Source organism: Sebastes fasciatus, chromosome 12 (assembly GCF_043250625.1).
Source record: "Sebastes fasciatus isolate fSebFas1 chromosome 12, fSebFas1.pri, whole genome shotgun sequence".
In the NCBI taxonomy this organism is placed as follows: Eukaryota; Metazoa; Chordata; class Actinopteri; order Perciformes; family Sebastidae; genus Sebastes; species Sebastes fasciatus.
In genome coordinates, this window is record NC_133806.1 from 31,517,948 (window position 1) to 31,806,305 (window position 288,358).

Sequence of the window (288,358 nt, forward strand, 5' to 3'; positions counted from 1 at the left end):
CTCATGTTTAAAATGTTTACTGAGGTAATAAATCAAGTGAGAAGTAGGCTCATTTTCTCATAGACTTCTATACAATCAGACTTCTTTTTGCAACCAGAGGAGTCGCCCCCTGCTGGCTGTTAGAAAGAATGACAGTTTAAGGCACTTCTCAGAGTTGCCCCACCGTATTTAACGTGCAGACATGAGCGTAGTATCGATCTTCTCATCTAACACTTGGCAAGATTACAAATAGAAGAAATGCAGCTCAGTGCTTTACAAAAATATTAAAATGTGCAAATGTTGGCCTACAAAACTCAAGCAGATAATCAAGCAATCATTGTTGAAGCATGCATGATTTATTTTTTTCACTTTTACAACTGAAATATTATGAACGAAATATAATACAATAATGCAAAATGCTTTAATTCGACAAAATATCGACATAATTGCATTGCTGCGTGCAGGTTCTGTATTCTGTTGATGAAGGTCTTTCAACAGATGCCAATAGATTTGGAATCTCCATTTGTTGTCATACACTATCATGGATATTCCACTGCTTTAGTTAGTCTCTCTGCTTGACTGCTGCTTCGGTGGAAACTATGGCCCGGAGTCATCTCTCCACTGTGTCAAAGGGTACGGCGTCGTCAGAGGAAGACTAAGGTAAGGAGGAGAGGGTGCCAGGAAAAAGGGGCGTGACTGCATCTGTAAATAGTGGGGCTATTTTGGTCTTGCCACGGCCGTACAGGGGAGCACCGCCTAGGCCTGCCTTCTGTCACTATGGGGATTGGGCGCTTCATAACTTTGCCGGATGGAAAAAGTCTGGAGGACTGGCAGGTGGTACAGCGTGGCACAGATCCCATGGCGAGGAGCTGTTTCACTCATAACTACCTACCACTAACAATACTTACCGGAAAACACACAGGCCTCTGCTTGTACTTGGCATATCAGCAGCGTGTTGCATTTTCATCCTGCTGAAGTACAGTGGTAGGTTTGTTTGGATTTCCCTTTGCAACCAACGTGGAAGCCCAAATACCAACTGCTGATTGATTTAAGTGCCCTCTTTGCTGGCAATCGCATAGGAAAAATGGTAAGATGTAAAACACCCAGTACTTACAACTACTTTGCAATGATTTGAATGGTAATAAAGTAAAACAAATAAATAAAATAAACAGTTGTTTGGTGCACAAAAATATACTGATACACTATATTTTTGTGCACCAAAAAAAAGAAAGCAAGGAAAAAACAATATCTTTCCTACTCTTGTCAATGTCCAACTGTCTCCATTTCAGATTTTATTAGGGATATAGGTACCAGTTGGAACAGTCAGAGGTTTACTAAGGTCAAGCCATATAACACAAGAAAATCACACAGCCAAGTTAAAGTAAAGGCCTTAAAACTAAAGCATAGCCATATGGGCCATACATGGAACAGTCAAAGAATGCTTTTAGAGGAAAAATACTAATCCATTAACAACTGATTCACTATTTGTTCTAACAAAATGCATTATCTAAGATAGATAGAACTAGTTAAGTTTCTGCAAATAATTTAACTCCAAACAGTAAAACATTTAAAAAAAATAATATAAAAAGACTCACAAAATCAGTAAAGTACCAAAATAATTGAGATCTTGAGGTTATGTATGGTCACCATTATGCCATTTATTAATTCATTGTTGAGAACACATTAAATGCACTTAAAACACATTTCATTTTTTCATAAATATTTCATATTAAAGAGAAATATGTTTCACCTTGTGCCTACACAGAAAAGCATTATAGAGTTGCAACGATCTTGTAGCCAAGAAAGAGAGTAAGGCACAAAATAGAAACCTTATTCATACAGTTTAGTCATGCTATTATACTATATGTCCAAAAATGTATTAGGAAGCTATATTGTTAAGCTACTGTCAGCTAAATGATCCCCGACGTTAGTACGATGTGCATGCTCCAAAAGACAGATAACATGGAAGAAAAGACTGTTTATGACACGACAGTGGAAATCAATCTACAATATTTGGTCTGGAAGCAAGGAAACCTGCTCTGTTTCGTTTCTACGGTAAAGTGCATAATGTTTTTTTTTTTTTTTTTTTGTGTACGGGGAACCGCTCTACGCTAAAGTCTCCGACAGAAAAAAGGAAACTTGGACAATAATTTCACCAAAGATAAAATCCTTTGGTTTACTCACATCAATTATTGCCAGCTGTAAGTTAACAGTCCTGCCAACTCCTCAGTGGAATCACCCAAATGACGAGTAAAACTGAGCCTGCCACATACTTAGATTTTCCCTGTGCCTATTTACATGCAAACCTGCAGTGCAAAGAAGTAGCAGACAACTATATATCCAGGAGTATTCTCATCTAAAATTCAGCAGGTAAGCATACCGTTGTTCAACTATCTCATAGCTGGGGGAGAAGAAACCTGCCTTTATAAGCCCCTGCAACCAGGAACTGTTGTCATAGGATATGTTCTATATATTTCTCTGATTGTCTGTGCATCATTATGTCATGGATTTGGGGAAGGACGGGCTGGAAGACCGGGGCAGGATGATAAAAAAAAACATAGGCACTAAGGTGAAAAGCATAACGCAGGAAGGGGAGTAGAAATGGTACAAATTATATGAGGAGAAGACAACATGGAACAAAAGGGAAAGCTAACTGCATGATATAAGCATAAGGCATACAGAAGTACATTTTCAAATACATGTTTTATACAAAAAGAATATCATACAATAACATTCAGTATAAATGAACAATGAGATAATAATAATGAGGAAGCAAGAAAAAAATACAATTCTAATCTATTCACATACTCCCTACATATTTTCCAGCCTTTTATTCTGTTTCCCTGTAAACAAAATCATTGAAATGATACAAAAACGCTCATATAAAAACTTCCACTACGGGTTACAATGAACCATTTTGCATGTGTGTCACTACTGCTGCTGTCAATATCACTGCTGTAAGGCACCAATTCGGTTGTTGCGGACTGACTGCACAAACAAATGGACCGACGTGATGAAGCATGACACTTATTGTCCCATTAGCTTGTCCGTGCATTAAACATACGGATCACACTCGAAAATGAAGATTGTCACGATGTCAACGATAGGTGATTCAGTCTCATTGAGCTGTTTGGTCCACTAGAGAACATCTGCTATGAATTAAGGCAAGTGTAGTCGTATACTTTGCCCCCTGATATCACTTCCCTTTTTTTTGTAAATATAACATTCATCTGTTTATTCAAATGGAGCTTGCCAGTGATTGTCAATGTGAATCTGCAGCGAGTCTTTTGAGTTCGGGAGGAGCTGATGGCGATGATGGTCCGGTGGGAGATCCTGGTCAAAGCTTTATTCTTCATCGTCTGGATCTCGAAGGTGTTTTTGTCCTCTTTTTGTTGATGCTGCTGCTGTGTGTGTGTGTGTGTGTGCGCTGCTGCAGAAGACTTCTGGACGTCTATGCATGAGTGTGCACGGAAATGCTGGAGAGGTCGTTCCTGATGATCTCGTTAACTGTGGAAAGAAAAGAGAAGTTGCGGATCATTATTAACTAGTCACACTGAATGGCAATTCATCAGATCATTAAACCACTATCACATTTAATTAATAGAGGTAGACGGTGGAGAGGCAAGGCATTGTGATAGGAAGGTTGGCAGTTTAAATCCCTGCCAAGAATGGATTTTCCAACCAGGCAAAGTGATGCCCCAGAACTCCAGGGTGCCAGAGAGGTCCTGGCTTTCTGTGTGTACGATGGCGTGTGCTGAACTAGCCACAGATTTTACACATTACCATCAGTTAGTACCACTGTTAGAACACTGAGACTGTGATGGTAGCTTTCTAAAGCTATCATAATTCTGAAAGGTTAGTCAGTTTTGGCTTAAAGCTACGGGGGCGGTAATGTTGAGAAAATAGCAAGAGAACGCTCGATTTAAAAAATTATCCAACCGAAAAACAACAAAAAAAGTTTTTGAAGAACACTTCCAACCTCAGATTTAAGACTTTATAACAGAAAGCCTGTGTTGGGGTGTGGAGTTTGAAAGAAGTAGGCGTTTGCCAGAAAGCGAGGGTCTAATGAAAGATGCTATCATGTTGCATTATGGGAAGTGTAGGATCCAGGGGTTTTTGGTCTGTGCGTAAAGGTCAGGAAATATTGGCCTACGTTGCTCAAATTTGACAAATCTTTCTTTCTAGAAGTAACATATTGAATCACTGGATTACCTTTAATTCAGTGATTATAATAATTAAATTTTTTTTAGGAATATGCACCACAAGAGTTAAATAAATGACAAGTATGTTGCATATTCTTAAATGAATGTCATCAATCAAATTACTAAATAGGAAATCTGGGGGAAGGTTGTATTGTAGTGTCGAAAAACTGCTCATATTGCACAGTGGGATTGGGAGGTGTGTGTGTGGGGGGGATTTACAGGGTCCCAGCAGCAAAATGTAGCCCTGGGCCCCTGTAGCAGTAAAATCCTGCCATGAACCCCGGCAGTGCTGGGAGAAGAAGTGTACATCTAATGCTTCTGTTTGTCACACGATAAATGTGAGTCATGTCTTATTTGAAGTATTGTGTTCAAATTTGCTTCAATCTAAATATGACATTTATTTTTCCAAACAGAGAATACTTGAAACTCTTTTGTGCTTGTCACATGAGGCATTGCTGCACTGAATACTTGGCATAGATGTGGTCGAGTTGAAAAATACTGGATATCAAGTAGCTGCAATCCAAACATATCCCTGTCGTTATCAGCCTTCTAAAACCTCTATCGGCCCCGTACACACATCTGTGTTTTGAAGTCATCGTCTTGTCTTTCCTGCACTAGTTCCTGTGCCCGCGCCTTTCCCACAGTCGGGCAGACACACATCAGTCCTCCCGCCCTTATCTGCTCTGTGTTCTTTGGCAAAACGGAGGGAAGTGACTGCGAAGATGGCGAGGACCCCCCGAGCCCTGTGTGGCTCAACGCAAACAACAAGCTCCTCAGTCGTAAAGCTCGCTGGTGATAAAGTGGGCTGATGTAGACACAGAGACAGAGACAGAGACAGAGACAGAGAGAGAGAGAGAGAGAGAGAGAGAGAGAAAGTCTGGTGAAACCAGCATCCGCAGTACGGAGCCGAGACAGGAAGTCCACCCACTCTGAGGCCTGCAGTTTGTTATCGCTAGATACTGGTTGGTGAACGGCAAAGCATCTGCACTGATCAAGACGAAAACATCACAGAGAGAAAACAAGACAGAGCTTTTAAATACCATTTCAATGCTGTGAATTGTTATCAGTATAATGTCATATTAAACAGCTACGGTGCTGATAAAAATGAAAATAATGTACTTTTTTCTTGTGCAACAATGGAGGCTGGAGACAGAAATAAATAAAAAAATAATGCGTCACCGATTGCAGTATTTTAAATAAGTAGGCCACACACCTATAACAGCATGCCCTGCTTTGTATACGCAGTCCAACGCCCACCTATCCACACACACACAAACACACACAACAGACTGGTTGGGACTCCCCTCCCTAAACAGGAGGAACTCCCATTGGAAAAACCCCACCTGTGCCAACACTGCTGGCTGTTTTCAACTCTATTCCACTCCGGGCTAAACAAGCATTTACACGCTGGGGTTTATTTTTAGCTCTGCCATCGCAGGACACACAGTGTCATAAACACAGGTAACAATCAGATGATCAAACTTTAATGTCGTTGCTCTTCTTTGTCTGCCGAGGTGAGGAAACAGCTCCAGGTAATTTTTGATGAAGAGGAAGGGAAAACCCAACAGCTCGGTGGCAAAAAGCCACAAATGTATCTTTTATTTTTTCTCAGAGGGAAAGCAGCGGCTTCCTCTCTTCTTTTCAGTCACAGTAAAAAAACAAAAGAATAGTGACGTCTCCTCCGCCCACATGTCAACTGCTGTGTTATTTGGCTGCGCGTCGTCAACTAATATTTTCCATTGGCATGCCCGCTGATGTTCCATTCTGAAGAAACGAGTGATAAAGAGAGAACAAAGGTAAAACTCTGGCCACTGTGTTTTCATCTATGTACTTGTTGTCAGCAATGTGAGAATCTCAGAAACAGGATGTGGCCAACAGTTACGCCACAAGGCAACACCAAGCTGCTATTTATAGCTGTTTAACGGGGTAGCTCGTGGCTCCATTTAGTTGCGACAACTTCTGGGAAATGATGATACCTGAACGACAGATAAACAGGTAATGACTGTGAAGAGAGAGAGACGTGTGCACATGCTGTTTCAAACCAGTCACATTGTTTTTGGCGACAGCTCTTCAAATGCATTTAGTTTAATTTAATAAAACTATTTGGTTTATTCAATCCATTTTATTTAATCTAAATGCTTTGATTAGGTTTTTACAAAGAAAATCCCCGATGCTGACAAAAACCACAGATCTGCCAGTTCATATTTTTCTGTTTTTCCTTTTAAGTCAAACTCCCACATGACGGCTCGTCTTTTTGAGTCTGTCTCACCTTCCATGAAGTGACTAGATAAACCACAAATATGCAGCATAAGAGAAGGCAGTAAGACATGCTGAGGAACATTTTGTCCAGAGTGGAATTTGGCTCCAAAAATTCAACCCCTTGCACAATATGGACAGGCATCTCCTCTGTAAACTAGGCCTTGTAAAGCTGGTTGCAGCGTTAAAAAACATGCCAGATGATTAGTTTTCCATTTTCCTGCTCTCTATATGCTATTGTAAAAGAAAGAATGCTAGGTTATGTTACACAATAACATGTTTGTTGTCAGATACGTACATAAATGAACTCTCTGTGGCCTGGCATCCCTCTTAGCAGCATTGGAAACTTATTTTCTTTTTCTTTTTTTCCAGTTGCCCAGGTTAATAATGGAAAGCCGTAACTGGGAGGACACCCTCTCATGAATAAACAAAAACAGGCGGAAAATTGAACTCCAAATATTCCCCCGCTGTAAAAAGACTGCTAGTCCTGGTTAAACAGAGTGACATCCTTTATTAGCAGCAGTGCCAGCGCAATCAGTGAACCGCAGCCCGGACCTGTCAGGACCTATAGTCGGGGCCGGGCGGCGGCTAGGAGATCTATTTCAGGCAGGTGTGAGAGTGACACAAAAATATGACTTTGCTTTACTCCGATGCCAGCCGTGTTGAACAGTTCAATGGACAATTCAGCTCCTTTGTGAAGGCTCACCAGTGTTTCTTGGCAGCGACTTGCAGCTAAACATCCCCTCCCCCCCCCGTCTCCGTCGGGTGTGACTGCTGGCTGAATGAATGTTGACATCGCTAAAATAATCTGTCTGTATCAACTGTGATGGGGACAGATTTTCTAGAAGGGGTGGTGGTGCTGTACCTCCATGCCCGTGTAGTGCAAACATCAACAATACAGGACAGGTCAACTTTTATAAACTGCATCATTTCACGCAGAGTGTGTGACAGGTTGTCTAAGACCAACCAGAGCAGAATAAGCGGGCTCTCAAACCAAAAATAGCACAGCTTTAAAATAGCACGAGGGGCTGCGTAGGTGTGGGCATGTTAATACAGGTACTGGTGACAACATACTATCCAAGCAAAGAAGTCCAACCAGAGTTATATTTCCATGATTTTGAAGATGACACAACACTGCACAGCAGTTAATAATACTATGAACCAGGATTTCACAACCGTGGAAATTCACCACGGTGACATTTTAGCCTCCGTTTTGACGATCCCGAGGTAAACATCAGAACAGCAGTTGCAGTAAAAGTTGAGCCAGGCTTAACTTTTATGCCAGAGACCTTTTTGTCAGGACCGTGCAAACACAGTGGTCTCATTGTAATAAATAAGGATGAATTTTTTTACATGGAAAGTATTGTATTTTAACACCCCGGTATGCAAGAACATTTAAGAGAAATCTATTATTTCTGATGCTTTAAAACCCAGAAATCCTTTAATCAAGCTTGCCCCATTTTCATGGTTATTTTTCTGTCACGGTGGTTTTCTTGCTCTGAGAGAGGAAGATGTGGCGCTCAAAAGTTTTTCCAACCACAAAAAAAATCCGTCAATAAGCACAAAACCACACCAATATGAATCACTACAGAAATGGTAAATATGGGCAGCGATTCTGAAACCAATCCAAACGAACACGTTGTGATGTACATGATGTACAAGTAAAAATACATTGTGCACATGTAAACTGGAAAAGGTATTCTCTGACTGATATAAGAAACAAGAAGTTATGATGCTGCAAATCCTATTTATCCAGTAATCCAAGCGTGGGCGCTGTGACTTCATTTGGCTACTCTGAGAGTTCGGTGTGAACCTGACCTGCACTGGGGATTTAGTTAGCATTGTTAGAGGAGAGCGCTGTGCATTGGGGTTCGATAACAGCCGGGCTTCCTCAGAGAACAGAGCATGCCCTATGGTCTGGCGAGAAGCAGAGCCTCGAGGCCTGAGAGCCGCTCGGAGGTTGCTGCCGCCGTAACGCGATCTCCTTTCGGTCAAATCAGGTTCTGACTGGCAACGACCTGGCAGAGAGTGACTTCACCTTCCCCTGGCTTCCCTCAGCTGACTATCCAAAACACAACCTCTGAACTCCAGGTTGTAACGGAGGCTTCCTGCCAGGGATCTTCTGTTCTCACTCGGAGTCTCTCGATACCAAAGTAGCGGAGGGGGGTCACCTTCCTGAACGTCTCTCACTTTCACTGCGTGAATAAACGGCAGCTGTGTTGGGGTCAAGGACCTTCACGCTGTAGCTGAGGGGGACGTTTCCTACGCTTACTCCTGTAGCTGCACATCAGGTTTGTGAGAAAGAGGAGGCAGCTTCCTCCTATTGTGGCACTCAGCAGCGTTTGAGGAAGTAAGTCTGAGTCATAGAAGCTCTGATATATAAACACAGATAAAACACTGGCATCAAATCTGTGCAGGCAAGACAGACTCAAAGTTAAGCGTCATCTGATTCTGAACTGCTTTCATGTGATTTGGTGGGGAAACCAAACTAAAACTCAAACTTGCTGCAGAGAGACAATTGAATTTCCTGGTACATATTACTTTTGTTTCCCCACTATATCAAATCTTCTCTCGGCCTCAGCAGAAACACTTAATGGACAATCTGCTGCCTCCCACGCACGGCTCAAACGGCTGGACGGAGAGAGGCTCAGACAACGTCACTTATCTTGTGCTGATGACCGGCAGCGTCGAAAAATAGGGAGGGGGTCAAAGGTCAGAACACACACATAAATGACACAGACGGAGAGAGGAATAAAGATGGAGAGACTGAGAAGAGAATGAGCGAAATGGAGGGAGACACAATCATTATTCCCACAGATAAACACAAATGGAAAGAGACAAAGTGTTCCACTAATGCTTCATCATGATAAAGTGCTTCATAAATTCATCCGAGCCTCGCAGGTAGACAGCTTCTAATCCATCGCGGGGATCCCTTCGGGCCTAATGATGTGATGATATGTACAGACAGCATATTTCATCCCCACAGCTAGGCTGATGTGTGAAGCCCTGGGCTTTCCCATGTGGAACCACTCAGTCTCCACAGCTGACAGAGGAGATGGGGAGAAGAAGAAGAAGGAAAAAAGAGTGAAAGAGAGATAGGGGCTGCAGTCTGTTTTAAAACAAAGCCGAGTTCACCCTGAGAGCTGAGGTTTTACAACTGCCCCGCAGCAGCTGTGCGGTGCTGTGAAAACACCGCTGCAGCCGATCATCTCCTCACACTGCTGAGGTGAACGATGACGCCATGAAATGTTATGATTTAGACGTAGAGTCAAGGCTGTAATTTCCACTGGGGAAATCCTACTTTTGTCCCCCCTCACTTTTTATAGTTTCAGGTTGATTTTCTCACTAAAGTCTCTCTGAATAATGTTCTTACTGCCCAGCTGCTGCAGTCCAGATGAGAGAAGATCTGAGTTTATAAAAATGTTGACACACTTTGGCTTCTATAATTACCTCGAAGCAACAAGGTTAATGAGAAATGGAGCTACGTGATTGTTGGAGGTTGTTTGAGGCAACGTATCCTCATAAAACAGATTGTATGATATTTTACAAAAAGTTATTCTTCATATTTCGTGTGTTTTCCTACGAATGTCCAGCAACACATGTCAATTTCCACTAGATACATGCATACAGTCTTTTCAAAATAAACTTCTGTCTCCACAGGAAACAATTTGGCAAGGTTTAGGCAACAAAACTACTTAGTTAGGTTTAGATAAAGATCGTGGTTTGGGTTAAAACAACTCCGGAAGTGGCGTAAGTTAAGTACTGAAATTACGTGACAAATCAACGTTGACTTCTGGTTTCACACTGGGTACGAACATCAGTCTCCTGGGCCAAAGTCCGGTGTTTTTGTCCCACCCGTCCACCCCCACCTCCTCCTTACACGGCGTTTGTTGCTATTTATACTTCCTGGTTCACCATTACGTGAATTACATATACATTTATTTTGTGGATATTACACAAATCATAGTGCATTAACTTTTCGTAGGTACAGCTAAGAACGGTGGATGAGAACAGTCTGTTTTGGGTTGTGTGCAGCCTGAAATGAATACCTGCAGATGCCCTTGCACAGAGTCATTGAAAGTAAGAATGCAAGAAATAGTTGATGATAAATCAGAGGGAAGAAGAAGAAGAAGAAGAAGAAGAAGAAGAAGAAGAAGAAGAAGAAGAAGAAGAAGAAGAAGAAGAAGAAGAAGAAGAAGAAGAAGACGAAGAAGAATAAGAAGAATAAGAAGAATAAGAAGAAGAAGAAGAAGAAGAAGAAGAAGAAGAAGACTGTGTGGTGGGACAAAAGAGACACAGAGGGACGAGACTGATTAAAGGAAAAACAAACAAACAGGAAATACTGTGTTGAATTGTGTCTTTGTATTTCAACTTGCTTCAACAGCACCGAGGGGGCCAGAGCAGGCATGCCAAAAGAGGAGTGATACGATCCCTCTTTTGGAGAGCTGAAGAGAAAAAGAAGAAATAAAGTACGGAGTGTAAACAGTAAGTGCTCTGATGTCACTGAAGAGATTTCCAATCAATATGTCTGCTGCTGTTTTTAGACAAGGGCTCCTGGCTCAGTTGGATGAGAGAGCTGGAGCAGCCTTGAGAAGTACCGATGACACACTCTGTCTCTCTCTGTGTGTGTGCCTCATGTGGAGAGTCAAAGTGGAGCTCTAACCTCCACCTGAGAGTCTCTGATGTGCCTCGCTATTCAGAGGACATGCGTAATATCATAGTCGTCAGCAGATAGCGGACATGTTGCCAAAGCAAATAACCCGACCCAGGAGGATTTAGGTGTCTGCCTGTAGTCCAGATTAAAATCACTCAAAAGCCGCTAAATTAACTAGAAATGCTGTGATCCAAGCTGGAGAACAATAAAACAGCAGCGTCCCAAATTAGAAATCTAAAGACAACAACTTTTACTGAAAGCCCCGCCAATGATGTGCTTATTTTGGCCACCGCGGTGCACAAGCGTCGTCTTTGATCTAGCCTGGTGTGCTGCGCCTTTCCCTATCTCACCTCACTCTGTCTCTCTTTGTGAGGCTGCCACTTCGCTCTCCTCCTCCTCCTCCTCCTCCTCCTCCTCTCATTTCCTCCCAGGCCCAGGAGGCCGCGGGTGTGCTCACTCGAGGCCGGTCTCCGGGGAGGATGAGGGGGAGGTGTTTACATGGTTGGAGCTGCTCTCCAGTGCCCTCATCACTGACTTCTCTGTAATCATTGTGCGGTCGGTTCAGACTGTATTGCAAACAATAACAAAATGAAAAAATATATATGTTGTAACAATCCAGAAACTAATTTTGTATGAGAGACTGATATGTTTTTCTTTTCTTATCCTTTTAATAATCTTGTGACCCTTATATACTGTATAAGAGTATATGAGCCTTTGGGGTCCAGACCCCCAGGTTGGGAACCACTCATACTGCCATAAATGCAGTTGCACATAGAGTAGTGCAAGGATGACATATTTTTGTGGGCCAACCAGGAAGTTAGCATCGCCCTGGTTCCCTCGACAAAAAGCCAATGGGATTTTTCCGTTGAGTTTTGGATTAATGCAGAAAATAAACTCTGTGGCAAACAAACGTTTATGACAGTTAAGCGGTTTGTTCAGCAAGATAATCTCCACAAATTAGCACTTTTTTGATTTTTGAAGTGTAAGTGCAATTGCCAGGAACAAAAAGCTAACGTTAGGCTGTAAACAAACTACACCAAGGCCACATGAACGCAAGTATAAACACAACGAGGCTGTAAAGGAGGACGAGTCGGCGTGATGACGTTTAGTAGTCTCATTTAACCACTTGTTGTAAAAATTCACTAAATTCACGAGTGGGATATTTACAGACATATTTTAAATCGTAGAACAAAACGTTAAAATCTCTCAAGCTTGTGTTAAACCACAGACCTTTCAGGCATCTAATTAAAAACCCCATTCAAAAAACTCATGACTTCACGATGAGGGAAGCGGTAGTGCTAAAATGCTAACTCATTTCCAGGTTTTAGGACTCATTCCTGTAGCACTCTCTTAACATACTGTATAGCGTGTACCTTTTCAGCAGAAAAGGAAAAGGATGCCACTGGGGATATCCTCGACCAAAGAAATTCTTAGTGGACTAACACTCGATACGATTTTGTCGTCTTATTGATTAGTTGATTTAATCGACAGATCTGTGAAACTGAGTTTCTTCACAAAGAATCACACAAAAGCAGCTCTTTAAATCTGGTGTTTATCAGAGATGTGCTCCTAATTACCTCAAAGCAACAAGCTTATCGAGAAATGGGGATACCTTATTACTGGAGGTTGTTTGGGGCGACGTATCCTCATACAACGATTTGTACGATAATCGAATTGATGTGCTCATAAGTTTCTACTTTCTAAAAAATACTAATGGACTAAAGAAACCTTAGTAAAATAAGACCAAACCAACCGATAGTCGACTAATGGACTAAGAGAGGGCAGCCCTAGATGCCATAGTTCCGCCCACATGGTTAGATTGACAGTGTAGATGCTCAAACGCCACATAAGCAGCAAAATGGTGCTTCCAGTGATTTTGATTACACACTTCAGTTTGATTGCGTTGAGTTGTATTTATTTAGCTGCAGTGGAAGAATAGCATAGCACAACAGTACTCAGCAATCAAAGTGTTTATGAAAAGCAAACACAAAAGTGAGAAGCTAAAGAGCTTCTGACATAAAGCGCGCATGGATGACTCGAGACTGCGAGAAATCAAAAGCTCACTTTCACACAACCAGCGAAGCATAACCGCATAAAGCAAACACCAGAGCCTGAAAATACACTGAACTGAGTGAAACGCACACATCTTTGTGATTGAGATATGAAAGGAGACAGATTAAAACTCTTTGTATGGCTCATTACCGATGGGGTTTATGGTAAAATAACTCAGCCATCTGATAAACTCGCCGTGATTGATTCAGAATTAGAAACGTATGCTCCTCGCGGAGGCGGATGCGGGCGGCTCGACATTTCCCTGGTTTTGAAAATGGCACACCGTGAAGAAATATGAGCATATTGAAACAATCATAACTTCTGTGGGTCGCAGCCGCCTGAGTGCGAATTTGGCTGCGCGCTCGCATACAATACGATTTATAACTGCATCTGTGTTGGGCTTCTTTAAATCACCTGTTGCCTGTCAGTCCTTACGTGGGGTTTCACAGTTGTTTTCTTTTATTTATACGTGGAGGATCTGTGTTCTCCGTGTCCAAAAAGGTTTACCTCAGTGAGAACTTTATTGTTCACTATCCATCACACATAGATGGCCCAGGGAGGCTCCTTCCTGTTTTCAAAATGTCTGCTTGCGGGTGTGTATTTGCACACCGTGACCTCTGGTTAACCTGTCTGTTTTGCCATCCAAACATTAGCTCTGCTGGCTGCCATCTGCTAAGAAGAAGAACTACTGCACACTGGACACTCCAGTGCAGCTTTGGAAAGCATGCTCTGATGAAAGTAACATTTCCACTGATCCAGCATCAGACGAGCTGGACCCTAAAGTCACAGAAAGGGCATTACATCGTATACTAAAGGTAACTAAATCTTAAAAAGCTCCTGCCGCGCACAAGGACACGGCCTCTCTCTTTTCAACATCCCCGCTGAGCTCCAGCGCTCTGTACTGAAGCAGAGTGTGATCTGATTAACACTCTGTCTGCTGACCCCGAGAGCTGCCCTACAACTTTAAATCCTCTGCGCCTGCGGGGGATTCAAAGACACAGAGGAGGAGGTCGCCTCGGGGCACATCGTGGACTTATTCAAGTAGACCGGTCTGGAGGCAGGACAGAGACGATCTTGGCAACTTATCTCCTTTCCATCGACCTCGACTTTGATATTTCATAGACACACAAACTCTCATCCATCTGGAAACTGTAGAGTTTTCGAGCAACTCAGGGCTGTTTCACAGTCGGAGATGAAGAGCGGGCTACTCTTCTAGGGATAGCAGGTGAGACAAGACACGTTTGCCGTCACCTGTAAATCACAGAACCACATTTTCACCTGCTGCTTCTGTTCGTGCTTATTTCAAATCATATACAGATTTAACAGTTGCTGGGGCTTAAGGAGTGAACCTGCCACTTCAAAATACCATCACGGAAACAAGAGCCTGTTATTTGACTCAGTAAATCAAAGTGATTTAATTAAAATGTACATGACATTTTCATTCACACAGTGTTTAAGGGGCGAGCTTTCCAACTCAAGCTCCCTGCGGATTTGATGTGACTGATTTACAACATGAACAGAGAGAATTGTCTTCTAGTATTAGAAGGTCCAATGAATTTGAGGAGTAAGTTGTCAATTTGAGCATTTAAAAACATGATACCACTTCAGAATAAGGCACCTTTTATAAAGTGTTTAAAAGTTGTAATTAATGGCCATATTAATGGTGATTAAATAACTCACAAATGCTTTTTTGATCACTTATAAGCAATTAAAAAATACCAAACACCCTGAAAGTTGTTGTTATTAATAACTTTAACGCATTAGTAAATGATTTATTAAGAATTATTAACACTATATAAACACTTTATAAAGGGTACCTTATTAAAAAAAACAAAAAAGCCTTAGATGGGAACACTTAACTTTACCTCCCTACATTTAGCATTAATAATCAGCATATTTATAATTAATAAATTGTTTACAAAACACTATAATGTAACTAGAAGTATTTATAAGGGCATTTTAAATGTTTATTTATGTGCTTATCAACAATTATAACTATGGAGCATTTGGTGGGTGACACGTGATTACACACATCCTTACTATGTGTTATAAAACATTTACTAACTGTTTAAACACATGTATGAATCATTCAAAGGCAAGTTTTAAAACGGTTTATAAATGTGTTCAGAGGATAAAGTTTGACGGCAAATTCGTAACACAAGTTCCACTTGCTAGATTTATTACTGGAGCTTTTAGCTGCGTCTTACAGCATTCATCAGGGGAGGAAGTTTTTCTCGGTTGTCATGAGAGTAATGAAAAAGTATCTATATCTAAATACTTCTATAATAAAGATAATACATATAATTTATAATACAGTAAGCATGTCATGTGTTTATACTTTCATATTACATATTCATATCAAATATGAGGACTGAAGATTACTGCTTTGTCATCATATGTTATTGTTCTTGACAATAAATAAACACTTGAAATGTCTTTCTATCTGCTCATACAACTATATTAAAGTGTGTTATAAACATTACCTTTTCATATACTGCTTTTGACTGATAAATAAGGGATGTGGGGTTTAGGAGCTTGGTTAAAACAAAGTGCACAGCAGTTAGTTAAAAGCCCCTCGGCCTTCCTCGAGCTAAAGATCTTAATGGTGAGGTTTGCGTAGCGCCACTGTGGCCTTTCATCGGTTAATCTCTCGATGCTTCACACTATAAAAAAAGGCTTACCGAGCGTGAAAGGATTTCCCTGTTTGTTAGCACGTTGTTTTTGAGAGGAACGGAGCTCAGCCGAGTACGATCAGGAGAGTCGGGGGACCCGTTGAGGTTTATAACTGCCATGGGTCATATGTCGACAGTAGGACACTTACAGTTCAGCGGTTATGATCATTCCCTCCCCTGAAGTATAAACCCCTTCACCCACCGCTCGGTAAGTCTCTGCACTGCGAGCGGCCGCTGGTGGGGAGAGGGAAGAAAATGTGATCTTTAACTTTGGCTGGTGTTTATCTTTCTTTGACTTTTAGTGTTTTGTTTTTTTTAACAGTTTTAGCTGTGAAAGGAGCAAGAACTGTCTCTCTGTGTGTGTGTGTGTGTGTGAAGAACAGGGACAGCTGGAGAAGCTGCCAGGGAAAATCACTGAGATCGCATGCTACTTTCTTCCACCTCACATTTTCCCCTCTTTCTCTTAGTCTGTCTGTGTGTCTCCTTTATTCCAATGGCTGACCTGATTCTTCTCATGCTTGCTGAATATTCCTGGATGTGAGGACATGATGAGAATCTCCTGACCCTCAAAACACTAAAATACGTCTCGTGACTCACGGCTGTCCCTCCACTTCAGGCCCATAAGCCACGACAGAACAGATCTCACATTCAAAAATAACACATAGATTCTCTCTTGAAGTGTTGAGATGGATTGAGGAAGTCATGATTATAATCGTTTTAGACAAATTCATTATTTTGACAGTTGCTTTTTATGTTAATCTTCCTGTGTTTAGAGTGATTCGTCAACGGACTATAACACTAAAACAGGGGACATTTGGTTTATAGTCTTGTGACGGATTCTACCGGGACTCCCACTCTTTCAAAGTTTATATCTGCGTCTGTATTATTCACTTTCCATCTCCTCCTCTCTCTCTCTCTCTCTCTCTCTCTCTCTCTCTCTCTTCATGACCGGCTCTCCCACCCTCTTCTTTCTGAGGTATATCTGCACATGGAGGAGACGCCGAACTCTGCCAAGAGTTGCAAAACCCAATGGCTTTCCCCATCCCCACCGGCTGGATCAGACTTCTCTGTTGACATCCGTCGCTACAGGATACTATTTCACTGAGCTAACAGATTTCAGATGGGGAGCTGTTATTAAGTGGTCTGGGACGGAGACCTGCTCCTGTTTACTGATGCCGCAGGTATTTACATCCCCTAAATACAAAAACCAAAAACACTGGAACTGTCGGGGGGGGCGGAGGGGTATTATGTTGAAATGGAGAATCTCATCTTTGAGCCACATTCAACTGTCCGTGACTGCTTTAAAGTGTCCTTAAGAAAGACGCCCCACGAGCTCCAGAGATGTTTTCCAGAAGCCTGATCCTGACCCCTGACCTCCCTGCGGAGAATCAACAAATAAAAATGTGTCTTTCTGCAAATAAATCCCGCTTGTTTGGTGTTTATGTTCCCTGGACTGTATGAGTTTTCCATGTGCTCATATCATTATTAATGCCAGCAGGAAATATCCAAGATTCAAGGCAAATTTATGGTTTCTGTGACTGCGTAGTGTTTGTGGTATTGGCAGCAATATCAGTTCATCTCCACAGAGGAACAGTGTTTTATGGTAAATGTAGTAGTGGCGAAATATTTGCGCAGATTACAGAATGTTCTTTTTAATCACAAACAAACCAACATATCATCCAATCATAAATCCGACATGACCAAAGGGACTTGAGTTCTGCACACGAGACAGAGACCTTTTGATTTCTGAGCACCTGATGCAGAAAAACAGTGTTTGGATCGGCAGCCTTGTGGAGGAAGGAGACTCTCTCTCAGCCGTCACCCTGTCAACCACGTTGACATTTGTCATATCATGATTCAGTAATGAGCGTGTCTGGGCGGGGGGGTGGCAGCTCCATGATCACAGATGTACACAGGAAGATCTGAAGCCAAAGCCACAGGCCCTGTCTGAGTCCTGACCCGCTGTGATCCGTGCGGCTCGGCGGCTTCTCAACGCGTGTTTCCTAAACCTCAGAATGTGAGCCACATAAACCGAGCCTCTAAACTGCTGTGTCGGGAGAAACTATAAGAAACACATGACGTACGACGGGCTGAAGTAATAGAACTTTAATGAATAGACTCTAACTTGTTTGGAGAAGGAAGCCCTCTGTGGCTTTTACTCCGCTAGATTTGATTGTCAGTGAAGTCCGTTCTGCTATTGATGCCATGTAACTGACTTCCATATAGAATCAACATAGTGCGCCCACTTTCTACACAGCTTGGAATAATGGAAGAAAATAAGAGGCTAAATCTTTACAGTAGCAAATCTGCGTCACGCATTTCTGACATTTGGGTAAAATAAACACTACAACCCTTTCAAAATCAGAAGTCTCCGTGTGCGTGTATCGGATCCCAGACACAAAAGAAACCCAATTTGTTTAGATAATTTAGCAGTTTTTCAGCAGACACATTCTTTCTCAGTGACTGTGGATATTATGACGGAGCGACTGAAACCAGACCAGATCCTCTGGCTCGCACACGCACATAAAAGCCAGCCGTAATGAATGGACTGAACTCTTACAGATTCATCTCACTGCGCTTATCAAAACTAATAATATTCCCATTGGTTTTTACAGAGAGCTAGAAATCAAAGCGCCAATACCGCGACCCCGTTGCCACTGTCATATGTAACCACTTAGATCCAATTATTTGTGAAACTGCGAGCAATCTTGGGACAATAGTGACTATAATTTAGTGGGTTTCATAATATGGGTTGCAAAGAAAAAAAAAGAAAAAACCTGATCACAACCAGGAATCTAAAGGCTCTTATGTTGAGCCAATGGGACGGAGATAAAAGACATATAAGAGGAAACAGAGGGTGCTAAGGTAATCCAGAGGACTTCCACTCAACTGCGAAGGTATTCTTCTTCTGTTGCGAAGACACGATGGGTTCCATTACTGTACTTCTACTGTAACTTCCACACTTTATATTACAAACTAACACAGTGTTTAAGTAGACTGTTATCTGCTTTTAAAGTCAAGTTTCTGACTGGGTGCTGCTCCGGGGTATAACAGTTTTTTTCTTCTGTTACCACCAATTTTGGCTCCTCTTTTCCAATACGACTACAATTAACACAATAATAAGATCAAGTCTTATAAGTAGGGCCGTCAATCGATTAAAACATCTTGATTGTCCGTAGTTAATTGCAATTATTTGCAAATTAATCGCATGCCTGTGAAGGGGAGACTCATGGGTACCCATAGAATCCATTTTCATTCACATATCTTGAGGTCAGAGGTCAAGGGACCGCTTTGAAAATGTCCATGACAGTTTTTCCTCGCCAAACTTTTTGCATAAGTTTGGAGCGTTATTTAGCCTCCTTCGCGACAAGCTAGAATGACGTGGTTGGTACCGATGGAGTCCTTAGTGTTTCTAGTTTCATATGACATTATCATATGAGCTTTAAAACTTACTCTACAACCTAAAAATCGCAAGTTGCGTTAATGCGTTAAAGAAATTAGTGGCGTTAAAACAAATTTGCAATATCGCGGTAACTTTGACAGCCCTACTAAGCTAATTCATCAATTAATACCATACACAACCTCTACTACAACCGGATCAACATAGATCTTCACGTTTGCTACTGTGCACAGCCCTTCAAGTAGTTGGGGAGGTCAGTAATATCTGGTGATGGGTAATAAGAGCCACGGCTTCTCTATTCGCACAGTAAAAAGTAATGGTTTTTGATCCTAATGAGAAGAAATTGAATCAAATCTATTGCTGATCCCCAAAGTGCAGTTGTTGATCCAAAGCTTAGGCGGTCAATGACTCTTAAAAGGCCAATGCTAGAGTGCAGCCACCTATTAATTTTTCCTATGACTATAAAACTTCTCCAAGCGAAGCCCAAACTTTTACTTATACCTCGCCGTGTTCAAGGGCTGCCAGGAAGACAGGATCCCAACGCAAGCAATGACAACAAGAGTAAAAAAAACAACAAAAAAAACACATCCTCTTTGTAGTCATAAATAATATAAAAGCCATCCCCCTTCTTCTTGCACCCGTCAATAACACTACGTCTAGAAGGAGACTATGTTCTTGGCATTGCACTTAACCACAAGACAGCCTTTCTCTTTCTGTGCACTATTAGCATGAGCTCGACCCGCTCCTAAAGGGCCAGAGGGGTCAGAGGTGGAGTGTTGTGAAAGCACAGGCTGTCACCGGCTCTTACAGCGCTTCCGCATCTCTGCTAACTAAAAGACACACACACACGCACACGCACACGCACACACACACACACACACACACACACACACACACACACACACACACACACACACACATAGCCTACCGTCTAAACATACAGGAGCTCTGCTTTAGTGAGTCCCATTAGACACTTCAACCTCCACTTTAATGAACACCCCGCCCCCTCCCCCCCTGAATTCTCTCTCTCTTCTGCCCCCCCCACCCCCCTACAATCCCAGAGCCAGCCTTGCGGCACACTCCAATGTTAGCGACTCAGCATGTTTTCAGCGCGGTGCGGACGCGCTCTCAATCATCATTAGGGGTTTTGCGGAGTCCTGGGGTCTGGGCAACTCGCCAGGATGTGTAAAAGTTTCCATGAGGAAAGCCTCGAGTTGCCTTCAGAAGCGTCGGCGGTGGACGGAGATCCTCAGGAAGGTTAGAATGCCCTTTTTTTTTGTCGCCGGAGGGAGGGAACGAGGGAGACAACAACTCTGAGAAAACAAGCCTAGTAGAGTTTCAAACCTTGAATTAGGGAGGAAACAATCACAAGGAAAACTACCCGGTATAACACGAGGCAATCAGAGCACATATGTCAAATGTCAGAAAGCGGCAGAGGCTGCGTTGCACTCTGTGTTTTTCTTATTTTGGGGGAATAAGGGCCCTCTGTTTCCCAGAGAGGCAGCTGGTAGGAATCTGGCCCTCTGATTAGCACTAGTTAATTTTCGCTGTGTGCTGCATTCAGCTGCACTTCATGATATCACCCATCACAGAAGCAGCTAATGAGACAGGACACACGGCAGCAGCCTCACAGGACCGAACTACCGAGCACGGCCAGCACACTGATCCTTCTCTACACACACACGCACACATCTGCAGCAAAACACCTATAAACACCAGGAACCAAGTGAAGGGTTTGCAACAAGTGGTGTGGGACTTTCCAAAAACGTTTGTGTTAAAAAAGCCAAGTCTAAGATTAAAAGTGTATATGTGTGTGTTTGTGTGTCTCAGTGGTTGTTTGAGACAAGAGGGGGTATGATGTCACCAGAATCACACGTGTGACAGAGCGTGCCGTCATTTTAGTATTGCTTTTTTTGGCCTAATTAGTGCGCCAAACTTAAACGCTGCAGACCGTGTTTTTCATAAATTCTATTGTTACATCCACTGATGTCATTTGACTGGCGTTTTGCTCACAGTTATGTGCCTCGTAAAGCACAGATAGTGGGCTGTGAGTAAGCACGAAATGTCTGAAAACTTTTTAACGTTTTATGTGAGGCCCACCATGCGTTGTTTACGACGGTGAGTCAACGATACGACCAGGCAGAGTTCTTCCAGCAGCGTTGGGGTGTTTCATCCTCTGCTGCTTTACTCCAGCTATGTGAAACGAGGCTGCAGCAGGTGAGAGCCAACATGCCACTGAGTGAAAATGGCTGCTCCGACGTAGAGCTGACTGCCAACTGGATTCTTCCCATAAAACCTCATACCAGACAGCAGAATCCTCGCCTCGTGTCTTGCACTATAGTTAGTAAGCTTTTAGCACAGCAGAGGGAAGAGTTTAGCAGATTACAATGGAGACTGTGTACGGCAGTCAGGGGGGTTTGCATCCCAGACTCCCTCCATACTAACCCAGCTCCTTGCGGTACAGTAGCTCACCCGTTGATAAGTTGAGTGATTTCTCAGGGGCTGTGTAAAAACCCGGGCCCGGACCAGAGAGACACATTTCCTCTGGCTGATGAGAGCCGGAGGCCTCAGCGTTCGAGCGTGGGAGGCGCTCCACTCTTGGGGAAGATCAAGTGTGCTCCCGCAGACTCCAAATCACCGGCCCCCCAATTGCTGGGGAGGAACGCTACTCTACATGGCTGGCGTTAAATCACCGCCGCTGTGGTGAGGTCATCCGCTTGTCTTCCCTCTCTAATGGAGCGCTCGGCTCGCTAACATACGGCGGTAATGCGTGCGGACGCCCTGCGAGCTGCCTTCCGATCTTATTTATTTTAGCTTAGGGCTCATTTGAGGGGTTTGGGATAGGGCCGGGCCGGGCCTGGGAGCAGCAGATGCTGTCGGAGTATGCTGTTACCACCACACACTTACAGGGACTCCGCGAGCTCACCACAGATGCTCGCGCAGACGTTAGGTGATGCAAATCGGCAGCACACTGAGGTTTTTCAAGCGGCTGCCTCACTGTCCATCGGTCAATCAATACACATTCCTGCACGTCCCTAATGCAACTGTAATCACTGGCTGAATACATTTGGCCACCGGGTTGGAGAGAGATGGAGCCTGCTAAAGTGACAGTGGATGGAGTAGTGGGGAAGAGAAACTAGATTACATGATTTCACCCTAGCACTGATGTCTAAATCTGGTATATCTTCATACTGTTGGGTGTAAAAGGACCCCTTGCCAACCTTACTGTATTACAAAACGCTAAATAAAGCTACAGTTTCACTTCATCCAATTAATGCTGAAATGAAAGCCTCTGCCTGCCGTAACTATTGAAAACAGTCAGAGAGAATTTCAATTGAGCAGATTTGTTTCAAATTAGATTTCTTAGAGCACATGAACTCAAGAAAATGAGGCAACAGAAAAGAAAAGAAAGAGAAAAAGAAACAGGAAAGAAAAGTTGGGAATCAGTTTATAGAGCTGATAACAGACAGACATCCTCCCCATCCCCCCTGTCTCTGTATTGTCTGTTTATGAGGTGAGGACTAATGGGACTCATCAGGACTGACAGATATGCTGACAACTGCATTTCAACTCAATTACAGTTCCACAGCAAAACTCCCCTGGTCCCCTCATGCCTATCACCCCTCTACTCCCAGGGCTGCTGATTGAAGCGTGCACACACTCATACACACACATACTACCTCAGTTTACTGAACAAAAGGTGCACAGGAAGGGTGATATTCCTGAGTTGTCTCCCCCCCCGCACCTCCATTTGGATACGGGGGGGTTTAACATTGCAAACTGGCGCAACGCCATTGACGTGTTCTATGAATATATATCATAACAGCAAGTGGAGCCTCTGCTAACACAGATAACAGGTTGCCGACCTGAGAGACGATGTGGCATGGACACAGGAGGCCGTAAAGTCGACCATATGGTCCCTTGGGTGTGACTGGTTTCATTACCAGAGGGAGACCAGTGACCCCGCAGCCTCCCCTGATGACGACAGCCGCATGGTGTCGACTCCGTGGGGAGAAGACGGGAAAACAAAGCCTCTGGCTTCCGCCTCTCGGCATGCCTCCCAGAAAGATGGAGGGTGGGGTGGGGAGGGGGGAAAGTGGCTCGGTTCAGGAAACCCCTACCCATTGTTTTGCTTCCTTCATTAGTCGTTGTGTCAACGGTTTGGTTCGCTACGCGTGTGCCACTGTTTTTGTTCTGCTTGCACCGCGGCTGACCTCGCCGCTCTGATGTTTTGACAGATTGTTTCAAAATCCCATCAATGCAATTTACTGTTTTAAAGCAAAGCAGCCACTTGGACAACATAAGCCGGACCGCACGTTGCACCAAAAGCAAATAAATCTGCCGGGGTCTAAAATTAAACAAATGTGACGTCAATCTGCTGCCAGAATTCCATCAGGAAACACTGAGGGGTGCAGCAGGGTGCGGCTATGTGTGGGGGCTTGCAGATAAGCAAGAGGTGTTAAATAAATGTAACGTGCTACGCAAACAGCCATTTTTGGCACGGACAGGGAGCTCAAAAAGAGAAGCTTTCAAGTTGAAAAACAAAATTCCTGCCGCTATTCTAATTATCAAATGGAAACTTGCAACGTGTTTCTCGTAACTCACCATCATCTAGGTACATCTGGTCCAGTTCCCCGGGCTCCTGTTTGACGGTGATGGCCATCGACGGGGGGCTGGCGTCCTCAGGTAACAGGCTGGGTGAGCTCCCTCCGGCTGCTGCCTGACTGGGGCTGTAGGCCTGAACGAAGGGGTTCTCCGCAGTCCCACCAGGAGTGGAAGGTAGGGACACCGGGGAGGATGAGGGGCTGCTGTTGGCATAGATAGGGTGGTAACCATGGGGCCCGGGGCTGTTGAGGTGGATGGGGCTGCCCTGGGAATGAAGCATCCCCAGGGGAGAGCTGTGGTCAGGCGATGCTGGGTGGGCGAGGTTTGGGCGGCCAGGGCTCTCCTGGATGGGGGGCGTCACGGGGCCCGGTGGAGGTGCCGCGTGGGTGGGGCTGTTGGGGAGGCACTTGCTGTATGCCACGGGGGACAGGTCGTGTAGGGTGGGGCTGGAGCTGGGGGACGACGACGGCATGGCAGCATGGCGTGGCGGGCAGGGAGGGTAGCCACCGACCAGGCAGGCGTCAGGATCGGCTACAGGCATGATGGGAGCGAGCCTGGGCCGGCTGTAATAGGGCTTTGAATGCATGGGCAGTCTCGCAGTCCCCAGAGAATCATATTCATCATTGGGTTCTGTCTTTATTATCGGCACTGGGGGGAAAAAAAGTAGAAAGAAAGGTGGAGATATTAAAAAAAACCTGCAGGGAATCCACGTGGCGCAGTGAGTGCACGAGTGAGGCTGAGTAAAGCAGTGAGCAGGCACAACTGTGGCCGCGATACCCTCCATAATCCAAACAAACAACCACCAGTGGATATGGGCTCCGTGTCAACTTGGCTGAGCTCTCTAACAGAGAAACCCTCACGCCTCCCAACCGCCACCCCTCTTTACCACATCGTGAAAAAAAAGCAAAAGAATAGGGGGGGAAAGAAAAATGGATGAGTCATCAGTGTGGAAAGCCACAGCTGGCTCTAATAATGAATAAGACCTATTTTCTTTGGACTCTCCTCCAGCTCTGATATCCAATAAAAGACTACTTTAAAGCACTGGCTGCTGCTGCTGCTGCTGCTGCTGCTGCTGCTGCTGCTGCTGCTGCTGCTCAAGGAGCCCAGGACCCCAAGGTTTCCTCCACACACTCTAGAAGTAATTGTTTCTCTCAGGACCAAAAGATAGAGAGAGAGAGGGTGAAAAAAAAAAGGAGATGATTTGATTTTGATTAGGCCGCCTGAGCTCCTTAAGAGGCTGTAGAGCTGCGCCTGTGGTTTCAGGAGCTTCAGGCCTCAGCTAATGCAGGAGAGTGCAGTGACCCCACTTGATCATCCCGCCTCCTCTCTTCTAGCTTCTAATCCAGTGCAGACCGTCTGCACCGTTTCCTGATTAGTCCTGACGGACAGGTATCACATGCTTCCTGTTCGCTGTCAGGAGCAGTTATTGAAAACAACTTTCTATTAAAATGAAAATTTTTCAGGACAGAACTACACGGCCTGGGTCTAGAGATGGAGAGAGGGAGATCCACATTAACAGGCACACTGGTGAGTTATTATATAAGTACACACATGCGCAGACTGTGCCAGCGCAAAACTAACAGGGCAGTGTTAAAACACCCAGATGCGTAGCAAAGGCTTCTGAGTCACAATGGATGCACTGTTTCTATTTCTACACATTGTTAAAACGTGTTAATGGGTGTGGTGAGCGTTTGATGCCAAACCATTAAGGTTTTTGGTTCCAAGTGACATTTACTCAAAGGCGTACACATGTCAATATGAATAAGACGTCTGTCTGAACTGTTTGTGTTTGAACACAATATAGAAGCTTTGAGCGATAGTGAAAGCAAAGGGTGCATATGAAATGTACAGTTTGAAGAGAGTGTTTTTCATTGTGTTATTATTTTTTTTCGTGGGAGTCGGATTTGATAGGGCATTAATCGCGCCTGTAGCCTCTGGGGTGCTGGGATGCGGTGCGGTGATAACGCAGCAGGGAGCACATTTACGTCAGCCCTGTCTGCTGTCAGAGCCCAGGGACCGGGGCCCGGTGTCTAAGGCGAGTCCCGTGATGTAGGGCCTCCGAACCACAGCCTGGGGAGTAACAAGCGAGTCACATGGTTCACAGTACATCCACCGCCACTTCCCCTCAGCGATTCCCTGCCTTTCTCTTTAGTGTGAACGGGTGGCACAGTGCCATGGAGCCGAGATGTGTGATGCCGGAGTTGTCATGTGGTTACGTCATAATCAAATTTGATCATTTTGACATTTTAGCTTCAAGTTCTGCATTGTCATCTGTGAGTTTGTAACACATTTTGACCTGTTAAAGAGGACCTATTAAGCTCATTTTCAGGTGCACACTTGTATTTTGGGGTTTCTACTAGAACATGTTTACATGCTTTAAAGTTAAAAAAAGCTTTATTTTTGTCATACCGGCTGTGCTGCAGCACCTCTTTTCACCCTCTGTCTGAAACACTGTTTTGATTGGTCAACCAAACCAAACTCTTCGGACTCTGCTCCAGCTCCGCTCTAACTAGCTTTGTTTGAGGATGTGCCAAACTATCCGCAGGTATTATGCAAATATGTTACTTGGTGACATCACCACGTTATGGAAGAAAAGGCGGGACTTCAAGCAAGGCGTTTCAGACGGTTCAGGAGCAGAGTTTCTGTTAGGGAGAGTAACTCACTTTGGAGTGGACTCTGGGCTTTGTAAATTTGCAGAACTTTTACATGCACAAAAAACTATATAACTCATTAAATAAAAGGGAAAAAGCACAAAAGCATAATAGGTCCACTTTAAATAAAGTTAAAACATTAAATTATCATCCATGATGGATCCTGAAGACTGATATACTGTATGTGTATGTAAGATTTTCTTACAGCTACAAAAAAAGTCATATTTTTAAAAATATCATGGTCTTCAGGTTGTACTTGATTTTTTCCAAAGGAAGTATGAAGCACACTCATATTTACCAGTCCTTCTGGTTAATGATGATATACATCACAGGGAAAAAAAGGGATGAAAGAGGCAGATTGCCTGATGTTGGTGACTGTCGCTCACTTTGGATGCCCATTAAACAAATCTGATGTACCACGTCACGAGATTTCCTGCCTGCCTTTGACCAAAACCAACATGAGAATTTAATTTAGGCGAATCAGCAGTATCTCAGAAGGGATGGGCTGCTGTTGACCTTTGCAGTCCCACTTTGTAATCCAGTTAGAGTGTATTTCTAAAGAGCAGTTTGCTTTATCGCAGCTTCAACTTTTCATTCTCCAGTGAGGTAATTTGTCAACATTATTTTCCTTTATACCCTCTGACTATGAGCAAGACTGGCGAAACAGGAAATCAAATCACGTTGGAATAATGGCCTTTCTTTTAAGTTTCAAACTTCTTTTTTTTTTTGCCTGCAGATTCTCCCTCCTCTGCTACAGATATAAACAGAGGTCTCCCTCCAGCTCCACCCATCCATCTGTGTGTCTCCTTTCCACTTTGTGTGAGAGCTGAGAAAACAGATTCACCAGGCGAGTCCCAACTTCAGCTGGCTTCTATTTCCTCCCAACCTGTGGGTTATGGCCCACAGACAGTTGATGTTCTGCACATGGTTTTCTCTCCATCTCTGGCAGTTTCCCCTCTGTCTGCTTGTATTAAACTGATCAGGCCTGATCTGGGTATTTTATTGAGCGGTTGTTTCCTCTGAAGGGGAATGGGAATCGGGACGTAGATGTGCGTAACAGTGTATTTGATTAGGAAGGGCAAGCAAACAGGGCTTATGTAGATTTGCAAATTTCCTTCCAAAGGAGACCCTCTCTACTTTTAGCCATCGGGCAAGGGGGATTATGGGATGCAAAAGGTTCTGATTCTCATTTCCATCGCTTGTTGGCTGGGATATGACATTGTCATGCTGCTGAGAAAAAATCAGGGATTGTCGTGTTGAAGAAATGCTGAACTCATCTTATTCTAACGGCGTGAATCTGCAGTGACATTTAACATGGAGCAGGTGGTAGTTCATTAACTCAAAAGGTACCTGGTGCACCATGTCCCACTGTGTAGCCAATCTGGTCACCCAGTATACTGTTGGCCTTAGTGTGCTGTAGGTGAGTCTGACAAAGCCACGAGCTCTAGACATAAGACAGAAACAGTTCAGTCTTTGTCCGATTTTCGGGAAAAAGAAAAAAACATGACTGTGCAAATATTTACAAAAAAAAAAAGAACAATGTGTGGTTCATTAAATTTTTCCTGTATGTGTCATAGAACATGTTTCTGACTTTCTTTCCCCCTTTCCAGCTCCGACCACAAACCAACGCAGCGGAGGGAGTCGGCACCCGTTTGCGTTAAGAATAGAACTCGATATTACAGAGGAATCTCCAAACGGCCTGTAAAAATAAAGGGGTTCCGAGAAGTTCTTCGCCCGAGCTTTCGGTCATTGCCAGGACTTTCTTTTTTTCGCCGTTCGTTGTTTAATGTGGTTGGTGAGAACTGTTTCTTATTTGAAGAATGACACGTCACGTCTCTACTCACACAAGAATGATTGGAAGGGAGCTTGGAAAAAGAGGGGCTCATTCCGGGAGCCAGACAAGGACACTTGTGCTGCATCTCAACATCACAGAAAAGCAAACCCCAAATACTGCTGATGGTATTAATCAACAGCAAATGCCTCCAAGATCCCTCGGCTGAAAACAGCTTTAGCTCATATTCAGGAACTCATAATCAGCAGAAAATTGATGTAATTGGCTGAACTGTTTTTATTAGGGCTGTCAATCGATTCAAATACTGAATCGGGATTAATCGCAAATTATTTGCACATTTTTATCTGTTCAAAATGTACCTTAAAGGGAGATTTGTCAAGTATTTAATACTCTTATCGACATGGGAGTGGGCAAATATGCTGCTTTATGCAAATGTATGTATATATTTATTATTGTAAATCAACTAACAACACAAAACAATCACACAGAAACCCTCACAGGTACTGCATTTAGCATAAAAAAATATGCTCAAATCATAACATGGCAAACTGCAGCCCAACAGGCAACAACAGCTGTCAGTGTGTCAGTGTGCTGACTTGACTATGACTTGCCCCAAAACTGCATGTGATTATCATAAAGTGGGCATGTCTGTAAAGGGGAGACTCGTGGGTACCCATAGAATCCATTTTCATTCACATATCTGGAGGTCAGAGGTCAAGGGACCCCTTTGAAAATGGCCATGTCAGTTTTTCCTCACCAAAATTTAGCCTCCTTCCCGACAAGCCTTAGCTTTTCTAGTTTCATATGATGTCCAATATCTTCACTCTAGCTTTAAAACTGAGCTCGCTGCAACCGAAAGATCGGCTGCGTTAATGCGTTAAAGAAACTAGTGGCGTTAACTCTGACAACCCAAGTATTTAACTTTAATAAATTGCTCATGAAGACACTTGACCTATGTGCTCTCTGACATACTGTACAGTGCTAACGATACATTTCAAAGAGGATTTCTGAGCGGCTCAAATCCTGTTTTAACATCACAACGGCAATGTTTCAACAGGTCTACAGCCCCCCTCTACTCATATCACAGAGGCTTATCTTTGTCTGTCAGCTAGTGAGAGTGAGAGTGAGAGCGGCTGTGACTCCACCACAGACTGCATCTGATAATATGTTATAATTTCACAGGGCGAGGCCGAGGGGAAGATAATAATCTGTTTACACGTCTGAAACAATACCGTCTCTATTGAAATAATATTCTCATCTGAGCTGAGTGGGAACATGCAGCATAGTGAAACTATAAGGCATCGGTGCTAGTTAGGTGCCGACCACATTTGCATTGAAGAATAACAGGATGGTCACATGACCTGAATGGAAAATAAAGGTGGTTTTTCACTAGCATCTGTGTCCCAGAGTGTTTGCTTCATCCTTCCGCTGTTTCAAACAAGTCGAGCTATTTAAAGGGTCGGGTTTGCCTTTTTATAGATGAGCAGACAGCAGAGTGTGAAAGAAATGTGCTCTCTAAACAACGTCAGCGACCGCAACTGTGCTTGAAGTGGGACAGCGGGCCGGAAGAGCCTTTTCATACATGTGTTGACAACGTTGTGTGTGTGTGTGTGTGTCCTCCTCCGCAGCCCACCCCGAGTACCTGGCCACAGTGTCGGTTGTTTCTCTCAGTGTTGACACACACACGCGCACACACACACGCACACTGAAACCCTCAAAAGCAAACAGCTTCACTAGGATTTCCTCATTCTTTGTTGCTGAATTGAAACCATGAATGTAATACAGTCATCATTGCCAGAGAGGGGGTCTGTTTACACTGATTACAACCTTTATACAGTATTCTTTGTGAATGCTTTTCAATCAGTGAGCACGGATTAGTCGTCATGAATAAGAAAATGCATTTCACTTCACATGCATTCATAATTACAACTACAAACTCTGTAATGATACATTAGCCTTTAAATCTCATTGACAAAGTGTCAACGGTGCTGCAGGTTGCAACTCTGCTGGCTGTGATGCTACTTCAAAAGAGAAATGTGTTTTTTTGGTGTCGCCCACAGACGTTTCCTCACTGAAATACAATTACTTCTGCACCCAGAGCAGTTCTGCCTCAGCTGTTATCCAACACAGTTGTAATATTACACTCTAGATTACCTCTTTGATTTAAATACAGATTGTTTTTTTTTTTTAGAAATGTTGTATATTTTAATGTGCGTCTTCAAAAAGCGTGGTAAATCTCAAAATAGAACTCAATAGCTTGTCTCTTTGGCTGTAACACTTGTGAGTTAATTATGCTCCTTTTGCGAAGACATTAGGCCCGCTTGTGTGGTCCACGCTGTATTTTGCGGTTTACTTGGCAACAAAAGAGAGAACACAACAAGTCATCTTTTAATTAGAGCTGTGTTTATGGCTCAGGGAAATGACTTAGAGATGCATAGTGGAGGCTGATAAGCCTCTACGTCTCCCCTTCTCTCTCTCCCTCCGTGGAAGCAATGGTATATGAAATGGATCTGCTATATATGGACACGGTTTGTCAGCCCCTCACTGGTCCAGTTACCCACGATGAACTCGTTCATCATATGATCAGGCATCTCCAAATAGGGCCTTGCTCTACTTTCTTTCAGAGCCTCGTCCAAAATCCCAATCACTTATCTCCTGTGGCCGTAAATACATCTGCTGATAATCTAAATGTCACATCTTATTAACTTAAAACGCAATGCACGCTCCTCCCAGCAGCGTTAGACCCATTAGACACTGATCAATGAATACCATTGTTTTGACCTTATGGATTTTCGCTGGTTATCAGGAAAGAGGGACGCAGGTATTGCAAATAGAAGGTTGCTGGTTGGAATCCTTAAACCAGCTGGGACGATGTGGGAAAACCCGCCTTCAGCAACTATTGATCAGGTGCCAGAAAAGTTAAGGCACTTGAACTCCTGACTGCTTCAGTGAAGCTGCTCCACAGCAAACAAAAAAAGGGTTTTGGCTCCATAACTGGGAGGCATTGTTTCGCTGAAAAGAAGAGCAAGCATGCTTGGTCAACTTTCTCTGAATACATAAAAGATAAAATAACAGTATTCCAGTGGTTGGATGGTTGAAAGTGATACCAAAGCTGGTATTTCACCTGCACCCATTGTGAAAAAGTCAATAGCTTGCAATGTAATTCTTGAGGCTGAACTCTTCTCTAAACTCTCAGCGATACATTCTTCAAATTCCAATGTGAAAGCCATCTATAAACACTGAGGCCATGGACACATGATAAACACAGAGAGAGAGAGGTATTCCTGGGTTTTCAGGTTGCTACATGAATGACAGGGCAACGCACCGCCTGGTAGATGCACGTGTGTGTGTGTGTGCGTGTGTGTTTTTGTGCGTTGGTGAACCAGAGGGGCATTGTGTGTGAGGTTGGGTGTGAAAGCCAGGTCGCCGGGGGATTGACTTCTCTTCATCAACAGCGCTCGGAGGCTCTGTCACTCAGCAGGTACACCTCATCGCTGGGGAACGCCGTCTCACTACAGAATAAACACACCTCACATCTTCTGCTCTCACTCACGGGCCACGGGCCACGCGGTGCCAGGCGGAACGTCAAAAACGCCGACAGAATACTGGCACGCGAAATTTCACATGGCATGTTGACGGGCTGCGGTAAACTACAGCCGATGGATGTCAAGACCTGGAGAAATACGCTACGTGATGAATGCAGAGTGTGTGCAGCTTGTGAAATGCATACATGTCTGTCGCAGGTGTTTAAAAAAAAAAAAAAGGTGGGAAATATTTATGATGATTACCGTTAGGAGGCAGGTAGGTGAAGCGCTGGTACTGGCTCCTCTTCCTCTTGCCATTGCAGACGTAGAAGTTAACCTGCACCGGGCTGGATATTCTCTGGTTCCTGTACGGCGGGATCTCCACAACAACAGTGCTCTATAACACAAATAACATACAATGAGATATTCTATGAGATAAAACAGCTGCAGATAGCATCAACAGATAATAGTGCATTAGTTGTATTTTCTCATCTGATTTCATGGCACTCTCCAAATGTACGTTTGTAGTATGACTTCCTGCAGCATATTAATCAACAGCTATGTTTATTTTACAGCTGGCCTTCATTTAGGGGTAGTGTTTCCAAGAGGCTGGACTGGGAGCAGGTCTAAACGAGCTCGTCTGGACTGTGTAGACACAGCAGTAGAGCCCAAGAGGTTGGTCCAGTGCCCGTGTTTGTCTCTGAGGAAAACCCCAGGGCTTTAGCTTTGTACAGCACGAGAGGAGAGAGAGAGAGAGGTAGCCGGTTTATTTGTTTGCACAGCCATGCCTCCCTGTGGAGAGGCTCGCCTGTCCCCCTACCTTTCCCCCGGGCCACAACTCGGCAAGTCTGGACGGATGTGAACTTTCGACCGCTTTCTTTCTGACAGGGGAACACGGAGGGAATTAGTCCGATTCCTGGGATGGCTGTCACTCTCGTGGGGGTCTGAACGGGCCAGAATGACAGGAAGCAGGTTTTTGTTGGTCATCACTGTGGACGGAGGCAGCCATATGGGGGCGTGGGGGGTTTTGGAGGTGAGGGGCCTCCGTCCTCCGCCCCGGTCTGCCCTCCAGATGACGACAAAGAAAATACGCAGGTGGCTGATTGAGTGTGTTAAATGTGTGTGTGCACATGGCTTTCCCCTCTCCATCCTAAGCAATGAAAGTTAGCACGCTCTGGATGGCAATAAAAACACTGTCGGGCAGGCAGTCTGGAGCACTTTACAGTAGTCTGGTGGCAACTGACATGAGAGGAAGGCCAGGGCTCTCTCGCTGTCTCTCCCCACTTGTTTGTTAGATCTACAAATAAACACAGTAGTATTTGTCTTTCATCGACCTCGCCTCCTCACACCGCCGCCCCCCGGCCGAGCCTTGCACGCCCGCTAATTTTCCAGCATCTGGGACTCCAGCCACGGCACATCAGCCAGCCCTACAGGCCAATTAGACATCAGAGTCCGTATTTACCCTCCTGATGCAACCGAGTCATTTACCTGAGTGAAATAGCAGCAACAACAAGGAGGAAAAACAACCTCAAGTTGCAGCATTTAGATGTGTGTGGTTTATTTTAGACCCCGTGCGAGTGTAAATTGCCTCGGTTAGTTTACACAAAAAAAGGAGGGGGAAATGGGGGGAGGGGAGGATGAGACGCCGCTGATGAAAGGCGTCAGCAATGCAAAACATACTGTCATCACGCACAGGCAAACAGGTTTTCGCAGATCCTGTACTGAGAGCAGACCTAACGAACCTCAGTGAAGTCTTAATTAACTCCAGAGCACAACCAGCTCTCTCTGTGACACGTAGAACAACATTTGATGATTCCCTTTCACTCTCCGTTTTATATTAACACAATCAAAATGTGTGGCAGAGCGTCAGTAAAAAATGAGCGCGCTGGTTTATTTTCTCATTACGACCCTCATGAAAAGCAGCAGGTAAAAGCGGTGGGTGTAATCCACTCTTGGCTGCAGGATCCAGGCACAGACGAGGTGTTTTAAGTCCAATTCACCACAGCACACAACACTTTGCTGTGAACTAAACGTCTGGCTATGCTGGGAGGATCCACATGTGTGTGTGTGTGTGTGTGTGTGTCTGTTTTTGTGTGCGTCAGAGGAAAAACAATATGACAGCCCGTGTTTACTCAGCTAGGGTACAGAGATTTTGTGAAAATTCCATTCAGGATTGCATGGGCTAATCATCATTGTCTATGTTGCAACTTGTAATGCCTTAGCAAAGGTTACATCATTACAGGGGACAGATGAGGAGGAGACGGAGAGGAAAGGAGAAAGTGTCAAGGGAGGGTGGGACTGAAGACGGCGGGAGCATTTCCAATGAGTCACGTCGGTGAGGCGCACTTACATTTTTGACGGAGTCCTTGTCAACTTTGGCTTCCGTCTCCCACAGATGATGCCCATCTATTGGCAAAAGAATAAAACACAATATTTAAACAAGATGGACCTTTAATGGAGGGCGGCTACAATCTGCAGATGATACTCGTATCGGTGAAGAGGAAGAGATGTGTGATCTGGCGGTGGGTTAAGGTATTTTATCATTTTGTTCAGTGTAGTTATGAAACATTATTTGATTAAACAAGTCGTCAGTAATTTGAGAAGTGATTTATCAAGCAGAAAAGCAAAGCATTTGCTGGTTTCAACTTCTTAAATGCATTTGCTGCTTCTCTAAAGGCCTTTACACACAAATAAACGACAAGAAAATGCGAAATACTCGCCCATATCTAGGGCTTTTATTGTGAAAGGTAAGAACAGAAAGACTGGTTCTGGTCTGCGCTGCCTTTGTCAAGGTTGAAAGAAGTAATAAAGTTTGCCGTCCTGGTTCGGACTACGGAGCCTCCGTGTTGTTGTTTCATAAATATACTGTAGGTGTAACTAAACACGTTTTTTAAAACTTTTTTTTTGCTGTCATTCGCGGTGCGAAAGCTCAGAAAAAACATCTCTTTCTGGAAAAAAATTACTAATTTTTTTTGCTGCGAAATATTCATATTCTGTGTCAAAAGTGCTCATGAAAAAACAACAGTTCTAAATATATATTGACGTGCAAATGGTGTGTAAAGGCTTTAAATCTTTGAAAATGTAAAACCTTTAGGTTTGGACTAAAAAAAAAGGTGTAATTTTAGGTTTTGGAAAATTGTGATGAACTCATGAAGTTAAGCATTAATTGCAGCCTTAGGTCAGATCTTCAACTGGACTTGCCAAACCTCTCTCCGTTAAATGTGTCACTATTTTTGTCCCTTCATTAAATCCTTGATTAGATAGACTCTCCTCCCTTATTTCTATTCTTAACTCTGCTCTGTGAAATAACAAAAAAAAAGTAGCAGCTTTTGTTTGTTCTCTCTTTCTTCTCATCTCCATCTTGTTGTGGTGAGGAGGTTTCCCCCCGCTGCCATGCAATAAAAGGCCTGTGAGCTACTGCAGCTGTTGGGAAGCCTGCAGAAGCTCAGCTCACATTCTTTGGGTTTTCTCTGTGATTTCATGCCACACCTTAGCGAACAGACTCTCTGGGCTCTGCTAGGGCAATCAGCACCGAACGCAGTGCCAGAACCGATGACTCATTAGGGCTGTCAGAAATAGAAGTGACACAGAACAGTCTTTGTGTCAGTGGCACACCATGTGAGGCAATAGCATGGTCACCGTGGCACTGCTACCGTACCGTATGTTAGCCGGGGTAGTGAGCAGCAGCTGTGCTTTTAATGCTGCTGAAACGCTGTGCTTTGCTTCTGGGACAGGAAGCCATCAGATAATATGATCAGAGCCAGTTTCCAAATAACTGATAGCAGAAGTCCAGCAGCTCTGGAAGATGTAAAACCTTTGTATTTTTTTTTTCAAAAGCATTATGTTTTTCACATCACGCAGCAAGTGAAAGAATAAAGGATCCCAGTCGCGGTTGGCTTATTATTGGTGAGCTGTGGCAGTTGGGGCTGGTGGTCAGCTTTATTATTCAGAGGGTGAACATCAGTAGATATCTCTTTCCAAAATGGCCATATTAAAAGTCAGGAAAGGAGAAAAACAGACGGTGAACAGATCAGATAAGGGGTTTCTATTTGAACTGAGGGAAATCAGAGTTGCATATGGAGAAATGTGCCTCGCTGTAACGGAGATGATGTGGATGACCGAGGGAATAGAGAGAAGCAGGGTCGTATAGGGCTTGCCGTGTGCATGCATGTGGCAGGTGATTGAGATGCTCAAAAGAATGAGAGGTGCACGTAATGCTGTGAAGTGACTCAGAGCATGGAAGGGCAATTAGAGCGAGCGCAGACAGGGAGAAGGTCAGAGAAAGGGAGACAAACAGAGATGAGCGTTCCTCATGTTACGTCTAGGGGAACCAAGAGGGAATCTCACCCGCCTCCGCTCTGGGAGACACTCCAAGAGGGAAACCTTAGACTACGACGTCAACCCCAACCTCCACCAGTAAACATGTTTTTCAAACTTTTCTTCTTCTTTCTCTCTACCGTCCTCTTGATCTATTCTCTCTCACCTTTTACACCTCTCTGTCACTTTGTCACACTCCAAACTTTTCAATGATCAGCAAATCTGAAACTGAGACTGACTTGGGACGGGGCCACATGTGGCATACCTTTGCGAGTCAGAGAGCGCCGCACCACTGATAACCGCAGAACTTTCCATTCACTCCTTCTTCCCTGCAACATCTGCAAAATGCTTCTGTTCCCGACAACACCTCCTCCTTCACGCGGCCTACGCCCACGCGTAATGCACACACACACACATGCACAACTGCAGGAGCATGCACACACCGCAGCCACAGTATCCTCCACCTTTGTTCTGGCTTTCAACTTGAATGATAAGAAAGGGGTATAGGAGCTGCGTCTGGAGAAGTCTTGCTATAATCCAGTCACATTGAAATGAATGAAGGCACACGGACGTGTAGAAACACTTATTCTCAAATGTAAACCAACCATCTGCCCATTGCTCTGCATGACTCACTTGTGCAAATGATATCCACAAAGACTAACACCAGCACAGACAACCAGGACAACACACTCATTCATGAGACAATTAGACCACATGTAGGGTGAGGCTTCTTGGAGTCAGGTCTTCTCTAATTCTTGACAACGAATTATGTTGAGTAAATGGTGGTAGAACACAGCAACAGTGTTGCTGTTGTAGTAAATCTCACACAAACAAATCCTCTCATTTGTCATATTTTCATGGACTGAAGTTTGGTTATAATGATAAAGATGTGTGTCCTCCATCTGATGTCATCGAAAGGCAAACAACTGCTGCAGACACCAACGATTTTGGGCTTCACGAAGCCACAGATAGCTGATTAATGGCATCTCTGTCCACATAATGACCTTGCAGGTTTTGGTTTTCCATAAGTGATTTTTTCCTCCTAAAAAGTGTTATGTGTAGTGCACAACAACTTCCATTGACCGAAGACAAGATTTTTTGAGAATGGAAAATATGATTCACGTGCTTAATTGCGGAGGTTGTCTTGTGAAACAACCCAGATGGATTTTGCAGCTACAGTGTGTCTCTTTTCCAGAGAAGATTTTCAGGAGTATTTCTCTCTCTTTCCTGTTTACATACGTCAAGTTTATTTTCCGTTTTAGTACCGTCCTGCTGCTGCTGCTACCTGGACTGAACATGCTTCAGTAATTTTACGCATATTTTCACAGCGATTACCTTGTTGTCCAATGAGGAGCAAAGCCAAAAGGCCAGAAAAAGGGGTTCCCCGCGCGACTGATCCCCGAGGTGCAGCTGCTTTCCTCTCTGAAGCACCTGACCTCTGCCAATCTCAGGAGTGGTGAAACTGGAGAAATGTGGGTCTGCTTCAGATTGAGAGGCTCCTGTATAAATTATGACCTGACAGTAGATCCGTGATGGGTTTATAGTCAGGAAGTGAGTTATTCTTGGTGTAAAACAGGGAACGCGTGAGCTGACTTGACCCGTGGGTGCAGGCCGAGGAGGACGGCGGCCAGTAGAGACGGATTTTATCCTTTTATCAAGACTCCAGCTGTGTGGCATTGAGTCTGACAATGATCTAAAGGCTGAGAGGGATGGCTGGAAGATCATCCAGACTTTTACATTTGTATAATATTTGTGTTCACATGGAAGACATTAAGGTTGGTTGCTCTCCATGGTGTGTTGCAAAGGGTCACTGCAGGACCCCTCACTTCTAAATCCTTAAACTGACTGCATGGTGAAGAGGACTGCAGGTAGATGCTGTTGTAGTTTTCATGCAGGGTCTCTCTAACTGTTTGCAGCCGTATTGGACCAAAAGTTTCATGCACAGAGCAACGCGTCAGCAAAATATATCACTATTCTTATTCCGTGGAAAGAGCATTTACCCCCAGAAAAGGAAATGGAAACAATTGTCTCCCTCTGATTTGAACCACTTCTCTGGATATATAACTTGTTCAGACAAGTCTTGAGTAAGGGTGGAGGCCACAGGACAATCTAGACATCTTTCTGTTATGATACCGGGATGATTCAGACGATCCCTTTGATGTATAGACGTGCCCAAAGCAGAAGCATTTCAAGACGGAGCACTGGCCTGTTGCTGATGAAACTTTACATCATGAAAGAAAAGACATTTTAATGAGCCCGAGGCTTTGAGGGTGAAAAGCAAACGTTCAGTTAGGTCAGAGCTTCACCCAATAACACTATAGGTTTAACTTTGCATTCTCACACTGAAAATGTGTATATTACCCCCTCATTAAAGCGGGCAGTGACACCTCCCCCTCCAATGCCTTATCAAGGTTCACTCTTTTGGGGGTATTGACCCATGCATTTCCCTTCGGTACAGCCTCAGACCTGCAGTGGTTAATGCATGCTTTATGAAGGAATGGCAAAAGAGCATGAGAGGTTAAGCCCCTACAGCTCTGTTAGAGGGCTCCTCTACAATTATCATACATAATAATTGATTTTGGTGCGGTACACCATCCCAATTAGACGGGATACTGTAACTCACACTTCTCTAATCTCTAGCCTGAAGCAGGGGTGGAGGGCGGCTGACCGTAGACTGCCATATTGGCAAAATATGAGCCAAGATTATGCAGGTTATCCTAGCCTGAAGCCAAAGGGCAGTCTAGACACACCGCTCGAAGTACAATACATCGACCGATTTGTCTGGTGTTTAGACTTGCCCACGGTAGAAGGGTTCAACCGAGTATAAACAGTCTCATGAATGAACTCTTAACAGCACAGATCACAGTCAGTACGGCCTGCGTTCTTTGAATCATGAAGGTATGAGGATCCAAATATTTCAGCCTGTTGCTGAGGAGTTTCCACATGGCAAGAGAAACAGCCTAAGGGTATTGTTGTGGACATGTCCTAATGTTACAGATTACACTGTAGCTCAGACTTCTCTTAGTCTTGGCCGTGAGCTGGACCAGCCTGAAGCAGAGGTGGAGAGGACCAGACTTCTCCCTGCTGCTGCAGCAGCCCAGGCGTGTGTGGTGCTGCCGAGCTCCAAGCAACGCTCCAATCCGACCAGATGTAAAAACTATCCAGCTCACCAGGGAATTCCCTTACCTCCCCTCTGAGTCAGAGTGTAGGCTTTCCCCAGCTCTCTCTCTCTCTCTCTCTCTCTCTGTTTGTCTGTCTGTCTGTCTGTCTCTCTCTATTTTCCCTGCCTCTAGCACTCATTCCATCCATGGAAAGCAGGGCAAGCCAGAACGCACACTGCAATAGGTGCGCCAGGTATGTCCTCCTACTCCTGCGCCAAAAGAGCGGTTTGGGCAAACTGAAAACACTGACACAACCTCAACAAGTACATATAATAAAAAGAGAGCACAGCTATGCAAAAGCAGATGGAAAGTTTCATAAATGCCCACATTGCGGCTACGTGGAGGGTACGACTCTCCACGGCGGAGAAAAAAACGATAAGGCCTATTAAAAATACATGTCAACAATAATTACTGTTGAGAAGAATGTTTACATTACAGCAGAAACAAAAATGTGGACTTGAGGTTCTTGAGTCTATCATTATCTAGCTTCAGTCTGAGTCATTTGCTCTCCCTATGTGTGGTCTGAGATGAACTAAAAAACTAGGAAAAGCTGTTATATTAATCATCCATTGAAGGAATAAATAAAGTTTATTTACCGTATAAAAGACACATGACCCTACTCATGGCTTTCATTCACTAAACAGCATATGATAACTTCTATTCTCCGATGCCTCAGTACACAAGGTCACAAGCAGGATTTCTAAGGAAGCCCCGTCTTCTTTGCCTCCCCTCTTCCTCCCCTCCACCTACCCTCTGAGGGTCTTGCCTTTTCCGTTTCACCCCTCCACAGGGAATCCCTCGCGGATGACTCACTGAAAACACTTCCTACTGAACAACGCAAACAGGCCCGCAGGCGACCTGCGATGGCGCGTGCCCGCGTACACAACAACAAACACAAACGCACACGCAGTGGATGCACACAGTTTGCATCAGTTCTCCTGTGGGTGATGAAGTGGAGCAGTGGGGACGGACGTGGCATTTGAAAAGTAGAAGTAATTATTTTTCAAGGCGCATTAAGGTCTCCCGCAGTGGCATCAGCTATGAGCTCTGCTCATTTGATACTGAGGACGTCTCAGGAGGGGGGACAGCCAGACAATCAACAACAACATAAAGAGAAGGAGAGGTGGATTAAAGAGGCAGCGAAAGACCGACAAAGGGAAAATATGATTTAACAGAACAGCAGGTTAAAAGAATACATAGAAGCAGGGTTTCCCATTTATCTACTCTCCCATTAAAAGATAACACCACATCTGCCCTTCAAAGATCATTTGCACTGGTGAAACATGTAACTATTAAAGCACACGCTACTGTATGTTCACACCAGAAATACTAATAAAAGGCAGATCTATGAAGTACACCTTACTTTTAACCAAGAAAGTACTTTTTAAATATTTAACTTACAATTTAACTCACTTGTAGATGTAGCCAAGTTATTTATTTGCCTTTTCATTAATATGTTTCTAGCTTTTAAAAAAATATGTATCACCCTGGTAGATTTTTCAGAAATTTCCAATTAAGGTTACTTGATGTTTATAACATTTTATAAGAATTTTTTCACTTTTAAGATAATGCCAGAGGCCCGGGTCCCTACAAGCTCTAACACGGAGCACCAGTGTCAATGATTTGCCAAGTACTAGTGGATGTTTTTGGTGTCTATGTTCTCATCACTTAACCAGAAAACTATTAATGGGACAATCTCTAAAATGTTGATGTCATCCATTATTTAATAGTCTAGTAATGAATTGACATCTGCTCTTGTTGTTTTCAAGGCAGGCGATTCCAAAACAGGCATCTGGGTATGTTTGTGCTAAAAGCAGCTACTTCCTTAAGTGTGTGTGTGAAAGCAATTGGAAACAGTTAAAGAAATACATGTATTTATGATTCATGGCTGTCTCATTTGGGCCAATAGGCTTTTTGTGCTGTATGCGATCTGCCTCCGACTAAACTTGGACGGTTTAATCATTCACACAAGTTGGAATTGGGACACTCGAAAACCGTCTGGTGCTCCTTAGGATTTGTGGAATTTTCTGGAAGGTGTTTATTGGAGTCAATTTTGGAAAATGAGCAGCCGTTCTGACCTTCGATGGCAGCAACAGTAATGGCTGTCACCACTGTGGCAAACGCAGTGATTGGTGTTGTGCTGTACAAAGCGCTCGGCTGTGCGTGCGCACGTGTGTGTCCCACTGTGTGTGCATAAGCACATGTCTGCGAGTAGTAATTATTGCGGTGCAATGCTCTGTATTTCATGGGTGCGTTTAGTCATGAACTTTTCCAGAGGAAAATAAAACCAAAGTTATAGAATAAATCTGTAATATAATTATAATTTTATTGGTTTCTTTTTTTCCTCATTCCAGTTTGGTCCTTCTAAATCAACAATCGGGAGAAATTTTAAGTCTGAGAACCTTCATGAAACAGCGGGATTCTCTGATTAAAATGCCAAAAGACAATATTTTGCAGTATATTTGGGACATAAGTACTTTTCCACACTCCATACTTGCTCATAGATAGTTGCCATTAGTGAGTAATGTGTGTGTGTGTGTTCCTGTGTGTGCATGTGTGTTGGTCTGTCTGTAATGGGCTTTCTGACTTAGGAGACCCTGGAAGTGGTGGGTCATTAAAGTTTACATAAAAGCAGACTAAGTAGTAGACAGACAACCTCTCTTTCGATCTCTCTCTCCCCTTCTCGACACCACAGAGACGGAAAACAAACCGCTGAAATGTCGATGGCAGGCGCGAGTGTGGGGATCCCGCTAGCGCAGAGCTGCACACCGGCTAATGTCTTTAACGGGTATCGAGGATAGAGGTAAGAAGAGCGGAGGATGAGGGAGTGAAATGAGAGAATAAGAGGAAACAGAGAACCCAAGGTCGGCAGTGAGGAAGAGAGAGAGAGAGAGGGGGTGAAAAAGGGGTAACCCAAACTAGAAAGGGTCAGGAGTCTCAAATAGCGGGGAGTTGAGAGGCGGAGGTGTTGTGTATGTATGGGCTTTCCTCTCCAGGGGATCCCCCTCCATGACTAAGTAAAGCCAGGAGGAGGGAGACCCCATATTACCAAGTTCATCCACCTCCCCTCACCCCATCTCTACCTATCCCTTAACCCCTGAGGTGCTTAAGAGTTCTCTCACAGGGAGAGGCGAGGTAGAGGAGATGTTATTTTTTATCTTGTCTTCTTTTTTGAAGTCACTGAAGAACAGCTTTATGAATTTGGGGTGAATTAAACACGACTCAATTTTGCGTGACATTTGTTGAAGCAGTGACAAAGTATGTTCTACTGATTTAGGCAGTGAATTCAGTAGTTTTCTAACCAATTATTAAACTTAAACTGTATTACATTCGTTATATAAATACAGGTACATAGGACGACACTTGACAAGTAAACAATTTAAAGGATTCTATACAATACTGAAATATATATGTGAAGTATTTACTCTGATTTCTCCAGCTTTAATTTGCAGTATTGTCACCTACACCAAGGAGGTTATGTTTTTTGGTTTGGTTTGTTTGTCTGATTGTAAACTGGATTACGGAAAACACTACTGGTCCGATTTTCATGAAACTTGGTGGAAGGGTGTTGCACGGGCCGAGGAAGAAAGAACCCATTACATTTTGGAGTGTATCTGAATCTCGGGGCGGATACACAAATCATTTTTCACTTTCGTCAACATTGCGAGATAGGGCACGGCCTTTTGAAAATGTAATCGCAGCAATCTGGATCAGGCTTACAGTATATGAATTGTGTGTCTTGTAAGCCCATGCGAGTTGGACATGACACATAATAATAATATAAATGCATGTAAAGAAAATGATCATCTAATATTAGGAGTGTATGTTTTGTCTTTATTTTTTATTTCTGATTAAAAACCTCTTGGTCTAGAAAGTGTTAAAAAAAGTAAAAGATGAAAGGGTGCTAAGTATTTTTGAGTGCAACTAGGGAATTTCTAAACAAAATCATCAGCAGAAATGATGAAATGGATGATTATTCAGTTAGATATTCAGGATACTATCAGAGATGTCTCCCTCATCCTTCCTTACTTGTTACTCATCGTCATTGAGTTTCAACAGACATCAGAGGTATCACTGTGTTTGACCTTTGCTTTGATTTAGTGGGTGCAATAAAGGAAATGATCATTCGCTTGCAAACTTCATCAGCAGTGTTTTTACCATTGCTCCCTCCCACACAGGGAGGAAACGAACGGCCGAAAAAATCTGGACATGAAAGAAAGAAATAAATAGCCTCTTAACCGACATGCAGCCGCGGTGAGTATCCGGTAGAATGGGAGGAAGAGGGAGCTGCAGTAGTGAAAGTAAGAGGGAGAGCGTTAAATGTCAAAAGCAAGGGAGTCAGGGAGGGAGAGACAGCGAGGGAGAGAGAGGGAAAGTGAGAGAAAGAGACGTTGCACATGCCCTGGTTGTGATTCATTCCTTAACTTGTGGCGAGCACCAGCGAACAGGCAATGGAAACTTCAGCAAATGTAAATACGCTTTGGTTAAAAATATAGTGGCTTAATGCACACCACATGTGGCTCTCTGGCAGGGCCTGCTCTATTTTGACGGGAGGAGAGGCCGAGGAAATGCGACGGAGGCAGAGAGGGAGAGAGAGACGTTTGAAAGAGATATTAAGAGGGGGAAATTGAGAGGCAGTAAACATTGCCTGGTGACGGCAGCTCTTACCCTGGGCCTTCTCCACGAACACCACCTTGGAGTCGGGGAGGAAGTTGAGGCCACTCAGGAGCATCATTTTGCCTCCGGTGGCGGGGTAACTATCCACACTCTGCTTCTCCACCAAGGGAAGCTCCTGAGCTGAGCGCTGGGCTGTTGGAAGGGGGGGAACACACACACACACATTTCAATACAGTGTGTGAGCCTACATAAACTCACTGCCTGATCTCCATCCACTCCAAGAAGCACAAGCCCGGCGCAAAGCCAGTAAAACAGCAGTTCTTGGTTAAGGAAACAGACTTATCAACTTTATTATGGTGATTTCATGACCCCTAGCTAAGAGGTTTTCAGCCAACAGCAGCTCTTTAAATGACAATGAAAAAGGCAGACAACTGAACATTTTCATGATCTGATTCTTAGTCATTATTTTCCATCAAGAAGCCTATCGCCAACCACCTGTCTCTGCTTTCTGTAACTGTGGCTAGCTAGTCTCCTTTAGCCTCTGGGATTTAGTGATCAGATTCACAGCCAGAGTCACATATATTTATTATCATATTACTGTGCATTTAATCCATTATCCCATTGCATCATTTTAGAATCACTAAAGCACAAAAGAAATCTAAAATGCACTGCATAAACCTTCTCCGTAATGATGAACCAACCAACTCAGATTAACATCCACTTTAGACTATAAACTATAAAGCCAGCATCTAACTTTAATTGGCTTCCTTGGGTGCAAATAACATCACACCTGAAAACACAAACGAATGACAAGGAAACAGAGGTTTCTTTCAAAGCGCTCATTCAACCGTGCCAAAACTGGGGCTGGCAAATGACCTTTGTGGAACCTGTGCTAATGGGGTAGTCTTACCACAATAACTTGTGCATTCAGTCATAAAATGGGAGCTGAGATAGATAACACGTGTGTCTGGCATCACGCACAATGCATCTATTGCCTTGGCAAATTGCTTTGATCATATAAAAGCTTATTGGCTGCAGAGGCGCTGAATTCGCTCCAGCAGGTAATAAAATAGTAGCTCAGTTTATTGGATTACAACAATAGATGCCACCTTTTGCTTAAGTGGAGAGCCAAGAGAAAAGCCAGTTTATTTCTGTGAGACTTACAGCATTCAATGGCGTTCGAAGAAGCCTGCAGGGACAACGTCCTGCCGTTGGGCTGGTTGATGTGCACCCGAAACACCAGTCTCACGCGTGTGTTTTTACGTCCGATGTCGGTTTCTCCTTTGCGAAGCTCGATGTCCGAATTGCGCAGCTTCAGGATCCCTGCACAATCAATTCTGGGACAAGAGGGTGAAGGAAAAATTTAACACCACATTTCAAACATGACATTATGTATTAAAGATAAGTTTTGTTTTTTTGGTTCAAGGCAATTAAGATTATTATATGTTTTAGAGTAATTACAGCTATATTATTACATCTAAGTTCTTCTTTTTCTTACAGCATGTTTTTCTCTCCAATTCTTGGGCATGTGCAGGTATTTGCACACGGCACAACACCTGTCCTATAATGTTAGGGGGCGTTACCTATGCTAATACCTTCCCTTAGTATTTAGGGGGTGCTACCTATGCTAATACCTGCCCTTAGTATTTAGGGGGCGTAACCTATACTAATACCTTACCTTAGTATTTAGGGAGTGTTACCTATGCTAATACCTCCCCTTATATTGTGTTTAGGGGGCGTTACCTATGCTAATACCTTCCCTTAGTGTTTAGGGGGTGTTACCTATGCTAATACCTTCCCTTAGTGTTTAGGGGGCGTTACCTATGATATTATATACTCTTATATTGTGTTTAGGGGGCGTTACCTATGATATTATATACTCTTATATTGTGTTAGGGGGCGTTACCTATGATATTATATACTCTTATATTGTGTTTAGGGGGCGTTACCTATGATATTATATACTCTTATATTGTGTTTAGGGGGCGTTACCTATGATATTATATACTCTTATATTGTGTTAGGGGGCGTTACCTATGATAATACGTGCTCTTATATAATGTGTTTAGGGGGCATTGCCTATGCTAATACCGGCAAATATAAAGTGTTTAGGGGACATTACATATGCTAATACCTGCCCTTATATAGTGTTTAGGAGGCATTACCTATGATAATACGTGCTCTTATATAATGTGTTTAGGGGCGTTAATACCTGCCCCTTAGTATTTAGGGGGTTTTACCTATGCTAATACCTGCCCTTAGTATATAGGGGGCGTTAACTATGCCAATACCTGCTTTTATATGGTCTTTAGGAGGCGTTACCTATGATAATACCTTTAATTATATTGTGTTTAGGGGGCATTACCTATGCTAGTACCTGCCCTTATACAGTGTTTAGGGGGTGTTACTTATGCTAATGCCTTCCCTTAGTGTTTAGAGGGCGTTACCTATGCTAATAATAAACAATCAGCCACCAATATACAATCAAGTGAGATTCATCATTCAGCACACCTGGGTAAGAGCAGATTTGGATGGTTAAGAACATTTGGTGCATCTGGAGTTGACTTGTCGGATTTTTTCGCTTAACAGAAAGTTGAAAATATAAGAGCAATTTAAGAGAATGTTGCTGCATGAAGCCCAACGTGTAATCACACAGGATGCTTCCTACACACTGTTTTCTACAGAAGGTACAGTACTGTATGGATAAAGGCTGACGGGAGCAAATTTGATGACTCTGGCTGTTTAAACTGAGACAGCGAGCCGAGTAGCTGCACATGAAGTCCCCGCTGGTGTTACAGATCACTCACTGGAAGTCCACCGGAGCGTGACCGTGTCATTATTAATCCAGCATGTCATCAAAGACAGAATTGGACATTAATGACTTCACATCACAGTTTTAAAGGGTCACGGTGGTTTAAGAATTAGCAGCTCTCCGGAGGAATCCTCTGGACTGAGTGAGCACACCGTGGCTTACCACCATCAAACAAGGTCCCATCAGCCTGCAGTCTGTATACACTAAAGTCACTTTATGGCTATCTGAGCGCACCAAGCCTCTCCAGTCCCTTCACACCATTGAAGCCTTACACTTCATATGTTTAAAACCTCTGTTAATCATTGCCACGTGTAGCGTTCGACTCGTTTCTAAGCTGTCTGTCTTTATTTTATTTCACAATTTGAAAGGTATAGGGGTACATTTTCTTTCCCTTTTCTTAGTGGAAAAAAGGCATGCATTTTCAGACGTGGCCTTTCATGAATTTAAATAAAACTAGTGTGGCTGGTAAAAAAAGTGAGGGAATACGAATGGGATTTGGTTTGGCATTTCTATTATTTTACATGGTAGCTTTTTTGGCTCTATTCCTGGAACAGGGTAAATGTCAGGTTTTATACCAAACGATTTCTCCCCTTGACTTTGGTTTGGACAGTTTGAATAAATAATATGCAACGCTGACTACCCACTCCTTATCAGCCTCGCATGATGTAAGTGTTTTGTGGTGCATGTAGTTTTAAAACAAACACAGGATGAATCTCCAGCAAAGGAATGTTTAGACTAGTCTTCTAGTTTTTCTTATGAATTTGCAGAAGGATATATATGACTTTAAATTAAGCTACCGTATGTGTATGAGATGGATTTTCCTAGAATAAGAAAAGAAAGACAGATTGAAACTGTCTGAAAGTTTGACTGCAGTTCTCGACTGTCTGCATCCCACACAGCGAGCAAATGATTGCTGGCACGAGAGCAGAGCGATGGATGCTGCGTTATCAAGACGACTGTTAAACAGTTCAGTGGAAAGAGACAGTTAAAGGCTTTTCTTTGACCTTTCAGATGGTCGGGGGAGAAAGAGAGAGCTTTCACTCCTCTTCCTTTGGCGTGTGTGCTGACGACAGAGGGGAACAGAAACTTCCTCTTGTAATATTTTTTCAATATCGTTTGCATCCTGAGGGAAACATTAAGTCAAATGGGTGAGGGGCGACCCTAAATATGATACAATATAAGGGATATTGTGGTATTGTTGGAAATTATATTGTAAGGCAGCATGAATGTTAAAATCATTCATGCTCGACCAAAGAAGGCCAGTGTCCAGTCAGGAAACTCGTATGTCCTATAAATATCTTTGCATTTATGCACTAAAACAAACACGAGAGTAAAATAGAGATGTATTAAATCATTACTGATTCTTTTTAGGAACAATTTAAGTACTTTCAACTTTAAAACAGGGAGAAGGATAAACTTGAGGTGCGGTGAGAGGTAACGGTCTTATGTAACCTATGTTCGGATATAGCGGTTTTTATCCATAACCCAGAGTCCTGGGCCCCAGTCCAACTAAATCCACTGCAGCCTAGTCTGGATGGAGCCCCAGGACAGGAGCTACTGCCTGGACACACCGCAGAGCACAGTCCCCTGGACTACTGCGAGTCCGGAGGAAGGATGAGGCTAAGGCTCATTTACCTCAGCCTAGCAAACTGATGCTAAAGTTTTTAAAGATGGACTATTCAGGAGAGTACTTCGTGCAATTCTAACCACACTTTCACAAAGTCAAATATGTCAGCTAATTTCTGTTTGAGCTCACAGACCACCAGAACTCAAAATGAGCAGACATTTACATTTACATAACATTTACAGTAGAAAAGCAGGTAATGGCAAATTGTGTGTTAGCACAACCTTTAAGTGTTTCAGAGTTTGTTAACAATGTTACTGTTTGTGAGCTTAAGTGGATGTAAGTGAAACACAAGAGCTACTTCCTGTAGCACGGCTTACAGTAAGTTAACATTTAGCTAAATTCAGCTAAAAGCTAAACGTTTTCAAACTTCTCATACTTCCACTCACATAGTCTTTTCCTACAAGTCTCTTGCTGGTCATGGTGTGACAGACTGCCACTGTTGTCTATCAGTTGTTCATTTAGAAAAAGAGCTTTTTCACAGAAGACAGTTTTGACATGTCACAGTAGGAAAAACACAATGATATCATGTCATGGCTGACTGGGACCCTGAACGCACCATCGGTACTGTTATTAGCAACACCTGTGTTTTTCCTACTATGACAAATCTAAATGTCTGCTCTGAAAAGGGCCATATTTATTTAAGTTTACTAAGCATATGTGTGCATTAAAGACATAAAGAGTAATTTGTGCACTTTCTATTCCTTTATAGATCTTAACGGTCATAAATTGACATTGTTTTGCTATTGCTAAATGGCATGCCCCATTACTAGGATCATAATTTATGTGTAATACAGTGGTGGAATGTAACTAAGTACATTTACTTAAGTACACTTTGTAGTACATGAGTATTTCCATTTTATGCTAATTTATAACTGAACTTTAACTTCATTAAATTTATATTACAGCTTTAGTTAATAGTTACTTGACAAATTCGGATTTATAATACAAAATATATATCAACTAATACAATTTTATTGAGCTACCCAGCAGTATATAAAGTAATGTAAATTAGCCCAACTTTTACCAGCTGCAACATCCAGTAATATAATACACATGATTCTGAAAAGGGCCATTCTGCAAAATGAGTACTCTTACTTTTTGTACTATTCTAATGCTAATACTTTTTGTACTTCTACTGAAGTAAGATTTAGAATGCAGGATTTTTACTTGTAACAGAGTATTTCTACACTGTAGTACTGCTACTTTTACGTAAGTAAAATATCTGAGTACTTCTTCAAGCACTGGTGCAATGGCTCCTGGTCGGACATTTATTTTACAACTGCAAGCCTGTAGACTTTAGAGTCCTAAGTCACCCGTGAACTCAGTGTGTGGACCATATGGTGTGGACAATGAGTACTTATTTCACTTCCTTAGAAACCATGCATCTCTTGGGGTGAAAGCACAGATCTCAGTTTTGAAGGCCTACTCAGAAGTGTGTGCTGTAAAGCACCTATCATCATGCATTCTGTTTGTAGAGCTAAAGCAAAGAGGAAGGTGCTGAGAGAAAGAAGAGTGTGTGTTTTTGCGGGTATATTTTAAAGTAGAGGGTTACCAGTGAAGAATGTGGAGAGGGAAAAAAGATTGATAGGCGACTTTTGAAGGTCTAAGAGCACTCACATGGCTCTCATGTTGTTCTCAGGCAGCAGAGGGATCTCCAGAACTTTGGTGTTGGATTGCATGACTTCATGGCTGGCGGTGGAGACAGTTTTGCCAGTGATGCGGTGGACCTGGTAGAAGGCATGTGGTCGCAGGAGGCGGTCGTCTGCGGTCCCTATGAACAGCTGCAGGGTGAGCGGCTCGCTTTCCATGTAGCCATAAAGCTGGCGGGAGAACAAAGGGACCCAGGTGAGAGAGGCAACATCGGGTTTTAAGGCCCCCCCATCTCAGGCAACCCCTCATTTAGGAAATAGAGATTGAATGCACATCGGCTACTGATAGTTAAAGGGGCCTTTAATGATAGCTCTGACATGGTAAAGGGGCTCTTTGTTTGTTTTTTGGTTTGGTATGAGACCCTTTTTCAGTGGTCTTTGTTGTTCTTTTTTCTGAGCTAAGTCTACATTCCTTCAGGGGAGGGTGAAAAAAGTTTTTGGATGTCTCGGAGTCTGTCTGGAATAGGGATCTCCTCGATACAGAGACACGGAAGCTAATGGAGAGGCCGGCTTCCCAGCACTTCACTGTTCATTAAGATCTCAGAGCTGCTACTTACAAAAGTGCCTACAGAGAGCAGGCTGATCTCATGCACCGTTGGGAGCTATAGCTACAAAAAGCGATGTACTGTAATTCGTATATAGCCCATGAAATCAATTCGTACGGGATCCACGTAACTGTGAACCAGGAAGTATAAAGAGCGACAAACGCTGCATATTGAGGAAGTCGGGGTGGATGGTTGGCTTAAAAAATACTGGACTTCCGCCTAGGGAAACCAATGCTCATACCCCGTATGAAACCAGAAATCAATGTTGATTTATTTGTCACGTAACTTCTGTGTTTCCCTTCTTCCATACGCCACTTATGGTGTTAATTTAACCCAAATCACGATCTTTTCCTAAACTTAACTAAGTCGTTTTGTTGCCTAAACCTAACCCGGTTGTTTCCTGTGAAGACAGAAGTTTATTGTGAAAAGACTGGAGTGGAAATTGACACGTGCTTCACGTGTTGCTGGACATTCGTAGGTAAACGCACAAAAAAAAGAGGAATAACTTTTCGTATGATATCATACGAACCGTTGTGTGAGGATAAATGTGAGTTGCATCTACAGGATGTCATGGTACATTAGAATAATGAGTGTAAATAAAATGGAATCAAAATCATGGCATGCATGTGTGTGACCAAAATGACCAAACTCTGTCTTTCTCTGACACACATATCAACATACATGTAGAGTGGAATAAATGTGTCTATATAGGTAGAGTAGTTGCAAATTCAGCAAACTTTTACACCTAAATATAATAACACCAAATTACTTCGTGAAGCTTGGCATGAAGACGGGATCCAGCCCCTTTTACCTTTGGGCAGTTATGAACATGCATTATGATTTCCATTAAAGCTCAGAGACTGTGTCCCACTGTGATGAAAGAGACTCCTGTATCAGAACCACCACTTCAAACAACTACCACTTCCTCTTGAAGGCCTCCATTAGCTGCTACTGCTCGAGTAATAAAAAGATCAAATCTTTTTAAAAAAAAGAGAAGAAAAAGCTCCACATAGCCATGCATAGTTTGAAAAGCACTGTTGACTTTTGGGGTCAACGCCACTTCAAATATAAAGTGTAACTGCCAATTTGCATTCAGCATCCCTGGATCACTTTCTGACAGTGTCTAAAGTAACGTTATTTGATGATTTAACCGAGTGTGTAATGGCTCCAAAATGCGAGGCAGGGTTGTGAATTCCAAAGTGTGGTGAAGGACAACTGATACTTTGTGAGTGATTTCTGACCAGAATAATTCGCCAACTAAATGTGGATTTCTGGTGGAACTGAGTCTTAACACTGCAGACCTCCCAGGATACGCTCGCTCTGTGCAGCGCAAAATCACGTCAAGTGTGGTCATATGGTAATATGGGCGGATATTGGTGTGGACTTGGAAATCTCTCCGAATCAAAACTGCAGAATCCATCTGGAGAGAAAACCGAGAACTCTTCGTCGGGTGGACCTCTGCGGATCCACCCAGGTGGCTACTTGACCGCATGTGACATTTACTGCGAGGGATCACTTACTGTAGACCGGGGCTCACCAAGCCATGGCCATCTGAAAAATCCCACAAATTGGTCAATTACCCCGGCGCACACCAGCGCATCGCTTCGGACCAATTTTCTCCGTGCTCCATCCGAGTGAAAACAGTGGTACCGTCGCATGGAATAAAAGACCCCTGTTGTTTATCTAAGACACTGAGTCATATAACAAAATGCAGACCACATGTAACCCATGACATAATCTGATTAATGGGTTTATAATCACCTTTGTGAGGAGCGGTCAGAGACAGACGGGGGTGTGTGAGGAAGAGGTAGGCTGCCGGTGGAGGACCGAGGAGCTACGTCATCAGTAGTCTGTGGAAATTAGTGCTGCGGTGTCATGGACACCTAATGCCTTTGGTCTGAGAACAAATTTGTCTGGATACTATATTAAACGTCTGGCCTGATAATAAACATGAAGATTAAAATGCCTTTGGTCTGTACTTGATGACAGATCTTTTGGATTTGGGATAAAGCAGAGGTTCTGTTTTCTTTTTCTTCCCAGTAGAACAATATTCAGTATTAATTATGGTGAATAAAAATAGGATATGACTACTCACTGGAGTAGAGCATATCTCCATATGGCTCAATATTCTCAGCATCAGTTTGCTTTGATTCAGATATCAAGGAAAGCTAAGGCTGTCGTTCATCTCCAAGTTCCTATTTTTCTCTTCAGCTCCGCACAGTGTCTCCAGCAGCTGTCTTGACCTGTGAGCTAGTCACACATGCTAGTCATCAGTGAGTTAGGCCGAGGTCAGGAGCTTCTTGAAGTCTTGGCATCCCAAGGGGCCACTTCATCTATGCGGTGATCTCACCGGCAGACCCCGCTCTGCTTGTTATATTTTACTTATGGTGTCACCAGCGGTAATTATCCATAGCCACACATGCTACCAGTTACTTGTGTATTGACTCGTGAGAGCGCCGTGGCGGAGCATGAGGTACAAATCTGCGACGCCGGAGCGTTAAATTGCATGACGTTCCCTTACGATTTAATAAAACGCAGGCAGCCGCGCTACAAAGCCGTGTCGTCTGTCACTTTTGCCTCGGCAGACTTCTTTGGATGTCTCGGTGACCTCCAACCATTACCTCAGCCGCCACGTGGCTCTAAGGAGGCCCACAAGAGACGCAGGAGGGATGGCGGCGGCGGAGGGGGGGGTCTTTATCCCTTCACTCATCCTGCGGTAGCGCACGATGACGGTGGCGTCCGTAGTGACCTCATGGAGGAGAGGAAGTGATTAATGAGGTCAGGTAGCCCTCTTGGTGACGCTGGTCTTCCCAGCAGCAAAGGAAGGCGGTCTAGTCCCTCCTGGGCGACCTCCCTCGATCCCTTTACCATATGTGCTCCTCTGACCCTCTCCCTAAGACCCCCACCCCTTTTGCTTCTGCTAAACTCCTGTGATGCTCCCTCACACCACAAGCAGAGTGCAAAACTTACTTCTTCATTTTATTCTCAAAGGGGAAAAAAAGTCGAGATAGTGTCGTAAACTTGAAGCGTGGGCCGACGACAGAGGCCTCACACTTACACACACACACACACACACACACACACCTGTGACCTCAGCTTTGTATTTGTGTCTAAAGCAGCCCGTGAGGTTGGCCCGGAGCGCGGCTAATTTTGACCAGATGAGCTTTTCTAGCCGCAACTGCACACGTGCTGGCACACGCACCGTGTATTTATTTTGAGATAATCTAAACCGAGTTTGAATCGAGGCTTGATTTGCAGCTGTTTCAGGGTGCCAACTTCTGCCACTGTGTCAGCTAGATCCATTTACACCTCCCCACCGCAGGCCGCCGCCGCCGCTGCACGAGCCGTTCCCGATAGTTGAGGCTCAAGTAAAACATTGTGGATATGGCAGCTGATGCATTAATTGTGTAATTGTGTGCAGCTGTTATTGTCTGGGTCAGTTGCCATGATGTGGAGGGGTGTCGAGCTAAAAAGTGAGAGGAGGGTGCATCTCATGCACTTTCCACCATTCATCTCCCAGTGCCCTCGGCCCATTACAGATCCATCATCTGTATCGAAAGTTTCAGCCCTCGGGATACAAGTCCTTTTTTTCTTCCTTTTATTCCCCCTTAATTTTCTCTGCTTCACTCACTGGAAATCAGTTGTGATAAAATAATGACAGTGGGTGTATTTCTTAACTGATTAATATTAGGGCTGTCAAAGTTAACGCGATAATAACACGTTAACACATATTTGTTGTAACACCATTATTTCTTTAACGCATTAACACAACTTGGGATTTGGGAGGTTACAGCGGGCTCGCTTTTAAAGCTAGAGTGAAGATGCTGATATCATATGAAACTAGAAAACCTCCAGAATCCATTGTCCAATCATGTCATACTAGCTTGTTGCAAAGGAGGATAAATAACGCTCCAAACTTGTGCTAAAATTTGGCGAGGAAAAACTGGGATGGCCATTTTCAAAGGGGTCCCTTGACCTCTGACCTTTAGATATGTGAATAAAAATGGGTTCTATGGGTACCCACGAGTCTCCCCTTTACAGACATGCCCACTTTATGATAATCACATGCAGTTTGGGGCAAGTCATAGTCAAGTCAGCACACTGACACACTGACAACTGTTGTTGTCTGTTGGGCTGCAGTTTGACATGTTATGATTGGAGCATATTGTTTTATCCTAAATGCAGTACCTGTGAGGGTTTCTGGACAATATCTGTCATTGTTTTGTGTTGTTAATTGATTTCCAATAATAAATATATACATACATTTGCATAAAGCAGCATATTTGCCCACTCTTATGTTGATAAGAGTATTAAATACTTGACAAATCTCCTTTTAAGGTACATTTTAAGTATAAAAAATGTGTGATTAATCGCGTTTAACTATGGACAATCATGCGATTATAATTTTTTTTTTCATAGCACATTTTATCCCTCAATTTCTTTAGTAATAGTGACACTCTCAATGCTGCCTGCACCTGGCCTCAATAGTTCAAATAAAGGATTTGAACATGCAACGTTTAATAATGACTTGCTGGTAAATTAGACGTGTCTGGACCGACTAGAAATTGAGTGTGAATACACTCTACAGGCCTGCAGCGGGCTGCCTTCTATCCCTCCACAGTGATTTCATCACTGCCTGGAGAAATGTCATGACTCGTAGAGGTCCACGTGGCGCAGAGAATTGGGGAGAAGAGAAGCAGAAGACGACTGGAAGCAGCAGAGAAGGGGGGGGGGGTAGACTGAAGCAGGGGAGGAGAAATACAACAGCAGATTCAGGCTTTTTCCCATTTTCACGCTCCCCCTCTCTCCGTCAAGTGCTGACAGTCCCACAGCCAGCCTTTGCTGTATCCAATTAAACGTACACTCGTCCAAGTTGTCTCTCCTTCCAGACTTTACTCCATCACCCTCCTGCCCCGCTAATGTCTCCAGTGCCTCATATTGAATGCATAAGGCAACATATGCAATCCTTTAAAAGCGCTGCATATCCATAGCTCCGAAAGCTTTTTTTTTTTTATAAGCAACCAAACAGCTATATCCCTCAAAGTTTTTGTTGAGCTGAGCACTTTGGTGTTATGTCATTGAGGGCATAGTTTCAAGCTCTAGCCCATGTCTAGACCAGTGAGGGTCCAAATTCCATATAAAAAAGAACGACTACGTTACCAGCGCAGCCTGCCATGAGAAACATCATCCAAACCTACAGAGAATTTGAGTAAGATGATGCACGGATGACTGCTGTGCCCCCCAATAGCACGACTACCCACCAGTAGCTTACCTCATAAATCTGTGGGCTGTCTGGTTATCACCTCAAAACCAGCAGAACACCATGCACATTTCGCTCCATTTTTTCCACTTTGCTATTAACTGGTAATTAGTGGTAGCCCAATACCAGCGTAAGGGAAGCCCCGCAGATGGAGGACCACAATTTAAGAGTGGCATAAATACCCCTTTGGGCAACGAGTAACAGCCCTGACTAAGCTCTAACAGCACTACGGGGTACGCCGAGCCTTTTGAATATCAAACAAGAGGCGGCAGCGGATTTAATGAGCAATTAGCAGCTACAGTATAGGATGCTGTACACCAGGTTTTTTTTTTCTCTTTGAGACATTACGCAGCCAGCGAGCACCGGATCCCAAGGTGAAACCGCACATGCGAAGGAACCGAGCACATGTTCGCCGAGCGCTTTCATGTTGTCGTGGCGGAAACATACTGCAAATTTGATGTGCATTACATACGGTTGCAGAGGAAGGGAGATGGGTATTGAGTCACGCACACGTTAATAGGGATGATGGCCACATCCTGCTGAAATTACACCATGTCTGTTGCTGCTTTAGACTTAATGAGAGACTGAGTGTGTGTGTGTGTGTGTGTGTGTGTGTATGCGTGAGGGGGAAAGCCCTATAGGCCAGTCATTATCCTATACGAACTAGCCATATGCACAACTGTGCTGAGCGCTGCTTGCGCGATAGGATTTAATACTCCACAGGTGTTGCTGTCTGCTGTTACTAAAGGTCTGGCGGACGTCTGTGTGCTTCCTGACTGAGGGTGAACCAGAAAAAGCCTTTGCAACATCTTCAACTGAACCCACATTTGAGATCAGAGCCGGGTCACGTCCTCGGTCACTATATTCTCAATGAAAATTATTCTGCAAATTTCCACCTTTTTCCTCACTCTGGAAAAACCCATCAATCAATGTCGTGGTGATATTCTCAGAGAGGGTAGACCAGGTTGTTGTTGTTGGTTTTTTTTTCCTGAGCACGGCTTCGACAAATCACCCCGTAGACGTTTGGCATAGCTGCGGTGAGAGTCTGGAGCGGTGTGAGAGGAGCCGATAGAGCACCCGACATCCCCTTAATGGCGCTGTGGTCTGCTGAAGTAAATAAAGTGGAAAAGCAGCCGCGGGGGTCACGGAGTGGACCAATCGGGAGAGAGGAGGTTAAAAGGCTGCGGATGCGGAGGAGGGGAAGCACGGAGTGCGAGTCCAGAATAAATGACTTGAGATTCGGAACAGGAAGCGCAAAGAGCCGGCGCACGCAGCAAGAGGGGTAATGAGTCGAGGTAACCCGTGATCTAGAGGTTTTCACCGGCGTGCCGCTGGAGTACAGACACTCCATTCTCCCCACCCACCCATCCCATCCCACAGTGGGTATGTGGTGTGGTTGATGCGCAGCAGGTTAGGATGATGTCAGACCTTACTGATGCTAAACTTTCCTGTGCGTTTGTCAAGAAAACACCTCTTGCTTGTTATTGAATAACAAGACAACAACAGCAAGTGAGCAGTCTTGGTTTGATTATCCTGTCAGCCTCTCCGGGGAACACCGTAAGCTGAAACAAGTGTGTCCCTTAATGTTTTTCATCTTGCTGTTTTTTCATCCCTCGCTGCTTTCCAACACACATGTCACCATCACTTGTAGCGCACGTGTCTGATCACCCATGAGCGAAAAAAAACAACAATAGATCTGTCTGTGGACGGCTGGGCTTCAACCTGCCTGTGTGGGTTTTGGGAGATGGTTGAAGGATGAACGGTTCACGAGGAGTGACATCCTCAGGCCCCCCAGGGAGGGAGGGAGGCACCGGTGCATGGAAAAGGGAGGTGGCGTCCGATGGGTGCCGGGATCCTGACTATCCACCCCCACCGCCGCTGTGCTCAGCCAACCTCGGTGCCACCCAGGCCCTAATCAGCAGGATGCAGAGGATCTCCAGGGGCAGCTGAGGCAGGCCCCAGCTGCCTGCTGACTCCCTCTGCCCCTTCCCTCTCTCTCTCTCTTTCTCTCTACTCGCTAAGCTCAAACACACACACAGACACTTCCTTAGCTGCTTCCTACACCCGTGTCCCTGTGTCATTATTGACTCATTCTCCTTGACTGCACCTCACCCATCCAGCGCCTGCCACTCATTACCACAGGGCACCGGGGGACTACAATCGTGCTCTATCCTCCAAGACAACACAATTTCACCCGACACTACAACAAAGACTAAGACAGCGACAAGAGAGTGAGGCAGTCAGATTCAGGATTTGTACTCCAAACTGTGCAAAAACCTCCCCGAAGATACAGCACATGCTCTTCTTCTTCTACAGTTTACCCTCTAGCATGTACACATGATTGCGTGATGATTCTACCAACTGCCACGCTTCCAGTGGTTTCCACAGTTATGAAACCCTCGAGATATTCCAATTGACTGCACATGCAATATCAGATGCATGAATCACTCCTCGCTAAAAAAAGTAAGAGTAAAGTGTGAGCTATGCGAGTAAGGGGGAGGTGTGACGGTAAAGCAGCTGTCATCATATTTCCTCCATCACTACTACCTAATAAGTGCTCGACATACACAGTGAGACTTCCTCGAAAAAAAACTGCCGATGAATTGGCGTCTGTGTAGTGTGAAATAAACAACCCGAGCCATCGATCTAAATCTGGATAGAAGCAAAGACACACAGGATGCTTACTCATGACTTTTTTACCCCGGCCCCCGGAGTGAGTCAGAAAGTGGTGTGAGCTAAATCAAAACCAGCCTCACCTGCCACAGCTGTGCATGGCGGGCCGTGTCTGGTCAGCCTCACGGGGAGGTGCGAGGGTAAAATGTTGATTCGCCCTCATAAAGGTTTGTAATGAAGGGGAATAATTACCTGTATTTACATAGAAAACCTGAAGGTTGACAGGCCTCTTTATGAACACCACGTTGGCCTGCAGCTGCCAAGCGCGTTTGACACCGAGCAGGCCAGGATGTGCTGACAACATGTATTTACAAAACAGCTGCGGCGCTAACAACGTCCGTGTGACAAGGATGGACCACCAACCTGAAACTGTACTGGTCCAAAATAATGTTTTCTGTAGTGTTTTGCTTTGGGCCGCATGATAAAATAGAACATCTGCTACCTGAAATCTTTAGATCCAGTCTGTCACAAAAGCATCACCAAGGAAAGTCCACGCAGTTTCATTTTGAATTGACGACATTAAAGGCAAACTGACGCTCAACCTGAAGGACACGCACGCACGCACACACGTTAGATCCCCACCTTAAGCAAACCAAGATGTCAGCGCAGTGTGATGACAGTGGAGCAGAGAAAAGGAGCTCTGTGCTGCCGTGGTGAGGCTGACGTGTGCTCTTTAAGTGTTCGCCAAGCACAATAGTGAGAGGCGATGGTCCTGCTCTATACTAATTGAGTCAGCATGCACTGCTGCTGGTCAGGGCGACCTTTTGCAGCAGCAGATTGACTCCCGGCTTCAGGGAGCATTAATAACACAGCGTACAGAAACATATATACAGTGGTGTGTGTATACGCTGCACCGCTGCCATCAAAAGTAACAGAGAGGGCTTTTCAGATCTGCTTAAAGTGGCATGACAGGTTTGCAATGACACATACTTATAATACTTTCTAATCTTCTGATGCAAACTTTCATAGATGAAGACAGGCTGCTCAAATCAGACTTTTTAGGTACGATATGAGTCACATTATTTCTGCAGAATGAGCTGTAAAGATCTTTGCAGATGATAATAAAAGGAAATCACATAGTTCAGAATTAAAAGTCTGACCCCTCAAATCTGATTTGAAGATTTTTTTGAAGAAGAAATAGCAAGAGAATGTCAGAGTCTAGACTAATGACATAAAGGTCATGGCTCTGACTTTGCTCTGAGACTACATGCTGTCATAAAGTCAGCAACGGCCAAACTTCCATGTCACTAACTTGTTGTTGGACAGAAAAAAAAGTTCCATTAATCAGTCAGAAAGCACTTCTCTGCTTGTTACCACTCTATGCCGTAATGACAGCAAATGATCAAACACACAAAGCTGATAAACACATGTGTGTACAGTGAATATAAAAGGCATTTTTCTGGCTCACACAGTGCTGGTGACATACCTGTACGACAGGGTGGCTGCCGCACAGCGCCTTCACCGCCCCTCGGCTGCCTTCGGTCTCGTAGTGGGCCCTGTGGTGGGACTTCGGCTGCACCTCGATCTGCAGGTTGTACGGGCCGGAGCAGGACGGGAGCTGCCAGTCAAGAGATGGCAGAGACGGGCTGCAATCACATGACACATTCTTATTAGGATAAAAAACACGAATGTCTGTTTCTTACTCTACCGCTGATTGATATCATAGTAACCTTTATAAGAAAGATTGACACTGTCTGTGGTAAACACTTGGTGTCTGGTTATTCTTTCCTGAATAACAGGAAGTTCTGTGACTAGCATTTCCAGGTTGCTTAGAATAAAATAATGGATAATAATTGTGTTTTTATGGATTTTTTTCCTCTATTTTATTCTACTCTATTCTTAAAGAGGACTTATTATGCTTTTGTGCTTTTCCCTTTACTTTAGTGTGTTACATAGTTTTTCGTTCATGTAAAAGTCCACGCCAAAGGAAGTCATTCTGCCCCACAGAAACACTGCTCCTGAACTACCTAAAACGCCTTACTTGAAGTCCCGCCTTTTTCTTCCGTAACATGGTGATGTCAGCAAGTAACACATTTGCATAATACCTGCCTAACGGCTAGTTTGGCACGCCCTAAAACAAAGCTAGTTAGAGCGGAGCTGGAGCGGAGTCCGAAGAGTTTTGTTCGGTTGACCAATAACAACAGAGTGGGCCAGCTGACCAATCAGAGCAGACTTGGCAGGAGCTCAAACAGAGCCTTTCAGACAGGGTGAAAAGAGGTGCAGCCGGTATGAGAAAAATACGTGTTTTTTAACATTAAAGCACGGAAACATGTTCAAGTAGAAATACAAGTATGAACGTGAAAATTAGCATAATAGGTCTTCTTTAAAACTGTAGTCACATTTGATTTGCCAAAGTAGGAGCAGCGAGGTTGCATTGCGGTTCCATCACTGGAATCAAAAAGTTCTAAACTTGCTTTAAATTAGATTCAAATCAGGACACTTTGGTGTCATCCAACTGGCTTGATCCTTCTCCATTCCATCATGGTCTGTAATCTAATCAATTGAAGTCATTCGTTGACGTGCGTAATTCCTCAGGCCTGGGTATAATAACATAATAATTAGTGGCCTTTTCTTTTTAAAAAATAAATGAGAGACGAATGTGCCCCGGTTAGAGAGCGGTGCGTTTTGTATTATGGCGTGACAGACAGGTGGAAACAGGCCGTTAAGAAAGTGACAGTGGGAGGAAAGACATTTCTAGGGCACAAAAACAAATCTCACACTACTGGCAATCAGCCTGTCCTTTGACACAATTATTATCCATTCCAAATTGATATAATTCTAAAGCACAGCGCCACTACTATCGAAGACAATGGCGTTATACCATGGAATAAGGTCAGCAGCACACCCTGCCTCAGAGCATGATATCTCTTTCTCAGAGCTACAGCTGGCCTCTCTTAACATCATTGTTCTCGAGATGGAGAGTCAGAGCTTCCCACGTGAACACCGTGGAGATATCTAAACCAAAACAAACATGTGCAAGACAATATTTCACTATGCCGGATGCCTGGTAAACTCAAAGCCCTGACCCGGAGGGTGGCTCAACTGAAAACAATCTCTGGCATCTCTGTGGAACTCGCGGGCTGTTTGTTGACCCAAAACGAACTGATTTCCCCCCGCGGGGCTTTATCTGCCCAGTCAGTGCATGACATCAGGTTAGCTACACAGAAAGAGATGGGCCGACGGCGCGACGGACCGCGGCAGCGAGCCGGCTGATTAACCCACAGACTGCTTCCCCTTCAGTCAGGCCTGTCACCAGTACTTCCTGTTGCTCGCTATCTTAATCAAACACTTGATTTCCGACAGGAGAGCGTGTTATTGGCTTGGGGGAGAAAAAAATGCCACGACGGACACAATTGAAAAAAAAAAAAAAAGCTTGTTTTGCTCAAAAGTCAAAATCAATGATATAGTCGAGTGCATGTGTGTGGGATTGTGTCTATATGAGTTTTTCTGTTTGTGTGAGGGTTGCTATAGCAACAGTGCCACACACATGCTGGGCAACTCCACCCTGTGAAATATGATTTATGAAATAGTTTTGATCTTCAAAGAGAACTCCTTTGGAAAGTGAAGAGTCTGCAACTTTTGGATTTCTTCCTTTTGATATGGCCTTTGAAGATTAAAAACTATAACCGAAATATTGCCCTTGCAATAAATTAACACTAAACATTAACACATTAAAGCAGCAGTAGGCGAGATTGGAGCAAATATGATTAAAAAAAGTTATTTTTATAAAACGGTCACTAGGTAATCTGAAAAAAATCATGTGCCTCTGTGTCCCCCGGTGTCCTCCGGTGCTCCTATCGGCATCTGTAAGATGTCACAGACCGGAGGAAAACAAGCAGTCAGAGCTGATCTGGAGTCTGCCGTCCAGCTGCCGTCTATGAGAGTCGGCTGTCAATCACTCGCGAACTCCGACCAAACGGTCAAACTAGGCAGTGCTAATCAAATATGAATCAATATTCAGTATTGTAATGCCTATTTCTCTCCTCAAATGATTTCAGAAACATCTTATAGTGTACTGTTTAGCTGTAAAATGAGAAGGTTTGTGACCCGGCAGCCATGTTGAGATCAAGTTGAGGAAATACCAAGCACCGCCCACCAGCCGGAGCACAGCCAATAGGAACGCTCAATAGGGACGCTCTCTCTCTGAAATGACCTGTGATTGGTGAAATTAAAGTATTCCTAAAGCAGAATGTGTCTGTCTTAATAAGTAGGCTACACCTGTAGGCAATTTAGACAAAAGACTGCTGGGTTAGTTTTAGGGTTTGACGAATATATCTGCTTTCGGCGATTGGCTGAGTACATCACAGGCTGTTTGTCATTTTATTTTGCTAATTTAATGGTCTGCCTCCGAAGAACTAGAGCCTTTCTGCCGCTGCTCAGCGGGCAGAGAGAGACGGGGGGAAAACAACGTGCATAGTCGGCATATTTTCACATTTAACTCGGTTTATTTTGACCATTTCATTTTTATTTTGGTGATTGTTGGAAAGGTCTAACCCAGACGGTTTTGGTGAGTTTTATTTAGATTCTGTTGAGTTTTAATGAAGTGTGTTTTACGCACACACAAACACACGCACAAATATATCAGCAATTGCCGGTTGTTGGGCTGAAGATGGCTGGTGGGAAAACTTTAACCTATTGCCCAACCCTAGTTGGCTTTACGCTGACTGGTTGGATTCGTAACTTTGCTACAGCACTACGGAGTTGCTGGACCGGTTCCACCTACCTGAGGTAAGGCTTGGGTTTAGACCAGGAGTACGGATGCTGGGGCACATCCAGGAACCCTCCACAGTAGCTCTCCTTCTTGAGGGCCAGACGGGAGGGGTAGTCCTCGTGGCAGAGCTCCCCATCGAGACCCAGCACCAGCCCATCGCCACCAGGCTCCAACTTCAGGCTCATGGCGGCCGCGTGGTCCAGCATGGTCTTCCGCGTCTTGATTGGGATTCCCTCCCCCATGTCCACCACTCCATCTGTGGTTAGAGCGTTGATGGCGGCCACGATGGCAGAGTTGGTGTACTGGTTGGTGTTGGCGAGCCAGTTCTCATCTGTGACACTGACCCTGGGGGAGATGTGCGGGGACGGGATGGGCGACTGTTGGGGCGAGCAGGAGATCTGACGGTAGGTGGTGCCGTTGAAGCTGTACTTTCTCTTCCCCATGCCGCCGCCGTTGACTCCGCCGCCTCCGCTGCAGGAAGGGGAGTTGGGCCTGGAGCCACGAGGTTGCGCCGGCCAGCCTTCCTCGGCCAAGGCTCCGATCTGAGGGGAGGTGGAGGGGGAGTGGTGAGGGGAAGCTACAGGGCCGCTGGCATGTGGGCAAGACATGAGCGAAGATGAGCCTTTGGGTGAGACGCAGGGAGATTGCCACGGGGAGTTCTGCGGGGAGTTGTCGTAGTTGTAGAAGCCGGACTCGTAAGAGGACGCCTCGGAGTTGCAGCTACGCGAGGAAATGCTACTCGCGGGGCTGAGGCAGGTGGGATCGCGGTAGCCGTCGGCATTGGGCAGCGTCAGCGTCACGATGGAGTTGACGCCCCGTTTGATGATGTGGTCCTCGCTGCTGCTCTCCTCTACCTCATCCTCAGGATACTGGCTGTAGGCAGTGATCTCAATACGGGGGCTCTCCAAAGCCGGGGCCCCGTTGGGTCTCAGGCCATGGGGCAGGTAGTAGCCTGATGCTGCGTGGTTATCATTTTGGAGGCTGTAGCCCGTCTGGTGGCAGGAGGAGACTGAGATGACTGGGCTGGACTGTAAGGTGTGGTACTGGGTGGCCAGACAGGGGTTGCCCATTCCCAGTGGAAGGGACAAGCTGACATTTGGTGTGTAGCTGTATGCATCTGAAAAGAAAGAAGTATATTGTAAATATATTGAAGCACAATATATGACAACATGCCATTACATTATGGCAGTAATTAACTCTGATTACATTTTAGAACAATACCCCTACACAAATCTGACCAACATGTCCCGCAGCTCCCTTCTTTATAAACATCTGGAGAAGCTTAGCAATCATCTCAAAGCAGTTACTGTATGTGGTTTGCTGTGTAGTCGCAACGTTGCACAGCCACTCTGTTTGTTTGATCAGTTCATCTGAGGCTCTATTTGGCACTCCCTGCTGTCATATGTACTCTACACGAATTCCTCCAGCAGCGCTGATGGATGCTTTATTTGATTGATTGCATCACTCACTGAGTGAATTAGGCCCTCCCCTGTGGAAAACTGACAGCACTCTCGCATCGCTCTGAGCTTGTGATTAAGTCAAAGGGAGTTTGCTGCAGCGTTACACACAGATGCGCCGCGGCACTGTACACACACAAACAAACAAAGGGGCACGCACGAGCGAGCGCGCAAGGAAATCACAGGCAGACAAGTGCAATGACACGCAGATCGGTGGAAGTGCATGTAGCCTAGCAGTTACCCTCGTAGCAGCTGGCTGCTGCTGCGTCACAAGTTGTAAACCTCATGTCAGCCTTTTTTTATTTACAATGTCAATGAGGGTAAAAGTGGTCAAAGAATGAACACCGTTGAGTCTGAAACCCCGGTGAAGGGGCATTCCCCTTTATGCAGCGTGCTATATCTGTTAACCACAATGCTGTGCATCACATGAAATGATGAATCTGTCACACACACCACATAATGTGTGGGTAGGCAGTCTAAAATTAGTTTATGAGCGTCTATTTTCAGAGGTGATTATGCGATGTGCATCAGACAAGTTCAATATGCCACAACATGAGTGAAGCCTAGGACGACTTTCAAAACCACAACTGACACATATTATTCACAAAACAAAATGTTATTGTAAAATTCTAATTAAACTTTTGTTTGGTTAGCAGAGTGCTAAATGCAGTCCCTTTTACAGCCTTTCGGCACAGAAACACACTGACTTCTGAAGTGTTTTTAATCCCAGTTGGCTACACACACTGTGCAATATACAGGACATACAGTAAATAAGAGCCTCCCTCCACTGTACCCACCTCTCTTAGGTTCACTCTGGACACCTTGGCTGTACTCAAACACATAGCTGAAATCAAACTCTTGCTCTTCATGCTGGAAACTCATCTCTCCGCCCCAGTGATTAAACACTAAGTTTCAACAGAAAAACTACAGTAGTGCATGCCCTCAGCTCTGTCTCCTCTGATGCTTTTCTCCTCTGGTTCACCCTCTTCTAGTGCTGAACGGAGGATAATTCCCTGCCCACTCCAACCCGGTGTGACACACCTCCTTACTTCAGGCCCGGCTGACTTTGCTCAGAGTTGCAGCTGTTATTCTTTTTCCTTTTGAACGCCGCAACAAACTTGACTTCTTCTACCACCCACTCAAACACACACACACACATACACACACACACTGACTGGGGCTTTCACTCTTGTGTGCTGCATGAAACTTGGGCTCTTTCCGGGTCACACGTCTGCTGAACTAACAACATTATAGACCAGATCATACAGTAATTTGTGGGGTGAAACAAATGAAAGAAAAAGAAAATGACTGCACTCATGCACTCGGGGAAAAGCCTCTACAATTGTTTGCAGTGTGCATTAAAAAAATGCGGTGAGATAATGTGAAAACACAGACTATCACACAGATTATAGCGTGCTCTTTCTGTCCCCCACAATTTTTCTCAATTATGCTATCACGATCAAAAACACACTCTTACCACAACCAAACCAGTGTGACTAAAGAATGGACGGGTTTATGTGCAGGGATTGTGGTCGAGGCCGGGCTCAGACTGACGGGACCTCAGGGAGAGATAGGTGGTCGCCCACAGAAGTCATCTGCAGCCTCTGGAACTAAGAACCCAGGGGCCACTTATCACACATGGCTGACTATGGGCTATGGCAAAACATCAGTAAAATGTGTGTGTGTGTGTGTGTGTGTGTGTGTCTGAGTTTATGCATATGTGTGATAATAAAGCAGCCCATGGCATATTGCTGAAGCTGCGTGTGGTTAAGCACGTCTCATTGTCAAGCAAGCTACCCGGGATCCCTGAACGCACACATCACAGCTCTCTCTCTCTCTCTCAATCCCTCACACACACACACACACACACACATACACACACACGTCTGTTACCAATTATACGGCTTAGGACTGAGGGACTGAAATGAATAATAATAATACAGCCCGCACCCGTCAGTCTGAAACCTCAAAGACAAAATGAAATTACCAAAATCCACAAAAAAGACAGTTGCATCAGCACTGGGAGACTCTGTGAATTATGACAAGACAGACTATCAATGGCTTCTGATGGAGCAAATCTAATTTTGCTACCATAAAACGCAGAATCAAAGAGCCTTAAAAAAAACAACAAGCCTTTCCTTCTAAATGGCAAACTGAGGCTGAATCATCCTCTGAGCCAAAGTAAAGTATCTCTAAACAAGGCACAGAAGAACCTTAAGCAACCCCTGATGTTGCTGTTGTTCTACTGCTGAACTCTGACCTCGCTATGCACAGGGGGAATAGATAATCTCCCTGATTTTTAATTTGAACATCTTATTAAGAGGGGGTGCAGGTGACAAGCAACATTATTTGCACATGATGAGAAGCACCTGCAGAAACAGCTGGAGACACCTAATGGTGTGGATGTTAAATGGGTGCATGCCACTCAGTATACTTTAGTGAGTGCTAATTTGCAGAGCAAAAGGTGCCATTTATTTGGTGACATCTTTAGAAAAACAACTGTCACACCATCATTGCAAATTATTAGTTTAAACTTGTAATAAAAAAAGTAATTTATCAAAGTGACAAAATAATAATATACTGTCAGGCAGTGCTCAAGTTTGTACCAAGATATTTGCAGGTGGATTTATTTATTTATTTTTATTTAAAAAGAAAAAAGAAAAAAAGAAAGTAGTTCACCCAAGCTGACAGCCCTTTCCTCTGTAATATGAGTTTACCAAATGCTTGACCCAGACTTTACAGTATATAAGCTATCAATATGTATTATAGGTGTAAACACATTTTAATATACAGCAGTATTCAGCCACGACAGCAGATTGACATCGGAGTGCTGGTAGAAACATGAACATATCTCTTACCTTCTTCTGCAGACTTCATCTCGGCGGTGAGTCCCCGCTCCGTCACACCGGCTCCAAAGCTCAATTTGGGATTGACGCTCAGGCAGAAGGGATCCTGCATTCAACAAGCGATGCGCAACTTTCTCCGGCTGTGAGACTGTTCAACTGTCTAGATCACTTCACTCACAAATACCATCAAATAAAAGCATAATTCGCAGCGAAAGTTAAAGCAAAGCGAGTGTAACAACTTGGACGCGCACACCGCGGTGGACGGGAGGAGAGAGAGAGAGATCTAGTGGATGTGGAGAGACCGGCTGCAGGTATATAGTGTAGAGGTGAGTTTGCCTCTCTTCAGCTTCAATGAAGGCTTTTTCAAGAGTGTCCCCAGGTCGATGACGCAGGGCGGTTTGTCAGAGGGGCCGGCTCCGGAGCTTTTAAAGCTGGAAAACACCCTCCGTCCGACCGACAGTCAGCGCGCCGCCCATCCAGGGATGACGCGACCGCTCCTGCAACCTCCTAGAGCGGCTGATGAGGGCTGCTAGCCCGGGATCCCTGAGGTGGAGGTGGGAGGTGTGTGTGCTGTGTGCTGTGTGTGTGGGGGATTGTGTTTGTGTGTTAGAGAGAGAGAGAGAGCGAGAAAGAGAGAGAGACTCTGCCCCAAAGTTTATTCTACAGTCGCAATTTTGTTTTCTTTTTCCATCACCCATCCAGCAGTTACTGCCACTAAAGCTGTCCACAGTAGACTATTCATATGTATTCCTATAATTACATTTAAATTATACAATAATGTATACAAGTCACAATGCTAATTGGCCATAAGTTGCATATATATACAGTATATAAAATATTGAATTGAGATTAATTGCAAATGAATCACACATTTTTTTATTTTTTTCAAAATGTACCTTAAAGGGAGATTTGTCAAGTATTTAATACTCTTATCAACTTATTATGGGAGTGGGCAAATATGCTGCTTTATGCAAATATATATGCATTTGCATTACTGGAAATCAATTAACAACACAAAACAATGACAGATATTGTCCAGAAACCCTCACAGGTACTGCATTTAGCATAAAAAATATGCTCAAATCATAGCATGGCAAACTGCAGCCCAACAGGCAACAACAGCTGTCAGTGTGTCAGTGTGCTGACTTGACTATGACTTGCCCCAAACTGCATGTGATTATCATAAAGTGGGCATGTCTGTAAAGGGGAGACTTGTGGGTACCCATAGAAAACCATTTTCATTCACATATCTGGACGTCAGAGGTCAAGGGACCCCTTTGAAAACGTCCATGACAGTTTTTCCTTTCTAAAATTTAACGCAAGTTTGGAGCGTTATTTAACCTCCTTCACGAAAAGCTAGTATGACATGCTGGTATCAATAGATTCATTAGGATTTTTTTTTGTTTCATATGATACCAGTATCTTCACTCTAGCTTTAAAACGGAGCAAACTCCTCCTCACTCTTCCTCAGTAGATAAAGTTTGCTCATGCAGTTGTCATGAAGATTTAGATGTTAAATTGCCAATTTTTCTTCTACGATGGCTTAAATTTTGACACTGAATTGACATTTTATGAATGATATTATATGATTAAATATCACTACATGGTAGTTTCTCTGGATGGTCAATAAATCTGATGTAATTCCATCATTCTTGTTAGTTTGCCGGCTATAAACTTACCATAACTCAGTGGCAGCTACTGTATATTATTAGGATCATTTCCCCCATGTTTTTCTGTAGCTGACCCTGACCTGTGACGTCCCTACAGAGGAAGGAGAGGAAGAGGGGGGTCTCCTACACCAACAACAAGGTATCCCATTGCAGTACTTCTACTGATACGACTATAATGTCCTTCCTCGTTAATGCTGGCAACGGTGTTATTATATCATCATCCACATTATTCAAACATTCAGCGTATCCCCGTGATGAAAATCAAAACACGACTGCTATCGAATATCACTTCCAAATGCGTTTTCCTCATGTTTGAGGGAAATACGGTTTCACAGATTCGCCCAAAATAACCATCCTGAACCACCGGGAGCACAAACACGCCGCGTTCCCCGTCTCTGATTTCCACCACTTTGTATCAAGTCAGTCCCCCGTGAATCTGCGGGCACGCTGCCTTATGTGCTTTGCCTGCGTTAAGGGAAAATACTGAGGTTCACTTTTCAGCTTATTGCCTTAATTGCGCTCCTATTACCATTTATCAAAGTAATAGTTCCCATTGTATGACTTTGTTGTGATATTTTGGGGTCAAAAAACTGCTAAAACTGATACAGAAAGGTGAAAACACATGGAGGTGTTGTTATAGATATGGCTGACACATGTTATAGAGTTTAAATAACACGCACACAGATATGTGTATATTATTGTTAAGCATTAAAGGGGACATATCATGAAAAACACATTGTGCACAGCTGGGTATCTGGAGTGCCTACCAACCCACAAGCTGTGAAATAAGACGACCCTGACAGTTTTTTGTGGGCTGCCTAGATCAGAAAACAGGTAATTCAACAAGCCAGTCAGATTTGGCTCCCCTCCTCTCCCCTTCCTATGTCACAAGATGAGCAAGGCCTGCACAAAATCACCGGCGATTAGATTTGTGTCCCACTTGATCCTGACTTGCTCTGACGTCACGCACACATGGGCATCGATAACCTCACGAGATCAAGGCGGCCGCAGTTGCTCTCCACCAATTGCAAGACCCAGGGCATGATGGGAAACGCCTGGCAGTTGCCCAGTCAAAGAGCTGATTGGCTCTTAGTTTTGACAACAAACACCACATGTTGTAGAAAGTCCTAACTTTCTGTATAATATTTAACACTATGTCATGTTGTGCAATGAAGATTTCATCTGTTAACAAACATATCTTGTGTGGTTGATAATAATAATAATAATAATAATAATCAAGGTTATTTATATAGTACTTATCAAAACGAGTACTCATTATAATGTGCTTTACAAGGCGGACAAAAAAATAATAAAGGATAGAATCCAATGCCAGATACACGCACATTTCCACATAGATTTACAAACAAATATAAATAAATCCGAACGTGGTCTGCAAACTACAAGTGGCCTACAGATCAGATCTAACAGGATGTAACTATTCCTGTGACTTCCTGTAGATTCTTTGAAGGCTGCTGGAAACGGATGGAAACTGTCCTACTTGACCGCAGCTTTTTGTCACCGCCCCCTGCTGCTGCCGCCTGACATATCGCCCACAGCTTTTGCAAAGGTCCATCGTATTTTTCTCTCACACAAATCAGAGCAGACTGGGCTTTTTCAGGAGGGAGTCTTAAAGAGACAGGCGCTAAAACGGAGCGTTTCAGACAGAGTGAATACAGGTATATTCAGACAGACAGTATGAGAAAATTATGTGTTTTTAGAACATTAAAACATGTAAATATTTTCTAGTAGTAACCCCAAAATACAAGTATGAACCTGGAAATGAGCACGATATGTCCCCTTTAAATCCCACTTTATCTTCGGCTGCCAACTGCGGTAATTTCCTAATAGGAGCACTGAAGCAGTTGGCAGAATAATGGACAGTGTGAGCTCACACTGATAAATTATGTTTTAATTTGTAATGATAATGTGTCATTATGATACTTGATGGGGCTTTTAAAATTAACAGAGTCTGATGAGTGGTACCGTTGAATGCATATCTTTTGGCACTGAAAATAGAGTCTCCATTATGTGGACTACAAATACTATGGAAATGATAATGACAAGTAAAAAAACAAAAAAACTCCATATAACAAGTAGGAGTATTATTGAGTGCTGGTAGCTGCCATGAGTGCAATTAACAATGGCTTAGACAAGCTACAGTGTAATTCCCTTTGAACGGGGGCCAGATTTAAAGAGAAAAATGACTCCCGTGAGTCTGAAATGTAGCTGGCGAGCTCGAGGATGATCACACATAATCAGAAGCAGACTGTGTTTGGGGGCAGGCGGGCTGCGGGGCAAGCGTGAGCAGACTGCACGGGGGGAGAGTAGTAATAGTACGCTGTGTTTTCTTTGCCTACAGTAGCTCTCCGGCGTCAGCTGCGGCTTGGCCGATGTGCACGTGTGAGCTCAAAGATGAAAAAGCAGCATCACGTAGTTTAGGAGATGAATTATGATACAAACCGGCGGTATAGGAAAAAAAGTATAGCTGCAGCACGACTGATTGGCACTGTCAGTGGGATGGGCTCACCCTGGTTGTTGAACAACTTTAAAACCCTGTGGTGTGGCACGGTTCAGTGGCAGTCTGAAGGCTTATCTTGATGGATTCTGTGCTACTGAGTAGAGCACCATTAGCTGTAGTGTCTGTCAACAATAGTCAGAGCACTTCAGACCATCTCTACAGCGACAGACATCAGGTCATTAAGCAGTCTATACGTCATTAAAGAGAAAACCTGATGCCGGTGCGATGCTTCTCATAACGTATGTAAGTAGCTTTACCTTCTCCTCAGGATCAGTTCGTAAATCTTAGCGGTGTGATTCAGGCTCACGTTCAAATCCCCGCCACACTTTAACTACACATGAGGTAAGGTTTTTATGTAAAAAACATCCATACTGAGAGTGTGTTGATTTGCCAAAATACACCCTACAGTGTTGTTGGACACTTCTGCACTTGCAGGAAGGGCCAAACCGTAACTTAACGGAGGTTCAAATCCAGAGTGTGTCCTAAACAGCGGCGAGTAAGAAAGCTGTTAGGTGATTTTCCTTCCTTCCTCTTTCCTGGTTGCAAAGTCACCACAGATGGGCAAAGTAACATAAGCATGCTGTGTGTGAGAGTTAAACTTTAAAAGAAAGTTTTCTCTGAATGGCATTTGGAGATACCACATTACAAAGTGCAGCTTTTATATGCATTATACTGTAAAATGCACCATTCATGCTACTATTGCCAGTCTCTCATCTGTTATCTCTACTGCTGCAGGAATATTTTGTCAGAATAGCAACTTTCTCAAAGTCATGTGACGCAAATCTCTCCACTTCTCGTGAAATGTAATGTATTAGCTATTTAGGATATTAACATTCTTCAAATACGCACCATTATCTTTTAAAGTGAAGCATACATGAATACAGATTTGCCAGAAAACGTACTTACTTATTGACAGATTCTCTGTTGTTGTCTTTATACAAAATGAGACTCAAAAGTGCTCTGATGTCAAAATGATTTTGTATAGAATAATCTTGATTTTGTCTTCAAAATGTTTTCGTTATCTAAAGCAGCCTAACTTATGATAAGTATATGTAATTATCCATTTACATATCTAGAAATGAATAATTTGATTTTTTTTACTAATCATATATAAGATAAGCAAAAGATATATAAAGATATGCTTATTGATATGTTAATTGATATTTTATTTTGCATCGCTATTTTTTTATATACGTTTTTTCTCTCTTTTAGGTGAGGTTTTCAGATAAACCCGTAATGGGTTTCTATCTCCCCTGCACATATTTTATTACCAGCTGCAACAGTGATGCTGGTATTCTTTTCACCTTGTGAGTCTGTGTGAGTCATCTGGGCAAAATGTTGTCCTGGAGACACCGACTGCAGCAGGAACCAACACAGAGGCACTTTGGAGTATTTTGCCAGGTGTTTCTATTTCTGTCTGTCTGTCTGTCTGTGGACAGATGTCACAGCGATAGCTTCGCAACCGTGCAAAATACAGTCATGAAACTTTACAGGTGTTGAGATCAAAATGAAGTTTGAAGATTGGTGTGATCCAAGCAAGGGCGTTGGAATAAGGGGGATAGGAAGTGGGGAAGAGGTCATTGGCTAGGGATGTCACAAGGAGCATACTTCAGTACCAAGTCTATGCCAAAATTCAGAAAACGTGACGGTACTCGTTTCTACAGTACCGTAGGTACCGTCAGGGCTCAAGACCATCGGCATCCCATCGTCCCACTGACAATAGAAAATAGATTTGGGACAGAGTGAACTCACTATAGATGCATCCAGGGGATGCACCCTATTATTTCCCTGATAACGCTACACTGCGACAATAAAAATCAGTGTTGACATCGGCAGGCAGAAAGCTAGGTAACGTGAGCCGTTAGCTCCATGCAGGACTGTGCTGCTTATCGGCTGCTAACAGCTAACGTTAACTAGCTCTCGTCCCGCTGATTTCAACACGGGAGATGCCATAGATTTACATTATGATGCATTCAGGCTAAGGAGAAATGAGTATCGGGCAAAGGTAAATTCAAATTCAAACGTTATCACGATGTGTTCAAATGTAATCTTGTAAAACTTTTGGTGAGAAACTTGAATAAATCCAGCTGTTTGAAGGAGATGTTTTCACAGCAATACAAAATATATAATACAGAGAGAATTATGACCAACTTTCTAAGAAAAAACTGTTGTCAAACGGTATTTGTGTGTATGTTGAAGTATGTGGGATTTATTGTTTTACTTTAGCTTTTTACCGTGGTATCGAATTGATATCGTGAATCATCCCCCTCCCCCGCTCCCGACTTTACGCCCCTGGCCCAATTCGGCGTCACGGCTGGTGTGATCCCATCCCAAGATGGTCTCTAGCTTCTCTTTACTTTTTCTCTGTCTGATCTTTCTTTTTAAAAATGTAAAAATAAAAACATAAAACAAAACCATAAAAGCTCTAAACAGGTTGAAAGCAGCATCCGGAAAGAATTCGCCTTCGCTTCACATCTTCTCTGGAAATGTTCGATTGTAATTTATTGCGCCACTACATCTGGCCCTGTGACACTGCAAGTACTGAGCAGCCACAACATGTCTGCGGAGAGCATTACTACAACGTCTCGCGCTCAGATTTATGAGCGGCTCGCTCCTCGCTCGCGTGTTGCACAGAAAATGATCATTGCTCGTGTCTTGTAAACAGACACATGCTGCTTTTACATTTGCACAGATTGAGATGTTGCTGTCGTGTTTTGCTGTTTTTCCTTATGTTCCACTTCAGAAAGCATGGCTATTCGTGACACACACACATCATGATGTTGAGGTTGCCCTCCTGGTTGCTGCTATTGGTGTATTGCTTCAGTATGATGCATTACTGTCAAGGGCCAGGAAATCTTTGCCAGTCGTGCTGATGATATGATAAATGACAAGAGTGGGATTTCAGCACGAGTGCTGTACTTAATGCCAGTTTCTATAATGTTTACTACCAGTGGTTTGGCCCGGGAGTCCGGCTACATCTTGGCATGGCCAAGAACCGTTTCTTAGAACCTTCCATAAAAAAAATTACATGTAAATGATGAACCAAAAGTTGACAGGTACAAATCACATATAAGGCTCTCCAAGCTGTGGGCTCACTCTTGTCATTTTTGTTTGTCTAGACACCAGGAATGCTGCCATTTGGAGGGAAAAAAAGAGAGCTGGAGGCAGATATTAATATGGACATGGACACTAACAAGACACGTAAACCGAGAGAAGCGGAGCTAACGCTGGGGTGAATCCCTGCGATACATACAATTCAAGGCTGCAAACCCAAGCTCTTCCCTCAAAGCTGCACGCTTAATCCTCTCCTTTTACAACATATAATTCATGTTTGACATATCCGGGGAAATGTGCACAACTGGCATCTTAAGTTCCCCTACACTATCATTATCTATTTTCTGAGTTTTTCTATGAGCCATAACTTGAATCGGGGCAGCTTTTAATAGCTGTAAACACTCATTTTGTGCGCACTCTGTTGATACAAGTTGTGTTACTCAGCCGCATTGAACCCTGCAGCGGCTACAGACGGGATCACCAGTCATCTCTTTTGATTGCAGTCTAATATGAGCGGCGATGGTGTCTGCGGTTAATGAAGGCGAGTTGTGAATGGCTGTGGTCAGGCTCATCCTTTGGCATGAGTGTAAGCACACACGCACTACACACTTCCCTACTTCTCCTTTTCCCTTTGTTAGTATGTAGACGTATAGAGGTGCATACTTGAGCGCTCACAATGGAGAACTGCTCGGAGCTATCTTAGGCATGTCTGGACACCGCTGTATGTTTAGCTACTGGGTTTTTTTCAGAGATTCCTCTTAAGAACAGGAAGTAACGTACATGTCTGGCTTTCCAAACCAAAGGAGCAGGGCTGTCATTGTCACACGGCCATTGACTAAGACTCTAGAGAATAGGGAAGGGGCACTTTGTCATGCTTGTTTACATGATACACTTCAGATAGTTTGCAGTTGTTGCAGGTTTGGTATGATAAGTGAGATTAATATAACACTTGAAACGATTGCTGCCCACTTAGACTTGATATGCTGCAACTGTGCTTCATCATAAAGTCACTTCAAGAGGCGATAGACCTTTTTAACCCTTTAACGTCCTCACTAAGAAAAGAGCAATAGAAAAATTCTCTCCTTGCACAAACCACGTACCGTTATCGTGCTAGTAATAGGTCAGTGCACCAACATATGTCAATTTGTTACCATGGAAATAATAGTATTATCAGTACTAGTATTATTTCCATGTATTTATTAGATTTTAGATTATTAGATTATTTGATATTCACCATATTTACAGTAGGCTACTTTGAAAACATCTCAGAAATGACATTTTCTCATCAAATATATAATGGAATAACATTAAATATATGATATTAACAAATTATATTAACAATAGTGAATGATCATTTTTTTTTATTTCATAAAAATGACCTATACTTTAACCACTAAATGGCAATTTAACCGTTTGGTCGAGCATGTTTTTAGACACTAAAAAAATAATAATTATGTATTAAATTATTTCAGCATATACTGTATATAATGGAAGAGCATTAAATGTACCATATTAACAACAATGAATGATCAAATTATTATTTCATTTTTTTTAGTAGTAAATAGTACATTTTAATAACTTTATTAGCTTTACTAGCTTTACCATAAAAGGACAACTGAACTGTTTGGTAGGGCATGTTTTTAGAAAATGATTTGACCCTTATTAGACTCGTTTTAATCAAGTTACGTAATTCTGTTCAGTAAGGCCTCTGAAACTATGATATATCGAAAAAAATATGCCTACCTTTGAAAATTCGACCAAACCAGAGTCCTCATGTCTGGGGAGACTTTTTTATTGCTAACTTCCTGTTAGGAGGCAAACAGAAAAGGCGTGTTATTAACAGACACAGCGACATCTAGTGGATATTTGTAGCATAACATACCTAAACCGAGTGGTAGCGACGAAGTTCAACACATTTTTCAATAAGATATAGTGACTCAAAATTTGCTCTACCAAACAGTCGAGCATTTTGCGATTAAAGGGTTAACAAAATAACACAAAAACATTATTGATGGAAACATGTCGTAAATATATCTATAATACAAAACCCTCAATCCAAGCCAGCAATGACTACAAGAGAAAACTAAATCATAAAAGTATGATAATGCTGTGTATTGTTTGTTATTGTCTAGATTAAATACAGCTCCACAGGGTTGAAATATCTGCACATTGTTTTTTTAACTAATGACCTATTATTGCACCCTGTCAGGGCTGTTTTCCTCTTTTGCTGACAGTGTGAGATGTGATAACAGCTCCACCATGGGTACTGTATCTTACCCACATGTGTAGCTAATTCAGAACCTGTGGCCAATAACAGCTTCTATAGGTCAAAGACATATGACCTGTGAGACAATTTTCCTACATCACTCCTAACACAGATAATTACTCAGGAAAGACATCTGAGGAGGGCCATATTGTCAGTTTCAAACCAAACAGTGTGATAGAAGCTTTGTTTTGTTTTTTCTCTCTCCCTCTACCAAAATGTCTATCCATTCAGTTTTGTTGCAATCCTAGTAATGGTTATGGGATTATGAGGGCGGATGGTTTCATTTTTTTAGCCTATGACTGTCACATCCAGGTCCATTATGGTGATTTAAACCCAAGCATATATGCCAAGGCCATTTTTACTGCAGGGGCTCTCCAGCTTGGCTGCTCTACATTAAAACACATTTATATAGTCCAACACAGCCAGGGTCCTGCTTATACGAAAGGGTCACTCACACAAATCTGAGCTCAATCTCCCGGCGTCTTGAATCATTTTGTCGACTAAAGGCTGAGAGGTGATTTGTCACAGGCAGTCACTGTTTCCATTGCTGTTTTATCTAACTACAAGATGACAGGACAGGAGGTTTAGTGACGTATATTCCATTTAAAGAAAACTCAGTGAATTCCAAATGCATAAACACAAACACAGCGAACGTGTATATTATTGAATAACACGCACGATGAACCTGCATTACAGTTTTTTCTTATGCTGACTGACAGTTTTTGGTGCATCATTCAAGCATTCACCAAACTGGAGGCTGCATGGTGCAGAGGATCAAACATTCCCTCTGCTGCTTCACAATTATTAATGACATCATTAATTGTACATAAATTTGATCCTATGACTCAAATAAACATTTAAAAGGAACAGTTTGACATTTTGGTAAATGCTCTTATTCGCTATCCTGCTGAGAGTCAGGGGATACGATTGATGCCACTCTCATGTCAGTTCATTATGAAGCTGGAACCAGGGGACAGTTAGCTTAGCATGAACACTATGCAGGGAGAAACAACTAGCCCGGCTCTGTCCAAAGGTGAAACAAAATCTGCCTACCAGCACCTCTAAAGCTCACTATTTATGTTGTATTTGGATTGTTTAATCTGTACAAAACCCAAAGTAAAATGGGACAGCGACTTCCTGGAGTCTTGTTACCATAAGGTTGCAAGGCAACCTGTGAAGACTCCAGGAAGTAGCTGCTCCCAACCAAGAAACAGTCTTGCAAATAGCAACCGTGTTTCCAGTCTTTATGCTAAGCTAAGCTAACAATCCTCTAGCTCCAGCTTCATAATGGATAGATATTCAAGAGGGGTATCAGAATCAGAATCAGTTTGATTTGCCAGGTACATACATACAAGGAATTTGACTCCGGTTTTATGCATCTCACTTTACATCGGAGTTAGTGGAAAGCTTGGTGCGTCTCATACAGCCGCTAAAGGCTGCCTTGTGCGTCCGTATCAAGATGTCAAGGACCACTGTCCGAGCGTCGGTATTTGACGCCCTGGGAGTGAGACCAGGTTGACACAAATGTTCAACTATTTATTTTTAAAATGTGTAGGTCTAGTGGGTGGAACGGTGGGTGGAATTGTCCTTTAATAACCAGTAAAATTATACAAGTAATAGCCAGATTTACTTCACATTTCACATTCATCTCTGGGGCCATCAGTTTGTACATTATATTCCCCCATGAGGCTTGTTCACATTGTTCTTATGACTTCTGTCAAGATGCTGAGGTCCATGTGTCCATTTACTTGTTTGTCTGTGAGCTCATAAATTTCATTTTCCATCATTATTGACCTGATTGGCATGAACTTTACTGTGTGCACTCAAAATCTCAAGCAAAAAAGAGCTAGTTTTGGTGACTCTATGACCTTCTTTAACTGGCACCATATCAAGCCAACCTTTCAGTTTATATCTCCTGAGTCTTTGGTCATAAAGCACACAATATTTGCTGTGTGCTTTCCCGCTCCCAATGGGAGGAAATATATTGATTTTGGTGACCTTTTTGCGAACGCCGCCAGCATGCCAAACTTTGGCGACTCTGAAGTAGTTACTCAGTCATCTACACATGGCAATGCTGACTGTGAGAGAAACTGAGTTGATCTTTAGGCCATGTTTGAGGCCTCTGCTCTAACCAGCAATTGAGCCCTGTTCTTCTGGGTGACTAAAAAAAAGAAATGCATAATAGTTCAGTCCAATAAGTGATAGGTCCCTTTAAATTAATCATGTCCAACAACATTCTGCATTTCCTCCTGATTGGCTTAGATGGGGATTCACGATCATTCACAGAGGACAAAATGTTCACTTCCTTAAATGTTGACTGGATATAGAGACCGGATGTGCTGTCACACTAACTGATGCTTTTGTCCAATCAGTTTTGGATTCCTCCAAACTGTCCACATGTTTCACATTTCAGAGGAGCAGCTTGTGTTTGCACCCTCTTTAACTTTGCCAGACAAGTAGGACACTCATTTTTCAGGGACAAGTTGAAACAAGATCCCATCCATCAGGTTATTGTGCTGCATTCTTTACCTCATTAGTTCAAGTTTAACATGAGCAATATGATTATCATTCATGAAATCTAAAAGAGTGACAGCGGATTGACAGGAGGAAGACGTCAACTGAAGTTGGTGTCCTTCAATGCTGCTGCAGAGGTATGATTTACACGTAGAGACCCAGAGAAAGCTTGAGGCGGGCCACTTCCACTGCTGTTACTGTGATTCTACAGTATGACCTGTCCTTGGTGTTGGTATTGACATGTCATAAAAAGATTAAAAATAGCTCGACCCTGGCTTACAGTGCTGCAGCAAGTCACACTCTGATCGGCTGACAGTCGTTCTGACGGAGGAGTCTGAGGAGAAAAATAAGCCCTGCTGGACATTAATGTGGAGGTAGGGGAGGGGGTGGGGGGTCAACCAAAGGACCAACCACCCGTCTCCTTCCTCTCCTTTTCCTGTCTCTAGTCCATGCCTTCCTCTATCACGGCCCCTCTGATGGGATCCCCTCTTCTGTTTCCTGCTGTTTGTGTGGGTTGCTTGGAAACCGTGGCAGCTGGCCAGTTGGGATTTTTTTTCTTTTTACTGGTGTGACTAGGGGGGTTGGGAGGTTAGGAGGTCAGCATATGGGTGGGATGCTTTACGGTTTTTATGTTGGCATTTTGATATATGGGTAAAAGTAATACCCCGTTCCACTAAACTGGATTGTCCTCCTCTTTGACCTTAAAATAATGCGTAAATAACAGTATTTAAATGTAATACATAGTATTATATTGATTCAAGTTATAGAATTAACTTTTAAAAACACAATTTATTCTTGTTCATATTAGTGGTTGGTTATTTTATGATTATTATCAACTGTTCCTACTTTACCAAGCAGCACAGGTACTGTCGGGGGGGGGACTCAGGAGGGGAACATGGGTACCCCCATGTTTGAACACACCGCAGCAGAAATGCCCTCTTGGATGCCCCTATAGTAGATAAAACATGATAAAGTGGCCTCTACGGTGCTTTTCCAGTAGAGAAAACGCGATGAAGTGACCTCTGGGGTGGCCTTAAAATTGCGAAAAAAAACATGAATCAATGTCATATAAGACAACCCTACATGCCGGAGAACTTTCTGCATGCTGGTGCCCTTTTTTTGCTTGAGTCAACCACTGACTTGTGCCATCGTAACTTGGTTTCATCAATAACATCTGCCATTGTTCTCTTCTAATATAACTTTTCTAACTTTTTATCTGTAACCTCTGTGGTTTAAAAAAATCGACACTTTTCGGTCTTCTCTGTCCTGCTGGTATTGTCTAAATTAGCCATTATTATTAACTATTATTCGACTCGGCTACGGACTGGCGTGACATTTAACCATGATGGTCTAGGGCTAACGGGAACAGTGTCCGTTAAAGGCAGCTAAAAACAAATATTTAATAAACTGGATTGTTGCTATTTAACATACTTATCTGAAGATATAGAGATCACATGACATACTATTGAGTGAGACCCTTAGTTCAACTAGGTTCATGATTTTAAATGTTTTTCTTTTACTTCTGGAACAGAACCAGAAGTTCCAGGATGACTTTGGCTCCCTAAAAGGTGATGATGTGTCACTGTTATGTTTACAGATTACTGTGTTGCCCCCCAAGTGCTAAAGAAAAAGAACAATGAATGCAGGCTTAACCCAGAGTCCCAATTTTACTTTAATATCTTTTTTTTTTATCATCTTGTAACAATAATTACCATAATTGTGATGTGCTAAAACTTAAACTGCTAAAACTAAAAGTAATGACCCTTCTTATAATTTAGACCATACACTGTTCAACATGTGCACACAGCGACAGCACACACTTGTTAAAAATGTAGTGATTCACACGGTGTTATTAGTCAGCCCTCTCCTTTGATTCACCCCCATCTGGCTGTGATACGGCCGGGGCGAGAATGTGTCACATGAGGAATAAGCCACATAGTGTGACGCTCTAGTGTTGGACCGAACGACTGCGGCGAGGCCGAGGCTTGACCTTCAACCCCCCCTCACATCACCTGTGTACTGATAGATGTCAGGTTTACACCAGGCTGTGTTCTGCTTTTTTAAGGCCTTTACAGGGTTTAACAGCAACCACACATGCATTTAAAAGCAAGTGTTCAGTGTGCACGACACACACAAATTAAATGTGTCTGGATAAAAAACCCTCATCAGGTCAGAATGACTCACGAGTGAATTCCACAAACCAACACATTCATACACACAAGAGGAGAAACTGTTTTCCGTTTCTCTCAGTCCATTTTACGCCATTAAAACTCTGTTGAGATGAAACCAGACATAATAAAGTGCCGCTCCGCAGGGAGAGAACATGCTGCCCTGCTGTGGATCCATCTGAAGTCATTCCCTCCAACCCGGCGGGCCTTAAGCGTCTCCCCAGTTTCTGGAAACCCGACCCGGCAGTGTGTTTTTCACTCGAATCCTACAGCGGTGTTCCCGACCTCAGACAGTGATCCCAATCAGGAGGAATACCCTGATGCTGCAGTTTGGACCCTCGACGCTGAAACCAAATAGTATAATCGCGTAATGAGGGATCCCTCTCCAGGAAACATACTCCAGTAGGAAAACTGGCTGCTGCTCCTGCTGATAACTCGCATGGTTTATTATAAAAGCATCATTTTAGTAAGTAATAGTCTCAATTACCATTTTGTATTCGATGACTGTTTGGGATCTGGGATTCATTTTTCTCTTAGTTGCGTCTCAGCGACGGCTGCCAATGTTACAGTCATATTTGCTGCCCGCAGTACAAATCAGCATTTTCAGTTAAAACATTGTCATATCTTCTTGCAGACTGACTCAAAATGTGATGAATCATGAATTCCAACAAGTAAACACTGACTGACCAGAGCCCGATGTGGATCGTCCTGCGGTTGTGTAATTAATAAAACATTCAGGGGAAGATATGAGGTGGACGGGGCAGTGCGCACTTCTGTGCATTCAGACAATAAACAGGATACTCTCCTCCTGTCCTGTGCAATCAAGCGAGTGTATCCAGGCTTAGCCTCGACTGCGCTGACTTTCAATGGGCAGGGCGGGGATGGCGTGCCCACCTGCCTGGCGTTGGGCGTTTTTTATTGACACGGCGGCCAGAGGTTGTGTGTTCTAGCGCAGGTTACACTGTGTTTTCTAACAGGGCACGGCTGCACTCGAAGTCATTTGTGTGTACATAAAGATCACCAATTATACAGCGTGATGCTTGTTTTATTCATCCAAAGCATCAGTTGGAAGCACATTTGTTTTTTTTTCCTGCAGATGGTGGATTAATCAGCCCTGCGTACCGCATCATATTTACTAGAACACATACCGTAGAGTGGACCTACATGCATGATTGATATTGGGGATTATGACGCATCCCCCTGTGTAGTAAAAGATATGAGGTTGCGACAGCCTGCATGCCTTCACGGTTTGTTATAGCTTGTCAGCTCTGGCAGCAGGAGGCAGTGTTACTCAGCGGCTCCCATGTGTCACAACCTTGCCACTATCTACGCAAAGGCTATGGCTTCTGGGAAACCGTCTGGGTCCGTAATCATCCTCCGGTAAAAGGAGATCAGGAGCCGCAGCGCTGCCAAAGAAAAATACACAAGTGTGCCGAGAAATGCACACGTATGTACGCAGACACACACACGTGTCCAAAAAGGTTTGTGGCCAAATATAATGGTTCTCTCTCTACTTTTTCAATTGTGGCTGTATGTATGAATACATCTGGACAACATAATTTCACACATCGTCACCTCCACACACCCACCCTCCTTCCCTCCGTAAGAAAATAAAGCTCAGGTCTTGTCAGAGGGAATCCCTGCTACCCCAGCTGAGAATACACACTCCACACTGGCCCCTCCGACATAATTCTCCGCCAACAGTCTGAAACCACCCTGACCCGTCGTCTACAGTGACTCAATGCCTCGGCTTCCCGCACTTCCCAGAGAGCCATGCCAGGCCATGAGTGAGGAGACCTCCAGACGAATGAGATTTCCCACTTTTGCATCGGCCGGGCTCCCGATCGCTCTCCCATCGGAACACATTAGTACTGTGTGTGTCTGTGTCCCCCCCCAACCCCCTCTTGTGGTCTTTACGGAGCTCCTTAAGGTGGAAAACTACCCCTGAAAGTATTTACATATCATCATATGAACCAGATCTGTGTCCTAGCTTCACATTATGTACAGACCGGCTGCCATGGTGGCTTCTTTTTTTTTAAAGCGACCCAGACGGTTACGAAACTCACGGAGCAAATAGGTTATTATGTCTCAGTTATGGTTCCATGATGTGGTTTCAGAGGGAAACGTCTCCCGGAGTCTCGTGTTGAGCAGGGAGTTCCTCCTGGGCCCCCCAGTGGAGGCAAACCAAAGATGACCACTTTAAAAGTTGTTATTCCAGACTGTGTAAACTATTTACTTAACTACAACAGCAATTGTTAAACCCACCAGAACTATAGTGCAGAGTAACATTGACCAGCAGTCACTGCTTTCTGCATCCATACATTAGTTGGCCTGTCAAAGTCTTTCTAAATCAATATCGGTCACGTAGTATGAGGGCTGAAGGTATATAATAATATTGTATACATCCCCAAATACCCCATGAAATAAGTAATAAACCCATAACATTATTCATATTCAACAATCATTTTTATTAGTTAATCTCTGATGGATATCGCTGATTGTTGTGTGTAGAGGTGCGTATGTGTACAGTAGTGCGGCAGCGGCGCTGTCCTGGGCACTGGAATGGGGCGAGATGGAGACAGACAGACAGAAGAACATGTATGCTGCCGTGCCATGCCGTGCCATGCCGTGCCATGCCGTGCCATGCCGTGCCGCGCCGCGCCGCACCGCACCGTCGAATATTTCTCTTCAAAGCCCAAAAAATGCTATTTGTGACAGCCCTATGCAGTATAGTAATGTTTTAGTAGTATTAGTAGTAGTACTTGCACAGTTTCAGTCATTCTACATTTTGATTCACACACAGAGGACTGTCTTTAAGAAGTACAACATTAATGATGGAGAAGTTTCAGTTGTTCTGTGATTCACACAGATTTGGGAGCAATCTATAGATCTGTGGAGCTCCACACAGTGGGCTCTATATGCTGGAGGTAGAGCTGAAGGCAAATCTTCACAGTAAACTCGTCAGCGCAGGAAATCTCTGTATCGGTTCACAGAGGAAATTAGGGCGCAAAACTCACATCAATAGGGCTATAGATGTTTCTTTTATTCCTCTACCCCCCGACTCACTTTTAATTGACTCCTGTTCTGATATGAGTCTTTGAAAAGCACACACAGGATTATGGAAAGACTAGCCCTGATAGAATCAGACATGGTCTTACTAAATAATGATGTTGATGTCTTTCAAACTTCATCCCAAAATGAGCAAACCTTCTAACTGGAAGTGAACAGCTTAACTGGCTGCTGGGAACATTTGCTTAAACCACCACACCATTTTGTTCATGTAAATGTCTGGTTGGGTTTGGACACAGGATGTTGGCAACTGACTGGATGGGTCATCTGGATAATATTTTGATTTGGTGCCAGTCCACCAATAGCGAGCAGTCTGGTAAAGTATTGGCTACGTGAGGATGAGTGAGAGAAGACCTGTTTGTAATACATTTATTTTTAGTTGACTTTAAACCAGTTCTAAGGAATACAGAGGAAATATGAACATACTGAAGGTTGATTCTTGACTAAAAGGAACTCATTTTATTGACAGATTATTACCAGCATACTGTAGAAGTATGTTATATACTATTTTAATAGCATTTACTAAGTTTAAAAGATCAGAAAATAAAGGGTAGCACATTTTACAATCACCAAGTACAGACTAGTCACAGAGCTAATAGTAGGCCTATTATTGGAATATTTTAAGCTGAAGTAGGAGAGATTGGAGCAAATATGATAAAAAAATATATATTTTTATAAAACGGTCTCTATATCGTGACAGTAGTACATGAAACAGGTAACCTGAAAAAAATCATGTGCCTCTGTGTCCTCCGGTGCTCCTAACGGCATCTGCAAGATTTCACAGACCAGAGGAAAACAAGCAGTCAGAGCTGATCTGAGGTCTGCTGTCCATCTGCTGTCTATGAGAGCCAGCTGTCAATCACTCACGAACTCCGACCAAACGGTCAAACTAGGCAGCGCTGATCAAATATGAATCAATATTCTGTTACATTAATGCCTATTTCTCCCCTCAAATGTTTTCAGAATCATCTTGTAGTGCACGTTTAGCTGTAAAATGAGAAAGAATTCTCCTGAAGGAACACCAAACTACTGATCACATGACCGGAGCACAGCCAATAGGAACGCTCTCTCTGAAATTACCTGTGATTGGTCAAAGTCTCCCGTCACGGGCTAGATTTGTTAAAGTCTGAAAACAGAGCCATGAGGAGGAGAAGAAGTCTAATTTTCTCTCAGAACACTTGAAATACAATATGCTGAAAGGTTATTATGGGATTTTTGCCCAATGATGCCAAAAATATACTGCCTACTGAAGCTTTAATACAGACTACAGTCAGTGAGTCAGTGATCTCAACATCCTTAAAGCTATGTAGGGTTGGTAAGGAACTAGTAAGAGTACGCTAGATTTTAAAAATGATCCAACTGTCAAAATTTGTTTTTAAAGAAGATTACCAACTCTAGCTTTAATTCTCCTCAACACATCCTTCAGACCTCCCTGAAATCAGTTTAGTCAACTAGGACATCTTTTTACACACATGCACACACACACCGTTACATAACATTTAGACATATATACATGCTTATATACAGTACATGCTGTACATCAGGAGAAACTATTCCCTGACAAATGTTTGACTAAATTTCATTTCAGGAAACAAAATGACAACACGTGAGACTGGTGTGTAACAACTAAAGGGTTCTACACCTCTTCACTATTTTCGAAATCCTACATGATCAGACTATTTCAGGATATAGGGCGTTTTGAATCTATAGTCAGATAACATGTTTCAATTTGCTTTCATACACATCAGTTCACCTGCCATCTCAGTCTTACCATCATCGAGTATTATGGAATATTAATAATTTAGAGGAGCTGTCATTTAACAGATTGTGTGGCCTTGCGATGCACTGACAGAGCAGATCTGACTGAAATTAAACGAGACTAATCAAGTTGTCAGTCTTCAGGTAGTTTAGTTGAGTTGATGCATCATGGTCGTTAGTGTCATCAGTGACAGGTTGTGGGTATCTGCAAAAAAATTTTTTCCTCCAAGCATGAACTGTCAAACGGGGAGGGCTAGTTCGTGGGTTGTTGCTGCCATCTGCTGGGTTGCTGATGTATTACATTATTATGGCTCTATAACAGAGGTTTTCAGGGGAGGCTCAGTGAATGGAAGTGCAAACATATATACATTAGTTATTACATAAGATATCAAAAGAAGATCCCATTTAAAAAGCCTAAATGTGTGTGATTTGGTTAAAGAGAAATAGTAGTTTTGGGGAATTTTGCTGTTTTTCACACTTTCTCAGTCAGAAACTAATAAATGTCTTAAGATAGAGCTCTTTTATGTGTTTGTTGTATATATGTGTGGTCTTTGAAGCTATATCAAACAGAAATGTTAGGCTATCTTGGCTCAATTATTTAGTGTCTATGGGATCAAATAGCCAAACATAATCATGATAAAACTAGGAAAGTAACATCATTTCTTCCACATAAATAACTAGTTTATAAGTACATAACATCATAGAAAATATCACATGAAGAGCATGTACGAATACTGAAGAAATATCAGTGTGATATAGTGCAGTGGTTCCCAAACTTTTTCATGTCAAGAATACCTGAACTTAGACCATGAACCCCCATTTTTTAAGATTTTGTCTCAGGGTGCCCCATCTGACATGATTTTGTATGTTTTATTATAGAAAGTATATGACACCCATGACCAAAATAGTCACACATTCTGTCTTTGTGCTAATTATGGATGGAATTATTGTGAAAATAAATTATTCCCGTTTTGCTAGGGACCCCCTGGAAACCCCTCAAGGACCCCACTTGGAAAACCACTGATATCTTTAACATACCTAAAGTATGAGGACTGCAAATGTTCATGATCAGCTCATATAGGAGTAGGAGAAGAGGAGAGCACTATTATGTCTTTTTTTTTTTTTTTAAACAAAGATGATTTAGATATGGTTTGCCTCAAAAAAATGTATGTTTGCATAAAGGAAGACTTATGTGTTATGAGGCCTTGCACCATCTGGTGGAGGACACAGTCATTATCACCTGTCACATTAATGGGTGGATGTAGTTTTATCCTTTTCCTCTAGTGTCATGGTTTGATGATATGCCTCTGAAGGGACAGAAATAGACTGAGTCAGATTGTTAAATGGTCCAGTCGGCTGATTGGTGACTCACAGCTGAGATTAGAGTCCCTGTATACCAGGCAGTTACAGCGGATAGCCAGCTATATCTGGTGAGTTCCAGCCTCTCCCATCCGGTCGGAGGTTTAGGGTCCCAAGGTGTAAAACAAAGCACTACAGGAACAGCTTTGTTCCAGCTGCAATTGTTCATTTAAATAAGCAACATTTGCACATATTTATGGAAAGTTTATCCTATTTTATTGTGTCTTTTGTCCTGATATTTCAGTGTTTTTTTTATATTGTTCTTGTGGTCTTTTTGCTGGGTCCTGATCCCAATAAGCCTTTGAGTACTCTTTGTCATGTTTTTGGTGTGTCTGTCTTTTGTCTGTGCTCTACCGCTTAATTTATTGTCAATACGGATGTCATCGTGGAAAACAAATCTACCTACGGGTACAAATAAAGTCACCTGAACCTGAACCTCTAGTTTGAATTAGCATCACCAAGCATTTGTTGAGAACAGACAATCAGATTTTTCCTAAGTTAACCATTTTTATGTTCCAATTAGCTACAACTCTGTATTTCTATTTAACATCTGACCTCTGCATAAAAAGAACCTGCTGCTCCAGGCAGACTGTACTACCTGACTATTTCTTCAGTCCCTGTGTGAGCTGTATGCAGCCCTCTCCTGTCTGCTGTGCTCCCAGGCCTAATGCTCACTGACTGATCCCACCGTTGGATATGCAGCACTGTGGCACATTCCACGGACGCAGCGTGTGTGAAATAAGGGAAATGTAATAGTGATTGAAATTCAAATATTTTGCTCATATTTCCCGCAACTGCCAATTTGTGTCTTTTAATTAAGAGCAGACATGGTGATGTCATGCGTGGAAGGCGAGAGCAGGTCTGTCTCCCAGGCCTGCGTATGTCACACTGCACAATTGCCAAAATATCAGATATCTCAATATAGAAAAAAAAAGGGATGTGTGCTACTTATGCAGATGTAAGGTAACCTAACCCACTGAGAAAATACCTGGAGAGGCGGGTAAAGGAAAGGACAGGGACGTTATTATTAGTCAAAACTCTCATGGGAACAATCTGCACAATATGCCTATTATACTGCATGCACACTGATCTGATCAGGAACATTTTTCCTGTCAATGAAAGCCGCCTTTTCATCCAGTTAAAATATCATTTCTATTCAAGTTCAACTCCTGCCCGTGTCAGGCCTGTTTGCTCCTGAGTGATGACCCTCACAGGGCGCAGATTGGTCTCTTCTGAAGCAACGCTAACTGGTAATGAGCATCCGCGTCCATCAGCCGCTCGTCTGATACATGACTAATAAACATGCAGCAGGCTGCGCGGGGCTATTTAAAGGCCCAGAGATGGAGGCGTTGGAGAGAAGAGGGTCTTTTTCTTGTCCCGGTGTCACTCTGTGTCAGCCACGTCGGCAGCATTCATTAGCGCGGGTCAGATCAGCGCTGTCAAACATGTGATGGTACACACATGTGCAAACACATCCCCAAACACACACACACACACACACACACACAAACACAAAGGGACACACAGAAAGTAATTCAGACACGTCTGTTACTTTGCTGCCACCGTGTGGATAGGGCGCGACACATCTGCCTCTGAGAGCATAAATGGGATGTTGGTGGTCCAGATATCCTTCACATGTAATCCAGGGAATCTAAATTGGAGCTATACATTTATACATTAATTTATATGATGGAAACAACAACTTGTGTTAGAGCTGGGGATACTATGATAAGGGCTTTATTTATTTTAATCTCTACATAAGAGATTTATGTATGCAGAATAATAGCTAAGAAGAATATTTGGTCACAAGCCTACTTGTTCTGTACAAGTTTTATAAGTTTTACATAAAAGATATTTCTAGACAGATGTCAGAAAAGTTCTTTTAGTTTCATCTGTCCCTACATTTTTGCACATTATAATCAAAGTATGAAATAAAGAAGACAATCAGAAGTACTCAGATGCTTTACTTAAGTAAAAGTAGCAGTATGCCACAGTGTAAAAAACTCTGTTACAAGTAAAGGCCCTGCATTCAAAATTAGCAGTATTATCATTAAGGTAACTATCTAAAGTAAATGTACTCACTATGAAAAATTATAGTGTTAAATTATGGAGCCCCTAAGGTCCTGAAAGATGTTTTTTCATACTCATATGCAAGCAAGATATTTATTTGAACACACAAGTAATTGTTGGGGGAGAGATAGGGCTGGGCAATAAATCGATAATATATCGATATTATGATATGAGACTAGCTTTCGTCTTAGATTTTGGATATCGTATTGTGGTATAAGTTTTGTCTTTTCCTGGTTTTAAAGGCTGCGTTACAGTAAAGTGATGTTATTTCCTGAACTCACCAGACTGTTCTAGCTGTTCTATTATTTTTCTTTACCCACTTAGTCACTATAGGCACATTACTAATGATTATTTATCAAAAAATCTCATTGTCAAAATATTTTGTAAAAGCACCAATAGTCAACCCTACTATATCGTCACAATATCCATATCGACGTATTCGGTCAAAAATATTGTGATATTTGATTTTCTCTATATCGCCCAGCCCTAGGAAAGATACAAAAATATGTTTCGGGCTCTCCTCTTAGTTTTATTGCAGCTCAATTACAATGTATTATTCTGATTAGTGCATGATGACCTCACCTAAATCCCAGCAGAGCTCGTCTGCACAGCTCCAACCTGAGCAGGTCCGAGCAGCCACAGTGACTGAGAACACCTGTGAGGCTGTGCAGGGCCTTTCATTTGTAATAATGCATCATAATATAACAAGTTAACCATGTTTTGCATGTAAATCAAAAGTAACTAGTAACTACAGCAATTAAATAAATGTAGTGGAGTAAAAAGTAAAATATATCCCTCTAATATGTAACGGAATAGAAGTATAAAGTAGCATAAATTGAATATAGGCGACTCGAGGTACAAGCACTTAAAAAAAGTACACTACTTGAGTAAATGTACTTAATACTTCCCACCTCTGATTACAATATTAATCAGTTGTATTGCCCCATATATTACATTATTAATATCACCACAAAGCACAGTGTTACCCGAAGGTTTTGTAATGTAGTTATATATGATGAAAAGTGAAATTTCATTTGAGGCCCAAACGTTCTCTGAATAACGAAAGGTCAAGAAGAAATTGTTCTTGAATACAATCAGCATGTTTAACATTTTAATTGTAAATTTTAGTCTTGAGGGTGTCATTTATCACTATGGTGTATTTGTATTGTTTCCTTATTTTAATACAAAACACATTTATATGTAAATTATGTCTAAATAACGTTCCCAAATTAATTATTTTTGCGTCGTGATATGTGCTCGGGTTTGGGGTGTAACCCTTAATATAAAACAAAAGACAACACAAACATTAACCTTATTCATTTATTTATTTACGGATTTTAAGAAAGTGACTAAATGTCAAGTTTGCTTTGATTGGGATAGTTCATTAAGTCTTGGAATATTACAGAGAAAATTATTTCTGTTGTTTTTTGGGGGGTTTTTCCCAGCATGCTTTCAGGAGATATGAATATGTAAGCCTCGGGGTGTCGTTGCAGCTCGGCTGTATATTTACTGCACGTGTCTATTAATTTTTAATAGGGAAGAAAGAAAGAAAAAAATAACTTTGCATTTAACAAACATTTAACTAAGTTAAAATGTGTTTTTTTTCTATCCCAGTATTCAGATAAAAGCTGCATTTTTCATTCTCTTTACAATTTGTCAAAACCCAATAAAATCAACACCGCAGGCACGGCGCGACTTCCACACATCAGCACGCAATAATTCACCAGAATGATTAGCAATGACAAACCACAAAGGGATATTGCTTTGACCCGTTCATAATTCGCCCCATTGTTATGATTATGACATATAGTCTGTACTTACTCCAGGGAGAGCGGTCTAATCAGCCTACTGCTGTAATTAAATCAACCTGCCCTGGGCTCTTATTGACTCGCTAATATGGCCGATACAATATGACTGTTATGACCTGCCGCTCTCAGACATCCATCCATACATGTTAGCCCGGCAATAATTGCCTGGGTTGAAATAGACCGCCGCAGTGTATGGAGCAGCCTGATAATGATGAAGCAGGGGATGGAAGGAATGTTGTCATACACGCAGTAATGAAATAGATTCAAAAGGGAAACACAGCGGATGCATCACCTGTGTTTAGCATGAGAAAAGAGGACAGTGATTACTGCATTTTTGCAGACACGGTGTGTAATTTCTACCAGAGATCTCAATGCACAATGGAAACTCATAATCCTTTTAGCAGCTTATTAAACGTACACATGCTGGAAGTTATTGAGAAAAGGCTGCAGAAGCATGATGTTCGCCTCACGTGTCGGGATGCACCGATACCGGATCGGATATCGGGGCTGATACTGACAAATAAGCTGGTGTATCGGTGACAACGGGGTCAATCTATCCAATTCATTTCTATGTTTATATACTATATACATTATATACTGGAATTCCTGTTTAAGTTTTGACCAATTTGTTGCTGCATTTAAAAGGTTTACACTTAAATTGAAAAGATTTTTTACCAAGTTGCTGGTTTACAATTTATTATTTTAATAATAAATAATAATTCTGTAAATTTATATCTACTGCATGTATTTATTTGTTACATTTTGTTTTACAAAGTTAACCTGATGTTGCCTTACACATAACAGAATGATCCCAGTTACTTCCACACAGTGAGGCATACAGCTTATTAACCAAACATACCGATACCCAAAGCCCAGGTATCACTATCGGTATCGGGACTGAAAAAGTTGGATCGGTGCATCCCCACTCACGTGAAAACAACTGCAATTTATGTTTGTATGAGTTGATAGAATTCTGCAGGATTTATAAAAAACGTTTTAAAAACAGCAATTATTTCTACCTGAATTGACTATATGTGAAAATGACACACAGTGACGCAAATACGCCGCTATAGGGGACCAAACTGAGTGTTATTGTAAGATCCCAAGAGCAGAGATGCACAGAATCCACATTACTTACATTACCCACACTGTGACTGGTGACTTTGCTATAGCCAGTCATTAAGGCTAAGTAACACTGAGGCTCTTATTTCACACACAAACACACTGTATGCTGTTACGGATATCTGCTGGACGAGACAATAGTCGTTATTCTGTGTGTCTCTGACTGGATATGGAGGGAGGGGATGATTGTGCTGTGGAGTTCAACAGCTGCTCTGGAGCCTGCTGCTGCATTAACAAGTATAAATGTTTTCCTTTGTTATGCATTAGCTGGATAGCGTGATGCGTGATTAAAAAAATACATATTTTGATCATATTTATGTGCAAAAGATTTACAGTAAGTCAACCTGCAAAACGGTGGGTAAAGTGAAGGTGAGGGCTTGAGTTTAAAGGGGCCCTTTTTACACTCTATGTATTGTTTTTATTCAATTGATTATTAACTTTATACTGATGATTTTATTAGGGCTGTCAATCGATTAAAATATTTAACCGCGATTAATCGCATGATTGTCCATAGTTAATTGTGATTAATCACACATTTTTTATCTGTTCAAAATGTACCTTAAAGGGAGATTTGTCAAGTTTTTAATACTCTTATCAACATGGGAGTGGGCAAATATGCTGCTTTATGCAAATGTATGTATATAATTATTATTAGAAGTCAATTAACAACACAAAACAATGACAGATATTGTCCAGAAACCCTCACAGGTACTGCATTTAGAATAAACAAATGTGCTCAGATCATAACATGTCAAACTGCAGCCCAACAGGCAACAACAGCTGTCAGTGTGTCAGTGAGCTGACTTGACTATGACTTGCCCCCAAACTGCATGTGATTATCATAAAGTGGGCATGTCTGTAAGGGGGAGACTCGTGGGTACACATAGAACCCATTTACATTCACATATCTGGAGGTCGGAGGTCAAGGGACCCCTTTGAAAATAGCCATGACAGTTTTTCTTCGCCAAAATTTAGCGTAAATTTGGAGCGTTATTTAGACTCCTTCACAACAAGCTAGCATGACATGGTTGGTACCAATTGATTCATTAGATTTTCTAGTTTCATACGATGCCAGTATCTTTAAAACCGAGAAAACCTGAAAATTGCAAATTGCGTTAATGCGTGAACGCATCACAGCTGGTCTAGATCGGGATTGGCTCACCAAAGAATCAGGACAGCATTTAAACTGAGGAACCTAAATTACCTAATTTGAAAAAGGCCAAGCAAGTTGGCCAATCATGATCCATCATTGTGAGGACCTTATCTTGAAATAGATTCATCAAAACCGTATAAAAATAAAATACGGTTAAATATATAAATCATAATGATGTGCATCAGGCTCATCTTGAACCATTTGATATCAAAATGATAAAAACTGAATACCTGGATATTGAATATACCTCCATGTGCTTGCAGATAGAGAATAAAGTGTATATAAGACACACACACACACACACACACACACACACAGAGAGGCTGGGATGATGCTCAGCTGGGATGATACTTGTAAAGGAGCATGCCCTCGCTCTTGTTTTACACAATAGCCTCTCACAACTGTAAAAGAGCCCCTCTGTGTGGCGAACGGAGCACTTCTCTCCCTCATCACTGAGAGAATGAATGAGTGTGTGTGTGTGTGTGTGTGTGTGTGTGTGTGTGTGTGTGTGTGTTACAGGAGGAGAGAGAGAGAGAGAGAGAGAGAGAGAGAGAGAGAGAGAGAGAGAGAGAGAGAGAGAGAGAGAGAGAAAATGCTTCGACAGATGGAAAGCAAAAGTGACAAAAAGCAAAGAAGCAGGAGAAAGGAGAGACAAGAGAGATAGACCTTCTCCCCCTTCTTCCCTCATTTTCTCTCCTGCGTCTCCTCAACATGAGATCACCAGGTAGACATACAGCACAGTACAGTGCTTATTCATGTATTCAAAGCTAATCCCCAAATGATTTAATCTGTAACATGATTAACCGTGAAGCAATTTAGAAATAATCTGTTAGCATTCAGAAATAACACCGTGGTCTTAATCATTACGGGAAAGAAAGTGTGTGTGTTGGGGGGGGGGGGGCTGCGTTCTTGAGCCTTGCTGCAATCATGACGTCAGTTTCTCTCTTCTCTCTGACCGCATCACGTGACCGGACCTCCGAGGGGCCGCGGCCCCGGGGTCAAATGTCAAACTGCAATTGATGTCACGGCGCTCGCACGGCCGACGCATGATTAGTTAGATATATACATTTAGATAATGTGCCTGTCCCCTAATCTATCAGGAGCCGCTCTGCTCTTCGCCCCGGGACCCTAATGCACTCCAATGTATTTATGGTCAATAATTAAAAGGGAAAAGCATGCATTAAAACCGGTCTCTACTTAACAGATCTTAACTAATGAGATTAGGATAATGAATAGGCCACTTTACCAGCTTTGGCCCGGTACAGTGGCCTTTTTCGCTGACAGCTGCTGAATATGACAAGGTTAGCGTCATAAGCCGTTTCTCGCAGAGAGGGGTTTAGGGGGGGATGGATTAATGGCCGAGGAACGGCGAAAAAGAGGCCAGCCTATTTGTATAAATGCATTAATCCAGGAGGAAAAATACACTGGACCTTGACTCGTTTTGTTTTTGGATTCCATAATAATCAGATGAAAAATGAGTGGCATTTTGTGTTCCAGAAGTTTACCTCTGGTACCTTATAGCCACGCAGAAAAAGGCTGAGTTATGATCAGCGCGGCGTTAAGCAGACTTTTTAAAAGTGATATGCGGTGGAAATAAAATGGGAGGCACAAAATGTGCTGCTCTCTCAGCGCTCCGTCTCATTCCTGATTTTTCTGTTTCCTGAAGAGTGGAGACAAATGAGAGCCCAGAGTAATAAATATGATCAGACTTCATCACCACCGATTTCCTCCCCTCTTCTCCCCCTACAGTTTTTTCTGCTGTGCCTGCCGTGCGTGTACGACATCAGCTGTGAATGATTCAGTGCCACCAAAAAAGGTTAATTTTCAATTTGCACAGTGAAGGGTTACCATTACATTTTGACCTGCAAATTGTATCTCTCCTTTAATAACCCTATCATTTCATTTCGGGGTCCCTTTGTAGTTTGAACTGGGGCTGGCTATATTTGGTAGTGGCCATCTGTTTATTATTTAGCTGGTGCTCGGGTGTGCAGCCTGACTGCATTAGGGAGCGAGAGGGGTAGCAGGAGAACGGCGCTACCTGGCCCTGGTAGGGTCTTTACCAGTCTCCCCGGGCCCATTAAAATCCTGTTAACTTTGATAATCCCTGGCAAGAACTTGGCCTCTGTGGACCACTGAGCGGGAGAGGAATACTTTTAAAGTGCCACTGTTTAAGAGGTCATAACATCTTGTAAAGCTGTGTGTGGCTGCTGCTGCGGGTCACATAATGATACCTGAGAGAAGAGGCAAAAGGGCAAGTTGTGGAGCGTTGAATATGATTTAATACACCCTTTTTCCAACGGGGGAATTCTCCTTTCTCTGTGTGGTTGGTTATTGGAGTCAACCGTGTTCCACCCTGTGTCAAATTTCTTTCATTCGCCCTCGCTCTCGACCCTTCTCATGGTCTCTGAGATAAAGCAGAGTGCAGTCCCACTCTGTTGTCTTCTGATGATGTCTAACAGTGGCATTATCTTCCCACTAGCTCTCTTTTTGCTCTATTTTTGAGGGCAACTTCAAATCAAGAGGAAGTGTTAAGGGGGACAACTTGGACAAAGTGCGTCCTCTTGCGTCGACCAAGCACTGACGACTCCCCGCTCTGCGTTGGTTTCAGTTAATTTCGGTTAAACGCAGACACAAACGAGTGTCTAGTGTAACACAAATGTGTTATCATTCACTATCCATCACGGTTTACAACAAATCCTGCTATATTTGCATCATGCCAAATATCAAATGACTCCTTCCTCCTCCCTTCTCTATCTTTTCTTTCTCTCCCTGACGTTTGCCCTATGACAGGGTTCATATTAGATGAGACCCGTCCACTTGACATTTGTCCAACCAATCAATAGGACAAATGATAACCTGGGACCGTGGCACTTTATATAAACAAAATACAGCATTGAGGATCAAGCAAGACTGTTTTCACTAGAAAACAACAGCGCTGGCTGTTTTGTTTAAATGTCATTTTCCGGGCAAGCAACCTCTCGTGGTCACGCAAGCCTTATATTAATCATAATAATATAATGCCATATTTTTCTCGCATGCAAATTAGAGCAGACTGGGCTTTTTCAGGAGGGGGTCTTTAAGAGACAGGCGCTAAAACGGAGCGTTTCAGACAGAGAGTGAATACAGGTATATTCAGACAGACAGTATGAGAAAGATAAGGTGTTTTTTGAACATTAAAGCATGTAAACATGTTCTAGTAGAAACCCAAAATACAAGTATGAACCTGAAAATGAGCATGATATGTCCCTTTTTATATGTATGTTTTCTTTAATATATAATCACTTGAAATAAGAATCGTGTTTTTGTTACCGAATGAGCCGTATATATCTACAGTACATACTCGTGCAGTATAACGAACTCCATGAAGAGGACCCTCTCCTTTTTACATTTTTGCGTCGGCCACCATAGTTCTCCGACACACTTGGCACACTGGAGAAGTTCCAGTTGGTTGCACTTTGCAACCTCACCGCTAGATGCTGCCAAATCCTACACACTGCACCTTCAACTATATAGAGGTGGCAGAAAATGCTCCTACTAGGGATGTTGATAATTAACCGTTTAACCGTTAACCGACATTAAGCATTTTAACCGATTAACACTATTGGTTAAACAGTTAAAAGAAATATAAAAAATTAATTAAAAAGCTGAGCGGCTCAGAGGAGCAGCTCGTCACTTTATGGAAAAAAGCTTGTCCACCTTAACAGCCCACCTTAAGAGGCGGAGCTGGAGTTGCAGGATACAGGAAGTTGACTTCGGTCTCTCGAGCTTGCTTGAGCGGTGCGGAGCGGAGGAGTTGTAGCATTTATTCACCCACAAATAAACTGTACACACACTGCTACACCTACGTTCACAGCTATAACACCATCAACAACCTCACACTCACCGCCAACACACACACGCGGTCTGTCGAGCACGAAGTTACCGGCAATGCTAAGCTCTAGCATTGCCGGTAACTTCGTGCTCGACAGACCGCTAGCAGACCGTTAGCAGCCCGCTAACGTAGCACAAACACACACACTGTTTGTCGGACACTCGCTAAAGTTATGCCGTGCAGACACACAGCTGACAACCTGCTAAACTAAACTAAATGTGCGGTGGAGACTTTTACTGGGAAAGTGGCTGCATGTCCGCGACACTACACGCAGCATCGCAGCTGCTACAGTAACTCTCCTGACGGTGAACTGGGGACTCAGTTGTCTGTTGTGCTCGTACACTGCAGCTGGCGCACCGCTGCATGCAAGGCACAAATCTTGTCAGTTAACGGTTAATAATCCGTTAACGGGGGTTGGTTATCGGTTAAGAATTTTTTTTCAAAATTAGCATCCTTAGCTCCTATGAATTGCTTCTGCAAAGGCCATATGGGTTATCCTTGAGGTTAGAAACAATAGTCTTGAAAATAGAACATTTTCAACCACATCTCACGCAGACTTTGTAGGCTGTCATTCCACTTAATACCACTCTAATATTTTATATTTAATTTCATGCAATCAAATGAAATGAACTGCTCATGTTACTTGATGAAATTGAAACCATATCATAGTAATAATGAATTTAATGAAAAGGTTTTCAATTGGCAGTATGGCGTCCTCTGTAATGATTTCTAGATTACTGAATGTATCAGAGAGAGTAAGTCATGTTGGTTAAGCAGGCTAACCAGAGCAGACGTCTGTGCGGATGCTGAAGCTGGCCCTAACAGGTGTTGTGAGGGCTCCAGCATTAACACCAACACCTGGTCTGAAGCCCCAGAGACCACATGCTGCACAACACTATTAGTCAGCTATGTGGATCACAGATAGACAGAGCTAAAACTGGCTGCTGCCACTTCACAGAGACTGAGAGACCTATAAAAGAATAGCTCCCACCCTCTATTTTTGCCCTCCTGATAACATTTTATCACCCGATTTCAAAGTCTTGGGAGGGGGATATTTCAAAGCGAGCCAGACATTCTGAGACAGGAACAACTCTGCGAGAGTAATTTCTCCTCGCTTTGTATGAAAATTTAAATTCCTCGCCGCTCAATGGGAAGCAGAGGTTGAAACGAGCCAGAAAAAACCACCAGCATGTGCTGAGAAATTCCTTCATCCTTATGGTGGCGATTACCAGGAGGGGCAAAGGGAAGGGAAGGGGGGGTATAATGAGAGCCGCGGTGGCACTGCCCTCTATCTGGAGAGAGCCTGGATGGCCTGCAGTCAAAACTATCAGCTCCCTTTCATGATCATCTACTGTACGGCAGCGCTGATAATGCGAGGAGGAAAACGGGGATGCTTCGTCTTTCTTTTAAGTAACTGCGAGAATGTGTTCAATCCACAGAGAGGCGTTTAACATTCTTCTGTAAACTGGCATGAGAAAGGAAAAAATAGCCTTCTTTTCCGCAACACGTGCTCGCCCCCCTTTGATGCCTAAAGTGAGATTAGACTCTGATTTGTATCAAACGATTTAAAGCCATTTAACATAGACATTTTGATACTTTCCAGTGTGCAACATCTGCATGTCCAAAAGAAGAAAAAAGCGCAGAAAAGATGTTGGTGTTAAATCAAACGAATGGGTTAATTAAACAGGGCTCAAGGGTCAAGATAATAATGGTTCATGTCACCGACGACAATTCGCTCGCTTCAAATACATCGACAAAAACACATGATTAGTTGAACCTGACTAAGCACTTGTCTCAAGGCTTTATTGGCAGGCCTCCGATTTCTCATTTTCAAACCAAAGCAATGCAGCGTTTTTTGCTCCGTCACCGCTCATCCTTTATTTTTTCCCCGATGCAACTTCAGGGCTTTCGCACATCACAAGTGTCAGCATCTTCTAAGATCGCCACCAGATACAGATGGAGACATAGAAAGAAGATCATATTGAACAATCTTTCCCATTGTGTTCTTCTCCTCTGCTTATGGCATAAAGGCTAGACCTCCCAGTCTCCAAAGTGAAAAATGATCCATTGATTAGACTGCTCTGTCATTAAAAGGGCACATCCAAGCACTGGGCAATGACCATATGGGATCAAAGGTCACCAAAGGGCCCTGTTCATAGCAAGGCCTTCCTGCAAGAGGGCACAGCAACTCCCTTTATGATCCTTCATTACATTAGAGGTTAACCTCAGTCGCTGTTTTTTTTTTCCCTACCAGGGGGACGATCAGACGCTTTTGTTCAGCATGGAGAAACAGTGGTTAACAGAGTAACAGGAAGGAGGTGTGAAAGAGAAGATGTCGGGGAGATAGAGGGATGGGATGAGACAAGAGATGAGGGAGAGGATGTGAGGATGCAGCTGGCGTGTGGAGGAAGATTTCCTTCCAGAGTGTCACTGCAGCCCTGATTCCTCCCCACTCCTTCTCCCAGAAAATTAAATATTGATCAATCTCACAGGCCTACTAGCAGCGAAGGAGATAAAGAAGAGTATTAAAGGAAATAAATAAATATACACTTGTATCACCTGTCCAAGCTGGGGGGGAGAGGGGAGGTAGGCAGCGAGGACAGGGGGATGGGTGTGTGTTTATGGAGGGAGACTCCCAAGCTTGGGAAATGCAGGCCCATCCATCAGCCACACCCCCGAACACGGTAGAGGTTCGGGTCTGGGAACGTGTAAAGGCAGGCAGACACAAGACTGGGGTCTTCTTTATCGCGTCTCTTCACCGACAGTGAGCAAACAACCCCTCATCTCTGATCGCCTTTATCGGTAAAGCTTCTGAGCCTGCGCGGCCCTTTAAATAATTAACAAGGCGTACATTTCTATAGCCCTCCTGATGAGGGATCTGCATCTCAGAGCTGTCCTTTATGCCCAGAGCTGTTGTTTATGCCCCCTGATCCTGGGAGGACAGGATCAGGGGGCATAAACAACAGGCTTTAATAAGTGTGCAGCTTCAGCCACGCCTCACATTACTTTTGCGCAGGAACATCACGCTATATTCAAAATAAATGCGTTATAAGATACATGGTTTTATTCCCCCAAATAAATAAAAAAACAAAAATGATTAAGAATTAAGTTTATAGCATTTTCATCATTGCAATTACAAATAGCAGAAAGAAAGTCTCAACATTTTCTTTTTTCCCAAGATTTTACATTTTTCTTTATATTTTCTAGTTATGTGTCAGCAGTTGTGATGTGAAAAAATACCACATTTGACTTTAAATCCCCCTTTAAAGGGGACATATCATGAAAAACTCACTTTTTTTCAGTGCTTGTGCTCATACATCTGGTTGTGTCTAGCAACTCACAAATTGTGAAATAAGACAACCCAGTCGCTTTTTTGTGGGCTGCCTAGATCAGAAAACAAGTGATTCAACAAGCCATTCAGATTTGTCTCCCCTTCCTATGTCACTATGTCACTCTCAGGCTCATTAGAATATATCGCCCACAGCTTGAGAACTACCTTTGCAAAGGTGCACCATATTTTTCTCGCAAGCCAATCAGAGCACACTGGAGGTTAAAGAGACAGAGGATGAATACAGGTATATTCAGACAGACAGTATGAGATAAATCATGTGTTTTACTTAACATTAAAGCGTGTAAACATGTTCTAGTAAGAACCCAAAATCCAAATATGAACCTGAAAATGAGCATGATATGTCTCCTTTAATGAACGGTTTATAACACATCGTCATATAGTTTAATCATACATTTTTAAATGTTTAATAATCTATACGTTCTCATTTAAACGTGTATATCTGCTTCCAACTACATTATGGTGCGTTTTAAACCATAACTTTACGTATGTCTGCTTGTAAATGCTAAATAGTGGACTTACCACAATGTGTACCAATATTATGTACTGCTCTATATATCACCTTTTAATGACATAAGAAAAATAAACCGTTTTCAGCTTTGTAACAACGCATTTTTCAGATAATCAAATGAGCGTTTGAATGGTTTATTTAGCCTAAAATATAATTTGAAATATGGCTTCAGCAGCTTACACAGTTTCAATCTATTTTGACAATGATTTATCACTTTGTGGCTCTGTGAGCACACCCACCTCTGCTTTCAGCTTCATCACTACTTTCATTACTTTAGTGTACCAAAAGATGAAGATCAAAATCATAATCCCTGATCTCAAATCAGTGATCATTGTAAGGTAAACAATAACAATTATGATTTCAGACTAAATTTATACATTTCCTTTTGAATTTACCACATGCAATATTTCTTTTTACCAAGGCACACAAGTCAAAAGTCGGACTAAACCGAGTTTATGGGGTTCACCGTCTACAATTGATTTCCACTGTATTTAATAAGATAAACATCACCAATCATCACAGACCCGGTGCTCCCAGTAAGGATTTTTTAACCCAGTTTATATGGCCAGTGTCACTGGGAGCTCTTACGGCGGTGACTGATCTAAACAAAAGCCCATTTCACTTCACCTAATAATGAACTGTTTGCATTTAACCCCCCTCCCAATCCCCCCCCCCCCACACACAACATTGACAATCCCCAAAACAGCTATCGGATGCAGGTCCTTAAACAAATTATGACAGGGGATCTTCCTCGCCAATCGACCTTTGCTGACCTCTTATATTGCAGATATTTATTAGTGTCCTTTCTCCAGATAACACTGCGCCTGCACTGCCAGTTGAGTGTGTGTGTGTGTGTGTGAGAGAGGGGGGGGTTTGTAAATCCTCGAGTGGAAGCAGTCAGGCAGCTGGTCATAAACGCCAGCACTATGGGATTTCCACATAAAGAAAAGAAGTGCAACAGCCTCTCTATCCTTTCCCACCTCCCCCATTTGCTCCACTCCCAACCCCTCCTCCCCCTTTCTTCCTCCACCATGGACCCCTCCTCCTCTTCCCCCTCCCCCCCGCCCACCCCACCCCTGCTGTCGTTCCACTCATGATCCGGAGAGATGTTATCGCTCCATTTAAGAAAGGAACAAACAAGATTATACTGTAAGTTATCCACGATTATGGCCACAAATCTGGTGCTGGAGCGAGGGCAGAGGGGCGGGGGGAGGACTGAGGGGGGGGGGGGGGGAGAGTGAAAGATGATAAAGTAAACTGAGTTGCTTTTCTTTTCCGCTCAGTCCATCTCCTTTTATCCGCCACACAAACAGATTTATGGGATAAAGAAGAAAGGGCTTTTGTGGACAGTATATCTTTCAAAAACAGTCAGGCCTTCTGGGAGGAGGAGAGAAAAAATGTGACAATGACATATGTCTTCAACAGCTCGCGCCTTTTTTCTGTGTGTGTGTGTGACTATGACATAATCCCTCACGCAGAGTCAACACCGTGGCGAGCATTTCTTAAACACACACAACCTGACTGAAAGGAAGGGAAAAAAAAAAATAATGAATAAAAATGTCAACGTCTCAGATTGTAAATTGAAAGGCTGTTGTAAAGGCACTCTGTCGGGTTCAGCCGCGGCGTGCCCCCTCCACGTCTCGGTGCGACACGCGCTTTACATCTGTGGCTTCTGACTGCGGCTCGTCACAAAAACGACAGAGCAGAAGAAGAAGAAGAAAAAAAAAGCGACACCTAGAAGTCTATTCATGTCATACAGTAGAGCGAGGGGGCTCTTTTTTCCCCCTCGTCTCCTCCGCTGCTACAACCATCAATTTAGCTCTGTGGTGGCCAGTCAGCCCCTCTCTGTCCCAGCTGTGTTTGACACTATTTATCTGCTCTAGTGAAGCAGATCATTTTTGATTATTAACCTCCCACCCCAAAAAAAGAAAAGCTCCCCTCGAAAAAGGTTAAGGCGCAAAATGACAACCTTGCACGATTCCAACTCGGGCAATCAAACACTTGACTGTTACAGCTGCAGAGCCACTCCATCAAACCATCCTTTGAAAGCACACACACACACACACACACACACACACACACTTCAACCCTTTCTCTCTCACCCCATCCCTCAATATGTTTTCACCACAGCCTTTTCAACCTTTTTTTCCCCTCCTTCTCCATCTCCATCTCCTTCTCCGTCTCCATCTCTTACTTGCCATCTTTTCATTTGTCTCTCAATCTAATCTTTGTCGTCCTCTCTCTCTCTCTCTTCCTCCCTCGCCACCCTCATGTCTTCATCTCTCTCTCTCGGTCCATGTGTGCACCCTGCCCATTAAATTACAGTCCTCTCTAATAAAAGGTTGAACTTTCTTTACCCACTCATGTGGATGAAGAATCTGCCAGTTTCCTGCTGTTCCAAATTCCTGCCTCCGAATATTGGACACACACACACACACACACACACACACACACACACAAGACCCTGCTATGCCTCATCGTTAACATTTATCTTTCTCACTTAAAGTGTCATACATGCTAACACAAACACACACACGCACGCACGCACGCACGCACGCACGCACGCATACACACCGATGTTGTATTTGTCAACCCCTTTTGCCCCGCTGTCTCGAACCCGTCTCCCTGACATCTTCATTCTATACACACCGGTGCCATTACGCCTGCCCATCCAATAAATTAAGCCCATTTACTCTTCTGAATTATGTTATGTTTATTGATGCTCGTATAATTTGATTTCACACAAATTCCATTAAAGATTATGCTCTCTGTCACAGAGCAGCACTTCCAGGAGAGGGGGGAATCTAATCGGGTTATAATGGATCTGGAGACATGCATTACAGTTGGGACGCACACGGCGCGCGCCCACGCACACAGTTGTCATCTTAATAATGCAGAGTCAAGCAAACGGATCAATGGCCTCTGTGATGATGCTGTCAAACTGCACTAAGTGACAGGAAGCTTTCAGGGCGCGCTATCAAAAGGAAGTCATCTCTGGGGGATCATACTGTCCTCTGGCCCTGCAGGGAATAAAATATGTCACCTCAGTCACACAGCCGGGTCAATAATGACACAGAACGACGACACTGACATACTACATGTGAGTATGTTTGACCCTCACCCAATTAGGTGTAAATATTAAAAGTGCAAGCCTAATATTTGTATGAAATTCCATTACGTTTGTCCACTTTGCCCAGTTGGTAATTCAGTCGTAATGAAATCACATTTGACAGTTCTGTCAGTAATAATCTCTCAAAATATGGATGAAAAAGATCACTTTAAAGGCCTTTACACACGGGGGGCGTGACCAATAAATGACAGGAAAATGCAAAAATTCTTGCCTGCGAATATTTTGAAAAGTTATTCATACTTGCAGTGATGCGAATTTGCGACAGTTGCAACACTTTTTCAATTAAAGATATGAATATTTGCACAGGCAGAGAACCAACTACCAGGATCCTATTGACCCAGAGCAGCGTCTGGCAGTCTGTCTGAGGTAAATTATTGTATAGCCTAAACTACTGTAAACTGTTTTATTTGGATTCCTTTTGCTCTGTGTGAATTTGCCTCTGGTAAACAGTTACGCAGTGTATATGTCTAGGGGTTTTATTGTGAAAGTTAAGAACGGAAGGAGAGGATCTGGTCTGTGCTGCCTTTATGAATAATAAAGTTTGCCATCTTGGTTCAGACTACAGAGCGTCCATGTCGTTGTACACTATATTGTATGTTTTGAATATGTCCGTTCCGCACGCCGTGATCGGTTGATGCCTTTATTCGTGGTGCGAAAGCTCAGAAAAATCAACCTTGTTACGAAAATTATTACGCTGCTTTTTCGCCGCGTAATATTCTGTGTGAAAGTACCTATGACAAATACAAAATATACAAAACAAAGAAACAGAAAAATATATATATTAATGTGGGAATTAATCGTACTAAAAAAATGCCCACGGTGTCTAAAGGCCTTTATACACACTTTCCACAAATATGGCTCATTAGGCTGATCCAAACATTTTCTTAGGTCACGTCACATTTGTCAGCCTCACTGTCCAGCCCTTATACCTTTGTATTATCAGTAATAAAAATCAACTGTGAATTTGTGAACTATGATAGTTGCAGAGTTTCCCTCTGACTTCAGATCGCTATCTGCACTAAAACACAAACATGGAAATGACTACTTGTTACAGAGATAATGACCGTGTGTCTTGTTTGATGACTAAGTTTCAAAAAATGTCTCACTTTGGTACCACAGCAGCAACATTAAACATGTTCCTGATTCTATTGATGATAAGTTTCACACTATACTGTATGCTGTATGCTAGCTGGGTTATTTAACAGGCAGCTTTAGTTCACATACCCAACAATGGCAAAAGCATATTCATTTGTGTGCTGGAGGAGCAATGATTATCACTACTGGTGGAAACTGCACAAATTGGTGACCCAAAATGGCAATCAAAGACAGTTGTTGGATCTCTGAATGTTTTACTTAAATAACTAAAAATAAAGTGAAAATGTCTCCTACGCAGTGAGAGCGTTTTTTTTAAATAAAGCTTCAGGATCGAGTTGGCCTTGGGTTGGATTATTTTCAAAAGTAACTCAATAAAGAAATCCTCTCTTTCTTTCTCTCTGACTCTGCCAATCAACTGTGTCGATGTATGTCATTTCACAAGTAGCCACGCAATCAATGCCCACTGGGAGGTGGGAAGAGAGACAGCGTAGCCAATGTGTTGCATTAGCTATAGCTATATATATATAGTCAGTAATGGATGAAATGAAGCAGAAACTTATGGGAGCTTCTACCGAACTATACCAACAATATCGACTCATGGATGAGAGGCTCGTGCTTGTGACAGCGCGAGATGTAAACATTGATGGCGTCCTCCTCGACTGAGCTGTAACGTTAGCTAGCTCAGTGGTGCTAGGTGAGCTAGCAGTACTGAGTATGCACGCTCCCTTCTGCACGGTGATACGGTTGGCGGGTGTAGTTCGGTAGAAAGAAAAAGATTCCTACATGAAACCCTCTTACAACAAGGTCTGTGGATTATCTTGAATAACCAGGTCATGATTTTTGGAAAGAAACATTGCTGTTGAGTTTTTCAGATGTATTTTGTTTGGCACTTTGAACACCACAAGCAGAGTACCATCTAGTTCCATTATATTGGAGAGAAGGCAGACATCTCTACGGCCGATATCCCAAACACTTTGAAACTCACATCAAAACAATCTAGATAAATAGCACAAAAGGTAAGAGGAAAAATATATATTTTTGATTTTGGGGTGAACTGTCCCTTTAAGTATGTATTAGTGGCAACCTTTACTGTAAGAGACTTTTTGCCTACTAAAGGTTTAATGAACTTTGAAAATGATTACAGGCACTAATAAAAAATCATTATATCAGATAGTTAAATTAATTTCCTCCTTTTGATCGGTCAAAACTGAGAGGAACATGTTGACTGACATTAACAATGTAGAATATAATGTATTCTCACACTGTTTTAATGAATTTGCACGACTAGTTGCTTAAATGCTTCTTGAAGGCGCAGCTGTTTTGACCTCTCATTTGAAAAATGTAAATTAATAAATCTAAAATGGTTCCTTTGTTTGTTGTAGCATAAAATGTGGGTTGCACACCCCTTATTATTAGAGGACTAACCGCTGATCCCCGTCATGCAACAATTAAAACTGAATAATAACTGCAATTAAGAGCCGGCTGACAATCGTGACGTCCTGGGGCCTAACGTCAGCCACTCCTGAGTCATCGCTCCAAACCATAATAATCTTCCACAACACTTCATGGTTCGCCTTTCTTTGTCATGACAACGAGTAAGAGCTTAGTCACAGTGAGAACGGAGACAAATAATGAGGATTTATGTCGGCATTATTTAGACGGCTAAGTGGCAAATGATTGGAGCCCATTACATTTTTTTGGCACCAGTGATGCCTTGTTCATCTTTTCTTGTTTAAACGCACATTTTTCTTCCTTGTATGACACATATGATTTAGTATATTACTTAGTTTGAGGAGATAAGAGTACCACCAGTATGTGCAGAGACTGTCTTTGTGTTGTTAACTCCATTTTTCTCTTGCTTACACTTCCCTTGTAAAGTGACAGGCTTATTAAGAATAAGTTTCTCCCACACCTCCCAATAAGCCATTTGTAAGGCTTGAGGTGGAGTTTATCAACGGCCTGTAATAAGAGGCATGTAGCCTCGGTCCGCCGTGGCTTTGTCTTCATTTACCTGCCTGTACATGTGTTGTATTCAGGATTAATTTGCTGCTTTGATGTATTAAAAAGAGCCAGAGGATTTCCAGTGGCATGGTCCCCAAGGTGGGCGGCTTTAAAAGGAGCTTTTTCTTCATTCCTGCACTTAGGTTTATTACAGATCCCCAGACTGTCCAATTTTAAAGAAACATGCCTCCAAAATAGCAGGATAATTGTTTTTACTTTTTTTTTTTCAGGCAATTCCTGTAAAGGAAAATCACACATGGCAACCAAGCTGGATTTTATAAAAACCTGAGTAGTGGCGATGCATGATGAGAAGAGGATAGAACTAGTTTTTCATGTTCTTCCAGTTAACAAATGAGGTGTAATTTTAGACAGGATTTAAGGATTCAACGGCACAATATGACACTCAGCCGTCATCAACATCACACGGCGGTGCAGCATCCCAAATATTCCTGTCTGCGTATCCCCCGTCATGAAAATTATATTTGCAATTATTGCCCGTCATTATAACTGCAATAACAGACACGCGGATGACTAAACAAGCAGCAATCCAAACATCCACTCATCTGTGTACATCTCTCGCAAAAAAGGTTTACACAATTTCAAAACAAAAACAAGAGCGGAGGCATCCATAAACCGAGTGTGATGACACATCAAACCGTACACCAAACAGAGCTGTTCTGTCATACAGTACACTTCCTGTCGTTTTATTTGTCCCGTTCTGTGTTTATAAGAAGCAGACACAAAGACGAGCCACTCCAGACAATATGTGGAGAACCCCGGACTAAAAGTAAGGATGGACTGGTTCGTTCCAGAATTTTGCAACTTTAAGTGACGAATGCGTCAACAAGAAATCCATGTTTTCAGAGCTTCATGATCCATCCTCATGTTAGTCTAGTTAGAAACAGTGGCACCTTAAAACTTTCACCCCCCCCCCTGTGGGCAGTTACAGTTGAAACTCTCCCACTTGCTAATGTAGTTTCCTGTCCTCCACTTCTCACAGGAACAGACAATTATGCAACACCTGAGAGCTGATTTCTGCTCTTTAAGGGGAGACACTGCAGGTGAATATAGGGTAAAAATGTATACATTTATTTAATTAATTTGATATGTTTCTTTTATACATATCACCATGAAACTTCCCCAGTTGATTACTTAAATTAAGTAAATATATTAAACCAATATTAAATCTTATTAAATATGTGCAAATTTGCATACATTTCCTAGAACAGAAATCTGAACATTGGATGAAGCCTGGTTCAAAATTCTTGTTTCATTTTGTTATACATATTAGAGTCAAAGGTTTTTACAGAGGGGATGTTTTGATATCTCTTTGTATCGCTCCATAAATCAGAAAATACTGTCAACAGCCATAAAAAAATAATACATTTTGCCACGTTTTTAGGGATAAAATGTTGTATAAATCAGGCTACGAATGATATATGAACAAACCCCTCATTAAAAACCTTCAGAATATAGATATAAATGAAACTGGGAAGTTTGGTTTATGTAAGGGCTACTGAAGAGGAGATTTCTGGATCAAAGTATGAGAACAAAATGATTTTGAGAAAACGGCCTTTAAAGATATGTATTATAAAATGTCATACATTTTGCATAACACTACAGCTGAATATGGTAAAACATTGTAATTAATAGAGATCACCATGAAACTTCCCCAGTTGATTACTTAAATTAAGACAATTATTTTGTTTGTAATAAAACTAAAAAAAAAGTTGTGTTTAAATATGCAAATGAGGCATTATCTAATGCAAACTTTTGGTGAATTTAGGAGAACTCTACAGATGTAAATAGACAAAGTAGTAAAATAAACATTTATTTTAGGATGTTTTCTTTCCACTAGTCTGAAAGACGACATGTCATGGAAGCAAAATTGGCCAAAATGTCAAAACGTGTCTGTAGTGTTTTGCCTTAATGCTTCCGTGTGAACATTATGTTTAGTGATCCCTTCCTTTAAGGTTTTCTGCTGATATGTGACATTAACAGTGGCCTTTAGAAAAAATCAGATATTGGCCAATCAGGTGTTGTCTAAAGGATTATATTTATTAGAGGTGGTGGCTGTGAATCCTCTGCTCCTCTGTCACAGCTATCAGTCTCTGCTGCTCAGTGCAGGGGTTACACCTCTCAGTGAGTGTATTATAATTTACTGTGATGAACCCACTTTTCCTCAGCCTGCTGTGTTAACGTGTTGCATTCAGCTGTGGGTTTCATGAGTGGGTGCGGGCAGCAATAATGATGATAATAGTGGAGCAACAGTTTTTCCTGTCAACAACCAAGTCCTGTCACTCGCACAGAACGTACAGTACACTGGCTGCATTGCATTCTGGTCTTCTGAGGCTGCAGGAACTTTGACTTTTCAAACAACTGGATTTGATGGTCTGTAAAGAAGTCTTTACTGTAATTTTGAGATGTTTTCTGAGATTTTCTTATTGTAAAACTCACATGTGATTAAGCAATGACATCTTTTTGTCGACCACTCTCCATGGAAGTAGGAATTGGCCTACACCTTCAAACTACAGACAGAATGAAACGTGACTTATTCATTTCATTCAAGTATTTTTGGGGTGAATTCTTCATCTTACAGTGTGCTGCTAATCCACCAAAATGAATCCTGTTAATCTGTCTCCTATAATATATTATGGGGGAAATAATGATTAGAATGAAGTAATCTTTGTCCCCTTCAGTTTTACAGTTTCACTTTGATTTACTGACAAAAGTCTCTCAAAATAGTGCCCTCTTACTGTCCAGCTGCCAAATCCATCCATATGAGAGAGGAGAGGAGTTGATCAAAATGTGACCTCAAAGCTATTAGCTTTATGGGCAAATGGTATAACCAAAATGTGCTAGATTGATATAAGGACAAATATCAATGTGTTCCCCCAGTCAGTTTGCAGGAAAAGGCGCATGGATGCAAACGATAATGCGCAAGGCATTTAGCGTGCAATAAGAAACAAACTTTCTTGGTTTTGGCGTGTCAGTTACCATGTGGCCTGTACTGACTGCAATGTAAACACAGCCACATATAAATGCTACGCTCAGAGCTAGTGACGTAGAATAAACAGTGAGAAAGAGTTAATGGCGGGTGGGTGAGAAGGTGGATGGGTCCAACAAACACAGGACTTTCGACCAGGAGACCAGTGTTTGAGACGGGTGTTTTGTTTTGCAAGTTATGCTAGTGACGCTTGTCACATGTTTTTTAGTGACGTTTGTGACGTGTTTTCTGTACTTACATTGTTACTGTATGTATTTTATTGCGGACGTTATCGTAGTTTTGTTTTGTGGCGTAAAAATAACAACTGAAAAGCCTAAAATGCATCCTCATGACACGTGAAATGTCGTTGTAATGTTGTGCTATTTATACGCCTTCCTGTGAGACTGGGTTGGTTCCCCCCACCACCTGAAACCAAACCTAAGCTCTTATATCATCAGTCAAAAATATTGCTAAATAAAACTAATAAACAGGTCTTTTATAAACCGTTATTACATCAGCCAGTCCTCAGCTCATCAGCCTGCCGGTGAAAGGGTTAAACCCAACAAACACAAACCCTTTGCCACCATATTTTTACCCAACATGTCACAGGTGAAACTCTGTACACAGTCGGTCCAGCAGGGTCATCTAGAACTGGTGCACATCTGCATTTAGGTACCATTAGTTCATGTCTCACAGCGGGTCAGTGTCACTACGCCTGGCATGCTCTCAGTTAACAGATGTTATGTGTTGTCCTATACGTGCCTCACTTTATGCTTTACGCACTAGTGGACACAGATGCACGTCGCTATGGTAACTTCATTCATCTGCAAATCTCACCGGAAACGTATCTAACCCCCCACTCTCTTCCACCGCCGCCGCCGCCACCATCCCAATCAAACCTAATTATACCATATTGCTTTTCTTGTCCAACAATAAGGCAGGTTGCTGGGGGTGTGGGTGAGAGGGGGAGATTTAATGTAATTATTGAGACACTTCTTTCTCTGCTCGCCGTGGCAAGAGTGAGATGCGCCGTGATGGACGCTGCTTGTCAAAATGCCTATTGATGAAGCGCAAAAAACCCAATTTGCAGTCATAAGGCAACTACCTTCCAATTATGTTAGTGCCAGAGCATTCCTCAAGCCCAGCAACTCCAATCCTTCTCTCTTTTCTGAGTGGCTAGACCATTGCCCTTGGCAGACAGGTACCAAATGGGCTGCTCTCTGCATGCTGCCTTTAATGTTTTATTGATTTGCTTAGCATACGCCCCGATTCAACTCACACACTCCAACGCTATTGCCCTTTGTACTCAGAGTCTGACCTGCCCCACATGAAAATTACGTTATTGAAATATGTTAAATGTGTCACCCCCCCCCCCCCCCCCCCTCTTCTCCGCGAGAAAATATCTCACCTATTGATGGATCTCTCAGGGGCGAGAGCAGATTGGTAATATTAGATCCCCACCAGCTTAATGACTTCTATTACTACGATTCCATCACCCCCCTCAACCAATCAATCATATGAACTAGGTAACATATCAAAGCCATGAATAAAATCAAAAGGGGATTAGAAGATATATTTTCCAATTTTCATGTCAAATACAAAAAAAAAAGTATGAAAAGTGTGCGAGATGGAGCGCTCGGGAGTAAATCTGCTCGCCATGGAGAGAGAGAGAAATGGGACAAACATTTGAAAAGAGAGTTGTGAAATTAATGAGCAAAGAAAATGTCAGCCGCACAACAAAGAACACATCGAGTCTTCAATTTTCTCGTCCCACTTAATAAGAGAGCTCACGATCATCATTCAGTTGACTACAGGGGATCCAATTACCTCCATCTAAAGATGGTATCAGCGAGCAACACAGCCACACAAATATTTCTCTCTAAATCCCATTATAAGTAAGAACAATGATTAAAGCTAACTTTTCTTTTGACCTGTGAGCCCAGAGATGTACAACAATGCGGAGACTCTACACCCATTAAGCAGGAGGATACTTGCGTGCATGAGAAAATGGGCTTCTGTGTGCTTCTGTGTGCATCCATGCTCACATGTTAATGATGAATATGTGTCTGCCATGTCCTCAGCCTCCCCGAGCAGAGGAAGGGACCCTCAGACAGAATACACAACAGGGACGGACACAGCTTATTCCCCGACAATGTCAATAGCTCAAGGGTAAAATCATTTGTCACCGCAGCGAAATCCCTCTAAATGTATACATTTATTATTGTCGCGCTTTAATTGATCGCGGGGCGCCAAGAGAAATACCAAGGGTCTGTAATACTCGCCTATCTCATTTACAAATCACACTTCGCAAAGCTTCAAGGACATGTGGGGCTCCTCTAAGAGGAAAGGGGAAGAAATATCTAGTTTCTGGCCACATTACACATTAATCTGGCTGCCCCACGTTAAACAGAAAGATGCATTACAGAGCTTAGGGTTAATAAGTCATAGTAATATCTGTGAAGATACGTATTGGTGATAAATGACAAGTCAGATGATGTGGCATCTGAGAAGATGTTAGCTTACTACATGATTATATTAAAAGGTCTTATTGATAACATTTTTATGTAGATGAATATTTTAAAAAAAAATACATCTACAGAACTTTTAGAAAGGTACAGAATAAAAGTACAGTATAGTATTAATCATTTTAGTGGGTTAAAAATGTTAGTGGGTCCAAAATGAATGATTTGTTTATCTCTGGGGAAGATATCTGATGTTTGGTTCCCACTTCTAACAAGGCTCGTGAGCCAATAGTAAAACAGCGTTTGTATCATGTGGTATCTCTGGGTCGTCAGTGTAGAAAAAAACAGATAAATGGCCGAGATTGACGGTAGGTGTCTGGCAACGACTTGTTGTGAAGTAAATGCAATGGAACGAGGCAGGGAGAATGGGACATCTAGTGCCTGAATGTTATCAAAGTTATCAAAATCACTTTTAAATGTTGTCAGATGATGTGGCGTCTGAAAAGATGTTAGCTTATTACATGATTATATTGAAAAATGTTTCCTGTGCATGCACACCATGTTTAGTTTACCTTTACTTTCATTGGGAAATAATAAAATTTAAATAAAACAGAGGCCTCTTCTCATGCAGTTTTCCACACACAGACTTTTAACTGAATACATTTTCAGGTGCCTCAGTCATATCGCTCTCAGGTTCCTTTCCTGTGATTCATAATAAGGCTCTCTCCTCCAATGAGAGAGTGTAGACTTACCAGTAGAGATGGTAAAAAAAGTGGCCTGAATATGGGATGCAGTTTACTGAAGGGATCTAATCACATATGATTTCTTCTCTAATGTTATTGCTGAACCAAAAAAATTTTAGTTAAAAGTAAATTTTTTTTTTTTTTTACTTTTGCAACTCCTGGTAGTAGTATATATGTTTAAAAAAATCTGTGTGGAAATAGCAACATTTTTCCATTTGGCTGAAGTGGAAAAAAAATCAACATATCAAATAATAAAACCATTTTGTTTTTTAAAAATAGATCTTGATGTTGTGGTACCTGCCTCTGTTTCGTCTGCGGTAGACACAACTTTCATGACACTAGCAGCCACTCACGGTTACTGTTCATGCCATCAGATCACTTCATTATGCTTAAACTATGTTGCAGGGAAGTAAAAAAACAATAATGTCACAATAACTAATCACTTTTCATCCCTGGTTCTCACAATCCTCAGCATAACTTCCTGCCCTGCATAAGGGGCCCCATTGTAAGTGGCTCCCATCAATCCACCCATGCAGCGCTGCAGGGGTTAACTGCTCTAATTTTATATTATCAGACAACTGCGCCGTCTTTGCGCTGACTATATCTGTCCACATAGGAAGCTATCAATTGTAAAAGACCAACACCAACCCAACACGCACACATATCAAGTGCTCTATTCTCACTGGGACCACCCAGGTACAATAATTACTTCAACTTCTTTGGGTTACAGAAACACTCTCAACCCCTCAGCAATACATCATCTCCATAGCTCGGCTTATTAAAGCCTGAGCTTCATATGGTTACCCTCCAGCAAATAATACATCCTCCTCTTTTCTTGCATATCCTGATGTATGATTGGCTGACTTGTCTGGTAGCGTGTCTGTACTCAACGACCAACCTGTCCATGTATTTAGAGTCATTTCTCTTTTTTTCTCCTCTTTCTCTTTCTCTCTCTCTCGCATTCCAAGAAGTTATTGTCATATCTAAACATCGCTGTAATTATCTCTCCCATTTGGCTGCGCTGGTAATGTCTGTATAAAGCAATAACGTGTCTGACATGCAGCGTGTTATGCTGACATCTGTTCATGAGCCACGCAGCGTCCCCTCTGATATTCACTTCCTATTGTGATCATTTCCAATTGATTCTTTATGAGTCATTTCAAGGCTAATGGCTTGTGAGCGGCGCGGCGAAGAGAGGACCTTTGGGAGAAGGTACCCAGACTGACAGAGGGATCAGAGATGAGTCGTGTGTACACAGCGGAGACCAGAGGGGGGCGAAGAAGACAGAACAAAGTGATCAACAATCTGCTGAAAATTTGCGCATAAAAGACCACAATCACACAGCTCTCATCCATGATTATATTCTAAAGTGCCAATTACGTCGCGTCAGAAAACTACAGTGAGACGTTGACACTCTGCAATAAAGCAAATAATTTCCAGTTGGAGGAACAGAAAAACGTTAATATGAGGGGTGGAAGATGGGGTGAGGAGGATCTCAGTTAAAGGAAGTAGCTAATAAGGTTTAATGGTGCGTGTCAGGAAGCCACAGTATGCAGGGGAAACACAGCTGGCTTCATTTTGTAAACTATTTGATATACACATCTATCCCGCTCACAATTATCAGCTGCTCTCAGGCCACTGGGGACAGTTTAGGAACTCCAATCAGGAGCATTTTCTCCCCACTCTTCGATTGTCAAGGAAAAGGCATTAATGTATTTCTGTAAGAGTAGACAGGTCGAGTCGCACCCGGTGCTACTCTGGGAGATTTTTAGACACGTAATATCAAAGAGTTCGTCACTCTTAGAAGCAGTGGGGCGTTTGAAATATGATGAAACGTTCCAACATTAAGGTAATGATGCACATACTTCAAACGAGACACAAATGTAAAACAGCATGTATCATAAGAAAGACTTTAGTTCCAAACACTCGTGTTTAAAGACTGGCTGAAATTGAAATTCATTTTTGCATAGAAATCCGTCTATATCCTTTATGTTTGTTTCAATATGTGTACTCATTTGTCCAAAAATGTATTATTACCAAATTCGAGGACATTTTTTGTTTTATTTATTCTGCCATGTTAGCACCAACTACATTAACAATTTCAGTGGTCATACAGGCAGTTAACTACCTGGGTAACTACTATCTGACGATGATTTAGTCACTGGGGGCAACGGACAATATTTCGAGGGTTCCAGTGTAGCCAGCGGATATCCGGGCCAAGACCTCCTCTTCTGTGCATCAGTCATTGTTTACAGTCTGACTAGCAACTTGAGATATGAAAATGGAGCCGAGAGACAAAGTCCCATCTCTACAAAAAACAGATATCTGCATATGAATGCAGATGAATTAAAACATAACTAATTAATAATTCATTCATTCATAATTATTAATAAAAAGCGAAATCGTCGTCAGTCGATAGCCGATGGGTTTGTATTTGGGCCGATGCGCAAAAGCATAACAGACAATTAAGGTCTGTGTTTGACAAAATGAGGACGCCTTCACACACAGGATCTTTTTTTAAGACCTAACGGAAGTCTGCACATGTATTTAAAACATAAAAACATAATTGCTTTGCTTCCAAACTTCTGAACCTTTGTGTTTTTAGCGGTTGAGTGTTCAACTTCCTCGCAAGGGTCAAATAATTGTCAGTGTCACCGGCAGATTTAGAGACTGAAGCACCGGAGGATAAACCACTGGAGGGGACAAAGCTATATTCTCTGGCTGGTAGGATTTACACTGTACTGCAGCGAGGATAAGCCCGTCATTAAATCATTATGATTGCAACCCTTGACTCCTGAGGTTTTTCCTTTTTCTTTTCTTCTCTCTCTTTTTTTTTCTACCCACCACAGCGTGTGAAAAGAGCATCCTGAACTTCAAAAATTGGATGTTGTCTAACAAGCCACTTGCATTTGATGGGCCTAATTTAAACTATTATGTTCTTGTGGTTTCCTGATCCTATTATAAATATTTGAAGGGAAGTATTTATCATTGAGATACTGTATATCAGCACAGATGGATTTCCTGTGCAAGCAAAGGTCAGTGATTTAGATGTATAAACATGCGAGTGGGAAACTCTCTGTGCCTTGACCTGAACATCACGGCCGTAATGACAAACAGGGGACGTGGCAAAGTTAGCGTGGCGATGAATCCGGTTAGATATGGTTGGTCTGAACACTAATACAGGTAAGTCCTTTCACCTGGTGTTGTTGGAGATTTGTGAAAAGGCACATCATAATGAAATCTATCCGTTGTGTGTTGATTTTGAGCCTCTCTATCCTCTCTCTTTGCTGCCAGCTCTGAGGCGGCCTAAACAAGCACTGCGGTGCCGCGGCTCGCCACTGGTAACGCCAAGTGTTTATCGCACTGCGCAATGTGCAGGTGACAGTAATTATCAGCAGATGACAGTGGCAGTCCCCAATGTGGACCAGATGGCGATACAAGGCGTCATGCGTGTACAGCTGCGGGGGGGTGGGGGGGGTTAGGGTAAAGGAGGAGGGTAGAAAAGACCAAGATGAAGGCGAGGGACAGAGAAAGTAAAGACACATTACAGGGACAAAGCCTGCTCCCCGTGTCGCAGGGTAAAACCACAAAAGAAAGAAGCCTCCTTGTGAAAAGTCAAAAGAAGCTACAGGTGATGCTCAGAGCAGCGTGATGCAGATCACACTGCTTGTTGTAAAACTGCCAGTATCCTGTGCATCCTGCACGCCCTGTTGAGGACATGTGCCCTGCATGCCACGTTAGCTCTCAAAACCTGTGCACACAGTGTGTAAACTATATTCTGGCGGACAGCAGCAACAGTCACGGACACTCAGGAAAATTTATGATCAAACAACAAAGTGGCAATCACTGTTTGAAGTCATTGGGGGGTGTAAGTCAGTGAAAGGAACATTAACAGTTTCTGATATTGTATACTGAAGTCACAGATAACAGGATGTGGATTTGCTTTTGCTTTCTGTGTGGAGTTTGTGTGTTTGCCTTGAGCCCTCCAGAGTTTCCTCTACAGCCAGGTTGACTCCAAATTTCCACAAATATGAACCTGTGTGTGGTCTATGTCATAGACTGTATATATATAGATGGACGATGCGTCTCCACTTCCTCCCACTGTGCAAAAGTGAAGCCAAAATATCCCGAACACGGGATCTGCCAACTTGAGATTTTGATGTCATTTGGAGACAGAGTCTGCGCAGTAGTGATGCAGCCAGCCACAAGGGGGAGATCCAGATGTTTTGGCTTCACTTTTGGGGAGCTGTCATGTCATCCATCTTTACAGTCTACCGTCTATGTTTGTTAGCCTTGTGGGAGACAGGGCGTCTCACTGAGTTTCCACCTAATGCATGCTGGGATAGACTTCTACTTTTGAATTCTACTTTTGAAGGTTCATTTACCAGGGACACACTGGCTGAGCCTCACGAGCCACAGGTTTTGCCTACAACACTACTGCTCAAACCTTCGGTCAGACAGTAATAACTGGTCAGCCCTCACAGCAGGAGGCACCAATGATCAAGATATTAATCTACTGTCATCTCAGAGGGGAGAAAAAGTGAAGGTGCACCCTTCTCTTCCGCAGTAAACCCAGAAGTAAACACAATACAGCTAAATAAAATAACTGTTAAAATAATAATATTGCACAAAAATGGTGACTAAGTGTCTAACACCAAAACTGTACGTCTGCCATCACAGCGCATGGAACCGTACACCGACATGATACTGTGACCGTTCTTTCCATGGGATTAGGTGTCTCGTTAAATGCCACTCGAAAAGCCCCATTAGTTCATTTCCCTCTTGGTTAATTAACATCTGCCCCTGACCTTTCCAACAGATAGGGGCAACTTTATCTTGAAAGTCAAGGTTACGAAACTATGTATCAAAGCAGATTGATTACTGATCAGTGGACTGAAGGAGAGAGGCTTTGGCTAACTGCTCCAACTGCAGTCACCAGGTGAAGGGTCAGCGCAATATGAGGAAACTGATGAGGAAAGATGTGAGATAACAAATTAAAAGCAGTGTTGGCGGCAGTGTGTGTGCTTCATTTAATGAGTGGAACATGGAGGAAAAAAATATTTGAAACACCTATTCTATATTGTTTTTTGTTTTCAACATTTGACCATCACTTTAGTAAAGCCTTTAGTAAATAAATAAAATATTGTAAAATGTAACCTACATACCATTACCTTATGACCACTAAGTGTTAACATTTTTTAATTATTTTAAAACTTATTTCATATATTCAGATATTACATGAATACAATGCTCGAGCAAAACTTACTTACTTATTTGGAGCAAAGTTATACACCAAAATAGTCACAATCAATGCTCCACTCTTGCAAATATCTGTATAAGTACCACATTTAAATCATTCTGCAGCGTATGCCAGAGTTTATACTGTAAGGGTATTATCATCTAGCAAAATGGGCACATCATGGGGAAATGCTGGTTGCACCCTAGGGTGCTCTTGGTCCTGCAGAATGGACTTGTACTCCTCTGCCATTATACAGCCATTATGATGCAGAGGAGCACTCATCGGACCTAATGAACACCAGTAGATCATTAGATTACATATCCACTTCCATGCTGAACAGTTAGAGACAGAGAAGCTGAGAGCTTTCTGTCTGGTGAGGCTGTTCACATCGTGTTGTAACCTTTAAGATTTAACATTTTGGTCTTGTTGTAGCTCTGTTAGTTGTTTAAAGGGGACACTCCACTGATTTCATACATGGAGATTAGTTTACTTGTCATAAGAAGTACTGTTCAGCTTTGTGAAATCAACTGTATAGCATATTGTCTTCTGTGGCAGAAGTTGGAGAAAATAACCCGGATGAAGTCCAGTTATTCCAAGGTGGTTACCCCTGCTGTTAGAATTGTAGTCACATCATTTAAAATAGCCTATATTAGCGGTTCATTTAGTTATGAAACTGGATACAAACAACCTGTGTATAGCTTGTTTGAAATTATGTGAATCCATTCTGTTAGTGTTAATACTGGATTTGATTTAAATTAAACTATACCAGCAGATTCCATTTTTCCGTTGTTTTGTTGACACTTCCTGTAGTTTCTTTTCACCAAGTGGGAAATACCATCATTGTCGGAAATTCTTCAGACAGCTGAATTACAATTAGTAGGCTGACGTGAATATTTTTTCCGCTGCTCATAAAATGACATGACTTGAGTGCATGTCATAAGAGGTAATGCATTATGGGAAATGTAGGATCTAGTGTTTTTGGAGCTTGACCCATACTGGGGATTAAAAGTCAGGATATCTCAGGCTTTGTTGCACTGATTTTGTCCATTTTGCTTTTAATCCGTCTTTCGCAAATCTCCCTACTTTATGGAAGTGCAACACTAAATCGCTGGAGTAGCCCTTTAATGTTGTTTCAATTACTTGCACATCACAAAAGTAATCGTTTAAAGGTAATAGTTAGTATTCACTCTCATATGACTCAATATGTTGCTGTCTTTGTGATTAAAATCAACGTCCACTTCTCATCTTTTTCATGAGCTTTCAACCACATCTCATGGTCTTCGTCAGTGGAGGAATTTTGCTCTGTTGTCATGGTGATGTTGTGTTTTTTTGTCATGTTTTTACTCCAATAGTACCTCTTTAACATGTAAGCTACTGTTTTGATTTTCCAGTGTATTTATTTTACTTTGTATTTTATAATATATTGCTTATTTTTTAATTATATCTCTCTCTATTTAATTACTATTTTATGTATTTTCCTATCTTTTATTCATATTGTATATAGGGTTGTTCTTTTTTCTTTTATTTATGTAACGCACACTGAATTGCCCCTCTGTACAAAATGTGCTATAGAAATAAACTAAGCAATTGCTATATGGTGTTTCCGTTATTTTGTCCAGCCCTTACACGCTTCCTCGGGGAGCATCCCAACTTTTCACCCCCCCCCCCTCTCTCTCTCTGACCTGGAATAGCCCTCCCCTCCACACGCTCAACATGAGAATAAACAGTGATGTATGAAGCACTCCATGTCTCCATTAACCATACTAGTCGCTTTTAAAGCAGGACTCTGATCCCTATTCATTACGTCAAAGCGTGTAAGAGACGTTTCTATTACCGCTCCAGATGTCCAAATCAGCCATGTTGTTTCAGCGCTTACTGTGCTCAGCCTCCCCCGTCCCACCGTTTATTTACGTAGGGGAGCTCTGGCGGCCGGGAGGGGAGTCCTGGCTAATTGTGAGCAGCTGTAATATCACAGGGCCGTCATTAAGAGGGCAACGGCTCCGCACACAGATTCATAATCCAGCACTGAAATGGAATAGCAGCGACGTCCGCCGCCCGCTACTGAATTACCAGATTGTTAGTGTGGCCTAATTTTTACACTTTGTTTATGAAAGACTAAACCGCTCAACATGATTAGCACCCACAACTGTGTGATATTCCTCCAGAGAGGTGGTCGTGGGCTGGGGGGGGGATGCTCAAGCTATGGATTGAAGTAGTAGAGTGATTCGTTGTGATGCTGCCTCCAACAGGTGGTCGGAATCTGAATATAAATCCCAGGCAGTGTTAAGAAGCTTTACTCAATCTTGTCATTTATTGTCTAAAAAGAAATCTTAAAGTGGAATCAAGTTTTTTAACAGTCAATTGATTCGATCAGTAAATCAAACTCTGTTGTAACATTAGAAGATATCCGGAGCTGGTGATGTACTCTGCAGGAACAAGAAGAGACTAGAATAACCTGGAAACCCCCCACCTTGGTTCCCTCCCTGGAATTCCAGCTGTTTATAGAACAAACCTGAAAATAGAATGATGAAATATAGACAAACAATGTCACAATAACCTTCAATTCATTTACTAATGGTGTTTACACGAGCATTGGCAGAGTGCTTTGGGTGCCCTTTTTGTCATATCTCCTTGTTGACATTTGAATTTGTCAGTGCATGTCGGGACTCTGAGATGTTTTCATAATCTGGTTTTATTATAAGCAACACTGGCCAATGTTGAAAAATTGAAGTCAAAAAGACAACAACGCGGCCAACGCGGCCATCCGCTCGGCAGACCAGGCCGAAGTGGACCACACACAGTGTTTCAGTAAAGCTTTGCATAAAGGAGATATTAGAATACAAGCAAACTGCAAACAAGCCCCCCCTCCAGCTACTCAGCGTGCTTTCTCTGCGTGTTTCCATTTTTTTTATAAACAACGGCGTCATTGCAAATAGCGTGATTGCAAACGCTTCTTTTGAATATGGGCTTTTTGCTATTGCATGTAGACAAATAACAGAATGTTTGCAGAACATCGGGATTTTCACATCCTGTATTTCAAAGTGTGTTTTTGTGAATGCTGTCTGTGTTTGTGTGTGTGTGAGGGAGAAAGAAAAAAGGGAAAAAAAACAGGCAGAGACATAAAAGGGTCCAATTTCATATCATAACTGTTTAGACAGACCTATTTAAAATATTATGCAACTGATAACTACTATAAAAATATATATAATTGGTCTATTCTGATGCTTTAGTTTTCAATTCATGAGAATTTTATTTCTAGCGTGGTTTCCTCTCCATTATTCCGGCACTGACAGCTAACCCCTGAGTCAGGTTTGTATTGAGGAATCACCTCACTTTTCCAGTAACACTTAAGATATCTGCCCCTTGTCTGTTTATGCTGAGGGTTTATGCAGCCAGACAACCAAGAGGGCCCTTCTCCATTTTCATGAGCGAGCATATGCAGATTATCATCTCTACCAGCGTCCTGATCCCAAATCAGCCCCTCATTACCGGAGCTTAGCTAAGAAGATACAGCATCAATATTAGATGACAATGATGGGAAGAGGTGTAGGGCCACTCATAAGCTTATAGGCCCCCACAACCCTCCTCCCTCCCCCCTCCTCACAGCACATTGTTCACAGCGGGGCCAAGAAGACATCCATCCACGCAACATGAGAAGGTATGAGTCAAGACAGACGACCTGTACAATCTATACATTTATGGTAGTAATTATAGTACTAAAATTAGGGACAGATTACGGTTTTAATAAAATATTGTAAAAGTCCACACTGGATTGAAGCATTAGATGGCATGCATGGACTCACTATTCAACCAAACCTTTAATCTTTCAATGGGTGTTTCTAAAGCCAACAACATGTGAGACACAGTACCCTCAAAAATCTTATTATACTGTAAGCTTTCTACCGCGACTTTCTCTCTATGATGTCAGCACAGTATAAAAATACCTCATCCCCAAAATTGAGGGAAATAAATTGCCAGTGAACCAGGCAGAAATTACAGTATGTTTCATCCAAAACAAACTGGGCGAAGCAAATTAGCTTCTAAGTGAGTACAATAAGGAAATCATTGATTAATGCTTTCTGGGTATATAATAACAACTGGTTATTGGCCTTATAACGTCCATCAGTGTTTTGTTTCATCCTTACATTACCAGTTAGAGTCTACATCTCACTGCAGACTGTCTAGTGGGGATGAATCCAGGGATCATCTTCGGCATAACTTTAGAATGAATTTGTCCCTCTTCTCTCTCTTCTTTCATCGAAGTTATGCTTCTGTCTGTGTATTCAGAATGCAACTACAAAGTGCTGCTGCTGGGTTCTCCAGAGGCAGATCAAGGTCAGGCCAGGAGTTGCAGGGGCAGTGGGACAGTATACCGTGTGTGTGTGTGTGTGTGTGTGTGTGTGTGTGTGTGTGTGTGTGTGTGTGTGTGTGTGTGTGTGTGTGTGTGTGTGTGTTGGGCTGGGGGAGGTAGACGGTGAGAGGGACGCCTCAGGACCCTGACAGCTCCGGTTGCCTGAGCCATGACCGCCGGGGTGGAGGAGGCTAGCCGCAGATCGATCGTCGCGGAGCTGGATCCCTGCGATAGGGGGGCGATTGGATGCAGCGCGCTGGGACTGAATGACATAAGCCCAGACGTCTAAGTGTCCCATTAGCAAGACAGCCGCTCATGTCCTGGTGCTCCCCCCCCCACCCTCAACCCCACCCTCACCCCGACGATGCTGGCATCATATGGAAAACGGCTCAGGTGTTCCCCTCAATTGCTCGAGGACGACTGCAACACAGAGGGCAGCAGCTGACACCGGGACAGCTACAACTCTCTGCATGTGGCACCTCTGATCCTCCATATGTAACCGAAGCAATTATATCTTTATGGCCTTCATAAATCAGTGGAGGAAGCGGCAACCCAGAGTGCATGTGCGTACGTGTGTGTGTTTACATACATGCGTCTCTTCGTATTTGTGCTTTTTGCATATGTTTACAGCTAAACGGAGCAGGGGACACCCAGGGCCACGTGTGCGCTTTCTCCACATTCAGCTCGCGAGACGGCGCGCTGCGGTCAGATTGTTGCGGACCGTTCCTAAACATATCAGAAATGATGACAAAACAAGGAGGCCACACAGAGAGAGGCTGCTGTGACACACTGCCTGCTGGGCCCAAACACGGAGGCAGAGCCAAGCTTAACTAGGCTCTGGTGAAGGAACATGTTTTATTACTCTTCCACCCTCTGCAAATGAGCATATTTACATGTCCTCAAAATGTGCTTCGGGGTTGAAATATCCTGCCCACAGTGTCCATCAAACTCTTTGGCATCCCCTGATTATAACATAGACACCAATACGGCGTCAAGCAGGGGATTTGCAACTAGTAATATAATCTGTCAAAAATATAAATAAAAAGCTCTCTGTCTTCATGCATATAGAAGTTGTTTAGCTGAGGAGCCCATCAAAATGAGTCAAAATAATACTTTTAAAACGGCAAAAAGTTAGGTCAAAAAGTTGTTAAGATATTGTCTGGGTATTTTGACGTCATTTATTCTATACTGATTGGGTCTCGAGAATAAATTACCAAAATACTAAGGGTGTAAATCCCCAGTTTCATCACGATACAATATTATAACAATTCTTTGGACAGCGATATGATATTTGCCGATATCACAGTCTGCCACGATATTATTTTGATTTGATTCATTTCAAGGTGCTGCAATCGATATGAGACGATATCATGTCTCCATTTACCACAATCGGTTACATTTATATCATCTCAAACTGAATTATTTGACAACTTTGTTTTGTTACTGGGCTCTTCCAGACATTTAAATGAAAAACAATCTATTATTTTAAATAAAAAAAATAAAATGGATCTCTTGTTGTTGGAGGTCTGGTTACTGGTCAATGCTGGTGAGCGGCTTGAGAATAGCTGGTCCACCTTTAGTGAGCCTGAGCTGAAGTTGTTGCTGACTTCGGGGCTAAACTCCTTCACTTTAACCAGGTAGCAAGTAGGACAAAGGAACTTGACTTGGGTCTTGAAGAGCTGTAGCATTTATTCACCCACAAATAAACTGTAACTTACACACACTCCACTGCTTCGTTCACAGCTACAACGTTACTGCTCCTCACCGTCACACACACGCTCTCTTTCTCTCTCTCGGCCTCAACCACACACTCACTAACGTTACGCCCCTCGTCATAATTCCACGTCTGCTCATGTCCGTGCGTCCGTCCTTGCGGAATGCATAACCGAAGCACCGCTAACACAGTTGTTGGATGTTTGGGAATGAGGTGCGCTTGGACGGAAACGGTGAAACGGAAAAATTCGATGATATGGGATCGTCGATCACCGAATCGATACATCGATCTGGATCGATTAATCGTTAGACCCCTATAAATTACCTCTTAAAATCAACTTACATAATTAGCCTACTAAATGTATCAATTTCCTTAAAACTTCCTTTTATTGTTTATTTGGAGGTTGACTTCATTGCTTTAACTTTCAATTTAATCTATTTAAAAAAAGGTGCTACACACAACATGGCCAACAAAATGGGTAAAACCATGCTGTAGGGGCCACCTACCACACGATAAGTGTCCTGTCACCTCCAAGTTCCCCTTGAGAACAGTGCGAATAGCAGATCACACATTTCCTCTTCATCATATGCCCGGACACCCACAGATCCAACGGTACTTCTATATACACAGCTAACGCAGAGAAGCTTCTGATCTACTTCCTGATGACCGTGATTGGACGGGCAACCGGTTCAGCTCTCCAAGCAGCTTCGTCACGACAAGTCGCCAGTAGGCACGGATGTGATTTGATGAGAGCACTGTGTTTCTAATGCTGTATATATTACACTGTATACGTCTTCATTCTCCATTTAGCTTTGAGATCTGTATTATTGTGAAGTTGAACTACCTGGGGACTGGTGCCAGGTTTAGTTTTCGGTTAATCTATCCATCTTTTATAAAAGGATACCGCACTAATCTTGCAACGTGAGAATGCCAGTGAAAAATAATGCAAGCATGCAGCCGCAGACCTCTCTGATTCCTTTTGTTAACAGAGATGTGAGTTACACAAATGACGGAGTGGAGAATGAATCAGTACAGGAAATGCTCTCTTGCTAAGCCCTGCGTGTGGCCAAGAGAGACGGCCATAAACAAAGCTCCTCTTTGTGACTCCTCTTCACTCTCTAGTGCTCTCTCTCTCCCTCTCTCTCCCTCTCTCTCCCTTTCCTCAGTTCTAAAACCAACTGTTGGTCTGATCCTATGAAGTCACTCACTTATCTCAAAAGTCTCACTAACTTGCATTAAAATCACTTTTCAAGTATGTCTTAAAAAGGTCACTTTAAATGTCCAGTGTCCATGGAAGGGGGACCACGTAGCTGGACAGAAATGTGCAGACATTTGAGGGAACAAAGTGAAAATAAATACTGCCTGCATCTGAATTATGTAAATAATAAATACGCCACGGAGCATGAACTCCAAACCTCTGAGCAACTGCAAACACCAAAATAGTCTCAGGGAGCTCTGTTCTTGGGAGCAGATGTTCAGGAAGTTACTCTTTTAGTCTTTTGGAGGTCCACAGATGACTGTGAAGACAAATTCTTCTTGGAGGACTGCCAGGCTTGCAGTACTGTATGAAAAGAGATATGAATTCATTTTAGGCTGAGTTGAACTAGTTCTGTGTCCAACTGTCTGGAAACACAAACTTCTAAAATGACAGAGAAGATGAAATGTGAATGAGATTTCCATCAACTCAGTTGACAGTTATAAAAAGTATAAAACGTTTTCTTCCATGGAAAGGTCGGCAGTATAATATTTCTGAGAGGCTACAGAGGACTGAAGGTTTAAATATATTCCTGAAGTTAATTTCCAACATCCGTGTGGTTAAAATTGACTATTTGTTGAGGAAATTTCCATTGAATATTCCTGTATCAATATTCCCAAACACACACACAAAAAAAATTGGGGCTGTCAAAGTTAACGCGATAATAACGCGTTAACGCAAATCTGATTTAACGCCAATAATTTCTGTAACACATTAACGCAACTTGTGATTTTTAGGTTGCAGCGGGCTCAGTTTTAAAGCTACAGTGAAGATACTGGCATCATATGAAACTACAAAAACCTAAGGAATCCATTGGTACCAACCATGTCATACTAGCTTATTACATGGTACTGATTAGTCAATAACGACGTTCTGCGGTTTGTTATTTCTTTGTAGCAGACCGTTGCTATGTATAACAGACCATTGCTATGGACGCAGTTCTGATGTCGGACTCTGGCAGACCGTTTGTGTCAGATTATAAGCGGGATAATTTACAGCTATTGAGTCATTGTTACCGTTTATTTCACAATAATGACCGGCTTGTCACGAAGGAGGTTAAATAAACGCTCCAAACTTGCTCTAAATTTTGGCGAGGAAAACCTGGCATGGCCATTTTCAAAGGGGTCCCTGGACCTCTGACCTCAAGATATGTGAATGAAAATGGGTTCTATGGGTACCCACGAGTCTCCCCTTTACAGGTATGCCCACTTTATGATAATCACATGCAGTTCGGGGCAAGTCATAGTCAAGTCAGCACACTGACAGCTGTTGCTGTCTGTTGGGCTGCAGTTTGCCATGTTATGATTTGAGCATATTTTTTATGCTAAATGCAGTACCTGTGAGGGTTTCTGGAAAATATTTGTCATTGTTTTGTGTTGTTAATTGATTTCAAATAATAAATATATACATACATTTGTATAAAGCAGCGTATTTGCCCACTCCCATGTTGATAACAGTATTAAATACTTGACAAATCTGTCTTTAAGGTACATTTTGAACAGATAAAAATGCGTAATTAATTTGCTATTCAGTTTTTTAATCGACTGACAGCCCTAAAACATATATAAACATCTAAGGGAGTCCTGTGTTGACGTTGGTGCTCCTTTAAAATCAAAGGCAGGAGAACGACATAGAGATACAACGTTGCCTCGATCCTCTCCCCACCACACTGGCCTAATGCATTCTCCCTCTCACTCACTGTAATTGCAATGCAATGATGTCAGCATGACAGGTGAGACCGAACGCGAGACAGCGTTGAATAAGCTGCCGCCACAGTATCAAGAGCACAAAAACGTATCTGAGACACTCTATGGGGTGTCAATTTAATCATGCTTAAACCAGGTATCACCTTCCTCCATGATTCCACCATTGACAAAGAATCCCGCGTACTGCGTTGCACTGAGCGCAGCTACTGCCTCCTGCTTGATAAGGTATCTGTGACTGACACGCTCAGTGACACACACATACGCACACACAACACTTTGAGGTAAGCATCTGACGGACTCTGACATGGAGGATGTGGTCGAGCTCTACGTCACCCAAAACCGGGCAAATAAAATTGAAAAGAATTCAATACAAAGTATAAAGTAACAGCTATGACTCACAGAAGCAATCTTGGATGCGCTTTGTGCTCCACCCGCTCTACCTGTAAAGTCAAACTGAGTCATAGCACTGACACCCCAGCCCCCTCCCACCCATCACTGGCCCCCAGCCCCCATAGACAGTCTGCGGGGCAAACAAGAAATAATTCATACGGCTTCCCACACAGGAGTGGGTGTCCTGTATCAGCCTGTGCGCTCCGCTGCCTGTCTGTTATCACCTGCAATTGAGGTAATCCACAGGACTATTATACTGCAGCTTATTGCACAGGAGAATATAGCTGCCTTCTGCACCAGCACCGCCATAACACCCCCCCACCCACCTCCTCCGTCTCAGCCCAATCATACCTCTGGAAAGTTGACACCTACTGTACCAGACCAACAAACTCTCAGCACATATGAGTATATACATCATGAAAGTCATTTTGAATATTAAGTATTAGATGACAAGTATTATTATTATTATTATTATTATTATTATTAAGTAATAAGTAATATTATCATTACTTACTGTGAAAGCAACGCTTTTTTTTTGGAGCTGGTTGAGGTGAAGCTAATTTTAACTACTTCATATATATAAATATATATATATGACCCGTTGTCACAGGCTGCATGTTGTCATGAGTTATGAGCAATTTAATCACATTGTGAAGTTTTAGAGGTCTGAAGTACACAGCGTTTCAAAAGAAAAATGAAATTATGACAGAGAAGTCCGAAAAATAACTGTCATTTTGTGTCGTCGAATTCAATTTTTTCTTATTTTCCAGGAATCATCTCATCACCCCGTTGGTTCATCTCCCAACCTGTTGTAGGAACCGCTGCCTTATTGTGTAGTACAAATTCTACATTCATAATTTCACTCAAACAGACATACAAAGGTATTATCAATAAATTAAAGTATTAAAAGTACTCATCAGGCAATTATCTTATGTCAGAGTGTTACATTATCTCATCACTGTATGATCCATTAATGTGTAACCTGCATTTTAATGTTGCTGCTACTTCCGTGTTTAGGTTTAAAGCTAGGGTTGGGAATCTTCTTTAAAAAAATGTGTTGTTATATTTGTATAAATTCTCATTACGTTCCTACAGCAATCAATAAATCAAATGCTCTTACAAAAAAAAGGGAAAAAAATCTGGTATCTGTTGCTAACGCAGGACTTTAATAAGCCCGTCCAATCATAACATTTGGGCCGAATGAAATGATTGGACGGGCTACCTGCCTGTCTACCTACCTGTGCGCACTCTGCCAGTGCGCACAATTGTGCATCAACAGAGTATTCTACAAGCTGCTAGCTTGACAACTGTGAGCACTATCAATAGCCCTGTTTGTTGTTCATATTCATAATGATAATCTTGGGGAAGTGGCTTTGGCTAGCTACTTTCATTAGGAAAGAGTTGGCAAGACTCGGCTCGGTTTTTTGGTTGGATAATTTTTAAGATCTAGCGTACTCTTGCTAGTTTCTCAACATTACCGACCCTAGCTTTAATCTATCACAATAAGTCATATGTTATAAATGATTGTGTGTGTTTTTTTGTCAAAAATATGAATCTGAAAATGAGCTAGTAGTTGTCAAATAAATTTCAAATGAATGTGGTGGAGTAATAATGTGCCTGTGAGATTTGAAGTCGATGTATAAAATCAAATAATATAAAATGTAATGTTCATGTCAAGTATTTTATAGAAAGAATACATCCATCCATCCATTATCTGTAACCGCTTATCCTATTCAGGGTCATGGCGGGGCTGGAGCTGATCCCAGCTGACATTGGGTGCAGGCGGGGTACACTCTGGACAGGTCACCAGACTATCACATAGAGACAGACAACCATTCACACTGTCATTCACACCTACGGCCGGTATAGAAGAGTCACAAAGTATAAAGTACCTGAGTAATGTTCTTAGTTACTTTCTACGACTGTAACAATACAGAGTCACCTAAATGTCTGTAACTATACTTATGGACAGTTGTAAGCACATGAGAAACGAGGCAAAGAGAAACATTTCTACCAGATTTCCGATAGATTTGCTTTCCTCTTTGGTCAAAATGTTTCCTGCGTTTTCACTGGCGTTCTCCTTTGAATCAAACATGTCTTTACTGTAGATCCAAATATCACCTCACAATAAAAAAATTGGCTTGTAAATTTCTTTTGAGCCTGGAGAGAAAAAAACAAACAATTGACATGCACTCACTCAACAATAAAACAGCATTTGGGGGGTTTAATAATTCAACATACTAAGTTGCAAACTCACACAAATAGCCATGCTCCCACAGCCTCTCATGTTGCCACGGGGGCCAGAGAGTGCATTGTACGGGGAATTGTCAACATTCCCATGATGAGCCTGCAGGCCCTGTGGTCCAGGGAGGTGTCGAGATGAGATGGGGGCCAAAATTGATTGTAAACGCTGAATTATTCAACCGAGCCCCTCCGCCATTTGAGTGAGTTTCTTCGGTTACGTCGAGAAGAGCTTTCATAGCAAAACAGGAGAAGATTATCTTCCACAGTCCCCCGTGGAGGCCCTGAACGCCTCTCATTAACGAGACAAAGCATCTACACACAGATACAGACACACCGACACAAATTTACACACACACACACACACAACGCAGAGAAATTCTGACACACAGACGCGCATGCCAAAAGTGCTGCTGACATTGATATCTGATAGCCGTACACATACACTGGCCAACTTCCAAATCATACAGGCCCGCTGCACTGGATTTAAAGAAAAGGGGGGAAAAATAAATGAGCATGAAACTACTGAATGATCCCAGTTTTGAGTTGTCTTTGAGCATTACAAGTCTCTCAACACTAATCCCTTGAAATACATAAAAAGCTCATCAAAGTGTTGCTACTTTGATATGCTCCATTCATTCAAGTGTAACTGAGAAGTCCTTCGCTCACTTGAACAGCAGATACATTTTCAAAGAAAGAAAAAAAAGTGAGCGAGCGACGCCAGCTAATCCTTGGCCTTAAGCTGTTAAAATATCCTCGAAAAAAAAAGTCCTTGTAATGTCTGTATTTACATATTTACAAGATTCCCAGAGCGCTCTCTGCATCTTTATTGATAAAAAAGACGTAAAAAGAGATATGGTGAACCCAACCTGTCAGTTCAAGGGCAACATTTGTTCTTCTTGTTTAAATATGGTTTCAATCCGCCGTCAATCACAGCATTACAAATAAAATGAGCAGGGGCTCAATAAAAAGTAATTAAATGTAAATGCTTCTGCTTTACAGTGTCGTGGACCTGTTAATGCAATTCAGCCTGACTCCAATTACAGAAACTCCCAATGACCTCATGGCCCATAATAAATCTATCTGATCACATTAAACGGGGGAGCGAGTGAGGCATTCACTGTAATGCACTCAGCATGGACAAAATGAGAGGGCCCGGGATGCCAGAGATATGACTGCAGAACCGCAGGAAACTCTAGCTCGGCGTTGCAGGCCCTTTGGCCCGCGCTATCATTAAATGACTCGTTGAAATTTTAATTCTCTGATCACATTAAGTGCTGCGGGAAGACAACAAGCTCTGCAGGCGCAGATCTTGGCGGTGTCATCTCTTCGTGGAGAGGGATATAAAGGTCCTTCGGTATAAGGACGCTCGTTCCCTTTTTTTTCAGCGCCGGTGTCTTATGAAGGCTCCGGTTACACCTTTGCATAAGATGATGGGTGAGTGTGTGTGTGTGACAGCTCGTTTCACCACCCGGACATCCTCACTGTCCCGCGCATCTCTTAGCAGCATGAAATCAAACAGGTGGCAGGTCACACACCAGTGTATCCCTATACTTCTGAGGACCGTCATTACGTTTGTCCCCTAACCTGAGCCCTGAATCAAACCCATAGAACTACATGCCTTAATGCTCATCCTTATGTAATACTTAAATTAACACTAAACCCATGTCTTTAACTTTAACTCTATTCTGGCCTAAAGTCAATGGCTTATCTGTTTATATTCAAAAGGCGAATGGTTAAGGTCATGTGGGAAGAGACATCATATATTACGAAAACTATTTTTGTTGTTGTTGGATTTGAGGTCTATTTCACTCATTGTTTCAGCTTTATGACCCACAAATCATCAATCACACTCATCATTTTTATAGAGTTGTTTCTGGCCACAGCAGGCAGCTGTTTTCAGTGAAAACATTCAGATAAACCAGCTGTACACTACCTGATCAGCACAAACAGACAAAGTTAGTCACTACCTGGTGAAAACATAGACTGTATATAAGAAGTGGACATAGTCACAGTGGCATCACCCATTGGTTTACGTGTTGCTGTTTTGAAGCCTTGATTTCGACATTTTGGCCATCTCCATCTTGTTTTTTTGCAACCAGAAGTGCCTCGAGAGGGTTGAGCTAAGTACAACCAAACAATGAATAAGACATTTTTAGGTGACCAGAATGTTACTATTAACTTTCATTAACTGAAAACACGCTGTGAAGTGTTAAAGCTGTAAGACGAAAACATGGACAACTCCCAGACCGGACAACGCCGTGGTAGCGACCTGTCAATCACAAGGTAGCCACACCCTAAAGCATCCCCTGCTTTATGGTTTATCTGACTCTAAATGGGACCATAATTTACTAAATGAACATCATGCTGTATTGAAGAAGACTTGAAACTAGAGATTGAGACCATAAACTCATGTTTACAATGTTTACTGAGGTAATAAATCAAGTGAGAAGTCGGCTCATTTTCTCATTGACTTCTATACAACCAGACTTCTTTTAGCAACCAGAGGAGTCGCCCCCTGCTGGCCATTAGAAAGAATGCAAGTTCAAGGCACTGAAGCATTAGCTTCACTTCTCAGACCCAGAGGTTGCCCACTGGGTGAAAATAGTGGAGCATTTAGCTGCTAAAGAGACATATTTCCTTCAGGGGTTGGTGGAGACCAAAACGGAGCTTAAAGGAGAATTCTATTGCACCCTGTCTGCTGGATGTGTAATAAGTAGCTGAATGCCAACACATCAGTCAGTTCAGACTGCTTTAATTAGTCAGATAAATGTAATAATATTAATCCTTGCTGGAGCCTTAAAATGACACCAAAGTTCCAAAGCTATGAAATAATTCGAAATATCTTTAGTTCAAGAGTTTCCTCATCTGTCTGTCTATCCCTGTGCCGACATGTGGTCTTACTAAATAGAGCACACACACAAACACGTTTGCTCAAAAGATATGATTATAATTGATCAAACAACATTAACTTCCAAATAGCATAAATCACAGTCAGAGGCAGCCATGTTATTATTAGAGATATTTTAGGAGCAATATATTTAGTGCCTTTTCTTGACACATTTGTGACTTCTTAAACTGATCAAACATACTCTGTACAAGAAATCAAGAACGTCTTCTTATTCACACTCTAATTTGCAATACATCGGATTAATAGTCCAGGTCATGCGGATACACAGCCCTTTTAACGTCCACTCTGACCTCATCAGTAATTACAGGTCATGCATTATGGAAATTGGTTTTGTGTGTGTTTGACAGGGTCAATTTTCTGTCAATACTTTTGATATTTTATCATCCAAGGTCTTGCTGTAGTTCTCTGTATGCGTATCATGACGGGAAGCTGAACTCTGAAGCTGAAGTTTAATAAAAAGGGAAGGTAATCTCCTCATTGTCCCCATATTCTGCTGACAACAAATGATGCTCGGCGACGGCTGCCAAATCAAACATAAACAAAACGAAGACCTCTTTACCCTCTGGCAACCCGATGAAAGCGAGACCCACTGAGGCCTGAAGTTTTGGATACATCGCTTGTAGGAAGACTTTTTTCTCGGCCTAATTGATACTAGTTTTATCCTGTTTCAACCCTCTGGGAAGCCAAAGGTGATGTTTTCATAAGAGGATCATGTAAATAAAGGCTACACAAGGAGAGGACCCCTGCCAGCAGAGCATCATGGGAAGGGGCTACAGGCAGAGCCCACACAAGACGCCGATCATGACACCAAAAGGTTAAACATGGACATCATGCTTGTGTTAGATTTCCCTCTGACCCTCTGACTACGGTTTGATTAGAGAAAGTATGCTTTGGAACTGTGCGCCGCTGGTTCCATGAAATAATAACAGACGTTGCGTCTTTTAAGGGAAATAAAATGAGTGAAATGATCTCTGGAGCAACGATTACGTGTTGGGGACATCATGAATTATGTAAAAATGACTTTCCTCTATTAAAAAGATGTGATGGGTATGTTGTGGGAGGCACGCTGCTGTTTGGTCTGTGTCCAAAATCGTACACTATGCACTACTTACTCAACATGTGTACCATCGTTCAACACATTTTTGTGTGAATAAACAATATGTATCTTTTCGGATGCACTGAACTGTGACGTCACTTACTGAGAGCCTCCTTACTAGTTGGAGACGCGTAACTATGGTAACCTGTACCAGCCTAATGTGACCAAACAATGATTTGTGAGAATCATAAAGTCTGAAATAATTTTAAAATGATATAACGCCGATAGCAAAGTGGAATCTTATACTTGCACTTAAACTTAAACACTGTCTAGTGTTTGAATACTGTAATATTTCACTGGAAATAGTATGCACTTTGCATAATAATGGTATCATACTAAGGTTTCAGACATACAAAAAATGATCACATACTGTTTTAATGCACTAAATAGCATGTATGGAATTTAGGACGCATCCTTGGAGTCTACAGCCATTTAGCTAAATGCTAACTTCAGCATGCTAACAATGACAGTGCTAACATGCTAACCATCTTAGTTCAGCATGTTAGCATGCTCGGTGGAAGCGCTACCCTTGGCGTGGCGCACCACGCGGAATTGTCACCGAGCGCTGCACTCAAAGATCAAATTATTTCAACTTTGATATCGGTTGCCGCAAACTTTCAAAGCGCAACTGATGAGATAACGGCTGCAACTGTTGTTATTGCCTCCAATGAACGGCATTCCTTGTGCACTCTTTGATGACATATTATACCTGCCCTGCGCTTTGCCTCTGCAAGGCTCTGTGCCCTACCTAGTAGTGAGTGAAGAGCAAATGTTCTTATCATGTGAAGGCAGCTAAAGGCTTCATCCTCTGGGGACCATGAATGTTTGTTCAAAAATCATGTTAATCCTTCCAAAGTTTGTAGAAATATTCTGGTCTGGACCAAACTGGTGACTGGCATTGCCACCTATAGAGCCCTGATCTTGAGTAAAAAATGCACATTCCAAGATTTAGTAACCATAATAAACCATACAGTAACTGTGTGGTTAATGAACAAAGAAAAACTATTTTTCAAAGTTACAAAACAGAACAATAAGTTTCACTTATTTGTAACCACAGCTGGGTACAGATACTTTTTTGAAGCAGTTCTTTTGGCTGTTTTTGTAAAAGGTGACAGAAATCTGAAGCTAAATCTTGCAGTGCTTTTGACCTCTCAGTGGTATTATCTGATTACACTGCTGGCAGCCAAACAATACTACACCACAGAGGAGCCAGGACAGGAGCTAGACATACTGTACACACATTCACTAAGCTCAGCTGCTGAATGCCTTTCTTCTCAGTGAAATGCAGCATGTGCAGTGGAACACACAGACTGAGAGATCCTGTCCTGTGTGGAAATAGATATGAAGATATAGACTCAAAAAAACAAACTACACATTTACAAGAATGCACATGGAAATAGTATATAGTTGATTAATTATATTTTCATGATGCAGGATAGTCCCAACATGGGACATAAAAAGCCACCTGAAAAGCTACTATATTTGAATAAAGCAAAGCAATACTATTCATCATTTATATCAGGATAGCATAAGAAACCATACAAAATCATCAGGTTGAGGAGGGGTGTAGTCTAATTATTATTTTAGCTAAAGGGAGGATAGTGTTTATATTTTGAGAGTGCAGGGGAGGGACTTTTTTTCTTTCCCCATATATGTTTGAATGAGATTTATTATATCAAAAAGAGATCAAAATAGTTAGTTTAAAAAGATGTGTGCCATGCTATGTTTGGAACATGACCATGTCCTGCAGGGCCTTTTTCAGTCCATAGTCCAGTTTATTGTCCTCTCTTCCAAAGTTAACAAAACTGCAACCAAACACACTTTATATATTTCACTTTACACTTAAAACCAAATTCCCTCATGCGTAAAACAAGAGCTTACTAGTGGTGTATCAGTCCCTTCAAACATAGTGTGGGTGAAATATTCGGCAAATGTCATGCATCATTTGTTTGCCATAAATTGGTCATTTCTAATGTGCATATTGGTTGTGCATTATGAAAATACATGTTCTATTAAAATATTAAATGTTTACATCTGGGTACATTATTTTAAATTATTTATGCTTTTCCTCTTTTAGTTAATGGAACTTTACCAACCCTTATAATATTCATACAGTCCTTTAAAGGTCACATATTATGCTCATTTCCAGGTTCATAGATGTATTTTAATGTTGCACTAGAACATGTTTACATGCTGCAATGTTCAAAAAACCCTTTATTCTTCTCATACTGCAGCCTGAGTCTGCCTGCCTCAGAGCCTAATTCAGCCTCTGTCTGAAAACCACTGATTCACAGCCTGTCTCCTCCCACTCTGCTCTGATTGGTCAGCGTTTTCTGTCAATCAAACTTCCTCAACAACAACAGCGTCACCCTCCCCCTCCCTCCCGGAGAAGCTCTCAGAGTGGAGGGAGAGGCAGCTAGAATAGAGCTTATAAACCACTTTAAAGTTTATAAACCAGAAACTTCACCCAGCGCACGTTACTGGAGGAATCTGATCAGAAATCGGCGACACATGATGAACATCTGCGGTCCAGATTCCAGGTTTTCCTGACGGTTTCTCTCAGGTAAATAATACTATTTATAGCTCTGTTAGTTAACTCAGTGTTTACCTCATGCATCAACTCTGTAAACCGTAAACATACACTCTGTTTTACGTCTGTCTTTACAGATCCATCTGTGAGAAATGACCGACAGAATCATCCCAGAGGAGAGCAGATAGCTGAAAGCAGATGGGAGATACAGAGCTAACCCGTTAGCATGTAGCTACATGCTAACGGGTTAGCTACATGCTACCGCTATGAGACGGTGTGTAAACACAACGACCATCAGGGTGGAAAATAGAAGATGTGAAACAGTAGTCAGTTCATTATTTCTGCTAAAAGATAAATGTATGGAAGATCAGAGTAATGGTATATTATTTACAGTAGTAGCTGTCTCTGTGTTACCATGACTACAGACCACCGGAGCTTAGCTTACCATAGTTTACCAGAGCTGAAGACTTTCTCCTGTACCATGTTAACATAACTAACTAACAGGTGAGATGATTACAAATGCTGTGAATAATTAATATTGTCATCTGTCAACTCAAATAAAGTTTGACTGTGAAACAGAAATGTGTTGTGTTGCTTACAAGTCACTATTTACTACCTGTAGTCTGCTACATGCATGACATCAAATATATATAATATATAAATATCATCTGTTTAAACAGTGTAATTACATAAAGCCTTTGTGAAAGAACATGTTATATTTAGATGATGGGAGTACATGAAGCCTGTTCTGCTGGTTCTTGCAGACTTTGCTCAAGTTAGGTTGAGGAGGAGAGACAGTGACGCGCTGTGGGGCGGGGTCAGCTACTGAAGGTTCTCTCTGGTTCGACCAGGAAACCCTTACATGGCTTGCATTTCTCTAATGACGTCAGAAGAGAAGGAAAAAAAACGATTTTTTTTTCTGCACCCATTTCCGGACAAACGGAGGAGAAAAAGAGAGAGGATGGTCTTTTATGATACTATGGTGGCCTGTAGACACACTGGGGACAGATATTGATGTTTAAAAGACATGGAAAAGTGCATTTTGCATAATAGGTGACCTTTAAAGGGCACAGTGTGTAGGATTTGCAGATCTAGCAGTGAGGCTGCAGATTGCAACCAACTGAAACTTCTCCCGTGTGCCAAGCGTGAAGGAGAACTACGGTGGCCGTGAAAACGTGAAAACTCGAATGGCCCTATCTAGAGCCAGTGTTTGGTTTGTCTGTTCTGGGCTACTGTAGAAACATGGCGGCCGGCTCTGTGAAGAGGACCCGCAACGTATGTAGATATAAACGGCTCATTCTAAGGTAACAACAAAACCAATCATTCATATTTTCAGGTGATTATACACTGAAGAAAACATACTTATTAATATTATATTCCATTTCTGCCAATATATCCTCCTAAATGCTACACACAGTTCTTTTAATTGCGCTTGTTCACGATTGAAACTAGTGGCCTCACAATTATTTCATTAAATCAACGCTGAACGTTATACATTATAAGCAAATATCTTAAGCAAATAAGAAAAAATATTGCTTTTCTTAAAATATAATTATTTGTGTCTTATGGTTGCTTTCTGTTTATCATTAAGGTAAGGTTTACCCACAGTTTAACTTCCCACTACATCACCTGTCATGACTGTAACACAGAGATGGCTATGGAAAAAAAAAACACAAAGTGTTTCCTGTTCTGTTTTTTCCTGCATTAGGAGAATGAGCTAATCGTCACAAAGTTGGCAGCTGAATAGAGCCGGTGAGTTTAATCTGACCACAATGACATGTTTGATTGGTCAGGGCTGGGGTGGGTGGGTGGGTGTGGGGGGGCAGCCCTCTCCTGTGGCAGTGGAGAACAAACATAAATCTTCTTCAACAATCTATTTTCCATCATACTTATTCACAGGGGACATCTCAAAGTGGTCTTTACCCTTTCTGTCAATGGCTGCCCTCATCCATCAATTTCATAGAGAATTATACCCCAGATCGATGTAGTTCACGACCGCTGAGCATTTGTCGAGGGGTGGTGGAGGTGGTGGTGGTGGTGGGGCTGGGGGGTAGGGGGGGGGGGTGGTTGGGTGTAAGCTCCGCTGCTTGTTCTCAGAGGCCTTTTTGGTTGGCCACCCGCTGCACCTTGCAGTTGAGGATGAGAAGCGACGCAAAGAGGTCAAGCAAAAGCAGAAGGACTCACAAATAAACTGAATGTATGAATGGAACCATTCTCACAAAAATGCTATTCCACTATGAGCAAATTAAAAAGCTATGTGACATGGATCACTGAAATGATGCATACTCTTTACAGCCTGTACACCAGCAGGCAGAGGCCACATCAAACAAGGCTTTTAGTTTGGCAAAATTTGTACTCAACATGAAACAAAAGATCAGAAAAAAGAAACATCCGCGTCCAAGTCTCTGAGTGCACAGCCTCTTAAACTTCACTCGTGTCCTTGTTATCTGCTTGTTGTCAAAAGCTATTATTCAAAAAACAGACCCTCAATTTAAGGAGATGGACACGCTAATAATGGGTGTGAGGGACAAGGCCCCCTCTAGCCATTATGGAATATGTAGCAATACCATTACACACCCTCTGACAAAGATATTCAGGCCGGATAATGGAGCTATGAAGAGCTGTAGCACAATGCATAATTGCTCCTTCTGAAACATTGATGAATTAAATTAGAGGGTGGGTGGGATCAAATTCATAAATCAAATTACAGTACCTTTGCTTCTGCATGCTTAAACAGTCGAGGACTCTTTAGAAGTCGCTTTTAAATTGCAGGGGGGGGCCCTAAAGTAAATGAAGTAGGCATAATTATGTGTATCTTCTCACTCCAGCATTGTCTTCAATGAATTTTTAACAAAGGCGACCATTAGCTACAAACTAATACCGGTTAAGCCTCAGCAAAACTGAATTATTAAATCTGTCAGCCAATATCCTATTACAGCCTACTTATGAATAGTTGATTTTATTTTGTATAATTGACAAGGCTTATCGTACAGTGGGGCCCTTCCGTGGCAGCTTGGGTTTTGAGATGCGGCGATATGTATAGCCTCCGCGGTACAAAAGGTCGGCTCACGTCAGGTTCATTTAACGCGGTTGGTTGGTTTCCTTACAGGTGGGATCTTATGACCTGTCATAACTGCACTTATGGAGCGGTGGAATATCAGGGCAGCAACCTGCTTATATGCCTGCTGCAAGACCATTTTATCATGATCTATATACAGCAAAAGGAAAACTAAAGACACTGCATGTGTGCAGCAGATCTTGAATATTAAAAACATTTACATTCAGTCTTTTATTAATAGACTCACAAACTTAATGTTGGCAGAAAATAGCTATAAAGTAAAATAATCAAAATAAGTATGCACAAATAAGTAGCCCTATTTGTCTTCCTTACATTCCACTCCTAATATGCAAATCCCTCTCCTACACACACACACTCACACGTACACACACTTAAGACATTAAGTCCTCAACCTGGACCGGGCTTGTGAGGGATATTGGCATGTACACGAGATTGATGAAAATTACTTCCAGAGCATTTATTTCTTCTAATACCACTGAAAGAAGAGTGTGCACTCAGGAGATATTTGATCTGAATTAGGGAAACTGATGAAGCAATTGATTAATTGGAATTTAAGCCATCAGTCACCGGAGCCATCAGCAGCATCATTTACATTCCAAACAATCAGCTGAAGGCCCGATAGGACACTAAGTATTAATACGCAGGAGTCAATGTGATACCGCCACGTCGCCGCCGACCCTTATTGACAAGCACAACGACATTTTTAATCCCCACCTGATCAAATTGCATATATTTTGGGATTTCCACACCGATTCAATATATCTTATGAATTTTTAATCTGGTCGGAGGAGCAGGGGGGTTTAAGCGATACAGATTTATCTTTTCCTTTCTTTAAGGTGAAACACACTGCAGACAGGAGGGGAAGACGGGATCCATTATTAATTACTACCCTCCATCTCTTGTTTTGTTGTTGCCGGATATATTGTGACATGAATTGTTTTTACTCATATGTTTTATGCCACGCGGTTTTCTAAATGCCCCACAGCTCTGCCAGATGAAAAGCACCCAGTCACTGACACCACCCATCATGTTCCAAATGTGCTCATTGGAACTGATTTTAAACTGGATGTTATTTTAGGTCAGTTTGGTCATGATTGCATTTGCTCTACAGGTAGCACTTAGGAATCACTGTTATGGGGCGATTCTAGGATCAGACCTTAAGGGGGGTTTACAGTCAAGGAAATTTTGAGCGTCAAGTACTTCATTTCCTGCCTTCTGGTGAATTTTTATGCACCAATTTCTGCCTTTTCTGCATCAAGTTATGGTGTAAATGTCTTGGGCTCAATGAATCCACAAGAATCTCATCTTTCCAGTTATAAGAAATTTATGCAATTCCAAGATTGTTTAGGGACCCCAGTATGCAGAAATATTCAAATAAACCATTTTTAGAATATGCAAAAATAACACATTTATACTGCATGCAAAAAACTGCATGTGATTATCATAAAGTGGGCATGTCTGTAAAGGGGAGACTCGTGGGTACCCATAGAACCCATTTTCATTCACACATCTTGAGGTCAGAGGTAAGGGTCTTTGAAAATCGCCATGCCAGTTCTTTCTCGCCAAAATTTAGCCTAACTTTTGAGCGTTATGTAGCCTCCTTCTCGACAAGCTAGCATGACATGGTTGGTACCAATCATAATTCACTAGTTAGGACAGAGTCCACTAGCCTCTTATAGACCGGTGGATGTCGGCAATTTCAGATGGTTTGATAGTAATTTTTTAGGGGTTCTAAGATGAAATGTAGGTGTGCTTGAGCACCCCTAAAAGAAGTCTAAAATTACCCCTGATGATACTTCTGAATTATCTTATAAACATTTTACTGAGTGCACACACTACTAAAATACATAATACAAAGGTCGCACCTTACAAAAAAGTCAAATACGTAAATCTAACATACTTTGGAAGATGTCAAATCTACTTTGGCTTACATGCTGGTGATCACAATTTTGTATTGGCACTGGCCTATAATGTCATCAGTAAGAGACCTTTCCCAGCAAGCATTTGATGCATTGGCAGTGACATACAGGTGGTGGTTAATTGTAACATCCACCCTAACAAGCTCAAAATGTTCTCAATAGAATATTATGATACTGTAAATACACATAAACAGCTTTGGAAACTGATACTTTCCCGGGCTGGGCCTGCAATAAAATATCTGACAATGAAACCAACAAAGTCTTGTTACAGGAAATTCTTTGCATACAAATAGAGACTCTATAAAGGAAACAAGCAAAAAAAAAAAAAAAAAAATGAAAAAACAACAGAACCGAAAAATGAGTCAGACTATGAGCCGTGATGCTGCGACTCATAAAAAGAGGACATGCATAACCTTTAGCTTAGTTTCTACAGACTACAAATAGTTTTTGTTCTCATGCTCTGACACAAATTCACAGACGCAAACATGAATTACATGCCGGGCTATATGATTCACAGAAGGCACTGATTGTTCTTTCAAAGTGCCCATTACAGAGGCCTATCATTGCAACATCAAGCCCTCCTTCCCATTGACAGTGCTGACGTTTTCCCACTTGGCCTGAGCCCCCTACTGACAGCAACGCCAGTAATGCTCCCTCCCTCCTTCCCGCTCTCTCTCTCTCTCTCTCTCTCTCTCTCTCTCTCCCTCTCTCTCGCTGCTGCTGCTGCTCTTACAATGTTAGATTTTGCTGAAGAAGTTAGTCATTAGTTGAAACAGCAGAGTGTTGTAATGAAATCTGCCGGCCACATCAATAGTGTTTACTGTTGCCAGTTTGCTTTGCTCCATGCTTTTTTGTATTTATTTGTTTGGTGTGCAGCAGTACAGCATCGCTGTAATGATGTTTGCCCCCGCTGACGTGTGAGGGCGACGGGCGACTCAACCCCATGTAATATCTGCCTCCATGTGGATCTGTAACATTTAATAAGCTGTTTATCATACCCTGTAGGTTAATCATTTATCAGCACCTCATCAGATCACACTGATGGATTATTCTCAATAAAAGCACCTTCCTCTAGTTGGTTAGCCACATGGCTGGCTTACTGGGAGAAGTGTTCTGCTCCTATTGGGTTCTTTCCCCTCCAACTTAAAGCTCTAATTAAGTAGCCAGGGCGCTAAGTTACACAGAAACAGCCAGCAGGGAACCACAGGAGACAGGCTGCAACGCTACAGCAGCGGCAGCGGCGGGCCCACTCACTGAGATCGTTTCCTCAGACGGGTGTCAAAACACCCCCGGTCTGCCTCCCATCAAGTCCCCTGCGCAGAAATAGGAAGTGAGGCTCTGAAAGGAAAGATTAAAGTTTTCTGGAAGTACTGTTGGCAGCTGCACATGCCCTAAAGATAAACTTTATCCGGCCGCATGTGCAAAACTTTGCTGGAGCCATTTGTCATCTTCGAAAGTAATACATTTCCAAGTGGCTTGGACTTTAGACAAGAACATGAGACTGGCCACCGCAATGTGGTCTGCTAGTGGTCCACTGTTTTGATGCAGAGGGAGGAATCTAAATCAAACCAAACTTGTGCATAAAAAAAGTGCACTTGAATACATTTGCTATGTGTTCCTTTTTATGAAACATTCTCTCTCATCATTTGCACTATTTTACCTGTAGCTCAAAAGCTCAAATTGCTATATGAATCTGTTCCATTCCCTCTATGGGCGCAAGTTTAATTCACAAAAATGTTTAAGTTCCAATGGCATGTCATCAGAGCAGCGCTGTGTTGTGAGAGAAATTAAAAGGTTTAAAGGTAGGGTTGGTAATGTTGAGAACTAGCAAGAGTAAGCTAGTTTTTTAAACATTATCCAACTGAAAAACAGAGCCCAGTGAAAGTAGCCAGCAGCACCAGCTCCAAAAGTCCCTAAATCTAGCGGGAAAATCAGAGTGACAGCCCGTCCGTTCAGGATTCCCTCCCAAGCCACTCATAAGATTATCATTATGATCTTAAACAACGAACATGACTATTGTCAGTATTCACAGCTGTCAAGCTAGCAGCTTGTGGAAGACTCCAGTGATGCGCAATGAGTGCACGGGTAGAGTGCACGTAGGCAGGTAGGCAGACACGTGGGCAGACAGCCCCATCATTCATTTAATTCGGGCTGATTGAAATGATTGGATTGGACTTTTTTGGTCAGAGCATTTGATTTATTGATTGCTGTTGGGATGTAATGAGAATTTTGATAAATGTAACAAAAATGTTTTTGAAGAAGTGTACCACCCTTAGCTTTAACATGAAGTTAGATAAAAATATCTTGCTAAAGATGAGCAGTTAATGACTGAGACGTGACTGAGATGGATACAGATGTACCCAGATGTATACAGATGTATACACTGGATGATGTTATACTGTCGGTTGCAACAGAGGATGTTCACCCTAACAACGGCCTGCATAAAAAACCCTGAGGCTGTCAGAGAGAGCAAAGGGGGAAAGAGTACTAAACTATTGTACTCAAGTAAAGTTTAACTAAATTAAAGAGCATCTTTAAGCTACAAAATACAATGCATTAAATGCCAACATGTACACAGGTGGAACAACATCAGCAGCATGACCCCTTATGTCCAAACCAACAGTAAATTCCTTTTCTATAGACGACACTTTGCAACCTGTGCACACAACTGATTATCAATTAGGCCTACTGTATACAACAGCCTCCCTCAGTGTAGCCTCACTAGAATTAACCAGAAAAGAGACAAAACTCAGACAATTAAACAAAAATCACCAACAATAAATGAAAAAAACTGTGGACACCACGGTGGGTGCACCAAGCATTAATTATTAAGCCACATATATTGAATTACCTGACACTTCTTATAGAACCAACAGTAGAATAAAGCATCACCATAACGGACAACACAGACAACAATATAAACTCCACAGTGGTTGCAGCCACAAACACAGCAAAGGACAGACTGCACAGTCATTACAAGCCACATAGCACGTACACACACAACGCTACTTTGCTAAGCAACACCGTGGTTGTTGATTATCTCAGAATGAGTCCAATGAGTGTGTTGTTGTACTCACCTGTCTGAACAGCATTCTACGAGTCTTGGGAACTGCAAAGTCCTCCTCAATCTGCTCTCAGTTCAACATTCTCCAAGCTTAATCCCAGTCTCTCTGTCCCACTGTGATCCTAAAATGAAAAACATTTTGAGCTGTCAAAAACAGCAGAAAGTCCTCACACACCTTTTTGTACTGTTAGGGTGAACACTTTCAAACCCTGTTGATGAAGATGTTGGCCAGCAGTTCTGGGAGGTTTGGAGAACCAAAATGAGTCTAGAAACTTGGTTCAGGGCTCTGCCTTTGACTGTTTCTTAACATTAATATACACAGAACAAATGGCATCAAAGCAAGAACAAAGGAAACTCACTGACATGAAGGATGGTTCTCTAGCCCACAAACAAAAGTCCAAATGAATCAAACAAGAGCTGTAAGTAGGCTCGTTCGAGATGAACTGCTCCTCGCCTGGAAAGTAGACGAGATCAGGCGGCAGCAGCGGGGGGCGTTGACAAAAAGCTACAGTCAAGTCGGACAGTTTCTAGCCGTTTCCAGCAGCCTTCACGGAATTTACAGGAAGTCACAGAAAAAGTGACTTCCTGTTAGATCCGATCTGTAGGTCACTTGTAGTTTTCAGACCACGTTGGGATTTATTTATATTTGTTTGTAAATCTATGTGGAAATGTGCGTATGTCTGGCATTGGATTCTATCCTTTATTATTTTTTTGTCCGCCTTGTAAAGCACATAATGAGTACTCGTTTTGATAAGTGTTATATATAACCTTTATTATTATAATAATTATTATTATCAACCACACAAGATGTGTTTGTTAACAGATGAAACCTTCATTGCACAACATGAGACTAATACAATCTAGCGTTAAATATTACAATTACACAGAAAGTTGGGACTTTCTACAACACGTGGTGTTTACTGTCAAAACTAAGAGCCAATAAGCTCTTTGATCAGGTGCGAGCCAGGCGTTTCCCATAATGCCCTGGGTCTTGCAGTCGGTGGAGAGCATCTGCGGCGCCTGGCTCTAAAAACTGCAGCCGCCTTGATCTCGCGAGGTTATCGTTGCCCACGTGTGCATGACGTCAGAGCAAGTCGGGAACAAGTGGGACACAAATCTAACAGGCATGCAATGCGCGGCGATCGCCGGTGATCGATTCTACGCAGGCCTTGCTTATCTCGAACGAGCCTAATACTTCCTGGTCAAATCTATATTGCTAATAGCAAGGGTAAAATTCAGCAGACAATTAAAGCTATTAAGCATGTTAGTTACATCAGTCTTTCCACTGAGGCATTTAGATTTACAATAATTTTACAACATCCTATTCAGGCTAGAGTTAATTCTACACAGGCTGGTAAGAAACAAAATACAAAAAGAAAACCCACTGCTTCCTCCCCCATCCCAAGGTCCCACTTGGTACAGTCCACACTGCCCTTCACCTGGTGGAGCAAGGGGCCTTCATGTGAACAATGATTAGAAATCAATGCAAACAAGAAACAATAAAACAAATACTTGAATGAAAACATAATAGATGAAGCAAATGAATTAATCCACTAAATTGGATCCTACGTTTAGATGATCTAAAACAACAAACACCAGTGACTGAATAAATTATGATGAAACCTGGCATTAATAAGCACAACAAATCATAACACCGTTTAAGATACAATACATTGCCTGCCTAGCACCTGACATGTACTGTTCACTAAGTGCTAGCCCCAGCCTGGGTGCAACAGCAAATATACAAAAATAAATAAATAAAATTCAAACCTCAGTAAATTGGAAAACCATGATGATGACTCCATGAACATATTTTTAATTTAGCATCAAGTTATTTTTAGTTATACATTTAATTTGAATGATTTCGATATCATATTTAAACTCCCAGTTCATTCAGATTTAGATATTATAATTCTCAAGTCAAACACTCGTACAGGCTTGTATATTCCGTTAATACTTATACAATATAAAATATAAAATAGTAAGTAAGAGAAAATCGATGAATGCCACACATTCTCTTAAATCACTCGTAGGTGCCACACGTCTTTTTGTACCAGTGGTTCTTGTGTGAGGCCCATTGTCTCTGTGTGTATATGCGTAGAGTTTCACTATATGTTTCCAAATGAGCAGTCACAATAAATTGCTATTCATACCCACTTAACCCTCCCCAGCACACACACACACACACACACACACACACATGCAAACATACATATACACACCCTGCCAATCCAAACCCTTGTGCCAGCTAGCCATCTGGTCAGAACATGATCATCATATGCAATCTGCCCACCCAGGCTGGCACTGATTCACCAGACCAACACTCCAATTACCCTCATCATGCCAACAGTACAGCAGAAAAGCAAACAGCGCACACACGCCACAATGGGACCCACCTGTGCAGGGGTGGAACGACTGCCAGATAGACTAAGAGAGGTCAGTGTGTCACAGGATTGAAATACTCCGCTCTACAATTAGATGCATTCACAAACACAGCACAAGACTCGATTAGCCTTTATATTATGGAGAGCAAAACTCCGATTATATGTTGCAAGGTTGGATTCATCTCGCTCCAAATCATTCATCTACATCATCACAATGGATTAGGGATAAAAGGTTGTGACCTTTGAATGATCAATAAGCAAACATAGTCAATGCCCACCCAGGAGGCATAGGAGGTTGCTGATGCAAACATAAAGGAAGAGAAGGAACATTAATTTAAATCCATCCAAGTTATCTGATGCTTTAGCTGAAGTTTGGCGTGAAATTAAGAGCAGAAGTTTCTAAATGATGGATTTTGCCTCATCGGTGAAACCTGACTAATACGTCTGTGGCCCCTATCAGCTGATAAGCCCACCGGCTCAACATTGATCTATCTCTCGGCCCGTCTCCCTTTTCTTAATTTTAATTTTCCCATTCCTAACCCATGCTAATTCATCCCCTCTGCTGTATGATCCATGGACCAGAGGCCTCGGCAGCGCAGAGTGCCAGGAAGGGTCACTGTTAATTATATCCATTTAATACCCACTTATGTCTGCAGCGACGTCTTCCTCCTGGGGTCACGCAGACTTCGCCCTGCACTTTATCCAATAATCTCACAGAATATAGGCTCGGATATTCCAAAAGATCAATGTCATTAACAAGAAGGCACAGAACGCATTTGATTATGGATGTAATTAGTACAGGCTTGAGGGGACTCGCTCCTATGCACAAAGAGGCAAAATCCATTTAGCATCAAAATTGCCTTAAAAATGGACACCACTTTGAGATCATTTTTGCAACTGATGACCACCATAATGCAATTAGTATCACTAATGATGGGGAATCAGGGCTCATATACATAATACTTATGGCTAACTTTGACAGATAGAAAAAAAGCATTAAGTGCGGCTGAGAGCGAGTCATGTTCCAAGTTGTGGCGAGAGGGTTCAATTTACCGTCACCAGTCGGTGATGTTGGATTGGGTGCTCGTCTGTTCTATGCCAATTTACCTGTGGAAAAAAACAAAAGGCAGTCCTATTGGGCAAGTGTCTCTGAGGACCTGCGAAAGGTGACACTGTGGATGCTGCATTAGGAGGATGAGCTTTTAATAATTCTGTCACAGGGCCGGGGAATATCGGGCCAGGATCACTTTACAGCCCAGCTGAACTGAACATCTCTCCAATGAGAGGCCGGCCTCATTAAAACTCTGTCCCCTGCTGACTTTATCTCTGCGTCATCAGATCGCTCTTCCCCTCCTCCGTTTCTTTCTTCTTCTTTTTTTTTGTCTTCTTAATCAGCTTTTTGACATCACAGACACACCTAGAGGCGTCGCTGTCCATCAGCGATGCACTGGCGTCAAGCAACTAGGTCAGCCACATTTCAAGTGAACAATAACTTAGCGGTAATATACAATTTAAAAAAACCTCCGAATTCAGTTTGAATCATGCACCAGCGAGCCTTTGAAATACCTGCTGTAGACATCAAGTTAACTTTCAGTCACTTTAAGCTCTGCGGTTTTCCGCTAATGTAGGTAGAGCAGCAACACATACCTCTTCACTGAGAACAATCTTGGCCTCCAGTGGAAACCTGTTGCGAGGGATGTGAAAGGGAACAGACAAAATGACAGGACTGAGGAGAGTTTCTGTGGCTTGTATTGGATTGCATTGCCCTGAAACTCAAGCCTGTGTGGTAACAGGGTACAGCCACTTAAGATGGTGAGATAGCCACAATGATGGACAGTTTGATTTTTTTTTTTATATAATATCAACTACAGTTCGGGTTATACTTTGCAGCGGGGAGAGAGGGTGAGACAGAGTTTAAGTTTCCAAGTGTTAAAACATTCTATAAAGTCGTTTAATGGAAAATAAATACTCACTTGGGATGCTTTTTTTTCCTACTTTAATTTAATGCCAGGGGCTAAGGTAACTAATAATCTCTCACTGGAACATGTGGTTCAAATGTCGGATCTCTTAAATTTATAGGCACCAACAACTGATAACATGTAGCCAGTGTACATGTGTACTTTCATGTTAACAAAACCTCCCATACAGCAACAAACATGTCATGATACTCAATTACAGGTCTGTATACGTCTCGTAGATTAGAGGACCTGAGCAAAATGATGGAAAAAAAAGGAGGGGGAAGCCGGCTGCATAACGTCTAGCTGATTTGACTTTATAGTAGACTACTAAACCGCCGTTAAATGCACACATGCTAAAATCCCTCTCTGTTTTCCATCAAGCTGCTGTGTAGTGGCTATGTTAAATGTAGGTGGTAAGCTCATATATCTAATTATACAATAGCCAAACATTTTTTGTTAATGAAATGGAAGGAGTGTAATTGAAAACTTCAGCATAATTATTGCTTGGGTGAGTGGCTGGCTTCGGAAAATTGCACGTGTAGGAAGAGGTCTCAGCGTGGGGTACCCATGACTTATGAATCCAGCCATTTCAAAAATCCTTACAGAGCGGCACGTGTGCGCTCACAAGCACACGCCCTCGCACATTATTATCATTATTATCACTGTGAAAAAGGCAGCCAAAAACAGCAACATTACTTGAAAGAGTAAAGAGATACAAAATTCATGCTTTCCCTTCTGGATAAACTGCTACTTAAAAAGGCAAAATCCTCCTTGAAGCTAAACCCTAGAATTTGTTATTCTATATGCAGAGTACGTAATGGGTTAAAAAAGGTAAGGACATGGATAACTTGGGACATCACCTCATAGGTCCTAGCGCAGAGAAACCAGAGCAGCCAAGACACATAAAGCCAGGTTAGAACGGCTTGGCAGCCGCGCTAACAATGTTTGTCACAACTGCCCTCTTTCCATCCCGAGCTCAAATGAGAGAAGTCAGAGAAATATGGGATTACCATGAGTTATTTATGACGCTGAAACCCAAGAGCCCCCTTTATGAAATCATCTCTGCTGATTGGGTCGCTCCTCCGCCGTGCAGCATCTGATATGATTTCAAATGGTTTAACATCAAAGTCGCTCGTGTAAAGTATGAGTAGTTTTGCACACGTTCAATCAAAATACAGATCTTTATCGGCATCATGCTGATTGACATGAGCGGACTGTTGTGAAACAGATACTGCGGCTGTCATAGTCATTATGGATTTTTCTGGTTAAAGATACAGCTGGGGGGGGGGGGGGGGGGGGCATGTGGTCTTTACGCTGAAATGTTCTTTAGCCAGCCAAAGTGCAGTGGATTAAAAAACGTGGCTTGGGGGGGAAAAGGACAACTGTTACCTTTAATACTTCTGAAATCAAAGTGTAAGTGATAAAACCAGATTTTACTGATAAAAAGTACAGTATATTTGCCTACGTTTACACCACGTGACAGGACTAAAACATATACTTTCATAGCTGTATAAAGAGCAGGTAGTATACTCAATAACCAGGTTCGAAAAACCTACACCCAGCAGGGAACTACAAGGATACGATCAATGGTAGTCCATAGTTAATGAACTTTCTGACCTTTAGGAAAATGTACACTGCTTAACCAGATTCTGCGTATTTAATAATTCAGTTAGAGAGTAAGAGAGCTGAATAGAGGAGCATCTCTCACCCTATATAGTCAGGGATATCATTTTGTCCAGAGACAACGGTTGACATTATGTTGCTGTGGCCAACAGAAGAAGAAAAAAAAAACTCATTATGGAGACATCCATTTGTGGGGGTTTTAATAAAAAAGACAGAATGAATCTTATAGGCACTGGACTAATGGGAAAATCTATGCGGAAAACTAAACTCCCAAATGAGGGTCCTGGACATTTGAAGTCATTAGTGTGGAGATTGTGGTCAGCGGAGTGAATTTACATATATGGACATTGCTCTAAAGAAAGTATCTGGAAGAAGCAGAGGCGGAGAGAGAAGAGAAGAGAAGAGGAGATACTACAGTAGCTTGATCTGCCATTGAGATCTTCTGAATGGGAGATCATAGGTGCATTATTGATGAGTCTCAGTTTGAGTTTCAGCTCCAGAGGAAATGATAAGGTGTAATGCAATGGTCTACTGTGATCATGGACAGCTTCGTCCTGCATACTGTATTGCAGGCTGCAAAAGTGGCAACCTGCTGCCACACGCCATATGTCTTTGTATCAACAGAGGTAGAAAGAGTATTGTACTCAAGTAAAAATACTGTTACTTTAAAGGAATTTTACTCAAGTAAGAGTAAAAGTACGTGTCTAAACATTTACTTAAGTAAAAGCAACAAGTAGGTGGGGGTGGGAAGAACATATTTTGACTACAAAATAGATTAATTGCATTAAATGTCAACTTAAACACAAGTGGAACAACACTAGCAACAAGACTCCTAATGTCCAAACCAACACACAGGCACTCTGCAGTCTATGCATACAACTGATTATCAATTATATAAATATACAACAGCCTTCCTCAGTGTAGCCTCACAAGAAATAACCAGAAAAGAGACACAACTAAATGATCAACGATAAATAAAGCTAGCTATGGACACCAAGGCGCCTGAAACTTCTTTTAGAATCAACAGTAGAATAAAACATCACCAAAGAAGACAACGTGGACATGTAAACAATATAAACTCCACAGGCTGCAGCCACAAACACAGCAAAGGAGAGACTGCACAGTTTTTACACAGCGTAGCGCACACACGTCACTAGGCAACGCCAATGCCCAACGAAGTGGTTGTTGACGTTCTCATCTAGACAGTTCAGCAGTGTGTTGTCTTACTCACCTGTCTGAACGGCAGTCTGCGAGTCTTGAGCACCACGAAGACCTCCACAATCTGCTCCAGGTTCAACATCTCTACTCTCTTCATTCTCTGTCCCAGTATAACTAGTCCGCTCGGCCTCCCTGGTCCCAGTAAAACCAGTCCTCCCTGGTCCCAATATAACCAGTCCGCTCGGCCTCCCTGGTCCCAGTATAACCAGTCCTCCCTGGTCCCAGTATAACCAGTCCGCCCGGCCTCCCTGGTCCCAGTATAACCAGTCCTCCCTGGTCCCAGTATAACCAGTCCTCCCTGGTCCCAGTATAACCAGTCCTCTCTGGTTCCAGTATAACCACTCCACTCGGCCTCCCTGGTCCCAGTATAACCAGTCCTCCCTGGTCCCAGTATAACCAGTCCTCCCTGGTCCAAGTATAACCAGTCCACTCGTGTCTCCCTGGTCCCAGTATAACCAGTCCACTCGGCCTCCCTGGTCCCAGTATAACCAGTCCTCCCTGGTCCCAGTATAACCAGTCCTCCCTGGTCCCAGTATAACCAGTCCTCTCTGGTTCCAGTATAACCACTCCACTCGGCCTCCCTGGTCCCAGTATAACCAGTCCTCCCTGGTCCCAGTATAACCAGTCCTCCCTGGTCCCAGTATAACCAATCCTCCCTGGTCCCAGTATAACCAGTCCACTCGTGTCTCCCTGGTCCCAGTATAACCAGTCCACTTGGCCTCCCTGGTTCCAGTATAACCACTCCACTCGGCCTCCCTGGTCCCAGTATAACCAGTCCTCCCTGGTCCCAGTATAACCAATCCTCCCTGGTCCCAGTATAACCAGTCCACTCGTGTCTCCCTGGTCCCAGTATAACCAGTCCACTCGGCCTCCCTGGTCCCAGTATAACCAGTCCACTCGTGTCTCCCTGGTCCCAGTATAACCAGTCCACTCGGCCGCCCTGGTCCCAGTATAACCAGTCCTCCCTGGTCCCAGTATAACCAATCCTCCCTGGTCCCAGTATAACCAGTCCACTCGTGTCTCCCTGGTCCCAGTATAACCAGTCCACTCGGCCTCCCTGGTCCCAGTATAACCAGTCCACTCGTGTCTCCCTGGTCCCAGTATAACCAGTCCACTCGGCCGCCCTGGTCCCAGTATAACCAGTCCTCTCTGGTCCCTGTTTAATCACTCCACTCGGCCTCCTTGGTTCCAGTATAACCACTCCACTCGGCCTCCCTGGTCCCAGTATAACCAGTCCTCCCTGGTCCCAGTATAACCAATCCTCCCTGGTCCCAGTATAACCAGTCCACTCGTGTCTCCCTGGTCCCAGTATAACCAGTCCACTCGGCCTCCCTGGTCCCAGTATAACCAGTCCACTCGGCCTCCCTGGTCCCAGTATAACCAGTCCACTCGTGTCTCCCTGGTCCCAGTATAACCAGTCCACTCAGCCTCCCTGGTCCCAGTATAACCAGTCCACTCATGTGTCCCTGGTCCCAGTATAACCAGTCGACTCGGCCTCCCTGGTCCCAGTATAACCAGTCGACTCGGCCTCCCTGGTCCCAGTATAACCAGTCCACTCAGCCTCCCTGGTCCCAGTATAACCAGTCCACTCATGTGTCCCTGGTCCCAGTATAACCAGTCGACTCGGCCTCCCTGGTCCCAGTATAACCAGTCCACTCGGCCTCCCTGGTCCCAGTATAACCAGTCCACTCGTGTCTCCCTGGTCCCAGTATAACCAGTCCACTCAGCCTCCCTGGTCCCAGTATAACCAGTCCACTCATGTGTCCCTGGTCCCAGTATAACCAGTCGACTCGGCCTCCCTGGTCCCAGTATAACCAGTCCACTCAGCCTCCCTGGTCCCAGTATAACCAGTCCACTCGGCCTCCCTGGTCCCAGTATAACCAGTCCACTCAGCCTCTCTGAGCTGAATGAGGCTCTACCTTCACACCAGGGATTAACAGAGTCCAACAGCAGAACCTCACTGAAGGTAGAAGTTCCTCAGTGAACACAGAAGTCACACCACGAGCATGTTAGCATGTTAGCATGTTAGCATGTCAGCCAGGTGCCCCTGCTACTGTGCTGGTCAGGAATGTCGTGGGTGTGTCACTTAGCTCACGGGTTGGTGCATTAAATTAATTAAGATACTGTGGATACAGTTTTTGTTAACTATGCTGAGTAAACTTGCCCGTGAACACAAGCTAGCTCGGAGCTCCGCCCTCCTGTAGCCGCAGACACACCTTCAGCTTCGTCTCTGCTGCTGCTTCTTCTTCTACTACTTATTTTATCGCAGTTGGCAAACAACTTTAAGGTGCATTAATGCCACCAACTGGTATGGAGTGTAGATCAGGATTTTAAGTATTCACTAATTCTAATAGTTAAGAAAATGGAAAAAAAAAGAAAGAAAACAAAAATAAAAAATGACAGTGATAATAAAAAACATAAATAAATAAATATACTCAAATCCTCAAAATTTATTCAAAATAGTAAGGTATAAGTGCACAAAAAAACCTGACTTTGTTACCGAAGGAGAGTAAATGTTATTCGTTACTCACCTGTTGTGTACTTATTTAGACCACGGTGAGAATAGTCAGTACATGTTTGGTTATGTGGTGCCTAATAGCTAAATGTCCTCAACTTGTTGCATGTTGGTCTTTCACAAAGAGAAAGTAGGAGATGCGTTATTTCCCAGTAGACTTAACTGACTAATCTGGAATATATGAAAAGTGATTTTAAATTACTACATTGACTGTTTAGCATTTGGCCCATTCACCCTCTTGTCCAGTATCTGGTAAAAGCATAGACAGACAGCTTTGTCCCATGCATGCTGACTCTTTAGCATTCAATCATAGTAAGGATAATAAAATGAGAAGAAAAAATGACTCCTGTGAAGTTTGTTTAGCCTCTGAATGTTTGGTGCCTTCTAGTTTAACTATTTAAAGTAGATAAAGTTGCGTAACATCATATTTATTTTTTACACTGTGTTTGACAATGTCAACATATTCTTCATCATCATCATAATTTCCCTCCTGTGTGCTTGCTGCATGCTAAAGTGTTAGCATGGAAACTAAGGTTTCCGAGACAATTGCTCACAAACTGAGCAAAGTAACCAACTAACCACAGTAATTCCAGTGAACATCTTGCTGTGTATATGAAATGAAGAGAATGAGCAACACCAAAGAGGAAGAGGGGGAAAAAGAAATCAGCCTCCTTAGCCAACTTGATTGTTATTGCACAGTGCTTACGGTGTTTTCTGGGCCTGCACATGTAATCAATACCCTCAGGCAATTTTAAGCGTGATCAGTTTGGATGGATTATTGCTTGGCAGGAAGGCTTTTACATTGATCCTCTCATCATGTCAATCACTGACAGTGACAACTCTGAACTCTTCAAATTCCATACATCAGCAAGTACTGCTCACAATCTGGCTGCATCAAAAAACAGTATGAGTCAAGAGGGTGTTGCGGGATCTGCTGAGACCGGGTTTCTTATATTTTAATGCACACTGTAATGTATTTCAAGGCCCAGCAGTGCGATTTCAGTGCTGTGCATCATTCATTCTTCTGTACACTTCTCTATTGCTTTTAGCAGCCTCAACAAGGGCCAATAGATTTTTTTTCCAGAGGAAACTTTATGTAAGGGTGGATATAACAAACTTTATTTACTCTTATAATCTGTAATAGCACATATTACAACAGCATGTATTATTTTTGTTTAACTCCCCATTATACAGTTATACCAGAAAAAGGTCACTCATGCAGTGACCTGTATCAGAACATCTGTATAGTCAACATGTGGTGATGGGATTTCTAAAATGTGAAACCAGAGATTAGCATTAAATTGAGTCGTTAAAATAATAACAGCTGCATGTTAAACTGCAAATGTTAGCATTTGATTTCAGTGAAAACAGAACAAGAGCCCACTCTGCCATATTTGTCAAGTGCTACTGCTGGAGTGGTTTTGCGAGCCCATGCCTTTATTCGTTCCTGCAGCTAGTAGCGGAGCTGACATCTCATCTAATGAAGAGCAGATAGCAGAGACTGGTTCAAATCAGTGTTGGGAAACTGGGGCTGGCTGGTGAAACACAGAGTGAGTTGTAATATCCTCAATTTCTCCCAGCTGGAGCGGGCTGGGAGCATGTAACCGATAGTGTCCGCATGCATATTTTACACTACAGCCCAGGTGTAAAGTTTCAGCACTTGCAAGGAGCTGAACAGATTTGACAAAGTTAGACTGTAGGACTTGTAGTGAATGAGCACATATAGACTGAAACTGCTAATAGTTTATGGCCAAAACCTGCCTGATGGGGCAACTTGCTGGCATGCTCATGTTCTTCATTATATGGAAGTTACCTTATTTACCAGTGTGTCTCTTTATTCCAGAGGAACCCTGCATTGCTGTACACAACCCTAACCTTAAAAACACACTACGTGTGCCCCGTGCAGCAGACAATATGTACAGTATAACATGTTCTCATCCCAACTCATCACAACTTTGTCACGCCCCTTGGCGTCATTTTCTTTTCGACATCAAAACAACTATTACCCTTGGCATCACTTTAGGATTAGGCATCAAGCCACTATAGTTAGGTTTGGGAAATAACTACATGGTTGGCCTTAAAACTACTAAGTTTGTATAGTGAAAATTACACTGAACGTTGTGAACATGTGACACAAACAAACAGCTGATTGTAACGTGACGAACGAGACACGAACAGCGGTCTCCTGGATGAAATCCTTGTGTTTGTTGGACACATCCACTTCCCCTCTCGCCCGTCCTGGGTGTCTCTTTCGCTCTTTGAACTATGTCACCACACTCCCAGCACACTTGCGTTTACTGTTGCCGCAAATGGGTTTACATTGTAGTTAATGGAGCGCCCGGTGCGTTTCATACCGGTGCTAAAGGGTGCCATGTGCAGAGGTACCGAACGCCAAAAGCCGTGACAAAGCCTCGGTATTTAATGCCCTGGCAATGAGAACGAGCTGGTATGGCGAGGGATAAAAGTGCTTAATTTCCAACACTTTCTTCATGTTTTTTGGTTGCTTCCTGTCTACATTTCAGTGTGATTGGTTGGACTGAGAAAATTGCTTAAAAAAAGCAGTTCATGTCAGTTGGTGCTTTTCTAAAATGGGAACCTAATCCCTTCAAAAAACAGTAGCCTACTTTTTTTTGGAGGGGGGGACGTTAGGTTGTGCACCTTGCAGTCACTTTCCATTTCTCTTATATGGAAAAAGTTACTGGAAATTTTTAACAAACTCTCGCTCCACATATCTGCAAACAGCCTCAATCAGGTCAGCTCAAATACAAATTGTATATCTTCGTCAACATGTTCTGTTTTCGATATTTTCAGAAATTGCATCAACGTGGGTGTGTGTCTGAAAAAAAGAAGGTTGAAAAAAGAGTCAAAAGAGTGGATCATGATGCTCATAACAACACCGCAATTACTGGCAACTCTATAGGCCCATGCACCAATAACACAGTTAAACCGGCCGATTAAAGCTGGAATAAGTCAATATTTACCATTGCATAACTCAATTGCAAAACTCCATTTTCTCATAATGGCCTCTGATAATGAGGAAGCTCTCCGCGGTCACGTGACCGGAGTGGAGCCTAATCATTGGACTGTTACAGTAAGTCATGACAGTTTATTGGCATGGAATTCCATAATGGCGCAGATCAATAGCAACCCAGGAGGCTTTCCTCTCAGCCGGATTTGACACATTTGAATAAGTGCCGCTGAGGGGGAGCACGGCTTCTGTTGAGAGGACTCAATCCCTCAGTGAGCAACGACATGTTAACCAGAGTGATATTCATCTGCCGAGGAATAGTCCCAAGACAAAACAAACTGCAGGTACGAAACCTAATAAGAACCATCAAACTTTCCAGCTTTAGGACAGGCGGGGATCATCAAAAGCCACGAAAACAGTTTGAACAAACGGTGCCTATACGCTCTGAGAATAAAAGATACAATCAGGCTCGTGCCCTTCTCACCCCTCCTCCTCCTTTGAGATCTCTGTGTTGGGAATAGAATAATATAAGGCTTGAGGGAGCAGGTTGTGAGATAAAAGGCCACATCACAATGATGATCTCTATCGATCGGCAACCTTGGGCACACAGAGGAGATCCGGCATTTGTCACGTCGAAGCTGAACCCAATAGCTGATCCACGCCGCTCTCTGATGAATTGGCCCTGTTCGCCAAGTTTGTTTAATTGATGACGTGTTCCCTTTCAGGTGGACCACCGCTATGTTCCACGCAGTCATTGATTTTCCAAAACTCCCCCTTCTTTTTTTCCCGCTTTCTTTAAGCACCCAACTGCCAAAGACAAACCCTCCCACCCCTCCACCACCCCCACCTCGACTAGACCTCGGCGACACGGCGAGAGGAGTGTCCTTCAGCCTGCTTCTGACCAGCCAGTTAGACTTCCAGAGATGGATATACAGTGGCTCTTTGTTAGCATAGAGGCCTACTAGGTGTATCAACTTAAAAGTATTATGAGAAGTGAGCAAAAGTCAAGTCTCAGCTCACATTCCTCAAAGAAGAGAGCTGGAAGTTGTACAAAAATACACACATTTACACACACGTACAAAGGTGCACAAAACTCACGTCAGATGTACGTGAATGTCAAAGCTGTCACGGCACTAATGCCCGTTAGAACTGTGGTTCTGTGACTTAAATTAAGAGCGATGTTTTCCCTGAACTTTCTGACTCTTGGTGAGTGGCGTTAAATGCAGGTTATATTAACCACTGACTACTGTTGGATGCAGTAGAGTGCATTAAAAATAATTTTTGATGAGAACTAGTGACCACAGGCATCTTCTCTGGTGAGCAATACCCAACTGTTGATCCCTCCCAAACCGTTAATGTTTTGAAGTGCTCACCAGGCTATAGTGCACCACGCTTCGGTGGCTCTCAACAATCCATACAGGAAAGAATTTGAATTTGTAAACCACACAATCCTATTCCAGGGGATCTGGAGTGCGTAACTTTGTCATCTTGAGAGCCTGCATGAAAACTAACACTTGCCGGAGCGGCCAAGCAACCAGTCAAGCGCTAGGTAGGCAGCTTTTGGCCATCAAAGGGAAATTCCAGCCTAATGGGGTTTCAGAGTTTCCAGTGTATTCCTCTACCGTCCGCAGAGAACACGATTACCTGAGGAGTGTTATCACACACACACACGCACACACACACACACACACACACACACACACACATCACACTCTCTTAACTTTGTACTTCAGGTGGATGCACATGCTTTAGACACAGGCAAAAGTGAAAAAAAAAATGTGGGAGTGAATTTGACTGCAGAGCATGAGGCTCATTATGGGACTTTGATTTTAAAAAGGATAGCAAGCGAAGCACCCCAGCAAGCTATGGATTGACTCAAGAGCTGAGGCATGGAAGTGAAAAAAAACAAAAAAACAAGAGGAGCACCAACAAAGGCAGAGAAATTGTGCAAAAAAAAAAAAGGCATACTTTTGGATTTAAAGCACCTATCTCAGATCCCAGAGCCTTGAGAATGGGATTGGATTACTGTCGGTTAGATTTACTCCTGTGGCTCTTCGCCACTACATCATCGTAGGGCCCCCTGCCTCTGGATCAATGGGGATATTTACTGCGCCTGTTTCAGGGAGACTTTCACAGTAGGCAGGGCATTAAACAAACAGCCGACAGCCCCGTCCCAATGATGGCCTGTCTGTTCACACTGTGCCATGCCCCAAATGTCACACACATTCACTTCAAAACAGGTAGCGCACAAACACGAGTGAAGTGCAGATAAAACAAAAGGCCAAGCAATTTGCTGGGTGTGCTGAACAAAGAGGAAACACTGCCACATTTCAAGAAAAGAAAAAAAAAATATCCAAGAGAGATGGAACGGCACGTTATGTTTACTTTTAGATAATTAGCCTTGTAACCCACTCTGAAATTATACTTGTTAAAATCCTCTTAAATGGACACACCTCACACCTAATCCCTTGTCTGCGCTCCCCTCGTTGCTCATAAACATCCTGTTTTGACCAGTAAAATGAAATTGCTCTTCACGTGTTAGACATTACATTGTAATGTATTGCTTAATGGAAAAAACAATAGCATAACTACAGCAAAAATAAAATCTGGGTAACATGCTGAGGTTTTGCTATGGAAATACAATCAACAACCTCATTTAACCTGAGCTGGAAAGGCCTCATAATTGAAATCACTTGAGGTAAAACAGAGTATTTTCTATGAAGCTGCAGCAACACACTATTGAATTATATATTATAAATTTGAGAAGAATCGCCATTATGGTGTCAAACAACAGTCTTTACATGCACGCATACTGGCTGTCTGCAAAATCATTTGCTAAACGCGAGCGCATGAGTCGAAGAATGAGCGGAATGTATTTTGCTTCCCGCTCAGATATGAGCAAAATAAGTGCCTTCATAGAGAAAAACAGTCAGTATGAAATTTCTTCATTACTAAGACAATTCCACTGACTAAGCCTGCGCTATCAGCTGACAGTGCAATGTCAAACAATGGGCTCACAAACGGCAAGCACGCATTACCGAATCAGCCCGGGAGAGCTCCCGAGGGGCAGACTCCACTCCCGTTCATCAACATGAAAAGTAATATGTGTGTGAAAGTCAAGAGAAAAATAATAAACACTTATGGCTCGGTGGTGAAAGCTGACGTAAGCTGGACTCTGATGGACCAATCAGCGCTTCAGCTGCAGTGGATAATGTGCCCACTGCAATAGGAGTCATGCTGTATACATTGTTGCCCTTTCTCCTAATATATATTATTACATTTTAAGGTTTCCAGAGGTAATTAGCATGTCTAATAGCTAATAGCTGCAGAAACACCTGGTAGGAACCATGCAGGCATTCATTTAAACTGACAGGATGGAACACTGAGGAACGTTGCAATCACACATTCAGATTTGTTGATTTGGATTGGCTTTTTTATTTTTGCCTCCAAGAATGATTTATTGCCGTGCTCTGCAGACTGACATGAAAATGAGTTTAAAGTCATGCTAATCTTCCTTTATATAGTGAGGAATGGGCCAAAGTCAAGTGAATCACATCTGCCAGTCCAGTTGCCACAGATAAGAAGTGGAAAACTCTTTTGTTCTCAGTGATTAAAGTTAGCGGTGGTAACTTTCATCTTGCACCTGATGTGGCTGCACGTTCAGTTCATTTTTTCTACAATCTCTTAAGAATATTTGGTTTAATTCTGTTTTTTGTCTGTTTTTCCGTTGGAGAAAGTGAGAACATGCGTATTTGTTTGTGTGGGAGTGTGAGAATGTGTGTTCGCACACATGTTGACCATGTGTCAACGCGTACTGCACCGGGAGGGCTGAATGCTGGGAGGAGGCCACCATCGCTTTACCGTGCATGGCGTTCACAAACACACACACACACACACACACACACACACACACACACACACACGCTGCTGCGGCGTAGCAGGAAGGCATCTTAGTTCTGAGGTGAAATGCTGGACAAACACAGATTGTCTCACACACTAACATGTGATTTCTTAATCTTCTATTCTATTGCACAACGGCCGTGGCAAGTTAAAGGTTATTATGACGTTGTTTCATCAGATTTTACATGAGCTCAATTGAACACTAATTCCTGCCAGTCATTAATTATTTCTAGTATTATGATGTGAAAATCACGATTGAGATATTGATTCTCCTCATATAAAATATACAAGCTCTTTTTATGATTGTTGTAGATACAATAAACAAATTCCATTACGGATAACAGCTTTTACCTGGATTAACCTCATCAGTGTATTTCAGGAAAAAAAATTTTTTTCATAGTACAGCATTATATATACATGCATTACATATTTAAGAAGAAATCTTGCAGTACTTCTTATATATATACATATTGTTATGGTTCTGATATGTTAAATTACACGTGCATATCAGTGGATTTCCAGGATGCAAGAGAAGGCCGACAAATCATCAGCTGTGTGTGTGTTTTTTTTTTACTAATGTATAGACTGATCTATACAGGAGAACACACACACTCACACATACACACACACATACACCACGCACACACACACACACACACACACACACACACACACACACACACACAGAAATAATCTAATATAAAAACACTTTTTTTTGCAAATTAAAAAAAGGGCGATGCAGTGCAACAACAATAAAAACAATTTAACAAAGGGCAGAAAAGGATGTGTATTTTTAAAATGATGGGTCTTTTTAAGGGATTTTTTTCCCTCCTAGGCAAGCCACCATAAAATATCTAGTGAAAAGCAACGTGTCCCAAAAGAGAAGACATATTTATTACCTGAAAATAAGTTGGCCATAATTTTGGAGCAAAATCAGTTGATTTTGGAAAGAAAACTGAAAATTTCGAACTAATTAATCTATCGTATTAATAGTGAAATGTGAAATACAAAAGTTGTTAAATAAAAAGTTAAATAGGAATGATTTTAAAATAATTGACATAATACTTTTTAATTTTACTTTGTTTTTTTCCTATCAGTTAAGGCGCTCTGGTTGTCAGTTAAATCAACACTACAATACAAGATATCTTGCCTGGACCTTTTTCTTTTCATCTCCAACATATTGAAAAATGCATAAATGAAAAAAAAAGGATTTAGGGAAATTTAAATAACAATTATAATGATAATGATAATCAAGACACCTTGTCGTTGATTTGATCATATGTATCTGGCATTTCAGTTTTAATTTATGGAAATAAAAGGGTGACAGAGAAAGGGGAGACGTGATGCAGATAAGGAAACCATTCAAACACACACCTGTTCTCTTTTTTTTTATTTAAGAAGGTTTTGATTGAGTGATGAGTTTGCACTCTGACGAGTAGCACAGATGCAACAACAGAGAACCGACTCTGCAAATTGTAGGAGTGGTACGCTGGAAACAATGAAAACAGCACGTGATAGATAGCTCAGTCAAAAGGTTAACGGGAACTCACAGACAAAACGTCTTGTTTTTAAAAAGTGCATTCACAAACATGACAAATACTCTCAACTCATGATGTCTATTTTTATGTGATACAAAATATGCATACCTGTTTTTAGATTTGTCTGTATTTCTATACATAGATATTTCTTCAAAAGGATCACTTCTTTTTTCTTTTTACAAAGGTTAAAAGCAGGGTTGTGGTCATAGCAGCTTCGGATATCTCTAGCCTCTTTACCATGGAACGAGATACACATAGTCTCAACAGATATCCAAATAAAACCTACCGTTTTTCTCTGTTGTTCAACTCAAACGACATACTGTCTTTATTGAAAGAGATATTCTTCAGTGAAGCCTGCAGTTTAGAAAAGAAATGGATCAATAAAATGCTTGGGCCATTAAATATATTTTTGTATACCCGCTTTTTTGTCAATATCATAAATACTAAAGACACAGGACAATATTATAAGACAATGCTGGGAGACTAAATGTAAAGATTAAAATAGTTCAAACATTATTTTTTTCAAGTTTTCTAGTTCATGAGAAAAAAAAAATATCAGGCGAGCACAGAAACACTATACTTCAGTCTTTTCTTCAGTCTATCCAGGGCCCTTTTATATTTAAAAGAGCAATCCTAAACAGGGTTGCCAGACAAAGGCCAGACTGTCTTTAAACTTTTCTGTTTTTAGTCCTGTCCAGATAAGATGCGTGCCCATCATAAATGAGGCAGGATCCTGGTTTTCAAAGGAATTCATAAAAGCAGTCAAACATACTGATAAAAACCAATAAGTACCATGCAAATCTTGCAAGACGACATATTCTCAAACAAGAGACAAAGTATTCTTCGTATAGGCGAAATATCAAGTGAGGAGGGAATGGGTGAAAGGCAAAGACCTCTAATCAATACTAAATACTATATTTCCAAAACCAAACAAAAAAATATTTAATCTGTACATAATATAGTACGCATGAGTTCAGACTGGATCAGCAGTTTCTTTCCTTGTTGTTAGACTCTGAGTCTTTGCCAAACGCATACCTCGGAGCAATACAGAAAAGTCTTTTTAATTGATCCCAATCTCTTTGTTCTCCTCCATAAATCTGGAGAAGGGGCGGCCGGCCCCGACATCCAGACCAGCCTTCTCCATACCCGTCATGGGAGGGCTGCCGCCGGTGTGATGGCGGTCCATTCCTCCCGGCATGGGTCCCAGTGATGTGATTCCTGTGCCGCCGAGGCTGATGGGCAGCTGGTTGATGCCTCCGTTCTGGATCACGGAGATCTCATTGTTCTTCATGGCCAGCCCGTTGGTGATGGCGGCCGCGTACTGGTTCCAGAAGCCCGGGTCGACGTTCATGGCTCGCGCCGCCAGATCCTTCTGGAACATCTCGCTGAACTTCATGGCGTCCCCGCCCAGCAGGGCCATGGGATTCTCCACGGACAGCCGCCGACCCCTTCGGGCTGGAGCGTTGTTCCACATGTGTGTTCCCATGTGAACCTAAAATTGGCAAGAAAATAAAAAGAAACATCATGAGTGTGTCATCGTGAGTCGTAAATCCTACAGCCAAGGCAAATACGATATACAAACAAACATTTTATGGATGGGAATGAGAGGGAAAAGGCCAGAGTTAAATGTAAAAACAAACATGCATACATTTTTTTAATTATTTTGTGGTACTTTAAGATTTTATATTTTGGAAACTGTTTCAAATTGACATAAAATGCACAGATATCACAAAACCATTAAGGTAGCAGCTACGAGATCAGAACCAGAAACATGAAAAGTGATGGCAAGAGTAGTGACATGCAGTACTCCAAAGGTCGTTAGTTAGAATCGATCCCACAGTGTTACATGGTACATGCATCTTTTCAACCACAATGACCCCATGTATGTTAAATTCTAATTGATGCTTCATTAAACTGGCTCGTACCTTCAGATTGCCCTTCGTGGTGAAAGCCCTTCCACAAATCGAGCAGGCGAAAGGTTTCTCCCCGGTGTGCGTGCGCTCGTGGATCTGCAGAGCACTGGCCGAAGAGAAGTTCTTCCCACACGAGTGGCAGTTGTGCTGCTTGGGAGTGCGTCGTGGTGGCGGGGGAGCCAACATGGGGTTGATGCTGGGACTCATGTTGCTCTGGGGCGCCGCGGCAGGAACCTGGATGCCCACGGGCAGGTGAGAGTTGTCGCTCAGAGACACCGACTTGCCATGTCCATTCATTTCCATTTTGATCATGTTTGAGGCGGTGCTGGCCAAATTAGGAGTGCTCAGCCCTGGAAAAAAAAGAGTTCAAATGAATATTAGAATGGTGAAACATTAAAAGTGCAGAGTAATTTAGCTGGGAGACCCATATATGGCTGCAAGGTAGCTGCTTGAATTTGTCAGACTTTAAACCTACAAATTACACTTCCCTGCTGAAGCCCCACTGCATTAATTAGGCTAATAAGTCTTTATTTGTTTATTTATAAATTTAGAAAATGAGTGAATAATATTTTCAACTATATTTATTCCTTCTCTGGCTATCATATCTTATAATATTTCCCTCACATCTATTGATATATAACAGTATATTGAGTAGATGTTTTCTTTATGAGTACATTATTTTACGTAATAACTGCACGTTAAATCTGCATAGATATTTAATTCACTTTATACAATGCATTCAGTTTCTAGTTGATTTTGCACATACACACCTCGATCTCTATTTAGAAACAGCATGCTGAAGTGGCTCTCCTCCTTGATATAGTGCCTGCCAGGTTGAGTGGCAGTCAGGTCAAGGGCCCCGGTGCCTTCAGTTGCAGAAAGCGGAGATGGGGTCTCTGATTTTTCCGACTTCACCGTTGCCAGGGCAGATGTATTGTTCTCCTGGCCCTCGTCTACTGTCATGACACTGCCGTTGTTGTTATTGTTGAACATAGCTGGGGACTTGGATCGCTGGCTCTCAGAGTGGCTGTGAGCTGGGGACAAATGCTGCATAGAGCCAGAGGACTCAGACAACGCAGGGCTCCCCAAGCTTTGACCTTCAGCATCCCCTACTGCAGACAGGGAATCAGTGGCAAAGCAATCAGTCTCTAGCCCAAAGCTGATGCCGTTCTGCGTGGGCTTTTGACCAAACGAACGGCTCAGGTTGGCAGTAGAGTCGATCATCTTCATCTGGTTCTCCATCGCAGCGATGCTGGAGATGATGGAAGTTGGTGGGGAGCAACCAGGTGAATAAGGTTTACATGGGTCTACCTCTCCCTCTTTTAGGTCGGCTTCATCTTCCATAGATTGCTCCATTTCGTCCAGAAGGTCATCGTCGTAACTACTCATCGCGTCTAAGCTCTTCTCGTCAAAGGAGAGGTCAGTGTCCATCTCCTGAAGGCTCTCGGGGAGCGGGGTGTTGGGGATCTGCCCTCCCATGTGCATACGGATGTGTTGCTGCAGCACGACGGCATTGGTGAACTTCTTTTGACAAATAGGGCAGGAGTGCTGGACCCGAAGCGGGGGTTTGGATCTATGGACACCAAAGTGTGTTTTCAGGTTCCCTTTGGTGGTGAACGCCCGCCCACATATCTTGCATTTGAAAGGCCTCTCGCCAGTGTGGATGCGGTAGTGCATCTTGAGAGCACTCTGGCAGCTCAGAACGCGGTGACAGATGACACACTGGTTTGGGTCGGTCATCTTCTTGTCAATGTTCTCGACAAGCTGCTGCAACTTTGACGTCTCTGAGGTTTGCATAGAGTCTAGGAGGCCTCCGAAAGGGAACTTGGCCTTAAACTGGTCCGAGAGCATGGGAAGGACAGGATGGGAGACGGGGTTAGAAACAGAGTTGGGGCTAATGATGGGTTCAGTGGCCTGGCCACTGCTGGACGATGTGGTGGAGTTTACGGTAGAGGAGAGGGCCACTTGAGTTAGTGTGGTTGTGGTGGTGGTGTTCTCTCCTGACCTAGAGCAGCTCGGAGGAAGGAGAACACCTTCAGGTTTCAAGAGGGGAGGTGCTTCACTCCCTGGACTGGGTTTTGGGGAGGGTGAAGTAGGGGTCATGCCAGAGTCAATAAAAATATTAGGAGACAAAGATGCACACTCGCTTAATGGTGGAGATGGCCTCTGAGGGGACCTGTTGAGCGGCGTTAGGCTGGGAGACTCGCCAAAACCTCCCATCATACTCGGCAGCGTGGAAGGCAGCTGGAGTCCGACTGAGGTGGGGACCGTGGGGAGGACAGGTTTGCTGTCGAGCCATGTGGTTACAGGTTTTTCTGGGGGCAAAGACATTCCGTACGGGATGCCCGAGCTCGTGGGCACGTTGTCCAGGTACTCTGGCACGGGGTAGGGGTTCATCTGAATATGTGGGTATTTCTCTTTGTGCCTCTGGAAGTGGACTTTCAGATTTCCCTTGGTGGAGAAACGGTTGCCACATATGTTGCATTTGAAGGGCCTCTCTCCAGTGTGCGACCGCAGGTGGATCTGTAGGGCGCTGTCACTGCCAAACACCTTGGCACAGAACCGACACTTATGCTTGAAGAAGGGGTCCTCAGAGCTGGGCTTAGTGTCAAACACAGACACATTCGGGGGCTTCCCCTTGCGGTGCTTCATCAGAGCGGCGAGGGGGTCGAGCGCGTTGGCTGTGGCCGCTATGCTGGCCAGCGGGTTGGGGAAGATAACGCTGCTGGATGAGCTGTGAGGTATCAGCGGTAGATTGGAGGCAGAGCTCAGGAGGCTGCTGTGGCTGAGTGAGGGAGGGGTGGTGGAGTTCCTGGGGAGACCCGAGCTACTGCTGATGCCACCGCCTCCTGTTACACTACTACTAGTGCTAATGTTGTTCATGACTGAAGATGAGCAGGAGGGAAGTAGAGATGACAATCCAGTACCACAAGGCGAGGAAAACACCGAGTTATTGGAACATGTGTTGGGTATTGAAGAGCTAGACTGCTGACTGCTACTTTGTGGTGTTTGAGAGAGAGGCCCTTCTGTCGCTGAGGTCAGGGGTGAAGGGCCTTGACCACCGAGAGTGGCCGGCAACCTAACAGGCAGCTGATGGACAGGGGGAGCGATGAAGTTGTGTAGCTGAAGCTGACTTGCGACAGGAGGGGCACAGGAGGATACAGGCCCCTGGTTTCCGGCAGCGTTGCCGTGATGGTGGTTTAGAGCAGGCTGTGAGGCAGACTGTCTGTTCATCATAGCCACCTGACTGCGTATTTGTTCTATCAGCTGCAGCTGGTGTATCTGCTGCTGCTGGAGGGCCATCAGCTGGTCCAGGATCATGGGAATAGCCATGGTGGAAACCCCACTGCCCGCTGCTGCCTTCACACTCTGTGAAAACTGGGCAACCGCAACCCGGGTGCCATGCAGGGTCTCCAAGGTAACATTGGTGCTTGGCATGGCGTAGCTTGTAGCAGTGGAGGGAATGACATCGTTGAGCTGAGGTAGGGAGCCGTCTGGCTCGGGGGATGTCACGTCTGTCTCTTCAGGATCCATGTTTTTTTCTGGTGATAGCTCTAGCTCCATCGGTTCGTCCTCCCTTTCTAGGACATTGACCCCATTCAATGTTGCCGTCTCCGGGATGTCCTCCCCCTCACCGGCAGGACTGTGGTTGCCCTCCCTGGGGTCCTCGCTGTCAGCCAGCTCGCTAGGGCAGCTGGGTACAGGGGAGAGCTCTGTCGGGTACTCTTGGGAGGGGTCAGGCGTGTTCTCATTGTCATTCACTATGAGCACCAGGGGGTTTTTGGTGCAACTCTTTAAATGTTCACAGAAGTCTGACCACTTGAAGAACTCAGCGCAACACTTCTCACACACATGCGTCTCCTCGCTGCCGCTGCGGCTCTCATTCCCGCTGTCGGCGTCTTCCAGCACCACCTCACCTCGGGCTAAAGGGAGGGGAGGGGGTCGGGAGAGTGGAGGGAGGAGGGAACAAAAAAAAAGAAGAATTAATGAATAAATAATCAATAAAGAATCCACACATATTTTGCAGTGCAGTGCTGCAAAGATTTAACCTTTGATTTTTTTTTCTCTCTTTTAACATAACCAAAATCAATATTCTTTTTTTTTTTTTTTACTCTGAACAAATTGCCCTAGTTCACCAATTCTCAAGACCCAGGTTTGTGCATTCGCACCCTCTCCATAGAGCCAGCTAATAATTTTCTTAGTGCAATCCATCAAATTATGAGGGCCTATCAATTGTGGATACTGCCGCTTAATGAAATTCCATAGAACCTATTGATTTCCAATATTTCATACAATTCACAGCTGCCTCATCTGTTGGGTACAAATCAGGGCTTTGATGGCCCCATTAGGATTCCCCTCTGCTATCCAGCCCAGTCATTTCCACCTGAATTTCAAATGCCTGGGCCTTTTTCATTTAGCATTGCAAAGGTAATACTCTAGCACTGAATCTAAGCAAGGGACTCTGTACTGAAATACTCTTTAGTATATGACGTCAGGAAAATTGTGTTGTCAAAAGTAAAAACCGATATCTGTTGAATCTATAGCACTTATACATTTACTGCAACATTCACTGTCAAATTGGATCATTTAAAATGTGTGCAACCAAAATATACATATCTATAAGTTTAAATTATGCCCACTTTGAAATGTTTTGAAATACAAAACACAACCTTTCAGTTAAGAAATTGTGTGTGTGTTACTAACTCTCTCTCTCTCTGTCCTTCTCTCATGCTCTCTGAAATAAGACTCAACAAATTACATGCTAGTGCCATGGCAGCAAAGTCACTGATTAGTTACACATGTTTAATCACAGTTGTAGGAAGCCACTTCCTCTTCCACATGCAACCATCAAGAGTCAAACAAGCCGACGCAAGCTCCGAGCAAGGGCCCGATTCACACCTGATCAAAACCATGTCAAAAAAATGGCCTCCCTTGTACGTTTATTTTTTTTGTGTTCATTCATAGTTATACTCTATGTGTGTGTATGTGCTGTACACATTTCCCTTTCATTACAAGTAGGAAGTGTGCTCAATCACTGCCACAGCACCCTGTTCAGTTTATACTCAAAGACCCGGCACATATCTGGTAATATAACTATTTATCTACAAATTAAACTATTGTATATACGCTTCACACTACAAAAAAAAAAGGACAATTTTGTAAGTAAGCATTATTGCAAATAAAAGTGATTTATTACACAAAAAGATGGCCACTCTAAAAGAGCTGCTATAAAAAAAGGTTTAAGTTCTTAGGTGAGTTAATACTTCTTAAAAAAGGGCCTCAGAGCTACTAAAATACAAACAAATGGGGTTTTAATCATTTGTAAAGTATGTATGTGACTGTATATCTAAACACACTCACACACACACACACACACACACACACACACACACACACACACACACACACACACACACTTGAATAAAGTAAGTAATTACATTAATGCAAATTTGCTTCCACTAATCATAGGAGCGCAACTCACCCAACAGGCCAATAGGCCTGGGCTCTGACTGTAAGAGGTAAAAAGACACGTCAAGAGTGACGCTACCTCTAAAAACTCCTAGAAAATACTGCACATTATACCGACTGCACATGTTTACTCAACATTAAAGGTCTTAGTATGTGTTGCGAGTGAGTAATCGTGAGATTCATACGGCGCTTACGCTCATTTCAAAGGTTAAAATGGAGCGAGCCACGGTGAGGCAGACATGAAACATTTGTGCCAATTACAGTGACTCATTAGTAAAGAAATTCATCACTCCTCCTGTAATTTTCTGGCCAAAGGGGGGGCATGAGCTATCGAGGTCTGGTGTCTGTAACTTCATTAATTATCAACAGAAAAGGCTTTGGACAGGCTCCATGTTCTCATTCTCACTAAGAGCACGGCTGACAAAACAAGATATTGTTTTACTTAATCATATAGATTTCCAGGTTAAATTAGAAATAAAAATGATAAAGGAAAATGAAATGTTAAATCCTGCTTTTCATTTTAAGTTTTGTATTATTTCCACTTTGCAATATTTACGTCACACCTCTCCTTGATTTTCCAGTAACAAGTTAACAAAGTATATCAGTATAAAAAAAATCCATTTAAGACAAAAACAAATCTTCATTTCTATTATATACCATATTTGTAAATCACAAGTGAAAAGGAGCAAGTGGACTGGAAAACGTCAGCGACACGTGACAGCAGGCTTAAAATCTCCTTAGCCTCAGCAGCGGACAGCAGAGCTCATTTCCATAATTGAGGGTTGAAAGGTCAACGCAAATGAGTAGGCATTGTGTTGAGCTGATTAGTTATTAGAATGGTATTACTGTCAATCTCTTTTATTCATTCATACAATTACAAGTGGGGGCCTTTGTATGCCTCTGACCTCACACACATACACACACACACACACACACACACACTGACAGACAAAGAACAAACACAAATTACGTGCACATGTGTAGAGATAAACACCTAAATAAATGCCACATATACACACAGACACATGCTTTTTGCTGTTACTGGAGAATAAATAACGGCAGTGTATATACAGTAAGTGTGCTTGCACAGGCCAGCCTTTTCAAGTTTTCTGACCTAAAAATAGAGAAATTGTTTACTTTAAATTATATTTTGTGAATATAATTTTTATTTGCAAATGTCCTTCCCTCTTGGCATTTTCAGTTTTGTTACATTGTAGACATAACCAGATGTATATTGTGAAGAATATTACGTCCTTAATAGCTTAACAATCATTCAAAAATGTGCACACTTAAAAAAAAAAAGATTTGAGAAACCATGCAGTGATTCAGAGGAGGGATTTTGCTGTGGTTTTCTGGCAGTTTTAACACAGCTACAATTACTCAATATTACAATACACGCCACACCAGTGTGCCACTTGATTATTGTTATGCTTTTGTTGGAAATATTATAACAATGAGCTCAAAATAATACCGTTTGCATTCACAATCACCATTCACTCCTGAAACAGCGGGGTGCCATCGTGTTGTGCAGCTGTGTAAAGGCGACATTTTGTGTTTTTTATGTGTTTGCAAGACAGTGAGAGAGAGAGAGTGAGAGAGATAGAGAGAGAGAGATAGAGAGAGAGTGTGTGTGTGTGTGTGTGTGTGTGTGTGTGTGTGTGTGTAGGAGGGGTGGGGGGGTATTGATTTTCCTATAGCATGAGAAAGGGAAAGGATGAAGAAAAAAAAAAAAATCCAATCCGTTTTTCATTCCTTTAAGAGTCTTCATTTACTCAGATGCAAATATTAAGCCGGACGCAGTCAATAGGGGGGATTGTAGACGTTGAATCTGTGTGTCCGCTATCTCGCTCAGCAATCTTTGGCACGCTAACTGAAACCGCTAATCTGACATATTATATCAGATGAGGTATTCATGCTTTCCACCGATTCTGTGAAAGCCACAGAGCCGAGCATTGAGCGGAGCATCGGGCAATTACAAATTCTCCCATTCTTAACAATTTCCAGATTCACTTAATGAGCACACACGAGCAACAGACAATGACACTGGTAACATTTACTCCGTGTTAAGGTAAAGTCGTCGCTATCTCATTTTAAAAAAAAGGGGTCATTTCACGTGTATCGTATCTCTTAATTTGAACTATTTTCCGCTTAAAACCTCTTCGTCACATCGTGAGATTTTTAATTTCTGACAGTCAGGACAGTTATCTCCAAAAAGGGCCTGCAGTCACAGCCTCACTAGGACCGCCTCCTCCTTCTGCCCCTTTAACATGCATTCTTGTCAAGCATCTGGGGATAGCTTAGGACCCTTAAAGAGAGATGCATCACTTTACAGTATAGGTCCTGCCCAAGTTGGGAGGGGATGGCACACAAATAAAAAGAGGCCTGCTGGGTTCAACAATGTTGGAATTCTTTCATCACACATCCACCACTCTATTCTCTAAGATATTACATATTTAACTAAAGATTTTTTTTTTAAATATTAAGGTTTATTTTAAAGACAACTATTTTGACTTATTGTGTGCCACGTTTTAATTTGGTAATTTGTCTGTCAGCACAGGATCATTGTGACCATCAATCATTCTGATTTTACTTTGGTTTCTACACTTTTTGTTCCCATTTAACACAAATCTTATTATCATTATCTATTCATATTTACATGTATTTTTTCAAACCAGCAGATCCTTCAAAAAATAATACTTTTTTCTGCACAGTTCCTGGACAGTAACGTCTCTGTGGATATAAATACATAAAGCATCTTCTCAAATGATCCCACGCATCCTCAGACCTGCAGAGGCTGGAGCGTCCTCAGCACTGTTCTCTGTGTGTGTGTGTGTGTGTGTGTGTGTGTGTGTGTCATCGGCCTGGTCAGCCCCGCTGCAGAGTGGTACAGTCATATCTGCACTAACAGAGAGGCCTTTGTCATTGCCTGCAGATGTGGAGCAGCCAAAACATTAACGATTTGTTTGTGTAAGCATTTGCAATACAGTATTCAATGACGGCACTCTGTCCAGATGACTGTGTCACCCGTCAAGATGTCTCTCTGTCCTCCACAGAGACGAGGAGGGAGGCTTTAGGATATCTAATGGATGCTCATCCTCAGCAGGCCAAAGACATATTTAAAAGATTCTGTCTTTTTAACATGGCAATCTTTGCTTCAGCGAAATTTAGATTTTAATTTTCAAGTTAAAAAAAAAACACTCAAGCAAAGCACCATCTTTACCAAACTACAACATCTCAGCTGTCAAACTGTGACTTGACCTTCTGAACAAATCAGTGCTGAAATCACCTAAACAAACACAAACAAAATCATCTTAAGAAAAGCCACTAATGACAAAAAATGCACCTCCTCAGCTGATGGCTTGTTAACCTTCTCTTAAATCCGCCAAAATCTTGCTGTTTGGTTTTATTTTAAAAGAGTCCTGTCAAGTTCTTCCTCTCAATCAGGATATTACTTGTTTGTGTGTGTTTTCGGTGCTGAGAAGTAATTAGGACACGGCCATATTTGAGTGCCTTCTTTGGCACAAACTATGTGGGTGGTCCAGAGGCCTGCACCCAATGGTGAGAGGGGATTAAAACAAAAGCCAAACAAAGCCCCACTGCAGGGGAACCATGTTGTGACTGTCAGCGGGGATTTCCTCACTGTATTATAGATTTTTTTTTGCACCTCATAACTACGTACATTCCTGCCTCAAACGTTATGTTGTAGAGAAAGGAGAACTTAAACATTGTGAGTGTTTTTGAGAAATGAATATTTCTGTGAATAAATAAAACCACATTTGTGGTCGTCCACCTGTTCAGTGAAAGCATGACCGATTCCTGAGGGGTCTTCTAGAAAATATCACTTTTACAACCAATAATATCGGGAAAATGTGCGTTTCTTGGTTTTAAATTGATCCTGTATGTCTTCGTCCATAGCTGGGGGATATTTACTTTTAGAAATTCCTCTAAATAGGAGTAGGCACAAGTGTGCTCATACATGCGCCACCGCCTCCCACTCATTCCACATGCACACCTTCAAAGACACTGGATGCAGAGGAGGGCGGTGGCGAGGTGAAAAAAGCCCGTCGCCGTTCACACTTTCTAGGACACGAGCGAGCTGTGCTGCCAAGGTCAACGGCACACATGTTCTAATTGTACGAGGAGCTTGACATCATAGCGGCAGGACCTGGCTGGGCCGGGGCTGTAGGCAAAGGTTAAGTCAGCAAGCTTTATAAAAGCACTCCTAAGCAGACCCCCCCTACACTCCCCATCGTACACACACACACACACACACAGACACACACATATACAACCCCCCATGCCCCCAGGGGGCAAGTGTCCGGAAGGCCTGAGGGGGAGATGATATGCCAGACAAGGGCTTGTTGGCACTTGATTTTAGTTTTTCATCTTTTCAGGGATGCAGCACATTAACTGAGCTGCAGTGGACAGCAGACAAAGACACAAACACACACACACAAACAAACAAAAAGGTCAGATCAAATTGAGGATTTGGAAAGAAATGAACATACAAGAAGAAGTTTGTGCTGCCTGATCATGTGGTTATTTTCTTGTCTGATGGCTATTCTCATAAAATGTGCCACGGACAGAGAGAGAGTGAGAGTGTGTCCTTCGGCACAATTTTGAACGCCACTCGAGTGCTCGACTTTCCCCTCGCCACCAGCCCAACATCGTATGGATTTTAAGTCTAAATCAAGCAGCGACCGACGATTGGAACTTCTGAATTCCTTCGACATTATATGCAATGATTTGTCAGGGCCGGGCGATCGATGGTGTCGTCAGGAGCTGCACCACGGCAGCGGAGAATCTGATCATGCTGCAATGATACAGCGACGGTCGTGACATTTGTAGCTTGTCTATAAGGAAGCTTTGGATGAGACATGGTCTTATTAGGTTTATTTAAGTGTGTATGGGCTCACTGTGCCCTGCCAGAGGCTTGGGATTGTTTCACTGCGACGTCTGCCCTGACAAACAAGCGAGCCAGTAATCGTGCTCCAACGAGGACGGGCAGGAACATTCCACGGCCACTTCCAGTCTCAAGCACAATGGCGTAGATGCTATAGGTTACCCACGACACAGTACGAGTGTGTGTGTTTTTATTTTAAAGCCACACATCCATGTAGAAATGTGTGTGCTAGAAATGGAAAAAAGAGTGTGTGGATTTTTCCTTATTCTAGATCCGTCTTTAGACAGTTTTCTGTATCACCAAATTGCATTTTTAAATGAATTTCTCCCTGCATTTAAAATCATCCAGTTTTTACGACAGGAAAAGGGAAGCTCGCTTTTCATTCCATCATCCTACAGGAGAGCAACCTGATGGATGTTTCATATCTCTCACCAAAAGGTTATCTCAAACATTAACACAGGCACAATGTTTGTGTTCAAATGCTAAACGCCCTAAAAATTACAACAAAAAATCCACACCGAGTAAATCGGACAAAAGAGCCAAGAGTCCTCATCAGTGTGATTCCCCATGCAGCCCTCACACCAACATTTCCCCATGCAAAGAGAGCTGCTCCCCAGAGATTACATCACGCATTTCTATTGTAAAGAAGCCCTGCAAAGTGTGTGCGTGAGTGTGTGTGTGTGACTAGGAGTGTGTGTTGGCCAACATGAGCCTATAGATTGAGGTATAAATAATAGCATGCAGTGATTTGTTGGGAGCTTTATGGATACCCAAAAAGAAATACATCTTAAAAGTGATGATCTTAATAATACAACTGCATTGTTATTGGTGTTAAAAATTATGAAATTAATTTGTTAATCCTCATAGATAAAATATGATTTTCTTTTACATTTGTTGCGATATGTTTTTATAAAATACAGCAATTAAAAATACTACAATTTAAAAGAATTTTAAATTGAAAAACAATCATGCACAATAGGATTTTTTTGCACCATAAAGTGAGAAGAATAATGTTCCCACAGTTGTCGTGTTGTTCCTATAATTCCTTCGCCTTGCTTAAGATGTGACTTTAGCTCTATAATGATCGTTTTATTGCGCAAAAGGCTGAGTACAGAATAAAAAAGATGAATGAGCCTTTTTTTTCTCTCCTCCACATGGCGAGGACGAGCCCTGTCAACCGATCTTGTCGACATTGTGGGCAAAAGGGAACAAATCAAGTGTGCTAAATTTATGTGAGGGGGGGTAAACAAAAACATTTCCATAACAAAACGAGGCTTCGACCTGCAGCACAATCCGCATTTTGCTGCTCGGAGAGCCAGACAGGCGCTGAGGGACAAAAGACACTGATGCAAAATAAAAAATGTTTTTATTAAATTAAATTTATTTTTAAAATAAATATAATGAAAAATAAACATTATTGCACGATTTACCAGGGAATTAAGAATTGTATAGCTGTAAGAGAGAATGTCAAATATTTGTTCAACTTCTCAAATTGCGTGTGCACGTGTATGCGTTTGTGCGTGTGTTTTAGTGCGCGCGCATGCACATCCAAAGTCAACTGTATGAGATTTCAAAGACGTATTTAAGAAAACAGCTCCGATATTTGGCACACGGTTCAGTAAATAAAACCAACTCAATTTTTTAAATCAGGTCTTTCAAAAAAAGGCCTCCAGCTCGTAATATAAATGCTATTTAAGTGTTGTGAATGAATAATGAATATATATTAGTTGCATTAATCTTAAAAAAAAAGTCCCCTATCAGCCAGCAGCCGCTGGAGTGATGCAGCCTGGACGAGCTGCAGGTTACACTCATGTTAGGCGGATAAAACTAACACACAACTTCTTAAAGGATACACTGATGAGAGATGTCTAACTGCATCATAATGCATTTATTACAAATTATTGCATCTATAATTTAAGAAATAAATCTTATCGGCAACCCAACAATAATCCAAATAAATCCAAACGACTTTTCCATTTGAGGTGGAACTTAAAAATAAGTTTAAAAAACAGAGTGAAATGAAGAAAGAGTGTAAAAGCAGAGCTGTGAGGAGGAAGTAGTGATCGGATCCACTCACCGTGCTCGGAGATCACCCCGGCTATTGCGGGCTCGTCGTCGGACTTGAGGTGCTGCGGCTTGGCTTGCTTGCGTCGGGACATGCTGCTGCTGCTGCTGCTGGAGTCAGTGCTGGAGAGGCTGCTGCTGCTGCTGCTGCTTTACCGCTCCGTGATGCCTCTGCGTTTTGCAGCAGATACATCAGCGAAGAGCGAATGAATCAACACGCAACAAAAAAAAAAAAAGTTCGCAAATAGTCTGATAGCGTTGGAGGAGTGAGAGGAGGAGGAGGAGGAGAGACAACAACAACAACAACAACAACTAAAAAAAATAGTCAGAAATTAGCCGGTGGTGTTGCTGCTGCTGCTGCTGCCGCTGCTGTTGCTGTGCGTCGGATTGCGCATGTCGGTATAATAATTACGATAGTGAATAATGCCTCTGGATTAATGGCACCGTGTGAAGGTGGGGAGGATTGGCTGGAGTCCAGCGGACGCGCATTGGATATGCTAATGAGGGACGGACTGAGCAATTAGCTGCTTCACTCTCACACTTTATCCGGCTCTTTTCTCAAGACTATCCAGCCTCTCCACAACAACACAACACAACACAACACAGCAACAACACAGCAACAACACGGCAGAGCTCTTGTTGTGCCCGGCTCACGGGGGGGTCTTGAACAGGACCGGTTCTCCTCCCCTCCTTTCCTCCTTTCCTCCTCTCCTTCACGGAGCGCACTGACTCACTAGTGAAGACGATTCACCGCCGCGTTCCTCCTCCAAGTATCTCTCCTCTTCATCACTCTGACCTTCGTGATCCCACTTTTACCTCACAACTTCAGACTGCGTCTTCTTCATAAAGTCTTTATCTCGAGAGCACTTTCACTCTCTCTCTCTCGGTAACTTTTGTGTGTATGTGTGTGTGAGTCTGAACACGTCCTTCTGAATTGGACTGAAATGCAGCGCTGTTTACAGTCTCTGAGATGGTTTAAAGTTTGCTCTTGATGGACATGTTTCCGGTAAAGTATAGCTGCGGGTTTGACCTGGTCACACGGACATCGATAACCGGAGAAGTGGACGGGACGAGTAAAGTTCTTGACAATAGTAATAAATTGTTACCGGGGTGCTTTCTCTTTTCTTTTCTTGTTTTTTTCTCTCTTAATGGCGCAGCTCCGCTCTCCAAACTTTGACGCGCGTCTTCCGAGAAAGCAACAGTCCTCCTCCTCTCAGTCACAGCACCGATGTGATCAAAAAGTCATTTGTCCCGCAGAAAGAGAAGTCGCTTCAGTATTTGTGATCGCGATGAAGTCCTCCTCCTCCTCTTCCTCTCGCCGTGTTTTAGCTCCCTCGCCTCGGTGCGCTCTCCAAAAAAAAGTGTCTTTTGTGGATCTGTGGTGTCCAAACACTCAAACACTCAAACACCGCTGGTTTCCCAGATTAAAGCATCAGTCAGTGTGTTCCTCTTCCGTCGGCTCGCGGGCTCATATCGAAGCCAACTTTGCAGTTCTCTTGTGGCGGACCAGTCTTGCTGTCGGTGTCTGTGCGTCGTGCATGTCTCGGTGTGTGTAGGGTTGTGCGCTGCGCTGCGTGTGAGAGAGTTAACCCCCAAGCACAGGTTCAGCCCATTGCTTTCAGCCACCACTAGGATGTACCACCACGTTACTGTTCAATGGATCGTCCTCTCACTCCAGTGTGTCAACACCCAGATCTGACCTCCCATCATAGAATATCTCCCATCATATAATATCTGTCAGCTCTCAGCAGCCGCCGCCTGGAAAGGAAACACACACACACGCTGTCATATTAATCACGCACACTTTTTTAATTTTTTTTTATGAGTGGTGATTTTGTGGCTCCACGGTAGGCTTTACCTCACATCTTCCTACTTTTATGTTCACTTTATAGCTGTGCAACATTTTACGCACGGTGGCAACCACTGGGAATGTAGTTTGTGCTTTAGGCTATTGACAGTAATCACATTCTAGTGATTTAATTTTTTTTATATTATTATAAAGATATAAATCATCATATAAACATGATATAATATACATTTTTATATATTGTTTTTTCCTCTTTATTCTTACACTATGTTTAAACCTAAAAGACATGACAATGAGAAACGATGTGATGTCAGCTCATTGTGGCGCTGAATAAACACATTAACCCTTTACTTTGCAAATTCCTATTTGCATTAAAATGTGTGGATGCATGGGGTCACATTAATGGGGAGGGGACTTAAAGGATTAAGATGTGCGAGGCCGACTGGCATGGAAATAAGACGGGAAAAACGTGCGTAATAATTGTATTGATAAACATGATTTATGGTTATTTTTTTTTACTTATTTGTTTTTATTACAAACGTCATAGTATGTCATAAGAAAGGTTTTTAAATTACATGATTATTTGTTGCAATATTATAAGTTATTAAAAAAAATGATGCTGAAAATATTATGCTATGTTTGTTCAGTTGTTCCAGCGCGTGAAACATGCGCATTGCTAAATAAATTAGAAACCATTTTACTGTACGGATGGATCCTGAGCTGTTTTCAGGAGGGGGGGGGGGGCTCAGTTAGAGCTCCCCCCCACCCCACCCCACCCCCTCCCTCTCCCTCTCCCTCTCCCTCTTCTCCCTCCTGTCTGTTTGACTTGTCTATTCCCCTGTGTGCACCTCATATGAGAGACAAATCTGATGACAACAAGGTCGTCCTGTGAACAAACTTTCTTCCCCCCCCTCTTCTTCCTCTTCCTCTCCTTCTCCCTCCATCATCCCCCTTACAAGTTATGTCCAAAAGGCTGTTATTATCTGGTATTAATAGATGCAGCCCCCAGGAAGACAAAATCAGCTATTGATAATTGCAAGGAGTATACGGCAGCTACTGTATCGATCGGCGTGTCCTCCACTCCCCTGGTGCTGAGAGATAAGGAGACACACTCTTTAGAGCAATATAATTTCTTTTGACCTATCTGCTTGCTACAGACTTATGATGAATAGCCGGAGTGGCTGCGGTCCTTTATCACCAAAGTTACCCCCTTGATATAATATTGATTCTTTATAACTAGCTCGCCACACAAAAATCAAACTGTCCACTTGGCCATCATCATCATCAATATCATCACAAAGGCGGGAGGAATGAAGATCCCGCGCGCCTCCAAAGGCGAGCCGTTACAATCTCCTCTGTAGGCCTAATCTTTATTTTGCTGATGATGAAAGGAGAGAGGAAACGAGGCAAGGTGCCATTTAAGACGAGGTGCCATTTAATCCGGTATAGACTACACACACACACACAGAAAGAGAGAGAGAGAGAGAGAGAGGAAGATCCACAGTGATCAGGTTGCCAAACAGCTTGGAATTCTGGGAATTCATTTTGGTGTGAACATTTTGATTGACAGAAAGGTTTTGTCTGATTTTAAGGCTCTCCACACTAATTCCATATTTTTTCTATAACTGATATATGACAGTGAATTAGAGGGGAAAACTATTAAAATGAACTATGAATTTAGAAAACCTAATAAGACCAAATGAATCGCTCTTTAATTGACTGCGGTGGGGAACGTTTGTTTTATGATCAGCTGATACCGGATGCGGCCCACAGGCATCTCTTAACCTTAAAGAACAGGCTGGTTCTGCTGCAGAGCTGGAGCCCCATAGAGGGCTGTTTCAACGGGGCCACTCTCTCTATTCACCGGGAGAGGGGGGTGGGGGTGGGGGGGTGAGGGATGGAGGAAGCAGTGAGGAGGGAGGGAGGGAGAGTAGAGGGAGAAACGTGTAATCACCCAAACAACCGTTTTTACCCGTTTCGCCCCCTCTGGATCTGTGTCGCAAGGTAAGAAAAGGGCTCCTCCACCGGCCCTCTCTCTCTGCAGCACACACTGCAGCAGCGGCTGACTTTCTGTGAGAACTCCTCTCCTTCTCCTTCTCCTCCTCTCCTTGTCTCTCTCTCACTCTGCAGTCTGCCGCCAGCCTCTCTGTCTCTCACTGCGGATACCGCGGAGGAGGCCGGAGCGCGAGGAAGACACCGAGAGGTAAATAAATGACGCTCGCGGTTTGAATGTATTATTATTTTATTTTTTGGTTTATCGCTGTGCGTCATTGTAAAAGTGTCAGCCTTAAAGTTATCCATCAGATATGTGTAAATACTTGGCCGTAATAATGTGATATTGTTGTTTGGACTGAGAAGTGATCAGAGCGCCAGAATAGCGCAGCTCTTTCTCTTCGCGTCAGCGTCCAATCAGACGTCTTTGCGCCGCCGCAACTGGTGCCAAGACGCATTTACACACACACGCACACGCGCACACACCGCGGGCTAATGTAGCAGCCTATGGCAGCCTATGGCATACCGCTGAGGCTTCTATCTGCACCAATCACAGGCGACTTGTAACTTTAGTTTGTGCTATTGGATGATCATAGTAATGACAGTAATCCTCCTGAAATATTCCTGTTGGACTGTAACTCATTATTGGGTTGATGAGGACTTTATTATTACAGACATTGGCACTGCATGTGACTTTATAATACTCACATACTGTTTCTGTGGCAATCAATGTTACACTATCTTGAAGTTGATATGATTTCATTGTGAAATTCCTTTAGATTAATATACCAAATTAATGGGTTTATAGTGGCCTTATTATGGATTTCATGTCTTAAGCATCACATTAATCATTATATGATAATAATATATCAACAGGACTTGATATTGACTTTGAAATGGTCACATATTTTATTCTGTGCTATGTGTCTATGATTGTAATATTCCTATAATTATTATTAATTATATTATTTTATTGAACGTGAGGTTTTGTCCTGTATTTCATAGCATTCTTTTGTGATTATGGTTGTTAGGGTAGTGTGTTCAGTAAAGTGTTTGTCAGTTCATATAGTGAATTTAAAGTGACATTTTTTTTCCTTATTGTGCAGTAGTTTATTATTATAATATTCCTATAATACTCTTACTTTGGGGTTTTATCTTAATATAAGGAAATATTGTTTTGTCATTTGAAATAGGATCCTTGAGTTGTTTTTATCAGGATTGTGTTGGCATGGGTGACTTGTTAGTGTCGGGTCTTATAGTGAAGGTATTCAGGAGGGAGCCGCTCTAAATGTTTGTCTGTAAACGAAACTACAGCAGCTGGATGACATGACTATAGGAGTGTGTTTTTCTTTCCTGACATGTTTTCCAGCTTTGCTCTGCGCTACACACCCATTAGTTGGATATGTAAAACACACGCACACACATATGCACACACAATTTGATACATAATTGTGGACATCATGCATAAGTAATGACTGTTGTAGCTGGGGCTCGACTAAGTGGCAACTGGCTGTGATCCTGCACTGAAAGTGGAGTGTTTTCACATTTATCACAGAGTCACAGATTAGGAGGCGTTCGAATCCGTGTGATCCGTCCAACTGTTTTCACATCAGATGTCAGTGAACCAGACCATACACTTTCAGTCATCATATCATGACCTGCTTATCTCGCCTCAAACGAGGCGAGCCGCGATAGAATGTGACAGGCGCGCCCGTACCTGAGATGAGTAAAATGTGATCTGACTGCTCCAATCAGGCCTAATTGAAATGAATTGAATCAACCCAATTTCTTCTGCTACTGTAATTAAATTAGTAGCTGGGGTGTAATTGGACATCGAGTTGGCACTCGAGAGAGAGGAGATGACAAAATGCTCATTGCTGCCACCGAAGGACTTTATGTGTCAAATCCAGTGTGAAAGGCAGCGCACCAAATGCTGGCTGACACGTTGACAAGGCTGGTGCTTCCCTAGAAGAGTCTACAAACAAAAAAAACATCAGATTATCTGCCTGACTGAAACAATACGTACAGATCTACCCACATGTGTGTAAACATGTTAGTGTGGAAATGAACATATTTATAAAGTGTTGCTTTTATAGTCCAGAATATTTTTCCTGCAGGAACCTAAAACTCCTAAATGAACTTCAAAATACTGAAGTTGTTATAACGTTAGCAGCTCTTAAATAAAGAATGACCCTCTTAATCTATGGCAGAGGAACTCAGGATGTAATAAATAAAGAATGAGCTGATAAACGACACTTTAAACAATTGAAGGCAAATCAAATAAGATTGTGTTGCAGTCAGAAGTGCGTAACGATATTTAATAAAACCTTGATACTTGCGGACCCTTCTAGATACAGATGTGAGAACATTATCACATCTTGATGTTTGAATCGAAAATGCCCCTAGCTGTATCAAATATCTGATATATCAGTTTGGCCACTCACAGGAAGGGAAGAGGTTTTAGTGCTCTGCGAGGCCTCGGTCATCTGTGGCTGTAATGCCGTTTCCAAGAACAATGAGCAGAACGGGGCTAAAGTCGCACTGATGACACTTAATCTCATTGGAATTCCTTGTCAGGTTTGACCTTGGAAAGATATTAGCCACTCGACAAGTGACTCTGTGTGTGTGTGGGAGGGGAGAGGTGCCTGTGTGTCTCTGTCGGCAGTTATGTGATTGCAAGTTGTGTCTGTGTGTCTGTGTTTTCTGAAGTAAACAGGTGAAATGTGGAGCAATTTTAGAAGTATAACTGTACCGTCAGTGGACGCACGGTGATCCCTTCTGTTAGAGCACCTTCCCTGTATTTGCATGGTGGTCTAGCACTCATGGAGGTGGCTGGAGGTGGTGGTGGTGGGGTTGGGGGGGTTATGCATGTGCACAAGAGTCAGCCAGCAGCCAGACCAGTGGGCTGCAGGGATCTGTGGCCCAGTGATATGTGTGCCACATTGTCTGTTCAATAGAGGCCTTTTGAATATTTAAACAGCATCAGTTACTTCGTACTGTCGTTGTTTTGGCACCATTTGCCTTGCTTAATCCTGGTAAGTGCATATCTACACTGTCTTACTGACAGTGTAGAGGTGTGTGTGTGTGTGTGTGTGTGTGTGTGTGTGTGTCAAGAGATATGTTGCATCATGATTCAAAGCTAAGTTAGCACGCTGATGAATGTACGGTAAGCATGCCCTTTGTAGTGATCAGACTCCCATTAGAAGAAGTGGGAGTGTGTGTGTGCAGGCAGGGGGCCATTTGTGCGCGCCTGTATGAGCATGCGAGTGTGCTTGATGCCATCTAAAATGAGAGAGAAAGACGAGGAAACAAAACACCAAGACAATAACGTTCAGCATTCACAAGGTTCCTCAGATATTTAAAAGCAGCCAAGCTTTAACGAATGCAACATCCTCGCTAAGGTCAGAAATGTGTGTTTTCTGCATTTTGTTCCTGAAATGACTGCTTCCTCTCAGTCGACGCTATCTCCCAGAGCATCGGTTTGATCTCGCTGTTCTCCACTATACAAAGATGCACACAATACGAACAAGGTGAGGTCGATTGCAGAAGGCCTGCAGTGTGAGCTTTAAGAGCAGCAATTAGAGTTAAAGTGATACATTCAGTCAGGGTCTCTGAATGCTTGTTTTGCCCCTAAATGAAACAGAAAAGGCCAATTCTGACTTTTGTTGTGGAATCGAATGATAAAAATAGGTGACCAGGTTGTGCATGATCATGTTTTGTAGGCCGGGAATTACCGGTTTTGACTCAATGAGCAAAACAAAACGGAAGAAAACAAGCCGTAGTGTTTGAGTGAGACAAGAAACTAGCACAATAATAGAAAACGCACAGATTTCAAAAGCAACTGAAATGAAAGATTTATGGACCGCAGGACAATTTGCAGATTCTTATAGATACCTGCGTGCAATATGGCTGAAAAACACAGAGAAGTGTGCTTGTGTGCGAAGCATAAAGTGAAGTTATCGTCACACAGATTTGACATTCCTCCGTTTACAGTGCTGGATGTCTACACTCCTTCAGCCTTTCTCTCTCTCCGTCTCCACGGAGAAATATTTGCGCAGTGAACCCCTCTCTCTACATGCTCTTCCCTCTTTGTCCCCTACTCTGACTTATTTATGGCAACCCGCTAATGAGCTATACGGTCTTTTGTAGTGAGAGACAGCATGTGTAAACATTTAGATTTTTTCCCCCTCAAGTACACGGCAAGATCCCACATCCAAATTAAAAGGCACAAAGTGAAATGAAATCACGGAGCAACCTAACACCTGATCAAATACAAGGTTACCCGTGCAGCGTTTTGTGTTTTGCCGTGTTAATGCCCGATGTTGCTATCAGTCTGGCGTGTGTTTTGGAGGACTGCCAGCCAGTGGAGGAAGAGCACCTATTTTGTGGAGAGGTAATTGCTACACAGTAGCCTCTGATTGCCAGGATCTTTCACTGGGAACGGCCCCGGCTCCCTTTTCACTTTGCACCGACAGCCTGATTACAAATCATCTTATTGATTTGATGAGTGCAAGATGTTTGCTAATAACTGCTCTCATACCATCTGTTAATCTTTGTTGTGATTAAAGAGGTAATCCCAATACCCATTATTCCCAATGACAAGAGCGGGGATCGTTCTCTTACACAAGCTTTAGCCCCCTCACAGGCCAGAGGGGGGGTATCCAGCACCAAGGATATCAGTGATCTCCGAATGCAATTGAGAAATCTGCTCCACCTTCCACATAACAAACGTGATACAAAAAAAAGAAAAAAAGAATTACACCCCCTCGCTAAAAATCCATTACCTCGTATAATCACGCAAAATGATTTTTCTTAAATATGATAATAAATCACAGGCCGGATCAATAGCCTGCGGACCAACTGCTATGCCCTGATAACGTATCAATCAATATTTAGTATTTAGATTTTAATTAATACCTCAGCGGGGCCTCGGAGCCTGTTAACACTGAGAGGAATATAATCTGTGATAAAAGTAAAGAAACTGATAAAAAGGCGAACGCAGTCCTGTTTGCATTCCACAGTTGTTCCTCATATCTGTCATTGATCAGTCATTTGCTTAGTTGTGATTAAGGACCCTTCAAACTCAAGCTTGGTGTGTGTGTGTGTGTGTGTGTGTGTGTCTTCATGTTTTTGTGTGTGTGATGCATAGGGGAGGTATGCATGCGTGTGTTTACATGGCAACGTGCTCATCGATCATGCTTTGTAGGGATGAGCTAAGCTTCAGAAGCACCTGCTGCAAAACGAAGCAGATACAGAAGATCACAGAGCAACAATCATGTGGATTACTAGTAAGAAATATTATAGCAAACAAAGGTCATATTGATTTTTGAAATAATTTTAAAACTAGGGCTGTCAATTGATTAAAATATTTAATCGCGATTAATGGCAAATTAATTAAATTTTTTATCTGTTCAAAATGTACCTTAAAGGGAGATTTGTCAAGTATTTAATACTCTTATCAACATGGGAGTGGACAAATATGCTGCTTTATGCAAATATATGTATATATTTATTATTGGAAATCAATTAACAAAACAAAACAATGACAGATATTGTCCAGAAACCCTCACAGGTACTGCATTTAGCGTAAAAAATATGATCAAATCATAACATGGCAAACTGCAGCCCAACAGGCAACAACAGCTGTCAGTGTGTCAGTGTGCTGACTTGACTATGACTTGCCCCAAACTGCATGTGATTATCATAAAGTGGGCATGTCTGTAAAGGGGAGACTCGTGAGTACCCATAGAACCCATTTAAATTCACAGATCTTGAGGTCAGAGGTCAAGGGACCCCTTTAAAAATGGCCATCACAGCTTTTCCTCACCAAAAGTTTGGAGCGTTATTTAACCTCCTTCATAACCAGCTAGTATGAATGGTTGGTACCAATGGATTCTTTAGGCTTTATAGTTTTATATGATGAATGTATCTTCTCTCTAGCTTTAAAACTGAGCCCGCTACAACCTAAAAATTGCAACTGGCGTTAATGTGTTAAAAAAATGAGTGGCGTTAACACGTTATTATCGCGTTAGCTTTGACAGCCCTATTTAAAACATTTTGCTTTACAGTGTAACACAATATACTGTGCAGGCTGAATGTAGTAATCCTAATCTTCACACTCTTGCATGGTTACAGGTTTCTTGTTTGGCTTCAGGGGGTTTACAGTATGGCTGATTCTCTGAACTACTCCGCAGCATACAGTAAAGACCTGCGATTAATTGGCTGCTGAGTGACACAAACACTTAGGGCAAGTAGTTCCAGAGTGATGCATTTAAGTCATCGCATCTCCAATATGCACGCGATGGCCCCCTCTGTAATCTTTTCTTAGGGTTTTACGTGTTAAACACAGGACTGCCAACTGTTTTTCCAATTGGATTTACTCTTGTGGCATTTGTAATCGGAAACCTTTTCCTTTATAAAGAGATTAAAATAGATAAATATAGAAACAGACAGGCAGAGTTTCACTGTCAGGATGTGCATGGCTAACACAAGATTAATAAGCCAGATAGATAAACAGGATTCTGTGTTAATCCTACTTTGAACTAGTGCATTTGACCTGTAATCTGTAGACTTCCACCTCTCCACCTTTCCTGTCCATCTTAAAGGAACAAGTGCATTTATAAAAATATATAATGTTTTGGTTTATACTCAGTACCGGAGACAAACGTAATAATTTGAATTATGGCTGTTAAGGTTAATGCGGTAATAACGCGTTAACACACATTTGTTTTAACATTTAACGTATTAACGCAACTTGCGATTTTTAAAACTTCTTAAAAATTTGACGGGCCGCCAGCGGGCCCAGTCGCTATTCAATATTTCCGAGGTTGGAGCGGGCTCAGTTTTAAAGCTAGAGAGAAGACATTGGCATCATATGAAACTTAAAAAAAATAAAGAATCCATTGGTACCAACCATGTCATACTAGCTTGTTGTAAAAGAGGCTGAATAACGCTCCAAACTTTCACTAAATCTTGGCGAGGAAAAACTGGCATGGCCATTTTCACAACTGACAACTGTTGTTGCCTGTTGGGCTGCAGTTTGCCATGTTATGATCTGAGCACATTTATTTATGCTAAATGCAGTACCTGTGAGGGTTTCTGGACAATATTTGTCATTGTTTTGTGTTATTAATTGATTTCCAATAATAAATATATACATACATGTGCATAAAGCAGCATATTTGCCCACTCCCATGTTGATAACAGTAATAAATACATGACAAATATCCCTTTAAGGTACAAAAAAAATTATTAATTTGCAATTAATCGCGATTAACTATGGACAACCATGCTATTAATTGCGATAAAATATTTCAAACGACTGACAGCCCTAATTTGAATATATTAATGATACATAGCTAAACACATCTAACAGTTCCAGTGAAAGCAATTGACCGCCATATTAGCAAGGTATGTTAAACTGTAAGTAAGTATACATGACATGAAGTGGAATTACTTTCCTGTTATTTTTGCATCTCAGGAAATATCCTCCCGTACTATCGCTCTCTACATTAGTATTATATTGCACAGTGCAAACTATTTGAAGAGGAGAATGAAGGGACTGTGCATGCTTTTGGCTGAAGGCCGCGGTGGTGGGTCCCCTGGAAAGTCAAGCTGTGACGTGAGCTAACAGGACATGTGCGTGTTGCTCGGGGTTACGGCTGGATTTAAGTGTCCCAAGGCTGTCTGCTCTCAAACCTGCGGGGTCAACAGGATATAAGGCCACAGCGAGAGGCCGGCCCGAGTGTTTCTTTTGAGCTGATCCCTGACACACATATCCACCGCCGCATTGGCACAAACAGGAAGACACAAGCGTAAACACACAGTGGAGGTCAGCCGAGGCTGCTTGGGTGTCAGTCAGGGTTGGTACGTGTGCGTGTGGTTAGCCCCAGTGACCTATATCTAATAAGTTATCCAAATAAAAAGACATTTTTAGTGATTAGTCAGTAGATGTAGTTGATGCTCCAGCCACCAACAATTATGTTAAAGAAGTAAATTGCATTAGGAAACCCCCAATATCCCTCAACTAACTTCATAATCTGGATATAAAAAGAAACTGGTTAAAAGAAACTGGATGGAACGTCACTACAGTACTTAGATATCAGTGTTTCTGGCATATCAGCTTAGCTGTGTGGTAAAGCTCACACACACATGCTTGAGACTGGACTGGATTGGCCAATCCCTATTAATCCCTTCTTACTGTTAGGTGGACAAGGTGCCAAGGGGGGCCCGGTGCAGGGCTGGCATGGGGTGTGTGTTGTTAGCAGAGTGAGTCAGCTGCTGCCGGCATTACTGTAATTCAATTAGTGTCTGTGTGGTCGGACACACTTCTAACAGTGCAGGTGAAGGCATGTATGGCAGTGCGTTACCTCGGCTAATCGTTCAACTTGTCTTCTGGGCAGCATGTAAAAGCATTTTAACATTCAATTACTGACTATATAGCATTAAATTACGTTATTATTTTGAGTAGCATTAGTAGCATTAGTAGAGAGTCAGGGTCAGGTGTTGATGGGAAATCAGCTGTAATGCTTTATGGCACAAAAGAAAGAAAAGGAAGCTAGAAGACTTTATTCCTTTCAGGTACGGGGAGGGTGGGAAGGGAGAAGCTACAGGATTTATGGTCTTCATTTTGAGGAGCTCTAGCATTAGCAATACCACTGGTGTGTAAGTGAGTTGTCTTGGCTACCAGGGTGTAATTTAATATTAACAATGTAAAAATGACCTACAGATAATTAACACGTGACTCCCGTGGTAACGCCAGCCATCGTCTGAATTTTCGTGGCACCTAAAGTAGTGTTATTACGGTATGGATGGCCTCTGAGCGAGGTGAAGGTCCTGTTTTCTTTCTGGGTTACTTTATGAACATAATGCTGACATCGCTATGCAATGTACTTTATCCTCATGTTAGAGCTGTTGTCAGTTTTATATTTTGCCAATGGGTTATCAGATAAATCCTAAAGATTGCTGTTTAGCTGATAGCTCTCTAACGGATACATATAAGCATTTTTTTCATGTTCTTTCTGTGTTCTTTTAAGAACATAAATAAATACTAATGTAATTAATACATTTTGCACTCAGTGTCTCACATTACCGCCGTTCTTAACGGTGGGGTCTGTGGTGGGATGAGGTCGATCTAAGTGAAGCGATGTAGTTCGTTGACAAAAACAAAACAAAAACTACATTTTCCAGATTTTTTCCTTGTATAATTGTGACATAAATCTCAGTGAATTTAAATTGTTTTTCTTGCAAATTTATGGATTTATAATCTCAGAGAATATTCAAGTTTTTTTCTTGTGCATTTGTTTTCTTTTTTTCTTGCAAGTTTACCACTTTAATCCCAGAGAATGTCCATGTTTTTTTCTCTTAAATTCTCTGTAATTTGTATTATGTTTTTTTTTTTTTTAAACCTACAAATACCCTAATACGCCATTGTATTAACCTCCAGATCAGTGAGCAATGCACAACACTCTCACCTATATACTCATTGCACCTCCACGAGGAGAAATTTGTTGGTATCTTTCTTGCTTGCACATTTAACCAGCTTAGGGTAGAAAGAGGGAAAATTGTTGTCAACCTCCCATATTTTCCCAAGTGCTTCATGCATTTTCACTATGAAAACTAGAAAAGAAACAAAGCCCTTATATTGTTCCATTAATTAATAATGTTACATTTTTACAGCGACATAATAGAAAAGCATAGCACGGAAAACCATGTGAAACGGAAAGCTTGAAATAAAGTTAAAGGAGAGGATGAAGATGGTGGGTGGAGGAGGATGACGGACAGTTGTGGAGACAGGGTTGTTAGTTTATGTAGGCTGTGGGCTGAGTCGACTGGAAAATTTTGATCACTTTAATTTACTATATCCAGCGTTGCTTCTCTCCCTGTCCAGCACTTTTATCAAGCCCCGTGAGCCCGTATTGATTTTTTTATTTTCTGCCCAGGATAAGAAGACAGAGAGTTAGGGAGCTCTGGTGAATGGAGAACTTTCCTCAGATTGCTGCTATTCTCCAGCTTATTGCATCCTGTCGTTTGTAGTTTCAGATGATGTCCAGTACGCCACGGCTGCTCCAGCCAATAAACAAGGTGACTAACAATGGAAGAGGGCCAGGAATGAAGAGAGGGAGACAGGCTAACCACCACACCACACACAGATAGAAACAAGGGAGGGGGGCAGAAAGGACATTTTATACAAGTTGCTTTTGTTTTACGGCTACGTTGTGCTTTAGTGTTGTTTAAGAGCTGCTTTTACTTGTTGGTATGTAATAAATATAACATTTCAAATTGTTTTAAGTTTATCAATAGATGTATTGAGTGATAAAGCCCACTAAACAGATGTTTTAATTTGTCGAATAAAGTTGCTGTAAATTTAATAATCATACTTAATTAAGTAATATGAGGAAAGGATCCTCTGAGGGTAATTATGATGCGCTTTTCTGAAAATATTTTAGATTTTGTGTTTCAGATGATTTGGAGGTAAAAGTGTGATCATCCAACTTTTAATTTACAAGAAATCCACTAGGACTTTGGTATTTTCTCTCCCTTTTCTCCAGCGTTAAATGTTAAATCATGATGCCATTTGAGATGAAAACAAGCAGGTATTTGTCTGTGAACAATGCAGCAGAGTATAATGTATTATTTGCTTTCACCTTGTCCCACAATATGCTTTCATGGAGTTACCATTTTGGAATTTAGATAGTTATTCAGGGACTGAAGGCAAAAATACTATTTAGTGTTTTTTTGTATATTCTGCTTCATGTGTGTCTCCCTGAGCAAAATTAATTATCACCTTTGCCCCAAAGAAAATGCAATTAAAAAGTGGAGGTAATGGTTTTTTCTTCAAAATGAAATGGGACAATGCTCCCAATTCATTGCTTTTTGATAATGTGTGTATCAGACAAATTATTCCATAAATCTTTTTATTTCTTCATTTTTTTTTTTTATTTCTTCTTGTGGCTGTGTATTAGCATTTCTGAACGTTGGGATAAGAGGACGAGTGTGTGTGTGTGTGTGTGTGTGTGTGTTTGAGAGAGAGAGAGAGAGGGGGTTGGGGGGGTGGGAGAGAGACAGAGAGAGATTAGTGACAGTCTGATAAAAGATGTCTCCAAAACCCTAATTAAAATTGAATACCCCCGCAAATGCAAAGCAACATGCAATCTCCAGGTATTTCATTTAGAGCAACTATCTCAGTGCGAGGCTGTTTTTTATGTCTTTCTTCACTGCACACAAATAGCTATCCCCCTCTTCGTTTTATTTTTCCACACTTCCACATCTGCCACTGTCTTTGTCAAACCTTACGTTTGCCCTTCTCTCCCCTCCCTCGATGTCAGACACAATGACAAAATAAAATCAAATTGAGTAACCCGTAGTGTGTGCACCTTTATTTTCCAAAACACTTCCAAGGTTCAGCTCATTAAACTGCAGAAAAAAAAAAGAAAAAAAATCAGGGCTTCTGATGCAACAGTGAGCACAGCGTCAAGCTCTCAGTATTTTTATAACACAAACATGCTCAACAATTAAGAACAAACTTCACTTTATTTTTTAAAAGATGCTGACATTGTGTTCTTTCCAAATGATATGATCTCCATGACTTATTTGTCATCGCTAGAATTAAGCTCGATTGATAATAAAGTAGAAAACTTAAAATAATAATAATTATAATGATTATTTTTTCTTTACTATTTTTGGTCAAGTATTCCTATCTAATCTTATCTTATCTTATTTTAACTGCTGGTTATTCTAGGAAACTCCCCCTGCTTCTTGTCATTCCTCATGCCGGATCTTGAACTAAAAGTGCGTGTTCACAGTTTCTAATTCCTCGTCGTCTTGTTACATCATTAAAACCGGGTTCATCCTCCGTCCTTGGTCTCACAATATCTCCCGCAGCTTTGTGAGTAAAACGAGAAGAGTGATTGCACTGTACAGCGGAAAACCTTGTTGGAGAGCTGACCTGTGTTGTGGCTGCAGTGGCACTTTCACTTCCTACTGTCTGGACTCAAGAGTGGCAGCCATGTGATCTCACTTTAGAGGAATCCACACACACACACACACACACACACACACGCACACACACTTGTCACTGTCATCAGCAACTGGTGGCCTATGGTTTACCCGCCAGTTTGCATGAATCAGTTCACACTCTCAGGTCTGGAAGCGCAGTGGGCTGATATTAATACAACTATCTGATATCAGCTAGTCATTTCATTCATATATATATATAAGCATATACCTTACATTTTTTTATATTTTTTGCGCATTTTCATTCAACAGTTTAATTTCTTATTCCTGGTTTTAGTTGAGAGTTTTAGTGAAGATTGAGACAGTGCTTTTCCTCTTGCTTAAAGGGGGAATATGTTAATTTTTTTATATATTTTTCATGGATTGGCATGCCAGGTGTTGTCTATTACAAACTTGGTAGACTAGGGGTGTAACAATACATCGATCTGAATCGATATATTGATTCAGTGATCAATGAGCTAATATCATAAATGCAAAGTGAAAACATCGATACATATCATCTTTAAGATACGCCTTTACTTTGAAATTCCCATGGCACGTAGGTCAGTAATAAAATTGTCAAATCATATTTTAGTTGCCGTGAGTTGATATAACTGTATGTAACTGATTGTGTTAAATAGACAAATGATATTGTCTCATATCAATCGCATTGAATCGACTCAAAGTCGTATCGTGACAGACTTTGTGAAATCAGCAGATATTATGTCTTTGACCTAATAATTGATATAATATTTACACCCCCTATGGTAGACCAGTTCATAGGAAAATAATGAAATGTGAAAGAAAAAGGTTGAATACCTGCACGCTGTCACCTTTCAGTTATTACAGATACGGCATTTTGGTTCACGGACCTTCGTCAGGCGTCAAATTCACAGTATGAAACAGCAACATCTGTACACTACTAGAGTCACGGGCTGCAACGACCAATCAAAAGGAGAACCAAGCCACAAACATCTATGACAATGAATGAAAAATATGTGTGTTTTATCAACAAGAGAAGTTCAAATGGTCTAGAAGAGGCAGGTCTAACAATAACCAGACAAGGTCTCACCCCATACTATATTTTATCACGAAAAAATTTAAAATATTAGCTTAAAAAACTGTAAATACAAAACATCTGTCAGTGCAAAAACAAAAACCAAGAAAACAAAGCCAGCCTCCAGTAGCTTTTGCTGTTGAAACCCCACACTGCCTGAGCGTTACTCAAAGCTCACACCTATAATCATTTTTACATGGCTGCCTGCAGAAAATGCGGAGGAAATTGCTCGGGCTTAAGCTACCGTTTAGTCATAAGGATATGGTCAATTTGGTACCCTGCCAAAACCATGCCCCTGAGTCACTTTACTGTATGTATTTTTTTGTCATCCATTCCCAGAACACCAGTTGAATCATACGGCAAATAAATAATCCCCAGCGCGGAGCGTTTAAGGAGGTGAGCAATAAACATGTGTCTCGAGCATGTGTGTTTTTTTTCTCCTTTAACTACACACAAGTGCCTTTTTTCTTTTAACCTCCCCGCTCTCCATCTAGACAGTTATTAACTTTGCAGATGATATCTTGTCATGTTAACTATTGATTCCCGTCATCGCTGGAGTGTGTAACGACGAGGACCGTGGCTTGACAATTTTGTTATATCTGCGAGGAGCGACGGGCCTCGTGTGTTAAAGACATGTTTACTTCACTCTGGGATCAATAAAACGCTGTGAGCCAGCATGAGAAAGCATAGGCCCTTACCAGCGTTATCGATGCACAATGTATCACATTATGAAATATATGTAGGAGGAAGCTGCCCGCCAGATTAAGGAGTCCTCGTAGATCAATGAAGAGCACGAGCATTAATATAGTGGCTGCTACTTCCCTCCCCTGGACACCCCAGGTTATTTTTGCTCTCGGGCTGAACACTGATGCACATGGACGTGCTTTCGCGTGAACTGGGAGAATTAGATTTGCCTGTTGGTGTTGCAATCCAATATCTATCATTGAAAGGATTCTTTTCACTCCCTATAGCCAAAGGTCTCTCATTTTAGGCCGTGAAAATTGCATTCCTTTTAGAGATTTTAAACTTATTAACATGTTAGAAAAAATCTACTTCTCATTCACGGTGGCGCTGTGTGTGTGTGTGTGTGTGTGTGTGTGTGTGTGTGTGTGTGTGTTTGTGTGTGTGTGTGTGTGTGTGACAGCAATCTTGACCTTGAGACTGAGGGTGGAAAAGACTGTGTCTGCTTCATGTTGTCAGGAAATGTTCCTTCTTCAAGTGATTTCACTGTTTAATCCCATGCTGAAATTTAGCTGTCTTCACTTAGCGCCTTATTTTAACCCTTGTTTGTTTCATTTTGCACAAACTGCAGACACCTAAAAGACATGATTAACCTCCTTTTATATACCCATTCTACATTTCCAACTTAAAAATGTTCTTTTGCTCCGCATCACGAGCAAGACATTTGTAAGACTGGCTGGCAATCATTTTCACCACATCCAGTTGACCTCATATATAAACTGAACTCCGAAAACCTCATTTCCCACAATGCCATGCCAGGCCTATACGAGGCTTCTCATCTGAATATATCCCCACTGTGGAGGACAACAGAGGCGTGCTGTCATCCAGCTGACCCTTGAAGTGGCCAGATGAAGGGCAGGGAGGAGGAGGAGGAGGAGGAGGAAGAGGGGGGGGTGAAGGGGTGGAAGGGAAACTTGGGCCAAGGTCAAGAAAGCTAATTTGTTTCCTGCGTCCCCCTGCCGTCCCTGAGAGGAAGACCACACACTGCCCCATGCAAGAGGGGCTTTAATGTGGTTACGGGTGCATAGCACGGTGCTGAGCTCATCGGCTACTGGGTCTTATATCACGTAGGAAGCAAAAATCTGTATTGTGTCTGACTATCTTCTTGATGTGAATATTAAGACACATTTATGCAAAAAGAAAATGATTATATCAGAGCTTTTTAAGACTCTTTTTAAAGAAAGTCGATCCAGATTTTTTGGTTGTTGTTTTTATATTGACATAACTTTTAGGAAACCCCAAAAAAAATTAAGAAAGTACAGCTGACTGACAACTTGCACCGATGTTGAAAACATGTGTTTAGATACTTTACATAAGTAAAAGCAACAATATTGCAACGCAAATATTGTACATACATCATTACAAGTTAAAGTCCTGCATTCAACATTTAAAATTTTAAGTATTTTTCTGTAATATTCAATATTCATGATTAAATAAGCAGCTATCAAAGAAAAATATTGAAGGGTTACTTATTAAGAGTTTAACCCTCAAAAGCAGTTAATCTGCTTAATCGGGACTGTGTGGACGCGGTTTGATCAGATTTGACTGACAGCGACCAAACAACCCTCAAACTGTTGTTGCTAAATCCTGATTGGTACACAGAAGTACACAACATCACCTTATTCTAACAGAGCCCCGCACACTTAAAGGTACAATATGTAACTTTCAAAAAATCCTTGTTATTAATGACACCGGTGGCCGTTAAGTGAACTGCAATCGGCATCCTGTTGCTTGTGTACCTGCTCGCACTCCGTAGGCGCGAGCGATCATCCTGGGCACCGGCCAAAACAGTAGCGTGATGTGACATGAGGTGAGGTGAGGTGAGGTGAGGTGACGTGACGTGACATGAGGTGACGTGACGTGACATTACATTACAATCATATATCAATATTACTATCTGTAATGTCTGCAATCTCCATGACACTAAATAGCTCGCCATTTGCAAATTACTTCATCAGCTAACGTTACGAAGCGAAACCATCCTTTACATAGAAATCATTCCACAGGCTGTCATAGGCAACGAGAAAGTCGGGGAACATCTAAATTTTTAAGCTACATTACAATCTGTTCACACGTTGGCAATACAAAGCAATTAATACATGTGAATTGATACATATAGTACCTTTAAGACTAGAAAAAAAATACAGAAATGTGTCCTATAAAGTAATCAAAATCATTGGCAGAAAATAATGTTACAATCACTCGTAGTATGAAGCTGATTGAGAACATATGTTCTCAGGGTATTTAAGTACACACAAAAGTATTATCTGCAAAAAATCACTTAAAGTGACTAACGTCAACTTCAATTTTGTTCAATGTGCGTTTTTTTTCTTCTCTTTTTTGGCAAATGAATTGCACTCAAAATACGAGTGTAGGGAGGTGGAGAGAATGTCTGTAACAATAACTGTACATAAAGGGAGAACAGGAAAGACAAGGAAGTGATTAGAGACGCTGGATTATTATATTATACACAACATTAACATATGTGTATTATTAACATGAACTCAATATTTCATGTCAATAATACAATAGTTATCACTACCGGTATATCGCAACACCCTTAATTTTATTTATGTGTATATATATATATATATATATATATATATACACATTGTCAAAGGACAAAGGCCGTGTCCCCATTTGGGAAAAAGCTGACTTTGGGTCATTGGTTAAGGTTAGGGTAAGGGTAAGGCAAGGGGTTAGGATTAGGCTTGTAGTGGATATGGTCAGGGTAAGTCTCCAGAAAATGAATGTAAGTCAATGTAGTGTCCCCAAAAGAGACCTAAATAAACATGTATGTGTGCACGTACACATTCAAACATTTCCTTTAAAACTTTCAGTTCAAACTGTCTAGAAAGCAGTTTAAGAATTAATATTATTATTATCATGAACATCATATTGTTATAACAATATATAAGTTTGTCTGATTTTTATTTGATATTAAAGTTGGCCACCTCCTGCCGTCCATCAAACGCTTACTGGATTATGTGACATGAAACACTGTTTTGGTAGCTCAGTGCCGGCTCCTTTTAACAGTCAAAGTGAAAGAGGAAATGAATGTATTCGCCACCTCAAGGGCACACATGGTACCTCAGTGGAACCTGTAAAGCAGTGGTTAATCACTGTCTGCATAAAGCCGTAGCCTTCAGTGGGGAAGAGCCATCAGCCATGGAGAGAAAGAGCTTATATTACCGTGCTCTCAGGTTTGACAAAGGCCAGACCCTGTAATTCACGGCTCATAAGTGTGTATAGAACATTTATTTATTTATTGATGAGTACTTTAACATTGTCCAACAAGATTTGACATTGTATTTTGGGTTATTATTTGGTGTTCAAACAGTGTACATAAAATCAGAGATAAGTTTGCCAAGTTTGTGATGGATGAATATTTAGATTAATGGACTCAAAGTTACCAAAGAGATCAGTTTTTTTTTTCTTTTTAATTAGCACCTGTGAGCTGTTTCCCATTAACACTGTGCACATTAAAAATCCCTCTGCTTTTTCTAATTAAGTAAAGTGGAAACAGATTAGATGGCTTCTTTGAACAAAGGTCAGTGATTGCACTTTGTCTCGCTCCTCTGTTTGTTTGTTTGGCCGGCACCAGGAGAGAGCCTGCCACTTCTTCCCAGAATGTCACTTCACCATCACTGTTTGTTTTACGGAACAGCCTTTTCTTACCCTCCGTCTTCATCTCCTCTCAATCTTTTTTTTTTTTTATAGAACGTGATCAATAGATAAAGACGTGCCTCTCACTACTGTCAGCTTTGTTTTTTTTTTCTTCTTTTTTATAAAAGCAAAAGTATATTCTGCTCCACAGGTGGGGAACAGGGAGAGCGAGGCTGATGTGATATAGATTTTCTGCTGATATGATTATAAAGCACGTGGAATGTCAGATTAAAGCTGGACTGATGAAAGATAGGCATCAATCAGCGACGTCTCTGGAGAGGCTGCAAGGCATGACATGGTTGTCAAGAAGGAGGAATATGGTGACTCATCCCTCCCTAATCTCCCTTTCCTGGCCAATTGATTGGACTTTCATATCCATTAGCCTGGCTTTCATAGCTGCTGTAATGAATGGCCAGACTACTTCAAAACCAAACTTGTCTCTCAGACAGAAAAAAAGAAAGAAAGAAAGACGGCAGCTGTGATTCACACAGGTATCCTGAACGACATTGTAATCTAATTCACTACAAATGATTCCACCGCCTCTTAACATGCAGACTTACACAAAACCTTGGAGATGTGTTCTAATATTCCTGTTTTGTGGCCATGATGTGAACATGTTTGAGATTTAACCCAGTTTCCTAAAGAGTGACTTTATATTCTATTAGTTTGTTTTATCAAATATGTTTTGACTCAGTTATGTTAAGTGGCAAAAAATGTTTGCAGTGAAGAAATGTTTTTGTAAGTCACGCAATTTGTGATGTACAAAGAGGTGGTGAGGGTTGATGATGTGACGCTGGAGAACGGGGTTTACATCCTCATGTAGTTAGGTTTAGGCAACAAAATGCACTTTGGTGAGTGAAAGGTAGTTGTTGTGGTAAAATGTTGATAATATAAACACGTCCTGTCTCGTACTTCAAGTCACTTTTGACTTTTTTAATATCTAACCAAGTGCTTTTCCCTAACTTTAATAAAGTGCTGTCAGTGCCTAAACAATTATTTGCTATTAACAGAAATATCATAAAGGTAGATGTTTAGGGATAAAACATTAGATATGTTCTCAATTAACACTTTGAGACTTGGCTGACACGTTCATTAAAAATGTTCCTACTCATATTGATAAAAAAACAATTTGGGCAGCATTACATTTCTCCCGAAACATATTTGTTGTTGAAAATCAGTATTAAATGTAATTTAAAGGAGACAGGGTTGTTAAGATCCCGTCTCCAACATGTACAGTACCAGGATGTCCCCTTTTTGACATTTGTTGTTTGTGTCTTGATGTGTATCGAGTCATATTACATTTGTTCAACAATTATCTGTGAAAACTTTTCTACATATCTTTAAAGGTGCTAAATTTGAAAATCAGAGCATTAATATAGCAGCAAACAACTCTTGTCTATGTAAAGATACAGAGGAGTAATGTGTACCTGAGAATGAAGTCGCTCTCCCTCTGTGGGTGTTGTAATCCCAGTTTCTCTGTGAGTCTCTGTGTTGTGCCCCACTGGCTAGCTCACTGTGGTCATACCACGGTTAAAACGTCGTCCCCACCCACGGCGTTGTCGCGGAAGTGTAGCGCGCACCCTCCAGTTCCCCCTAAGGTAAACATTACCATGCCACCGTTCCGACAGCCCATTATTCCGAAACCCAAATAGTCCGAGAAATGTCCCATTGGACCGAAAGCCCCTTATCTCGAAAACAAGCGCCTCTTCCGAAGGTCTATTGCTCCGAAAATATAAACTCTCCGTGCAATGCAGATTACATGGCTAATTATTATACAAAAATTACATCATTGGACTTTCCCAGTCACAATATTTTTTTCCCTAACATGGCGAAGGCTTGACCTGCCCTACTCTGCCTCTGGTCAGTTTACCCTAAACCTAACTAATCTCACTCCTCATGCCTAAACCTAACCACCCCAACCAAAGAAGGCAACGGTCGAGTAATAAGTGGCGCCTTCCCCAGTAGGACAACAAATCGGGAAGGTCTGATGAAGCCATTCTTAGCCATGTGCTTCTGTTGGTGGCATGGAGAGTGTAATTTCGGAGCAATGGGCCTTCGGGATAATGGGGTTTGTTTTCGGTATAACGGGCTGTTGGGCTTTCGTTCCAATGGGCAGTTCCCAGGTAAACATTATTATTATCTGATATGAGTAGAAATTCACACTCCAGCATGCAGCCCTGCAGTGTGAACACAGCCCCTGTCACATCTCAGGATAAAGAAACCCCGTCCACTAACTCACACATTTTCTTAACAGTAATCAGTGAACTTTTAAAGTCCCCGCTCCAGATTTTGGACAGTGAATCATCTCAGTGGGATTCTTATTGGTACATTGTGGTATGGTTATCACCAACACGTTCTTTCAGCCTGAATGCCCTCCACAACACCTCTGTAAAAAAAAGAAGAAAAAAGATCAGAGTTACGCATGAGAAGAAGCTGACAAAGGGAGCCAGACGGGAAGGAGAGAACGACAGAATTTAATAAAGTTCAACAAGGCAGAAAGGATTGCACAAGCAGTGAATAGCGATTCTGCTTTTTTTTCCTTTACAACTTCTGCCTACTTAAACACTTTTACACCCCCTCCTTTTATCTATGTCTGCATTCACAGAGAGAGGAATAGCTGGACACAGGGGGAGACGCTCATTCCCCTTTTTTTATTTGAATGTTGACCAAGGATGGCCACCATCTGTGCAAACTGTCTGGCTCTATATGACTCTCCTGCATCTCTCCAGCCATAAATATCAGACACTTCTCAGATAATACACACATGGCAATTTATCGTCTCGGCTCTGTTTTGCCACTATTTAGTCTTTTATCGCTGTTTCCTCACAAACAGAAGTAGTCTGTCATTTTCAGCAAACAGTGATTTCTGTCTAAAATCATCTCACACCCTCCTGGACCCATTTACTGTGGCATCTGGCGCTTTTGTTTTTCTTATTCCTCGTCATAAAGAAAACCACTCCAGTCTTTCCAGAAACCCAGCCTACACTTATCTATTGCTGTGAACCCCCCCGTCACTGAAAAGCCTTCCACTAAGCTCAAACACACAAGGGGAGTGGTGAAAATGGGGTAGATGACATTGTTTTCAGTGATATGGATGTACGGCTCAAAGACAAAAGTGTTGGTTGAATGTTGTCATGTCAATAAGCCATCAGTCGCGCCGCTAACAATAAGTTAATGATTCCCCAGCAGTAATACATTTATGAATAGAGAAGTGTCTTCTTCAGCCCAGCGGGTGTGCCCATTAAAACAGAGCATGAACAAAATAATTGTGATTTGCAGATAAAATCCACTTTAGAATGGGATTCCGACTGAGGAATTGTTGAAAGAGCTGTAATTTTCCACTAAAACGTGACACACTCTCACAGGAGCCCTGCTAATCAACTTGAGTATGTGTGAGCGTGTGTGTGTGTGTGTCTGTTTTGAAGTCTGCGTCTTTGTATATACAAATTAAATGATAGCAAATGCATTTGGTGAGGCAGTTTCTCTGTTTAAAGCAAGATTCTGAGACTTTTTTCTTAATAAATTACTTACTATGACTACTTTTGCTAAATCTAATTAGTGATAAGTCCCTAAGAGATGTTTTGTTTTTGGTTTAAGCATAACAACAGCAGTTTGTATGTATTTTTTTATGTACTTTGTACGCAATACATTTAAAAATGTATAGTGTATCAGTCTGGACTTAACATCTTCGTCATTGCAGTAATTTTACCGTTGAAATTTTGTTAGAATCATTAAATAAAATACAAAAGAAGAATTGTCCTTGTGAGCGCCTCAGAATACACTGGTACGTATAATGTATTGAAGGGGTGATTAGATCATTATATGAGTAGGAAATAAGAAAACAGCCCGATATCACAGAAATACGTGAGATGACCCCGATCTCATAACAGTGCATTATGTGATGGTGGCACAGCAGCCCTGATTCCTAAACACTTACTTTCCCATACAACGAAACTTCATTCTCAATGAAGTTTTGAGGGAAATGGTCACACTTTTGAACAGTTTTAAACAAATTGTTAATTTCGTAATTTGAAACAAAATAAAAAAACGCAACAAAACAACTTTGTCAGGTTGTTGTTTGATAGTAAAAAAACATCATGGTTTGGCCTAAAATAAAACTGAAACAAAACAACTAAAATTCAACAAAACTGCTTGGTCAGATTTAGTAAAAAAAACATCATGATTAAACTAAGTGACGGTTGACTTTTAGTTTCAAATGGGACGTGAACAGCAGTCTCCTGGGCGAAAGTCTGGTGTTTGTCGACCCATTCGCCACCCTGACCTCCCCACGCGGACTTCCGCGGATCATCATCATTGTGATACGTCAAAAACCAACGTAATCCACAACAAAATATGTTTCCCTCGAAACGTAATTCACAATGCAGTTTCGTTGTGTGAGAAGGTAATTATTAGGAGACAGGTGTATGTCAGAATGTGTAAAACTTACGTGCCAGCACCACAGAAACAATGCCAACGGAAAAATCAGTTATGGTCCTTTTTCGTGATGGACACACAAATTCTCAGGTTCAACAGAAATACATTGTGACCAAAGTCCGCGTAAGGAGGGAGAAGGTTGGGGTGGAACGTTGGGGTCAAACGGGACTTTCACTCCCCTGATCTCACAGAAATATGTGAGATGACCACGATCTCTTAACAACGCACAACGTTGTGGTGGCACGGCAACCCTATCTCCTAAAAAATTACGTTGCCATACAACTAAAGTGCATTCTCAATTCGAGGGAAACAGATTTTCTCCCGCATTACGGTCAAACTTTTAAACACTTTTAAACACATGACGTTTTAAATTGAAACAAAACAAAACTAAGAATACAACAAAACTACTTTTTTATGTTTAGGCAACAAAACTACTGGGTTAGGTTAAATAAAAAAAAACTTCATGGTTTGGCATAAAATGACTACTACTAAAGAAAATGCAACAAAATTACTAACTAAATAAAAAATTAAAATAAGTGATTAAAATAAATGAACGTTGACTTTTAGTTCCACACAGGACACAAACACTGGTCTCCTGGGTGAAAGTCTGGTGTTTGTTGACCCGTCCGCCACCCCGACCTCCGCGGACTATCATTACAAATGTATTTAGGATACGTCAAAAACTAATGTAATCCACAACAACAACATGTTTATCTTGACGTAACCAACTCCTAATATTTGCATAATGGTAGTGGATAAAAAATGCGCATGAATTCACTTTTTTTTTGTTGCAGATTTTCCGTAATTTCTGTTAAACTGTGCTCTACATTCGGATGGAAACCTGAGTAGCGTCACCCTTTTCCCATGAGAGGGTTATCATGGACATGCTAATCACACATCTTTTGTTGGTGATCCCCTAGCATGCTTCCCTGCGATGTTTATCCCTCTTTTCCTCTCTAAGTGTGTGCAGTCTAGACAAGACTGAAATTCGGATTTGGAAATGTGAGATGACTACCTGCAGACGTGTTGGCTATACATTTATAACAAGCAACAAAATGGCCGCTCATATACAATACTTTTAAGGACTTTTTTATCCTTACATAAGTAGATGGATACCTCTGATTATCAATTAGCAATAAGCCAAATTGACCTAATCCAGAAAGAAGGCTGGTGTGATTGAAAGATGTCAATTTGCCAGATCTTTAATGTCTCTAAGTACGCAGCTGAGTCTCCAAAAACAGGAAGATAGCCATTCTTTGGTGCTCTGGCCAAGTAATAAAATGTCTAGACACCAACTAACATGAATTTCCCTGAAGAATTAGTGTCATCAGTGTGAGGGGTCCTGGCCTGTACTCTGGGGTGCAGTTTGAAATACTGTCTTTTAAATCAATGCTCGCTCACCTCTCCACTCTTCCTTTAATTGAACTCCGTGGCCTCCTGTCGAGACCTTTTGTCTAAGAAAACATCCAAGTCCTTCGCTGTAATGGAGGTAAATCAAACTTCTCAAACTGCTCTCTGTCATGGCTAATTTCAGTCTATTTAATTGTGACTGGTTATGTTGGCATCTGCAAAATATAACTTTTGATGTTAGGCAGTTCTTGGCTGGAAGAACATGTTCCTACTTGTGAATGAATGGCTTTTCCTTGGTACATTTCCTGCCTAATTTATCATTAGCAAAGAAACTTTAATGCTGAAGTTTTAAAATTGATCTTCAATTTGACTGTTTTGCCCAAACTACAGAATTATGCAGGTACAGCACAAAACAAACAGCAATTACATCCATCCTTGAGTGTGGAGAGTAATTACTGGAGGTGAATGTTGAAGCCTCATAAATGGAGCTCAAAGTGAACACCAGCTCCCAAAAGAATGAATAAAAACACAGCAAAGACATGTGAGGTGACTTACAATTGGTACTTTTTATTAACTTTTTTTTTTTCCCCCCTTTCTACTTTCAAGAATTGGCACTTTGGACGGAGGTCCGTGTAAAACATGTCCATCTATCACGCTGGCTGGGTTTCCACAGTAGCGTTATTGACATAGTAAATTAAAGGAGGCACACATTAGGTAGCTGACAGATCGGAGGCATCAACAGCAAACTTATAATCGCAGCTCTGCCACAGTCCATCTCTTTTATTTTATGTCCATACTTCTCATTTACTTCGTCCTCTACAGTCTGTAATTCCCTTCTTCGTTCTATTTTATGTACAACTAACAAAAAGTATGCCCTATTTTATTGAGTGTATATGTCGTCCTCTTTACCTGAAAGCATGCATTTGTTGGGCATAAATATTCACTTTTATTGGGTGTATAAAAGAGATAAAATACTACTGCTCTTAATCTTCTGGATTCACCATAACGTATCCTATTTATTTATGCTCTTATTTTGTTAAGCATAATTATCAGTATTTGTAAGGAAGTATATTACCAGTTTACACTATCTATTGATTTTTTATTGGTATGTCTTTGCCTTTTTTTATTCCAAGTTGTTACCTGAAAAACAGTCGATTAATACTTGTGAAAATTTGTTATACGTTTTGTAAGAAAAGATGCATCTTTATAGAGCGCCATGGGACAATTAGGTAGGGGTATTTCACCCCTCTTCATGTTAATATTTGACCTTCCTGTGTCTTACGATAGCATTTCCCTGTAGTGAAAAGCCTCTCGTCTTTCCTCGTTTATAAATTTCCCCCTAAAAACCTCAGCTCAGGAATGCCATGTGAGGACATCTGTTTTAGTCTGTTTCTGTGTGCGATTATTAAGAAGAATTACTGGTATCAAACCCGATACTGTTGTCCATCTCTTACCAGAGGTTATGATTCATGTGTTGTGACTGCAGTATGACACAAGGCCTTTTCATTTTGATTGCGCTCTGAGACATTTTCAAAAAAGGAACAGAGAGATGAGTGTATAACGGTATGAAAAGTAGATTCATTGTAAAGATGTTTATTATTAAATTATCATGTTGTGCAACCGCTTAAGCAGAATATTATTTTGGTTCCTGCTTCAAACAAGAGGGGAGAGTGAAAACTCTCCCAAGACGTCAACTGTTTTGAACTAAGAAGATGCATCAGTGAGAGACTTGGAGAAATGCTACTTGTATGTCAGCGCCTGGATCCTGGCATGGCAAACTGCCCTGGTTACCATGGCTATGAGGGGGGTTTGAGAGCACATTAATCATGAGGATTTAGGTTTCTTTCTCTTTTATTTTCTTTTTTTTTCAAAAAGACAGAATCTCTCAGACGTCCTTTATGAAGCTGATTTACGATGTTCAATATCTGTGTGTGTAGATCATGGCGAGGGAAGATAGCAGTGTCTTGTTGTTGAATGTGTGTTTCAGTAGAAAACAGAAAAGTTAGCAGCGTAAAGGAGGATTTGATCTACAGCAGATAAACATGTCACTTAATTATGTCAAATCTCACAGCAGTTTAGATTATTATACATTGGCAGAATTCCGCCTACATTTCTTTGTATTGAAGGTTTATGCTATGAGTGAATATTAATGTGGTTTCATAGCTTAATGAAGCTTAATGAAGATTAAATGTTTTGGAAAAGCTTTGGCATCAAAAAGGTGTATTCATTTGCTACGATGGCCATATCTGGCACTCAACCAGCCTCTTGTTAATTGTGCAATCTGGAACTAGTAGATGATGTCTGATGTGGCTGTTCCCAGACCAGCTTGAGTAAATGGAGCACACACACATTTTACCTATGACAGACAGGCAGCTGATAAAACTGAGATCATGCATAAAGGAGTATCACTCTGTGCTACTTTTTCAGCGGGGAATTTTTTTTCCCCTCTTCGTCTTTGGTCAGGGACAGCAGATTGATGACGGCGTGACAGAGTGACATTGCATTCTGGGAACCCAGGACTATGGCTATAAATCCATGGCGATTCAGCTTTACAATGGCCTACTGTCTAGCCATCAGAGGGGTAGGAGGTTGTTACTGCATCACCCCAGTGAGCTGCTAGGGGTACAACCATTATGCCTTCTTGATGGGGGGAAATTAAGAGGGAAATAGTCAGGATGGTAATGAATTATGAAAAACTAATAGAATGAAAAAGAGGAAGGGGAGAGAGAGAAAAACTTTCTTTGGTGAGTGGAAATTTCCCACGCTCTTTAGACGCTATGATTCTTTTCAAGTAGATCTGTCAAATCAGAGCCTCGGCTGTATTAGAAAGCAAATAAAACACATGAACAAATAAACACTCCAAGTTTCTTATTGACCTTGGAGAACCAGCTGTGTTGGGAGTGCAGAAAAACTGCCCCCCTCCCCACCCCCCAATTCTGGTGAGAGTGTGTGTATGATGTGTGTGTGTGTATGACAAAAATACAGCTCTTGAACACGAGTGTGTGTTTTTGTTCAAACTGCATGCGTTTGTGTGTGTGCCTTTGTGTTTGTGTACAATGAATGGCTGCAGCGATGTCATTGGATTGGTTAAAAAACAAACTTCAAACTTACTGATAATTCCCAGAAGTCCCAGCTGGCCATTTGCAGTCTTGAGATACAAGCTTGAGAGGTCAGATGTGTTGTAGCTGTTCTCTCACTGGGCTTACATGTAGAAAAATACTCACAATTTCCTATCAAAATAAACTAATGTTAAGGTGACATTAAATTAAATATGAGCTTTTAAGACATAAGAACATATTTAAGTGAAAATGCTATGGATACTGTATGGATAATAACTTTTATGTGCATACATTGAGAGTATATACAGTTTATTAAGACTTGCATGTGACAATAAAATAATATTATGTGTTTGTATTCCACTGTGATATAAAAGTAGTTTTAAGAGTTATGTTTAGCCCTCACCTGTCTGATTTAACTGTTCATGACAATGATAGTGTGTGTGGTTATTTTAACACTAATTCAATAATGATCTGATATTTTAAAAAAAAAGTGATAACAATATTAAAAGTTCAGTTTACCCAAACTAAAAAAAGAACATATTTTCTTACTACCTCTTGCGCCAGCCCTGTCTCCCTAAAAATGACCTTCCCATACAATGAAACTGCATTGAGAATTACATTTTGAGGGAATGTTTTTGAAGTAATCCGCCACAAAAATGTGGATAAATACATTTCTAATGATAATCCGTAAGAGTTTGTGTGAGGAGGAGGTCGGGGTGATGGATGGCTCAAACAAATACAGGACTTTGTGTCCCGTGCGAAACCAAAAGTCAACGTTCACTTATTTCAATTTCCGTCCGTATCTTAAATAACGGAACAAACACAGTCATTTTAAGCCAAACCATGATGTTTTTTAACTAAACCTAACAAAGTAGTTTTGTTGCCTAAACCTAAGGAAGTAGTGTTGTTGCATATTTTATTTTGTTTTGTTTCAATTTACAACACCATGTGTTTAAAACTGCAATCATAATTCGGGAGAAAATATTTTCCCTCCAAACGTTATTGAGAATGCAGTTTAGTTGTATGGGAACGTGATGTTGTAGGAGACAGGGTTAGCTTGCGCAGTGGTTTCCATAAGGCTCACGCAAAAGAATTAAGGGGTCGTGAAACATTTTACATCATAGGAAAGCAGATAATAATAATGGCTCTTCAGGTCTCTTAAATGTACACAAATAATTATTACTTTACTTTTTCCTCAACTTTCTCATAACCCACAGACATATGCACTGCCAAATGAGTTGGGTGCCACTATTGTAGTTTTACCAAGCCATGGTTATGGAGATAATTTTGGTTTAATTTGCATCGATACAATGAAGCTGAAAGGAATTTTATTGATGGTGCTATTAGCGTTGAACATACGAGTAACAAAGTAGTTCCAACGTTGACGTCGTGTTGGATTATCCAGAGTAACACGGACACAATTTAGGGAATGTCGCTGTTATTTCCTTTTATGCAATTTTTCAATACTTTGAGCACCACAAAGAATCCCACTCATCTCCGTTGTATTTGGGGTGTCTGCAGAAATAACCCCTGCAAATAAAATATGTGTGTGTGTGTGTGTGTTTCTAATTTGGGTGAACCAACCCCTTAAAACCCACAAAAGAAACAGACCTAGTACTGTAAAAGCAATAAATTCCACCTATGCTCATAGCTAACCAACATTTTTTTCCCCCTCATGAATAAATGGGCACAAAGAGTCTTGGTGATTTTGGCTCAGTTAATGGGCGCCATACTTCAACTATACCAGCCTCTCCCCTCTTCCCTCCCCGAGCGAGCCGGAGCTGGAAGCAGCTCTACAGTATGACCTCCTCCTGTGTGATCAGGCCTGCAGCACTTGTCATCTCCCTGGTGGCAGCTTAGATTCTCCAATTTTTAGGTTAATTAATCAAAAATGATTTCTTTTCTCATTAGCCATGCAGTTGGTTTGCAATCTGAAAAATCGATGTTTTACAGATGTTTCCTTGGGTTTTGTTTTTCGAGACGGCGCTGATTTTTATTGGGTATAGATTTAAGAGGGTGCTGAGGGATTGTGAGTTAACTCAGCCACGCACAATCACACACACACACACACACACACACACGCAGCCACAGACACACTAAATGCATATTATACACAGTCACATGCGCAAATAAACACCAACACAAATACAGTACGCACAACACGGACACAAATGCACAAACTTGGCTGCTTCTGACTTAACTTTCAGTACCTGGAATCTTAGTGAGAGCGCTGCGTTGAATGCAATCAGTTCCATCTAACTGATACGGACAGCCAGCTCTGCTCTCTTTCTCCATTTTGGTTCGCCTATATCGAGTCGATCGTTGCCAAACCCAGGGGGTTGAGCCACACACACACTCTCTCTGGGTAGCACTCTTTAATCACGTAACAGCTTCTGGTTCTAGTTCCTGTTGGTTGTAAACAAATGTAATGTTGCATTTCCTGCAGTCTAGACATAACAACAAACCTGGCAGAACCAGAGAGGGGAGCGGCTGCGGTTGCTAAGGAGTGGCTGGCACAAGTCGGCACCAAACCAGGGCCGGAGGTATAGAGGAAGGAACGTACAGCTGAGGCGTTGGGCATCTTCTTTAGTCTTGTTTGGAGCCTTGCGTCACTGTGGAGGGTCACAGATCTTAGGTAAAAGTTAGGTGAGTGTTGAAAATAATTTGCCTTTACGTCTTATTGTGTTAAAGATACAATTATGCCCTCCCTTTATTAAACAGAAATGTTAAGATTCTTAGCGTCTTTCCCGTTTCATAGGTCCTTTTCTGATTGATGAATTCCTTCGCGTAAACTTTTTGGACCCTGCCCTTAATGCCATCTGCTGCACAGTTGTTCTGCTGTGTGTAGTATACACGGTTGTGTGTGTGTGTGTGTTTGTGCCTGCATTTGTATTTGTGTACACTAGTCCCCACCCACCGTTCCACTCAACTACACAGGAAAAAGAAGATGAAGCAGAGGAGCAAAGGAGCCCAAACAGAAATTATTATTGATTTAATCACATAATCAGCCGCAAACACTTCAGGCCAAGATAGCAAATCCATAATAGCCTCCCCACATAACCACCCTTACAAATTTACCATCAAAGCCCTCCGCGCGCACACACACTGCAAACACGGGAACCAGGGGTCACCTTCAGTCGCTGGCAAAATATTGATGTTCCTAATGCTTCTATATGTTTTTGAGTTAAGCGTTATCAATCACCGATAAGGGCCTGATGTCTCTAAAACATAACTCCTATGGCAGAGGGATTACAGCATCGCTTTTCTTGTCATAATCTAAGCATATCTTTCCAGACAAAGGGAGAGGATGGTAAAATCAATGTTGTCAGAGGCAGACATTTCCCAGTGTGGCGAGTCCAGTCTGTCTTTAGATGAGATACAGGAGCACTGTTTTAACCTTTGAGACATCAAGATTTGTCTTTGTGACAAAGTGCTCCTGTTTCTGTTTCAAGGAAAAGGATTTTAATTTAAGGTAAATAAATATCTTCATTCTCTTAAAACTTCACACTCATCAACAAATATTTGCCCTCAAGTTTAGCGACATTATTGTAATATTAAACATGAAATAATTTCATTAAAGCACAATAATAAATTTGGTCTTGTTGAATGGATGAATTTCTGATTAATTTTAAATAAAAAGGTTGTTGTTTGAATTAAATAAAGACACACAATGGAATGCTTTTGACATCAATAGCCTGAACTCCCTGAAATCTTTCTTTTTCACTTTTCTTTTAGTCATTTGGAGCACCTGAAGAGTACGTTGTGTTACCTTGAGAGCAGCTGCAAGGCCTCCGTGTCTGAAACTATGGGACAGAATCACTCGTTGAATCTGTGTAGCAGTCTGACATGATCATGATCATATTTGCCAATTTCCCACCTTTGAATGGATTGTGTCGATGGTTGCATGAAGTAGAAAACATATGCACTAATAATGTACAATATCCATGGCAAGATTTGATTAAAGGGCTTTTACCAATATGAATATTTCTATAACAGGGCTGCTGAGATATTGTATCAATGTTTCTTAAAATCCTCACTCAAAGCCAGACCGATTAAATCCCTTTAAAGCTACAAGCCTTAAGATTTTCAAGACAGTCCGACTTAATAACACCAAGCAACACATCTTTACTTGTGGCTCTAGCTATCGCCAAGAAAACTATTCGCCTAAAGTGGAAATCCAGACACCTCCTCTCTATAAAACATTGGTTGAACCTCCTCTCAGAACATATATCACTAGAGCAAGTCTATGACAGAGTAACCAAATCACAGAATTCAGTAAAAATGTCTCATATCTGATCCTGCCTCTTAATCTGCCGGTGAGCTAAATGCCCCCCCATCACTACTATTATCTTCATATTACAATCCACTCTTGAACGTTTGTCGTTGTTGTTGTCTGTTTATTTGTTTATATGTCGTTAAAATGACCATCTTATTCGCTCCTCCTTTTTTTTTTTTTTAAGTAATGTGGTTTGACTAACACTATGATTAATGTTATCACGTTTCTTTTCCTCTATTGGCTATTAATTTGAGAAAGAATGAAAACAAATTTAGTGGTGGCCGGCCCGAAAAGAGAGGGGGAAAAAAATAGATTTTCAAGAAAATCAAACCCTGTTTTTGACCAAATTTATTGTCGGCATTTCTTCAGCAATATCCATTCAATGTGCTTGCATTCTGTAATTACATCTCTATATATTAGTTTTTATTGTTAGTGGCGGAGTCCACCATTCCCACGCTGGAATCAAATTGCCTACCTGTGCACGAGGGAGTCACAGGAAACAATGCAGCATGTTATCCAACTGTTTTTCATTTTCTGTCCTTGATATCAGCCTCTCTGTTTATTGTTCACTTCCAACTTTATGGTGAGCATCTCTTTAAGAACGACCCACTCCTGTCCACTACTACATTTTCTATTCTTGCATAGTAAAATGAGTTAAAAGACAAGTAGAAGGAACATTTTAATGTCATATTCTCAATATTTCTGTAAATATTATGTAGCTGTAGTCAAGAAGGAAACTGCATCGTATCAGAACACTATCTGACATCTGATATTTAATAAAAGCCAAATATCAACCCCAAACATTTTCCCGACTCTACTGTTCAGCACAAGAAGAAAGATGATTTGCCTAATTTTGCGTGGCTATGTAGAACAATGAATTGGATTCAGATTTTAACACTCCCTCACCATCCATCTCTCCAGCGATCTATCCATTCAGTTGCCTATCCTTGTCCATCTAGCCCGGGGCTATGGGAGCCTAATTGTTTACCAAAGGGTTGCGGCTCATTTGCTCCTGGAGATTGGGCCTAATTAACACTAACTTGTCTGAACACCGAGGAGCGCTGTCCACTCCACTTTAATCTAATCTGTACTCTTTCAAAAAATAATGAGATCATTTACACCTCATTAACGAGCAATGTAATGTCTGGGCATTAATCATAATGATTGCTTATCATTTCACTTTGCAATATTATCTCCTCTAATGAAACTGTTCACACAACTGCCAAGAGGGCCTTAATTGGTCGTGTGAAATCACAGAGCACCCGGCAGCTTGCTGCAACGTGTGTGAAGTTCTAATTTGCATGGGTGGGTGGGTGGGGGGAGGGAATTTGAGGGGTGGGCGCGAGGGGATGGCATCACTTAGGAACGTGAATACACACGTTCACTCACACACGCACATGGTAGAAATTTAGCAGGATGATTTGTGAAATTATGTTATTATTGAACTATATACAGACAGAAATGTACATATTGGAATTCCCCAACAGCCCCGGAGGATCAAGTTAATACTTTTATTGATTGTTTACAAAAATACTCGAGACTATGGCTGTTTAAGACATTTTCCAAGTCTTCTTTAAAGATGCTAAATGCAAGATTGGAAGCATTTCCATTACCTCCGCGCGGCTCTCAACATGGCGACAGCTGAGCTGGCGGCTCGCTGCTAACGGCTGGTGCTAACGGCAGGTGCAAACGGCACTAACAGTGAAAACAACGACAACAGTGCTGACAGAGCTAACAGTGTTAACCTGGAGGGGAACCAGAGGGTGGGTGCTATGCTACCGCAACGGCGCAGTCGGTCGGGACGAGCGCAGTGCAGAGCGGCGGCTGTGAGCTAGCCAGTGGGGCACGCTCACATGCACTAAAAGCATGCATGGCTCAAAAAAGCACGGAGAAGCTCAGATTACAACACACACAGAGGGAGAGCGACTTCATTCTCTGCTCAGGTAGACATTACTCCTCTATATCTTTACATAGCAAATAGTTTTTGATGTTATATTAATGCCCTGGATATCGTATAGATAGAGCACCTTTAAACATGAAGTTTGAAACTAAATGAAACTGAATGCTCCTGATGTCTGCTGTCCCTCTCTTTGGCATAAGATCCATGCCAGTGGTGGATGTGATTATCCAGGTGACATGGCACCCAGACTGATCCCAGCTTTGTGCCACCACCATGAAGCCAAGACATGAAAAACACCCATCCAATATTCCACTCTTTGCATTGTGACTTCTTATAGCCTACTGTATATCCACCCAGCTGGTCATCCCCCTAAACAGTGCTAATAACAGCTAAAATATACCGTCCCTCTCCAGTGCGTGGACCACCTAAAGAGGCCATGCTTGACTGGAGGGAGGAGAGCACCGAGGCTGCTCTGTGCTCCGGCTCCCCAGGCTTAGGAGGGCTTAGGTGCGGATGTCATTTGCTCTTTCTCCCTGGTCAGAGTGGCTAGCTGCTAATTGTGGCCCCTGGTCTGTGAGTTTTAGCTTGTGTAGCTGAGGAGAAAAGGCTTGCCCAAATTGAAATCTGAGCAGCGTGTCAGAGAGTCGGGGGGTTGACTTCCACCCCATCATGGATGCAGTCTTTAAGACACAGTCATAATTCCTTCTGGGCTAATTTCATCATCCAAAGAAACATTATTTTGTCTGTTCGCTGTACCAAACTCTATCATCCTTTCCTCTTATTTTATTCCATTTCGCTGTTCAGTGGATCATCCTCGCAGGTAGCCAGGACCACGATCGGCAAGTCCAAGAGTGAAACTAAAAGTCAAGGCCAAAGATCAGAGAAACTAAGTCTCGTTCAAAGTCAAAATGGTAAATTCAGAGTGTGCTTCACATATCTGCTCTGTCTTCAGAGTCTAACCCCTTACCTCTACCCCTAAACCCATGAGTCTAACCCCGACCCTGACCATCAAGAACAAGATGACATACTTCAATAATTCCTGTAGGGGAGAGATTCATTTCACGCAGGCCTGAAATACTCACATGCACAAACAGAACACGTGCATCAATGTATGGAGAGATATCAGAGTGAGGGAGCTGCCTCATTGGATGGCACCCCGAGCAGTTGGGTGTTCAGTGTCAAGGGCACCTCGGTAGCGCCCAGAAGGTGAACTGGCTGTCACAGTGCAGGAAGGACCCACATGCAGAGATGGGCAGATTCAACAAAGATATTTTAATAGAACATAAGTCTTTATTTTAATAGTAGCCAACAGCTGGAAGACACAAGCAAACGAAAACTCCACACAATGAAAGACAAACCGACAAAGAGCGAAGGAACTGAGGTGGAATAAATAGTGACTGACTAACTGGAGAAGTGAGAACAGGTGAGCAGGAGCTGAGGGGAGTGCAGGACTAATGAGGGACAGGTGAAACTAATCAGGGCAGGCAATAAAAAAGGCGGGAAAAAAACGACGGCAGGAAGTGAAAACCAGACAAGACACAAGAGGAGAGGACTGTCAAACTAAAACAGGAAACAAACTCCAACAAAAACCCAGGACCATGACACCGGCACCTCTCCAGCTACCAGTCTGCACTCTGAACTCATATGATATCAACTCACATCGTAGAACTTTGAGGTCATTGTAGGATAATTTGTAATACTGAGGATTGCAGGTAGACTTTTAGCAGGCTGTGTGCGCATCCAAAAGTGTTTGAGACCAAGGCAAGTCTGAGTCCAAAAACACAGTAAACTGAAGATGAAGGTGTCAGGAAAGTGGTCCAGTTATTACTCTCAAGTACCACAGCTCTGCCTCTTAGTGTACTCCTCTCCCACTATCAAACCTCAGCATCATTTCCACTCATCCATTTCTCAATGAAGCCAACTGTCAGCTCCTCTCCGGCTTATTAAGGGCCCCGGTTAACATCCACTGTATGGCGGAGTCAACCGCCAGCGCTGCCATAACCACGTGCTGATATGATTTATTCTCTCCCCCGAGGACGCCTCTAATGAACAGAGATGTATGCTCAGCAGCCCTGTACATGTAACCTCCGTGTGCTCAGAGGACGGCCGCGCTGTAATATGATAAGTGCCTTGTCGATAGGCTGTATGATATGCTAATCATACTAAAACACGGTGCCTCAGGCTCTCCCCTTGTTTATTTATGAAGGCTTGACCTGAGGGAGAGCAGTAATCGGCTTTTCTCTGAACTCCCTAACCCTGGGAGCCAAGGGAACCGCCAATCACACACATCTGAGTCCTATAATTCCCCCACCTCTATCCCTCTGTTCCCCCTCAACCCCGAGCTGAAATGGCAGATTTATGCAAACAGCGCCGTGTGTGCATTTTCCTGCCCGCATTTGTCCGGGGCACATGTCAAGCGCTCAAATCATTAAACTAATTATTAATTGGGACTGACGTAAACAAGTTGTCAGCAGCCTGCCGACCTGGCTGTGTTCTCAGCTCAGCAAATATAACGCATTGACCTGATGTAGCGCACGCACGTATTACAAACCTATCATTTGGACGTCAAAATGTGAAACTTTGTCCGATGCAGATCCAGTGCAGGAACGCAGCCTCACACATATTTTGTTTAAAAAGTTTCATTAGTAGAATATAAATAGCAATTATGGTGCGCTTTTTAAAAAAAAATGAGTGATGACAAGGAGGCATACAGTGACAGTCATGTGCATGGATGTTTTTGCCAAACTTTGCTATATACTTCGGGTCTTTAGAGAACAGTTACACAAGTGACACAAACACATAAAAGTAGCATTGCTTGCGAACATTTATGAACAATTTGCTCTGTTTTCATTGCCAAAAAATGCCATTTTCAAAACATATTAATATCTTTCAGTTACTACGTTTACTTGCCCACTAATATTACACTATTATTCCAAATACGACACTATTCTCAATTTGATACGGGTCATGTAAACAATATATTCCGTTTGGATATTCTGAATTAGGCCTTATTCTAAATGGAGTATTTTCCGATAAAGACTTGTGGGATACGCAGATATTATTCAGGTTTTAGAAGCATTCTTTGGACATGTATACAGCGCATTCGGAATATACGTATCAACTGGGGTTTTAACGGCAGTTTGCGACACACGGCCTCTTGCCTGTTTACATCCAGCTCTGTGTTTTCTACACAAACCAACTAGCCGGCAGTTTGCAGAGATGGATGCTCAAAAGAAAAGCCCTCATTTCTAGTCGGAAGGAGAAACACACCTACTTTTAAACATTATGAAAGACTTGGATATCAACAGGTTTTTTGATATGCACAAATATCGCCACGACAACCTTTTCAAGGAGGTGGTTGAAGGAATGAAAGCGGGAGGCTGTTTTCGCACGGTAGAACAAGTCTGCCACCGGTTACGTTAAAAATCAGAATTTTTTGTGCATGTAAACAGTCATTGTAGCCTGTGATATTTAATGTAATACGTATATATTATACTGTGTTATTACAGAGTTATTACACTGTAACTGCTCATTGACTGCCACTTAGAAATCACATTAACTGTCTTGTGGTCTGTATACACTACACATAGCGGTCCACTGTTCTGTGGTCAAGTTCATGTCCTCTGTGTTAATCTTTGGCAAAACCATGCTCCAATTCTGCTTCTAGATTATCTGATTGATCACTTGGCACAAAATGATTATCCTCATCATCAGCTTCTTCAGACTCATCAAACACAACATTTCCTGCCACATGCATATCATGAAGAAAATACATACTTCAGACCCCTAAAGACTCTGGGAACTTTAAAGAAAAACACTGGAAAAACAATGTGTGTTTTATTATTTGACACCCAAAAACAAATAGGAATACGATAGGGACTTGTATGAATGAATTAGACCGGGTATAATGTGGTCCCTGATATCTAAAGACCCATGGAATGGGTTTAAGGGTCAAAGGTAAAACATAAATGTTCATGTCATGTCCAGCCAGTGTCTACCATCTCAAACAGGGCAAAGGCAAGTCAGTGTCCCTTAGCTTCAATGTTTCTCGCCTTTGACTTTGACTCTTTGTGTCTGGCTATAGATTGGCTTGTCACGAGTACAGCTCTCCAGCCACTGCAAACATAAGGCTGTGCAAATATTTTGAGGAAGGAGAGAGGCTGGTTTGAATGGCTAGTGGATGTGTATTGTAGAAATATATACTGCTCAGTATGGTGATACTTTATTTATTTTTTACCACTTGTGTAGCTGTAACAAAAATACATTTGCCTTTCAATTAAATTAAATTAAATTTCACCTTGTAATATATATTTAGTTTTTTCATGGTAGTGGCGTATTTGTTTCATACAGTGTTAGTCTCAAAGTATTAAAAAAAAAGTGCAAATGTGTCTCAGGGTGGGGTGTAAATCAGAGCTCGGGCCCTGCATCTGTGAGCTCGGAAACAAAGGTTTGTTTGTGTGCCTCAATCACTCTTGCTCATGAAAGCAGACACTTACTTGAAAAAAAAAAAATCCTTCTCTCTTTTTTTTTTTTTTAGGGAAACACTCTAAACCAACATCCTGGGTATAAATTTGCAAAATGCAATACAGGCCTGATTGTGTGTTGAGTGGATGTGGGGTGCATACGAATAGACCCTGTACCCCTTCCTCTCTCCTCCTCCTCCTCCTCCTCCTCCAAATAGTACTACTCATTCCCTCCACCTCCCCCGACGCCGCCGACCCCTCTCTGTTGTCATGCAGCCAAGTAAGCAATGTGGAGGAGGAAAAAAAAGCTTCTGTAGTTTTGTTGTTTTTCATGGTTACAGTAGTGAATTCTGAGCTCTTGTCTTCATTTTAACCTGACAGTGTAAACAAAAGCGCAGCTGATCTGGACAGAAATAATTTCAGAGAAGGATGAGATGATTTTCCCTCCGTTTGAATGTTCACAAGTGTTTCCTCAGCAAAACTGTAATGTTGAGGCATGCACCAGTTCTGAAAATCTGCGTAAATAACTGCAAAAAAATAAGTCTTTCTTAGCTGCTACATGAAATGGAATTTTTATACTAAGACTTGCACATCTTTATGATAACATTTTTAATGTTTTAAGATGTTCTAATACAGACCCTTTAATGATCTCATCATAAAAAGCGTTGCACTCTGACTCCAAACTTAGCCGTCTTCGTCACATCACTTCGTTAACATTTGTAAGACAGGAGCATGAAGTTGGCGGTCTACAGTATCAGATAGAAGGCTGAGGCAGTCAGAGAGTCTGAATGGGAAGGCTGGGAACAAGTGAAGCCTTGGCACTGACACCGGGTCAGCTCCAAGCCCCCTCACAGCCCAGCCCTCGGCACCAGGTGTTCCCCTGCATTCAAATGATACTCTTATTCATAGACTGCCCCAACTGGAGTATTAAAACTCAAAATTTGCAACTGAATGCTGATATAATCCTGGAAATATATGTCTCCATTAAAAAGTAGCCCATTTAGAGGAACAAGGCGGTCTTTGTGTGGGGCTTTATGTATATTTATCAAGGCGCTAAAAGGGAACCAGGGGTGGGGGTTAAGGAGAAGGGGACTGGGTGGGGGGGGAGGAGGGCAGACTTTCCAACTGTTTACATGTTAATTTCAAACTTAACAGCCCTTGTCCTGGAACTATTTATACACCGAATGCAAATCAATTTTTTCTCCTTTTGTTATCGGCTTTTTTTTGCAGACACTTGACTGTTGATGGAAAAATGCAAATTAATGTAGGTATGGAAAGTTTTGGGACAAAATTATACAGCTGGATTTGAGTGACGGGTTGCGTTTTGTTGATACGATGCAGCCTGTTTCACCAAGGGGTCGACTGAATGCCATTTTGACTACAACAGGTGTCAATTACAGCAACAACCTCTACCTGGCATTTTTTTTTTTTTTGCATGCTGGAGGATATGTTCCACAAATATTTCTCACAGGAAGAGATACGCTGGAGGTAGAAGTAATCTTATTAAACCTCAGTAGGAGGGGGTGACCATTTAGCCACTATAAAGCAAAGCAAAACTTGAAAGTGGTAGTTGCAACTTTTTATTGGACATATCCTAAAAGTTTTATGTCAAGCCTGTAAAATGGAAGTTTATACAGATTCACAGTGGAAAAAAAGTTGGCTAGCTGGTTGTCTTTCTGTACTGTTTTAGAAGTATGAGGTCAGACTACTGACTGGTTATTCTTTCTAGTGTTTAGAATAACCAGTAAGATGGGGCTAATTGTGTTAGCGCCATAACAGGCCAGCCCAGTCTCATTCCCAGGGCATAAAAAACTTGTGTGCTCAACGTTTTGGCACAGCCCTCAGCATCTGATACCGACCCACATTTCACCTTTTAGCATCTGTATGAGATGCACCGGGCTCTCAAGTAACTCCAATGTAAACCCATCTGCGTCAATGTTAGACGCTAAGAGCAACTGCTTCAGAAGTCTATTGATGTCGTATAAAGAGTGACAAAGTCCGCATAAGGATGATGTCGGGCTCGACAAACCAAGGACTTTCACCCCAGAGGCCGCTGTTAATGTCTTGTGTGAAACCAAAAGTCAATGTTGACTTATTTTTAAGTACTGCACGTTCCATAAAGTACTTAACTTACATCACGTATGTAACGTAGGCTACGTGCATGTAACCGAAGTTACGTAAAAAACTTACCACCAGACCACGATCTTTTCCTAAACCTAACCAAGTAGTTTTGTTGCCTAGCCCTAAGTGATGCCAAGGGGTCCATGTCCAAGCGTCCGTATGTGATGGGCTGGGAATGAGAACGGGTTGAAAAGGCAGAGAACTGGATACAGCGTTGGAGGCCTTCATTCCTATGAGAGTTGCTGGGTGACGCATAAAGCCAAAATGGCTCAACTGCCGAGTGATAAAGTACCCCGATCATTCGTCGATTGGGCCCACAGAGCAGGCGCACTAGCGCTCTCCTTTAACACCGCCCCCCCAGCCCTTGCTCCAGCCTCGGTCTGGGCCTAAGTCACATGAACGGAGGAAGGGAAATAACTCTGGATTCAGCTATTAGTGCATTTTACAACTTTTAGCACCTAATGATTTAAATAAGGGCTATTCAAGTGTTCATACTTGGAAGTTGATTCACCTTTAAAGAAAAATGATCCGCTGAGTTATAGACGTCTCTTTCCCAATGTAAGTCTATGGGAAAAAGTCCTTTGGGGCCCAATGGCATCACGTGACGGACACGGAAGTTGTAGTACTGCTGTTTGAGCACCACGAAAATTTGCTTTACAGCCCGGTGCTCTTCCTGGGGGATTGGTAGAGATGCAGAAAGTAAGCTTGTGAAGGTCGAGGAGTTTGTGTCCTGTCAGAGACCCTCAATTACTATTGCAGTTGCCGCAGACAGATATTGTATTGCACTGAATATAATCCCAAATCTTGCAGAATTTAAAATCCAATATTACATTTTTGTCGAGTGTAGGATTAGACAGCATGTTGAACAACATTAGCCAGCGTTTCCACAGTCATAGGCATAACATTAAAACTTAAACAGTTTAGCAATCATGTTACTCACGAAAAAATGCAATTAAATTCATGCAAGTGTGGTGCGTTGAACTGTGATAATTTCAAGTTTTGAATTTAAACTTAGTGTACCGTAGGATGTCTTTTAGGTTAGTTTGAACAATTTTAAACAAGCCATGTTAGCCGGCTAAAGAAAGAAATGATCAAACATGTAGTATGGGTGGATGGATAGATAACTATTCATAAGACTCCAATAAGTGCTTCCATAAGAGCATAAACAGTGAGACGTTTATGCCTGTTCCGTTGTTGATAGCGAGTCCTTTTCTAAGTTTCATTAAATATATCCAATATCCAAATACAGTAATGTGATCAAAGGCAAAAGGACAGAGAGCGAAAGAGTGAGAGAGAGAGGTTGATATGAAATGTGGTCAGCTATAATGACATGGCAACACTGGTCAAGAGTCCACAGAGAAGGAATGTGTCTAATGAAACGTAACAATACCAACCCCCCCGCCTCCCCCCCGTCCCCCTCTCTGCCAGTGAATGAGTGAGTATGTTTTATGGTTGGAGTGCTGCGGCTCCACTGCAGCTTTGTTTAGACAAGTTTTGGATGTTTGGCTCATTATGTTTAGGTTTTGCTGATTGTATTTTTTTTTTTTTAGAAGGATTTGATTGAATAAAGAAAATGTCATTACTTTAGCACTATCCTTCAAGGGCTTTTTATGCCAGTATCAATAAGTGATAAAACATCTTTTCAACTGGAGTGCATATTTTTGGCCTTCCCTTTTCACTTGATTTTTTGTTATTCTTTTTTTTTATTTTTGTAGACGCAGGAAAAGACAAGGTCTCTTGGAGTGAATAGGACACCAATTAATTATACAATCACTGTCAGAGTCACAAACCTTGCGATGTGAGTTAAATGTATACCAGAGTGCAATACTCTCATGGTAAAGCAATTTGCATGAAGGGTAAAACACTCGCACGCTGCTTTGATTCAGAGTAGTTTGAGTGTTTCTTTGCACACTGCCATTTAGATTCAAATAGTAAAAAGAGCGGTAACACTTCACAATACAGTACACAAACTTTTGAGTAGGAAACAAGTGAGGGATGAATCAGGAACGACATGATAATTAACGCATTTCAATAAGTTCCCTGAATATCCCAGAATCCAGGACTATGTAGAAGATAATGGTGAGTTACTAACGAACTGGGAGATATGAATCATTAGATCATATTCATAAGTTCATGTGCACCTTTAAGTAAAGTGGTACTGAGAAGTTACAAAGTAGTCCCTCATTACTTCATGATTACCTGACCGTTATTTACACTGGCTTTTTTGTGCGGCTCTAAAGTAAAGCAAAGCATCATCATACACAAGTATCAAGTAGGTACTTAGTCAAAGTTTTTACAGAGGAATGAATTCCTTAATAGCGAACCAGTGATACATGAGAAGCTGTGAAGTCCTCTGTCCTTGATTTCACCAATTTCATTTCTAAAGCCGCATCAGCACTTCAACACTAAATCAAGGTAATTCAACATGAAGTTAAATCTTCTCACAGTGCACGTTTTTAAATTGTTAATCAACACGTTTTGTGAAACCGGACTGAGAAAAACAATAGGGGAAATGTACGGCCTCAACACCGTCTCTCAACATCAATAGTTCCCCCAGCAACAGTTCCACTATTTAGTTCCTCTAACATTTATGCAAAGTCTCCGAAAGGACGCACATTAAAATATATTATTTACTAATCCGCCGCTATAGTCAAAGGGGAAGATTTGGGAGTGGTGAAGTTTTGCATAATATGAAAAGCTAACTAGCTAGCATGTAGTCTTGTTGTGTTAGCTCACTGTACAAATGGATACAGTGTTGGAGGCGGGTTCCCGTTCATTCCTATGAGAGTTGCTCGGTGGCGCATGAAGCCAAAATGGCTCGACTGCCGAGTGATAAAGTACCCGGATCATGCGGCAATCTTCCGCATCCGTTGGGCCCATAGAGCAGGTGCAGTAGTGTTTCCTTTAACTCGGCCTCTTAGCCCCTCGGTCCAGGCTCGGCCTGGGTCTCATTCACATGAACAGAGGAAGGGAAATGACTCTGGATTTGGCTATTAGTGCATTTTACAACTTTTAATGATTTAAATAAGGAACAATCAGTTTGTACAGCGAAAAAAAGTCTCTTTCCCGATGTAAGTCTATGGGAAAAAGTCTTTTTGGCATCACGTGACAGACACGGAAGTTGTAATTCCACCATTTGGGCACTACCTGGGGGCTTAGTTATAGCAGAGTTGATTACTGACACACACCACGGCTCTTTTTTTTCTGGTTTTCTATTGGACAGCTAACATGCCACTTAAAACCTCAAGCCAATAGGACGTCTCTATTGTCAAATGGTATACGCCCTTTACTCCCAACCCTAACTTTCAAAATAAGGTAATCCGTTGAGAAAGTTTTATTGCTCATTACGGTGTGTTGAGGAAGATTACATTTTTCAAGTTAGTTAGCACATGAATGACTGAAATAATAAACTTTAGCATGAGCATATCTGATTAAAATGCGCAGTAGATGGTGACTGGTTTTGTTGGTCTCTCCACACAAACCATGCATAAATCAGTCATCACCGCTGCCTCTTTCTTTCTGTCTGATTATGATGCTAATATCATCACTCCAAACAAAGGAACAATCCCAATGACAGAAATGAGAGACATAACGCTCTCGTTGACAAAAGAGGGAAAGTATAGAGGTATTATGCGGGCTACAAGACTGAGGGGCAGAGGGGTGATGCCTACAGAGAGGTTGCATCGGCCTGCTAACGCGCTCACCTGAATTATGCACAATCCATTGTGTTCAAATATCATAAATTGATGCGCGAACATCCCACCCCCTTCCAACACGGGCCGAAATTATTATTTATGTGGCTGCAGAGCGGCACAGACAATTAGTCATATTCGAATGCTGAAATTAATTGAGAGAGATGCGGGAGATAAAGAGAGAGAACAAAGACGGCTTTTTGTCACTTCTTTCCATCTGACAGGGATAATTAGATATATGAAATTGAAATTCCTCACCGGGGGGTCCTGTTGACAACACTATTTTCTGTTTCGTTCCTCTCCCCCTTTTTCTTTTGTGTTCCTGTTTATGCTAATTTGGACCCAGTGTTTTTCCCTGACCGCTAAAAGCAGCTTCTGATTCCATTCACTGCAAAGCTAAGAGCAGCGCGTCAGCCTATTCAAGCCTCCCTTACCTGTGACACAAGGATTTAATGAGGGATTTAAATATTTATCATCACAATCAGTAGAATTTAGCTATTTTATATCCATTTATGCCCTTCTGTATGGAGCCCCAAAGCATTCAATATTAAGTACAAACAGAAATTATTTAAAAATGGAATATTTCACAGGGAAATATTTAGAAAAATACACATAGTTCTTAGTTCTCATAACTCACATTCGACAAACTTATATAAAGTAAATTATAGACATATTTTCTATAAATGTATGACCATTATACGACAGAGTATAAGGGCCACATTGAGGGGGAAAAAAATCTGAGATTTCGAGAATAAAGTCATAACTTAACTAGAAAAAAAGTAATTTCCTCCTCCACAAAAGAGGCAGTTTCCTCATCGGGTCCGCGTGGTTCTTTCTTCGGAATAAACACAGTTTCTTGCACAATCTATCAAGGTCCTGATACTGATGATAATGTGGTGCTGGTGTGCCAAAAGATAAAGTATTTGGTTATTTGTGAAACCTAAACTAAAGTAGAACTTCACAAGATGCTCCACGTTCCTCATTTTCACACAGGCCGCATGCTGCTCTATTTACCCTCTAAAATAACACCTAAAACTACTACTTTATAATATTATGACTTTATTCTCATAATATTATGACCTTTTTTCTCGTAAACTTCTGACTTTAATCTCATAATATTATGACTTTTTTTTCTCGTAAACTTCTGACTTTATAGTTGTCTTATTTATTTATTCAATACCGAACACTTTGGGCTTCCATACTTCTGTGCATTTACAGCGATTCAGTCATTTGTCATTGCGACTGCTTAGTGTCATGTGAACCACCCTCGCAGTATCAGAGAGGAACATCTGATAAAAGGACATTGTGGTTTGAGTGGAATTATGGGTTATGTCACCTTTCACCACACAACTAGACGGGGCCTCTCATAGTTTTCCTCTCACATGAGAAACAGCCGCTGTCATGTTTCTCACAGCTGAGAAAGACAAAGTGGCACATTACGTGACATCGACAGAGCCATATAATATATATAATATATATATATATATATATTATATATATATAATATATATATATTATGTATACATATTCAGTTCATAACATGTCTAGACAATCTCTCACACTGAGACTGTGTTAAGAACTAGAAATGATAAAAGCAGCATTATTATAAGAGAATAGGCTGTTATACAGCTTTTACTGATGAACATGTCTAGAGTGAAAGAGAAGATGGCACTTTTATGGCTGATTTATATTTACATTTTAAACACAGAAAGCTCTGAAATGCCATTTTCTGAAAATCATTAAAAGAGCGGAGATGATTATTGTCATATCTATAATTTTGCATTGCTTCGCCAGTGTTAATTAAGTGTTTTTGGCGTAACAAATTAAAACTAAAAAGGAGAGTGCCATCTGTTTTGAATCATCCTGGTTTCACAAATGTCATTTTCTATTCAAACTAATAGGCTTCGATTTTCAAAATGACAGAAATTAGAGTATTTTTCTCTTTACTGACTGACAGCTTTTTGTCTCTCTGTTAGACCCCCAAATTTTCTAAAACAAACAACAACAAAAAACAATTTCAGGTCAAGATATTGGCCTGAGTCTAGGGATTGTCCGAGACTGGAAAAACAAGACAAAAAGGGAAAAAGTGAAGACGATTGTGGTTGTTAGGAGGGTAAGGAAGGCAGGATGGAGATATGAATTGAACCGGAAAGAGCCTTGTGTCTAATGCTTGCCACATTTGCTCTTGAATGAAGGTCTAATTACCCATCGGTATTTGGTGCCAGCGTTCCCAGGTCCCTGCAGCAGCCCCTGGGCCCGTGCAGGCACTGAGCGTCCAGAGCCAGCTGCCTCCCAAACATTTGCAGGTATACAGGCAGGGCTAATAGTCCTACCACAAGGGAGCCAGATGAAAGAGCAGGAAACTGCTGCCAGAAGCCCTGAAAGGATTAATGTAAAGACGGGACAGAGATGTAGGGATGTAGCGCTGGCTAGACCCACCTAAACCTAAGATACCTGCCGCTTTGCTTTATGTGCTGAACGGTGTTCCACGTTTAATCTCAGAAATAAATCTTTATGACCTGCATCCCACGTTGAAATTACAGATAATAGTATCAAGATGATGGAAGTTAGAGGTCTGTTGAGGTAAATTTGTGTGAATGCTTTAAGGAAGTCTTTCCATATGTAAATATTTTTGCTTTATGCTAATTTATTTGGGCTATATATATGACAAAGAAAGTTGCAGTTTTAATCATGTGTAGAGTTCCTATGGAAGCTTTTTTTGTCTGGCTCAAGCTACAATAACAGTTGATCCTACATTTCCCAAAATGCAACTCCAATGGTGACACCCCATCCTCCAGATATCATCGGTTATTTTTTCAAACTTTGGAAAGCCCCTTCCAGAGCCACAGAAAACATTATACAACTACTTTTTACAGGCTGAGTAGAACTATTCATGATGAGTAAACTGAACTTTGGGAATAAAATCAGTTAAAGTGAAAACATTAAATTGTATGAGCGTGTGCATGCATCATATTCCGCTCTATCGGATGAATATAAATTCAGCCTATAGAGTGTCCGTGTGAATAGTTTTGTGAGGGCTCACCTCCCTGTTATTTATAAATACAAACACACACTGCCAGATCAGCAGTGTAATGTCTAAGTAGAGGGAAAGTGAGTAATCGTCTATCTGTGTGGGATGTGATTTCCATGAAAGAGCCCGGCAGGGTGGGACGGGAACATCGCCAGTCGTGACGACTCCAGATCCATCCTGAGGAACAGGAATTCCCACAAGCTGGATAAACATGCAGTTTGGTGGGGGAATGGGGTGCTTGATAGGCTCTCTTCTCATCTTTGGACATGGACATTGTCAGGTCATATCTGACTATAGAAATGCACAGTAGGTATACACATCCATGTTGGATGTTGTAGTATTGCCTCCTCCAACAGCATGTAATTGCAAAATTAAAATTGTTGCCTCTTGGACATCACTGGGGATTTACTTCTCATGCTTTCTGTCAAATTGTAGGTGAAAAAATTCTGATGATTCCTCAGTTTGGCAGCCTATATTGGTCGAACTAGTATTCACTGAGCAGACTAATGAGTGATATCTCTTGGATAGATTCGAGAGCTGGAGGATGGAGGAATCAGTGAGGAAGGAGGATGGGTGGGGCCAGACATTTTACGGCCTCCACTATTACTTCAGCTTGTTTTCTTAGACAGCATGTGTCACTATTTGATGGCTCAGGAAGGATAGAAATAATACAGCCGTGGCTATGAGAGAACAATGTTTAACTGCGGCCGTCCAGAGAATGCAAACCGTGTTTATCCTAATGGATTCAGACAGAAGCATTGATGGACGTGGGGCTAACCTGAACAACCACACATTTGAATTTTGTTTCCTTTCAGGGGGGTTTCTGTGTGTTTTTGTCTCACTGCAGGGTGTAAGTCTTTGTGGCTCTGACTATATATTTCTTTCAGCGTTAGAATATCCAGCGTGTGTACTTTTGCGGCCGTCTCTCAGCGAGTTCACATATACACATAGGCATTTGTGTTTTCACATGTAATTACTGTGAATCAATTCTTTGTGCATCGGTTCAAGTCATAAAACAAGAGAGAAAGACCATCGTTATGCTAGTGGGGCACCTCGCTAAAACGCTCCAGTGACAGAAAATGAAAAGCTGTAATTCCTCCTGTGAAGTGAAGTCTGACTTGTCGGAGTAAAGCACTTCCTATCCTTTTGTTCGGATCTCAAAGGGAATTATAGGGGAGAGAGTTAGATATGGCTGTTAATAAGAGCGCCGAGCCCTGACCAGATGAACGTCTAAGTGATTTAGACCATGACAGTTGTATTAGACTAATAAAACCAGATTATTTTAACCTGGATATTCATATTTTTTGACCCAGAGAACATTAAATATATTGAGTTTTTCCTGCTTAGAAGTATATGCCTTTGTGTTGTTAGCAACTGTGTGTTTGGTTCAACAGCTAATTCCAAAGAAAATGAAATAAATAGAACCAGGTTGTTTGAATGATATTTTTTCTGCTCAAAAAATAGCACAAAATCTACGTCGACAAGAGTTCGTCCCATCATGGATGCACCCCTCCCTATTCAAGTTGTTCTCATACACCGTTCACAGCTATACCTATGAAAAGTAATACTGTAGTTCATATATATATCCCACAAAATCAATCCACGTAATTATGAAGAAGGAAGTATAAAGAGCAGTGAATGCTGAAAAACACTGGATTTTCACCCAGGAGACCGGTATTCTTGTCCAGTGTGAAACTAGAAGTCAACGTTAATTTATTTGTCGCATAACTTCCGTGCTTAAAAGTCCAGTGAGTATGATCTGGCGGTGTCTAGCGGTGAGGTAGGGAGATTGCAACCAACTGAAGCCTCTCCCGTGTGCCAAGCGTGTTAGAGAGCTACGGTGGCTGACGCGAATGGCCCTCTCTAGAGCCATTTAGAGCAGAGCCAGTGCGTAGAGTGTATGTGTATGAGGGAAGTGAGTGGTGAAGCAAGAGAGAGAGAGCAGCAGCGACAGGAGCGAGCAACCCAGCCCAAGCAGGAAAAGTTAACAGAGTTTGTTTTTTTCCGTTCTGGGCTTCTGTTGAAACATGGCGGTGCAACATGGCAGACTCTCTATGTATTTAAACGGCTCATTCTAAGATAACAAAAACACAACAATTCTTATTATCAATTGATTATACACTAAAGAAAACATACTTATTAATATTATATTCCATTTCTGCCATTAGATCCCCTAATTGTTACACACTGGCCCTTTAAGTTACGCCACTTCTGGAGTTATTTTAACCCAAACCACGGCTTTTTCCTAAACCTAACCAAGTGGTTTCCTGTGAAGACGGAGGTTTATTTTGAAAAGAATGGAGCAGAAATTGATGCTGGACGTTGGTAGGAAAACGCACAAAAAATGAAAAATAACTTTTCATCAGATATCATACGAACCGTTGTATGAGGATACGTTTCCCTACTCTTACATGTTTTAGTCATCGGTTGATGAAGGAAGCACATTTTTTTGGCAGAATTGATGCCATCAGCTCTCGTATTGATAAGCAAAGAGGAAGCAGAGGGTTGGGGCCGGGTGAGGAAGAGGGTGGGTCGCGGGGAGGAGGGGGGGTGCATGGAGATCAATGGGCTAATAAAACAAATCGATGGAATGAAACCACAGAAAAAAGTGAAGTCATTAATTTGCAGAGACAGGATGATCCCACCAACCACATGCATTGATTAGAAATGAGGTCTGTGGAGAACCTTCAGGGGGTATCATATTAGTGGAGGGAAACAATGGCCGGGGTGGGGGGGAGGTCGCTTTCCCTCCGAGGGTTTGCTTCTGTACTGATGCAGGAGAATAGGTTAACCGGCGGATCAATGGCCTCTCCAGCATAACGCCAAGACGACAGCGGCTCTGTGTTTGCTCTCCGATGCACCGTCAACACAATATCTGCAGGTGTGATGTTTTCTCTCTGCTTATGAGTGCAGCCCCATCGATCCCCCCCAACCCCCCCGTTTTTCAAACCAAGTGTACTCAAGCATGATTATGATATTGAATACATCATAGAGTACAAAGAGGTCTGCAAATAAGGTCAGAGGTGAGGGCTAATGTTCCATTTTTATCAATATAATTATTGTTAATCATGATTTGTAATCAATAATATTGGGCTGAGTTATCTACACTGAGGCCTATTACAAAGCAGTGAGAGGGCGGCGGCGGTGGAGGCGTAATGCTCAGTTTGGTAAATGACGGCTTTAATATGGAAGGTGGACACACAGAGACTTAATGCCAGACCTCTGTTTGAACCAAGCTGTGTGTCCCTAGAAAGGCCTTCACCTCACCTCTCTGTGGTGAACAATGTACAGTACAATCTGCTCACAAGAGTTGACAACTTTGTTTGTCTTATATTACCATAATCAGCCTCATCACCAACCCATTTTGATCCCAAAATCTGCAAAGTTCTCCCTCGGTCAGGGTTCATCCGATCTGCAGACACAGCATCGCTTTTCTGCAGTCATTTTGGGGGGGCGGAGGGGGCGGAGGGGGGGAAGAAAAGCAGGTGATGTGAGATTGACGACTTAAATACTTCATCAATCAATGCTGCAGCCAATGTGTTGTTTGGTGATTGGTGGAGAATTCAGGCAATCCATCTTTCCTCCCGGCAACTGGCATTCAAGATTCTCCTCAGGTTCTCCATGTAATGCCTTTATTTCTTTATTTCCAGGGTTAACCTGCTGCAGATATTTGTGTGTTGGGGTGGGAGGGGGGGTCCACTCTAACCCTTCACCTGTTATTAGAGTCTCTTAGACATATGCAACAGCAGAATACGCTACAGCACACAAGTCAATTCACTATCAGTCCTCCCACGCAAAGTAAATCATAAAATTAGAAGGTGTTATTATAATTACTGTAATCATTTGTATAAATGACATTATAACTAAGAATGCTGGCAGTTTATATCAGTCATTGTACTGTATTTCACCTTGTGTGTGTTGCCTGATTGGTTTTGGTGGGAAATTTGCTGGATTGTTTTGCTGACTAGGCCCAAAATGTAAATCTCAAAAGCTGCTTTTTAATGCAAAAACTATCTGCTTCACTGTCACTATAGAGGAACCTTACTAAGCCACATGGAGAGATGGAGGAAAACGACAAAACACTTGTTTTCTAGCTGGATGTAAAAAACTGTGGATTTCAGCAAAGAACCAGACATAAACAATTATGCTTTACAGCACAAAAACGCTTTACAGTAAAAGAGGAAAATCACTTCCAACATATTTATCTTCTTCTGTAGAACCAACCAGGGAGGGTCTGCACTGCTCTGCTCTCCATCATAATCTATTCATTTACAGTAACGGTCCCAACATATCACACTTAAAGGATAAGTCTGGCTATAATTGTCCTTATCGTAACCAAATATTTGAAATGACCAAAACCAACAATGTGTTCTCTCAATGCTTTCCTGTGGCACTCAGCCCCAATCCCACTGATTCCTACTGAAGATGTAAGGTGGGGGAAGAAAGGGTCAGAAATATATAATTTATAGGTTGTCGTCGTTTGTTTTCTTTGAATGCAATTTTTTTCCTAAAAACTAAGACTTTTAGCAAAATGTTACTCAAACAGGCGTAAAATAAACGACAGACATAAAATAAATGAATCTAAATAAACTACAGTGTGTTTTTGTTAACTCTACAGCACAGAGAAATGTCAAGCCTTGGCTACCCAGTAGATACCATACCTGTTCGTAGGATCAGTTCATAGTTAGTTTCGGTTTCATCATGGTGTTTGTTAGCAATACGAACAGTACAGAATTTTGTTTGCCTTATCATTTAATTTACTGTATTGTTTAAAAAACGAAAATTATATAGCGTATCCTATTGCAGAAATACAACATACCTCAGATGAAGTCCCTTTGGTGTTGCTTCAAATTGCAGTTGCATTGATACATTTGATACACATTTTGGGATTTCTATATGAGATTTTGACCAGTTGGTGTAACATAGGTCTGAATGCTGTTTAGAGACTTTGCTCTAAATTAAAAATAAAAAAAAACAAAAAAACAGGCATAGTTACATTAAAATATATGCAAAGAATATCCCAGTGGCCATCAAAATCTTATATGTGTCAAATCATCGCAGCCGATATACGAGAATATGCATTATTTTCCAATCACCCCACATGAACTATAGGCGCATCGTACTTCAAACATTACAATTTCTCTACATCCTCATCTCACTGTCTCCACCTTCATGTGGTTATATAGTAATACTGAAGCCCCTGGGTTTTGCTTAATTAAAATACATCCTTTTTGTGTTCCCCTCGGAGTCCAGTGATAGAATAACTATGCAACGGGGTTGGCTCCTTGAGGAGTTAGCCAATGTTGTGTCAGGCAGCCACTCACAGCTAAATCAACACAACCCCGCAAAGAGGGAAGGAGAGAGAGAGAGAGAGAGAAATAGGAGGAAAAAAAGGTTGGGGTGAGGGGGGGGGGGGTCCCACATCGTGTAAACCCTTAGCTTTTCACACTGAGCGCCGTTTTCATGCTAAGCTCTGAGCTTGAACCGAAATCCTCTCACTTATCCTCAAATCCAAGATGAAATACTGTCAGATGTAGTGTGATCCAGGGAATTTGGTGGGAGACTGACAGGCAGGGCGGAGAGACGTATGAGTGACTGATACTGATAGCGTGTGTGTGCTCGTGCACGTGGAGGAGGAGGAGGAGGAGGAGGAGGGAGAGAGTGGGAGATACGGTGAGGGGAGGAGATTTAATACAATGATTTGTCAGAGGCAGGGTGAGTGACTCATGTCGGTTTGATGCTTGGTAACCAAGGACACGGTGGTGAATAAACCACATACTGTACTGTCCTTTTCATTTCACACATTACAGTTTGCACATTTTCAAACATATAAATTTTGTGAACTTCAAGAGTTTGATGTCGGATCTCTGTGTATTTTAAAATCAGATCAATAATTCCTCTTTTAAAAGCATTTGGAGCAAGAGTATACTGTACATGGCAACAATTTGCATACTCTTCTGTGTCATTTTGGGAGCCGTGTATGTTCTGCAGTGAGATGTTTTATGTGGGGTGATATTTGGAGGGTGTGTACGTCCCTCATCTCTGAATAGCTCTAAGGCACAGCCAGGAAATGGAGTCCTGGCATTTTGTTTTGCATCAGTGCTCCTCTTTATTAGAGAGGAACAGAATCGGCATCGAATAATAATTGGAAAATTGTAAGCTTGCTTTCATTATAATTAGCGCGATCACAGGATGCAATAATCCAATTATTTTACTTAAAAGCAAGTTTCCTCATCCCTCTGCAATGTGTTGCAGGATGTGTAACCTCATCCCACACGGACATACCAGTGGAACTCTGTCTCTCTCTCTCCCCCTCTTACATGTAAACACCAGCATGCTTGAGTGTGCTCAGACAGCTGAACATACACCGACATATGAACACCATTTAGGGGACACACACATAAACACACACACACACACACACACGCGTGCACACACCTCAACAACATACAAATAATTGAGTAAGATTTGCTGGTACATTAAGTTTAATGTGTTTGACATTCGGAGCGGGAGGATATGGTAGGCATGAAGTGGAGTAGCCGGAGCGCCGCGTCTTTCTTCAATCAGGGCACGGCAGGGCTTCATTTTACAACCCCGACGCAAAAAAAAACCCGGGGCCCGTCAAAGCTAATTAGCGCTGTTGCAAATGGATGCAGGTCATGGCTCTCAGCGGATTGGTCCGCAGAGGGGGTCGCCAAAGGTCAAACCTCCAGTATGGAATGATATAAACAATCATCTATAGACCACAAACCAATCAATCCCTTTTAACACTATCCACTTCCTGGTTGGCTGCTCCCAGAGGTCAGGGGTCAACGTGCAAAAAGACAACTGAGCCGGTGGGTTTGGGAGCGGGAAGCACACGCTACGGATTATCTATGTTTTAGCAATCAATACGTCGGAAAAATACCAAATATATCTTTGATATGATCTGTTAAAAATCTGTTCTTTCTGTGCCTGCTTATAATTTATACTGAATTCATTTATTATTTTATTACTTTTGCCACATTACAGCTTGGAAAGACAGCAGGTTTTGCATGAATTCTGTACAAAATGACATTAAAGTTGTGATTATCTGTACACATTTTTCTTTTTGTGCAGTTAAAATCATACGTCAACGTGTTTTTTTTCCCGCACACTGAATAAAGCCACTTCAACATCAACATGAAGTTCCGCAATTAGCTGAGCAGAGAGAAAGGACAGAACGACTGAGAGAAAGAGAGGAGGGAAGAGGAGGGGGGAGAAAGATGGAAACCAACGCTTGAGGAATTGAATTACCAGAGCCTTTTCTCATTATCATTTAGCCGTCTTTTATGGCCCACCAGTAAGAGATGATGTTCCCATGACCCCGCACAATACACAGACATATTATTAAATCCGGCCTCGATGAAATTCCTGCAAATAAAACCTTTGTGCTGGGCAACAGCTAATTATTTGACAGATTGGCCCCCTTCTGGCTCAGGTTACAGTGTGGAGTGGCCATGTTTTTGCCCCCCCCCCCCACTACACCCGCACCACCAGCACTCACCCACTCTCCCCCAGCCCCAGTGCAAAGAGGGGCCACTTTGAGAAAATCCCAGAGGGCCTCATTCTTTTCAGGAGATTATATATTTCAGCCCCCCCCCCTCCTGCTCCCCTCCTTTCCTCTTCTTCCCAACCATCTATCCATCCAAAATCAGGGGAGCGTGGTGTGTGTGTGTGTGTGTGTGTGTGTGTGTGTGTGTGTACAGGGGGTGTCTGTGTGTCAGTGACAGCAGTCATTTCATAGTTTAAAGGGTGTTCTCAAGCAGAAATATTTAATCTTCCCACGAAAATAAAGTTTGACTGCTACACACAGAGAGAAAAAACAAACCATGCCCAATACGTGTTGTGTTACTCTGTATTTATACTACTTTGAAGAACTACCATACCTATGCATCTAGTGTGTTTTTTCCCGTAATACCAAATTAGAGAGCGAGGAACATTAACGGATTAAAGTTTTGGGTGGGCATGCCTTTGGCACCGATTCAGTCCACTAATAACAAGAGTTTGTCATTAGTGTTCGGACATGGACCACCAAGATAAATGCCAACACATGTTTAAATTATCTGGAGAGTAATGGCGTTCTCCTTCAGCCCTTTCCCTCCCCATAAAGATCCTGTGTTGACTCGACTATGCAGACATTTTTGAGTTATCAGCGCAAGTTTAATCTGTTGCTTATTTTGCACCCATGCAGATGGTATAATTCAAGAGGGAGAGTGCGTTAAAAGAGGTTAAAACTAAACAATTAATTGGAATAATGTGGAGGGGGAACTCCATTGGGGAACAATGATATTTAACTAATGCACCTTTAAAAGCTTCAGAGTAAACTGAAATTAAAAATAAGTCTATAAAAACTAAAGAAAATTGTATATAAAATAATTTATATAAAAAATATCAAAAACTGTGATTCTAAATTATGTATTTTTTTTCCAGTAAAATCTATAGAGGGATTAAACTTTAGGTCGCACTATCTATAAAAAAATGTGGTGTGTTTTCTGAGTTATATTTAAAATATTAAACACAATATGTACTTCAAACAAGATAAATATTTATATATTCTTATTTTTGGCCCTGACTCTGACTGTGAAAAGTACCAAAACTGAAACTTAGTCACTGATAATTATTATAATCTTGGCACAGAGTGCTTGTAAAACCACAACACTTTTGCCTCCACCCCAACAGAACTAAAACAGGGAACTGTTGCTACAGTTTAAGGCATTTCTACTGCGATGCTGTCGGAAATGACCAAAAAATAAAAAATAAGGAATTGATATCATATAATGAAACAAGTGAAAATGGAAGTTGGATTTTGATTTACAGTAAAGGAAATGCACAGTGGTGCCATGCACGGCATATAGTTATCTCACAACTAGTGAGAAACAGTAGCTGTACAGTAGATGATAACCTGAGTATATATGAATCCAACATGTTTCGTTGCTGTGCAAAGAATCAATCTAAAATGTTTTATTTCTTAACATTTATTGAGCCACTAAATTGTCTTATTTTAACATCAATTGAAGGACTGATGACCCTCTGCAGGTTTCCAAAAGTCCCATTAAACACCAGTTTGGACAAACTGAAGCAGAAAACTAGTGATGTTTTCTCCTAAAAACTTGACAATCTCCCACCTTCCCATCCTCAGTCTCCGCCTTCTGTGTGCCTGCAGCCGTGCAAACGCTCGCCGGGCTCCGGTTGCATGTCTGGGATGCCCGACTACTGTTGTGTTCACCTGGCATGAACCCAAGCGAGCGGAGCCTAGAGTATTCATTGCTCAACCTGGGTGAAGGTCATGGAGTCCAGCCCTTCCCCGCTCCGCTCCCCAATGAGCAAACATATGGTCGTGGAGCACCTTGAACATGTTTGGGTGACCACAACTACTTGGCCTGAGCTGAGAGACAGAGGCGCTGAAGGAGGTTCAGGCTCACCTTGCTAAAGCAGAACAAGGATAAGGAAGGGAGAACGAGGCTGCCAACAAACAGTGGACATCATTCACTAGTTGCTCGCACACGGGAGAAACCCATGTGAAGTCCCCCATCTAGATATAGCTGTGAAAAGCTGCCTCCTCGCCTCCCTTGTTTCTGTTGATATAAATGCGTGTAATCATAAGGTACAATATCATCACCCCGTTGTTCAAACAGCCGAGCCTCGTCTAATCGCTTCCATGTTTCCTCCGTGTTAAGCTCATTAGTGGGTGACCTAAAGGCATGTAAGAAAAAAAGACAAGCGAGAAAGACAAAAAAAAAAAAAATCTTTGGATAATGGATGCTTGCTGTTTTGAGACAGTAAAAATAAACAGGTCTGCGGCTTTGATAATGAATATGGTGTAAACATCAGCCCAGAGTGTGAGTTTATCACAAACGTCCAGCTAATAACCCCACTAGTGTGTACGTGTGTGTATGCGCATTCTCATATACAGCATGTGTACGAGCGTGCCTGCATTTGAGCCTGTGTGTGTGTGTGTGTGTGTGTGTGTGTCATTGCATGTGTGTGTATTTGTCTTTGGGGGGGCTGAGGGTGGTGTTGAAGATGATGATGACTCGCTGGTAGACTTTGTGAATGGGATGTGAGAGTGTCTCTGGTGTCTGAGTGTCTGGCCCAGGTGGCGACTGGAAGGCCGACTTCATTAGCCTTAAAGAGGAAACAAAGGAAGATGCATCGTAAAAAAAAAAGAAAAAAAAGTGCCATCCCTCATCTGCGAGGCCACCGCCTGACACATTAGGAATCTGTATGCTCAATTAACCACTGGCAGGCTCATTTTTCCTCTCCCTCTCCCTCTCCCTCTCTCTCTCTCTCTTTCTCTCTCTCCCGCGCTCTTGATCAAACAGAGCAGGCTAGAGCAATCACACTGGACTGAAGCAGGACTCGATACACGGCATGGTGTTATGAAGTTCCAACATATTCCGTTTGATTTGCAGTAAGGGGGCATGGAAACTGGAGAAACTTTGTGGAATTTATGTTAAAAAAATAACATTATTACGCAACGTTTTTTTGCAGAACATTTAACAATTTGTCACTTCCATGATTAAAGCTGCAGCGGGTAGAAATGGAGCAAATCTGATTGAAAAAAGTATTTTTTATATCGTGACAGTAGTGCATGAGACAGGTAATCGGAAAAAAATCATGTGCCTCGGTGTCCTCCTGTGCTCCTAACGGCATCTGCAAGATTTCACAGACCGGAGAAAAACAAGCAGTCAGAGCTGATCTGAGGTCTGCCGTCCAGTTGCCGTCTATGAAAGTCGGCTGTCAATCACTCGCGAACTCCGATCAAACAGTCAAACTAGGCAGCGCTGATCAAATATGAATCAATATTCTATTACTGTAATGCATATTTCTCTCCTCAAATGTTTTCAGAAACACAACACAAGGTGTAGCAGTATAGTTTTCTCTCAGAACACTTGAATTACAATATGCTGAAAGGTTATTATGGCATTTTTTCCCAATGATGCCTACTGAAGCTTTAAAATGAAGCAAATCTTGCAGCACTGAAAATGCTTTCAAAACCTTTCTCTAATAGATTGTGTCGTTGCAGGAGGAAGAGGTAAATCAGATGCCCGGGAGGACGCCAAAAACACATTACTCCTGGAGTCCAATTTGCACGTGAGTTCTGTTATTGGAACTTCTGTTTCACCAAAGTATGGTAGGTCATTTAAATGGGGATTTTTACATTACATATTACAAAGATGGCAGATTCACACAAGAGTAAAATTAACAACAGTTTTATTTTTCTTTCTAACTCCGCACACCAACTCCAACTTGAACCAACACTGACTCAAGTGACATCGCTTAACGCAATTAATCAGATTTCCTGCAGCTCCCTTTGGAGTCACAAAAGGCTTTATACAGCTTTGTTCACATGTGCAGTAGTACTGCCAAACACCTGTGCGCACCTGTGTCTATCAGACCTGGTTGAGTGTAATCAGCAGCATGGGACACACCTGGGCATAAAAGCCTGAGCAGCAGTTGGCAGATCTCCTCTCACCCCATACCTCTGCTTTGTGGCTTTTGGTTCCTTTTCCCTTGTTTTTGAAACACAACATCCATGCAGCACATTTCCACGCATCTACTAACTTTACAGATTCCTCCCATCCATTTGTTTGACTAACTTTTTGTTTAATAAATCACTTTATTTGTTAAGTATACCCGAGTGTATCCCGTTCCTGTCACAGTTTTAGAGCCGGGGCTGTGACAAACGGGCCGTGTGTAATCGAGTTCCTCTTTAATGAGTGCTCATATAATGCATCATTAAGCAAATGTGTTGTATACATAAAACTGTTGCAAAACATCATCTTTATATGGACCACAATGTTGACCCCAGTCTTCCCCTTTCATCGACATGCACACAAATCAAACACGCCCCCCCCCCAACATTTCCTCTCTTGAAACTGGGTGGCAACCTGAGGATCTTTATCTTCCCACGAACCTCCTGTGAAAAATGACAAAGTGCAATAAGGACCTGGCTGAGGTGGGGTTTTGGGTGGTGCGCTGGGGGTATGGGGGGGAGTCACTGCGATACGCATCAGCCTTTGATTAACGAGGTGAGCTAGACACTCTTTAAAATCGCAGGGGTCACGGCTTAGGAGGCCTCCATCCAGCACTTCGCCACACTTCACAGGGCCAACTTGTCTTTAATATCGGACCCGCCCCTCTCTCTCTCCTCTGTCCCCCTCGTCTCTCTCTCTCCCCTCCCCCCCCCCTTCCATGCCTCTCTTTTGAGGTCTATCAGAGAGATGAAAAATGGCACGCAGCTGGCCGAGCACTTCCTTCCCCTTGTCGGGGTCAACAGTTCACTATGCTGATGGAGACCCTCACACCTTCATTAATAAGAGCTCCCCTGCACTCACACAGGTCGCTTCGCTGCATCGCTGGACGGCCATCACTCCTACCTTTGTCTGGATGTCCTGTCGTTACATTCCTCCACCGCTGCATACGTCATGGACTACTTTGCTGATGACTGACAGCTTTTTCTTTTTTTTAGCTAGTGTGCAGAAGTTGAACAATGACTAGGTTTGCATGCACATTAATATTCCACTAGTATTCCGAATATTACAATATTCCCAATTTGATATGGGTCATGTAAACAGCCTGCTCCGTTTGGATATTCTGAATTAGGCCTTATTCTAAATGGAGCATTTTCCGATCAAGACATGTGGGTAATGCCGATATTATTCAGGTTGTAGGGGGATTCTTTGGACATGGATGCAGCACATTCAGAATATGCATTTCAATTGGAGTTTTTACGGCAGTTTGCGACACACGTCCTCTTCCCTGTTTACGGCCAGCTCTGTGCGTTGTACACACACTAACTAGCCAATTACCTAGACAATTTGCAGAGATGCATGCCCAAAAGAAAAGTTTCTGGTCAGAAGGAGAAACACACCTACTTTTAAACATTCTGAAAGTCTTGGATATCAGCAGGTGTTTGGATATGCGCAACTATCGCAACGCCGACCAAGAAGGTGGTTGAAGGAATGAATGAGGAAGGCTGCATTCGCACGGTCCAACAAGTCCGCCGCTGGTAATGTTAATCAGAGTATTCGCGGCTGCATGTAAACGGGAATATTAGTGGAATATTCATTTTCATTAGCCATGTAAACAGCTTAGTAGGAATATTGTCATTTTCGGATTAAGGGCAAAAACTGGAATATTTTGTGCGTGTAAACGTCGTCAGTGAATCCATGACCTTGGGCAATATGGTTAAATTCCCTCTGAGAAGAACCCTAAAGTCAATGAATCCTACAAATCAAACAATTTTCAATTTTAGATTAGAAAAAAAAAAAATGTAACATGCTCATCCATCCAAAATCTGTAACCGTTTATCCTATTCAGGGTCCCGGCGGGGGGCTAGAGTCGATCCCAGCTGACATTGGGTGAACCCTGGACAGGTCACCAGACTATCACAGGGCTGACACATAGAGACAGACAACCACTCATGCTTACATTCACACCTACCGGCAATGTAGAGTCAACAATGAAGCTTAAACCTGCATGTCTTTGGACTGTGGGAGGAGAACCTGGAGAAAACCCACGCCAACACGGGAGAACATGCAAACTCCACACAGAAGGGCTGTGAGGCGAAAGCGCTAACCGCTGCACCACCGGGCAGCCCTAAACATGCTCATGACTTGAATAAAGTTAAAAGCATATATTAACATTGGTGCATGTACCTCAATATTGGGGTTTTAAAAAGGGGATATTTAGAGTTTTTCGGGCTGTAAACATCACTTGTTCGCTGGGGTCAAACCACTTAAGTCGGTTTGGGTTTATGAAGCAGCAAAGCCTCCAGTGGCCGCTAATGGGACTTTGAAGACCTTTGATCCGAAGTTAATGACTAAAATAAAACATTTTCTAAATTAGAATATTATGAGCCAACTATATAGAATTAATCCCACTCTATAATAAACGGTTTGATATCTGCTTTATTGGCAGCGCGGAGCAGAATGGATTGACAGCAGAGGCCAGGCCGGTCAGATTCCGAGTGCTCTCAAAAAGAGGTGCTAATCATAATGCTGAGGTAGCCTCGTTGAGCTGCTAATTACCTCCATTATGAAGATGCAGAGTGCCTGATCAGAGGCGGCCTCAGTGTATACGTGTGTGTGCACGTGTGTGCGTGTGTGTGTGTGTGTGTGTGTGTGTGTGTGTGTACTGGTCTGCGCCGATTAAGAGGAGGATTAGCCGTCCATCCTGAGGAGGGAGGCGACCGGGGGGTACGAGGAGAGAAGAGGGGGGGAGGAGGAGGAGGAGAAAGAGGGGTGTGGGGGTGGGTGTCCCCCTCCTGGAGACGAGCCCTGACCTTCTCATTTCATCCTCATTAGTATCTCATGTCAACAGAGCAGCCACTCCTTAATCATCTGCTATCATCCCAGGCCTACACACACACACACACACACAAATAAAGACACAGATAAACACAAACGTGCACGCGGGCTACTTTTACAAACATGTCCTGAATATTCATCTATGAAAAAAAAAAAAGGATATCATAATAATTTTATGAAGCATAAGTGATATGTTATTAATATGATCTTCCTTCCAAAATAATCAAACTTTTAAAAAGTGCGATAGCAATAATCCAAAAAGTACCATCTCAGCTTGACTGAGAGAAGTGTTACCAAAATAACTCAGTTGATTTTTTTTTTTATTAACTTTCATACGCCAGATAACAAATCCAACAATGTATTTGTTGGAGTTGGCTTATACGGGACGGTGTGGCGGACAGCAGCGCGCTGGCGTGGCAGAGGGTGGGCTCGTCTGTCTGTGTCGGCCTCGGTGCCACGGAGGCCCCAGCAGGGTCGGGGGGGGGGGAGTGGGGGCTCGGGGTGCCAGCACAAATGAGCTCCATTCATTTCCCCCACTTCGGCATATGGTGGCCCATTGTCCTCGGCCACAGAGGCAGAAGTGATGCAATTTGTTGGCATGTCCTGTCATCTCACAAACTGCCCGTCCCACCGAGGCTCTGGCCAGCAGAAGACAAGCAAGGGCAGCTTGTTGTTGCACCCGATAAACGGCGTAACATGAAACGGTAGCAACAGATCACACACCCCCCCATACGTTATAAAGACATATGCGGTAAATATTTTTGATGAACAGAGTCGGAAACAACAGGATCAATCAGAGTAAATCTTCCAGAAGATTATAACATACAGTATCTGTGTCAATCCATGTTGTTTTTTCAGGTTATAACAACAGCTTATCCTTATTTACAGAATAAGATTTAGTCTGATTAAGACATGATAGCCTCCTTATTTGCCTCATGGTATGGAAAAAACATCAGCCTCGGCAAAACAACACATATGGAAAAACAACAAAATACCGCACTTAGAAATGAAATGAAAACCAGCGCAGAAAGAATAAACAGTGAAACCGCAGATTTATGAGTGAGAGTGAACTGGGCAGCTCACCCCGGGCCTGTTCCTGGTTTCACTATGCCAAGCATGAAGCTACTGTCTGACAGGAGAGGGGAAGGAGTCTTGTTCAACTTCCTGAAAAAAGCAAACTTTTGACATGAGGTGCACAATATAAGCAATGCAGCAGCAGAAAGAAAAGAAGCGTCTAGACATGACTGCATTTAGGTCAGACGGAGGAAAACATATGATCACACAGTCACGCACAAAACGATGGTAGTATATGGTGTTGACAGGCGTTTGGATCGCCGGGTCAAAAGTCACTGAACCCATTCCACGCTGACATGTGAGTGTGTGTGCTGCATCCCTGCTTCACAGCGTGGTTTCACTCAATACTGGCTGTGTCAGTTGGAGGTTTGGTGTTCATTGTCCGCGCAGCGTGCAACCACACCCGGCGCTCTCTCTATTGCGTGCACGCTCTCTCGGCATGCGACGGGAACGTGGGCTTTTCCCACCGAGCTCCCGGAGAAGAAATCAACAGAGGGGAGCACCTTCAGACAGAAGTCAACTTCACTTCAGCCACTCTGAAGATTGATGACGTTGGGTCCTCGTTTCAGTGGGTGTAAGAGAAACAAGTGGCCCTCAGAGACTCATTACACCTCAGCAAGATTTGGACAATGGAGTGACACTGCTCCTGATTACCAGATTCATCATTTGTATTGGTCTGGGTGGCTCTTTCACACATGTCAGCTGGAGAACTGTACCAAAATTAGTCATGTCCTGTACTGTAAAAAAAAAAAAAAAAAGCTGAAGAAAGAAAGATTATGACGAAACTGAACTTCTGTTTATTCGTCACATGTAAGACATGCAAAAACAGTCAGATAATCCATCTTCGTCCCCCACACAAACATTCAACCAGGCTAGCTGTGGTCCATCTAATACCCCAATCATACATCGCTGACCTCAATCCTGGCCACACGTTTCTCTCTCCTCCTCCCCCCCACTTGTTCTTCCAGCCACCATGCTGCGGTAACTGAGTTCCCTCTCCGGCCCTATCCTTAACCCCATTTGTACCCTCCACCCCCGCCTACCCGCCAACCTGTCAGGGACCGGCTTCCCATGTCCATCAGCGGGTGATGGATGAGGTGGAAGGTCGTCACCCCACTCTCCAGAGTTCACTGATCCTATCAGCCATGCAGACACCTCCAAATCATCATGGGGGGACGTTAATGAAATTATACATTTAGGGAGAGAAACCCCAAACATGGATGCGCTGTTTTGCAAAATTTTCTTCTAGAGAGACGTTATACTTATGAATTTCATTAGCTGTCAAGCATTTCTGTTGCTATTTTCCAAGGAAACCATGCTGGAGGGACATTTTAAAGTTACTAGTGCAGTGCATATTCGGAACGCATGTCCATCTGTAATGGGCCGATTGCTTGGCCCCCAGAAGTGTTGCTTGCAGTCTGGCTGCTTGCACCCACCAAGTGTGAAGTTGACCGGATGAACGGTTCTCGAGATATGCAAAGGACAGTCACACATACATACACTGATAGACATTCCTTACTTTATAGTTAGATGATTCTACTACAGTGCCATCTATTTGCCAACTGGAACCAAATTTGTCATGGTCACTCAGACATCATATCTACGCATGTACACCAAATATGGTCACAATAGCATTCAGGAGATATGACATATTTTGTAATATAAGCCCTGCCCATAGCATTTGATCTAACTGTGATGGCCAGCTATAGCAAAACTATACGGCAGAACAAAAATCCAAAAAAGTAACTATTTCCGGTCCAGAGATGTTCTGTACAAAATTTGGTGGTGATTGCTCAAAATTTGTAGGTGGGGTAGCAAAAAATCTAATTTGGACACAATGCAAAAGAATGGAAAATCAATCTAGACGCAAATAGGCGTGGTTTATATGGATAGAAACGTCACGACCCACATAATCCAGGGGAAAAGATATTTTGTTTCTGAGAGTTAATGTTCATAAGTTACAGACCAAAATGTAATGTTCATGGTTATAGCGCCACCATCTGGTTAAATTGCACCATTATCGACACTGCACTCCCGTGGGTCCATAGCAATAGACCCACCAAGTGTCAAGTCGGTCGGATGAGCGGTTCTCTACAGACAGATAGACAGAGATTCCTCACTTCATAGTTAGACAGTTAAGCCCTTTTTTGACTCTTTGTATATGTGTTTAAAAGCGTACTCCACAGATTATGCATTGCACTCAGATGGACTGTATTTAGAAAAAAAAAAAAGGATGCAGAAGCACCACAGTCATCTTCTTTTTTATTCCACACATTCTCCTTCCTTACCAAAATCGTCCGCCTACATTACCCACAATACAACTAGACCGCCAACTTGTAGCTGCTAGCGTAGCCTCAAGCCACTAGCCTCATGTAGGGATGAGGAGCAGGCTACAGAGGTCTGGTAAGGTCACTTCTTTCTCACTCCACACCCCTGGATGTTTTTCTTTTTCAGACTTGTAGTCATCTGACCCAGTCGACACTAACTCAAGTGACATCACTTGACATCACTTTATCAGACTTCACGTAGCTCACTCTGGAGCTACAAAAGGCTTTATACGATTTCTTTCATATATGTAGTAGTACTCCCCAAGACCTTTAAACAGATTTTGACGTGTAAAATCGGTGGAGTTCCCCTTTATATTTACTTCTGGGTTTTGAAGTACATACTAAATCTTATCTGGTTTTTTTTGCCATCCTGGTTCCATGGTGGAAGATTCAAACTCTCGCAGAGAGAGTATACAAAGTGCCAATGAAACAGGCAACACAAGTAAAGGATTGTTTGTTGTGTTAGAATTTTCTAGCAGTGTGAGGTGTGAAGATTTATTGCATTTTCCGAACAACAAGACTTCCTCTTATTAAATAGATATCCGACACTCAGTAGAAAAATAGAAATGATTTCCCCGAAAGTGATTTCCCGTAAAACGCAATGAAATTTGATTGCACCCTGGTATAAACTAGTGCAGTGTCTCACCCCTGACTGACCTTAAATTGCCTCTTGATGCCTATGGCGCTGTAGGAAAAACAGTAGTCCTATTGGCTCATTTCACATGTGTCCTGGTAAACAAAGCTATAGGATACGGTTGGAGCTTCAATTGCTGAGGAAACTGGAGACGGCTAAACTCAGATCCTGGATAAATCTGTCCCTAGTTTTCCAGCAGCAGAACACATGGCATCCAAAGGAGGCTGGGTTTTCTCTCACTCATATCATTCAGTCACAGGGAGATTGATATACTATAAATACACAAGACAAATAAACAATACACAATGGTGTCAAGCCTCGCCACTGACAGGGGCATAGATCAATGTTATTTCCCGCTTTTGCAAAAATACCTAATTCCCCTTATTTAATCAAGCGTCTCCGTGCTCGGGCCCCTCCGGCTGATTTATGACGCCTGTTGCCTTTATGAGTACCTGTTTCATTTTCTTGTCTCTGCTCTGACACCTAAAGTGATAGGAATTTTATGCTTTTGATAACAATATGAGTTTCACTTTGGCCCGGAATTCATGGCCCTGTCAGCGGGCCAATAAATAACAGCAGCGAAAACATTCACAAGCTTCCACAACAAAGCATCCACCCAATGGGATTTACCTTGGGATGGAAGCAGAGAGGACGGAGCTATGAATTGAAAAAAAAAATAGAGGGGGGGGGGGGCAGCACAGGAGGTGACGTCTATCGGAGGAACGCAGGATCATAGTAAAAGGTCATGTCAGCGAGAGTGGAAGTGCAAAATGTTTTCCGGTGTCGCCTCGTCAGGATTCATAATTGGTGTGCTGTCATATGAGCATTTTGATAATGTCACATGAACATAAATGCCATGCTTTGACACGCTGCTCTTCAGCGATCATAAGTATGTACAGCAGGGGAGCTCAAACATTTTCATGTCACGGACCCTCAGGTAAAAAATCATTACAGGTCATGGACCCCCATCGGTCTTTATCCCAAGGCCGCAGCAGTGTGGAGATCTTTGTTGCTGTTGGTTTAGTTAGAGTTTTACTGCCTGCGCTTTGTCCTCAAGTCTTTTTAGTCGTTTGTTTTCAGTCTTTAAAGTTGAACTCACTTTCATGAACCAAGTTCATGAAAGTGAGTTTTTGATACTATTTATGATCAGCATATTTTTTCAGCATTAGCAATTCAATGTATTTACATTCTGTTGCGTTACATTACCTCTAAATATGAAACTGACCACCCAAGAAGAAAGACAGCATCAGTTCTTTCTGCAAGCACCCCAGAATGAAATATGTAAAAGGGACTGTTTTTAACTTTTTACACGTATAAATCATTGCGGGTCGGTGTCGCATGCGCGCTCACGTGTGGCTACGCTGTTCAGACAAGACTCCAACACAAACTACACGGAAGCACCAAAACCGCAAAGTTCTATCTAGTGAAGCCCGTCTGTTAAACAGTGTTGGCCGCGGTCGGAGGACGCGGGGGAGACCATAGCTTTGGTCTCCAGGATCGGAGTCTCTGCTGTACTCTGCTCCTCTGCTCCTCTGCCTGCTTGCCTTCACTCATACATCGCGCTCATTCTCACTCGCTCAGCTCGCTCCCCCTGACGTGCATGCGCGCACACTACACACTTCAGAAGAGTTAGTTTAGCTCTGAGAATATCTAGTGAATGTACAGTGGACGTTTGTGCAGAAATAACTGCTGCAGCTCCTCCAGACCAACAGAGGTTTCCCGTGTCTTGTGAAGTGACGGGGCTCCACAGAGAGAAACGTTATCGTCTCCGACCAAAACTCCGGTGTCTCCCCTGTTCCCTCCGGCCGCGGTCGGGAGGCTGAGGCAGGAAAAGCCAACACTAGGATCAGCATTGATTCATGGAGAGACCTTCGTCTGGTCAGCTAACATTACTGCCAAGCAGGTGAAATATAGAGTGATATTGTGCTTTTAGCTGACGTGTGTCGCTTCACTGTTTTGACCGATGCTCGTTCATGTCTATGTAGAGCGAACACAAGCGCGAGCAACAGGACGCTGACTTTTCTTGACTTAACGGCCACAGGTGTTGCTGTTAACAAGCAATTTCTGATTCTTACAAACAGCCCCTTTAATGTTGAAATGACAACTAAAGCTCTTTAGCAGCCATATGCTGGGAGCAAAGGAGGAAGTTATGTGACATTGTTATACAGTGACAATGTCTATGTGGAGAGAGGTCTGGATGGATGGATGGGTCAGCAAAACATTGGGCTTAACATGGCAGACCGCTATGTGTTTAAAATTGTATTATGGTTATTACGATGAAGGTCCCCTAAGCTTACCAATCTACTTATTTTAACCCAAAAAAGATGAGCTTTCCCTAAATCTAACCGCTTTTGTGCTAAACGCATAGACTGCATATAAGAAATGGACGCAGTCACCCTAACGTTTTGAAGCCTCGAGATTGGCATTTTGGCCGTCACCATCTTGGTTTTATTGCAACCAGAAGTGACACGAGAGGGTGGAGCTAAGCACAACTAAACACTGAATAAGACATATTAAGCGACCAAAATGTTAATATTAACTTTTATGAAAGAGTTAAAGTTACACAACAAAAACAAAAACAACTCCCAGACCGGACAACGCCGTGGTAGCGACCTGTCAATCACCAGGTAGCCGCACCCTAAAGCATCCCCTGCTTTATGGTCTATTTGACTCTAAATGGGACCATAATTTACTAAATGAACATCATGCTGTATTAAAGATTGCGATTGAGACCATAAACTCATGTTTACGATGTTTACTGAGGTAATAAATCAAGTGAGAAGTAGGCTCATTTTCTCATAGACTTCTATACAACCAGACTTCTTTTAGCAACCAGAGGAGTCGCCCCCTGCCGGCTGTTAGAGAGAATGCAAGTGTAAGGCACTTCAGCATTGGCTTCACTTTTCAGACCCGGAGGTTGCCCCACTGGCTGAACGATAACCATTGCGTTGTCACATCATAATTCTGAGACCTCTAGCATTAAACCCAACTTGTGGTACTTCCACTAACCATAGGAGTCACCAAATCAACCGGGACTGAACTCTTAAGGATCGTAATTTGGTGAAACAGTTTCTCATTTTGCTGGACACCCATTCAGAAACCACTGGAGCAACAACCCAAGAGGCTTTAAATGCCTACTGTAAGAACAGAGCTTGAATGTTTTCATCCATACATTGGTACCCAACTGCTTCCTCCCACAAAACCAGCTCTCGGCCCTCACCTCTCTTCCTTCGACTCCCCCCCCCCCACACACTCACTCCACTGGGACCCCTGAGCTGGAGCTTCTGTCTAATCTGTCACTGGCTGTTAAAAAAAAAAGTGTGAGAAAGTAATACACCAAAAATTCCCATATGCATATGAAAAATGATGTCCTGAATGGGGCCCAGGCGGAGTTAGATAGATTTATATTGACACTTCACACATTCCATTGACAAATTGGCCGTTTTTGCGTTGTTGCCAAAAACCTGCTGGTTACCAAGGCGATGACATTAAACCGGGTGAAAATGGCTCTTTACGTGTGATGAAGTCAAACAAAGATGACGCACTGTACCCGCCCGAACAAATCTAAGGAATAGGAAGTAAAATGTCAGGCATTTGAAAAGTAAGCTGCTGTAAACTGTGGTTATGGAGACTATAACGACTCACTGCCCAACCCCAAAGGTCCCTTTGTTCCAACCCCTCCTGGTCCTCGCTAAGTGAATATTATGGGTCTGAGTGAAAGGAAGGAGAGAGAGAGATGTTTTTTGTGTATCCCTACTTGAGCCCTGTGTGTGTGTTTGGCACAGGGGCCAGAGAAAGAGCGAAAAGAAAAGAAAAGGCAGGGTCACGACAAGCATTCGGTGCTAAAGGGGTGTGATCTGGCACAGACTCTTGGCATGGGCACAATGCATGGTGGGATGGCAGCGCCCAGGAGCCAACCTGACAGAGACAGAAGCTGCTCGGGGGCCAAACCGGCGTCTCGGTGGGGGCCGCGGAAGAAGACGGGAGGGAGACCAGATCAGAAGCAGAGGGGAAAATTGAGACAGATTTTCTTGCAGGTGTTGAGATAATAGACGGACAAATGACCTAATTGTTGGAGCGTTTTGGGGGAGAGTGGAGTGTTGGGGGGGAGGGGTAGGGGGTCTGATGGGTCTGGGTGGAGGTTCAGAGATCACAGAGGAGCAGGATTTGAATTACAAAGGCGAGCAAGTTGATGTATGCAAACCTGAAAACCATGACAGACACAGGAAGTCTTTCATATCTGCTCTTACCTTATCATCCGCTGTGTGAAGAGGGCGATTATGTCCTGGAGATTTACACTTGAGACCTTGAGCTCAGTTTAATTGTCCTCTGTCTTTTCCTCTAGCGCCACCAGCAGGTCCAATATTTCGCTTATCCAATGAAATCTTCTCACTTAATGCACACAACATTTTCTACTGACATTCATTGTTCCAAGACGTTTTATCCTGACAACTTTGGAGATCACCTGACATTTTCTTCAAACGGCACTATGAAGTTGAATTGTCTCAATTTTTGGATGGATTGCCATGGAATTTAAAACATATATTCATGTTCCTCTTCAGATAGGTTGGAAAGCCTTTGGTGATTCCCATCATAGGTCGAAATGACATTCCCATCAGCCTCATCTTGTCACGGTGCAGGGAGCATAACAGGCCCAAATGCAACCAGATTCAACGAAGATATTTAATTAACAAAAAGGCTTACTAAACTGAGAGTCCAAGCAAAACAAAACTCCATACACGACGAAAGACTGACAAAGAACATATAGGTACTGAGGTGGTGTAACTGACTAATTGGGTAGTGAGAACAGGTGTGCAGGAGGTGAGGGGAGTGCAGCACTAATTAGGGACAGGTGGATCTGATTGCGGGAAACAAACAAAGGCAGGAAGTAAAACCAGACAAGACACAAGAGGAGAGGACTTTCAAATTAAAAACAGGAAACAAACTCTAACAAAAACCACTAGGACCGTGACACATCTGTAGGCCTACTTTGTGTTCAGTGTTAATTAGCAAATGTTAGCACGCTAACACACTAAAAAAAATGGTGAATATGGTTAAAGCTTAAGTATGCAGTATATTTTTGGCATCATTGGGCAAAAAATTCCATTATAACCTTTCAGCATATTGTAATTCAAGTGTTCTGAGAGAGAACTAGACCTCTGTGCCTCCTCATGGCTCTGTTTTCAGGCTTTAAAAATCTAGCATAGCTAGCATTAGTGGACTTCTCTGCCTTTCTTTTAATATTTCATCCATTTTTCATCCAGGCAGACTTTGTCTTTGTCACCTACTGGAGGTCAAAGCGGACCACTGCATCACTTTCTATCGCCTGGTTATTACTTGCTTATGCGGTGCAGTGTATTAGTACATATACTGTATTACATTAAAGGTGCAGACCTTTAACACAGAAACACGTTTACACACATCCTAATCAACCAGCTCCACTTTAAATGATTCAGAGACACGGCTCGGCCCTATCCATATTCTCTGGCGAGAGAGAGCCAGGATATATTTGGAACATCACACTTTTAAGAGCGTGAGCTTCAACTCCCCTGGGTCATTTTCTGCTCCGGTCTTAATTGAGAGTGTTCTGGAAAAATCATTACTATATTAATGATTTAACACAAAGTAACTACCTGCTTTTTTCCAGGAGGAAAGGGAGATTTGCTTCGAATCAATACCCATGCACGCTCATTATAAGGGGGGTAAAGTTATAGTAATTAGGCAGACACCAATAACTTTTTAATGATCTTTGTTTTTAATTGCATATTATCGGGCTGCACAGTCTGTGTGTTTATACCCAAATATAAGATAATGGTGAAGGGAGAAGTAGATTAAAGAGAGGAGGCACCTGCAAGGTTTTTCACCTCAGCAACAACAACAGCAGCACTGATAGTCTGCAGCGTGCACTGAGGATGAATGGGAGCATCTTTTCTTTACTTTTGTGCATCAGTTTTCCAGTAATGTGCCTAATGTGTGTGTGTGTGTTGTGAAATAACACTTCCCTTCCTGCTGTCTATTAGGGTGAGGAAGTGAAAGGACGGTCACAAAGAAAAAAAAAATGGTGTGAGGAAGTTTCAAAGAAATCAAAACATTAATATGCCAGTTGAATCATGGGATGTTATACTTCCTTCCTATAAAAGGATGCCTTAAAGGTGAAGTGAAGATCACCACCAGCATGCAATCTGAGTTAATTCAACGTCTGTTTCAGCTGAGTGTAGGCAGTCTTGTGTGTGTGTGTGTGTGACGAGAACGGTGCGGTTTTGCCACAATGAAAAAAAAGCAATAAAAATATGAATGAAAATGAGGATAAAATGCAACAGCAACGGCTAGCCATCTGTTAGCTCTTAAAGGGGAAGTGGTCTACTCAAAGCAGTGGAGGGGTGAGCATCTAAGAGAGAATAGGGAGGGCGGGTGGGAGGGAGCGGGATAAATGTGGTGATAGAAAGAGCCCAGGAATGCCAGCCTGGCAATCCAGGACTGCTCTGAATAAGTGAGCCAGCCAAGAGCTTTTTTTTTTTTCCTTCTTCTAATTCTGCCTGATGCCTTCCTTTACCCCTCACCCCCTTCACCCCCCTCGCCCTCTTCCCTCCCCGTCCTCCCTCGGCCTGTTCGCTCTGGCCCCGCTCCCCGAAACTCCGCGGCAGATTGTCGATTCAATGACTCCCCTGTCAGGTGATTATCTAGGAGCTTTAATGTAATCTTCCACTCACACGTACCATATTTCAATTACGACCGCCATTGTGAAACAAGCTGCATATTCAATTCACCAATCGCCCCGCAGTCGCCTCAACAATGTCAACTGTAAAAGAACGCCAGCTGAAGGCAATTATGCGTGTTTTCAGAGCCAATTATGATCGCTCTCACGGCGGCGGTTATGCCACGAGCAAGGGAGTGTTCAGAAATTTTTAATTTAATGACAATATGCTCGTGGTAGGATCCAGCATGCCGCCCTCCCTCCTCCCCCCACTCCCAGGCCTGCCATCTCAGCATCCACAGAGGGAACCATTAAGGCAGATAGGAGAAGATTATGGCCTCTCTCAAGGGCCACACTGGGAGCACTGGGAGGGTCTCAGCAGTGCAGGGTAGATGGCATCCACTCATCCTCTCTGCAGGAGCACAGCTGGCACGGCCGAGTCCAAGCTAGAGAGGCAGGCTGGTTAGCTCCTCTTCCAGTTTGGACTATGCCTGCAGAGGGAGCATAAACTCACACATTCCCACAGCAGGCCGCAGATCCAGAGATGCTGTAGAGAGAGATCAAAGTGTGCTCCGCGGGGCTTCCTTCCTCCATATTTCTGAGACGCAGGCTCGACATCATTGGGTCTGAAAGCTTTCGGAAAATTGGCTTGACTGTTTTTCGCTTCCCACTGTGCAAACCTGTTCAGATAAATGTACACAACAAAAAGTTAAGTGATTAGAGAAGTTTGTCCACAAAATACACACATTTTAAATTATTTAAAAACAACGTTTTATTGATTATTTGCCAATTATTTCTTTGTAATAAACCATTTGGAATGAAAATTGAATTGGCTAAAAAAAAAAAAAAAAATGCTCATCTCAAGGTAACTTCTTTAAATTGCTTGTTTTGTCCAACAAATAGTTCAAAATCCAAATATATTGAATTTAAAATTATATTAAACAAATCAAGCCAAATTTCACACATGAGAAGCTGGAAATAAAATAAAATAAAAAATAATAACAAAACAAACTAAAATATTTTTTTTCACTTCATGAACTTCAATGAGGATTTCAACAATTATAATAATCAATAAATCAATTGACTACTTATCGTTTTAACATTAAAAAACCCACCTTAGAATAATATTTTAAGAGGGGAAAACGCTGTGATTCTACATACCTGATTATTACCAACCAGAGGTTATATCCTACACAGATCTTTATCTACTATCACATCACTAAAGCAGAGGTTCTAGTGATAGAGAATATATATATCGTCCATAGTTTTGGGCAACAGATTTAAAAGCTCCATTCTTCAAATAACAGCATGCAGGTTAGATGTGAGCCTCCCTCCCTCTCCCACTGGGATGTTTGTATAAAACCCAGTCAGTTCTCAGGGGTAGAGGTTGACAGGAGAAGACATCGCCCCAGTCCCTGGGAGATTGGCGAACACAACACATATATTAATGCATTAAATGTGTTGACTGTGTTCAGCCCAGGGATGTAGGAGGGAGAGGGAGAGAAAGGTTAGGGGGAAGAGAAGAAAAAAAAAAAAAGCTGTTGTAATGTATGGTGTTGTCTTGTATAGCGTGTCTGGCAGCGGGGTGGGGGGATGGGGGGGGTTGGAGGAGTGTCGGCCAGATTATAAGGCCTGTGGTGAGAGATGAGGGATGGCCGACTTGTAAACAAGTGACAAGCGTCCTGGATGACAATTCCTAATCCATCATAGTGCTGTCAGCGGTGACCGGCGAGGTGACGGACAGGACCCAGGAGAGGGGACAGCTGCTGCACGTCAATCCACATCATAATTTGAAAAGCTTTTTCCACATGAGCTTAAAAACAGAGGGAGAGAGGAAAGAAGTCATACATCCCACTATCTGCCACCTTCTCCTCCATCTCCCTCCCTCCCTTCCTCCCTCTCACTTTTTTCTCCTTTCCTTTCTCCCTCGCTGTTGAGGTTGGAGATGATGTAGTTTCCTCTTCCCTTTCAGATGGTGAACTAGAAAAACCATGGTATCCTTGAACCTGTCTTTGCTGATGGGACTATAATCAGACACAAGACACCTTGAAAATGTAATCACCAAAACCACCTACAGTATAGATGTGTTCAGACATATTTGTCCATGATAACTTGTCCCAGTGTTATGGGAGTTAGTTGCCTGACAAATGTAAGTTTGATTTAATTAAATGTTAGATTTTTCTACTTCAGGAACATGTCATCACTGTATTTACTTATGCTGCAGCCTTGAGTGTTTCTTGTTCACTAGCAGGGTGTTAAACTCCAGAAGATTCTTGATTATTTTTCTGCTTATTTTTATTTGTGCAAACAAAAATTTAAACAACACTCTTAATAAAGTTTGAACCCTTCTGTTTTGTTGACATTTGCTTTACTTCCTTGTTGTTTAGAGTCCCACAGACCACCCGACCCTGCTGTATGTGTCAAAATCATAATTGCAAAATCAACCATTTTTTCCCCCATCTTTTTATTTTCTTCTGACTTTATTAAAATACAATATGTAGAAAAGTAATAAAGTGGTAACCCTTCCCTTTGCCACAAACTGGGCATGCATATTTGATGAAGACGACAAAACAGAAATAACCATAAAGCATCGTTATTACAACACTGGTTATAATAAAGATAAATTGCTGTTTAGTTGTAACCATGTTCTCCATGCAGGTTCTATCAGTATGCAGCTGAATCAGGTGCTTCTCACAGCAAACTTCCAAAGGGGACTGGAGCACACTGACTGAGCTGCTTTTAATAGACAGAAACATGCCATTGGTTCAAAATCGTGTTTCTAAGCAACTCTCATAAAATGAGTTAAAGTCATGAAGTATCAAGGTGATACAAACAATGTTGAGCAGGTTTGTGTGAGCTGTTAAAGAGGGCCCGGGGTCTTCAGGACCCCAAACACAACATTAGGGTTTAAAGGTGCAACTGATAACATTGATAACTTAAACTTTATTAGATTAGTCATATGTATACAGGTACATACGTTAAATCTGACCTCTGCATTTAATCCATCCTGTAAAGCGCCCAGGGAGCAACTTGGGGTTCAGTTTCTCGCTCAAGGACACTTCAACATGCAGACAGTGGGAGCCGGGGATCGAACCGCCAACCTTGTTGTTAAAGGACGACCACTCTGAGCTAAAGCCACCTCAAATATAACATAGAAATATAATAACATTCAGCCACTAGATGTCACACCTTGTTAGAAGCCTTGTTAGAACGTCAAATACCTTCCACAGAGATAAACAAATATTCATTTTGGACCCGCCAACATTTTTAAAATGAATAATAATTCAAATTCATAATATAATATTTTTTTTTCTTTGGAAAAGTAAGACTTTTATATGGCACCTTTCTAAAAGCTCTGTGCGTGTATTATTTCAAAAAAATATTTGTCTCCATAAAAATATTATCAATAAGACTTTAAAAAAATACAATTCAGTACAAATAAATTGTCAACAAAATGTACCTTAAAGAGGTTTCAGGGAAATTGATAATAATCAAAATGTAATTTATGGATGAAAAAAACAACTTTGAAGCATGTGTGAAATCTATTCAATGGGACATTAGTGGCAATCTTTGTAAAAAAATAAATAATAAAAAAAAAGATTCAACTGTAAATGCATTTTAAGGTCAGGTGTAAACACAATCTCAACTCAGTCCAGATATGAGATGCTTGTTAGCGCCAGGTGTAAAGAGGCCCTATTAGTATTAATCTTCCTCTTGGCTGTCGACGGGCCGATTTAGTCGCCCATGTTGGGTCAAGGCCCTCATTCTTTTCTCAAAGACCTCGCTTCCCTGCCAAACCGGGATTTCCGATTGAGGGGCCTCAATAACAACTTTGATGTGGACGGCGTCCTAGAGGGTGAAGTGAAAGGCAAGAGGGAGGAGGGCCGCACAATGGCCCCGACCTCCCTACCGCATCTGCACAGATCACGCTCTAAATGGTCACATTGATGCTGCCGCTTAGCTCTTTGCTGGGAGTCCTGATGGAGCCAACGCTGGGGACCGGGACACGGCGAAGCCTGGGCACCTGCCAACAGACAGGGACAAATTGATTGAGATCAAGCCAGCTCTTATTGCATTTAACCCCCACGCACTTACCAGTTAGTTCTGCTTAAGGCAATGAAACTGGAAAGGAAGTGTAAATAGAGGTGCTGTTAAATAAAAAAGATTTACTTTGTCATAATTTGTTTGTCTCATTATTGTTTCTAATTGTTTACTGGCTATGTTCACTCCATTTTGTTAATTTCTATTGAGTGAGAATCCTGTAATGCTTCACACAATCATTGAAAATTTTGGCCTTCAATCTTGTTGGCTCGGTTTTCGCGGAGACACTTGTGAATAAATACACACGACCGCTTGCATTGTGCCAGAGGTATTGTCACTCTTAATGATGAAGGTGAAATTAAAAATCCCTCCAAGCCACGTTTTCAACAACAAACAACTCGTGAAAACAATTAATTTCTATGAAAGTATTTGGAGCCGACACTGTGCCTTATGAGGGAAGGGAGAAGTTTTTTTTCCCCCTCATCCACTTTTACTAAAATATCTGAAAAACTTTATCCTGTCAGGTGTAGTAGTGGGATAAGGCAACTCAATCTATTTCAATGCTACAGGTGAAAAAAGATGGGTGTTTGAATCCTTAAATGCAACACTTGAAAAAAAAAAAAAGCCACTCTAAAAATAAGTTAAAAAAAATACAAGGTGTTTTTGCTTGTAATAAGTAAACAAAACAATTGCCAATGGAACAAGTGAAAATTCTCTTGGTAAGATTTCTTGAAATAAGATGTAACATTTAGGCCTTTCAAGATAAAAAAGACATCTTGAAATTAGCTGGTAAAACACATTTTGAGCTGTATTTCACTAGTATCATGAAGGGCTGTGTCATTATTAACCTGTAATGCTCAAAAGTAGTGTTTCACTTCACAAGATATTCAAGATGCATTGTCTGAAAACAAGCTTTGTTAGGTGATTGTGTCTTATGTTAAGCGTTATGACATATTTCGTCTAATAATTAGACAAATATACTTGGTAAGGTTTTGCATTTTTGCAGAGAAGTGAAGTTTTGAGTGACACTTCCTGAGTTGAACCTGCCACCTTCTGGTCATACCTTTTCATTTTACATCAGTGGTTTTTCTCTGAGGGGAACTACACTTTTTCAGATTCAACACAAACACACACACACACACACACGCACACACACCTCCTCACAGATGGTATTCTGTGTCTTGGTCGTACACTTAAGGTCACAACAAGACAAGAGTCAGAGAAGAATCAGGGAGCAAAAGGCAAAATGGTTTGTGTCGATTTAAGCAAGAGGGTAATAAGAGGAGGGGGGAAGAAAAATCAATAACAACATAAAATTGACTTAGTGTGTGTCATAAAACATAAGTAAGTGCTCTGAGATGGAGAAAACTGGAGTCTCAATTTAATCTGCGCAAAAGCCGCACTGTACAGATGAAGTGATGTGAAGAGAGAGAGGGGAAAAGGAGAGAGTGGGTGGGAGGTAAAAGAAAAGGAGGAGGGAGGACAGAGTGGCCCCAGAAGATAGAGAGAGAAAGATACAATAAAATCTAAAGGACAGACACTTAATTGTCATATTAAAGACTCTCTCCAGTGCTCGGCAGAGTGGAAGGTTAGCTCCCATTCATCATCCAGCTAACAGCCACTTGAACGAAATCACAATTAAAATCTGCTCAATATTGTCCCTGGGACGTTTTGCGAGCATTAATTTTTTCCCATTGATTCTCTACCCCCCATAAATCAGAAATGTTGCGGCGCATGTAATGGTTTATGGAGAAAGGATTATGGTGTTATGAAGCTAATGTAGCAGAACCGTCTCATTTAAACACAGCCTCCCTGGCCGTCGTACAGAGGGACAGAGTTATTACACTATTACACAGCCTATCGCAAACACAACACGCTGGCGCTGTTTAAACGCTGCATGTAATTGGACAATACTGTAGATTTACAACGTTTATGATCATAATAGCAATGCGTTACAGGATTTTGTTTATTACCAGCACTTAAAGCGTAGGTGGTTCTGCTAGGGATGTACATTAGGGGGGGAACTACAGAACCTAAAGAGTCAGTTCATCCAAATTACAAAAAAAAAATATTATTATAATTTTCATTTACCTCGAGTATCAACTTAGATGGTTTTACTGCCCACTTCTTGCAGCATTAAAAAGACATATAAAATAAAAAGCGTCCTGGTTACTCTGAATAATCCACATATGCTTTCAACGGTTTTCACTGGAACTACACTTTTAGTAAAAAAAGTGTGTCCAATGAAAACAGTTGATAGCGAGGCAGGATTATCCTGAGTAATGGTGACACTTTTATATCTCAAGCACAAGGAAAAAAGATGTGCATAGCTAAACTTCTAGAATATAATTACCCTCACTAGTGTGGACATTTTTCTGTAGTTTGGGTGAACTGACCCTTTAATCTCAATTTACATACCTAATTTCAAGATGATTTGACAAGATAGTGGCTGCTTGTGGAGGATGGATGGATGGTTCTATTATTGTGCACGTTCCCATAATCATATATGTGTGATCTGGCTCTCTCATCCCTGGTATACATAAAAACAAGATAGATAAACAGCTCTCAGTGAAGTCAGACCTACAGGTCATGCTCTCTTATCAACAGCAGCTGAAGTCGCATTAAAATGTCTGGAACCTTTTTGTTTTTGTTTTGTGGTGTTTGTTTGTCCATGTTCACCATAAATAAACGATCATTTTAACTGTGAAGAAAATGAAAGAACTACATGTAACATATTAGCGTATTAAATGCATCCATTGTTTATTTTAAGTTGAATATTTATCTATTAATCTGCAGATCACGTGTTGGCTTGTATTATTTAACTTTAAAAGGCACATATGCTCATTTTCAGGTTCATACTTATATTTTGGGTTTCTACTACAACATTTTTAAATGCTTTTATGTTAAAAAAACACTGAATATACCTGTATTCAATGTTTTAACGCCTGTCTCTTTAAGCCGCCCTCCCCCAAAAAAAGCCCAGTCTGCTCTGATTGGCTTGCTCGTAAAATATGGTGCACCTTTGCAAAGGTAGTTCTCAAGCTGTGGGCGATATATTCTAATGAGCCTGCAAGTGACATGTTTTCTGATCTAGACAGCCCACAAAAAACTGACTGGGTTGTCTTATTTCTCAGTTTGTGGGTTGTTAGGCATTCTCTCCAGATACCCAAAATGTATGTACACAAGCACTGAAAAGGTGAGTTTTCATGATATGTCCTCTTTGATACTGATTTCAACACTGCAATTTTTCACATCTATAAAATGTGATGCATTGTGGGACTGTGAGCAGAAAGTAGTGTACTGTACATTCATTAATGCTCCTTGTTTTGTTACATCATGGGAATTTTTCAGGGCACTATATAGTGACACATTTCCCTCTGTGAATACTAATGGTGCCTTCAAATGGGGCCGTGTTTACCGTGTTTATGAGTTTGGCCCATATGAACGCCCCCTCATGTCGTATTCACGACCTCGTAAGTGGAAAGTTTCTGAAATTTCCGAGTTCACGAGCTGTGACGTGTTTGTTGACTTTTTCAGAAATCGCAGAGGAAAAGGGAAGTTAATTTTTCGGTACATAATAAGTGGATATATTTTAATTTTAGTCGCATATTGTAATTCTTTTAATTTTTTTATTATATTTTTATTGACATTTTATTTTGCAACAAGCATACATAACATAATTTACAGATCCTGTATACATACAACACCCAAGCATGTCTGTTTAAAGTGCCGTATTTTAAGATTTGTTATACACATAAAAACAAACAATGAAAAGATCACTCCATATTTGTTCATACTGTTGTTTTCAATATCATACAATCATAGATTTGTAAAAATAAAATCTGGCCTGTGGGGTGTTACATAGTTGACCCAGTTGTCCCAGCGTGACACGAATAATTCCAGTTTATGGTTCGTATATTGTAATTCTTAGTAATAATATATTATGTCCGAGGAAAATGTTGATATTCCCAACGGCCTCATCTTTCTCCTCTGTCATTATGCTTTTGCATTTCCTGCATTATGTTACTCACTTGCAAGCTTGCTAAATTGTTAGCCTCTGTAGCTTCTAGACGCCGACAGTAACGTTAATATTGCCGTTGCTTAGCAGCGGTGTTTTCATGACTTATGCACTTGAACGTCAAGCATATCGTGTATGCAACTTCCCATGTTGTAAACACGAGCTCACGAGTTTCATTTGAAGGCACCATAACACCCAAATAACATAACCAAACCCAATATGATAAATTTGGAGATTTGGGACACACAGTTTGGTGACATCACAGCATAGCTCCCACCCACCTTACACCTGACTAGAGGCCTAATCAAGCATAACTGAAAACTCCTGTGTGTGGGTGAGCTTGGCCTTTTAAAGGGCGTTCATTTCAGCTGCAGATTAATAAATTCTAGTTATGTCACTTTTAAAGATAAGAATCTGTGGGTGTGAAGTTGTGAAGCCAAGTAGGATTTGTGAATCCGATAGGAAGGGGATTTGTCAGTGTGCTCCCACGGCTGAGGGACACATTACTGTTTTGTGATGTGCCGGAGCCCAGCAGCTCAGTGATCCCAGCGATCCCCAGCTCTGACTATCATAGCTCAATCTGAGAGGGGGAGAGAAGGAGGCCCGGTGCCCGAGCATCAAATCATCATCACATAAAATGGTCCTGACACCAGCTAAAAAGGGAGATGGATCATGTGGCTTTGTGGTGCCGGAGAAGTTTGTCCCTTGATAGAGCCCTTAACTCAAAGCTAGTGCACCCCCCACCCACCCCCATCCTCCTGCTCCCATCACCACCAGACATTCGTATATATGGAACACACACACACACACACACACACACACACACACACACACACACACACACACACACATGTGCACCGCCTGCTTCCCAACAGAGGTAATTCTTTCTCTTCAGGGTCAACAGCTTAACAAGGCCAAATCATAGCAAGCACCTCTTGGCTCAAGCATCCCACTTGGACTAGATGTGTGTGAGCATGTGTGTGTGTGTGTGTGTGTGTATGTGTGTGTGTGGATGGGATAACTAGTATAACTTTATATCATAACAAAAGAAAATGATATAATACACGCAGCAGGACGACTACCTCCTGTGGTATTTCAATAAGAAGATGAGAAGCAGTAAGTCTTTTTGACAGCCCCCTCGGCTTCCAGCGAGCACATGTAAAAATGATGAATGTAAAGAGAAATATCCATAAGTGCCACGGCCCGCAGTGTTTCCCATACATGGCTTTTTACAGAGCCATGGCGACATGGCGAGGGCACCGTATGCACAGACATAACTGACAGCTTTACAGTGTGCATAAAACCAGCACTCCATAGAGAGAAGCTTGTACTTATATTGCCCCGTGTCTCCAACTCTTAAGAAAAACAGCAGCAGGAAGCTTCTGGTGGTATTAACATAGTCAGATTTAATCATAGTTTAATAGTTACTTTACAAATTTACCTTTTATACACAACACATATCATCATCTTATGAAATATGATACATTGCTTCAATAAACCACTCAACAGTATGGAAAAATGTTGTCAGCCAGGTTAATGCAGCAGTAATTATAATCCATTATTGTATCATATAGTAACACTGACATGTGCCATTTGGCTATATAATGACCTTTCAATACTTTAAGTACATTATTTAGATTTTGCTATTACTATTTGTTACTTTTACTTAAAGGAACAGTGTGTAGCATTTCGGAGGATCTATTGAAATGGAATATAACATTAATAAGTATGTTTTCTTTAGTGTATAATCACCTGCAAATAAGAATCGTTGTGTTTTCGTTACCTTAGAATGAGCCGTTTATATCTACATACGGAGCGGGTCCTCTTCACGGAGCCAGCTGCCATGTTCCTACAGTAGCCCAGAACGGACAAACCAAACACTGGCTCTAGAGAGAGAGATTTGCTTTTTCATATTTTCTCGTCAGCCACCGTAGTTCTTCTACACGCTTGGCACAAAGGAGGAGTTTCAGTTGGTTGCAATCTGCAACCTCACCGCTAGATGCCGCCAGATCCTACACACTGCACCTATGTAAGATGGTGAATGATGGACTTTCACTTGCAACAGAGTATTTTTAGATGTATTAATTTATTTAATTATGATTTTTATAGGGACAAGTATATACATAGCATGCTCCAGTGTCTTTAAATTACACAAAAGTCGATAAAAAAATGCACACAAAACAGCACAAAACAAACCATTTGTGGTATTGCTACTTTGAATACTTCTTCCACCGCTGCAAATAAATAGGAGGAAAATGTAACCATGTCATTCCCGTGAGCTCCAGATTATGAGGCGAGCTATATACACTTCATAGTAAAACTACTATGCTGGAATATTAAATTCTAATAACTAACAACAGGTATGTTCATTAGCACATATACTATATTAAGAAAAAAAAAGAAAAAGAGAAGAGAAAAATCTTGCGATATTCTTGTTTTGGTAACTAACTCTTTGATGTTGATTCACCATTTCTTCATGGCACTGTTATAAAGGGGGAAGGGACAGTTTCTACATCTGAAGAGGCTCCACCTACAGGTGTAGGCTATACATGTATCTGATTAGCAAAGGGATGGAGTGACAGATGATTAAAGTGCTTCATCTAAATGGTTGAACATCTAATGTCACACTTTGAAGGATGCTACGTGCATAAGAATACTGTCATGAAATGAAAGCAATGAGACTTACCGGTGGGCTTGTTTCTAAAAATTGAAACCGCATCCTCTTGCAGAGCTTTTGTGCTCAGTGTTTTCTCTCTGGTTTATCGGAAAAAGGAACATGTTTTAAGTTATTTTTCACTTTCAACATGTCTCTAAATGTCACTAAAACCAACACCTGTAATTACAAGAAAAGGTAGCAGCGTTGCTCCGGAGGTAAAATCGTATGCTCTCGTTTTGCGCTGAAAAGAAATTCAGCCGAAATCCAAACATCCTATTGTAAAATTCAGTGAAGAGGCCGTTTTATTGCACCAAATGCAACGTGGTAATCGTTTAATGTTGTTAAAAAGCTGCGTGTAACACCTTCAATAGAGCCTCCAAACAGATGCACCCCTGACTGATCCCAGGACTGAGGAATAATGAGCAGCCTGGAGAAACCTCAGGGGTATTGTAGGAAGCCCTTGTTGTACAACAGATAAACAAATCATTTGCTGTAATGCGTACGTTATCTAAATAATGATATCACCATGAATAATGTTATTTGAGCGACAATAAATGGCCGCTTGATAAGAACACCGTTGGATTTACAGCGTCCGTGGGGACAAACATGATAGTAGTGAAATAAATGTAGTCTAAAGCACGACGCTGTAATTCAATCTTTAGCTAAGATCTTTACGGTGCGGCCGGGGCCCTTCGCCGTCAGCTGCACGCTGCCACGGAGCGCCACATCTCCCAGATAAATTCTCATGACAGTCTGCGAAATGCTCCCATAACCAGTGACACTGGATGATTTCCCGCCTCTGACAAGCCCCAGTATTGAGTATGATAACACTTACTTTGTCTTCATCCTTGGCTGGAGTATAATATCAATCCGTTTGATGATCCAGCAAACCGAGTCGAGCACTTGTGTATCAATCTTCATACATCGCTGCCTAGTGTCTAACAAAGAGCCCAGAATGGGATCATTCAATCACTCCCAGGCTGCGCTGTGTTCGCCGCACTCGGCCTTCTCTACAGCTCAAGTGTTTCACTCGCTGTCAGCATCTCTCCTATTTTTCATCCCCTTCTTTCCCCTGTCTCATTCTCTTACTTGTTGGGGATAAAGACACATATTACAGATGATCATAGAGCTGCGTGCTCGTCATAACTAAATGTCACAAACTGAATCTAGAAAACATACGGAAGATGCATCTTTGCCTGTTCTTCACCATCAAAGACTCACCTTTCCCATGACCTGACTCTAGTTTTACCCATAAATCACTGCTTTACTTTTTAACCCTTTACCACTATAGTAGCTTCAATATCAGTGTCCTCCCCTTGAATCTGAATATCAAAACTATTAGAAATATCTTCTTATTTTTTATTTTACAAACATTATTTTTTCAGTTTTTATTTCTAAAACCAAACTGTGACCAACACCTTACAACCTTAACCCTTACCCCTTGCCAAATAATAATGCAATAGTACAACATTTTGCTTATTTGCTGCCATTCTAAGAGTTACATGAAAAGATTGATACCACTCTCATGTCTGTATTCCAGATATGAAGCTAACGCCACAGGCGTGATTTTCTTTTTACGCTCCTGTTTTTCTGTAGATTAAACAAACAAGACCTAACGTGTTAATCAGTCAGCTTTAGGGTCACTGGTAGGCAAATTATATTTAGTTTTTCGGACAGACCCGAGCTAGCGGTTTCCAGTCTTGATGGTAGCTTCATATTACCGTACAGACATGAGAATGTTGATCGATTGTCTTATCAAAATTTGGGCAAAAAATCAAAAAGGTTTGTTTCCCAATTTTTCAATCTACAGCTTTAAATGATCTGCAAACTGTGATAATACAGTGATACTCAATAGGGTTAGTATTTATATTAGTATTGGTTTGGTGGTATTGGGCTTTATGCTATCAGCTATCTCCCATCCAAAGAAACTGCCTTGTAAATTACATTTCAAGGGAAACATATATTGTCGCAGATTACGTTTGTTTTTGACGTATCGCAAATGTGTTTCAAATGATAGTCTTTGGAAGTCTGTGTAGGTGTGGATGGGTCAAACAAACACAGGACTTTCACCCAGGAGGCCATTCATGCTCCGCATGAAACCAAAGTCAACACTCACTTGTAATTTACGTACGTAGCTTAAAGATAGGGTCGACGATGTTGGAAAGCTAGCATAATTTGAAAGTAGCATCGCCTCAGGAGCTCCATCTAACCCTCCCCTCGGGGCTCCTTCCAAGGCAACGCCCACCCCACACACACACACACACACACGCACGAGCACCGCCGCATCGTAACTACTTCACAGACACAGAGCGGAGAGAGGACCTCAACTCAACCACGCTACCTCATGACAAGTAACCGCGGCAGTGCTACTGAAGAGCTGACTTTTCTCTTCCATTCTCCAGGAAACGTGCGGCGGCAACGTGCTTTTATGTTCAGGCTGGTGCACGCCAAGGGAAGAGTACAAGCAGGAAGGCAGGGAGGCCTCTGATTGGTTCTTTCCAAGCGGACCGCGAGGCAGTGATCGGTAGACGTTTTTACAGGATTACAGCAGCTACAGATGACGGCTCTTTTCCGGTAACGATCTACTGCTAGCAACATTGAAATAAATGGTATCGACAAAACAAGAGAAACACCTGTCTACCTCTGCATCCTCTTTAATGATCATACGTTGAATCAACATCTCTCTAAAACAGTTTTAACAAAAAAATAATATTATAACCTTCGTAAATGTAGGATTTATTGCAAGACACTTTTAGCATAGAAAAAGGTCAAATACTTCTATATACTGAATAGATGCACAGGTGGAAACCCATAAACACATTAGCACCACACTGCCATCATAGGTTCAGTTGTGCCAAAAAAAATGTATGATACATTTAACATTATGTCATTATGAGCAGTAAAACATCTACCTGATGTTACTTGTTATATATGTGTGTATAATAATAAACGTTACCAGCATCAGCACGCTGATTATTTCGGTGTATTTACGCGGCCCATCTCCATTAAATGTGGCTCTGCAGCAGGGTTTGGTGCACCGTGAAGACAACTATGAGGCTGTGCTCTCCCAGTGAAATATAGCTCAATCAATACACACTCAGCAATCAACTTTTACTTGTCAGTTTTGATATATCCGATCATAGCTTTGGGTTGTTTTGCGATGTCTAATGTTCTGTGAAGATGGGCCTTTCATATTCTTTATCGTTTCTCTCTTTTTTTTTTTGCCCCCATCGACAAAAAAATGTGTTCACACTTTTGTGAAATAAAACCTCAGAGGGAGAGAAGGGGGGTGGGGAGGGGGGAAATGAGAGGGGATGGGGAGGTGGAGGAAACAATGAAATTTAACCCGTTTAAAACTGTATCATTTTCGGACCATACCTCAGGGCGCTGGGTGTTTATCGGCGGGACTGGAGAAGCAGAGATCACCGGACTGGTAATTGTTTCCTCTAAATCTGCTGAGCTCTGAGGAACACCGAGTGCAGTTTTTCATCAGACAGAGAATGAGAGGGTAAAAGGACAATACTAAGAAAAGCAAAAATGCTTTAGTCCATCATGTTGGTTTTTATCACTTCATCTAACAAGTGAGTAAGGCCACTAGCCTTCCACACAACATAATTATAAACACAGCTTTTGCCACCATTCACTGGAGAAATGTTGGTTTCTGCTGCTGCAGCAGCTGAGCAACATACCACGTTTTCTTTGAATAAAGAAAGAAAAAGGGGGAAAGAAATACACAATCAATTCTTTAAATTTGATAGAAACAGAAGGAGAATCGTGGTGTTTTTGAAAAGCACCTTAGCGCTAACTTGATTTGACATTTTCCTATTGAGTCAAAGCTCAGCAATAGGCCTGATATCTCATTTAGCTGTAAAGTGATGTGCTCTCCACGCAGCCACAAAAAGACATCAGAAAGGCAAAGTACTGCCACTCTCCGCTCGGACCAATTTGTCTCCATCACTTCAGTCATATAAACACTGAATGATTTAGCTAAAATTGTGCAGAGAATCTTATGGGGATTTTTTTCTCACCCCCCCACTTTATTTTCATTATACTTGCGAGTATGTTAGAGGTTTTTCGATTCTACGCGTGCGTTTGGCTTTGAAAGTCTCAGATTTAGTGCCGTGGTATTGGCTCATTTTTCATATCCATTGTTGGCTTGTCAGGGTGTCATAGCTGTTCCACAGAGCTGTTAGATCAGTCCAAATGTATAAATCATCCAGGATCTGACACACTCATTTAATTTGGGGGGCCCTGGTGCAGCAGCGGGCCTATTAATGAAAAATCCCTGCCCTGTTTGCTGAGTGGGAACATTCAGCCTTTTTTATTCTATTTTTTATTAACATGGATATTCTGTATGATTTCCCTCAGTAACCTGCCTGCCAACCTGGCACTTTGCCATTTATCATCATATGCTATGTTTGTCAATCTGTTGAATGCTTTCAGTCACAAGTCCTTATGAAAATCACTTTGCATATTAAGATAAAAAAAAAAGGGGGCAAACTCCGAGGGCGCTAGGTGGGCTGAACCTCTCTCACATTCCTCGGTGCAGCGGTGGTTCCAACCCCGGAGCCTGTGTTATTGTTTTCCATCTGTGAAATAAAGTAACAGGTACTTAATGTACCAAAAACAATTTGTACAGCAGTTCTTTTTCCCCATTGAAGGCGTGCATGGCTCGCTGAGGGCTCCCCTTATCTCAGCGAGGCTAATCCATTTTCACACTGCGCTCCGGCGCTCTCATTTTACAGCTGAGGAGCTCTCTGGCTCCACGCTGGGCCTGAAATGGGACCCTAGTCACTGTGGCCCCTTGGAGTTTGCGTAGGTAAGTGTGCAGAACAAATGCTGAAAAGTCTTTAAAAAGTTAAAGGGACTAGTTTGGCTTTTTTTTCTCCCTCTCTCTCTCTCTCTCTCTCTCTCTCCCCCGCGGGTCCCACCTGATCACCTACATTTTTCCTGCATTTCACAGTGTGAGCTGCTGTGCTTGAGCGCTGTCACAGGAGAGTGTTTGTAATTGGAGGCGCATGCAGAAAGGCAAAAATGGTGCATATGTGTGAGTTCTATACTGGTGTGCACTGATGAATTGTTTTATTTTTTTTGTGAATGTATGTGAATGCAATACATGTGTTACTATGATCTATTAAAGTGTATAGGAGAGAGCTTTTGTATCGACACCAAATAACCTTCCATTACTCACTGAATTCTTTAACAGTAATGAAAATAATTTCATCCCTGAACAGATACAGGTGTCTTTTTTAGAGCCCAACCCAAACGTGAAAGGCACAATTTTGTTAAATGTACAAGGAGTGCATTTTCCCCAAATTCTGTCTCCTCGTGACATTTGGGACAGTGGGTAGGGTCGATTGGGACACCTTTTGGTCTAAAAAAAAATCAAATCCTTATATTTACAATGTCACTTATTCACACGTCTTTGAAAACATTTGTTAATTTATTATATTTTCATAAATTACTGATATGGAATTTGGCAAAAAAGGGTTTTTGACCGGCTGCTACTTGAGTAAACATTCACTCAGTGACGTCACAGTGGGTGTTATTTAATTATAAAAAGCCTTCATCTTGTTTCTGTCTGCTTTTTGTTGATTTGTAACAAGGTATAGGAACTATGAACAATCCTGTCCCAACCGACCCCGCTCTCCCCTATGTCACAGCATAGCACTGATGTACTCTCTAAGAAAAAAATCCGTAGAAAAACAGATAATGTCTTGGCAGAAAATTACCAGTACATTTTCCGTTAAATTTACGGACATTTTCTTCAACCATAAGATGGAAATTTCTGTTGATTTACAGGATGTCTTTCATACCGAGCCAAATAGCAGGCCCAACCTTTACATTCTGGAGGGAAAACAGACGCTAACGCTAGCATTTGTACGTTACCTACGTTACCCGAACCACCTGAGGCTAAAACTGGGGCTAAATCTATCTGACGTCTACTGAAGTCTAAAATATAAACATTGGTAAAACGTAAATTACAAATTACAAAATAATCCTGTCGTATCTAGTAACGTTAACGGTCGACAACAGCTGAACTAAACAGCAAAACAGCTTTCCAACTAAAACGATACTGAGCTAACGTTAAAGTCCTCAACATAAATCATTTTAGTTAGATATTAATTGTTGATTTTTTACCACAGAAGTGTGAGCAAGGTTTCTCCAAATCTGAAATTTGAACTAAACTTTGCCGTGTGTAAAACAGAAACCTCCTTCATATTAACACGGTACATTGGCCCATATTTTTACGGACTTGTCTTATAGTGTAGCAAGCTGCAGACTGATGCAAAGCCACTTTTTATAAAAATAATGTATTAATACCACATGTGTAAGCTGCAGTGGGAGCAAGTGGGACTGATTGTGGTTTAAAATGATGACCACAAAACTTGATGGACCAGTGTTGCACATCAAAAAAAAAAAGCCATGATGAGGATGTAAAGGATCAGGGAGATAAATTACTCTTGAAATTACTTGAATGTGGTATACTGGTGGGATCTTAAATGCAAAACTTCCTATTGGAAATTGAAAAAGCCAAGCTATTCTGTTCCCAGTGTAAAAAAAAAATGATTTCCCTCAAAGTCAAACAACATGCATCACACACCAGACTGTGGCACGACGAAAAGCTGGCAGAACTGTAGCTTGATAATGATATTGGGGTCCCACAGCTTCCACGTGAATTACTATCTAATGGGGGCCCTTCTGGTGGTCTGGTATCATGGGTGCTTGATTCAAGCGCAGGTTGGAAGCCCTTCCTGGGGCGTCTTTGTTTGAGACAGTCAGCCAAGACTAACTGGGATCATCCCAGCTCAAAGGTGTGCAGGGAAATTTACATACAATACAATAAAAAATGTAATTGTCTATTAGTTAGTGTTAAAATTGTGTCTAAAGCTGATGAGAATGCAGAGAACTCTGAACTCTCCCACCGTGTCTGTACATTGTTTTGTAGATTCTGACAACATTCCCGACACCTGCTCAGATATCGCTGAAAAACTGTGTTTTGATTTACTTGCGAGTCGTGCTCCTAACCCTCAGCTATCCCATCATGCCAAGTCATTTAAGGCATCTGTGGCCTCTCTGGCCCAGCCTCCGCAGCCCCCATCAACCCCCCGCCGCGGCCCACAACAGCGCATGCCCACTTGGCCGGGCCAGTCGGGAGGGCAGACGGGCCAGGACTCCCAGGACTCCCAAGCATCCAGAGCAGCTGGAAGTCCCATCTTCCCATCCTGCTTCTCAGCAAAAACAATCAAAACACAGAAAATCTATAATAAATCAGTCTCAGGCTCTATCTGGGAAAAAAAAAAAAAAAAAAAGAGGGGAGCTCAGTCGAGGAAATCGCTGTTTGAAAAGTGAAAACAATGAATTTTCTTTAGCAGTTTGAAGGAAGCGGGGTTAGACAAACGGCTTTGAGATTGTAAAGTTGCTAGTTTGAATCCCAGAACCAGCTTGGAGTGAAATTATTGAGTAAAGCCTACTGCAATAGTTCCTTTCCAACACGTTCTCATCCCAACTCGTCACATACAGACCCATCTGCGTCACTTTTTCCGTCGCACTAAACACGTGCTTAATGTTGTGAATTAAACAAAAACACTTGTTTAGTATTAGGTAACAAAAGCACTTAGTAAGGTTTAGGAAAAAAACAACATGGTTGGGCTTAAAATGACTATGTTTTTACAGTGAAGATGTGACTGAACTAAGGTGACCAGATCCCGACACACCAAATTTTGTGTGGAACACGTTACCAATGCTGAAAGGTAGTCTTATAATTTCTATCTAACTTAAAAAAAATAAACATTTCTACTCTGCTTTTTACCCCGTAACATCTCTATGCTTTTCCTGAATGCATTCATACATCGACCCGTCTCTTTTTGAGACACACGTTTCGAGACAGTGTCACTTCATGTCGCCGTGTGAAATTGAAAAACAACCTGAACGTTGTGAACACGGCACACGAACGAACAGCTGATTGTAAAGTGAAAGTGAAACTTAACACATGAGACATGAACAGCGGTCACCTGGATGAAAGTCTTGTGTTTGTTGGACCCATCCACCTCCTCCACTCCCACATGCTCGGTGTGTCTCTTTTGCTCTTTAAACTACGTCACCGCAGCACTTTTCCTGAGCGTTTACTGTTGCTAGTTAATGGAAAGCCTGGTGTGTCTCCTACCGCCTTGTGCGGCGGTATCGAACGCCTACAGCCGTGACAAAGCATCAGTATTTGACGTCCTGAGAATGAGAACTGGCTGTCCTTTCCCTACAAACAACTCCTTAATGATAAAGTTGTCTTTTCTAAAAACAGCGCGATGAATTAAAGACCTCTTAATATCTGCCGTTCACCGCGCCTCAGTCCTCCAATTTGTATAAAGGCCGAGCTGAGGTAATGTGATTACCTCCGGACTGTGCATTTGCAATTGTGCATAAGTGAATGCACAAGTCTGCTGATGTGATTCACAGTTCAAACTTACTTAGCCTCATTGAGTTAACCCCTCCAACCTAAACAACTGTAATGGAGAGCATGAAAAATCCCCCTCTCTCTTCTTGCACCCCCCAAGCACACACACACACACACACACACACACACACACTTTAGTCTGACCACCCCAAAGCTAATGCAGTTGACTCAGAAGGTCATCTGCAGTTCACCGTGAGGTTAGAGATAAAGAAACACGTATTCTCTTTTTGTGTTTGCTCTTGTCTTCTGGGGATGAAAGGGGGGGGAAAAACACAAAGGTAGGAGAGGGCGAGAAAGATGGCAAGATCTTCGCTAAAGTGGTAGTTTGTTAAATTTGTCCTCACGGTTTTATTTTGAAGGAAATGCAGAGATTATTTTAAGAATCATCCGGACGCTTCAATCTGAGCTGTATGCCTCCTATAAGTAAAATCCGATTACAAGAGCTCCTTAAAAAAACAGAGTCCTCCCCACAGTGGATGTCTATTTTGGTGGGCTCACCACTGGGCCCAGTTGTTTACATTAAGATGAGCTGGATTCTTTCTCTCTCACTCCGTTTGGAGTGATTTGAAGTTTGCTCTCTCATCCATGTAACTGACGCTGAGCCGAGGCCAAGCTAGACTGCGTCTGAATGGGCCTCGGAGCCACCGGAGGAAGAGATTCATAATCACCGGCGAGATGACAGGTGGATCAAATTTCTAAACTTTTTTTTGTGTGAGCGGCGACAGGCCATCAGTCAGCGGGCAGAGATGGTTGTTTTCTTAACCCCAGAGTTGCATTAAGTTGACATCCTGCCGTAGCGGAACTAGGTGACATATTGATGTGGAGGAAATATAACAGGCGGGAAGCTTTAAGACTTAAGGGGCTTGGCAGGGGAAAAAAATTACAAGCAAGAGGGGTTTGGGGGGTTTTATGGGTAACAGTCAAACAAAGCGACCATCTTTATGGTCTGTCTGTGAATATGCTTCAGCTCTGCAGAGACAATGCTGGAGGAGTTTTTTGCGTTAGAATAAAAAGTGCATTAAAACAAAAAGAAGCCACAAAGTGAAATGACGTTTAATTATCATGATGTAAACGAGACATTTCCTTACATCACTTTTATCGATTAACACACAGTAAACACCAAATGGACACCCTACAGCAATTTTTCAATTTAGACCTTGAATGCCCCCCCCCACCGTAAGCCGAGGGAGTATATTGGTGAGGCGGACTAAAACCCGTGCATCAAATCAAAGTGGAGAGTGTTAGCATAAGCATGAAGACAAACTGCTCTCACGTTTCTAAGTACAGAAGTCTACGTTCAGTTACTTTGTCACAAATCACTGCAAGGCTTCCCTCCCAATCCGTCATTTCAGGATTACCGGGGGGGGGTTTGCGTGGTCGCTGCCACCGGCGCACAAGCCTGTCACCTGCTCAGTGGGGGTAATAATTGGTATGAAATAGCGTTATGGACAGCTGAAAGGTAAGTGCTCTGATTGACTGGGAATCCACTCGGAGGTTTCCTGTTTTACACTTTGTCAGGGTTCTCGATTCTCCTTAACTCTTTTTCTTCTCTCCCTTCCTTCCTAACCCTTCAACTCTTTTTTTTTCTCTCTTTTTAGTGTTATGGATTTGTTGTCATGGAGGCCTGACAATCTTGCTGACACATCTGTCAGAAAATGTTTTTTTTTTTCAGCCGGCCTCTTTGATTGACTCCATTTGTGGGGTGTAACTCTATCAGAAAACGCCACTCTGCTGCTCATTCAGTCATCCTTTCCTCTGACTGCTGGAGAGGGCAATCAGACAGAGAAGACAAGACATAGAGATGGGAAGGAGTGATGGAATAAAGAAAGCCCTCGTTAAAATATCACATAGCTTTTATATTTTAACTCTTGCCATGTTTCCTTTTTTTTTGTAATTTAAGTCATTCCCGGAGTATATCCTGCACCTCTGACTGACAGAACAGATGAGGTTGAAGATGGGAAGCCGGGGCAGAGAGTGAGCGGTCACGCTGCATGGCGACGCGCTGCACGCCTGTAGAGAACAAACAGGCGTAGAAATCTGTACTAGGCCGGGATGTGCATAGCAAATCACACGCTACACGACATGCATCTGACGGGGAACAAGAGGAATTTGTTGCGCTCAAACACTTGTGAAGGAGACGGAAGGAGGACGGACGAGGATGAGCGTCACTTGTATGTAGTCAAATCTGAGAGGTGAAATGACATCAGATGTCTTTTTACGTTAAAGTTGACTAAAAAATAAAGACAAATGTCCAACAGCCACATTGTGAATTTGTCAAACTGCATTGTGGGAGGTAACAAAAAAGAAAAAATCTCTCCCTCAGATCACCCGGTTGTTATTTGTGCCTTAATGTAGCGGCTGGTATTAGTCTCTCTAAAGGCAGCAGCGGTGTCCGTGATCCTCCGAGCCTCACATATTCTTTTCTATGGCTTATCAGTCGGAGAGCCAGAGGAGCTGTCCGGTCTCATTCTCTCATTGGAGAGCACATGTCAGGACCTATTTGCCACTGGTTACTTTGAGAGTGACATCAGTGATGACCTCTTGACCCCAGCTGACGGAGAAATGCTTCTGCAATAGTTTTCCATTACAGAGGCGAGAGAGCGCGGACACCAGACGGATATGTTGAAATGGGAAAATAGGAAAACTGGAAAAGGCATTTAGACCTGTGTTTGACCTATCATGTTTCCACGGGAGGCTTTTATGAAATGAGTGTTTGACCCATAAACAAAGCCTTTGTCATCTCCCGCCTGTGTTTTCCATGACCGTCCACCAAAGGCTATTACAGGAGGATAAGGCAGGGGTCATTACGCCAACACGCACGGCTTCAATTCGCTTGGTTTTGTCCTCACTTTTTCGTCTCGATGACGTGTACCTGCTTGTCAGTCTGGCTACGTGTGAATCCGCCTCGAATGTATCTGTAGAGTTTCGAATTAGGGGACAAATTGTTGTGACTGAGCTTTCGACATGCCTCTCAACAGGTTGGATAGCAGCGTTTCATAGAGATCTAAGTCGACGGCGATGTTTGTTCATCCAAGAGCACTCTGCTTGAGATTGCCATCGCAGTTCTCCAATACAATAAATAATATGAGGACACCAGCTGAATCCCAAATTTCATCATTCGAAATAGATGTACTGTACCGGTTTAGTCATAGCAACAAAAAACAAGAGAACCTGGAGCTGCTCTGTGAACAGAAAATAAAAGAAACATGATTTCTCACTACGATGTATTAACTGAAATAAGACAGACTAGGTATTAGTTATTACTTAGTCAGTTATATAATATGTCATATACATTAATACATTTTCTGACTCTAAATAAAAAAAAAAGAAACATTTAACTAGCCTACATGTTAATATTTATTTTATTAAACTGTACAACAACAAACACCTGTAACCCCAACGCTTGCCAAACTGTTCGACATTTTGGGAAACACATATATTTGCTTTCTTGCTGAGAGTTAGATGAGAATATTGATACCACTCTAATGTCTGTGGGCTAAATGTGAAGCTACAGCCAGCAGCCAATTAGAAATCCTTAGCTTAGCATAAAGATTGGAAATGTGGGAAACAGCTAGCTTGGCTCGGTCCGAAGGTATATATATAAAAATATCCCTAACTCTACTGTAGCAGCACCTCTAAGCACAATACAGTAATTAACGCGTTATAGTTAGTCATCACCGTGAGGTTACCAGGCAACCAGCAGAGACTCCCAGTTACTGCGCCCAGTTAAAGGGGAACTACGCCCCTTTTTCATAATTCATACATGTTATTCTTATGGTCTGAGACGGATCAAAAATATTAGTAAACATGAACAACTCTCCCAAATCCAAAAACTAGAGCGCTAAAACTCAAACTTGTGATGTCACAGGGTATAAGAGGGGAACTGCTCCATAGACAATGAATGTGGAGAAATGTTCTGAATAAATACATTTTCTGTTTTTACCTCTGTACAGAGCCAGGCTAGCTGTTTCCCTGTTTCCAGCCTTTATGCTAAGCTAAGCTAATCGGCTGCTGCTTCATATTTGATGGACATATACACCGATCAGCCATAACATTAGGACAGCATGGGCACCCTGACCGGTCTGCGGCTACGCAGCCCCATACGCAACAAACCGCGATGCACTGTGTGTTCTGACACCTTTCTATCGGAACCAGCATTAACTTTTTCAGCAGCTCTTCTACTGGATCAGACAACACGGGCCAGCCTTCGCTCCCCACATGCATCAATGAGCCTCGGGTCTGACCCTGTCGCCGGTTCACCGGTTTTCCTTCCTTGGACCACTTTTGGTAGGTCCTGACCACTGCAGACCGGGAACATCCCACAAGAGCTGCAGTTCTGGAGATGCACTGACCCAGTCGTCTAGCCAGCACTATTTGGCCCTTGTCAAAGTCGCTAACATCCTTACACCGGCCCATTTTTTCTGCTTCCAACACAAAGTTCAAAGTTCAAAATGTTCACTTGCTGTCTGATATATCCCCCCCACTGCCAGGTGCCATTGTCACGAGATAATCAATGTTATTCACTTCACCTGTCAGTGGTCTTAATGTTGTAGATGATCGGTGTATGAAAGTGGTATCAATCTACTCATCTAACTCTCAACACAAAAGTGAATAGAACATAGTTCGACAATATTTCCCCAAAATGTCGAACTAACTTTCTAGTAACCAAAACCTAAATTTAGCAGGGGCCGGCTGAGCACATCATTCACTGATCACGGGTGGGGGGGGGGATAAAAGTGCTGTAAGCCGCCATTTACCAATTTAACAGTGACCCCACAGTTGTTTACTTGCTGAAAATTAACTTTTAGGTTACCATTGATGCCACAAAACCAAATTTGTGGTGAAGAAATGTAACATTGACATAATTCCTATAAATAACCTGCAGTATAATCTCTGTTCATGCTCACTTAACAAAATGTTATGTTGCATTTTCTCTGATGCCACAAGCCTGTCTGAGTAACGGCGACGGCACAGTAGAATATTCCCCCTGCCGGTGATGACTACTGTACAGACCACATGACACACCAGCTCATCCATCAGACTCCCAGTTGTGACTGCAATATAGTCTTTGACACTTGTAAATCTATTATATGAATGTTATTAAAAGCATCTGTGCCGCTCCATCAAAGCGTGATTGACAAATTACCCGCTGTAAACCGTGAACGAGAAAGCAAACTGTGTGGGAAGATGTCCATTAAGAGTGCTGATTTATGTAATATGACAGGGACTCTTTGATGGGGGTATTTCTTTCTTATCGCCCATTATGCTTCCCTATAGCTCATAAAGACATATGTCACCACGTGAAAGCTTTGCAGGTCAGTGTGAAGAGACGGCGAGCGCGCGCTAGCTCGTCAACTACCACTGCATGGCCTTTGCCTTTCGTGATAAATTACATTTATGAAAGCTGCAATTACCTGATTACCTCGCCGCTCTGGCTCCCACTCACTAGCAGGATTCATCACGGCCCTATAATTTCATTCAAATTACCCATGAACCTTAGTCCATAGTGTCAACACTAAATGCCATTGTGACCCTATTGAGTGTAAGTAATGTCCTCTGCGGTCAGCACAGTAGCAAGTGAAATAATAAGCTGTTTCTTAAAATGAACATCGGAGGTGAACAGAGCGAGAGACAGATATTAGAGGTATGAACATGCTAAGAAGTGACATCCCAGTCACTCAGGACCCAGTGGAGGATATGAAAGGTGGAGTTTAGATGCTGGGATCTGCATACAAGCAGCTGACACTGTGACATATCCCCATCTCCACTATGAGCCCCCACAGGAAGCTAGCAGCAGATGATTATTTCCCCGTCCTTCAGCCAAACTGACCTCCCCAGACCTCCCAATATATGAGCTCCTGTATCCTCAGACCAGCTACACCCCGAGGATTCACAAAACAAACTAACCGCTGGGCTGGTATGGGCCCTCCTATGGTCCACCATCTCCCGCTCGGCATGGCGGCGGTACTTCTGATTCTGCTTTCACACACGCTATGGAATTTTATATAGCGTTAAACTCTTACATGGCACATCAAAGGTGATCAAGTTACCAAGTTTTCCATCTCCGGGGGAGGTTTCCTCGCCACGTGAGAGTCGGAGCGCGAGCATGAAGTTGATTTCCTCACGCATTCATAAATTCATTAGTCTAAACTTTTCAGTGTATCAGTTACATTAAGCCTCATTAACTTCTTTTTTCCTGCTTTATATTAGCTAATTAGCTCAGGGGTGGCCACAAATTAATTACCATCTTCTACAGCCTCATGCAATTGCATTGTGTTTATTTAGTCTCTCCTATTAACTTTTAATCTTTTCCTACTCGTAAAAACAGGCAATTAACATTTTTTGATAAACAAAAATGATGCTAGCTCAGGGATAATCAGCAGCTCTGCATGTCGTCCTGACAAAATTACCCCGTCAGCTAATTTGACCCTCGAACCAATCCTCAGTCCAGAGTGGCTTGTGTGTGGTTGGAGAACAGCGTGTGACAATAGTGTGACCTTTATTTGCTCTTTTTCTTTTCTCCAGCACTTCTTTCCTTGCACATAATGCAGTTGTGTGTGTGTGTGTGTGTGTGTGTGTGTGTGTGTGTGTGTGTGTGTGTGTGTGTGTGTGTGTGTGCAGCAGCTGTCACATGATAGACGCCAATCACTATGTTTCAGAAAATATTGAAATCCTTTCTTCTGTGTGGCCATCCAGTAATATGACAGCAGAACACTGAGTGCAGACATGCTGCAGAAGTCTTCAATTTCCCTCAGTGTATTTCAATAAACCAACACAATGGCTGCTTCATTAGCCCATTGATTCATTAATGCAGCCATCATTCTTCCTCATATTCACAGAGGACAAACACGCGATGATACAAAAGGTAACAGTAATGATAACTCCAGCCACGGTCGAATTCCTGTTAAGGCACCAGGCGGCTATCCGCTTTGATAAAGAGGCCCATTTATACGCTGTCTCCCACCACACGCTCATCCCTCTCCATATTCCGCGTATTGACCCGGGTTGTTCCTTTTATTACGAGCAGGTTTTTTATTGAAGGATGATTACATTGAATGATGTCAAGCGAGGGGAGAAAAGATCGACCAGAATAATGACGTTCCGGAGAGGGAGAAAGCGATGGGGATGGGCGGAGGGGTCGATGGCTGCGAGTCGCCCTGTCTTTCTGTGCGGCCTCGCAAATTGAGTCGCATCCTCGCTCATCCATTATTTAAGGCCGATCGGACTCTCTTGGCAACTATGGATTTGATAATCATTCCCATGTCCATATTAAATATGTGACATAAATATCACAGTAGGGAACTGTCAATAAGAGAGCAGCAGTGTGAGACCAGGGCGTAAAAGAGAAACTAATATATGGATATGAGGCAGAGAGGAGATGAGGAGCTTGTGAGGATGCTTCTGAGACTATGGGAGCTGTTAAAGATATTGGGATTGTATCACATAACAAGTCTCCCTGCACCTGAATAAGCAGGGAATGCTCCTGAAAATAAACTCTGAAACATCATTGCAAAAAATATATGTCCTGTCACGCAGCTTCTAAGTAATTTCCGTGATACGGTTCCTGCACCGCATTTCATCCATTTTTAGTTCATGACTCAATACCATTCATCAGTTTAAGCTTCACTTTGTGTTTAGTGCTGCTTATGCAAATGTTAGCATGCTAACAAGCTTAAAGGAATAGTGTGGGAGACTTATTAGCAGAAATGGAGAATATGATATTCTTAACTAGAAGTGTACTCGGAGAGCGCAGACCTCTGCCAAGGCAGGTTTCATGAACGCGTCATCAGTTACACTGCGCATGTCTTAAAGCCTGTTGTGTTAATGCACAGGCTGAGCGGAGTTATTAAAAAAATTCCCGAAGCCGGATCATGATCCGGATCGCCACCAAAATCGAATGGATTGTTCATTGTGCCACACCCCACAACTCCAAAAAATAACATTGAAATCCATTGCGGACTTTTGGAGTAATCCTGCTAACGGACAAACCAACAAACCAACGCCGGTGAAAACATAACCTCCTTCCTAGGTCTTCGGCCTTGCTGGAGGTAACTATGTTGCCATTAGTGTTTAATCAACTGAAACTAAGAATCCTTGTGTTTTCGTTAGCTTACAATGAGCCATTCATATCTACATAGGGAGCCGGTCCTCTTCATGGAGTCCGCCATGTTGCTCTGCCATGTTTCTACAGTAATCCAGAACACTGAGAGAGCCTTTCATGTTTTTACGTTACCTGAAGGCCACCGTAGCTCTCAGACACGCTTGTGAAACTGCGGTAACGTGAGCCGCAGTGTGCAAAACTGTGGTACGCGGCTCACCTTACCGTAGTCTTGGAAAGGGAGGAGCCAGTAGAGGGTATACTCAATTGGTTGCAATCTGCAACCACACCACTAGATGCCGCTACATCCTACACACTGTACCTTTAAGACGGTAACCATGACCTGATACATATTGACGTTAGCATGGCTGTAAACTCGTAGTTGTTTCCTTTCATTTTATACTGATAAGGTTTTTTTTTTCCTTTAGTAGATGTGTTGTTAGCTTTTTTTAAATAGCTGCAATATTAATAGTTTAAAATTTCAATTAAACATTAAGACTGCCACAAGAGCCTACGGTATCTCACCTGCAGCCTTCTCTATTGGCATCAATCATCAGAACATGTTTGTTAGTTGGTGTTAGTAAAACACCAGAATGTGCTGTCAAGAGCTACATCTATCGGCAACGAGAGCAACAAAAGAAATATTTATTCATATTAATACATCTGTGTGGGCAAAGGAGCAGCTATAGTGCGCGAGCGGAAAAAGAGGGTGTCGGGTTGTAAGTCACCACATAAATAAAGGTGGGGAGAGGGCTGATAACAAGAACCAGCATCTGCCAGGCAGGCAGGCAGTATGTCTCCTTTCTCCACGGTGGACTCTTCGTCTCCTGTGATTTTCTCCAGCTGCTGGCCATGAATACTGGCCTATGCACTCTAGATTAAAGCACAACACATGTTTCTCTGCAGGCTAGACTATATATCATCCCCTGATAACCAATGACAAAAGCTCCTACATATTGTCCCAGAGCAAAGACGGAGTGCGGAAAAGCGATGTTTGGATGGGAGATATCTGTTACTCTGCAGTTAGACTGACTGACTGACTGACTTATTCATTCATATATTTTATCTGAAGTATGATATTTTTTTTCACCTTATCATATTGTAATTTTGCTTGTCTGTGTCGTGTACACATTTAGCCAGTCAGATTTATTCAATTCAAATGTCCAAACCATTCTGTTACGACTTTTCTTCAGCAGACAAAAGCATAACTTCCTCCGGCTTCATGAGAAGACGGCGCACATCTCTGCCTTCCCTGCTCCCACCTGGTCATCATGGTTGACCCACACCGGCAGTGGTTTATGCGTCTTGGCACTAAGCATGTTGCATGTTACAAGTGCCCTAGCCTTCGCCAGAATAGGTTTGTTGGTTGTTTTTTTTTTTTTCAGTCTTCTCCTTAGCTTGGCCATGATGACAGTGAGGGTGAAGTGAAGTCTGGGCTCTTCCGAGGCTCACTCTTTTGTGCTTACATTAGACCTCTTGAGGATGACAGTGATTCAGTGCTGCTCAGTGAACAGGATGCTCTGTCATCCTTTTCTGTCTGGGTGGCCCTGTGTCTCGTTTTCTCGCCTTCACACAGAGTGGGGGAAGTTACCCATTGTCATGTTAAAGGAGAAAAATGTCAGTAATGGTATTTTCTCAGGTGTAGTCAGTGTTAATGATTGGACACAGCTGGTGTTTTTAAAAAGTTAATATCATCATACCATTCACCTCTGTCTCTCCCCTTTAGCTGGCAGATTGACTTACCTTTAAAGCCTTTCCTGCGTCCCCTCTCACCAACTGGAACCGAGGGTGAGCCCAGGTTGAAACTATGATATCAGGCCGTCCTTCAGTCTAGGGAAGGATACAGACATGGGAGCAACTGATGATGCTCAATTCCCAGCTAAGTTTGGCCTCCACTGCTGTAGGCCACTAGGCTTGTCTTCGTGGTTGGTCTTCCAAAGTGGAAGAATGGTGTCCTCCTTCCACAGTCGTCCTTTTAATACTGCTTTATAGTATGTGGACATGTTTGAGGACGACACAATCACAAAGACCAGCACGGTGTCTTCTTGATATTACCACTAGGGGGCTCCAAAGTCAGAACGTTTCAAATTCTGCACGTAGTGACTTTAATAGACTATGATCATGGTAGATATTTTGACTTGTCAACACAGGTATAGACCGTTTCAACGGAACTGCATTGCTAGGCAACAGCTTGGGTTCATGTTTACTTCCTGTCAGCTTTTATCATTCACATACATTGCAACAGGAAATAAACCTGGGCTGTGTCCGAAAATCACTCACTATATAGTGAGTTTGTCATTTTGTAGTGCTGTCCGACTGTATAGTGAGAATTATTATACTCTATATAGTGGACTTAAAGTATCCCACGATGCATCATGAAAAGTAGTGGACAACAATGGTCACTAACCGAACACTACAGTATCTACCATCATGCATTGCACTGAAGGAAGAATGGCAGACGGACGAGAGGAAAGAGAGCAGCTGGATTGAGACAAACCCATAAATAATGTATTTAATGTGAGCAGAGCAGCACATCACAACACAAACGGCCACAAAGTACTTTGTATTTATTAATCTGGGAAAATATGCATATTAAATATTAAACATTCACCACGACCGTTGACTCTTCCCTTTCACAATAAAAGCCCTAGATATACAGTATATGTTGCATCACTGTTCCAAGGGGAACTTAAATTCACTCAGAGCGTTTTGCTAAGATATCACACACAAAAATACATGTCAGTATCCAATATTCATCCTGGATGGTCTACCAGCAGATGTTGATCTGGCACTTTTAATTGTGCGACAGCAATGACGTTATTAACGGCGCCGAGAAAATGACCCGAGTACTGTTGGAAAGTCTGGGACACATTTGGAATGTTTACATTTACAACTGTGAAATGGTCAATAATTAGTAACATGTAGGTGATCCAGTTCTACTGCCATTATAAAGTGCATGATGCCTTTTTTTATTTTTTTATTTTTTATTTTTGCAGGGATTAGTAATTGCATGAAACAAAGTCACTGGCTGGACTCAAACTGGGGATGTTGTCTTCCTGCTTGGTCCTACATGATCAGCGTCTTTAACCCACCGGCAACATGTATGGTGCCTTACTTGCACACCTAAATTGAACTGACCTTTTTTCCTGTTGTGAAAAAGGTCTGTTGACTTGTTTCTCTGAATCAGGATTAGGGTAAAAACACACATAACTTATACGCAATCCATCTGTGCAGTATGTATATATTAGTATTGTTTGTGTGAGGTGTTGTTACTTCTGTAACAATGAGTCATTACTTCATGATTGCTTAACTGCTCAGTATTAAGTTAAGATTTTTACCACCCAACTACCAACAAGCTGCTAATGTGTCATTAGTCCATGAATGACCTGAAAGAAATATTTTGATCATCACCATGCATTCACATTAATATTCACAACTACATATTGTTAGCTAACAACTTCAACCATGGGTGTGCCTCCAATGCCTAAGCATGTTAAACATGTCTTTGTTAATTTTAGTCTAAATAATGTAATTCTGTGAAGCCTGCAGTAATTCAACGTAAAGCTGGAAAGAAAACACTTAACAAATAACTGTAAGTATATTAATTAACCCGTGCATGTTGATTTCACACTTTTCTTTGTTAGCATGTGACATAAAAGTGCATTCTACAAAGATTTCCCCCGCCAATACACATTAGACAGACATCTTAATTCATAAAACACACATCTGAGCACACATGCTTCAGTTAAGTTGGTGAACTCCAGCGTGACAAGCTACAGATGGCTTGTGTTTCATCTGTTTTGCATTCAATCATGACAGGAGAGAGGGTTTATCTTTATATCATGACGGTTTATGTCAAAGACGGAACAGAAGGCAAGTCTGCCCCTAAACCTTTCAGCAATTTCCCTATATCGTATTACATGCCTGACCATCTAATTTCAAGATTATGCGTTTGATTGGAGTAATTTGTCTCGACTTTCACTCATTCTTCACATCCTGCTCGACTGTCATGTCAGCGCTGTCAACTCGCTTATTTACAGGCACTTAGAAATTGTCTGAAGGAGGAAAAACATATAGCTGTTTTGCCATGGAAACACTGAACAATGCTGTCTTACTTTATTTATTTTACTTCATACCATTATGGCATAGAATATTACTATTAATACTGTTGTTGTGAAATGATGATGCATAAAAATCTAGCGCTAACCACAATAACAAATGATGAAGCTTAACAGGTTTAGCCCGCCGGGGGAATTTGCACGTGAAAAAAAAAGAAAATAGACGATTCTCTCTGGCAAGCCACATCCTTCGCTTTAATGAGAGTACCCACTGTCATTGTAGCATCAGGATAGAGGTAAGTATCAGTGGAGCAGGGAAAACAAATTCAATAATAATTAACTTGGGTCATCTACTCATCTGCTATGGCTCATAAACCTTAGAGAAAATTTCCCCCAGAACTTTTGCAAAAGCCTTTAAGTCTCCCACATGCCTGCAAGAGATGCTTTACACAAACCAAACTCAGCTCCTTGTTTCAGCCCATCACCCACCTCGCCCGTGCCAAAATCCTTGATACATAATGTCTAACTCTTGTGGATGCAAACATGGGGCTGTCGAGAATTGAACCCTAACGTTCTGTTTGGTCTTCTGGAGAATCCGGACTCTCTTTAACAGCTGCAAAAACATACTTAGCATTGTTTTATCACCTTAATACTTCATGACTTCCCCTAACTTTATGAAAATTGTTTATTATGAACTGTTTCAGAAGTCCATTAACGAAAAGGATGCATTACTTTGGTTTGGGGCTTTAGTACATTGGATCTGTGATTGGGGTTGACTGTACTTTTTTGGCGGCAAATCCCCCAAAAATATAAATATTTTGATTTCCATTATTGAAGGTTTATAGCAGTTTGTCCATTAGAGGTCTAATAGGAAGTTGATCCTAAACATCATGCACAGTCCATATGGAAAGGAAACACTTCCTTATTTGGTGTCATAATAATGCTGTATGGTCATTTCAGCATTTTGTTTTAGTAATGTCATAAGTATTTTTTGTTAAAAATATTGATTTTGCAAATACAGTGGAAACCTCAACTTGATCACTATAAGCAGATGATTATAACCATTTTTTTTATTTAAATTTTTTTCTCATGCAGATAACCATCTAACTGAAATTTGTATATTTATCTCAAGAACATAAAGTAATGAAACGGACAGCTTCGCTATTAACTGAATTTAATTGACTGTTTCAAAATACAGTACCCCTGTTTTTCAAATGTGGCTTCAGCTGCTTCAAACACAGGTGCTTTCTCCATCACTAGCAGCCATGACTGTTTCTCCAACACATTCTCACTCCCAACTCGTCAAATACCGCGTGACTATAGTGACTCACGGGACGGACTCGCGATACCGATGAGTCACGTGACTAAAGACTGACATGACAAAATAAGTTAACGTTAACTTTTAGTTTCACAGGGGACACGAACACCGGCCTCCTGGTTGAAAGTCTTGTGGTTGTTTGACCCTTCCACTCCCACCCTGAAAGGACTCTTATGCTACCAACACTACGTCACTTGCTCCAACCAGCCCAGTTTGTCACATACTGTGACTGTCGGCTTCCGATGCTGAGGCGCGCTGCTGCCCAGTTGGCGGTATTTGACGAGTTGTGAGACCGGGTTGGTTTCTCATTGTTCAGTAGACTACATAGGGTAGCCTGAGGAACACCAAGTTTCGCTGCACTATCTCGTTGTCTCGTTTTTGTCAGTTTGTCCTAAACTTCGAGGAGACTAGATTTTTCTTTTTTTTCCCGTCATGATTTCAATCTGCACGCATGCAGCACCAGCTTCAGGTCGCCAGCCAGAAGCAGACGGGTTACCGCGAGGCAGAGTACCATGGGAGAAAAGAATTACCGTAGCTTGATTACTAAAAGCAAATTATTTAAACAGCATTTGTATAGGAATGATTCTGTCCCAAGCTTTTTGATCACAACAAGCGGTTTCCACTGTATTATTATTTTTACACACACAGTACAGCACTGAGGTCTGTGGGACCCCCCAAAAAGGAGGAAGTAATCTGAGAAAGAATGTGTATGGACTTGGTTTATGACATTCATGTAACAAAAAGCTTTCCTATGTGATTTGCTGCAGTGATGAAATGTAAATCTGTGTATGTGACATAGAAAAAAAATCCAGCAGAGAGGGGTGAAGAGAGTTAAGTGTTTCTCTCCGGTCACTCTGGCTGCGTTTGAAAACCACTTTCTCCTCTTTACATTTCTCCTACTATCTTTTTACACTGGCTCAGACAAAGTGTGGCCCCGTCAGCGTGCTGCCCGGCTCTGTTGTTGTGTGTCGTATGAGCTGCTCTCTATGCCGGCTGTCAGCTGGCTGTAGAGCTAATATCAGGGCTGCCTCTCCGGCTGGCAGACCCAATCAGACTCTGGAAGCTGGGCTGATTGGACTGACATACTCCATCAAACCCAGCATCAAACCGCCTCTGACCATACACTGGGGTCTGACTGCTTCGGACATCGCGGAGTAGGCCGGTGCCGGCTTTTTTAAAACAATCCTAATATAGATCACAGAGGTTTCTCTCTCACTGCCTCTCCCTGTAGAGTTTCAGGAGTTTTAGATGCATTTTTAGAAGAAGTCTCAGGTTTATTTATACTCGCAGTGAAGCATGTGCACTTACTTTTGTTGCAGAAGAATTATTATGTTGGTTCTGTCTATATAATTGAGTTTCCCTGTCAGATCTTCCAGACGTTTGCACCGTGTAGTATTTAATATCAAAGCATGTGGCATCAAGACTTGCCCGCTTTGAACTGTTTTTAATCCGAGCATCTCAACTAACCATACCGCACTTCCCAAATAAAACTGTAACTGTTGTTACTTTGACATAATTAAGTATTTCATATAATTGGCTTGACTTTAATCATCTTTAATCACCCAAATATATTCTAAAATTGAAATGTTTATGAGAACACGGGATTTTTGTGGGAATGATCGCAACCCCGAAAGCCTTGGACAAACATGTCGAACCTTCTAATTATCTGGTATAGTAAAGGAAGTACACACATCATATGTGCGTGCGTGCTTCACTCGTTTCCGACTGGTGGGGAGGATAAAATGTTGTGAAAATTTGTCACACCGTGCACAAGGGAGCTTTACAATGTCAACAACATTGTGAGTGTCTTCAGCAACAACTTAAAAGGCACTCCCAATCATCGGAGGCCTTGCTGCTTGTTTCCAAATTCCTAATAAGAATTGATTGCTTTTTAGAAATAGAGGCAAAAAAAATACAATTTTAGTGCTGGAAGCTGCCTATTACAGACACCTTAATGGAGCATTTGTAAATGATTTAATTGCCTTGCTTCCACTGGCGCCAATCATACACTGTCCTCTCCAAGGCTGAAGAGGTATGCCAATCATGGCGCCATTGTTTCCAAAATGACAACAATATGGATTGAAATGCATGAGTGCTGCTTAGGCAACGTTTACCTCTCGACTCTGCATCCGTTATGTGGCAATTTAAAACCCAGGGGGTCCGACTCGGAAACTGTGGCGAGAGACGTTGGGTCTGCTATGCAGAGCTGAAGCCCAGGCTGTCCTCCGCCACCACAGGGGGTGATGTCAGCACCACTAACCCCCCCCACAACATGACACCCACAGACACATATAATTAGTCTTTATCCCATATTCAACAATAAGGGTTGACAGTCAATGCAAGGGTGTTTTTGACTGACATCGTCCAGTGGATGGGAACAAGAAGACATCAATCCCTCAGAACAATAATTTTATAATAGGGCTGTATTATCTGTTCAAAATGAACCTTAAAGGGAGATTTGTCAAGTATTTAATACTCTTATCAACATGGGAGTGGGCAAATATATTTGTTTTATGCAAATGTATGTTTATGTTTATTATTTGAAATCAATTAACAACACAAAACCATGACAAATATTGTCCAGAAACCCTCACAGGTACTGCATTTAGCATAAAAAATATGCTCAAATCATAACATGGCAAACTGCAGCCCAACAGACAACAACAGCTGTCAGTGTGTCAGTGTGCTGACTTGACTATGACTTGCCCCAAACTGCATGTGATTATCATAGAGTGGGCATGTCTGTAAAGGGGAGACTGGTGGGTACCCATAGAACCCATTTACATTCACATATCTTGAGGTCAGAGGTCAAGGGACCCCTTTGAAAATGACCATGCCAGTTTTTCCTCGCCAAAATTGTGCATATGTTGGGAGCGTTATTTCACCTCCTTCACTACAAGCAAGTATGACATGGTTGGTACCAATGGATTCCTTAGATTTTTCTAGTTTAATATGTCAGTATCTTCACTCTAGCTTTAAAACTGG

General features: G+C 42.1%; 2 protein-coding genes and 1 long non-coding RNA gene across 6 annotated transcripts; all 3 read right to left on the bottom strand.

Moving 5' to 3' along the window:
• Positions 1-1,612: 1,612 nt before the first annotated feature.
• On the bottom strand, positions 1,613-102,589 carry LOC141779735 (uncharacterized). The gene is made up of 2 exons (XR_012596413.1): positions 102,553-102,589; positions 1,613-3,377 (listed from the first exon to the last, which is right to left on the bottom strand). It is a non-coding gene; the product is annotated as an uncharacterized LOC141779735 (long non-coding RNA).
• On the bottom strand, positions 1,613-152,916 carry LOC141779734 (nuclear factor of activated T-cells, cytoplasmic 1-like). 4 transcript variants are annotated; one of them, XM_074654729.1, is made up of 11 exons: positions 152,831-152,916; positions 145,648-145,756; positions 63,172-64,276; positions 59,875-60,034; positions 49,939-50,141; positions 45,047-45,219; positions 43,934-44,074; positions 34,138-34,193; positions 32,052-32,184; positions 23,821-24,468; positions 1,613-3,486 (listed from the first exon to the last, which is right to left on the bottom strand). In XM_074654729.1, the coding sequence occupies exons 3-11, from the start codon at positions 64,227-64,229 to the stop codon at positions 3,431-3,433; spliced, it is 2,628 nt and encodes an 875-aa protein (XP_074510830.1). In that variant the 5' UTR covers positions 64,230-64,276; positions 145,648-145,756; positions 152,831-152,916; the 3' UTR covers positions 1,613-3,430. The 4 variants fall into 4 exon arrangements, with proteins under 4 accessions (XP_074510830.1, XP_074510828.1, XP_074510829.1 ...); XM_074654727.1 differs by lacking the exons at positions 145,648-145,756; positions 152,831-152,916 and adding an exon at positions 67,475-68,054; XM_074654728.1 differs by lacking the exons at positions 145,648-145,756; positions 152,831-152,916 and adding an exon at positions 65,414-65,583.
• A 10,657-nt stretch (positions 152,917-163,573) lies between these two features.
• On the bottom strand, positions 163,574-251,782 carry sall3a (spalt-like transcription factor 3a). Its single transcript, XM_074654731.1, has 5 exons — positions 250,289-251,782; positions 178,101-179,845; positions 166,422-169,574; positions 165,664-166,001; positions 163,574-165,230 (listed from the first exon to the last, which is right to left on the bottom strand). The coding sequence occupies exons 2-5, from the start codon at positions 178,180-178,182 to the stop codon at positions 164,799-164,801; spliced, it is 4,005 nt and encodes a 1,334-aa protein (XP_074510832.1). The 5' UTR covers positions 178,183-179,845; positions 250,289-251,782; the 3' UTR covers positions 163,574-164,798.
• Positions 251,783-288,358: the final 36,576 nt, after the last annotated feature.

Bases quoted from the DNA above. Each gene is read 5' to 3' on its own strand.
- LOC141779734 (XM_074654727.1), bottom strand. From the start codon at position 67,574: ATGCAGGATCCCTTCTGCCTGAGCGTCAATCCCAAATTGAGCTTTGGA. The intron at 60,035-63,171 runs GTAGGTGGAACC...ATGTGATTGCAG, and splicing joins AAACCCAAGCCTTACCTCAG to CCCGTCTCTGCCATCTCTTG. The intron at 34,194-43,933 runs GTAAGAGCTGCC...TTTTGCCAATAG, and splicing joins GTTCGTGGAGAAGGCCCAGG to ATGGGCATCATCTGTGGGAG.
- sall3a (XM_074654731.1), bottom strand. From the start codon at position 178,182: ATGTCCCGACGCAAGCAAGCCAAGCCGCAGCACCTCAAGTCCGACGAC. The intron at 169,575-178,100 runs GTGAGTGGATCC...CCCTCCCTTTAG, and splicing joins CGGGGTGATCTCCGAGCACG to CCCGAGGTGAGGTGGTGCTG. The intron at 165,231-165,663 runs GTACGAGCCAGT...TGCCAATTTTAG, and splicing joins CCACGAAGGGCAATCTGAAG to GTTCACATGGGAACACACAT.